At 38.8% G+C, this 275,700-nt stretch overlaps 4 protein-coding genes across 4 annotated transcripts; 3 read left to right on the forward strand and 1 right to left on the reverse strand.

The window, feature by feature from the left end:
* The first annotated feature begins 21,930 nt into the window (after positions 1–21,930).
* On the forward strand, positions 21,931–85,907 carry RFX3 (regulatory factor X3). The gene is made up of 16 exons (XM_050912796.1): positions 21,931–22,047; positions 30,542–30,639; positions 41,558–41,816; positions 55,656–55,730; positions 60,559–60,740; positions 61,303–61,422; positions 69,778–69,899; positions 71,152–71,264; positions 72,065–72,180; positions 72,674–72,828; positions 77,818–77,915; positions 78,194–78,343; positions 80,977–81,185; positions 82,183–82,336; positions 84,499–84,541; positions 85,376–85,907. Exons 1-16 carry the CDS (start codon positions 21,931–21,933, stop codon positions 85,612–85,614), a joined length of 2,250 nt encoding a protein of 749 aa, XP_050768753.1. The 3' UTR covers positions 85,615–85,907.
* Positions 85,908–99,179: 13,272 nt separating this feature from the next.
* Positions 99,180–174,814, forward strand: LOC127027767 (histone-arginine methyltransferase CARM1-like). Its single transcript, XM_050913602.1, has 12 exons — positions 99,180–99,348; positions 125,966–126,091; positions 140,101–140,207; positions 140,414–140,518; positions 149,305–149,415; positions 160,949–161,126; positions 163,513–163,603; positions 167,888–167,969; positions 169,689–169,774; positions 171,174–171,263; positions 172,814–172,951; positions 174,721–174,814. The coding sequence occupies exons 1-12, from the start codon at positions 99,180–99,182 to the stop codon at positions 174,812–174,814; spliced, it is 1,377 nt and encodes a 458-aa protein (XP_050769559.1).
* Positions 174,815–186,095: 11,281 nt separating this feature from the next.
* PUM3 (pumilio RNA binding family member 3) lies at positions 186,096–213,515 on the forward strand. Its single transcript, XM_050913067.1, has 17 exons — positions 186,096–186,213; positions 188,122–188,304; positions 190,157–190,292; positions 191,049–191,124; positions 191,926–192,019; positions 192,241–192,307; positions 192,864–193,038; positions 194,786–194,889; positions 195,388–195,466; positions 197,185–197,283; positions 198,399–198,452; positions 200,081–200,161; positions 204,323–204,465; positions 205,249–205,471; positions 206,578–206,665; positions 208,607–208,697; positions 213,271–213,515. The coding sequence occupies exons 1-17, from the start codon at positions 186,117–186,119 to the stop codon at positions 213,398–213,400; spliced, it is 1,920 nt and encodes a 639-aa protein (XP_050769024.1). The 5' UTR covers positions 186,096–186,116; the 3' UTR covers positions 213,401–213,515.
* Positions 213,516–227,040: 13,525 nt separating this feature from the next.
* KCNV2 (potassium voltage-gated channel modifier subfamily V member 2) lies at positions 227,041–233,230 on the reverse strand. The gene is made up of 2 exons (XM_050913653.1): positions 231,791–233,230; positions 227,041–227,316 (listed from the first exon to the last, which is right to left on the reverse strand). Exons 1-2 carry the CDS (start codon positions 233,228–233,230, stop codon positions 227,041–227,043), a joined length of 1,716 nt encoding a protein of 571 aa, XP_050769610.1.
* Positions 233,231–275,700: the final 42,470 nt, after the last annotated feature.

Genomic DNA, 275,700 nt, shown 5'->3' on the forward strand with positions numbered 1-275,700 from the left:
TGGAGCACCTCCTCCCCCTCCTTCACTGACCTTGGTGTCTGCAGAGTTGTTTCTCTCACATTTTCTCACTCGTCTCTCTCAGCTGCTGTTGCATAGCTTTTTTTACCCTGTCTTGAATATGTTATTGCAGAAGTGCTACCACCATTGCTGCTTAGCTCAGCTTTGGCCAGCGGTAGGTCCGTCTTGGAGCCAACTGGAAGTGGCTCTGTCTGATGTTGGGGCAGCTTCTGGCATCTTCTCACAGAAGCCACCCCTGTAGCCAAAACCCTGCCATGTAAACCCAATACAGGAGCCCAGAACTGGACACAGCACTCCATGCGTGGCATCACCAGTGCTGAGGAGAGGGCAAGGATCACCTCCCTCGACCTCTCTTCAATACTTTGTGTAATGCAGCTCAGGATTTTTGTTACAAGATACAAGCTGGTTGCTTTCAAGAGAGCTTGCACTGGGGGTGTTTCGTAAATTCAGGGTGGAATCTGTGGTGCTTATGCACATGCATGTCAATAGTTTAAACATGGAAGTGTTTTCTGTGCACACTAAGAGCCCAGGTTATGTGGCATACAACTCTACCAATGTTAAGTTTAAATATTCAGTGTCCTATAGATGGAGATGGTTCTGTTGGGAATATCTGGATTATCTTAGAATTTGGTTTAGCTTAGTTGGAGGAGGCAACTTTTAAAATAACTTTATAATTTTTTTTTTTTTAGGTTATATGGTAACATGTATATGAATGTTCCTGTTTATTTTTTCTGTCCTATAGTTCAGGAACATATTTTTATTATTTCTGCACAGAACTTCCTGTTTTTTGGTATTTTGGCATTCTGTGTAACAACTGATTATATTTATGATATGCAAAATAGATGCGATTTCTTTATATTTTAAAGAAAATTTCTGGTCCTACAGCAAAGCCTGAGAGAAACATTTTAACTTTATCACATACACCTTGCACTGAGTACTTCAGACACCTTCTTTCATCTCAATGTGCTGTAACTGGTTAGGTGATAATTGCATAATAGTTTCTTTGTGTGAACCACCTGTAAAGGGAGACCATACAAATGCTGAATTATCTATGTTGATGTAAGATGTGGCACATTTCAGACTCATTTCAGATACCAAGAGGGAAAATATACAATGGATTTTTTTTCAAAGTGCAAAACTACTGTATTTGTAAAGGTTTGAGTTAGGTAGGAGTAATGTGCAGGTAGTCTTCTGCAGGGTAGAGGACTTTTGTCCAGGAACTAGAGAATCTTGGGAAGGTGTGAGGAGAGACGGGAAGGGAAAGAAGAGAAAAACACTGATTCTTGTAAATATCACAAAACTTGGATAAGGATATTATTGTGACTTCCTCTTATTCTAGGAGATGCACCATGTGTCTCCTAGTAAATAAATTAAAAGAAGGGAAGCAAATTTCATTAGTGTTTTGTTAGTGTATTTTCTTACAGTGTGTGACAAGTGTGCAGTTCATCCTGGTGTTGTAGGTTCATGTAATTTGCACTTCATAAGGAAATTTCTGTTTTGCCTGAAGTGCTTAACTACAGTAATTGAAAAAGTAGCAAATATGACTGACTGCTTCTTTGATTAATAAGCAGCCCTGACATTTCAAATGTGAATAAACCATTTAGATTTGGCTTATTTACAAACATATTCATTATGAAAATATAATGGATACAACAGGAACCAGAGCATGAATCTGTCCGTTTTTAAACTCCTGTAAGATTGTCACTGAGCTTATTTTATATTTGGTGTCAGCTGAACTACATTTCTTTCTCCTGCCTTCTCAAAGCAATTGAGGTAGTTGTGTCATTATCTTGATTCACCAAAAATGGAGAATCACTTGGGAACGTACTAGATTCTGACATTTTAACTGACTGTAAGTATTTTAATTATGGTTGCAGAATTCTGTGGTTTTTTGTTTTTCCTTGGAATAGAAAAGGGACTTCTGTTTGCTTGACATTATCGTAATACAGGGAACTGTTCAGTTTTTCACTTGGAAAATTAGAACGAAGAGGAGATAAGTATTTGGTATGGGGGTAGTGTTTTTTTACTTTGGAATAACACAATGCAACATAGCAAATCAATGTTGACTCACTTAAGCTGAAAATAAGTCTTACAGTAGCTTGGAACTTTATTCTACTTTGTAATAGAAACTTGAATCACAATCCACAGAATTAAAGGAAAGCCGCTCTTCACCAGAAGTAAAAAACCAGCACTTTTCTAGGCATGATGTAGTTGGTGTGCTATCTGTCAATTTATCTCAGATATTAAAATGTAGATATAATAGCTGCATTGGTGTATACGCTGTAAGCAGTAACAGTTTAAACAAGTCAGCAAACTTGTTTGAAACACATAGCTAATTATGTGGGATCTGACAGGCAAGTTTTCTTTTGCAGTCAAGGAACTCCCCATATAATGATTGGCAGTTTTTGCATGCTTTGTTGAACCTTAGTAGAACTGCCTGTAGTGTTCATCTCTCTATGTGCTAAATGATGAACAGTTGAGAGCAGTTGGGGCTTTCAGCTCTTCATGTTACAGTTGTCCTCCTAAAGTTACAAAAAAAATTCCATATTGATTTGTGTTGCAGGTAAAGTAAGAACTGTTTGCTACCTCTAGGAAAGGGAAATAGTTTGCTCTCTGAAATAGGGGTGAAATTGAAAAATTGGAATATTAGCTCTATAACAATAAAAGTATCTTTTCTACTGAAAGTTCATATGCATTCATTTATACAGTGCAAGATCCAAATGTTACCATCAGGCTGTTTGCTCTCTTTCTGTGGGAAAAGAAATCAGTGTAGTAGCATCAGTGTCATTTTTGGAAAGTAAGGAAGACTCAAAATATGGGGTGAAACCTTCTTATGGAACAAAAGCTGTGAGAAAAATTGCAGTAGGAATCAAACAGTTGTTTTCAGCAAGGACGACAGGCCTGCTGCTGTAATGCTGCAAGGTTCTCAGCAGCGAAAGAAGAAATAATTCTCGTGTCTCTTTTAGCTGGAGACAGGAAGTTATCATGCTATAATTGAAGCAAGGTGAATGAAAATGTAGTGGATGGTGAACTTCATTATTAATAAGGCAAAGTTACATGGACTGGGAAGTATGCTAAGTTATTTCTTACATCTTACCAACTGTTTTTGAACTAGCTCTTATTTTTTCTGCCTGTCAGATGGTGGAGAAATTTGAGAATCTTTCTGGTTTTATCTAAGAGCTTTCTTTTAATCTTTTATTTGTGAAGATGATGTACAGATCCAAACTCACTTTTTATTGGAAATTTTCTTACCTTAAAAACTTACATCTTTTTCTTCTTACACGTAGTGTTTCAAACTTAGTCTTCCAGTCTACTTGCATCATTTTTATGTCCCACTATTCTTTTGTGTCCCGCTATTCTTTTGTGTACAACCACAGTGCATCAGATGCAGACAAACTGTTTTCACTCTTAAAGCCCAGTAGAATCTGGAACCAAACTGTCAGTAACTTTTTTTAGTTTGATTTTGAGTGCATTCTGTCCTTAACCAATCTTGTCAGCTGCTGCAGCCAGTCAGCATGTTTTTTCACTTTCCGTGTACGGATTTCTTAAATGTAGGTGAACCTATCTATAAGAAACTAAAACATTCCAGATTTTCTGATAAAATCTCCACTCTTTTCATGCCTAGAAAATAGCAATGGCTAAGCATCAGAGTGGCTAGTTAACTTGAATATAGGTTAATGTATTATTCAGGAGCTACTGATTTACTTGTTTTTTCCCCCAGATGTTAGATGAGTTAAGAAGAGATAAATGAGTTATGGAAAGAATGTTGTTAGCATTTTTTAGGTTGGATTAAGAAATCTAGGCACTCTGCTTAAGTGTCTCTGCCTTTTTTCAATCAAGGTCTAGGTTGTCTTAGCAAAACTACTGGATTACTGATGTATTTGAGAATTAGAGTCACTGTGCTACAGCATAAGCATTATCTTCAGCATTTAGAATACATGTCATCTGGAAATTTGTACCTTTTAAGACTGAGTATGTGGGGAGTCTATCTCAGAGAAACTCTGGTAACCAGAAAATAAACTTATTTACCACTAAAAGTACTTTGATGCACCTTTTCTGAAGTTATAAAGGTATGTAATGAAATTTAGGAGACAAGCAATTTACCTGTGCATCTTTTTCTTCAGGAAATTGTATATATGTAGACTACTTTTCTCAAGGCTGAACAAATCCAGTTTGGTCAACTTTTCCTCCCACATCAAATATTCTTGGCCCCTGACCATCATGGTGACGCTCAGCTAGACTTAATTGCATAGTTTATTTTTTTTACTGGAGAGTCCAAAACTGGACAGACCATTCCAGATACAGTCTCAAGTGTGGAACTGAGGCACTTGCTGGCTACACCCTTCCTAATACAGTCAAGGCCGCTGTTGGTCGTCTTTGCTGCAAGGATATATCTATCTTTTAACTTCCTATTTTCTTTACAGAGTGCCAGTTGTGTCTAAATACTCAGTAGTTTTTAACATGTCAACACTTAACACGTTACAACGAAGTTGTTAAGGGAGATCAGAAAGACTTCAGCGTGTATGTGTTTCAGTGAAACAAGTTAATGTCATGCGTAATTACAACTACTAGCACAAATAAAGCATATTAGAATCTTTTTTCTATGATTTTCATTAGAATAGACAGCACATAATGTGCTGAGATTTGTACCCTTTAAATTTCACAGAAATAAATTATTAGATATTCCACTGTCAATCCATTAAACAGTTCAGTCCTTGCAAATTCTCTTTGCAATAGAAAATAAAGCTTTCAAAATATCTTGAGAGACAAATGTTCTACTATAGTAAATGCTCTCAAGCCAGGGACAAATGTTTTACTATAGCAAATGCTGTCAAGCCAGGGACAGTCTTAAGTAGTCTTAAGAAGAGAGAGGGACATTGTCCATTGATACATAAAGTATATCAGATTATGGCTTAAAAACATAAAAGCCTCCTGATAAGTAAGAAGTCCTAAGCCACTAATTTGTGGTTGGTTTAGGATCTGAAGTTATTCAAAATACTAATTTTTAAAAATTCTTCCATTGTAAGTTCTATACTTTCGGGTTCCAGACTTTCATGTGAATTATTTGGTCAGCTCTTTACACCAGAAAGTTTTCATTTCCTTGAAATAGTTAAAAAAATGCTTTTCAGTTATGGTAACTCAGAGGATACATCTACATGATACAGCACAGACAGACATGAGCAAGCTATGCCAGTGTTCAGGGCTGATTGAAGCTCCAAGGCTGAGTTAATTACTCTGGTGCCAAGGAGGAGTTCACAGGCTCTGCTCAGAGCATTCCAGATAATTCATTTCTGAATGTGATCAGTAAAGAAGCTTTACACTGAAGTGATTTCAATTCACAAAACTTTGGCTCATTCTGTACCTCATCCAAGATAATTTCTACCTTATTTCCGGTGCTTTCTGTTATTTTTAGTCAGTGCTTCTGAGCAGAATGCACTTTTACCATTTGGAATATTTTTTAATTTTATGTATTTCATAACTTTAACCTTCTTTTCTTTTTTTTCATATGCTCTTTCAGCAGAAACATAAGCAAAGGTAAGGGTAAGTTAGGATATAAGGGTAAGTTAGGAGGAAGGTATAAGGATAAGCAAGGCTTGTTTGGCTAGACAGCTGCAAAGTGCAGAATGACAGAAGATGTAGATGAGTATGATGAAGTTGCATCTGGACACAGCTATGTGTCCTTGTTCCCTTCCATATTCTCTGCCTGTTGACATCTTAAGTCTGTTTTAGTTGCATTATAGTTCAGAATTATCTTGCATTCCCAGTGCTTTCCTCTCCATTTAGCAGTGAGTTGGCACCATACCAAGCAGATTTCCAGATGCAGCTATGGTGTGAATTGTTGCAGCTATTATTGCTGGGTAATTGGGGACTGCTGTAATGGGAATATTCTGAGAGACACCAGCCAAATCTCCAAATTTCAGGCAAGCATTTATTTATGGTCATACTAGCCAATTAGTCTGTTAAAAGCTGAGAATCCAGCATTAATCAAATACATTAGTTAAGCCATAGGTTTACAGTACCGTAAGTCTGATGGTTATTGTTGGCTCTGATGGCCATAGTCTTTGACGGTTCTTAGTCTCTGAGGTCAAGATGACCAGGCTTGTGAGCTCTTTGACATGGAAGGCTGGAATGAAACTGGGCATTTTTTCTCTTTCCCCAGGCTCCACTGGGTGTCACTGGCATTTAAACACTTCTCTGTGGGCCAAGACCAGTCTGGTCCAAAGGCAACCTCATGGGTGTTGGTCTATTCTGGTTTCTTCAGAGGGATATTACCTATTTGCAAACTGCTTTCCAGTCATCTGTTTCCTTCAAATAGTTGCAGACTATGCCAAGAAAGCAAGTATGACAAAATACTATACTTCCGATTCTAATTCAAACAGTCTTTTTAGATGTCTGGGTGTAAGGCAAACAAGATTTTTTCATTTTTCTGTTTTAAAGCAAGCAGTGTTATGTCTGGGAGCAAGAATAAAAGGATATGTTTCACAAACAGGCCTTCACGCTACAGGGAAGGAAAGCTCCAGTGAAAGATGTATCCAGTCCCTCCATCTTTAGCAGGGTAAAGTAATCACTAACTCATCTGCTGACCTGCATGACATACATCCTTCTCCCGCCAAATAACATTGCACATTGAGGAAGATAGGAATGGGAGAAACTGGTGAGATTTTATCCAGTCCATTCATTGTTTAAGCAGATTACATGTAGTTATCTCTGCAGTAAACCTACAGATATCTCAGTTGTAAGCCTATTTGCCTGTCTCCCAGTTCAATAGGGAAAGGATTTGCTTTAGCTTGCTTGTTTGGTTTAAGCCAATATTTTTATTTACTGATGTCAGTGTCATTGCATTCTTGTTGAAATCTCCTTCCTTGATATTTCCATAGATAAAAGACAACTGTAACTTCTGTATTCAGTAGCTGAATGGATTTTGCATAATTCTTCATCTTTTCTGTTAGATGTTTTCCAGACCCTAACCCTGATATGTTTAGAACATTCTTCTCCAAATAACTTCCAGTGTGTCAACAGTGTTTTTAACTAAGATTCTCAAATCTCAGAGTAGTATTCTGTATCTCGATAAGTCAGGAAAAGAGTATCATGTAGTAGAAATAGGAGCAGTGGAGAGTAAGTGTCCAAAAGCTGGTATAATACTGTCAGAAGATGTGATACTTTTTTTCTTTAAACACTCCTATTTGACATAGACATATTAGTAAAATTTTCTAGCATAATCTTAGTTTTGTTGGTTGCTACTAACTACCAAAACACTATTTTTTTAAAGAATATAAAATTGCCATTGTACTTGTAATGCAATTCTTCCAGCAAAGATGGCAAAAATGGAATATAGAATTTCACTTACTTTGAAGGTATTGCATACATAGGGTGCCATCACATAGTTATCCAGTTACTGTATTACATACACTAGGTACTTCAATTAAATGTTGTATGGATTAGGATTATAATATAAATATCAATGCTGTCTGCATGAAAATCATGTGAACTATGTGTGAGCTTGTAACACTAATTCCAGTGTTTTGAACTGCTTCAACTTCTCAGAAAATTACGAAGTATTGAGATTTATGCATCCCTAATTAAAACAACCCAAAGCTTTAGCCATTTGGAATCTGATCATACTATGATGGATGGACTTTGAAGTCATCTTTATGTAGTTCAGAACAGAAGGAAGGGTATCTCTCTCTCTTTTTCCCTCAGATGCAGAATTTCATGTTAGAATTGTTGTTCTCTAATTTGATGTAGCATAGCAGGAACACGATGTTTTTTACTTGTAGCTGTTTAGCCTTTCATTCTGTAGATGTTCCTAAATTTAAAGGGATTGTTTTAATATTGGACCACTTTTAGTCTCTTGCTCTTTAGAGCAAGCTCTTGAGAGCTTGAAAGCTCTAAATAGCTGTGCTTAGAGCCCTTTAAGAGCTTTCATCAGTTTTTATCCTTCTAAGCCCTCTCTACTATCCAGTGATTATAAATTCTAGTTTAGCAAATGGTATTGATGGGAACCTGAACCTGGTGTGGTGAGGTTGTTAGTGGGTGAAACCTGTGTTTCTCTCTCTCTCCTTGTACCATTCTTATTTCTTTATTTTGACTTCCCCCATCGCTACTCATAGGGGAACCCTGCATTGTCACCTGTCTCATCGTCTGTTTTTTTACTAATGCTGAAGTGATGGGTAAAGGAAGAAAGTTAACAACACAGTCATTGGGGCAATAATCCAGGCATGAAGTGTTTCCTTCTGTTTGCATCTGCTGAGGAAATGGCTAAGTGAAGCATTTGGAAGATGTCAATAGTGTATTACTAATTTCATAACTTTTAAGCGTGAAGTGTTAGGTAGCCTTTAAGGGTAATCACAATATAAGTAATCAATAATAATAATGGCAGTTTATTTAATAACTGTCATAGTGTGTCTTCAGGTTAGTTATGACATGGGCTAAAGCTGAGCTGACTTTTCAGTGGTGCCCAGTGACAGGACAAGAGGCAACAAGCTCAAACTGAAACACAGAAGGTTCCCTCTGAATATGAGCAAAAACTTTTTTACTGTGAGGGTAACCGAGGACAGGCACAGGTTGTCCAGAGAGGTTGTGGAGTCCCAACTCTTGGCTATTTTCAAAAGCCTTCTGGACATGGTCCTGGGCAGAAGCCTGTAGGTAGCCCTGTTTGAGTGGGTCCCTTCCAACCTCTGGGGCCATACTGTGATTCAGTGAAAGTAACACAGGAAGCATCACAAAGAGAAAATTTGTAACATGGAGGTAACACACAGAAAACAGAAACTATTTCCTATAAATATTGCTTATTCTGTTAATAAAGTAGATGTCTCCAGCAATAATGTTTTGACTTTTTCATTTTATATTTTGATCTATTGCGTGATGAAAACAAATGCCACCTCCATTTTCACATCAATTTTTCTCCCTTTGTTTCGTTAGTATCAGGTTCGCACTCTTGGTGAAAGGGCTGCAGCACAGTATCATATTAGGGGAAAAAAAAACCCCTGAACTCACTTCTGAAGCAAAATCTAAATCTACTTTCAGAACCGTATTATTGATGCAGAAGTGACGGAAACTGTTTTGTCCACGTGGTGCTCCTGCTTTCACATTCTTCCTCAGAAAGCACTGGCTTTTAGGCAAAGTGCCTTGAGTGGTGATCGTCAGGGCTTGAAGTATACGTTAGGTCCTGTTCCCACCTTGCCCTGGACCAACAGGCAAAAACAAGGATGAAGCTTCATAAAACTACATTGTGTTGTCAAGTATTTTGAAAGGTGTGAAGAAGTAGCAGTATACATGTTAGACTTTATAATTAATTCTGCTAATATCAGTAGTGCAGCAGGGTAAGATCTTGGCTCAAGCTAGAAATTCCATTTGATATTGTAACTATCATTCTGCATAGAGGTATTTTTGGGAGATTGTGAACGTGCTTATCCCAGCCCATGAAAGTTATGTTAATATATTAAAGACAGGTGCCTCAGTATAGGAAAAGTACCAGAATGCTATTTAAGGTAGGTAACACTTGACTAACTGTGGCTTAAAAGCCATAGTAGGCTCGACTTAGCAGTGTAAACATTAACTTAGAAAGCACACTAAACTTACAGAAATGTTCTGTAATTTATTTAAGTCTTTTATCAAAACTTGTTTCTGGTTAAACACAATAAAATACCCGTCCCAACAAGGAAGTTCCCATGAACTTCATCCTAGTGGAGATTGTTTCCTAGAGATATTTTCATTTGTAAAAGAAACAAACTATAAAGTTAGATAGCTTGTATCCCTCCATTGCTGCATGTGAGCCATCCCACCACATCTCTGTGATCCCAACGAGATTATAGCTCTGCAAATGCACACAGGTCTCTAATTCCTTGTGTTTATTCATCATGTTGTGTGTGAGCCCTTTGTACACCCCTTGGTGTATGAGCGCTTCAGAGAGGCACCTCAGCATACTGATTTCCCAGAGAGGGTCTGGGTGGTTGCATCGTAAAGATGCCTTGTAGCCACTTCCTTGCTGATGTGCAGATGCTTGAGATGACCCTGCTTAAGCCTTGTTTTGTAGATTATGTGTTCCCTTTCATTCACATCACCCCGGGCCCTTTGCTTGTAAATCCTGTCCACCACTCCTTCACAGGGCTGCTGGTAACTCTTTACATCGCCACATCGTTCCTGGTTTAAGTCCCTTCTTACCAGGTCAGCCATCCTGCTGGCAAAGATACCTCTGACCCACTTAGTGAGGTGGATCCCATCTCTCCTAAGTAGACGTTACCCTCAAAGATGGTCCTATGGTCATAGAAACCAAAGCCCTGTTGCCAGCACCAGTTCCACAACCAATTGTTGACACGTGTTATCAGTGCCCTCCTCCTCAAACCCTTTCATCCAGGATGAAGGAGAACATCATGTGGGCTTTTCCACTCACACAATCTCCAGTGGACAAACTAATGCCTTAGAATAGCATAAATATAATTGTTTGATGATTTGCTAGTTTTGTTTCTTGTAACAGTTGTACTTGCTAGTTTTGTCACAACAAAAACACTTCAGAAGTTTTGTTTTGTCCTGTTGTTTGTGAATGTAATCTTGTGGCTGGTGGGTATTGATGTGTAGGGCTGATGTGTAATACTGATATATTGTCTACCAAGAGTAAATACAATTTTGAAGTTTTTCCAGGTAAAATTAGTAGGTAGATCAAAACAAGAGAGTCATGAAGTAGTCATTCAGCCTAAGCATCCATGTGCTGTCTGTGATCTACTGGAAATATGGGATTTCATTATCACAATTGTTGACTAGTACTGTTCTTAGGTACTTAATCTAATTGTCAAGACATTGCTTTTTGATTTTATGAACTTTCTTTGAAGGAGTTACCAAGAGTTACGACTTGCATTCGTCCCTTCCAGTGTGTGTATCTCTGTACTTCCCGCTTCTGTTATTCTGCTATTGTAGGGTTTTGCTACTGGAAATCATATGTGAATCCAGAGACAGAGAATCAGCTTATGTACTTCATTCTGTGTCATTCAGTCCTGAAGGGCAAAGGAGTCCAGGAAGGCTGGACATTCTTCAAGAAGGAAATCTTAAAGGCACAGGAGCAGGCCGTTCCAATGTGCTGAAAGACGAGCCAGCGGCGAAGAAGACCGGCCTGGCTGAACAGAGAGCTTTGGCTGGAACTCAGGGAAAAAAAGAGAGTTTATGACCTTTGGAAGAAGGGGCAGGCAACTCAGGAGGACTACAAAGATGTCATGAGGTTATGCAGGGAGAAAATTAGAAGGGCCAAAGCCCAACTAGAATTTAATTTAGCTACTGCAGTAAAAGACAATAAAAAATGTTTCTATAAATACACTCACAACAAACGGACAGCTAAGGAAAATCTCCATCCTTTATTGGATGTGGGCGGAAACATAGTGACAAAGGATGAGGAAAAGGCTGAGGTACTTAATGCCTTCTTTGCCTCAGTCCTTAATAGGAAGCCCAGTTGTTCTCGGGGTACCCAGCCCCCTGAGCTGGAAGACAGGGACAGGGAGCAGAATGAAGCCTTCATAATCCAAGGGGAAATGGTTAGCAACCTGCTACACCACTTAGACACACACAAGTCTATGGGGCTGGGTGGGATCCACCCAAGGGTACTGAGGGAGCTGGTGGAAGTGCTCACCAAGCCACTTTCAATGATTTATCAGCAGTCCTAGCTAACCGGGGAGGTCCCAGTTGACTGGAAGTTAGCAAATGTGGTGCCCATCTACAAGAAGGGCCAGAAGGAGGATCCGGGGAACTACAGGCCTGTCAGTCTGACCTCAGTGCTGGGGAAAGTTATGGAGCAGATCATCTTGAATGCCATTACGCGGCATGTACAGGACAAGCAGGTGATCAGGCCCAGTCAGCATGGGTTTATGAAAGGCAGGTCCTGCTTGACTAACCTGATCTCCTTCTGTGTCAAGATGACCTGCTTAGTGGATGAGGGAAAGGCTGTGGATGTTGTCTACCTAGACTTTAGTAAAGCCTTTGACATCATTTCCCACAGCATTCTCCTGGAGAAACTGGCTGTTCATGGCTTGGACGGATGTACTCTTCACTGGGTAAAAAACAGGCTGGATGGCCCAGCCCAAAGAGTGGTGGTGAATGGAGTTACATCCAGCTGGTGGCCAGTCACAAGTGTTGTTCCCCAGGGCTCAGTATTGGGGCCAGTTCTGTTTAATATCTTTATCAATGATCTGGATGAGGGGATAAGTAAGTTTGTGGATGACACCACGTTGGGTGGGAGTGTTGATCTGTTTTAGGGTAGGAAGGCTCTACAGAGGGATCTGGACAGGCCGAGGCCAATTGTATGAGGTTCAACAAGGCTGAGTGCCGGGTCCTGCACTTGGGTCACAACCACCCCATGCAACACTACAGGCTTGGGGAAGAGTGGCTGGAAAGCTGGCCGGTGGAATAGGACCTGGGGGTGTTGATCGACAGCTGGCTGAATATGAGCCGGCAGTGTGCCTGGGTGGCCAAGAAGGCCAATGGCGTCCTGGCTTGTATCAGAAAAGGTGTGGCCAGCAGGACTAGGGAAGTGGTTGTCCCTTTATACTCAGCACTGGTGAGGCCGCACCTTGGATACTGTGTTCAGTTTTGGGGCCCTCGCTACAAGAAAGACATTGAGGTGCTGGAGCATGTCTAAAGAAGGGCAACGAAGCTGGGGAAGGGTCTAGAGAACAAGTCTTACAAGGAGCAGCTGAGGGAACTGGGGTAGTGTAGTCTGGCGAAAAGGAGGCTGAGGGGAGACTTACCGCTCTCTACAACTACTTGAGGTTGTAGTGAGGTGTAACAAGAGATAGGGCAAGAGGAAACAGCCTCAAATTGCGCCAGCGGAGGTTTAGATTGGATATGAGGAAAACTTTCTTCACTGAAAGGTTTGTCAAGGATTGGAACAGGCTGCCCAGGGAAGTGGTTGTGTCACCATCCCTGGAGGTATTTAAAAGACATGTAGATGTGGCACTTAGGGACGTGGTTTAGTGGTGGACTTGGCAGTGCTAGGTTAACGGGTGGACTTGATGATATTAAAGGTCTTTTCCAACCTAAACAATTCTATGATTCTATGATTATTCCTCCCATAAATCAGTGAAAAGCTGAAAAAGAGAGTAATGAAATTCAAGTTGGTAACTGAAATATTTAGCAACTAGTCCTTATATCAGCAGAGTCCAGTTGCTTACTTTGGTATCCCTAGGAACCTTCAGAGAGAACAATCAATCAATTAGTGTTTAGTAAGAAACTGGTGTTCTAACATGAAAATACATTAGTGTCTAAAAATTATTTATAGTATTCTTTTTTTTTCCGGTGAATGGCATGTATAAGCTGCCTTCTGCTTTACTGCTAACACATATAAATGGTTCCTTTGAATTCATAACATCACTTGTTTGAAGGCAAGTATTCATAAAATTTTTGTTTACACAAAAATTGAAAAGGAATACTTATCTAAAACTCTGGTGTATTATTGAAACTTGTTTCAATTTATCCTGTTGTTCAGGAGCCAAGCATTCTGTATTACTTGTTGAAACTTGATGTTCTGAGAAGTTTTCCTTTATTGTGAAACACATTATGTTGCAAGAAATTCTTAATGAGTATATTGGTGATTCATCATTATACATAGGTAAGATCTTAAGATTAGCCTTTTATTCTGATCATTAAAAGCCTACCATTACTGCATGTGATTACGAGATCTAGTTCACTTTACCTTCTGTGATGTTTTATTTAGCCTTCTAGAGGAGAAAAAAGAAATTTCGTGCTGAACTTGAAAGTAAATTACAGGCTTTCATTTTCTGCATTAAATTAAAGCCTGGTACATTATTTGATCTAGACAATAAAGCATATGTAGCTGAACAAAACTTTGCAAGCTCTGGTAGCTTAAAAAAAGTAAATTAGTTCATGTTGAAGTAGTCCAGGAACAAAATAAACAGTATTCATTAATCTGACACATTTTAACAACCTCATTTGATAAGTAATTGATCAAGTTAGACTCTTAAACCATTCAGTCTTTATATTTCAAGTCTAGAAAACAGAAGGATTCCAACTGAGAATTTGAGTGTATTAAAAAATCTTTAGGGAACTTAACAGAGAACATGAAATTGCACAGACTATACAGGAAAGGGGTAATTTTCAGCATAGTAGCTTTGTCTGAGTTCTGCCCATTAGACTGAAGAAATACTATTCTTGTCACATTCAGCAGCTGGACTTGGGCAATATCTTTTTCCCACTTGGAGAGGTTAATTAGCCTTATTTCAGAATGTGGCCTGTTTAGCTTACATTCACATGATGCAACAAGCACGGCCTATACAAAGTAAAACCATTAACAGATGGGTGTGTCCAGCTGCTTAATTAGCCAGAATAAAAAGGATCTTTGTCAAGCATTCATCTGTTGCTTGTTATACACCTGACAGTCCCATTAGGCAAGGATGTCAGCTTTTCTGCTGTAATATGCAGTTCCTTTGCTTACATGCACTATCAGTGAAAAATGAAGAGACTTCATTTAGATTAGAAAAATGTGTTCATGTAACTGCTCAGTATTGGTGCAATGTGAAAGAATTACACTGACTGCCTCACTGACATGGTGCTAGAAAAACTTCCAGTGAATAGGAAGACAATAAACGTTGACTGTGAAACATATTGTATGGCATGTACAAGGAAAAATCTATACTGTGTAGTGACCTATAGCAAAGAATTGCATTTAGAGACTTAGAGCAGAATAATGGAAGCAACCTAAACACTTTTGAATAAATTAATATTAAGTCATTACGTTTATTTCTGCTTAGGCAAAACTGATGGCAAAGTTTATGTTCCACAACCATGCTTTAGTTATCCTAGTTTACCTACTGATAAATCACTCTGTAGAGCAACCAGTTAGCCTGTCTATTAGATTATTAATAAAACTGTATTACAGTTCTGAGGTAGAGAAGCACATCAGATTGTATGCTTAAAAATAGGGCTGTCACCAAATTGACAGTGTGGAGATAAAATGGATTCAGTCACCAAAACACCTTAATAAAAAATATATGTGCAGTTTACAAATTACACGGCTTCCCTGTCCTGTGGATGGGATGACATAGTCTGAAGTTTGGTAGGTCAGTGTAGCAGTGCCAGCTGTACTGCTGGTAGTCCTAGGCTGGGCCGTGAGGTCCTCTGGGGTCTGTCCAGTTCTCTCTGGGGGTTCTCTCGCACCTAACCCTGAATTCTCTCTCATGTGTCCCGATATGTCTCTGGACATCGTCACTTCCAGGACTGGGCAGAGAATACCCGATTCTTGACCATTCCCGTTCAGCATACCTCAGTGCATAACAGCAGACTGTTGGCTGGCACTGGCACTTGCAGTCTGCCTATCTCAAAGCTTCTCTGCAGCGACTGACAGCTGGTTTTCAACCGAAGTATCCTCTGTTCTTATAATGAAGCTGCTCCCTTTTCCTAAAGGGCTAATGCTAATGCCAGCCAGGCACAATCCATGACAACTGCCGCAAGGAAACGAACACATTATGTTCCTCACTTACTTAGATGAGAGTACCTGGCTGTGGTTTCTTGAGCATCTTGAATTGCAGCTGTAATGATCAAGTACTGCCTCAGATGTGACGTAGCAATTAACAGATATATGGCAATACAGAACAGTCTCTCACCAGTCAAAACTGTATTTGATTGTAGTAGCATTCCTCCTCCCTTGTAGTGATTGACATGTTTGTACACTGTAACCACGAAAACAACATATAGTCAAGTAAAGCTAAGGGCTGGTATAAAATAATGCCTTCTAATTCTTTTCAGCTCTTCACTTTTGCTTCTCATTGGAGCTGCAGTATCTTAAATGATCATTTGTTGGAATTAGTGGCTTAAACTGACCCGTTTAATTGTGCTCTGAAACTGACTGGAAGTGCTTTTATAGCAGAGAGGTGGTTTAGGAAGTTACTCAGTGTTTAGCTTTTCATTTCCACTATTCTCCCAGCTTGCCAATGTTTTTGTCTGGGTTGCATATAAGAGTGAGCGCAGGCTTGCTCAGACAAGCTGGCTCTTTTTTTTACTTCACTTTTGAAGGAATTTTCCAAGTCAAAGGTAATGGGCTGAGAAGACAGTACAGATGATTAATGAATTAAGGTGAAGGTACATCCCTAAGTGAGTAGACATATCCATAGGATTATTCTGATACTTTTGAAAAATTTTAAATTCTTAATTGGCAGAACTGTTGTTTTGACCAAACAGCACTGTGTCTATATTACACATGTTTTTCTTCTCTTTATTTTTCAATATTTATGCATAAAACATTGCACAATGAATTTTATGTATGATTGTGGAAAATAGCAATTACAAAAAGAGATAGTTTTCTAAATAATTTCAATATAAAGAAATTAGCCTTTGTTAAATAATAGTTGGCTTTGCTTTCTAAATAGGAAGAATATTTATTAAAATCTCTGACTTCGTTAGGTGAAAGATCATTTACAAGTCAGTTAAATGTAGTTTGAAGTTCATAGTTGCCCTTAAAAGCCAGTTTCGTTGCATTTCTTCCTTTAAGAATGTTGATCTTTTTACAACTTAGGTTCTTTTTTGTTAGCAATGACTTTGTGCTGCGCAAGGACTGAGTAAAACGTGAATTACTCAAATTTGGAAAATGGTTACGTGTTTAAGCATAAAACTAAAATACTGAACTCATTGGTATTCCATTAGGAATGTTGCCATTGTCTATGTCATTTGTTATGTTTTGGAGACCCCAGGAAGTACTTGGTATCGCGTTGTGCTGTGCTGTGACTCTCTTCAAAAGGTATAATAATCACTGTTATGGTTATTATTTCCATATGTATGTTTAGGAATATGTATATAAACATAAGTTCCCTTTTTGCCTTTGTTTGCAAAAAATAGTTTTCTAAGTCTCTGACTCAGTTTATTTAAGCTCATACATTTACATTGTGGATGAGTTTGGTCTAGTGCACTTAAGGATGTCTTATATGGCACAATGTCTTGTTAACTTATCTGCAGAAACTTTAAGATGATTGCATTTTGGAAAGTAAAGAAAATTTTCTCTCTGGATGTTATTACTGGAAGTTGAATGTTCTTTTTAATATTGGAATTAAGGGAAAAACTATTTGTTTTCAGTTAGGGTGGACTGATATTGGAACCATGGCACTGATTTTAGTGTTAAATAACTATTCTGGATTTTATACAGCATTTTCTGTAGGCAAAAAAAAGGTATGAAATTTACTATTTTACAGTAAATATAGAATCACAGAATCATAGAATAGTTTGGATTGGAAGGGACCTTTAAAGGTCATCTAGTCCAACCCCCTTGCAATCAGCAGGGACATCTTCAACTACATCAGGTTGATCAGAGCCCCGTCCAACCTGACCTTGAATGTTTGCAGCAATGGGGCATCTACAGCCTCTCTGGGCAACCTGTTCCAGTGTTTCACCACCCTCATTGTAAAAAATTTCTTCCTTACATCTAGTCTGAATCTACCCTCTTTTAGTTTAAAACCATTACCCCTTGTTCTATCGCAGCAGGTCCTGCTAAAAAGTCTGTCCCTGTCTTTCTTATAAGCCCCCTTTAAGTATTGAAAGGCTGCAATAAGGTCTCCCCAGAGCCTTCTCTTCTCCAGGCTGAACAACCCCAACTCTCTCAGGCTTTCCTCGTAGGAGAGCTGTTCCAACTCTGTGACCACTTTTGTGGCCCTCCTCTGGACCCGCTCCAACAGGTCCATGTCTCTCCTGTACTAAGGGCTCCAGAGCTGGATGCAGTACTGAAGGTGGGGTCTCACCAGAGTGGAGTAGAAGGGGAGAATCACCTCCCTCGACCTTCTGGCCACGCCTCTTTTGTTGCAGCCCAGGATACGCTTTCTAGGCTGCAAGCACACATTGCCAGCTCATGTCCAGCTTTTCATCCACCAGTACCTCCAAGTCCTTCTCCACAGGGCTGCTCTCAATCCATTCATCCCTCAGCCTGCATTGATACCAGGGGTTGCCCCGATGCAGATGCAGGACCTTGCACTTGGCCTTGTTGAACCTCATGAGGTTCACACAGGCCCACTTTTTGAGCTTGCCCAGGTCCCTCTGAATGGCATCCCTTCCCTCAGGTGTGTCAACCACACCACTCAGCTTGGTGTCATCTGCAGACTTGCTGAGGATGCACTTGATCCCACTGTCTGTGTCATTGATTAAGATATTAAACCCTACTTGGTCCCAATACAGACCCTTCAGGGACACGACTCGTCACTGGTGTCCATCCAGACATTGAGCCGTTGACCACTACTCTCTGGATGCGACCATCCAGCCAATTCCTTATCCACTGAATGGTCCATCTGTCAAATCCATCTCTCTCCAATTTAGATAGAAGGCTGTTGGGGGGAACTGTGTCAAAGGCCTTTACAGAAGTCCAGACAGATGATATCCATAGCTCTTCCCTTGTCCACTGATGTAGTCACTCCATCACAGAAGGCCACTAGGTTGGTCAGGCAGGACATGCCTTTGGTGAAGCCATGCTGGCTGTCTCGAATCACCTCCCTGTCCCCCATGTGCCTTACCATAGCTTCTAAGAGGATCTGTTCCATGATCTTCCCAGGCACAGCGGTGAGGCTGACAGGTTGGTAGTTCCCAGGGTCCTCCTTTCTACCTTTTTTAAAAATGGGTGCAATGTTTCCCTTTTTCCAGTCACCAGGGACTTCACTTGACTGCCATGCCCTTTCAAATATGAGCCAATTCCCTCAGGACTCTGGGATGCATCTCATCAGGTCCCATAGACTTATGTATGTTCAGGTTCCTCAGGTGGTCTTGAACCTGATCTTTTCTTACAGTGGGAGGGACTTTGCTCCCCCAGTCCCTGCCTTGTGGTTCATCCACTCGAGAGGTGTGGGAAGAGAGGTGGCCAGTGAAGACTGAGGCAAAAATGTTGTTGAGTACCTCAGCCTTCTCCTCGTCTGTTGTTACCAGTTTGCCAGTCGCATTCATCGGGGTGGGGAGGCGCGGGTACACTTTCTTTGACCTTCCTTTTCTGGCTGACATACCTAAGAAGCAGCCCTTCTCCTCATTCTTTGCGTCCCTTGCCAAGTTCAGCTCCAGCCGTGCCTTGGCCTTCCTGACCCCATCCTTACACACCTGGGCAGTGTCCCTATGCTCTTCCCAGGATACCTGTCCCTGCTTCCACTGCCTGTGCATTTGCTTCTTGCCCTGAGTTTGACCAGCGGGTCTCGACTCATCCATGCCGGTCTCTTGCCTTCCTTGCCTGATTTCTTACACCTGGGGATCGAGAGCTCTTGCGCTCTATGGAAAGTGTCCTTAAAGATTTGCCAGCTCTGTTCTGCTCCTTTGTCCCTGAGGGCAGTTTCCCAGGGGGTCCTATTGACTAACTCCTTGAAGAGCTGGAATTTAGCTTTCCTAAAATTTAGGGTCCCGACTTTACTCTTTGCCTGACCCATATCCCTCAGGACTGCGAACTCCACCAGTGCATGATCACTGCAGCCCAGGCTGCCTCCAATCTTGATGTCACCAATGAGCTCACTTGTGTTGGTGACCATCAGGTCCAGTATTGCATCCCCTCTGGTAGGGCTGTCTATTACCTGGCTTAAGAAGTTATCCTCAATGCGCTCCGGGAGTCTCCTGGATTGCCAACAGCTCACCGTGCTACTTTTCCAGCAGATGTCGGGGTGGTTGAAGTCCCCCAGCAGGATAAGAGCCTGTGAGCACGATGCCTCCTGCAGCTGGAGTAGGAAGGCTTTGTCAATAGGCTCTCCTTGATCAGGCGGCCTGTAGTAAACACCAACCACAAGGTTGCCTTTGTTGCCTCGGTGTCTAATTCTTACCCATAAGCTTTCAGCTTGCTCATGGCTATTCTTCAGAGACAGCTCTTCATAATCTATCCATTTCTTGATGTAGAGGTCAACCCCTCCACCCCTCCTTCCTCGCCTGTCCCTTCTGAACAGCCTGTAGCCATTGATAGCCGCACTCCAGTCATGGGATTCATCCCACCAACTTTCAGTAATGGCAACTAGGTCGTAGCTTTGTAGCAGCACAGTGGCTTCCAACTCCTCTGTATTTATCCTGTGGACATTGGTTTTCATTATTAAGATTTGTAACATTTCAGTAGTCATCTGTGAGGTTCTATTCCTTTTTTCTTTTCATTTGGTATCCTGAGTTTTGTCAGGCATGCTGCAAAGAAGTAGAGGGTTCAGTCAGCATGGTGACTCTGAGGGTCTATTGATTAATCTCAAATAAATTTGATCAACAATTTATCAGTCTTTCTGAATATTTCAGAAGAAGCAGTTAAATCTGTCAGGTATCATAGGCATGGTTCCATGGAGTTTAAACCAATGATGGTCCTACTTGGCAAGGTCCTGCCCCTATCCCCAGCCCCCATCCCAAATTTATATACCTGTTTCCTGCTTTGCACTGACTACATTTGAATGCAAAATGAGTCAGAGGTAGTTGGAGGGAAGGACTGCAGAAACCCAGCTTTAAATCAGCTTAAACTGCTGTGGAACCCAGCCTTGAAAGGAAGGTCTGTTGTTGCAGCTGGTTCAGTTGTCAAGCAAGGAGAACATTGGATTTTCTGAGAGGCTCTGAGGTTTTTTTTGGTACAGTAATGAATTCCTCCTACTATATATTGGTATGCCCCTGAATAGACACATTTTTTATTATGGTTTTGTCTCAAAAAATATTGTAGGGGTTTTCTGGGGGGAGGTTATTTTTTGGGGGTGGGTGGGAGGGGATATTAAAGTCTAGTTTCTTCCCTGTCAGCCATCTCGGTCTGTTCAGTTAAACTAGAAAATCACCTGGATAGGGCATTCTAAGTATTTGTGGATTTTTTTCATATAAACCTCTTTTATCATGCATGATAATGCTCCTTATTTTTAGTGACATTGGTGCTCAGGCTGCCAAAGTATTCTGTAGCTAATATAGATTAATAGAGATTAAGGACAGTAAAATTTTTAGATCACAGAACATTTGGTTTACAGACTAGTAATTTATATTTGTTTACTGTAATTCTTCACAGAAGCATACAGTCTTCTGTTTTGAAGGTACCAGGTGAAGAAGAACCTGCCTCATCTGGTTATTATTTTCAGTGGTTAATCATTCACTGCTTAAAATAAATTAAAAAAAAAAAAAGTTAACTCCTGATTTTGAATTAATTTTGGTTTGTCACCCAGTCAATTGTATTGTCATTTCTGCTGTGCAAAATTGAGGAATCCCGTAGTTCCCAGTCTATGTTTCCTATGAAGGCATAAGTCATCCTCGATTGTCTTTCTCATAAGTATTCTTTGTAAGGCATTTTCCTTGATTCTTGAACCATTTCTGTATTCTATCCAAATTTCCATTGTTCCCTTTAAATGTCAGGGCCACGATCTTAGGCACTTTTCTACCATGTATGTATTTCTATATGGTTTTAGTGCAGAAAAGTTTCTTCTTCTCAGATTTTAACTACAGTGGTTGCTTTAATGCTTTCTACTGAAGCAGGTTATTTGAGTTGCTTTTCTGCTGTGACTTATTAAATGATTTTCAGAGTTTGCTTTCCAGATTACAGCCCTTCATTCTGTGGCCTGCTAGAAGTTTGACTTTGAATTTGATTGTATAGAGTTTTTAGCGTAAGTCAGTAAGCCAGAGAAAAAACAGTTTTGAATGATGACCAGTTATTTAGAAGCTGAGAGAAGATTTGCTGCTGATTTTTCTGAGTTCTTCGTAAAGTGACAAAACTCAGAGAAGTGATATGTTTCTGCACATGTAAATAAAAGATACTTTGAATATAAGTAAGATAAGAGTAAGATAAAAACCCATTTGTACTAACTCATATGCTAGTAGGGGGAGAAACCTTTTGGCTCATACCAAGATTGGTATTAGCTAATTTTAAGATCCAAATAGAGATAAGTGACAAATTAGTGTGCTAATATAAGTGGCAAAACAAAAAAAATAATGCACTAACCTTTTAATTTTATGTCTTAATTTTATTCAGAGATCACGATGCAGACATCAGAGACTGGGTCGGATACAGGTTCAACTGTGACTTTACAGACATCTGTGGCTGGCCAGGCAGCAGTGCCCACACAAGTAGTACAGCAAGTACCAGTTCAGCAACAGGTAGGTGGCTGTTAGTTTTGGGAAGATTACAAAAAAAAATTCAGGAAGGATAGTTCTTTACAACGTAGTGAAGAACTTCATTTTGTACAAGGCTGCTAAATGAACTCTTTTGCTCTGCTTTTATCAATTTTATTTAGCTGGAATTAAAATAGCCAGAGAAAGGCAAGCTGTTTTCAGGATGTGTTCCTTAACTAGAGCATCTGACAAGCTCCCATAGTACACATACGTTATTCTAACTGTAGGTTATTATGGAATTCATGTAGTAGCTCATAGAAATTTACTTTCATTTATGTTACTGAACATTTACATTTTTTCCTTTAGATAATGAATAATGAATATGTTTCTGATATTATTGGCTATATCATTTCTCCTTTCATTTGGATGTCCAAGTAAGTGCAATACAAATGTAAAAATGAAAAGCACTGTCCTTTGCATCTCTAGGCTTGACTCCCTCCAGATCTTTGCATAATGTCATGAAAGTATTTGTGGTATGAAAATACATAATTCATTATGTGCTTTTGCCAGGGAAGTAAGACAACTTTTATAGCAGCCAGCACAGTGCACACCTCTGTGATGTGAGACAGTCACTCACCTATGCAGCACCCACAAGCTTTGGAAGGAGTGGTGGCAGAAGAAAATGGGGAGGAAAAAAGGAAAAGTATGGGGGTAGAAAACAGAGACTGAATGTGAAAGCCATCACAGCTGTCCAAGACATTCCAGAATACACAGAAATTAGCTGTTCATGTGACAGGTACTCTGGGTGACATCTGATGTTGTTTTTCATCAAAAACTGACTTCACAGTTTCAGAATCAATAATATGAGAACTGGACATAGTTTATTAAATAGTGTAATTTGTTTCTGTGCCAGGGGAGCACTTGTCCCTCAATTAAATTCTTCAGCATTTGTTAAGTTTAATTCTAAAATTCCAGGTGGTGCATTTTTATGTATGTGTTCCATAGTCTCATACATTTCACTAACATTTTTTTCCTGGTGTACAGACTCAATTTATAATGCCTCATAGTTCCATTACTATAATTTCTGCTTATATCTTCATTTGTCTCTTAGCGTGCAAGCTTGTTTTTAAAAAAAATTATTCAGGAAAGCATTGAATTTGGACTTACAAAATTTTATTTAAATCCTTGTCTTTGTGTATTTGCTCAGAATTCACCACTAGTGAATCAAGAATTGTTTGAAATACTTTCTCCTGAGTTCAGACTGTTAAATAGCTCTCTCTTTACTTGAATGTTGATTACGATGGAGGCTTTTGAATACTATGTTAGGTCTTAATTGAAGCTTCCATGATGCTTGAACTTAGCTAACCTTTGTAGGAGATTTTGTCTGGTTAACTCTTTTGTAAGGTTTGTTAAGTGCAAGAATTTTTTTCTTTATGAAATACCATCTGGATAATTTGTCTGATTTTTATGTTCTTTCATGATGACAGATATTTAATAGATGTAGTTTATGTGATTTGTTCTTTGTTACTCCTGTATTTCAGCTTTTCAGATAAAAGATGGCAATTTGGTAGTGCTACACAGTTGCTTGTTTTAAGCAAATAGGATATACATATGATGGTCTAATATTACATACTGAATTTTATCCATGTGAAGTACTGATCAGTGTGAGGGACTGAAGATGGGTAACCAGTTAGTGGCATACAGGATACTTTATAGGTGGCATATAGGATACTTTATAGTATTGTAGTTCTAATCATTGGATTGATTGAACTGTAAGGATAGGATCTTCTGTGCATTTCTGTTCTGTTTTTGTCACAAGCAAATGAAGAATGAGCAGGGCTTTGGTGTTTATAAACTTTACTTGTGCAAAGTTTCTACCTTTCTGAAAACTTCTAGGATAGAATTGGCTCCTTATTTTCCACATAAATAATGCATTAATCTTTGTCACTGACTGTATCTTTTCTGAAGTTATTCCAGTTGTCCTTTATTAATGTAATACTTATGTCAAAACACAGAAGCCCAGGAGTAGGTTGTTTTTTTCTTGCTTAATTATACCTTAATGAGAACAGGAAACTGAATTTTTCTGTTGCACTAGCTGAGTATGTAAAACTGTCCCTGATCAACCTTACACAGATCTCCTTTAGTACTGCTGCTTCTGAGTATTCCCTTTCACTGAATACTCCATTATTATTTTGGATTATTTTTCCCTGTGGGGATACTAGATTATATTTTTCAAGTTGACTCTTAATAGTGACCGTAGGAATCAACATAAAGTTTCAGAAAGGAAAGCTAAGGGATCAACCCAGCCAAGGAAGAGGAGTTTCTTCAAAATTTTGCAGGGATTGAAGGTGCAACAAGAATGTTGGGAAATCCAATGCAGACAGTATTACAGTGATTAAAACACAGTATGTGTGGGAGATTTTTGTAGAGAGAGAGGATAGATTACGGAAGTGGATGTCTGGTGAGGAGAAAAGGAAGAGCGAAGATGTGAATGTGGTATGCCAGCAGGAAATGTGATGAAGAATGTAAGTGGGATAGGTAATTTCCACTGTAGGGTTAAAAAAAAAGGAATATCAAACATTGAAACAATCACTGTGTTGAGGAAATTGTAGGTGTGATCTGCCCTGAGGAATTACCTGTGTATAGGTCACATTTGCCTAAAGTTAATATCGACTTTATGTATATTCGATAGGAATGGGCCAATTTGCCTAAAGAAAATCAAGAGAAAGAGTGCTGATTTCATCAAGTCATTCTTCTGATGGCAGAAGAAGGGCTTATTATTTCTGCATGTTCAAAATTACCAGTGTTGAAAGTTGGAGGGAAAGTTTTAGATGCATAGTATATAAGATATGCTTTTGGTTTATTCTATGGTTTATAAGAGACGTACTTAATAGTGTCAGCTGTATCCAAAATATGTGTGAATATTCACATTTGGATTATATTCTCTTGTGAATATAATTTACTAAAACAATAGAGCACTTCTTGAATTTTGTTAAGTCAAAGATACTGTAACATAAGTGTCTGCATATGCAACAATTTGGCATAAGCCGAAACTTCTGTATTATCATGTTTACAGTAATTTATTAGTACTTTTTAGCAAATAATGCCATTTTAGATTAATTTGTTTTTAATTAATATTGAAGCAGTGTATAGTATTTCATTTTTCCTAGTGAGGTCTTTGTTTCCCGTGTTTCCATTCCTGTATATACACCATACTTAAATGACATTTCATGCATGCATTAATTTGGGGTTGTTTTCATGGCATCAGTGTTTTATTTATGCTCACAGAATGTATGATATCTTTTTCAAAATGAAACATTTTTGCCCTGAAGAAGAGCAAACCGAATAAGTGGAAGGGTGGACTAAGAGCCTTTTTCCTACAGCTGTTTTTGTACTGAAGCATCCTGTCTTTTAAGCAAACAGCGAAAGAGTAACTTTTGATATTTTCAGCTAAAACAAATCCCTAATTTGCATATAGCTGGTATAAATACAGAGCTCATAAAAGTCTGATGTGATGCTCCAAAAACAGGGAAAAAAAGGTACCATTAATGAAAACCTGGGCTTCCCCTCTGGTAAAAGTGGCACTGGTGGCAGCTGGTTTCATGCAGCACAGCAACTGTCACTGTTGAGATGGCATAGAGGGGAATGGTAAGGGGACAATCATGTCCACATGTAAGCAAAAAGCAGCAAGAGTAAGACCAAAAAGGTGGGAGTGTAATTAAATTCTGTTTTAATAGCCTGAGGAATTTTCTTAGTCTTTTATTTCCTCAGATATGGGGATTTTTCACTAATGTATCATTGCTTTTTCAACAGGCACTCTTTAGCACAGTGCAGTAAGCTTCTAAGGATTCAAAATTAACCTGACTTTGTAGTTTATACCATGCAATGTGGAAGGGATTGGAGAAATAAAACTAAAAATAGCCATATAACCTATTTTATAAAAGTATATGCATGCATCAGAAGTTGAGCAAAGCATTTTTTCATATTCACCATACATGATGGCCATCGTGTTCACAAAGCATTGTATCATTAACTGGAGATGCGGACTTCTGCTAATCAAAATTGTTCTTAATGCAAAATCATGTTTAGTATATGAAAAACATAATCATGAACTGACATTAGCCATTATATAAATACGAATGTGCTTAGAATATTACAGCATGTGCTATTTATATGTTGCTTGCCAAAAGTAATCCAGACTAATGAAGGTACAAAAATTCTTTTTGTCTCTGAGAACAGAAAACAATGCACATCCAAGTTGTTTGCATAGGCACTGTGGATAATTATATGTTCTTTCTTAAATGGAGTTTAAAAATCCTTATATATTTTGCCCTGTTGTTCTACTCTTTGCTCAGTAGTATTTTGAACATAAGCACTTTTTATTGGAAATCAAAATTCTCTCTTAAATTTTGGGTTTATGCTTCAATGTAATTTCTGCATTTCAATATGCTTTTATGCACTTTATTTTTATTGACAAACTCTCATAGTTACAATATAACTTAGTCCCTCATTTATTCCTCTAAGGTAGTATAATTAAGAATATAACTTATTTTCCTTTTTTTTTTTCCTTCAACTTGTAATTATAATTACACATGTATATTGAAATAAGTTTTCATTCGCCTCTTGTTCTCCTGGAACATTTCAGCTGCTTGCTTCTAATCCTATTCCAGTTATTTAATTCAGGCTAGAATCACTGAAGCAAGGGGAATGAAAGATCTTCTGTCTGACCCTACTTAACTCATTATTTCCAATACAAGTCAGTTAATTTTCTGTTTTCCAGCCAGACAGTAACAACAATTGCCATTACTAGCTCACCAGTCCACCCCAGAACATACGGTTTTTGAACTTGCATACTGTCACTTTTTAATAAATATTTCATTTTGATTTCTATTTTCAGCCCAAATCATTTAATTCTTGGAGTATTTTTTAATACAAGAAGGCCATTTAGGTTTAGATTTCTGTTTAATATTCTCTCTGTAATCTCCAATTTCTGCTCTGCCCCAAAAACTAGCGAACATAGCTGATACAATTCCTTTAACAGCTTAATAAAAGGTGCAAGGAAAATTATAAAGAAAACAGAAGAAGAGAAAGAATATTTTTTTTTTTACAATTTCCACAAAAAATATTATTTTTTTTTGGTGGTGTTTTGTTTCCTCATAACCAACTTCTTTTCAAATAGGTTTGTGCTCATAAAGAGTAGATATGTGCATTTCATTTCTTCCTGTCATTGAAGATTAAAAAGAAAATCCAGAGGCACTAGGTTTAATGCTCATGACAACATTTTTCCCCAAATGAACTAAGATAGGAAAAAAAATTAGTATTGGAGATACCATATAACAAAGATTTTCAGCATGGCAGAATTTTCATATACAAGGCCATCCTAAAGGCCACTTATTTTATTTGTCGTTGCTTGACAGGAAAAATATTTACCTCTAACTTTCTCTACCTTAAGGTTGTTATGTACTTTGCAATACACTGTAGTGAGTAAAGCTTCCTTGGGCACCATAATCAATTTAACTGTAGCAGTACTGAGTTTCAGAGAAGCTGAAGCAAAATAACTGTTTTTATAAACTGTCTTTTTTTATTACTGTATTGGAAAAAAATTGACCTAATTCAGTGGCCCTTTTGTATTGAACGTCATTGTTAAAATTTAAAGGAAAAACATTTTGAACCACAAAAGTAGATAAAATGTTTTAATAGCACTGTATTGTATCCATTCTTAAATGTTGATTTTAAAAATAAGTTTCTTTATTGGTATAAACAGTCATGACATTTCTAGTACTTAGCCTAGTGCATATTAGGCTAATAAATATATAAAAATCGGTGAAAAATTTAAATTAATCAATGAAAATTTTAATTTTAACATTTTTTGATATTTTGTTTTCTGGTAAATTAATTTGTTGTTGTTGTTGTTGCTCCAAATCATAAAATAAACACATTTTGGAATTTTTCAGTTTCCTGTCCAATAGACACTGAGCTTTGATACACCCTATACCACTTTGTCCCTGCAGTATCCTCTCCGTTCTATGGTAAAGGTCTTGCACTGTGCTGAATCTGTTGGTTTTGAAATGGTAACAGCTTGTATCCAAGAATAATGGGAGAATATTATACCTTGTATAGAGTGGGAATGTGACCTGCATTTACTAATAGAAAGTTTTTAATGTTGTGTTTGTACGTACTGTAGAGTTTCATTTTATCAATATGCAGGTTGCAGGGAGAAAATCACACTTCCTTTATTAACAGAAAAATAGTGTGGGTTTTTTTAATAGGGAGTAAGCCATATCCAGTGTGTGTGAATAGGGAATGAAGTGCATTTTGGGAGAGGTTGGACAAGAACATGGAATTCATACGGACAACAACACCATTTCCACAGTGTTTCCCTGGCTGTACTGCTGGGACAGCAAATGGAGCATATCCATTACATGGCAGGTGACAAATTACTGGTTTTAAGAACAAAGCCTGCTTTCAAGATGTTTTCTCACTGTATAGGTTAAGTAGATCAGTTTGGTGCTCTGTAATAGACTGATCAATGATGACTCCCCTTCTCCCATTGATTAAAGGCAGTAGAACTTGAGTCACCCAAGAAGAAGAAATACTTTTAGAGTCAAACTTAAAAACTATCATAATATGTTGCATATATACACATTTTAGCCAATTTTTGCATGAGTAGATGCTTTTGTCACAGATTGGCAAATTTGAATATTGAGAGGTACTGATTAATAGCAAGCTTACAGGCATAACTTTCTTATGGTGGATTTGGATCAAGCCCATTCCATGAAATTATGATTTGAATTAATTTAAGTTATGAAGTCAAAGGTGATGGAAACAGAAGTAGTTTAATTCTTGAAAAGATATTTGCACAATACAGCTATTTATGTTTTCTAATTCAAAAAATTGTTCTAAAGCCTAGTCATGTGCATAATTTGGATCAGAGTTTTTTGTGTTGACTTTGAGAACTGAATCTTTCTGTTAAATAACTAAATATTATTAGGAGAAGAAATGTACACAGCTGTACTTTACCTTAATAATTAGAAAACATCTTTAAAGTATGTTTTTTGAAGTTGAGAAATTGTATTTCAGGTATATTTGTCAATTAATGTAATGATTGATGTGGGAAGTCAGAAAACTTTGGATTTTAATAGATATTTTAACCATCATGTGTCTCATTGCTGTTAATGGACAGAAACATCTGATTTTCTATCATGCTAGTATAGCTGCATTCAAAACCTTGGGTGTTTTGTTTTTTTCAGAATTCAGGTTTTCATGTCAACCTAAGGGAAGGTTTCTGTGAAAATCTAGATTTTCATTTCAGAGTTTGAGTCAAAACTATACAAGACTAGGAGAAATGTGCTTATTTACAGAACTTTTTAAAATACAGCAGACTTGAAGGTATTAAACTAGGGTATTCTCAAAGAGCTCTTGGAGATGATCCATCAAATGCATGAAACCCAGATTCATCTGGGATTATGGTGTTTGCAATCCTTAGGACCAACTGGATCAGGCTGAAGTTGCCTCATAACAAAATATCTGAGAAAAATAACAGTCACTTAAAAGTAGTTTATGTTAAATCTTATTTACTAAATATGTGCGTTGTCACTTTCCTGTTTCAGTTCCTTGGGTGAAATTGTGCCAGTCTGTGAAGTCTCTAAGTCCTTTTGCATCTTTTAGATTCTGGACTTCTCTTGAACCAAAATATGGCTTCTCTAAATGATGGCAGCTGTAAAATATGGGATTCTTAATCTTTACTGTGGCAGAAGACAAAAAATTGAGACTGGAGAGGAAATTTGCGTAACCTGGAGCTTCCTTACATAGTATATGAATCAAAGGAATTGATTTGTGACTATGTGTACTTTTACAAAATGGGCATGCCATCTCAGCAATATATGTGAAAATAATCCATGCCTTACTACCTTTTGTTGTTTAGCTCATTGATGTAAAACCAGGTTTTGTCGGAGTTTGTTATAGCTGATGATATTCTGGGAAAGGGTTACTCAGATTGGTGTTTTGATTCATTATTGTGCATTGGGTCAAAGCATTACTGGGAAAAAAAGCTTGTATCACTGTAGTTTAACTCCAGTTAAACAAGCGCTAAACCATCCTAATGTGAACCTTTATTTCAAAACTTAGTGCAACACATTTGAGCTGTGATTTTAAGGCTTGTACTATTCAGGACTGACATGGAGTAAGAAAAGGCATACATGTGGCCAAATGATACTTTCAACAGTAAATGTAATTTGTCAGCTTGGTGCAAAGCATAGTTGCACTTCATTTCATCCTTGTTACGCTTTCTAGTTAGTTCTGACTTTGGCACTGAAGGTATGTATGCTCCATGAGCGTGCACGTTCAATGTTAGGGCTCCATTTACCAGACTTATAGCACAAATACTGTGTAAGAACAGTAACTTTCTTTGCTATTGCTATGACATACCTTTAGTAATTATGAGAACAGAGATATCCCATATTGTTTAGAAGCCATTAGGTGCACTGAAGCATTGGTCCTTCTTTACAATATCCCAAATTTCTGGTGTTCTTGTTTTCAGGTGCAACAAGTGCAGACTGTGCAACAGGTACAGCATGTCTACCCAGCCCAGGTTCAGTATGTGGAGGGAAGTGACACAGTCTACACTAATGGAGCTATGTAAGTTGGCAAATTATCAGAATTTGAATGCTTATTAAAATGTGAAGTTAAATATATTTTTTCAGTTAGATTCTACCAACTAGTGTATTTTAAGTTGGAAAGAAAAATTATTCAATCAAAGCTCTTTTATTGTCAAAATAGGTTTTTTGGATGAAAAGCTGAATTTACGCTGTTTGTTTTTATTAAGGCAGAATTTTTGTGTAAATAGAATTCTTGTGATTATTTTAGTTGGACTTACATGAAATTACATATAGAGCGTAGTGTTGTTTGAAAAAGTCCCTTTCAGTTTATGGGTAAGTTCTGTCCGTAGGATGTACCGTGTAACTTCTGTCCTCAGGACAGAAGGCAGGGCCTTCTGTCTTCCTGGCTGCAATCCTAGTGGCAAATGCACAGAAAGGTGCAGCAGCTGTAGTTATTATTTAAAGAAAGTAGTAATGTCATTTTATTCCTGTGTTTAGTAAAACAAGTATTTTTTTCCGAAGGAATGAGGAGAGGCAGAAGAAGGAGAGTAATGTTGTCTCCTTTTGCTGCTTCTTTAGCGTCTTTTCTGCACATTATTGTGCATTTCCTGCTTCCCTGAACATGCTTTCCATCATCAAGTTCCTTTCTCCAATACATAAGCTTAGAAACATAGAAAGAATAATATAGGTTTGATGGGACCTCTGGTGGTTACCTAGTCTAATCCCTGATGTGGAACAGCACCAGCTTTGAAGTTGGCTCAAACATCAAAGTAGGGTCATGTTCCTTGGGAAGGAGCTTCTCTACCTCTTTTTTTCATTTACCCAGCTTTTGCCATTTTTGCTGTGTTACTGGCTTTAGGAAGAAATATAATTTAGAAAGCTTCTTTATTGTATGCAGGTATTTATTTGTTGATGGTAACCCAAAAGTGATTCAAAAGAGGAATATCATTTGGATCAGAGACTTCTGATGTTAACAGTGGCAGCATTCTTTGGTCATTTCTACTAGCATATTTTGCTTAGTTCATTTTTCACATACTTCTCACTTGTAAACCCTAAACAACGTATCTTAAATATGCATTAGACTTCCCTGTTGTACTGGTTTTGGCTGGGACAGAGTTCATTTTCTTCATAGTACCTGGTCTGGTGCTATGTTTTGGACTTGGGCTGCAAACAGTGTTGATAACACAGGGATGTTACAGTTCTTGCTGAGCAGTGCTTAAGAGTCAAGGCCTTTTCTGCTTCTCACACCACCGCACCAGCAAGTAGGCTGAGGGTGCACAAGAAGTTGGGAGGGGACACAGCTGGGACAGCTGACGCCAACTAACCAAAGGGATATTCCATACCATAAGATGTTATGCTCAGCATATAATGCTGGAGGAAGAAGAAGGAAGAGGGGTGACGTTTGGAGTGAATTTGTCTTCCCAAGTAACCATTACACATGGTGGAGCCCTGCTTTCCTGGAGACGGCTGAACACCTGCCTGCCGATGGGAAGTAGTGAATGAATTCCTTGTTTTGCTTTGCTTGCATGCGCGGCTTTTGCTTTACTTGCTAAACTGTCTTTATCTCAACCCATGAGTTTTCTCACTTTTACCCTTCTGATTCTTCCCCCGTCCCACTGTGGGGGGAGCGAGCAAGTGGCTGTGTGGTGCTTAGTTGCCAGCTGGGGTTAAACCACGACAGTCCTTTTTGGCACCTAGCATGGGGCTGTGGTCCCTGGCTGTGGTGTAAAGCATATTTTTTCACATCTTGTCCTCTATAGACTGGCCCAGTGCTATGGCACGAGCTATCTCCCGTGGGGTTGATGTGCCAGGTCATCGAACCCACACAGTCCAGTAAACCCAGTTGTCCCTTTCCTCCACCTGGCCAGAGGCAGGGCCCCTTTATTCCTGGCCAGAGTATTTATCACTTGGTTTTTGTAACTGCAAAAGCCAAAACCAGTCTTTAACATGTACAGCAAAAAAAGGAGCATGGCAAATATTAGGGCTGTGTTTCCACCCCTGAGGCAGTTGATTCCAGGTGTACTGGGTAATCCTCCAAGTGAAAGCAAACTGTTGTCTGCATTCTGCTGCCAAAGGGATTGAGAAAAATGCATTAGCGATATGAATTGTAGCATACCACTTGGCTGCCTTTGACTCCAGTTCATACTGGCGGTCTAGCTTGTCCCATACAGCAGCACCCAGCAGCAGTATGATTTCATTGCGCCCACAGTAGTCCACTCTTAGCCTCCAAAAGAGGTAATTCTTAAATAGGCTATTATTCAAGTTTCTCTTTTCATTTATCACTTGTAAGTTCTTATGTGAGCTGTTGGCACATGCACTTTTGGCAGTGTATGAGATGTCGACACGACTGCTTGTAGTCCTTGATAAAAACAGAAGCAGATGTAACTGACTGCTTAGTACGAACCTTCAGGTTTCCATGATTTTATTGTGTTTCTATATCTGAATCCCTTCGTCAGTTTCTGCAAAATCAGTCAATGGGATATAAAAGACTTCCTTAACACAATAAGAAAGCTCTCCTTAGCAGGTGAGCCTAATCCAGGTTGTCTTTCCCTCCTATAGAAGAATTTACCCTTGTTATTGTGAACAACAACATTGTGAACAGCCAATTTGTTGTTCAATACTTTTAGGAACATTAACCATTCTAAAGATCATGGTTTCATTCATGCAGAATGGGACCAGTCTGTGTTTCTACTCAGAATTTTTAAAGACTGTAAATTGTGAAACACATCTTCCTGTATATTTATACTCCAGATTAAGAATGGAAAAATGTCATTTATGTAAATTAAAGTTATTGAATATATGTATTACATGTTATAATGCCATTTATTTGATAGGGAAGGAGAACGGGGCTCTAGGTTGCTGATGGCTACCTTCCTTCAGAGGTTAAAGAACTGTTTTTCTATTTGCTGTTTTTATTGTTACCTAAGTTCTGTGGTTTTAAAAAAATTATATTTGTTCCTCCTCTTCTTGTTTTGCCACTGGATTAGCTTGTTCAGAGCTATATCAATGTGGGAGTGACATTTCAGAATTTTTGGAAGCGAACAAAAAGCTTACCATATCCCTAAACAAAGCTGGCATAGACTGCACAGCGTTCTGCTGTGACAGAAAACACAGAGGCCAGCCTCTCTTGTGCTAAAATATTTAGGCAAGTGTTCAGATTGCAGTTCATCTTTTTCCGTTCTTCGTACTGAAATCTGTGAAAGGAGCCTTGTGGATCCTGACGGATTCATAGAAGTGTGTTACAGCCAGTTTGTCCAGTTACTCCCACTCCAGAAATTGTCTGTTTCACTTTCAGAAAATAGGATTAGGTTTGTAAATGATGCAATTGACTAGAGTGACCACTGGTTTGTCTTTTGGGTTGTCTTCCTATGATTATATGTTTGATTTATTTTATGACCATGCTAAATCAAATTCTTAATTCTAACTCAAAATCAGATATAGGATGCTTCCATAATCTATTGAGTGACAGTACTGTTCTAGCAATGGAATAAGAAGTCTGCAGTGCATAGTTAGAGTGAAGACATTAATTCAGTATACAGGCATCTCTGGAATAAATGTTACAGCATGTCTGATGAAAGAATTATTCTTTATTTCAAAATAAAGCACTTGCAAACTAGCATTGATTTCAGTACATATATGAGAGCAACAAAGGATGCAGTTAGAATATATGAGGAAAGAGTTACCTGATTCTTGTGATTCTAAAGGTACGAAATTTGTCAGGTTTCACAGTCTTTGTCAAGTCTAACTTGTATTCTTACAACGCAATTCTTCCCACGCATTTTATATCATGATTTCTCTACGCTTAAAAGTTATTTGGTTTTATTATAATTGGAGGCATAATGATAATACAAGGGGTTCAACCTACAACTTGTCATATACATTGTATAATATGAGAATATTTGAATTATGTTATCTACATTTGTGTCTGGTTAATAACAATTTTGCTTGTCAAGCATGTCACTCTATCCTGAAACAAAAATGCATTGTTGTTGCGATGATATATACAGGCTTACATGGCAGTTTAGAATAGATAAAGAATATTATGGCTGCACCTATATTAAGAAGCCAAGTGAGTCCCCTATGCTAGACATGAACTTTCTTCTTACATAAATTGTAATATATTAATCAAGTGTAGCCATTTACCTGATAATTCTGGTGTGGCAAAGAGGGTTTTAATTGCTGGGATTATCCAAGAATTGCTATTGCTGTTGTGTGCAAACCACATTCTTCACTGATTTGTTGTACAATAATTTGTGTGGTTTATGTGGGCAAAACACACCTTGTATGCAAGACCAAGAATTTACTATTAACTCTAATTGAAATCTTAACTGTCAAATCAAAGAATTAGTATCAATACAGTTAAAGTTGTTATCTTCCTGGTACTTCCTAGTATCCATCCCTTTTTCTCGGGCATTATACTTACCCTTTTACTACCCCTCTGCATACTAAGGTCAGTGGCTTCCATCTGAGAAAGGGTTACAGCAAGTTACCACCATCACAGGTGTTATGCCTGGAGAAGTATGATGGATGATGGGGGGCTCTCTACTCACACTGGGTCCACTTGCAGCTGTTTTTAATATGTTTTCTAGCACAGTCTATACCTTATTCATTCTTCAATTGTTTCCCTTTCCGTTATTACATCTGAATTTACTATATATTGTGTGTTTTAAATTTGCTGGATGCTTCTTGCGTACTGTCATCCCACGCTTATGATCCTCTTTGCTACATTTTTAATCTAGGGTCAGGAACTGCTTATTCTATACAGAATAGCTATTTGATATCACTGTCTGTTAGTTAGAGTAATGCATCAGCATTTTAACAATAGGTTTTATACCACACAATCATAGAAAGCTAAGCTAAAATGGAAACAGATTAAGTTTGTCTGATTGTTTGACAATTACTGTTACAGCTAAGCTAGAACAAAGCTCTAGGCTAGCACAGACAAGTCTAGACAAAGGAAGGCTAACAAGCCCAAGTCTTGAGGTCTTGCGGATTTAGTATAAACCCGGTGACATGTTCCTAAGAGTAGCAATACCATATTTCTTGGACTATAGGTCTGCAGTACTTCATCAGAATTTTTAGAGGTCTGTAACTAAGGTTCCATTATCTGTCTAACTTACAGGTCCTGAGAATATAATTTATAAGATTTCTCCTCTGTTTTAATCTGCTTCGTTCCCTGGTTTACAGGGTTTTCCTGCAGTTGTGCATTGTGTGTGCTTTTATTGCTTTATTTCCATGTGGAAAAAGATCTTGGACTGACTATTGAAGAACTCAGTTCTTTTTTATTGATAATGAATGCCTGTCAGTAACATATTTACTTTAATTTTTGAATGTGACAAATAAGAATTTCTTTGTATGCAATAATGCAACTGTATTTTAGGTAAATTTTATAAAGCTTTTTCTGGCTGATATATTTTAAGTTGTCCATATAGAGAAAATGTATGTGCATAAAGCAGGTCAACTATTCACTATTACAGAGGAAATGGCTTACTTCGAATTTTTGTTCTCTGGTTATAGATGCATTAATTGCCCTTTCATAGTGTAGGTTTTGATCTTTGGTTTTAGCAGTTTCATTTGATAAAGGGGGATTGGTGAAAGGAAACGATGACTTACTGTTTTATTAGTTCTTCCATCTCTGTCTTTAGATCAATTGAGGAGGCTTTTGTGGAAGAAGGTTATTGCTTCATTGGGATTTGATCTGTTATTATAAAGCCCTGAATCAATATTCTGGTTGCAGGAGTACGTTTCTTTGTGGGGAGGCAAGAGGTTCTATGAAACAGGGTGAGACAAATGATTTAGCCTTGTGCATGATCATTCAACTGCTGTATCATGTTCTGTTGTGTCGGTGTTAGGGTATATGGCACTTCCCCTTCTTCCCTCTGCTTATGATACACCACCTCCAAAGGCTGCAGCAATGTATTGGCTGTGACAAGGCCTTCCCTCAGTGTTAGACAAAGGATTCTGTTTCTCTCTAGTTTCTGTGAAGCTCACTATCAGCTTTAGGACCACAGGATTATACCAAAATCTTAAAGGAGTATGAGGATATAGTTCTGGCGTGAAAGACTTTCTTGGCTTTTATGCATGGAGGTTTTCTACCATATTGCAATACCATAGCATTATCATGAGCATTAGCTACTCTGCATATAAATGATAGTGTATCTTGAAATATTTATTTTCATCTAGTGTTGATCATATTTATGTCCCAGGAAATAATACCTTAGTTAATTAAGTACCATAAAAGGCTAACTTTCATTACAGAGACGACTGAAAAAATACTTACATGCCTGCCAGCTAAGCTATGCAGATAATCCATACCAAAACCCACAAGAGTAATTCTGAGGTTATTACTTGATGAGTAAGATAATAATTATTATGTTACTTGTTTGTTTGAATTAGAATTACAGAAAAATAAAAAAATTGACACTGAATGGTTTTCTTGTTTGAATTAAGATGCTGTTCATGTACAGCCACTGTGAAGGGACGCTGGTATTTCAAGTTACAGTATAAAAGGTATACATCTTAAAGTAAAAAAACCAGATCTATGTGCGTTTTACCCAAGACTTGAATTTTCCAAGTCGGTGCCTACAGTTAGTGATAAGAATTCAGTAGTTAATTGCTTATTTTGCAAGACACAGAAGTTACTGGAATATAATTTCAAGTTAAAATGTAATTTAAAACTAACACAAACTGCACTTGAGTTAACTTGTCTGGACTTGATTTGAGAGTTTTTATTTAAAGACACTCTGCGTTTCTCAATTCCTGGAAAAGGAAATAAATATGTTTGCTTTTTTTTATTTAAACACAGAGTCATGGAAAAATCTTTCAACAAGGCAGACATTTCTAAGACATGACTAAAACCAGCATAAGTCTGTAGGTGATGTTTTCTAGGCAAATATAAATATGGGAAAGGTAAGTCTGTTCCATCAACTACTTGCTCAAAGAAACTTTGGGGCCATGATCAGCCTATGTAAATTACTGAGGCATGATGGGATGGCAGGAGCACTGACGTATAGTGGTCAATAGATGAGATTCTTGACATTTACATAGAACCAAATCATAGGTGCAGCTGGGAATAAATGATTTCCCATGTGTGCATGTGCTCACTGAAAACTAAGGGAGGACAACAAGGTTTGCTCTTTCTGTGCCATTGTTTTTATTTGTCTCCTTTCTTCAAAATGTCAGTGTCTTTGAAAAGACAGAAGTGTCTCTAAAAGTTAAGCTCAGTAACATTATATTAGTGTCTGTAATTAGCACAAGACATTGCACTTAATTTGTGTGGTAACGCTGGGGCTTACTGAACTCAGAAATCAGTTGTTTTCTGTTTTCATGTGCCAAAAAATATAATTTTATTAACATCTTTATTCCACAACTCCATGTGTTTTATTTCTAGCATTATATTTTGCAAATCATTATAAAATGTATGTTAGCAATAAAGCATAATAGATGATGACTTGAACCATTGTACTTTGCAATTCTAGTCCAACTCACGTTGGTCTCATTAATTTCCAGTGTGGGATCTCAACATTGGACACATGTTCTGGGCTTGCTTACTCTGAATTGAATTCACACAGTGTCTGACTTTGTATGACTTGCTCTCAGGGTAAACATCATCTAGTTTGCACAGCCTTCTGGAAACTAGGATTCTGCAGCCTAACTACTTGGACTTCACACTTACTAGTAACTCTGATGTACCTTCTAATGTCACGTTCTAGTAAACACTGAATTTCACAGTGTTTTGGTAGGAGAAACTATTAGATTCTGTTGCCTACCTTGTATCTCAAGCCACAGTATCTCACCAAGGTGTTCTCATAAAGAGCCAGAAGACTTTAGTTACACTGAGGTTAGTCCTTAGATGATCTTTATATGCAGCTGTTGAAGAAAAGAAGAGCTAGGAGTGCTTTTGCAACCTTTGTAATGGGAAAGAACTGACTGTATGATATATGTCACATTATTTGAGAAAGTATTGCATGTTTGTGCTACAAGTGCTATGGAGAAGTAGAAAATCGCTTCCTTATTTCAAGTTATCCCTTGTGTGTGTCTAAAGGATATAACATATTTTCCTCTTTGCTATAGTTTTATGTTGAAGGGTCATGTTACATACCTTAAAACCTTTGAGTCACTGCTTTCCAAAACATCATCTCATCCAGCTACATTTTTAATTTCCAGATGAATTAGTTTGTATTTTGGATAAGTTAAAAGGCTCTTTGCTAAGTTGCAATTATTATAATGGTTTTATCTCACTTTTAATTACCCTGTTGATCTTTATTGCTAAAGGTTTGCTTAATGATCTCCAATAATCAGGTGTTCTAGAAGAACCTGCTGGTTGTTGGAACAAAGGGAAGAGTGTGTTTATCTTGGAGTGTGACCCATTGGAGTACCCCAATGATTGCTCTTGATCCATTGATACAGAATGCTGTTATACGCAGATGTAGGTGTTCTGATACAATCAGTCCTTATTTAGAGACTATACATAATATACAGATCTAAACAAGTTAAAAGCAAACAAGCATTTCCTTTTCTCTCCCTATTCCACACCAAGTCTGTGACTTAATTTTCTTGTGAAATTTTGAGCGTCCTCTAGAGTTTGCATTGCTTCAGAGAACTGCCCCTTCAGCTCCACTTCTGCAAGTGAGATTTGTTCTCCTCACATCTTTTGGACAGTCTTTTTCCTCTAGCCATGTCTATTTTTACTGTCAACAATGGCTTTGTCCTTTTGTTCCTTTCCTTACTGATACCTGATACTGATACCAAGTTTTTCTGTCCTCTTTTGGGTGAAATTACAGTGTTCAGTCCCTTGACAATCATTTGCATGAACTGTTTCCCCTGAGCTTCCATTTCTACATTTTCCTAAATTGTCCTCTGCTGCATAGGACTGTTCACATTCTGTAAATTGTGTGATTCTGAGACAGATGCAACACCAGCTCTACTAGCGGTTATCTTGCTTATCACAAGATAAACAATATCACAATGGTATCACAAGGTATCACAATGATACCTTGGCTTGATGAAACAGATTAATCGAGACCTGCACGGTACCTAAACACCTACATAGGTTATTACAATGCAAAGATCAACTGATTTTAACTTTCCAAAATAAATGTTAATAGATTAACTGTCTGCTTGAGCAGTAGTCCCTAAAAGAAGTATTTTGCTTTGTTTTCAGTAGACTGAAGTAGACAGAAGACTGTCAGGCTTATGACACATTTAGGATTTTAAAACTAAAGTTTTGGAGTTCCTGAAAGTCTCTGAAGAGGAAGGGAGAAACTGTTGTGGCCATAGTTAATACAACAAAAGTTCTGACTTTGGTTGTTGATAAGGTGCCATATGTTCTTCAGTTATTTAAAAGTAATGATTTTCTGAAGCTAAAGAAGGTATCATTATCTCTGAGTCCATTGTTTACTAATTAATTAATCTCGTGTAAATTTTCATAATTAAAAAACCACAACAATAAACACTAAATTGCCGTGACCTTCTCTATATATTGTTAAGAAACTGATCCCTGTCTAGATAAAGGGGAAAAAAAGCCTGACTTCAAGTTTCTGGATAGGTGTATTAATCACCAGCTTACTGCATAAAACGTGGATGCTGCTTCCTCCTCTTGTTGTGTTTTTGCACAAAAGTGTCTGAATTTTTTTGTTGAACTCGTTTAGTTGTATAGTGTTGCATGATTTTGTGTTTTGATTATACTGAACAAACTGGAGACTTATGCAGAGGTTGGGCACGTTTTCTCTGAATCATAATACTTTAAAAATTTATTTACTTGGACTAAGTGCATCTCAGCATATGCAACTCCAAGTCAGTGGAGAACTTTGAATTTCAAAATGGTGTTGCCTGTTGATTACAAGCAGTATTACAGGTTTTTATGCTTAAATGAGAAAATTAAAGGTTGGGTAAACTGACTAGTTTTTATCTTTTGACCTTTCTGTTATCATGCTTGCCAAGATAGAAAGCTTAGCAGTGACAAAACAGGGTAAAATTTTGAGACTTTTCCAAAATGAGCAATTTGGCCTTTGAAATAATGAATGCTATTTACTTAACAATTTTGAAAGATGTTGATTTGAAGATCAAATTTAGTACATGGGAACAAATACACATTCAAAAACTATAAATAGATTATAACCTATGAAGAGTAATGATTCAAGATAAGTGATTAAGAACGTGAAACATATGATAGAAGGTTTCAGTAGCTGAATAGTTTGTTAGCGTAAACTGGTTAATGAGGCATGAATGTTTCATAGTGAAAGTTACGTAAATAATGTTACTGTTGCGTACCTTTAACTTCTTTCATCTTTGTGACCTTTTACAAGTCATAGTTCTGTTTTGATTTTATTTCTTAAATGCAGTTTTTTGTCATAACATGAATTCATGTCCAATTTTGAATTCACCCTGTAAAAATAACTGCATTTCCCAAAATACCAGTGAACTCAGAATTTCAGGCTTCAGCCAAGAGCTTTAATGAATTTAAAAACAATAGATAACATAGGATTCTTGAACATTGGACTCTCTTGGCTGACATTTGTATGAATTGTTTGTAATTTTGCAACATGCACAATATGCAAAATGTATAACATCTGACTAAAATTCAAAATTTTATTGTCAGATTAAAAAAAGTTAAAAGGAGCTTTATAAATTTCTTTGGAATGTATTAATAATTGGATGAGCTCTTTCTGCCTGTCTCCTCAATTTTTGTCATACTTCCCTTCTCTGCTTCTCTTCAGGTAAGACTGACAAATTTTTCTGTAAGGTTTGGTGGATACTTGGTTTAGCATTGTCACTGAATTAGTTATTTAGTTCTTTGACTTGATTAAATGTTATTCTCTGAGGAGGCAGGGATTGTTTGCCAATCTTATTTAATTTGGTTATAACTATTGTACATACATTTCTAGAATTCTAACATTTCCCTCAGCTAAATGAACAATACAAATATTTTCTTTTCCTTTTGTTTTCTTTTCTTGAAGCCGATCAACAACTTATCCTTACACAGAAACCCAGATGTACAGCCAAAACACTGGGGGAAATTATTTTGATACTCAAGGAAGTTCTGCACAGGTGACAACAGTGGTCTCGTCTCATAGCATGGTGGGCACTGGAGGTATTCAGATGGGTGTCACAGGAGGACAACTCATTAGCAGCTCAGGAGGGACCTATCTGATTGGCAATTCAATGGAAAATTCTGGTCATTCAGTGACTCATACAACGCGGGCCTCTCCAGCGACAGTAAGTATTTCAGACTGATGCAAAATCTTTGAGACAAGTTTCTTAGTCACTCAGATGTTCTTGCAGACTGACATGGTTTTTGTGACAGAATGTATAGCAATATTATGTTGTCAAAATAAGTACTACATAGTACTTTTTGTAGAATACCTAACAAATATATAAGCAAGATACAAGAATAAGAATACTGTGAAAACTTAAACATGAAGGCAGACCTTTACCTTGACAGCTTGCAAATATTTACATTTCATAGGTTAAATTTTTGCATTCAAGTAATATCAGTGAATGCTCTGGGAATGCTCACTTAACAGTTTGTCTGAGCTGAATATTTGTCAGGTTGGGAAATAAACAGCCTCCTTTAACATTTTATATTTTTTCTGAAAACCTGAAAAAACCACAGTGTTGTTGAATATAACTACGTTAGATGTAAATGTTAAAGAGTGTAAGTTACAGGTACGTACCTGTAACTTCCCTGCATTTGTTCGGTTTATTTCCTCTATATTAGTGTACGTTTGGTAGCTTATTTCAAAATAGTTCCAATTGCTCAGAATACTGAGATACTACCTTTTAACACTTTGTTCTTACGTATCTATAGTATGTCTTCAAAGTTTTAATCCAGATTAAAAGGTCATTGTGGAGGTGTCTTACAATGCTATGGGAAGATGCATTATGTTACAACGGTAATAGATAATATTGTGGACACTTAAACATAGAACTTTCCCTTAAGAATTTACTCAATCAGCCGTTATTTCAATTAGGAAAATGGGTTTATACCTAGTCTAGCTTTGCTGCGTAGCCCTAATGAATACTTTTACCTAATTCTTCTGGGAATTCCAGTCTGGATGTAGAGATTTGGAAGTAATAGGGAAGACAATTGTGAAACATAGAATAGGAAGAGCTGAAAAATATAGTGAAAGAGTTAAAGCATCATTAATAATACAGATTCATCGGTACTTAAAAGGGCAATGAAATTAGAGGACTTTATTTTTAGGAACCAATGTAATGAGTAAAAATCTAATACTCTTCTATTTGCAATTATGATGAACGTTTATGATAGCATTGGATAATTTAGGTGATCTGATAAAATCTCTTTATTTTGATTCTTAAGGTGGTTGGTATGGATAAATATAAAATTTTTGTACAAAGTAAAAAATTATTATTTCATCCAAAAACTGTGTAGCATTATTTTCTGAGAATAAAAATTGTAAAGAGTCGTAATTCATGAATAGTATGAATATCAGTAACATAGTGGGAGCTTTCAGCTAGCAACAGAGAATTTTGTATTTGAGTTACAAAATAAAAAACAGTGTATATTAGAAGTTACCTGTATTTTACATGACTTTAATAGAAAAACAGAGTTTCTGAAAAAAGCAGCATTCCTCTTTCAGATTCGTTTAATTAAAATCAAGACTTTAACTTGAATATTTTCTTTTTTCCTTTAAAGTACTCTCTCATTTTACTTGTTTGGAAGATATTTCATGGAATTTTTCACCTGACTTTATGATTGCCAAGCACAGGCAAAACAGTTTTCTATAGGCACAAGTAAGGAATAGGTCTTCTAGACGGAATGAAATTTGAAAACTGATGTTTCTTTAAATACTTAAATGGCAATGATATTCCTATGTTTTCTTAGTTGTTTTAAATTGTTCTAGAGTTGAATACAAATATTGCCTCTTTTAGAGATCATGCTAGTTTTCTCCTTAATCAAATAAGAACAAATGCATGTTTGTGTTTTGCATATCACGCTATAAGTATTTTTTATTCACTGACAACAGAATTCAGTCATTGGAAATGCTTAACTGAATGTGAAATCACGTGAGACTTAAATGCATCTAGTAAACACAAATGAAGAGTAGTAGACTTACTCTGAAGTTGGATATTCTAGAATTATTTGAATGATATCAAAATTCCATGGTATATTTTGCAAATTAGAAACTGCTTTGATTTTTTTGCAAAAATTAGAAGTAAAATTTGCCAAAATTTAACAAAATCTAAGGTTCATACCTTCAGCAACATCTTTCTCTTGCTTCATGTGTCAATAAAACAGCCTGGTTTAGTTGCTCCAAGTAACTTCTATACTGCTGTATCAAGTTGCCTTTAAGAATAGAAGAAAATACTGCTAATTAAATTACAATTACTAAATTGCATTTTTAACACTAAAATAGTTTCCTCTGTTTTTTAAGGTGCTATTTATTTTGTATGGTATAGTTCTGTAAGTATAAGACATTAGAATATATTAGAAGTACATTTCTTGCTAAGGAAGTCGGACACAACATGATTTTAGATTTTATAATTTTAGGCTCTTGGTGTGTATGGTTCAGCTGAAATGTTCAAGAGTCAATTGAAATACAAAAGGTTCAGCTTAAACTGTAATTTTAAAGCAGGAAGTCGGTTTTAATTTTACTAGAGGGCATAATTATGCAAAAGAGAGCAATGTAGTATTTTATTTGGATTGCACCTTAGATAGGTAGAGCTTGTTTCACTTGTGATCCTCATTTGATCTTTACCATCATAACTTTTTTCATTCTTGTATAGAGAATTTATTGAAGTCATCAAAATAACTTGTATCCAGGCTGGTTTGCTAATATAATACTCAGAAAGTTTTTCCAAATTGTGAATTAATTTGGACAATTTTCATATGGAGACAAAGGATATAGAAATGAATAAGAATTTACTCACTAACACGTGGTCATTACAAGTTCTCTTTACTTTTGTCATAGAGGTACTAGTTCTGTTTATTCTTTTAAACTGATAACTTCATTTTTTTTGTTGTTATTCACCCTCACTGATCAAATCATTACCTTCTGTAACAAGCAAATGAATTGTATTATTGATGTTATCAATTTCTGATACATCTAGCTTAAGTTAAAAGAAACAAACAAACGAAACAGTTTCAGGTTAAAAGTCATATGTATAAAATAAGTCCATTTTATTAACTGTGTCTTAGATAAATGAAACTTAAAAATCTAATTTACTTTTCACCAGGTATGCTTTTTGGTTTGTACAGAATTCAATAAAAGACACTCAGAGAGTTTTTACTTTAAGTCTATCTTCACTTTATTTTCTTTATGATTTAATGTAATTCTGAGTTCTGCTTTGGGTTTAATAAAGAGCTAATATTTTGTTTGTAATATTTCATTCATTTTAATTTCTGTCAAACATTCATACAAGAAAGCTGTCCTGCTTAAGCTATAGCAGGCAATGGAAGTGTTTTTATAGCCAAAATATTAAGAATTGTGCACTATCAAAACTATTCCAACATATATACAGTAGTGGTTTATGTTAGTATGCATGAAGAACATTTGTTAGCATTTTCTTTACTGATTTCATTTCCATTGATTTCATTGCTTCTTCCCGTTATATCCTTTGCTGGCTGTCCTGGTTTCAGCTGGGATAGAGTTAATTGTCTTCTTAGTAGCTGGTACAGTGCTGTGTTTTGGATTTAGTGTGAGAATAATGTTGATAACACGCTGATGTTTTAGTTGTTGCTAAGTAGCACTTATCTTAAGTCAAGGATTTTTTCAGTTTCCCATGCTCTGCCAGCAAGCAGATGTACAAGAAGTTGCGAGGGAGCATAGCCAGGAGAGCTGACCCGAACTAGCCAAAGGGATATTCCATACCATAGAACATCATACCCAGTATATAAACAGGGGGGAGTTGGCCTGGAGGGGCGGATCACTGCTGGGGCATCGGTCAGCGGGTGGTGAGCAATTGCATTGTGCATCACTTGTGTTTTCTTGGGTTTTATTTCTCTCTTTTTTTTTTTGTTATATTCCTTTTCATTACAATTATAATTATTGTAATATTATTATTATTATTATTATTATTATTATTATTATGCTTATTTAGTAGTATATTTTATTTTACTTTAGTTATTGAACTGTTCTTATCTCAACCTACAAGTTTCACCTTTTTTTTTCCCCTCCTCCCCATCCCACTGGGAGAGGGGAGGGGGGAGCGGCTGCATGGTGCTTAGTTGCTGACTGGGGTTAAACCACGACACTGGCCTATTAAACTACTTCTCTACCTACTAAAAAGGATTTTTTCACTAAAACAGAAAGGCATTCAGATTATAAGACCATCTATATAAGATATTAGGTAAATAAACAGCTTTCCAAAATGACCATTTTCATGTGAATGTATGTGGATTGGTGTCCTGGTTTCGGCTGGGACAGAGTTAACTCTCTTCTTAGTAGCTGGTACAGTGCTGTGTTTTGGATTTAGTGTGAGAATAATGTTGATAACACGCTGATGTTTCAGTTGTTGCTAAGTAGCGCTTATCTTAAGTCAAGGATTTTTCAGTTTCCCATGCTCTGCCAGCAAGCAGGTGTGCAAGAAGCTGGGAGGGAGCATAGCCAGGGCAGCTGACCTGAACTAGCCAAAGGGGTATTCCATACCATAGAATATCATGCCCAGTATATAAACAGGGAGGAGTTGGCCAGGAGGCATCGGTCAGTGGGTGGTGAGCAACTGCATTTTGCACCACTGTTTTTTTTTCTTTTTTTTCCTCTCTTCTTTTTGTTGTTATATTCCTTTTCATTACTATTATTATTATATTTCATTATTATCATCATTAGTATTAGATTTTACTTTAGTTATTAAACCATTCTTATCGCAACCCACAAGTTTTACCTTCTTTCCCGATTCTCCTCCCCATTCCACTGGGAGCGTGGGGGGAGGGAGTGAGGGAGCAGCTGCATGATGCTTAGCTGCTGGCTGGGGTTAAACCATGACAATTGGTCAAGAATGAATTGTGATTGCATTGAACAAGAAGTGATTTACCCTAGCTGGATGTCTGTTTGAAATGAATTTGCATGTTGAAACCTGTGTGAAAGAGTCGTGTATTTGGCTTATTGGCAGCTGTATTAAAGAAGGGGCAGCTATATTTAAGAGACTAACTAGAAAATTGGATTGCCATGTCAATAATGAAATTTAAATCACCTTCCAATTTTTTTTTCGTATGTAAATGTCTAAGGACTATTCTTGTGATAAAACAGGATGATCTAATCAACAAATTTCATAATATCACAAGGTTAAAAAATTCATATAGTTTCTAGTAATAAATGTGTTGTTATGCTTGTCAGCCAGTGAGAGGCTCCAATCTATTAGTCTTGTTTTCTAACAAGCTTTATGGCTGATCTGCAATTATAGTTGTCATTCGTCAGTCTTCACCAACTCTAGGAGGTCTCCACTCATGCTGTTGCAGAAATTTATCCTATTTCAGTGCAAATCTAAATGTGCATGAAAATAAAAGCAAAATTAATATGGATATAATGTATCACCACAAATTATTATTTCTGGTAGTAAGCACAGTGTGCAGAATTTGCTGTTAACTTTAAAGGAAGGATGGTACCTACCCAAAATGTGTCATAATTAATGGAGGGAGAAGAACAACAACAAGTAAGAAGGCCCAGTGTAAATATGATATCCTGATAATATAATTTTAGTGGAAGTATTATAAGTATTTTAAGAACAAAAAGTAACAAATGTTTAAATGGTCCCTTAAAGGTGGAGAGGTTATCATTTGGAAAATAGTTTGAGATGGGATTTTATTTATTAATCTCTTTCTTGGTAGAGGAACTTTTTCCTCCTCCATTCCCCAACTTTTCTGGTAAATTTTATTTAGCTGGATCCATCTTAGCATAAAACAAACCATTTCTGATCAAATCGAAGATGCACAGATTTTTATGCTACAAAGGATTATTAGATCATTTGGTCTGACCTCTTAAGCTGGCAAGATATTTACTTATGACTTCTTCAGCTGAGCACAGTGACATCTTTTGTGAAAAAAGGCATCCATTTCCAGATACAAGAAGGAAGATAATATTTTTTTTCTTCTTTTAAATGAGTCATAAGAATAGTTAATCACTGCTACTGCTAAAAAACCATTATGTGGTATGAATTAACTGGAGGGGTGGGAAGTTTAGAGGATTTGTGGATTTTATGCCATTATAAACCTCTGCCTCCAAGACTTTTCCTCCTGCTTTGGTTTCTGCTTCAGAGAGAAGCCATGAGCTGTGGAGCATCATGGCTTCTCCCTCTCTCTTCCAGAGTTTTCAGTCTAGCAATGTGGCCAAAATAACTTACATCTTTCTCCTTCTCTGTAAGGTCAGCCACACCTACCCTGTCTGCTTTCTGGCTTCACCTGCCTATGCTCCTTGTTTCTCTTCTGATACAGTCTGGCTTCAGCTTTTAGTCATTGGCTTTTGGTGTATTTTCTGTCTAAAAGCCCTGTAGCACCTCACAAGTTGTTTCCCGTTTTGGCAATTCAATATTTATTCTGGAATTTGTGTATCAAAAATCAAGATGTAGTGTTGTTGGAAACTCAGTTTATTCTGATGTAGCATTCCGATTACTGATTAAAAAATATTGTAATAAACTGTCCTGGTTTCAGCTGGGACAGAGTTAATTTTCTTCTTAGTAGCTGGTACAGTGCTGTGTTTTGGATTTAGTGTGAGAGTAATGTTGATAACACGCTGATGTTTTAGTTGTTGCTAAGTAGCGCTTATCTTAAGTCAAGGATTTTTCAGTTTCCCATGCTCTGCCAGCAAGCAGGTGTGCAAGAAGTTGCGAGGGAGCATAGCCAGGAGAGCCGACCCAAACTAGCCAAAGGGGTATTCCATACCATAGAACGTCATGCCCAGTATATAAACAGGGGGGAGTTGGCCTGGAGGGGTGGATTGCTGCTGGGGCATGTGTCAGCAGGTGGTGAGCAATTGCATTGTGCATCACTTCTATTTTCTTGGGTTTTATTTCTCTCTTTTTTTTTTTTGTTATATTCCTTTTCTTACAATTATTATTATTATGATGCTTATTTAGTAGTATATTTTATTTTACTTTAGTTATTGAACTGTTCTATCTCAACCCACGAGTTTCACCTTTTTTTTTTTCCCCTCCTCCCCATCCCACTGGGAGGGGGGAGGGTGAAGCAGCTGCGTGGTGCTTAGTTGCTGGATGGGGTTAAACCACAACAGAAACACAATGGGGTTTTTATCATAAGATATTAAAAATAGGTATCTTTGAATCCGTGAGAAGTATTTCTGTTTATTTATTTTATTTGAAAATGCATAAGCTAGATGCAAGATGACTCACCACTGGTGTTCTTAAAACAGTCTGATTATCAGTGGCATAGAGGCATCACCTTTCTAAGGGACTGGATTTTTTTGTTTCTGATTAAATACACATTTGTTCTAAAATGGCCACTCTACCTCTCTCTAAGGCTGTCTTGCCATAAATGTTTTCAAATTTGGTTTTAGTAATAATCTGAACTAAGCTTTCCTTTTAGTTTCTCAATTCTGATTTTCTGGTGTGAGTAACTCCGATGTGTTTACACGTGTTTTTCAGTGTTAGGTGGAAGGTTCTAGAAGTCCTTATAATCAGCTTGACAAGGGATTTTTGTTTGTTTGTTTTACTTTAAGTGTTTGTACCAAATATGGGGAAAATGACCACAAAGAAAAAAAGTTTAGAATCTGTTTGAAGATGTATATAGTGAAGATGAGGTATACAAATAAATGGATGATCCAGGGGAGAAATGATGAATTGGTCAGTTTGACCATATGTTTGAGAACTTCCAGCAAGGAAGATAAACATGGGCAGCAATGTTTCATTTGAAAATTTGGGAAGAAGAATCTGACCTAAACTCCAAACATTTTTTATTTTTCCAGTCTATGGCTGTTAGGTGTGCATTTTCCCCCTATGTTGACTCCATATATTCTTTTGTAATCACTAGATAACATACTATATTCATTAGTCAGTATGCATGCCTTATGTACATGCAGACTACTGGAGATGTGCATTTGCAGCAGGTATTTTGACCAGTATCTGTTATGTATGTTAAGCTTGGATGTTGTATTTACAAATTAATCAATTTTAGGGGAAAAAAGCTTTTTTCCTAAGTTTTTAAGGTTTATCAGCATTCTTTTAAGGCCAGCATATGTAAAATACCATGCTTGTTTTACATCTTTTTGTGCTCTCTTTCTGCATATTTACATTTCATTCTTTCCAACAGACTTAAAAAAGTATCTTTCTTTCCATCTTCATAGTACTGTTTCATTCTCTTGAGCAAAATTTCATAGAACCTATTTACAGGTGCTGCTACAGCTTTGTCTATTGTGAGGAATGCAAATCTTTTAGATTTAATTCTTCCAGCTGTAAAGGCTAGACCTGAGTTCTTTCAGTGTGGTCAATATTATTTCATTTTCAAGCTTCTTTTTTCTGGGCAAGCTTGTCTGCCTAACGCAAGCCTCTGGCATAAGGTTCAGAAGACAGTATGACATATATGAATACTCTGTCCTGAAACAGAACTGAAAGCCACTGTAAATCATGCATGTTTGTGGCATCTTAAAAGAGTGAAAGTGTCACATTTTCAAAAGCCCTGAGTCCATTTATCCTGTAGCTTCAGGTTAGTTCATGATGTGTATGCACCTTATTTAGGTAAGCACAGTTGTTGCAAGTACCCAGGACTGAGCTAGCTGTACCAAATTAATCTTTCTTGTACACATATGATGAATTAGTAATTCCTTCATAATGGGGCATGTGATGAAAGGTCCTTCAGAATTTCACTTCCTTTAAAGCCTAAAAGGGCAAACCTTTGGAGGTGGATGAAGACATTGTGAATGGAAGGTGCCTGTGGAGATAGAGACAGGAGCTATCTTTTTTGAACATGATGCAACAATATATTGAATTTTAAGATACCACCTGAAGTTGCTTGCTTTGCTGCTGGTGGAGGGTGGTTTGCAGGTGCAAACAGATAAAAGAAAATAAATTGTAGGATATCCAGATTAATCGCAAAACCTCAGGGCTTAAACTTCTGCAGATTGTTTTCTTTATGTCCTGACCTCCTTAGAACGACTTACTATAAATACTTTGTGTTAATTAGTTGAATCGTTAATCAGTTGAATCATAAAAAAGTACTATTTCTTTCTTCTTCCTAAGAGGATGGCAGTTTTTTCAAAGTGGGTCTGGGATAGGTATTTGCTATGTCTATGCTATACACATCTGAGACTATTATGCGTAATTTGTTTCTCTCGTAACATGTTAAGGAACATTAAGACATAAGCTAGCAAAAACAGTTAATAACTTCCAAATCAGTAGATCACATAAAGAGTGAACATTGTAGGATTCTGTATGCATATACTGGGATCAAACTGTTGAATTTTTTAACCCTGGGGAAATACCCTTAATCATTAACAACTGCGTGAGAGTATAAGGTAGTATTTTAGTTGGCAAACAAAGTAAATCAAAAGAGAAGTCTACTAGTTTTCATAGTTATCATGCTCTAATTTAGTGTCCACCCATGTTTATGTTACTATACAAACTGATTATCATTCCTACCAGTAGTGTAACATTTAACATGGTTTAGTTGGAGTTGCAGTGGGAGTGATAGTGTACATTTCAGTTATCAGTCAGAATGTTTTAATAAATAATGTTTTTAGTCTTGTTAAGAGAAGAATAGGAAAAATGTATGACTGCTCACATATTCAAATAAATGAATGTGTAATTCTTGTTGTCATTTAGCATTTCAGATGTATATGTAGTTAGTTGTGCCTGGAATCTCTCACTGCTTTTTGCTAAAAATGCACGGTTATCAGTCTTCCTTTTGTATTTATGCAGAATATAATTTTAAATCTTAAAATTATTTTCATATTCTTTCCACAAAATATCACAATAAAAAACACTGCATTACCTATGTAATTAATCTGTGTACATGCTTAAATTCTGTTTTGAATAGAGATGAAATTATGTTCTGTTTTTCTAGAACCTAAATAAAAGTCCCTGGCCAAAACTTAGAACTTAAAAGCTTAAAGGAACAGATCCTTCACATAAACAACTTTTTACACAGGTAGCTATTACTCCCTATACACACGGTACTCTGTGTCACATATATCATCTTGAGAACCCAAAAGCTTGGAATAAGAGAATAGAATAAAACAGAATATTTCAATTGGAAGGGACCTACAATGATCATCTAGCCTGACCACTTCAGGGCTGACCAAAAGTTAAAGCATGTTGTTAAGGGCGTTGTCCATATGCCTCTTAAACACTGACAAAGTTGGGGCATCAACCACCTCTCTAGGAAGCCTGTTCCAGTGTTTGACCACCCTCTTGGTAAAGAAATACTTCCTAATGTCCAGTCTGAACCTCCCCTGGCACAGCTTTGAACCATTCCCAGGCGTCCTATCACTGGATACCAGGGAGAAGAGCTCAGCACCTCCCTCCCCCCCTCCCCTCCTCAGGAAGCTGCAGAGAGCAATGAGGTCGCCCCTCAGCCTCCGTTTCTCCAAACTAGACAAGCCCAAAGTCCTTAGCCACTCCTCATACGACATGCCTTCTAGTCCTTTCACCAGCTTAGTTGCCCTGCTCTGGATGCGTTCAAGGACCTTCACACCCTTCTTAAATTGCGGGGCCCAGAAGTGCACACAGCACTCAAGGTGAGGCCACACCAATGCTGAATACAGTGGGATAATCACCTCTCTTGACCAGCTGGTTGTGCTGTGTTTGATGCACCCCAGGATGCGGTTTGCCCTCTTGGCTGCCAGGGCACCATGCTGACTCATATTGAGCCTGCTGTCAACCAGCACCCCCAGATCCCTTTCTGCAGGGCTGCTCTCCAGCCACTCCTCTCCCAATTTAGACTGGCATTTCTCTGTCCCAGGTACGGAACCTGGCATTTCGACTTGTCACTTTCATGTCACTGATGATTGTCCAATACTCCAATCTATCCAGATACCTCTTCAAGGCCTCTCATCCTTCGAGAGAGTCAACAGCAGCTCCCAGTTTGGTATCATCAGCAAACCTGCTAATGGTGCAATCAACTCCTGCATCCAGATCATTGATAAATATATTGAACAGAACTGGCCCTAGAATTGAGCCCTGAGGAACACCAATAGAGGAAAACAAGAAGTAGCCGGAGATTTTCAGAAAGGGCAAGATGAATGATTTAGTGTCTAGAAAATCTGTCTTCAAATCAAATGTATTTTATGCTCAAAAATAGTTAAAAAGTGATTGTATAGCCTACATAGGAAGAAGATTTCTGTCATTAGAGATATGTATCTGTCAGAAAAAGCTGAAAGTTCATTTTATCAAAATTTACACTAGAAATAATGAACAAAATAATTAGTAGTGAGAACAATTTCTCTTGAGAAGCTTGCCCGAGTAGAATATGATGAAGACTCATTTTAAATATAGATCACATATGTTTCTGAGCTTGATGAAGTAATTAACATGTTTTACTGGTGACCAGCACTGCTTGGCTTATGCTATGCAGTAAAAATGAACACAGATTCATTGTCTTCAATGGCCATACTGGTGAAATCTATTCCTAAAAGAAACTCCAGCAACAAAAATCCCCCAAATGACAGAAAAGAAACAGTTTCTTTATTTGGCTCATTGCATAGCACCAAAAGGCATTGAGGCAATATGGCAGTGAGGAATGAGTGTCATCTGTAATGCCACTCTTCTTTTTAAGTGCAATTACTACTACTTTTTAACAGTTTGTTTCTCTGAACAAACAAGGCCACAAATTGCAGCAACAAAACGAGAGTAGCGCAGTAGTGGGAATGAGCAGCAGGAGATGTAACTTCAGTACTATAGTACTTCTGCGAACTAAGCATTGTGGAATAAGTAACCTAAGATTCAGAATTAAGATTTAAATGTGTATATGGTCTTCATTGTTTGATTGCAGTACTATGTTAAGAAGGGAAATTCTATGGCTATGCTATATAGTAAGTTGACCTTACTATGATGATGTTTTAAGCTTGTAGTTTTTATCATGCAGCATCTTTTAAAATTTGATCTTTCCCGTGTGATTCAATACTTTGACCTCATAGTATTTTCCACTGAAGCAAGAAGAAATCAGAATACTGAAAAAAAATATATTGCTGTGTAAGCATGTTTTCTTACATAGTAATTGTGTATTTTTAATAATGTACTTTTTATAAAAAGGCTTGTATAGCTAATACTAAACAGTTGTAAGAGAGAAACAAGAAGTGATTCCTCACACAGATTACAATTAAATACTTGTCAGTTGCCCTGTAAAAAAGGGAGAAGCTAATTTTATATCCGTCCTGGTTTCGGCTGGGATAGAGTTAATTTTCTTCTTAGTAGCTGGTACAGTGCTGTGTTTTGGATTTAGTGTGAGAATAATGTTGATAACACGCTGATGTTTTAGTTGTTGCTAAGTAGCGCTTATCTTAAGTCAAGGATTTTTTCAGTTTCCCATGCTCTGCCAACACGCAGATGTACAAGAAGCTGGGAGGGAGCATAGCCGGGACAGCTGACCCGAACTAGCCAAAGGGATGTTCCATACCATAGAACGTCATACCCAGTATATAAACAGGGGGGAGTTGGCCAGGAGGGGCAGATCGCTGCTGGGGCATCGGTCAGCGGGTGGTGAGCAATTACATTGTGCATTACTTGTATCTTCTTGGGTTTTATTTCTCTTTTTTTTTGTTATATACCTTTTCATTACAATTATAATTATTGTAATATTCTTCTTATTATTATTCTTAGTTAGTAGTATATTTTATTTTACTTTAGTTATTGAACTGTTCTTATCTCAACCCACGAGTTTCACCTTTTTTTTTTTCCCCTCCTCCCCATCCCACTGGGAGGGGGAGGGGGGAGCGGCTGCGTGGTGCTTAGTTGCTGGCTGGGGTTAAACCACGACAGTAGGTACAGTAAATTCAAATATCAACTGTAGTATTTTTCAGTTTCTGCTATACAGAGAGTGAATTCAGCCAATATTGATAAATTATGCCACTAAAATTATGGATAGTACTGTGATATTTGAAGTAGGATAGGGAGTGTTCATTAGAAAACGTCTAGACAGAGAATGATAAGTGTTTTTAAAAGTATAAGTGGTGGTTTCCATTGCTTTCATTTTGGCCATTTGATGTAGCTAATTAATTGCATGCCTTTTCTTACTGTGTATCCTGTTGTCTCTGTCACTTTCATAGTTGTTTTTGCACTTCTAGCTCCTCAGTTAAATTACAGTTAGGTTCTAATTTTTTTTCTTTAATGCTGTCGTTATCAAACTGATCAAAATATCCATTGATATTAAAAGAGAAAAGTATGGGAATGGATGTGAGAGTATTCGTACATTTGCATTTGAAGAAATACTACTTTGTATTTTAGTAGTGCTGTGTTTTCTTTTCCTTTTAAAAGGTAAAATTATTGTGAACAAATCTGCTTTTCCAAAGGCTGGATCCTATATCTGGATCCTGGAGTCTGTATAACTCCTGACTTTCCATTTACTTTGACAGCTGGGGATATTCAGAGGGTGCTGGCAGCAGTAAGGGTGATGTCCTGTCCCAGTGAAGCTAATGGTGGAAAACCTATTGAATTGTTTGTGTTTGGGATTTGATTCTGTGATTCCAGAGAGCTGAAGTTCTGTTTCTAATTAAATTCTTATTGCAAGCTGTGCACGTCTCTTTGTGATATAGTTGGAGGGAAAACATACAGAGGCCTTTCCTAAAATTCTGTTTAGGGATTTATTTATTTTTTATTTTATTAATGATATTTTTGTTCAATCAGGGTTATTTTTGTTTCAGTGCAGCTCACCAGTAAATCTACTCATTTAATTTCCTGAGCAGGTTGGAAGGTAAAATGGACTTTGAGGCTGTGATCCTGCAGTATACGTGCAAGCAAAATGTCTTTCTGACCTCATTGGGGAGGTTTTTGTTCACTGGGAGTCTGGTATGAGGCCTCTTAGTAGACCATATGCCCTAGCCAGGAATAAAGCAAGCATTTCTGTTGATCTGTAAGCAATCTGTCAAAACTTCTCTGATCAGGCTTTTTTACTATCTCGTCTTGAGTCCTTTTTTTAATGACATCTATTATCAGATTGAAATGGCGATTGAGACACTGCAAAAGTCTGATGGTCTGTCCACTCACAGAAGCTCTCTTCTCAACAGCCATGTAAGTTGCCTCTTCTTCACATACACTCTCTCTTGCTTGTTCTGCATGCTTAGCCTGCCTCTAAATGTTTGTTTTGTTTTATTACTACTTTTTGCTCTTAATCTTCTCATCTTAGTTGCTTGTAATCTTCTACTACATCTCCCATGGCTTTATTTTGTCAGATGAAATGTCTTTATGATATATTGCAGAGTGTTACCTGTTTCCTATGCTCTACACTAGTGTTAAGACAAGTTAACACATTTGACTGTTTTGCAGATTATAGTGTAAATTTCAAGATAAAGTTCAAATAATTCTAAATTAGCTGGCTTTTGACATTTTAAATAAAGTTGTTTACAAAGCAAAGTCTGTGTGCCCTATATTAATTTTGGGGCATGTGAAAAGGAAGAGAAGAAACAAACAGCATGCCTAAATAATATCTTTAGATTATTTTTAGGTGTTTCTTCATTTATTCGGAATAGAGAGTTCATTATGAAATTACTTACTTAAAAATCCTAAAGATCCTTATGATGACCTGGAAAAAAAATGAAAGCATTATATTATTTTGAAGTGCATAAAAATGTCTTATTCAGCTGCCTTCTGCTTTGTTCTTATTCTGCAAATCTTACAGTTAAGAACTTTCCATATACAAAGCTAAAAGATATTTGGGTAAAAACATGATCTCCAAATATAGTGATAAATCCATTATATGTAACTTTAAAATAAAGGAAAAAGGCCCAAAGTTAATTTTAAACTTATTATATAAATATTAATATTGCTTTGTAAGTTGCTAGTCTTTCTTGAAATGTTTTTTTTCTGTTAGTATTCGTGGGTTTGTATTTTGTATTTTTGCCATGTTGATTAGTTTGTATTCATCTTACCTCTTTTTTCCTTCTCAGCTTTACTAATTATATAAATTCAAATTCCTTTATTGTTTTACAGAAGAAATTTAGATTTGGTTTGTGGTCTTAATGTAAGAATATGGTGGTAGAGGCTGTCCCTCAGAAATCAAATTAAAAATATATGTTTTAGCAGGTTTGGGTTTGGGTTTTCGATTTTTCCTGGATGGGTCTGGTTATATCAAAGTCAAAACTAGAATTGTTTTGTGGAAATTTTAAGCAAACTTTTTTTTTTTCTTTAGAAAATGCCAAAATTGAAAGGGGAAAATCGTATTACAAGAAGTTATACAAAATGTTATACAGAAGGACTTTTAGATTCCACTTTGGATGCTTACAAAATAGTTGTTCTGAAGATAAGACAGTGTCAAAATTATTATTTCAATAACAATAAATAGTATTAGACAGATAATATCAAAATTATTATTTAAATGTTTTTAAAGGGATTGTAGTTTTATTGGCAAAGTGTCAGAAATTTATGTTAAGATTTGGAACACTTGAACTGTTGATAAGTTTGTGTTTAATCCTATTATGAAGTCCAGAATCTTGGCATAAAACCAAGAAGAATTACAAGACAAGCTGCTGTGCCCCAGTAAACTATGTTCCACTCATTCCTGCACTGTTCACAATGTGTTCGTAATAATGAGATTTGCATCCAACTGTTAAGTCTTATCATGATATTTCTTTCTTGAGTGTGAAGGCTTTTTCAAAATTATTCTGATGGGGATATATCTTTGACTCGGGGGGGCGGGGGGGGGAGGGCGGGGCGGGGCAAAGATCCCTGTACGTATTTTTGTGGCAATCAGTCTTTCCTTGCCTTCATCATTTTGGAGGAAGTTAACAATCTAGATCAAACTTACTGGATGTTTTGCCTATTTTTAAAGTAATGCTTATTGTCTTTAAATTCAAGTAAGGACAGTATGGAGGAAGTTTAAGTATAGGTTTAGTCTTTGTCTCTTTGAACTGTTCTTGATTTTGACTTCTTATGGTTTGGTTTGGCATTTATTAGAATAATTGGGTTTAATCGGTTTTAAAATAGGATTCTAAATTGTGTGTTTAATTAACTTTCACTTTGCAGATGATATATTAATTTGTGGGAGAATACTAGTTTTGGGATTGGGATTTTCACCCTATGATAGCTCTAGGAGGTTTTCTAGGATTTTTTTTTTTTTTTTTTTTTGCCTAAATTCATATGTGCTCATTTTAAGGAGTTTGTCATCTCTCCTCTGTTTTCTTTTCTTTCCTGATTTACTTCTGCATGAGATTGACTTATTTAATTAATTTGATGGTTGAATGTTTTATAAACATTGCAGCTTAATTGGAGTCACAGTCAATTTAACAGGTCTGACTCTGTATATATTTCATATTTTACCCATCTTACCCATACAGTATGGCCAGTACTATGAATTAAAAGGCAGGATTCAAACCTGAACAGCTCAGTTTTAGAATTATATTTCATCTTGGTAGAAAAATGTTTGTTTTTTTAAAGTTGTTTACAATAGTTTTATAATGTTTGGAGATAATTTTCCTTTTAAAATCATGTTTTAACTGCACTTTTTCTTCCAGGCTATAATCCAGCAAGTAATGACTTCAAGCCTTTGCTACTAAGTAACTCCACCCAGGAGCAAAAATTCTTATATTGCACTTATCTTTTGATTCGGTTTTATTTGGTGTTGAATAATGCAAGTTATGGTTGAAATAACATCTACTAGAAATTCATATCATTAATGAAGTGCACTTAAAGTGATTCATAATAGGTTAGAAGCCATCTGGAGGAAAATATCTTTAATGCTACATACAGAACTTAATTGGAAAATAATTTTTTGTTTGTCAGTCTTTTGGGATTGACAAAGTTTTTCCCTTTGGGAAAAACAGAAATACGTCACATTCCGTATCTGTTCTGATGAAACCATAAATTTAATAATATATGATAAATGTTATATAAACATACATAACGATAGATGTACTAATAGATTTTAAATATAGATAAAATGCAACAGTTGAAAGATATAATTACCTTTGTTTCTAAGCCCAGACCGACTTATATCCAGTCATTAGTGAAATAAGTTTAATACATTCAGATAAAAGTTAATGTTTATGATTATACTTTTTCTTCAGCTTTATTTCAAAATGACAGATGCTCAATTTGGAAGCACTTGTGAATGTTAAGAGTTTTAAAATAATGATACAGTAACTGATATAAAGATGATGAACTGTACTTTTTCATTTTGTCTATTTGAAGTGCAAAATTACCTGCAAACTGAGCTAAAAATTTTATGTCTTGGAAGCATTTACATCTTCTGTATATTTTTCTAGAGCTTATGTTTAAGAAACATGGAAAAGTTATGGGCATGTTTTCAATAAAAAGCAAATATGGAAATGGTGTTTGAATGGCCTAGAGTAAATTTTGTAGTAATGTTTTTGCATTTGTATTGGTGAATTTCTCACTGTGACTAAAACATAGCTATAAATTCAATATATTTGTTATCATCTTTGCTTTAGTACATAACAGTTTTGTGATAAAGAAAAGGTCAGGACTGAAACATTTCATGGCTATTGCACGCTAAAATATTCATGTTCTTTGCATAAGTTACACTGAACTCTCATGGAACAGAATTTGTGCACCACTCTAACAGAAAATAATTCTGCAAAGGAATAAGTAACACATAGACCGTGTATATCTTTTATTGTCACTTAATAATTTGTGTTTTGGTTATACTAGTTACTGCTTTGCTGGACTAAGTGGAAAATTATTACACATTTGTGTGAATATCTAGCTCATCAGCGTAGAAGTTTGTAGCAAGTCTTGAAGACACAACATCCTCAGTTTGCATTTTCACTGGATAATCAAATTAAATCCAGAGTTTTGGTAAGATCTCTGATCCTAGCAAGTTTGAATATTCACACGGTACTGTTTTGGTACAAATACTTAGGAAAACAGAGAAATAAAATTCAAACAGAAAATTAAATTTGTGAATCATTCAAGCTATATCTAAAGGAGAATTTCAGGGAAATGAAACCATGGCAAGTACTGGAGAAAGATAAGGAAAATGTTAGCATATCAAAAAACTAAAACAGTGGAATTTAAATGCATCCTCAACCTATATTATTTTTGATCTATTTTGTCATTCTCCTATAATGTTAAATCTAGGAGTATTAAATTGTCCTTCTTACTTTTTTATATATTAGTGACAGCTAGACGTGTTTCATGAGTGTGCACTACTTGGAAAGACCAATGATGTTACAGAAAAAGTCTTTTCTTGCATGTGTCTAAAATTACCTACCACAATTGCATGAAAAGATTAATATTTTTCCAATAATCTCATTCTGTTCCTCCTGGAAGTCAAAGGCAAACCGGCTACAACTGGAAGGGATTGTACCCCTAATACTTTATAGATGTACCAGTTATTTTCCACATTATCTAGGTTGCTCTTTGACCTATATGCAATAGATTTTTCTTTTATATATCTGAGAGTAAACAATATCCTATTCAATTAAGTGTCATAATGCTTTTTAACGTCAGGCAAAGAAAAACAGTATAATATTCCAGGTTTACAAATACATTAACTAACTATTGTTAGTCCAAGGAGTTTGTTTTCTGCAATTTATGTGAATTACATTCATGATTACTTTATTTCTTTGCAGTACTAACAGTTTGTCTCCAAAGCATAGATACCTTTATCAAGTATTGATGTGTGCTACTGAATCAAAAATATTTTAAGAAGTGGACACTTATCTGAGGTCACAAGTGCAATGAGTTCTGCTATTTCCTGGTCATTCTGAAGATCCTAAAGCACTATGGTATAGCTAGCATTTAAGGAATCTCTGAAGAAAGAAGTAATTGTTGAATAGACCTGAAGAGTGATTTCAAAACTGTCGTAAGTTAATGTTGTATGGATAAGATATTTTTAATAAAGTAATAATGATTTTTTTTTTCTGTTTTGTATGTGATATAGCTTCAATGGCTTTTAGACAACTATGAAACTGCAGAAGGAGTGAGCCTTCCAAGAAGTACCCTTTACAACCATTACTTACGACATTGTCAGGAACACAAGTTGGATCCAGTCAATGCTGCCTCCTTTGGAAAACTCATACGGTCAATCTTCATGGGATTACGGACCAGAAGACTTGGAACTAGGTTTGTGTTAATGAAATCCTGAACTATAATGGAAAATACAAGTAATAATTATGAGTAAGAAACTTGTCTACTAGTCAAAAAATAAGTAAAACCTGTATTTAAATATTACAGTGGTTTTCTGTTAGTTCTGTCTCTTAACGTTAAGCAGTTTTATGCTCTTCCAGATGTTATTATACTTTTACTTCTCCTGGTTTTGACTGTTCATAAGTTTACGTTTTGATAAATACACTGCAGATTTTTATCAGTACAAATAAAATGTAGATTGTTGTTTGGAAATTACTAAAAATTGTGTTTCTCCATAACTAGGTAAGTTGTATTTATTTGTATTTTATTTTTCTTACTCAAGTGGATTACAAGTTAAAATGCCAGATAAAATTTGTTTAAGAGAGTGAATTAATTTCCTAAAGGTGGTAAAATGACACCCATGTGAAACAGGTATGACAGGAGAGTCAGGCCTGATTTGTGGATAATGTTTTCCAGTCAATGTAAATTGTAAAGTAAATGTAATGTAGATGCATAAAACTAGTGTTACTGTTCTTTTAATTCTTGCTCTTTCATAAAGGGGGAACTCCAAATATCATTACTATGGGATTCGTGTCAAGCCAGACTCTCCTCTGAATCGACTACAAGAGGACATGCAATATATGGCTATGAGACAACAGCCCATGCAGCAGAAACAGAGGTAAAGTGTGAAATGAACATGAGTACTTATTAATATTTCTAGTTCATAAAGCCTTAATTTCCCTTACATGGAAAAGTTGAAATTCTAATGCAACTTTTGTTCAGCTTCTCTGCTGTGAAAAATAAAAGGTTGCTAGATATCCAGTTGACGTCACTGAAGTTAGGTATCAGTCAACATGAAAGAATATTTACCTAGAAATTGTCATAAATTTGCAAAATAATAATAATAATAATAAAGTGAGATATGATATGAACAGATTCTTCTTAACTATCTTGAGTTCTCATCCCACAAGCTGGAGAAAAGCAGTAAGAGCTTGAATTCCAAATTTTACTGTTTGTTTTCATTACTATATCGTTTTGCGTATAAGCTGCTTATAAGAGAGCTTATGATTAAGTTCAGTTTGGTGTTTTATTTCCTCTCCTTGCGAAGAATTAATGTGACCATAATGGTTTGCCTGTAAGTTGATTTAAGTATTTTCCCTCGGCATCTGTTGTTCCTGAGGATCCTGTGAAAGCTCAGAAGTATTTGAAAGCAGTGGCACTGACCACAGAGGGCTATGCTGGTGGTGAAAGAATGTGTTAATATGCATACGAAAAACAATCTCGAACAGAAAATTTTAGGGAAAAAATGGAAATCAGTACATTTCTTTGAAATTAGTTTTTATTTGACTGATGTCACTAGCCTCCCATATTACCGTAAAGTAAAATATATAAGATGTGTAATTTCATGAAACTCATAGATAGAACAGCAGTGTATCAAGCAAGACATCTTTAGAGCTATTACCCCCAAAAAATCCAATTGAATGAACAGTTTGGTGTAGTGTACTAAGCATATTTTGTGGCCTTGGACACAGTTGGGATATGGAAACCACAACTTCTAACTTTAACTTCAAACACAGATATCACTTTAATCTGAAATTATTTTACTGTCACTTCCAGAAGTAGTTACAGCACTAAATGCATATTCATGGTAAGATACATGGTCTTAACTGTCTTGTGCCGGGCATAATACAGAAACATGAGATGTCTGCCAATATGATCATGAAGGAAATTCTTGTTACAAAAATCATTGCAGGATTATATGGTAAGAAAAGGTGATAGATATTTACAAAATCTCCAAGCAAGCTTGCTTTACCCACTGAAGCTCATTCACTTACAGATTTCATTCACTGACACTCAAAATCACATGTATGCACCAAGACATATGCCCCAATGGTCTAACTAGAATTGTTTCTATGAAATTGTTTCTGGAGAAATTATGCCAGTTATCATCACCACCTCTCTTGTCTTCTTGATTCACAATGACAAAGTGATTTTGAACTTGCATTATATAACTCTTAGGAGTGGATACTACTTTTCTTTATTATTTGCTTTGTTATTTTGTTTAACACCACCATATGCCTTATAGAGTTCCCTTATTTTCCTTAGGTAGGTATGTTTGGTGGCATTTTCTTAACATTATCTTTATGTCAGTTTGTTCCCTGATTATATTTGAATCAAATCACACATATGGCATTGTGTAGCACTTAGTGCATACCTTTCCTTTAACCCATGTTTTGCGTGTGCACACACGTACACACACAAGCACACTCCCATTCATACTCAATTCATACCAATCTTAAGCTTTGCTGCGAGAATCTCTAAAGATATTGATGAAGGATGGGAACTACAAGGCACTGGATAATTATGCTGAATAGATAGCTGTTACATGAAAAATACTGCGCTGTAGTAGAAAAGTTGGTTGTGCATTATCTTCAGTTGAGGCTAGCAATAAGACGGAGGAGAATAGGAAAAATAGTGGAAGCCTCTATCACCTATCTGCAATACTGACTGCAGAAAAGACCACCGTGTTGTTATATCTTAGTAGTAATAATGGCTTTGTTATTAAATCCCTAAAAGCAGCTGTCCTAATATACCTTCCTAGATGAAGCTTTACCTCTTTACTCAGGAACTTGCATTACTTACTTTCTTGTCTTTTAAGACAAAAGACAGCCTGATGTCTTTAGACTCTTGAAATCTTGTGATGTCCAGTTAGGTACCCTAGAAATAGAAGCATTGTTCACATAGTCCTACTGGTGTACTATTCATACAAAGTAGTTCTGAGGATCTTTGTTCATCCCTTAGTTCAGGGTACACAGATCTCAGTAAAATATTTTCTATCTTTCCAAAATCCCAGCATCCTAAATAAACAAAATGCAGAGATCAAGGAGCTAGCCAGACTTTGACAATTGCACTGTGAAAAATGTATATTGTCTCTGCTCTGCATACCATGAAACATACTAGCAATACTGAATAGGATATAGAAATTTTCAAAATGAAGATGTTTATCCAACAAAATATAGGAAATTTTAATTGAAAAATGGAAACTCACGAGCCACTATTACTTTAACTTATTTATTCATACCTATCTAAACCAGAAAACTGCAAAATTTTCTAATAGAAACAGGGATTTTTAAAGCCAAGTGTGGTGATTCCAGAACATGTTTGTCTCGTTGGAATGTACTGATTATAATAGTAATTTTAGGAAAAGATCTAACAAATATATTAAATTATTCCACAATCTAACCTGTTTACTTCGATTACAGCCACTCTCTAACATGCAGCAATTATGAGCTTTGGCCTATTCTTCTCTCTTTGTAGCCTTACTTTTTAATTTTAGGGTAGTCTTTGGTCGGACAATGTCAAGCTTTATTCCACATTCTTGAAATAAAAATGTCTGTGTATTTTGCTTGATTAATTTTAATGGAAACTGAGACATGCTTGTGTTTTTAGCCCTCAGAAGCTAGGGTGTGAGGGGAAAAAAGAAATGCTAAATACAAAAATGGCTTGACTTAAAACTTTTAGTGCACAATTTAAAAAATGAACTCGTATTTTTGAAGTACAATTTCTTCCACATTTACAGAACTTGCTTAGTATCTAATGTCAATGTTTGATATATGTCTGTATGTATTTTTATCATAGTTATCCTAGTGTATTGAAAAATTCTAGCAGGATTTATTAAGAGATGACTAAAGGACTGAATATTATAATTTGCATGATTAGGATAACATCATTCTTTCTTCAGCTTTATTAATATTTCTGTTTCTTTTGTCCTTTAAATCAGTGGTAAATTGCAGTCAATATACTTTTTCTGTGTAGTTATACCAATTCTACAACCTCTATCAGACACATCTAATCGGATAAACACTTCTAGTCCTTTTTGGCAAAGACTGTAGACTGAATGTATGCTACAGATTATTTTTCTTTGTTCCTTTTCTTAATTTGAGGGTCATGCACCTTTTCTATTTGCATGACTTGAATATCCCAAAGTGCTCTTGTATGTTCATGTTCAGAGTTTGTTCTGGGCTTGAATTCAAGGGTCTGAGATTTATCAGACATAAATTTCAGATGGAAGGTAATGCTGTTAGTTGCTTAGTCTTGGTTGTGATCAGTGTGAGCTGTGGGAGTACTCTTTCTTTGTTCCAGTAAGAAGAAAATACAGAGTAACTACAGATCACAGATGCTAACAGTCCTAATTTCCAGCTGAGACAGTGGTTTGGCGACAACAACCACATGTCAAGAGACTTAAAGCACTTTTGAACTGAAGAAATGCACGGTTAACAACTAGTCTTGGCTGGAAGATATGCACGGTTAACAACTAGTCTTGGCTGGAAGATAATAGCTGACACCCTGCCTTTCAGCTGGATTTGCTGTATGGCTCAGACTTGCAAGGGAAGGCCTGGCTTGCCTCTGTCATCCTGCTCCTCGATGTTTTCCAGGGCAGGAAAAACCAGGATATTTAAATGTTTATAATATCTATCAGTTCTAGATCAAACACAGGCCTGACTAACACTGAATGGACATCAGACAAAGATTGTTAGGAAGAAATAAAGTAATATTCAACCCAAATACTATGCCAAATATATTTGCACAGTTTTAAGTCTGGCACTAAACACTTGCCACTTTAAAGTACAATCTTACTATAAAATCTCTTTCCCATAAGCATTCGTTGTCAGACCATTTAAGGGAAATGTATCAGAGATACAATTCCTAAAGTCAAGTTCCATTTTTAGCCTGTTTTTATTTAGCTCTTCATGAGTAGAAGCTTGTGGCTCAGAAGTTGAATTACCTTTATGGTTTAGTCTAGGGAAATTGATACAGGTATGCTTGTCTTTTCTTTAGGGCATTCATAACAACGTATGTTTTAAATTCTATTTACAGAAGTAAACTTCCAGCTTTCCAAGTTAATTTCAAATATATCTTTCAGTTCTTGCACGCAATGTTTATACCTTTTTGTTTTCATTTATGGGAGCTGAACATTCAGCTAAGATTTTTTTTTCATAAATACAATAACTGTATTGTTATCTACTGTACATTATAACATTCAGCTAACACATATATTATTGTTCTAACCAGAAATCATTAATCACTACTTCCTCTAGATGTTGTTTATCCTATGTATTTATTTTGTGTAGAAAATAATCTGTATTTTTCTACTGTTCTCTTTCCTGTATTCTCATGTTTCCGGATATACTGTTCAGTCAAACATTACCTTTAAACGAAGCCTCTGTGAGTCCAAAGCATCAAGTATTTATAGGTTTTTTTTAAAAGGGGCTTGAGTTTATGGACAACAGGGAAATTATGCATTTTTATAGTGGTATTCTTTTTGAAGATAGAGAGCAAGGTATCATAGTCCAACAAATACTGACATCTGTAAAACTGGGCTACAAGTTTGTTAAGACACAATATCCTAAAATGATAATAAGAGAACTTATATGATAAACTACTAAACAAGTTCCTAATGGAGTAGTTCAGAAAAAATGCACAGTCTTTCTCTTGAACAAGCACAGATATTTTGTGTATAGTATGGTTATGATGCTAAGGTGATTGTGGCTTAAAAAACCAGGAAGTTCTGCTTAGGTTTCTAGATTAGACGTATCTCAACAATGCTTATTGGACTGAGGAGAGATGTTTTAAAAACACACACATGAAATTTTCATTCCTTAAATTTCTTTACAGTTTTACCGTATTTGATTTCAGATAACCAGGCTTTTATTGAAATACAGCCTCCGCATTATTTTTGAGGCTGTATGATGTGTGCAAGAAACTAGTACAAACTTGATCTACACACCAAAACTTTCTGATAGCATCCAAACGCTTCTCAGGTATTTCTTTGTTACTTGCAGGTTGTGCATCTTCAATAATTTTTTAAAGCATTTGAGTTTCTTCAATTTTCGCATAGTTAACAGCTTTAGTATGTGTTGCCTGTGGTGTTACAAGCTGTTTGAATCAACTTTTGCTTTCTGCTAATTTTAAAAGCTGATTTTTTTCCCCCTATTAGCATCAACGACAACATTTTATTATACAGTAATAAAATGCTTTAACATACTTTACACATTGTTATGCAGAAGGTCACCATCTTGTTACATAGTTTGGTACATTAAACTCACTTCTCACAGATGTCAGTGAACTCCTAGTGATAAATCACAATAATAGATTTAAAATAAAATGGAAATGAATCCTTAGAGCTTAGTTCTGTTTCTTTCTAGAATCCCTACAGTTTGTTTTTTAGCAAGCCAGAAGGATAGAAACCTTAGTTTTTAAGAAAAAGAGAGAATATTGTAAATTGCATAACAGCATGAGTTGGATTTTTCAGAAAAGTACTAAATTCTAAGACTTAGAGTAAAATCCAAATAGTGGCAGCATGGCAACAGTACAAGCAAACAACAAAATCTACAGAAAATTTAACTGAAAAAGCTGCTATCTATTTTTTGTCTGTCTTGTGACTTAGTCAATCTGTTTTGGCTTCTGATAGTTTTGATAGTTTTCAGCTTGTTTCTTTTCCCTACCAATTTCATATGTGCATTTCAAACCAATCAGGCATTTTATTATACTTCCCCTTTCCACTTTATCTTATTAATGAATATGGATTGTTTGCTGCACATGAATTTTAGTCAGGAAGTTATTAATCTGTTCTGCGGTGAGAGAGGAAGTTTCTGTTAATGAAGTTATGTCACAGTTAGACTATGGAAGTCAATGAAGTTGTATTCTAAATTAACTGCAAAGACCAGTGTATCATTCAGTGTCATTTCTGAATTACCTGATTCCATGTTCTGATTTCAGTGGTTTAGGGTTTTTTTTATTTTCATAGCTTTGCACAAACTGAGAAAATGTCTGTTGTTAACTAAAGACTTTGCAAACTTTTACTGTGTTTATGCTAACCTATATAAAATTCAAATGGTGTCCTTTCTGGGTCGAGTATCATTAGAAAGCTGTAATATTCATGTAAGGTCAGTTATTATTTTCTGCTCCCAGTCTCTTAGCACCTAGTAATTTGAAAGAAAAGAAACGGATGAAAGATGAAAAGAGGTATAGTTTAGTAGTGAGTAAAATAGGGAAATAGGGAAAAGTCTGGATAATTTTAGAAAATGTAACCCTTACCAGTTAGGAAATTGTAACTATTTTTTCCATGCACCAAAAATGTCTCGAATTTAACTAAAGGATTCTGAAGAGCTGTTTGATGTCTAAACTGCCAAAGTTCTACTTATACATAAAAGACAGCAGATCTAAAATTGTTAACCACTGTCTGCTTATGTTTCATCTGAAGCTCCTGAAAATAATTTTTTTCTTTTTTGCATTCTTTGTTTTCATTTTGCAAGTGATTTTCTAATGCTGTTGAAACTGGTTAACTCCTGTGACGAGTTACCTGCAACAGTGCCAGAATTAAGAATTTTGCCCAGCATATTTTATATAAAGCACAGTGGAGTAAGTAGGTGGATAATCCTGATTCCTAGCACCAAAGGATTAAGTTGGGTTTTATACTTTAATTAAAAGTTTTTTTGCATAACTGAAAAACTCTTAGAGGAGTGTTATTTTTATGTGTTCAAAACATTTTGAATCCTATTTCAGGAGCTGAAGGGTCAGTAAAATAATACATTTTGCAGAAAGTAATGGAACTATCTTAAAGTATAGGTTTAGATTTACAGGTATTTCCAGAAGTTGGTCTTCTGCCTGGTATTTGTAATTATAATGTATAATGACAGAGAAGTTAAGAATTCTTCCCAGATGAACTGCGTGGATTGCAGGTAGATTTATCAAGTAATAACAAGCTCATCCAGAAGAGTTCAGTGCTGCCATGATACCAGAGATGAAATTTTATTCCTTATTAAAGTTGATTAGAGTTTCACTATTGTCTTCAACAGGTATAGGATTTTACACTGGACCATTACAGAAGGTGAAGGTTGATATAAATGTCCTAGAGATAGGATAGGTATAGGTGTCTTCTTTTTTCCCAAGCATTGAAATTCCTGAAGTTGTAAAACTATTTGTTAATCAGGCCAGGAGTCTTTCAGTTGAAAAGTGTACTTTCTGTCTGTCTTTTGTTACTGTATATTTAGATTCATGTCAGGAATGCCTGAATGGATGAATATTGAATGGATGTTTTTCATGGGAACTTCCTTTTAAAGTAAAATCTCAGTAATTACATGAGACAATGCTGGTTTGTGTTTACTGGAAAGAAAATGAGATGTTCCCAGCTGATTAAACTGCTGCTCCAAGTAATGCATCGAGAGTGGACTTTCTTGTCACATTTCTGAAGTTAGCATGGAGTTTTACAGTCTGCACAACAATTCCAATTTGAGTGATTGTTAAAACACACTTTATTTAGCTTTGGGGTTTCTCTTAATTTCTTTTCCAGTGTTTACAATTCTTTTTCAAAAGTGCAAAGTGTCTAAGATGTTACCAGTAAGACCTGCAACAGAGTCTGACAGGCATGTTCTTCAGCCTGTCAGACTGATTGTTGAGACAACATTTGACCATCCAAACCAGCATTCCCATTTGTATCATTGTGATTTTTGTCCTTTATAAAAGATTCTGAGAATTGACTAGTGAAGAGTTTAGGTTTCCAAGTAGCTTTCTCCGGCCTTCTATCTTTATGAGAGAAGTTTATTGGAGTTGAAAAGTCTTTCACTATCCTCAGACAGTAGTGTTGCATTTTCTTAAGGTAATGAAACATTATTTTTTTAATTACGTAATTATTGGCAAGTCAAGCTATTTGGAAAGGGAAAGATTTTATTCCTTTTGGTGTAAATTAGCTGGTCTTATCGTATGCTGTTCCTAAGCTAAATTCCACAAGAAATTGGTAGTGGTGCTGTAATACCACCTTTATGAATTCTGTAATGCATTGTTAATGCTCTAGCTTCCTTTAGTAATTGTTTCTTATGTTATTTACAAAATAAATAAAAATGTATAAAATCTTTTGTTACTTTTCCTCAAAATTTTATTTTCAGATGGAGAAATCAGAATGAACATAGATTATATGATCTTATTTATGAAGAAGTGAACAGAAAGGATAATTTTGTACTTGATATTTTTGTAGGTATAAGCCTATGCAGAAAGTGGATGGAGTTGCAGATGGCTTCACCGGAAGTGGTCAACAGACAGGCACATCTGTTGAACAAACTGTAATTGCCCAAAGTCAACATCATCAACAGTTTTTAGGTATGAAAGCCAGTTTTATACTGCTGTATAAATAAGTAAGATGAACTTCAGTATCACTGTGAATGTCAAGTCACACAAGTACAGTAGTTGCCTCTGAAGTTATCATGCCCTCTTTAAAATTCTTACAACAGAATAAAAAGGCACTTAAATTACATGTTCTGTGTTGTGAGCTTTATGTGATATTTAATATGCATAATGTAAGTATAAAAGGAAAAAATATGCAAGTTCTGTATTTGTGTGATATATTTAGTATTATATAAATCACAATGCAGTTGCCATGCAAAGTTATATTAGACATGCATATTGAAATTCCTGCAATGAAAGTTGTTCCCTGCATGTGCATTACAGTGCATTTTATTTCATAAAAGGGGTGGTGGTGGCATTGCATTACTATTGCAGGTTAGCCATCCAGTGGGCTGTTTTGAAAGCATGCTGTGGTGTTATAAATGGAAAGAGCCAAATAGTTTCAAATAGAACTCCAAAGTTCATGTTTAAAAATGTCCAAGTTGTGGATTCATTGATCCAGCTAAGCATGTATTCTCAGTAATGGAAACAAATGGTAATCTAGTTATTTATGTAGAAAGACTCTTTGGCTGTGTTACTGCAGAAGGTGTAGGCTTATTTGGTTGGGATTTTCAAGCACCAAATCCTTTGGCGTAATTTCGCTGTTGTTGAAATTGTTGGGAACATAAGGGTAGCATTAAAATGTTTTGAATCTTCCTTTCCAGGTAACTTTCAGTCCAGCATTTTTCTCTTATATCAGCTTGTCTCTTGGAAACATTTGTGACAAATAGTAAAAGCACACATTGGCTCTACTTGAAAGTCTAGTAAATTACAAATAAAAACGTATATTGAGTCTACCAAGCCCCATCATACCTGGCTACTTAGAAACTGTTCAGTTAAACAAGAAAAAACTATTCAAGGATTAATCTTTCATACGCTGACATAGATATTTTCCTTCATCCTGTAGTTTTCTGAAAATATGTGTGTGTTATCGTTTCTGTATAGGTGTAGTATGTACATGATATCTTTTTAATGTCTTCAAGAATGATTTTGTATTTCTTTTTTATTAAAAAATACTGGCTGAATTTGTTTACAATTTTAACATAAAACAGATATGAAAGACTTTTCTCTTTGAACATTATGACCTTTTGGAATTATTTCTTTGTATCATCCTTAAATTTTTTCTTAATCATACTGTAACTGGCACTGTTCACAATAGCCCTCTTTCATTATGTTGTCATGGAAACAGATGCATCTCGAGTACTTCCAGAGTTTGGAGAAGTTGAAATATCTTCTCTACCAGATGGTACTACCTTTGAGGACATCAAATCACTGCAGAGTCTTTATCGAGAGCACTGTGAGGTATTTCCTATAAACCATTTATTTTTTAAAGTTCATGGCTTCTAGTGAAGGTCAGTACAAGACAGTAATGCCAAATATATTGCAGCCATGTTAGTGGTATGTGACTTTCCCCCAGGATATTTTGCTTATTTCATTGGAAAGGACATTAGTAAAAAGGTTTTTCTGGAGGGTCCCCTTTACAGAGGAAAAAAGTAATATATAATAGACACTGAGAATGAAATGTAGTTATGTGTATGTTTTCAGAATGTTAGAGAAACTAGAGTTCGGATTGTACGTGCAGATCTTTGGTTTAGTCAATAGGAAATGTAAATCAGGTTAAATTATAATTTTTTTACATTAAAAGCAGTAACTTTTTTCTCATTTTAAAGAAACATTGAGATGTTTAAGCCACTTTTGGTATTGAACAATATGTCTTTTAAAAGTATTTTTGAAAATGCTTTCAAATCTATGCTGAATTATGAAAATGAATAAAATAGCAGGTTTCCTTTGTGTTTGCAGTAGCATTAAATATGTTCTTTGGGTGAATTCCTCTGATATGTTTACATAGGCCATGCTTATTTCTGGAGGCTTCCATGCGTGTGCACTTGGCCTTACTCAAGTCTCTGTGCACACCAGTTTATAGTGCTGGATAATTTATGAATATCAAAGGTATTAAAACAGATATTATTTATAACTTCAGAAATGTAGTTTGCCTTTGCTCCACTACGTGATAAAGGGAAAAAAGCTATAGATCTAGTTGGAGTTGGGAGTGAGGGGAAGCTGCGTAGAAGACAATCTGTACTTGGGTTTTATTTTCTCAGGCAATACTGGATGTGGTTGTGAATCTTCAATTCAGCCTGATAGAAAAATTGTGGCAAACTTTCTGGCGCTATTCTCCCTCTGCTCCACCTGATGGCACTACTATTACTGAACCAAGGTCAGTAAATGTTTCTCTTCATTCACTGCTTCTCATGATAATATAATACAAGTGTCAAATAAAAAAAAATCTTATTGGTTTTATCTGCAGAGTAATAATTTTTTTATATGCTAATTTTTCAAATTAAATGTATGTTGTCTGGCATTTTTGTATAGGCTGGGTGTACGCCAAAGTGCAGTCTTGAAACAATTGTGTCGTCCATTTTTTCTTTGCTTGGACAACTACAGTAAAGGTGTCTTTTCCCAGTATTCTCTCCAGTTCTTTTAAGCCAAAAGGATCATTCATACCTCTGCATAATTTATGAGCTGTAGCAGAGCTATGGAGGCATTTTTTAAATCCATTTCCATGACACAATGTGTAAAGAAGTTCTGTTGGGTCTAGTTGAGACATCTATGACATCTCTATAAAATAATACATTTTAACACCCGTTGCCGGTTTTTCCCTGCTGTAAATGCATTATCATTTATTCGTTTGCCACATTTTCTCACACCAGCAATCTGAGTGAAATAGAAAGTCGACTTCCAAAAGCAAAGCTGATTACTCTGTGCAAGAATGAGTCTATTCTGAAATGGATGTGTAACTGTGACCATGTGATGTATCAGGCTTTGGTGGAGATTCTCATTCCTGACGTCCTTAGACCTATTCCTAGTAAGTTGAACACCTGAAACATTTTCTAAGGATTTTTGTGCATGAATGTGTGTGTGGGGGGGGGGTCTTGTGCCTCTCAGGGCAGCTTTAGGAATAAGTTTGAAAGTTAGGAAGGTATTGTGTATCATTTATCCTTGATTTTGTGGTGTAGGAAGTTGTACTGAGAGTTGATATATGCTTTGTATTTTAAAAGTAACTGAGGATTTTAGTGCATTTGGAAGATCTAGTTTTCAAGATACAGTTTCATATTAAAGGTAATTCTTTCTCTGTGTGTTATATTTTCAGACAAATGTTTTCCTTTTACCCTGGCTGTAGACTACCTGATAGACTTAGACATAAGTCCTGTGGCCCAGAGCCAATGTGCACTAATATCAGTCAGTCCTTCCACTAAATTCAGTAGTTTTTAGTTTAAACATTACATATTAATCTTTGATTAGTCTGAAAAAAAATGTATATGATCTTTGGGATTCCATTTTTGGACAGTTAGTCTTTTGTTCCTTATCAGTGACTGCTGAAATCAATTTTAATGACTGTTAAGGCAATGAAAAATTAACTGAGAAATTTTTAGTCCAATTTATTATTCCAATCTACTGTTCTTTCTGTCATACATCTTGCATGAAAGAGCCAGTAACTGTCTGGCCATTCAACCATTACCGGGAGTACAGCTTTCTTTTCAAAGTTATTTCTACTAGAATCCATCGTTGCTCCAGCAGTGTATTTTTACGGCTATTTTTGGTAGAAAATGAATTTACGTGAAGGAAGTTGAACTCCTTTATAAAGCATTTATTGTCTCACATATGCTGTGCTGAATACTATAAAAAAAATCATGTTAGCAACCCACTATAAACCTTGTCACTCCCATATATTATATCCTTTCCATGAAAAAACAGTAGTCACTTTATAAAGTTGGATTAATATTTTTTAAAAAATTAGGGCCTTAAGTAGCTTTGCAGCTAACAAAGTTATTTTGTCATGCTGTAAACACCTCTTCTGCTATAGTGATGCCAGCAGTAATAAGCACTCCATAAGAATATTTGCAGGTACTGCCCTGCAGAGAAGTTTTATTGACTTTTTGCTTGTCAGTGAAATAAAATCAGGTTTTAGTAAATTATGTATGATACAAAAAATTTTGGAACTGGAAATGTATAAAATCTGAAAGTCAGCCATTTACAAAGGCAGTTTTACCTTTTTTTTAAGGAAAGAGTTCTTGGTAGAGATTGACATAATTTATCTTTTCATCTATGTAGCAGAATAAAGGAAAAATGTTTTCTCAAATACATGCAATTATTGACAACCATTACTTGTATGAATTATTTTGCATTGGTTTATATTTGATGTTTTACTTTTCTATCTAATGACAATGCAAGTAGGTAGGATATTAATTTTAGAATAATACAGTCTATCACAAGCAAACAGACAATGATAAAAAAACCCCACAAATTTAATTACAAAATTTAATAGGTTGAATTAAAACTCTCTCTTCCAAAAGCACATTATTTTCTGAAGAAAAAGGTGGTACAGACATGGTTTTTCATGAAACCTGCTTTTCACCTTGCTTTTCACTTGCTTGTCCTGTACAGCCTGGCAGTCTCTAAAGAAGTTTTTATATGGTAACTTCTTAGCATGTGCTGTCTTCCTGCTTTGTTTCATAAGATGCATTGGGCATTGCCAGTACAGGGTTTCAAGAAAATGGGACACAATCAATTAATATCAATAATTATAGGTCCTTTTCATGCTATTTCTTTCTTTCTAGAATTACCAGTCATATTTGAATAATTGATACCTACTGTGTTTGACATTCCTGTTTTAGGAATGATTATCAGACTTCTTGATGCAAACACATCATCTGATCCCAGGACAAATTCATCCCAAGAGACTTTGCCTCTATTTTGTGAACAGTCCAGTGGTTTTCTGCTCAAAAGTCCACCCACTGAGCTACCTTTGGAAGACAGCTAATGTATTTTCTTATTTTTATCTTTAGGACCAGCTAACTAAATGGCTCTTTCTAGTCAGCCTTCCTGTAATGATGGTCCATACAAGTTCTCTCTTCACTGTTAAATATTTAAAATATTATTAGTTTTTTAACTCCTGATTTTGAATTAAAACATCTCCAACCATTACAAGACACCAAGAGGAAGGCTTAAGGTTGTGCTTAATGATTGACTATGACAATAATGGAGCTGGGTGAAGTAGACAAATTCATCATCTTCTGTGGGGAAATAGCAGTTTGTAGGAAAGTTTGGACTCTGTAGAGGAAAGGGGACTGTAAATGCTTCATCAAAGGCATGTTAGTGATTTTTTTTCCTGAATAAATGGAAAGATATTGACAGCAGCTGCTCAAAATAGGAAAAAAATCTTAATTTGGAAAGTGCTTGAAGTAAGCATATGATTTTTAAAGGTTTATGTTTTTTCGTGTCTAGATTTTCAGTGGTTTTCTTTTAGAAAAGTTTTACTGTGCTATTCAGCTGTGTGATACATATTACTGGAGTAGAAAAAAAATGACCATTGAGGAAAAAATTGTTTTATTTTTAACCTCTCTGTTAAATTTATCAGCTGAAATGTTTAGCGCCCACAGAATGAATGAAGAATTGGTGTGTATAAAACAGTAAAATTCCTTTTCCTAAGAAAAGTGAAATGCTGTCCATTTGAGTCAGGAATAAAGACCATAAATATCTAATGTCTTTGGCAATAGACCAGAGCTATTATGTTTTAGAATGGGCTTTTTCCACCTTCACAAGAGACAGAATGGACAGTAACAAACTTGCCTGTGAGTTAGTTTCTATCATAGGTGGAGAATTTATGCTAAACATATTTCGACACAGTATTACACAATGCCAGGCAGACAAAAATTTGAAGTACTGGAAAGACTGTAACGCCTTGTTTTTATGCGATTTGCATGTCAGAGCATTTTCAGCTGAGAACTCAAGCTTTTTAGGTGCTTATCCAAATCAAACTTTCTATCAGTAACTGCCATTGCAACATCATTTAGTGTATGTCTAAACATTTAGCTCTTTCAGGCCATTTACTTTGCACCATACTCATCATGTGATTCTTTGAAAGGGTTTTCTTGTTTTTCTATGGTAGCCAGATGAACTTAAAAGAAGGCTTTGAGGATGTAGGTACTTAGGTTTTTGTCATGGCTAGATGTGTACTTAAGGATGGATTATGAGAAAAATTCTGTATTTAATATGATATATCCAAAGCTCATTAGAAATTCATGGTTGTTCTATACAATATTGATGCCTGATTATCTACTTTAGCTATTTTATTTCTTCACAACTTAGAATTCCTTTCATTGGCTCCTCTTTCTTCCTAGTTAAAGACCTTTCTTAAGGCCTGAGCTGCTTTTACATATTTATTTTTAAAGGAGATCAGCATTACCGTAATGCAAATAATTTTGTAATATATAGTTGGGTGAAAAAGAGTAATAAGCGAATTAGAAGTGAAAAAGCAGTAGTATTTTCCTTAAATGTCTAAGTATCATTCATACAGTATTTACATTATTCCTTCCACTTTGTATTTTCTTGTTCTATAGGTAAGAAAATGTGAGTGAATACATAGTTAATTAGTAAGTGCACAGAAATAATTTACAAAGCAGCACAAGTGAGCTAGGTGATTGACAGGATTGAAGAAAAAAGCTTGTTTTTCATGTGGAAACCTCAAGGGGGGAAAAAAACCTGTTACCATAGAGTGTTCAGCTAATACAGGTACCTTGTAAGCTCAAATTGTGTTCAGCTAAGCATCCAAATGTGTGGTCGGTTATATAAATTACTGATCTGGATTTTACTGCTTGTCACTGCAAATTTGACGACATGTGAAAAAGATGTCATGAATAATAAATTTCTTCTTTTAGTAAATTTACTTTGCTAGTAGAAAGCTTTATTAGAAAAGGATCGTCAAGAATTCAAACAGTAAAAGAGCATTTCACAAAGACAAGTTCTATCAGCATTAATTTCTTACTCTACCAGAGTATTCAGCTTTATAAACAGAATCCAGTCAATCTTTACTTGGACTGTTTCTTCTCATGTGTCACTAAAATAGTTTGAAAATAAATATTATTTCTTCTCTCTAGTTTTTTCCTCTCCACTTCTGTAGTTGCATTCATTCTCTACTAGTCTTTAGAAATCTGTAGTTTTTTCTTCTTGTCTCCTCCTTTTTGCAACCATTTGAGTGGATGCTATTATGTCAGTGAGCAAGTGGTAGGTATGGTAAAATGAGGTTTCTACTACTCAGGAGATATGATTTTCTTTTTTCCAGGCACAGTTCCTTGGGAAAATACTTCCTATCCTCCTCCTTTGAAAAATTAAAACTTATATTTTGAGTAGTGCAAATTGCTGTAAGGGCTTCTTCAATTTCTCTCTAAATCTCTGTCAGCCACTCAGCAGTTCTGTGGGTGCTATAGTAAAGAAAGAAAAATGCACACAGATTCCACAGCCATTTGAATAATCTCACTCTCTGTCAGTGAAACACACTCCTATATCTTGCTTATTGATGATAACCTTAAGCACTGCATGTTGGATTTTGTTCTTTAAAACTGAAGTAAGCAGCACCATGACATGGCTTAAGGCTACTTTGGGCTTATTTGAGGAAACTGCAGTAGTCCAATAACTGGAATTTTTTCCAGAGTTTTGCTCTCTAAAAGAGGTGCTTAGATGAAATGGAAAGCTGAAAGTTTGTGACGGAAATTTCCATCACAACAATTGCTGCAATTACTGGTGTTCTATAGGAGTGCCCAAAACAATACTGCTGGTCACAAACTTCTTGAAAGATTGTTAGGTGAGGAAGTCAGAACTGCTTATTAAACCAAAACTAAAATCATTATTGCATAATCTATACTGAATAAGGCATTTTGAACCTAGACTGGATTTATCTTTGAGTAAGTAAAAACAGCAGACCTGAACGTTGAGTACGTAAGTACAGAGGATGCAAAACATTTCAAGACAGGTACATTGCTTGCTTTTCATTTTGTTTTTATTCTTTGATGCGCAGGTGCCTTGACCCAAGCCATTCGCAATTTTGCAAAAAGCCTTGAAGGTTGGCTTTCAAATGCCATGAACAATATTCCACAGAGGATGATACAAACCAAGGTAGACAAAACTGTTGCAGAATTATTCTAGCAGTGGCAAACCAAGTGGGCAGTAGCATCTAAAAGCAGTAGCATTTTAACTTTAAAGCTAAATTTCATGTTTAGCATCAAGCATCAAATAATGGGAGAGGAAATAACTTTGTTTTGTCAAAAAATTGTAAGGAAAACATTATTTGATCTGCTACATGGACATAATTTACATATGAGGACTCATTAATATAGAATATTAAAATGAAGGTAAAGAGTACAATTTTTAAAAATAAATCAATTTCTTTATAGGTTGCCGCTGTAAGTGCCTTTGCCCAGACTCTGCGAAGATACACATCTCTTAATCACCTGGCTCAAGCAGCTCGTGCTGTGCTTCAAAATACTTCTCAAATCAACCAGATGCTCAGTGATCTTAACCGTGTTGATTTTGCCAATGTTCAGGTAAAATGTAGCTTAAAATAACAGGCTTTTTTTTTTTTTATAAAGTGTTATTTCCTCTATGATTATTGTTATCTGTCATTATTCTATCAAGAAAGTGAAATGAGAACATCCTTGTCTCTAAATTGGAGGGACATGGGTTTGACGGATGGACCACTCAGTGGATAAGGAATTGTCTGGATGGTCGCACTCAGAGAGTTGTGGTCAACGGCTCGATGTCTGAGTGGACACGCAGTGACTAGTGGCGTTCCGCAGCGGTCGGTATTGGGACCAGCATGTTTAACATCTTTGTCGGCGACATGGACAGTGGGATTGAGTGCACCCTCAGCAGGTTTGCTGATGACACCAAGCTGTGTGGTGCAGTCGACACACTGGAGGGAAGGGATGCCATCCAGAGGGACCTTGACAGGCTTGAGAGGTGGGCCCGTGCAAACCTCATGAAGCCCAACAAGGCCAAGTGCAAGGTCCTGCACATGGAGCGGGGCAATCCCAAGCACAAATACAGGCTGGGCAATGAGTGGACTGAGAGCAGCCCTGCGGAGAAGGACTTGGGGGTATTAGTGGATGAAAAACTGAGTATGAGCCAGTAATGTGTGCTCACAGCCCAGAAAGCCAACCGTATCCTGGGCTGCATCAAAAGAAGCGTGACCAGCAGGTCAAGGGAGGTGATTCTCCCCCTCTACTCTGCTCTCGTGAGACCACACCTGGAGTACTGTGTTCAGCTCTGGGGCCCCCAACATAAGAAAGACATGGACCTGCTTGAGCGGGTGCAGAGGAGGGCCACAAAGATGATCAGGGGGCTGGAGCACCTCCTCCATGAGGACAGGCTGAGAGAGTTGGGGTTGTTCAGCCTGGAGAAGAGAAGGCTCCGGGGAGACCTTACAGCGCCTTTCCAGGACTTAAAGGGGGCCTACAGGAAAGATGGGGAGGGACTCTTTATCAGGGGGTGTAGTGATAGGACGAGGGGTAACAGTTTTAAACTGAAAGAGGGTAGATTTAGATTAGATATAAGGAAGAAGTTCTTTACTGTGAGGGTGGTGAGACACTGGAACAGGTTGCCCAGGGAAGTTGTGGATGCTCCCTCCCTGGAAGTGTTCAAGGTCAACTTGGATGGGGCTTTGAGCAACCTGATCTAGTGGAAGGTATCCCTGCCCATGGCAGGGGGGTTGGACCTAGATGATCTTTAAGGTCCCTTCCATCCCAAACCATTCTGTGATTCATTCTATGATTCTATGATTCATTTTGTTGATTCATTTATGCAGTGATTCAGTCCAAACATGACAGCTTACACTTTAGGAAAGTAAGAGCTCAGAACCGTTATCTGTTTCCATTTACTGTCTTGAAGTGCACATATTCTTCCAACTTCTATGCAAAGGTAGAGCAAATACAGTCTTAGAATGGGTACCATGAATGATGTCTTAGTAATAGCATAACTGATATCTTAGAATTAGATCTCAGTTAGTAGCATAGCTTCTGAATGTCTCTAAAAGCTATTAAATGCATGTTGGTTTTAGTAGAGACTGTTTCATTATTTCAAAGACAATACCATTAGTGTACTTTATCTAAGTGTCTATGCTTAAATTTACAAGATCTCCTGAGTAATTGATTAGATTAGTGCAGATTAGAACTAGTTTCCAGTTAGCTATAGAATGTAGGTTTATATTTTCACTAAGCTTAATTTCTCCACGTTTCTGCTCCTCTGAGGAAAAGTATTTTTTTCCTTTTGCCGAGCAACGTGAAATGTTCCAGATTACTGGTAGTTCTATGTTTGTCTCTTTTCCTTGTGAACGAGTGTTTTAACGTACTTGTTAATAATCTTAACAAAAGTCAGTCAAGAGTACTTGACCAAAGATACAGTATATTAAGTATTGTAATATGTTAACATGGATACAGAGTCTGTGAATAAGGTGTTAACTTGGCACATGATAGCTAGAGTTTAAGGACATGGCTTGCAGTTAGTGAGTCTTCATTTTTGTCTCTTGGTTTCTGAATTGACCAGCTAGCCTTATTTAAACTTGTTAACACTGACTAAATTGCTTATTATTGTATGCAGAGTGTTTCTCCATTTGTGTGCAGTTTATGTTCTACTTTAAGTAATGTGTAATCTATTACTGCCTATAGTCAGCAAACAAAACAATCCTTGCTTTCTTTTGTAAGATGATATAACAGAAATTGTCTTTAAGCTTAACTTCTTCAGAACAAAAGGAATCTTGCATTTGATTTCTTGCTACTTCTTTTATTACTTTATCCCCCCATTTAACTGTTCTTCCTGCTTGCCCTGCCTGCTGTCCCAGAAAGAAATGACAAGTCTGGAATATTTCAGTAGAAAAATTATGAATGAGGAAAGTAGAAGCCTTTTTTGAAAATGAATGTGGAAAACTACCACATACTTACGTTGTTTCCATTGTTCGTTCTAATTTCTTTATTTGATGTTTGCTCTTATATGTTGTGCTTTCCCAACTGTTTGCTTTCAACAAAATTATGACAGACATAAAAATAAAAACTGCTTCTTAGTTTGTCTAGTAAGTGGGTTTTGTCCTTTTCATCCATTGAATTGCTTAACCTTTGAGAAAGAATTACATTCTGTGCTTTGGCTTATGTATTGTTAATTCAAGAGTTGCCATGTGCTGTAACAGGAGCAGGCTTCCTGGGTGTGCCAGTGTGATGACAACATGGTTCAGAGACTAGAAACAGATTTCAAGATGACTCTTCAACAGCAGAGCACTCTGGAGCAGTGGGCTGCCTGGCTTGATAACGTAATGATGCAAGCGTTGAAACCATATGAAGGAAGACCCAGCTTTCCTAAAGCAGCACGGCAATTTCTGTTAAAATGGTCTTTCTACAGGTAGTATTTAATAGACTTCTAAAACATTCTATCTATTCTATTATTTGCTGAATTGGTCACTGTAGTAAAGTTGACAGATGTAATATCAAACAGTGGCTCGCTAAGTCATGAAAAATCTGTGGGGTTTTTTTCAGAAAATTGTTGTTGTTAACCTTGAACTCAGGGCTGCTTGCAAATCGGCAGGGACTTAAATGATCCTTGTTGATTGTTTTAAAGGCCATGTGCAAATGAACGCAGGTGGAATTTTGTCCTGAGTTAGAAAGATAATACGAATTTTTTGGGTTGAATAACTACACAATTATTAAGCCACTATTTTTAATATTATTTATTAAAACACTGTGGTATTTATGGTATTAGATAAGGAAGACAAAACCTGTTTTTAATGTGTAAAAAGAACATTATGACAAGCATTCCATGTTAGCTGCTTATTGAAACAGTTATCAGAGTAAACCTCGTTCTTCGAAAATGACTGTAGCAACTACTTGCTGAAGATATCAGAATTTGTCAATATCATATGTACACACAAGCTTATCTTTTTGTAATTTTAAGTTTCAAAGTTTTAAAATTGTGGCAATTAAAACCTTTGTACTGGGAAGGTGGACACAACAGACACTATTTAATCATTAGTTTGTTTAAAATTAAATAGTTCTCTTACCATTTTAGTTGTTTATGTTTTCAACAAAGTTTTCTTTCAAGTTAGGTTTTACACATGCTCAAGTATTGGTAGTTATGCATATATCAAAACAAATTAAAACTGAAAACAAAACAGTCTAGTTATTTCTTATGTAATGTGGTGTCCAACAATACCTTCAGGGAAAGGTGAGAAGCAAATGATAGCCTTTCCTGGACATCTGTTTCCGAAGACACCATAAATCAGACATTTGTGGATGTTACTTTTGAGAATATTGGTTTTGAGGTGAAATGTCTACATGGCTAAGTGTTAAAATGACTATGACATATAATACATAAATATGTATATTTTTCTATTTTTGAATAGCTCAATGGTGATTCGAGATTTAACCTTGCGCAGTGCTGCTAGCTTTGGCTCTTTTCATCTGATCCGCTTGCTTTACGATGAATACATGTTTTACTTAGTAGAACATCGTGTTGCTCAGGCAACAGGAGAGACACCTATTGCAGTTATGGGAGAGGTAAGATAATACGTAAGAGACTAGATTGATAGATTTAGTGATGAATTTGGGTATGTGTCTTTGCAAATTTTTTAAACAATTATGTGGAGCTATAGGATGTTCTGCAATGTAACAATAGATTGGGTTACAAATACAACAGTTTCAAACTTGTTTCATTGGTTGATTGTCAGAGTACTAAAATCACACTGAATTCTAACAACCAATTATTTCCAAATGAGCTTGCTCCTTTACAAATCTGCATACAGATTCATGTGCACAGTTTGAAAAACGTTGATCAACATACAACCTTTTTCCAGTTTTTGAGAACTGAGTATTTTATGTGAAAATTAAAAAAGAACAGAGTAATAGGGAAATGTTGCTTATATGGATCTATTTAAGTGTATTTGCACACATTTTGAGTTCCCACACAAATGTTAACCCAAGTGAGCTGAGTACCCATTGGCTTGAGAAGGATGGCTTACATGCAGAATTTTGGCTTGTATGGTACTGTTCACATACATGTACTAAAACCAGCGCAGACGTACATAGAGGTTTGCAACACAGTTGATTCTCATACATGTGTTTCAAAGATTATTGGTTTAAAAAACAGAACAAGAGTCTCAATTCATAACGAGTTTTTTATACTCATCTATGGCATCTGCAAGGCAAAGTTTTATCTCATCCCTCTTTGTTCCAGTAGTTCATCTAAGCTTTTGAGTGAGACGATGAGGAATGCATGAATTGTCATCAAAGAATTGCACTTCAGAAGTGCTGGAAAGTGGATATATTTGAAAACATGCTAGATAGCTAATGGGACAGATTTGTTATGTTTTTACACTTGGGAATCACTGTATCATATTCTATGTTAGCAATAAATTGCAAGTCATTTTGCGAGTTGATTTGGTATCAGGTATCATTCTTCCCTGAAGATATATTGATAGGCTCATTAAATACTATAAATAGATGCTATACTTTCAAAAGAAATGGGAAATGTCTCAGCTTTATTTGTCAAATGATTTTATATCATGTGGCATGATATGTTTCAGAAAAACTAAATAACAATGTTTCTGCTTAGTGACCCACCAATAGTATATTTGCTTAATCTCTGCCTTATATTTGCAGTAAGGTACTACACAAGTATACAGTTACTACATTCTTGTCTTCTTAACAGACATTGTATATGTTAGACATAAATGTAGTGTAGGGTCTTCTAAAAAGTTTATGTAGGCTGAAGATGGATATTATGAGGAAGTAAGTAACCCAAAAGTCTTGGAGGTGAGAGGGGCAGAATAGAAGTAGTAAATACTCATTAAATGCATGTCTTTTTATGTTTCTGTGTATTGAATGACTGTGACTGAAATAAAATGAGGAAGTCTATGGTCTGACAAACACCGTAAGACAGTATAAACTGGTGTTGCAGCTGAGAAAAGCATTCTCATTTTTCTCCCTTCCTCTTCTCCCAGCTTTGGACACAGGTATTGGCAAAATTCTTCTGAAAAAGACTGATACTATCATTTATGGTTAGAAATGTATTTATCTAAATAATGTACTCCTTTCATTTGAGATTCATTGATGGCATTTTGCTCTGCCAATTCTTATTTAAGAGAAGCTTAGAGGATTCAGAGAAGGAAAGGGAGGAAGGTTGTACATCTCTCTTGTGAGCAACTTTTCTGAAAAGGTCTTTTTTTGATGTAAGTAAATTGGTGACCAGACTGTAAACTCTTTCTCAGCAGTGCCTTTCATCTACCTTACAGGTAGATTGGCAACACTGTGACACACCATTTTTGTTCCAGCACAATTAAAGTTGTCTCTGTGAAATTTTAAAAAGAGCTTTTGGTTAAAATATTGGCAGTTCAGAATGGATATCCGTCATAATTTATGGCTTTATACAACACAGAAGTAGCTCACTTCAAGCAACAAAGGCTCTGATGAAGTAATCTTAAAAAAGTTTGTACTTCCCCGTTGTAATTTTTGAGGGTTTACTTAGTGATAATTGTCTTAATAAGCACAAGACTAGGATGGAATGGAAAATGAATTGCTGTACTGTGGATGTGGCTGCAGCCAAGACCATGCATTTGAATGCTAGTCTGAAACCAGTGGAGCACAGATCTGGTCCATCACAGATACTCTAAGTTCACATTTGCTTAAGACTGTGTCCAGTTTTTTTATTGTTTATTTTGCAGTTTGGTGATTTAAATGCTGTGTCCCCTGGCAACATGGATAAAGGTAAGCATTTTAATCTCTCCAGTGTATAATTCTGTATAAAGCTAATGTGTCTTTTTGAGCAAAATAAGTCCTTATGTTTTAAAAATACAGTAAAACAGAATTTAGAGCTGTATAATGCTTTAAAGTGCATGTATATGTTATACGGATACATTAATATATTATATGGATACAATAAGCTATCTATGTAATATGCAGCATATAATAATGACTAGAGTATTGTAGGTTTGGTTTAAAATAAGAATATATTTTAAAGATGTTTATTGTTGACACAAATATTCCAATTTTTCCACAAAATTTAGTTGTATCTGATAGGACAGAGGAGGGTGACAGCTGTGGGAAGAAAGACAGGAGTATGCTTATGTAGGTTTATCTGTAGTAAATGTTTTGCTAAGTGAACAAGGCAGAATTTGATGCAAATAGTTGTCAGATAACTTGTCAGTGAAGAGGACAGAAAGAAATTAGTCACCTCAAATCTCTTCACCTCAGTTCCCCTATCTGTAACTAAGAGTAACAACTCTTTTGTTCATCATGTCTTAGAGATGAGAGGCATTTTGCTATATGAAGTTAACATCGTTAGAGATTGTTTTTGAGATTGCAGGGTTTTTTTCCACATACTCTATCATTTGATCTCAAGTGATCAAATCTGAGAGTCTGTTTACCTATTTGAGATAATAATTGACTTTTTCCATTAAAATTTTAAATTTTCAGTTTTTGCTTTATCAGATTGCTAGTCTTCCCTGTATTTTTGTATTTCAAGTATTATTTGCAAATTAAAGGGCCTTGTATTAGAATTTTTTCCCTTTGTGCTAGTTTCATGGTGGTGTGTTTGTGCAGATGAGGGCAGCGAAGTTGAAAGTGAAATAGATGAAGAGCTGGATGAAAATGGAGAGCCACAACCCAAGAGGGAGAAAACAGAGCTAAACCAGGCGTTCCAGGTGGGCTGCATGCAGCCAGTGCTTGAGAGTGGAGTACAGCAGAACCTCCTGAACCCAATTCATAATGAGCACATTGTTGCAACTACTCAGACTATCAGACAATGCAGTGCTACTGGAAATACATATACTGCAGTCTAATATGAAACTTCCCCTCCGACACACACCCCATTACCTTAGCCCTTTGGGTTTAATATGAAAAAAAAAAATAAAGAGAATAAGTCCGAAGGTTGACTGTTGTCAAATTTTAGCTGTGCTGAACATTATTTTATTGGAGTTGTTAAATGGAATGGGTGTATGTATTTTGCCAGATCTGTTTAAAAAAAAAAGAGATTTTTTTGTAAACAGAATCATTTTACATTGGCCGCTCAATATGAAGAGTTTTCTTAGTATCAAATGCAAGGAAGATTTTTGCAAAGCTTAATGTTAATGTTTTTGTCCTCTTATAATAATTTAAATTTTTTCATAGTTTTTTAAAAATATTTTAATGTTAATTATTAGTTATGATGATGATTTCATATAGATAGATTTTTAATTAGATGCACTTCTGTGAAATATCAAAAGAACTATTTTCTTTGATTTACACTGGAGGCATACTTATTTGACAGCAGATGTATCAAATTTGTTATAAAAGGTGCTTTTCATTGGACAACGAGAAGACACTATTTTGATAAAATTGTGAGCATTCAGGGGGATTTTTTGTAATAATGCTGGAGGGTTGAGAAGATCTCCTAGTTTCTTTCTGTGAGCAAGAAGCGAGTTTAAATGACAGAATTGTAACAGCATGTGGTAATGTGTACGTCATAAACGTACCTAATTGTCTGACCATCATGTAAACAATTCAAGCTTCCTTTAAAATCAACAGTTCCAGATATTATTTGCATACCAGTTCCTCTGTTTTGAAGACTACTGATTCTATATGTGGGGCCACTGAACAGGTGCTTTTGGCTGTTGAGTGGTACTGTAGTTGTTAGAAACTGAAGCTAAAAAAGAAGTGACTTTATTATTATTAATTTTAAGTGTACGTGCTACTTATGCTGAACTGGACATACAGGAAAACATTCCATTTGGATGACTTTCTTCTATTCCAGGTCTTTTCCTACTAGTGGTTCAATCTGCTGCTCTTAGAAAAGATGATTTATAGAATGCAAGGAATGTAGCAACCTGCATCATTTTCCTTTCAAAAATATTTCCTTGTTGTTAAAGTGGATTTAAATTTTTACAAAAATTAGATAAGGCAGTGTAACTGGCACACCTCACTTGTACTTATTCCCAATTGTGTAGAATTTGAATAGGTGGCTAGATGGACCATTGCCATTTAAGAATGTACATCAGGGATCATTGTACCTCGGCTATTACATGGTGCCTTAAACAGAACTGAAGCTAAGACTTAGTACTTTTTGTTATTCTTAACTCTTAAATTAATTCAACAAGGTGTGCCTGTCATTTTCAAATTCCCTAAGAAGTAAGGACAGGTTACATAGCCTTCAAAAGAATAAAAGGAGTTTTTTATTATTAAGTGATTTTAATATCCCTCTTAGAATTACAATAAACCTATTTTTTCTTGTTTCTAGCTGGATTTCACTTTATTACAAATAAAATTTGCTTGGGAATTTGGAAAGCAAAACTAGCTTTAATACCAACTTCAAATGTCAAAATAGATTGACCATATTCCCAGGCATGATTATATATTTTCTAAACCCTTGCCTACTTTTAATTTTAAAAACTAAAAAGAAATAAATGAGCAGGTACATAATGCAGTGCATGTTTTCAATTTCTATATTTTGTGGGTTATCAGCCAGATACTACATTTTAATGGTTAAATAATGACAGTTCATAGATACCATATTAATTGACATTAAACAACTCAAATTTTTCTTCTGAAACATTTCATTATGCAGACACGTAAATTTGCTACACTAAAATAGTGGAATTAAATAAGCAAAAAAGCCAAAAAGTGAAGGAGAGCACAAAAAGATCAACTTTACAGAAAAGACTGTGTAAGAAAATTAGGGATTCTTTTATTTTGGTTTATCTAGTGTGTCTGAAAATGACTTTAAAGTCATATATACCAAATGGGAGAAGAGCATGTAAAATGAACAGCATATTTATAGCGAACAAGTTTGTTGCTAGAGTTTACATATGTTCCAAATACAGCTGCACATCAACTAAAATGTCCTAACATTATTGGTGTACAAAATTAAATTTTAATTCCTTTGCAGAATTGGGAGGTGAACCCATCCTGCTCATTCTGTGTAGGCATAATTCCTACTAATGTCAGCAGATGGCTTTTGCCTCAGTAAAAAGTGAAAGTGAGGTTTATATTCATTATTTCTAAACTCATAAATGCACTGAATCTCATTACAGATTTTGTTCTCACATACATTGCTCAGTGTGTCCTGATTTTCCCTTGGAAATCAGCACATCTGTACCCTTCACCAAAAATGCTAAAACTAAGCTGTGATAAATATTTACTCCCCTTCATTGTGCATTATAAGATGTTTACAAGTAAAATAAAGTGAAATAATTCAACATTTTTTTTTTCATTTTCAGTTTAATGCTGTAGTACTTGTTTCAATTTTTGTGTTGACGGACCTATAATGTTTTCTTATTATTGTCCTTTCTTGGTTTAATGTTGGATTTGTTGTTGCTGAGAAAAGAGTACGATTGTAATAGGTAAATCTAGATTGCTAAAAAAGGTGGGACCTGAGTATCTTTCATAATTTAGCTCCCCACTCCACTCAGTTGTTCACTGTTCACAAAGTGCAAAACAAAATTGAACAAAAATCTGAATACAAAAATGGAATGTATTTCGTAGCTTCTAAAAACAATGAGTTATCAAAAAAAATTGGAACTATCCCAGGTTCAGAAAACTGAATACAGTCTGTATTCCTATGCTTAAATTCTAAAGATTTTATCAGATTTTTTTAGAAGAACTATGTTACTGTAAGCTGTGTTGTATACTTGCAGGTTTGGGGGTCTTCTGTTTTGTTTTTACATTTACTAAAATTTTAGTGAAACACTTAGATAAAACATTTTGCACACTCTTGCTATTTAATAGTTGGGTTTTAGTAATCATTAAACTGCAGAGATACGAATACCTCAGTCCATATTCTATAATGTGTAGCATGCGGATACATTGCCACACCAGCTCTGAAGTCTATTGTTAGTGCTCTGGAGAGGTGTAGCACGTACCCACAGGGTAGACATTATGAGAGTTGACATGGTTTGTGTCTTTTATCTAATCTTGACATGGAATCCAAAATAATTATTTTAGAGGCATTTCCCCCATTAGCACAAATAGCACAGTGAACAGTGTGGGGGAATGGGTATTGTTGAACTACCTTTTCAAAACACAGGGCCCAATTTTCAAAAGTTTTGTATTTATTAAAATTTGTTGGTACATTTTCATCTTTCTCATGGTAAGTCAGTTTTAAAGCTTTTTTTTTTCTGTTTTCAATATTATTTCTGTGTTTTGCTCTTGTACTGTAGCATGCTCTAAGCACCTTCTTTTTAAAAAAGTTTCATAAAAATTTGGAAAATAGATTTTAAATTATTTACCTATAAAATGATGATTTACAGCATTACTGCCTTTAGTTCAAAAATAAGAAAATAGATAATGTTCTGTCATTCAGGAATGTATAGGTCTATGTACAATTTTAATTTAAAGCAAGGTATTTTTAAATTTCTAAAACACTTATTTTGTTCACCTTGTTTTCCCTAGGAGAAATGATCTGATATCTTTGTCATTCTCACCAACTGACATCTGCACTGTTCAGAAAAAAAAATTTATATTAGAGATGCACTGCAATCCAATTTAATTCAGAATGTTTTTACAAAATAAAAACAACCATTGATAGCCATAAAAGTGCTGATGAAAAATAGATTTATTAGTAATATAAGTATACAACAATAATTTCAGAGTTTAAAACATTCATTTAAGAGAGCAGTATGAATTTCTGAAAATTGGGCCCTTGACTCTCTAACAGGACGTCCTCTTTGTATATGGTTTAAAACAAATCAATAAATGGAATTCTAGTATCTCTGCTAATTTGTTTGGTGATTTAAGACAAACAAACAATAAAAACTGGAATAGAAGCATAAACACACAGTGCTTAGTTCTAGTATTAGAAAATTAATTTGATATAATGCCTTGCATTAACCCTTTGAGCATTGTAAGTAACATGATGGGAACAAAGCTTTTTAGATAATTTAATTAGTCCATTGAACATATACTTTGAAATAGCTGATAGTGTTGTAGAATTTTTTTTAATTACGTCTAAAGTAAATGCTTGCATACTATACAGGAATGGTTTTGTTATAGGAAGCTTAATAGATGTAGGCAAAATATTCACTGCCATTGATGTGTACTGTCTAATAGAAAACAGTACTTCAGCTCCCTTGTTTTCATAATTGCATAAATACATAAAGAAAATCAAACATATGTTTCTACAGATATGAAGTTGTCCACTTTAAGATGCCTTTAGAAGATAAAGGTTTAGAAAATATATTCAGACTATTTTGAAAATCTCTTGAGGTAGGTTAGTATTGACATACTCTGGTACTGTAAAAGAGAATCTTTAGGATTAGAAGAAGGCTTAGTGAAGAATAATAAATTTTGCAGAATATTTGGTATGTTTGCATTGAAATTTTTGGCAGTGTTTTTGATAAACAAGAACAAAAAGTGCACGATTATATTGATATTCCTTTTAAAACTCAGTCACTGCAATAATGACTAGCTAAAAGATGAAGGTATTTTATTCATCTTCATCTACAGGGGTACGGTTTGGATGGCCCTTATTGAATGTCAGAATTTTAAAAGCAACCTAGAAATTGCACAAGCCTTTTGCCATTTTAAAAAGCCCCTTTGTTCTTAGAAATACTGCTTACAAGAACAAGGGAACAAGTGTAGTAGCAAGTAGAGATTCTTTGAACTTACAGATAGAAATGCCACCTTACTAAGTGAGAGTACAATGCATTTTCTACTGGTTTCTTGCAATATCAATCAGTCAGCAAACACTAAGTGCAGCTGTACTTATTTAAGTCTAGCTGAAGGCAAAAAAAGGGTCTCACTTTAAGTTATTTAATGGAATTACGTCAGTAGTATAGTGCAAGTAAGTTGTAAACATTTTTAGCCAATTAATGCAAATTCATGCATAAATAACATAAATGCAATACTCAAAGGGTTTTAATTTAACAACTTTTTTTATTCATAATTTACTGTAAATGCTTCTGAGTTTGCATGCCTTGATCATTGCTGCTAGTGATTTTATGTGCCAGTAGACCTGAGTTTAATTTACCAGTTTAACTAAGAAACAGTAAAAGCCACTTACAAAGTGACTGCCTAGTGTTTGTTTGAAGTAAAATATGCCTTAGTTTGAAAATTATCATTTTAACTCTTGTTTTATTCTGATTTTTTTTCCTTTTCCCGTTGGAAAAAATAAATTAGCATTTTGGGATTGGAAGCCCTGAGTAGTTAAACATTTGGTAAGAATTGTTCTTGTAGATCGCTCATTAAGGCTGAAATTCACTGTAGAAAAGAAGGCCCAGAACAAGCCTATGAGCATCAAATGAGCCTCACTTAAATCTAAATCAGGAAAATGTTCTTTGTATGTTCTTAAGCACTTTCTTGATTATGGTGCAAACATCTTACAGGAGTTTTCCGTTCTGGATGAATTTTACTCTGAAATAATAGATGTCTTTGTAAGAGGAATTTAGACTTTGGAGGAACAACCTCGCATGGATTGGTATTTACCAGGAACTCAGTTCTATTTTTTTTGACTCACTGATACCAGCAAGAGCCTTTTACACAAAGAATACTTAAAGGGTTCCCCAAGTAAAGTTTCCTTCAATACAATATTAAAGTGATTGCCTTGTATTTAAACATTAAATATCCATCTTAAAGTAACCCAATTAAGCAATTGAAAATATGCTAGGAAACTACCACTTTGTACCAAAGCAAGTTGCCCATCTCCACTCATCTTCACTGAAAATTTGGATTTACAGTTAATAACCAATGAGGCTGTTGAAGAAACTTTGAGTGCCTTTCAAAAACTTGGAAAATTGTGCCTGAGGTGGTAAACTTTAATTAGGTTAATTCTAGAGCTACCAATCAGTAATTTTATCATCACTCAGGGCTTTCTTACCTTCTAGAAAACTTCCTTTGTTGCATTTATTTTATACTGTATTTTTTTTAAGTGCCATCATTTAAATTTCACTTAGTAAGTGGCAGATTACATTATTCAGTCCCACAGCACAGAAAACATCATAACACTAGGACATATTCAAACTTTTATTTTCCAGTTGACTGAATATATTATGTAAATGAGGTAAGCAACTTTTTGTAGATTGTATGTGTGAGATAATGTAATGTTCTTTTCCAGTTTTTGGACTACAGTTGAATATACTTTTTAATTATTTAAAGAAGACATCTTTACAGAATAACGTGATGGTTTTTTTGTATAATGTATTTGATTTTGTAAATATGTATTTCCTGATGTGATTTTTGTGAGAAATGCTAAATCTTTTAGTATATCATGTCCTCTCAAAACTGGCAGGAGCTAAATAATAGTTTGTGGGCAATTTGTATTGTGTACTGTACAATAACTGGGGAACTTTTATAATTATAAAAATATATATTAACTTTTAGTGTGTTGTTTAAAAAAATGACTGGAACATACTAAAGACAGTAGGATTTTTCTGAATATTTCAGACTTGAACTCAGGCTAGCTTTCTTGTGTTTTTCAAAACGAAATTGTGTCTTGTCTTTTAAAATCAATAAATTTGTTTTCTTGTTACAAACATATCTGAATTGCTTCAGTTTTTATATAGCCAGATATTTTGGATTGTGGTACTATTGATTTTGAGAGAAAAATTATTTCAATTTATGCCTTTTAAATAGGACTGCCATTTTTTATTTAGCAGCAACAGAACTACGAGTATGTCTCAGACTGCAAAAGAAACTAATATTTTGAAGTGTCAATTCCATTAAGTAGCTGTCACATTCCCAGTAAATACAAATAGTAAAATACTTATTAATTTCAGTATTAACAATAATTTCCCATTACAGATTTAGCTAGTTAACAGCTGTCGGTGAGGGAGCATGCAGACTTTGCCCTCCAGGAATTAGTGCTGTCAATTACCAGCACAACCTACTTGTGCAAGTTTTGCTCTAAATATTCTGCAGTATGCTAATGCATTGGATGTTTCACAAAACATAGACAAAGGCCTAATTTTATTGGGTCATATATCTTATGGGTCTCTAGTACGTGTTGCAGGCAGTTTCATATAAAGAAATGCAGACTGGTATCTTAACTGGGGAGGACTCACCAAGTAATAGATGCTAGAATATCAAAATTACTATTGGATACCAAGATTAAAACAGGTATTTCACACAAAACTGGGGTAAAGATAGAAAAGGTGCATCCTAAAGCTTATTTTTGTCAGGAAATTCAGCTTTAAGTTATGGTCCAGTCATTGCCTATCCTTTAATTTCAAATAAAGACCAAAAGCTTAGTAAGGTACAATACTGGTTCCTGCAATGCATCCTACCAAACAAGACTATAGATTTTCTAAACCAGTGACCAGCCACACCTGTGTTTACAGAATACTCCTAATTGGTTTGCTAATCAAGACTAAGACTTCATTGTCTAGCTGGTGCCTTGCTGAGACTAATAGGTCTTGCTCCAGCACACATGCACAAGAAAACAATCTATAGAGGGACATCTCCCTCTACAGGGATCTCACACCAACTAACAGTTGATATAGCCAACAGGCTACATTACTCAGTTCTTTTCCACCAATAGTGTTACCACGAAGACCCTGCAGAATTCAACCTCTGCTGCTGTTGATATTAATTAAAGCGGTTTAATTAGTTAACCAATGGAAGTTTAGTTCAGCATCCCAAATTACTACAATCCAGACCTCAAAGCATGAAGCATAGCTGAAATGTAGGAGAAATTTGGAAATACTGGGTACTGTAAGAAAACACGAGTGTAAGAAGGGTTGTAAGTGAAGCTTATTTTTGTTACTTCTGTAAGCTCATTTTCTGCACAATGTTAATGATATCAAATAAGTAATACACATTCTATATCAAGTTATTTTAAGTGTATTTAATTTGACTTATCTAAAGCATTCACTTCAATTATATATAATGTCATTCAGCCTGCAGCAATCCAATGTGCATCAGTTGTTTAGTTCCATATCAAGGTCTATGCCAAAAACCACCTGAAATATAAGCCCGTTATTCTTCCACAAAGGCGTCTGACCAAGGCAAGGAAGAAACCTTGATCCTTTTTTGGCACTGTTAACAGTATGCTAGAGGGAGTTTTTATTCTGACTTGATTCTGCTGATCTCCAAGTCCAAATGCTGATCATTCCAAATTTTGCTAAATCCCATTGTATATGTTCTTCCCCGATACCTGAATTAACCTAACCAGTAGGACTTTTCTATTCAAAAAACAAAACAACCCCTCCTTGACAACAATGTGCTGCTGATGACAGTTTATTCTAAGCAATTTTATAAGCAGAACTGTTCTAGTAAGAATCGCTCTGCATATAGACATTTTCCACTGGCACACTGCACACAAAATCTGCTGCTGCTTTCATTATCAGATTTTAGGGCAGACATAGTAGGTCAGTACTTATTTAGTAACTAGTAGTTAATAAATCAGACATACTTTCGGAGATCTAGCTGGAAGTGGTATAAACAAATTGCTGCCTCAAGCTGTTCTCTCTTTGCAGCTGGATGTTACCTTTCCCAAAATGGAGCCACACTAATAGATAGTGTCCTGGCAGAGTTCTGGTTTAGCCACCTTCGCTCAAACTGCTGCTAAAAGTGGTCTGTACTAATGTCTCTGCTGCTGGAGATATTTGTTGGTTAGAAAGTCCTGACAACTTGCTGAAAGCACAAGAGTGCTCAGATTCTTCATCTTCTTTCATGAAGTATTACTGGCAGAAGCATGTTTACAATACTTGAGTTTACAGTTTAAGAGAGCTACCGGTAGTAGTATTGTGAACAGGAATATCTGAATACCCTTTAGTATGTACTTTAGAAGAAGGGTTCGTGAACGGGTCCTTTGCAGAAGCTGTAATTTGAGGTTGTGTTGTCTTCCACCAGTATTGAAAGACTGCAGAAACAGCTGAAGAAGCTGCTAGAACAACACATTGATTGAAGTTAGGGTCACAAAGAATTGTGTAGTTGCAACATAGGCATTGAATTTACTGGCCCATGTGGTGACAAGGTGACTTTTGCTCAGAATGGTAGCAATCACTTTATCCTTTTATTTCCCTGGTTTTCAACAGTTTCTGATGCCTAAGAAAAGTTTAGACTCCCCTTCTTCCTCCAGTTTCACCCAAGAAAGCCAAACAGCCAAAATCAAAAGGTGCAGTAAGTAACATAGCAAAGAAATGGGACAGCCTTAGACTGGAAAGCCCACTTTCACCAACAAAGGGAGGCTTGGAGCTAAAGCACGCTCCCCAGGCTCTTGATGGATCTTCTCACTGGCTTCAAGGTCACAGAAGACAGACTTCTATCCAGGATCCACCAGTGACCAGCATGATATCAAAGTCATTTCAGGTCGGTAGCATGACATAGCAAGTAGGAAAGCGGTCACTTTGATGTTGCTCAACTGTTGGAATAATGCCCCCACCTAACTCGTGAATCTCATCTCTGCATGAAAGAGATGCCCCCAAATGCTGCTTGTTTTGGAGCTCAGACAGAGCTGCCTGACGCTTTCTCTCACATTTTTTAGGTGCAGCTGTCTTCTTGCTATAGGGTCAAGGCAGACCTCTCTGAAAGGACTTTGAGAGCATGTGACTATTATGGTCACAGATGTGATACACAATAGCTTTTGCAACCATACTTATCCTCAGAGCTTTCAAAGGTGCATTTTTTCCACAGGAAGGAAACACTGAATAGTTCTGAAGTTACTTTGGCTGTATGTGTGAAATACAAAAATGTTTTATGCATAAATATGGCTAATCATCGCCATATAAAAGATATCATTCCCTTCCTGTGGACTTCTGGTAGAGGAGTCCATTTTTTGTGTCTTTGGAAAGCATGATCCTTCTATCTGTACACTTTACTTCCATTCACTTATTTTGGCAAATCCAAATCAAATTCATGCTTCTACTAAACCAGCTGCATTACAGATAGACAAGAAAATGTCTTGTCGTAGGATGTTTCTGCTGACAAAATTGCCAAAATATCTAACTATGCTGAGTAAGGTACCACAGGTAAGCTTTTTTATCCTTCTATTAAAGGGAATTTAATTGATTTAAGATTCCTGAAAGTTTGGGTGGACTTTTATTCTTTAGAAAATAAAAAAGTGGTCAAGTAGCTAATCCATTATAGACAAAGCTTATTGTGATGTCTGGAAGAGAAAGAACTTTTCTCATTTAATACCACCAGATCCTATACCTTTAAACCCACTAAGCAGGATCGTAACTGTAGTTGCTTTTTACTTTAAAAGCAATGGGGCTCTGCAGACACAGCAGTCTAACTGGAAAAGACTGTGAAATTCAAACCTAATTTTGTGTTACAGCACTTGTCACATTCTAAGGTGGTTTTTGTAATCAGCAGTTCATGTAGCTGGCAAATGGACAGGGTACGCCTGCAGAACGAATGCTCGTTGATCTGTTCTAGCGTTCAATGTCAAAGGAGAAGCTTAACAATAACATTTAATAGAATACATTTTTGCAGCACTACGCTTAAATTTGGTTCAGATTTCTAAGTATAAAATACTTGCTTTAGCAAGAGATACTGAAAACTTAAGTGTTTGCACTACTAGTGAAGAACTAGTTGGTAGCATTAATTTCATACCTACTGATATTGCTGCCTTTGTTGACAGCCAATGAAAGACAAAATTGGATTAAACATTGTTTTCCTATTACTTCCACAGATCAATTTTGAAACAAAAATGGTGCATTCTACACAATAAAGCATTCACAGTGAGGCAGCAGTTTCAGGTGAGCAACATCTTGAATAGTGTTTCCTGTCAAATTTTGGTGGAATTCACCATATGAGGGATATAGTAGTACACGGTTTGAGCAATAACTGTTGAAGGTATCTCCTCAGATTCTTGAATAATACCATACTTTAAAGAGACTGATGGAAATCTGGATAGGAAAAGTATCAGAAAGTACAAAAGCAGAACATAACTTAAATAGTCAGTTGAAAGCTTTTTCTTTGCTGATTCACGTTAACAATTCAAGATGTGCATTAAAGGCTAAAAGGAATAGTCAAAATTCCCTGTCTTCTGCAGTCCCAGCTCACACTAGCTGTTATCACTCCAACTTTTAGGAATACAGGGTTTTTTTTCAGATACATTGTCCTTTTGTTGGACTTGATAATTAAAATTACTTTATGCCTTCAGAAAATATATTTGCCCTGTATATGTTTGGCAAAGGGCTGTAAAGCAGAAATTATCTCAGACCTTTTCCCCCCATGTCTCCCGCCCCCCCCCCCAAAAAAAGCACGTATATTTGCTTCAGGAAGCAACGTTGCTACATCACACTCACTGTTGCAGCCAAAAACTGCTGTACTGCAGCCACAGCCACGTAGCTGTTCAAAGGTTTAGTGGTGGTCCCTGAAGCTAAAAAGGAAGCAAGGCTGCAAGTTGAAACCGAGGCGTTAAAAGCAGCAATAACTACTGCCTGAAGGGGACAGGCCTCTTCTGTGGGACACTGTGTACTCCTTATGGGTGTGAGAAGTAGTAACGCTGCTCAGGACTAGGTGGTCAGTGGCACACCTGTACTGAAGTGAGGTAGTCATCCAGTAAAGATACTGGTATAAAAAAGATACTCTTCTGTCTCCTTGTACATATGAAAAAAATGTACCCCTCCAAACTACCCTTGCCACCTTCTTTTTCAGAGCAGTGTGAACAACAGCAACATCCTGCCTGTTGCTCCATTTTATTACTGGTGTGTCATCAGGCTCTCACATCTAGGGGAGGAAGAATCTATCTGCGTGACACCTTTCTGCTTATCCACTGGACTTCTACAACTCTTAGTCTGGCATTTGCCCTACATTTCAGCTACCTGTAGATATTTTCTTCTGGGGTCAACAAACGCAGTCTTGCCTTACTTGTATTTATTCAACCTTTCACTGCAATGATGAATTTGACAGCCCAGAAATCCCCATTTTTTGGCCTAGAGGTTAGTTAAGTGGCTGTGGAGTTGGCTTTGGGTATAAGCAATCCAGCTGAGTGCCAAAGCACTTACTGTGTGCAGTAAGCTATGCACAAACACCTGATGGCATATGCAGACTGCCTTCTTCCTCCTTCATACAGGGTTAAATAACATCAAAGTCGTTCATGGAAGAATCAAGAGGTGATGATACCTCTTCTTCATTCTCAGGAGGGATAATTAAATCCAGGCAGAGAACTGTGCTATTGCAGTAACAGAACTGTGTTGTCTTTATAGACAAACCATCTCAGTCATTAGTGCAAACAGAGGTTCAGCAACATGCGTGCCACTTCAGTACATTTTGTGGCTTAAGCGGCTCAGAGGAACAAGTCTCTGTGTAGTTGGGAGATCTCTTTGTACAACAAGACAGTGCTTTTAACACAGTTGGGGTGGGTACATTCGCTTCCTTTCCAGCCAGCTAAACAGGATAGCCCAAGTCACCATTTGGGTCCAGAGAGCATTACTGATACACATATTACAACAACGCCTGGAAATTCAATGAGCTGAGGCCCGTTTAAAATTTGTACAGTACTTTTAAACTCAGAGCACTTCTCAAATATTTATTAATTAACCTTCACAAGTTGACACAGAGGCATACAAACAAAAGTAACCGGCGGTTTTTTTTTTTCTTTTTATCGCGTGTGGGGGCGAGGTGGGCACACACACACCAAAAAAAACAACCCCAACAAAAAACCAACCAACCAACCAACCAAAACCACCAGGGAAAACTTTTATAGCAAAATAGAGACACCTACTGCTTAATATTACAGTTACACCCTTACGCTCTTAGAAAATAAAGCGGGGGAGGGGAACACCAGGGAGGCAAACGCCAAATTATCAGGGGTTTAGCGAACCTTCTCCTTAAATCACTGCTACAAACTTCTAGTCCCGATGCCAACACGGGAGCTGCCCGTAAACGCACGCGCACGGCCTTTCCCCGCCAGCCGTGTCAGGGCGCCGGGCGCTCCGCCAGTCGCCGCGGGCGGTCAGCAGGGCCCGCGGCCCGCCCCAGCCGGCGGCGGCGAAGGAGCGGCGGCGGGAGGGAGGGTGTCACGGTGCCACGGTGCTATCGCCTCCCCGCCACGCGTGCCCCGCTGCCTTCCCAGCGCGGCAGCCACAGGGACAGGGACGCCGGAGGGCGCCGTGCACACGCCCGGCAGCGGGGCTGCGGCATCGCCACGGCCACGGCCACGGCCACGGCCGCCGCCGCCAGGGAGGCGCCGCTGCGGCCGGGAGGTGTCGCTGCCCGCCGCCGCCAGCGCCACCCGCCCCGCTTAACGTGCTCGGCCGCGGTTAAGTGGCTGAGGAGGTCTGGAGGCGGGGGTGAGGCTGCGGTGCAGATGCCCCGGGAGGCGTCTGAGCCGTGGAAGCGGTCTGTCGGCGAAGCCTCCTCAGCGGGTCTCCCTCCGCCGCAGCCGCCTTCCCCCGGGCTGGCAGGAGGAGGCGGGAGCGGCAGCAGCGCCGCCGGAGCCCGGCTCGTCAGGCGGCAGCGGCTCTTGGCAGAGGGGGGCGGCGGGATCATGGCCGCTCCGTCTCCGCACACACAGCAGCTGCTGCGGTGCAGCGTGAAGCTGCTCCTCGCCAGGGAGGAGCTGCCGGCGGGGCTGCAGCTCGCCAGCCCCAGCCAGAAAGCCCTGCAGCTGGAGGTGCAGCCGGGAGAGGAGGACGCGGACGTGACTGTGACAGACGGTTAAGTACCGAGCCCCGCCGCGCCAGTGCCGGCCGCCCCCCTCGGCTTCCTCCTCGCGGGGGGACACCGACTTCGCCACCCAGGGCGGCCTCCGCTCCCCCACCCCCCCACCCCCCCGCCCCGCCGGGAAGCGGCTGGCCCTGGAGGAGGCCGGGCACTTCTCGTTGACGGCTCGGCGGGGCAGAGGCCCCGTGGCCCGCCGGGCTGTCAGCGCCCAAAGTAACCGCGGCGCGGTGCGGGGGGCTGCCGCCGCCTTCCCTCAGCGCCGCCGGCGCCCTCGCGGGCCGGGTGCCGGTGGCGGCCGGGGGTGCGGCGGGGCCGCGTCTCTCTCGGTGTGGGTCGGCGAGGGGCTCGGGACCTGTCCCGGTGGGCGCCGGGCTCGGCAGCGGCAGCCCTGGCCCCGTCGGGGTCAGTTCAGCTCTTGGAGCAGGGGGCTGTTCTAGGTGCTTTCCTCGGGCTTGCCGGGCTCTGGGGCGGACGTGGGAATGAAATAGTAATACACTCATGGTGAGGAGCCAGCTTGAACTCCGGACGAGTGTCACGCTCGCAGCTAGCGCGAACTGGTCTCGTCTGCACGGCCTTGCGAAGTGCTGCCCCGTGTACCGCTTTCCCTGCTGGTGTTACAAGCTTGTCAGTGACAAACTGCCTCTCGGCAGTAAGAAGTTGCTTTATCGGGGAAAGGTACAAACTGGCATGTCAGGGTAATTTTTTCCTCTGTTCTTGAGCGTTGTTGAGTTTGTAATTTTAGCCAGGGATGGTCAGAAGAGGTCTTTTCCCCCATAGCTGAAGGACAAGGTCTTGATTTCTTCCTACGGAGCCAAATGGAAGAGACAAAATAATAGAACTGGAAAGGGAAGGAGGTAAAGAAGCCACTCTGTAGTTGTATGAACAGAACTGCGTTTGTTTTTCTGCTGCTGCTGCCAGTTGGGCAGCTGTGCTGAGAGGGCAGCGGAGCACAGCAGTGTCTCAGGATGCACTGTGCTGCTGGGAAAATCCAAACCGGTCTAGAAAGGCAGCACTTAGCCTTGAAGTAATTCTCTCTGGCTCTGCTACTTGTAGATAGGCTGTCTTAAGATGCACAGGTGATGTCTGCATGCACACAGTCTACTGACTTTCTCGAAAGCAATCATTCTTTTGGATTTGTGTCTTTACAGGGTTGTAGCGGAGCTGACATTTTAAAATAAATCAAACTTCTTGAATCTGAGTGGCGGGGAGACTGGGAAAAAACTGAAATTGCTGTATGTATAGAAAGTAGTTAGAACTGCTCTCAGTGAGGTGGGTGAATATGAGAGCAATCCCGAGCAGGTCTAGACACACAATACCTGTTGTGGCTTTGATTTTTCAGAAGTGATCTCAGTAACTTCTGAAAGGATTGCTGGAATAGATGGATTACAGTCGTGTTCGGTTTTTGGTCGGCAGTGTAAATAGATCAGTTCATATGCCAGTTGATACTGGATACTTGCTTCTGCTATCAGTCATTTAACATGTCATTTAAGAAAGCATGAGTGACAAAAACTGACCGCTAATCACATTTGAGATGTGCTTCTGTCTTGCATTGTATTAATTGGAAGACTGGTCTGTAGTTACTGTTCCTTGGTCTTTCATTTCATACATGCTCATTCTTGCATGCATGTGAATGAAAGACCTGCTGGAAGCAGAGTGAAATTCAAAGTTACTAGTTGGTTTTTTTGTTATTGAAAGGGCTCACATGGGACACAACTGAAAACTTAAGATATAGAGGGATTTTTTTTTTTTTAATGTCCAACAACACTGGAGTGTAGTTTACGGAAGACTTGTTTGATTAAGTTTTAGATGAGGGTGCATCAGTGGGCATCAGTCTATTGTTGTTACTAAGAGGGGAACTTTGCAAACCTGTTTTGAGGTGCAAGCTGTCTTCTTTCATCTTTTTCCTTTCATATGAAGATGTTCAAGCTGTGCCCTATCAGACCCTGTGGATAACACAAATCTTTTTAGTGGTATCTGGGAGTTCAGTTACTTGATGCTTGAATACTTTGTGTATTAGGTGAGAGAAAAAGTCTGCAAACAGCTAGATGACATACCTTATTATTAGTACTGCCAATGTAATGTGTTTTTTTCTAGCATTAATATCTGCTCATTGGAATGATCTTACTATTATTTATGTTGTCTCACCTAGGATGGACAATTTTACTGTGAAAAGAAAAACTGTTTTCTTACAAATCTTGACTAGAATTGATCATACTGTGGTGCCTTTTGTTGATGGTGGTAAGATACAGGTTATTTAAGCAATAAAAGAAATTGGCATAATTTGAAGTGTTGACTTTTTTTTTTCTCCATACTTCACATTGAAGTGATGAAAATTACTTTCTTTTCAAACTTTCTACCTGAATACGTCTCCCAAAGCTATGTATTGGGTGTGTTTGGAAAAAATAATTTGGTGTAGTTATTGTGATTCTTTAAACACATCTTGAAGAGGGGGCTGCTGTTTCTTTTCTGGTTATTTAAAAAAAACCAACACCACCACCAAACAAAACAAAAAAAACCAGTTCTAGTTTAGGATACCATCTACGTTCTTCACCGATAAGGGAATTGTCAGGAAATATTTTTGTGGAGAATGAAGCAGGCACTTTTTATTTGTATTTTAAAGTGATAAAATACCCCTGGTCAAACTGTCTGGTCAAAAATTACTCTGATTGCAGAGCTGTGATTAGACTGTCCATCAGGACTGCATTCTTACCCTTGTTATAGCATTCAGTTTATCTGTAGGTTTTATACTTCACCTATCGCTGCTGTATTTGTCTGAACCTGTTCTATTATTGTCTGTAGTGTAATAATGGTAATTGAGTATAGAGCTAAGTAAGAATGTAGACTACATTGCGTATCATAGTGTATAGTATATAGCATATTGCTGGTACTCAGAGTGATTTTAAAGGCAAACGTGTGAGCAGGTTCTGCTGTAGTTGATCGGCTGCTGGAGTTCACACTCCCTACTGGCAGTGTCAGTAAGAATTCCACCAGCTCAAGCCTTAACATTTCCCTTTCATATGGATGCACATTGGGTCAATACAGTGTCTGAAGTCAAGGGATATCAATACAACCACTGTTCCCCAGAAAGGAGCCTGAAGCAGTAGAATTTCTCCGTAAGTGGAACAACTGGTTATGATCCTGAGAGATGCAGAAACTGAAAAATAAATAGAGGATGTTAAAACAAGGAAGAATGAAGGGTGATGCTTTATCAGGCAATGGATCTGTTTCAGCTGTGGGACAGGAGAAAGAAAGAATCTCCACAATGCAGTATTAATGCATGTAGAGTGGGAAGAAACACTGGACTTTCTAAAGTACAGGTGCCAAAGCCAGCAGGTGAGTATACTTCTGAGTGCTGTCCAGTGGGGCCAGTACTGAGCTGGAGCTACGACCATTTGAGCGAAGTGTCTATCAGGGAGACAGTGGTTTCTGATGAGCTGTGAACCCAAGGAGAGCTGGAGACGCATGCCTCTTGTGGGGCAAAGGTGTTGTCAATAAAATAGATGATCACCTGGTTCTACTGATTTTCTACAACAGTTCTTCACCACTGATTCGGAAATGAAGATGTAGTCTGGAAAACTACTCTTGAAAGGTAGCCTGCTGCTGCTGAGAGAACTCTGACCTTGGGTCAAAATATTTTTGAGGGTGTTGAACAGAAGAAGAAATCCTGTTGACTGACATAGTGCATTGCTTTGGGAGGACAGGGTATTAAAAATGTAATTTATAGCTGGTTTATGGAATGATCATAACAGAATTGCAAAAGTTCTGGTATAAATAGTGAGAACTTCTGGGAAGAAAGTAGAAAACTGGTGTCCAGGAAGTGTTCCCAGGGGACCAAGAGAAAAATCTAGGGCTGCAACCTACTTGGATCAAAGGAAGCTGAGGAGCAGATGGCTGAGTGTCATAAGATGCAAATGTAGCAGTGTGGTGGCTTCTCCAGGGCTGGGAGACCTTTTGGAATCCCTTCCCTGTGAGAATTAGTATGTAAACAGACAGTGATGTTCAACCAAGGCCATTGAATTTCTAATTGAAGGCTTCAAAATTTGGCAGTGTCTGGAGGTTTCTCCTAGCCACAGCAGCTCTATTTTAATTCTGTTATATTCTTGTGTAGTTGCTGTGAAAGACCATTAACTACTGTTTCTCTGAAGTATTTTTTCCCCACTTCATCTGACCGCTCTTTAGACAATTAAAAGAAGCTTCCTTGAATACTTTTTAAAATATACTGTAAAATCCTTGGAATCTTGTATTGATTTTGGTTCCTTCTGTTGATGCATTACTGTACTTTTTTGTCCCTTAGAAGTATCAAGGATATAAACACAGACAGGATTTAAGCTTCCAAAGAACAAAACACATCCAACTCCCCCTACCTAACAGAAGTAGATAACATTGTGCTCAGTCATGGTGCTTTTAATATGAAACAAGGTTTAGAGCTATTGAAGCTGAGAACAGGAATCTGGCAGCTAGCAGCTGCCACATCCATGTATTTCTGCATTAAAGTGCAAGTTCTGTGGAAGCGCGTATTATACCACCTCTTCACTCATGAATTTGTTTTGCCTGAGGTTACTAGGAAAAACAAAATCCCTGATATCTTTTTCGGAAAGGGTTATTGGCTGTACCTCATAGTTTGGAGTGAGTGAGGGAGAGAGAGAGGAGTATCTTTTTCTGATTCAATGGATACTTTGACAAAATTCAACAGCAGCCTAGCAAATAAGTAATTTTTCTCTCTAGTTATACGCAGAATAAACTCAGTGATGCCTAAGTAGGCTGCTTTGCAAACGCTCTTTTTATTCAGAGAACCTGGATAGAAGCTAGATGAGACTGGAAGAGTAGTGCTTTTTTTGTTTTGAAAAATGAGCAAACAGTCTTTTTTTAAATTCTCAGGTTTTTTTTCTGCCTTACCTTCCATGTTCCAGTATCTGCAGTAAGCTTGTTCGTTGTAAATGACAGACATAAAAATCATGAGGCTGGCAGATTATTTTCTCTCTATCTGTTTGCAGTTGAAAGAAGTTTAGGAAGTCTGTAATAAATTTGTGTTTCGTTCTTTATGTGCGTTAGGTGAAGTCAAAAAAAGACGAAGAACTTGGGCATTACATATACAGGAAAGACTACTGGGTAAATGCTATCCTTTTAGATTGTTGTTACATTGTCTTCACTTATGCTTAATTTTTTCTTTAATACTGTTTAATTATTGTTGATCAGAAAGTATGAGCTTCTATAGATGGCCATGAATTTTGGAAGAATTAGTACAATAAGTGAAAGCCCCAAGGAAAGTCTATTGTATTTTACCACATTTTTTACATCATTACTTAGATTTGTTTAAGATCCTTCACATCTTCCTTAAGAGTTGCCTCTCTGAGTTCCAACTTCTGAACTCTGGGAGAAATTATACCCAATTTTTGACTGAGTTATTAATAATGTTACATTTTTTGTTTAAAGATGTCACCTACTCTTCAGGAGGTAGTTCTGTGCCCCCAGAAGCAGATGGAAAATTCGTATTGACTTCAGATATGCTGATCATGTCTCAGCTGTGGCAGAAAACAAACTGCAGACAAGCTGGATGGGCAGTAGGGAGTATTGACTCTCACAGGATATGATAGCTGTAGAGAAGCCCTGCTGCCTTTTGTCTTAGTAAGTACTGGTATTTTAGGCCATATATTTAGCTTTTTTAAAATTATATAAAAGGGAAAGTATGCAGCATTGTTGGACTCAAGCATAATGTGTTCTATTTGTGCTCCAGAACAAAGGTGCTAATTAAAACTTTGCAGCTTGGAAAATAAATCACTGCTAGTCCAGTTCCACCAACTCAGTGGTAACAAAACATTCGTGGTAGTGAGCTTCAGACACTATTGAGCTGGACTGGATATGAACCATTAACCACAAGAGATAAACTCCACATTCTTTTACTTGGCCCTTGCTTAGTTCCCCCCCATGCAGTACCTTGCAATCAAATATATTGCATAATTTGTTTCCTATCCCACACTGAGACCAGTTTTTAATCCTAAAACCTTAGGAGATGAAAAAAGTAAAATAAATCACTTACTAGCTGAAATTCAAAAGTATCAGGTTTGGATGTGGTGGAAAATATATTAATAGTATGGATGCTTATGTTCTAATACTGTACATTCACATGCACTGCACAGATAGTACTAGCATCAGCAGCCTCAGTGTGCTGGTAGAGGGCAATCACTGCCAGTAGTTCTAAACAGCAGAACTGATGTCTGTCGTGGTTTAACCCCAGCCGGCAGCTAAGCACCACGCAGCCGCTCGCTCACTGCCCCCCCCCACCCCTGGGATGGGGGAGAGAATCAGGAAAAAAAACTCGTGAGTTGAGATAAAGACAGTTTAATAGGACAGAAAGGAATGAAAAACAATGATAATGATAATAATAATAATATGACAATAGCAATACTAAAAGAATTAAACTATACAAAGCAAGTGGTGCACAATGCAATTGCTCACCACTCGTTGACCGATGCCCAGTTAGTTCCCGAGCTGCGATCCGCCCCTCCCGGCCAACTCCCCCCTGTTTATATACTGGGCATGATGTTCCATGGTATGGAATACCCCTTTGGCTAGTTCAAGTCAGCTGCCCCGGCTTTGCTGCCTCCCAGCTCCTTGCACACCTGCTTACTGGCAGAGCACGGGAAACTGGAAAGTCCTTGGCTGAAGATAAGTGCTACTTAGCAACAACTAAAACATCGGAGTGTTATCAACATCATTCTCACTCTAAATCCAAAACACAGCACTGTAGCAGCTACTAAGAAGAAAATTAACTCTGTCCCAGCCGAAACCAGGACAATGTCATTCGCCATTTTCTTTCCACTGTGAAAATCTTCATTTTCCTAGTGGGAAAAAATCAGTTGCTAGAGGAAGTTTGAGCAGACAACATGGTTAATATTTTATACGTATAATTCATGTAACGTCTGACGTGCAGGTGACATGGAGGCTTTCAGTTGTCCTTTCCCACTTCTTTCTACACCTTTAGGACAGCACAAAGGATTTCAGGGGGGAATAAACAAAGCACTTAAAATTTCTGTTTCTTTTTTTATTTTATTCTGAGGGGAAATTGCAGGTCAGACAATTCTTGAGGCAGAATAGTTTGTGTGAAGGAATAGTAATGTGGTTGAAGGAGGTATGATTAGAAACAGTAATCCTGAAATTTTCTGTTAACTGTTTCATATCATAGTACTAAGTATTCCAGTGGTTAGTTGAGTGGATAAATTCTTAAACTTACATTTCACAAGGGTCTTTTTTTTATTATGTCTCAAGTGCTAGTTTTTTCTTCCATGCAGAACTTTTGCAATATGTAAGTAGTTTGTTAATCAGTCATGGCGCTTTTTTTACCCTGGAAGAGCAAGCAAGTAAAGCCAGAAGTGCAAGTTTTGCGGTAGGAGCGTGCCTTACCTTTATTGTTTGGTAATTAGCATTCATTCATCAATACAGGTGTGTAAATATATATACACACATGTGTGTTTATGTAGGTAGGTAGATTAATAAGTAGAGAGATAATGAATTAAAGACTGAATCAGGAAGTTCAATAACTAGCCTGAAAGAGACTACAGTGTACACTGGATAGCTTGGTTTGGTTTTGGTGGTGATGGTGGTGTTTAGGCATTTTGTTGGTTGCTTCTGCTTTCTTGTATCCTATGTAGCTCTCCTAGCGTTCTTATATTGTACCATCACATCGCATGTACTGTGTAACAAATGTGGTGCTCTGGCTATGGATGCAAGTATGGGATTTGAGAGACCTGGGTTCAGTTCTGTTATCCGATGATGTGTCTGCATCAATAATACAGCTCATTGTTCTGTAAAATGCGGAGATAACACTTCTTAACCCATCAGCCATATGGTAAAGCTAAATGTTTTAAAGTTGTGAGGTGCTTGGAAACTGTGATGAGACCATCTATAGATGGATTGAAGTAGCTTTATAGTGGCTGATGCTGTTATTGGAAGCATTAGAGCTGAGTTTACAGTAAATAGTGTTACCTATAATGCCTTACGCTGAGAAGCCACTGTATATTCAGCCACCCCAACATCTGCTGGAAAAGTAGCACGGTGAGCTGTAGGCAATCCAGGAGACTCCTGGAGTACATTGAGGATAACTTAAGCCAGGTAATAGACAGCCCTACCAGAGGGGATGCAATACTGGACCTGATGGTCACCAACACAAGTGAGCTCATTGGTGACATCAAGATTGGAGGCAGCCTGGGCTGCAGTGATCATGCACTGGTGGAGTTCGCAGTCCTGAGGGATATGGGTCAGGCAAAGAGTAAAGTTGGGACCCTAAATTTTAGGAAAGCTAAATTCCAGCTCTTCAAGGAGTTAGTCAATAGGACCCCCTGGGAAACTGCCCTCAGGAACAAAGGAGCAGAACAGAGCTGGCAAATCTTTAAGGACACTTTCCATAGAGCACAAGAGCTCTCGATCCCCAGGTGTAAGAAATCAGGCAAGGAAGGCAAGAGACCGGCATGGATGAGTCGAGACCCGCTGGTCAAACTCAGGGCAAGAAGCAAATGCACAGGCAGTGGAAGCAGGGACAGGTATCCTGGGAAGAGCATAGGGACACTGCCCAGGTGTGTAGGGATGGGGTCAGGAAGGCCAAGGCACGGCTGGAGCTGAACTTGGCAAGGGACGCAAAGAATGAGGAGAAGGGCTGCTTCTTAGGTATGTCAGCCAGAAAAGGAAGGTCAAAGAAAGCGTACCCCCGCCTCCCCGCCCCGATGAACGCGACTGGCAAACTGGTAACAACAGACGAGGAGAAGGCTGAGGTACTCAACAACATTTTTGCCTCAGTCTTCACTGGCCACCTCTCTTCCCACACCTCTCAAGTGGATGAACCACAAGGCAGGGACTGGGGGAGTGAAGTCCCTCCCACTGTAAGAAAAGATGAGGTTCGAGACCACCTGAGGCACCTGAACATATATTAGTCTATGGAACCCGACAAGATGCATCCCAGAGTCCTGAGGGAGTTGGCTGATGTAGTTGCCAAGACACTCTCCATCATATTTAAAAGGTCATAGCAGTCAGATGAAGTTCCTGGTGAACTACCAACCTGTCAGCCTCACCTCTGTGCCTGCGAAGATCATGGAACAGATCCTCTTAGAAGCTATGTTAAGGCACATGGGGGACAGGGAGGTGATTCGAGACAGCCAGCATGGCTTCACCAAAGGCATGTCCTGCCTGACCAACCTAGTGGCCTTCTGTGGGAGTGACTATGTCAGTGGACAAGGGAAGAGCTATGGATATCATCTGTCTGGACTTCTGTAAGGCCTTTGGCACAGTTCCCCCCAATATCCTTCTCTCTAAACGGGAGAGAGATGGATTTGACGGATGGACCATTCAGCGGATAAGGAATTGGCTGGATGGTCGCATCCAGAGAGTAGTGGTCAACAGCTCGATGTCTGGATGGAGACCAGTGACGAGTCGTGTCCCTCAGGGGTCTGTATTGGCACTAGTACAGTTTAATACCTTAATCAATGACACAGACAGTGGGATCGAGTGCATCCTCAGCAAGTCTGCAGATGACACCAAGCTCAGCGGTGTGGTTGACACACCTGAGGGAAGGGATGCCATTCAGAGGGACCTGGGCAAGCTCAAAAAGTGGGCCTGTGTGAACCTCATGAGGTTCAACAAGGCCAAGTGCAAGGTCCTGCATCTGGGTCGGGGCAACCCCTGGTATCAATGCAGGCTGGGGGATGAATGGATTGAGAGCAGCCCTGTGGAGAAGGGCTTGAGAATATTGGTGGATGAAAAGCTGGACATGAGCCGGCAATGTGTGCTCACAGCCCAGAAAGCCAACTGTATCCTGGGCTGCATAAAAAGAAGCGTGGCCAGCAGGTTGAGGGAGGTGATTCTGCCCCTCTGCTCTGCTCTGGTGAGACCACACCTGGAGTATTGGTCCAGCTCTGGAGTCCTCAGCACAGGAAAGACATGGACCTGTTGGAGCGGGTCCGGAGGAGGGCCACAAAAATGACCAGAGAGCTGGAACACCTCTCCTACGAGGAAAAGCTGAGAGAGTTGGGGTTGTTCAGCCTGGAGAAGAGAAGGCTCCAGGGAGACCTTATTGCGGCCTCTCAATACTTAAAGCGGGCTTATAAGAAAGATGAGGACAGGCTTTTTAGTAGGGCCTGTTGTGATAGGACAAGGGGTACCGGTTTTAAGCTAAAAGAGGGTATTTTTATGATGAGAGTGGTGAAACACTGGAACAGGTTGCCCAGAGAGGTGGTAGATGCTCCATCCCTGGAAACATCCAAGGTCAGGCTGGATGGGGCTCTGAGCAACTTGATCTAGCTGAAGATGTTCCTGCTCATTCCCGGAGGTGTGGACTAGATGACCTTTAAAGGTCCCTTCCAACCCCAAACATTTTATGATTCTATGATTTGTCTGGGCTTATCATCCTTTCCCCGTGTTTGTCCTCTGAACCAATTCCTTCTCTTGTACTAATTAACTTGCATTTTTAAGGTGCAGTTTGATGGCCCTTATACTATTACTGGTAATACAGCTTTCTGGGAAGAATTTCAGACAATTTGCTTTTGCTGGTTTGCAAAGGCTTAAAGACTTCTTGAGCTGAGTTTATAAGATGACTCCAGCTCTTTCTGAACTTAAACTTTGAGTAAGGGCCTTGAAGAAAGAGTGTAAAAATTCTCAAGCCTAAATATGTGCTAGTAAAATGAAACTGCTGGAAATTTTCTTTTCACAGCAATAAGTTAAGAATCCTAAATGAACAGAAGACATTAAATGCCTTGCTGAATAACGGTACTTTTGGATTTTGTTACTTCTGCTGCAGCTTGATCTGAACTAAATTAGGACTTTGAACATCTAGTGCTTATGTCAAGAGATAGTGTGGATGGAAATATGTATAATGGAAAATATGCATGATTTTCCCTTTTTGTACACTTTTTCTGTTTTTTTTTTTCCCTTACTTTCTAGGTAGGCAACATACATCAATGAAAATACCTGCTTAAGCTTGTACATGTTTGCTTTTAAATGTTTTGCAGTGCTGCTCAGATATTTTTAATAAAAGCAGTTATTTCTTAAGGAGTTCCCAGCCTAACTAGAGCATAGAGATGAATGAGAGAAGAAAGAAAGAAGAATCATCTTTGGTTTTTAGGTCACGAAGCTAAGGAAGAGGACGCTACCAGAAAGGTTTTTAAATCTAGGAGTCAGCCAGTAAGTGCCACAGTACATGTTTAGATTGAGTTTAGGATATGTTTTTAATTGATGGAGGAGAAAGTACTGCCCTCTGAAATAGGTTTACTTTTCAGGGTTTGTTTTGGGGGAGAGAAGGGAGGTTTTTCACGATTGTAGGGGCATGAGATTATTTTGCTGAATTACCTAAATTGCATGCACAGAGAAAATGAGTGGATAGATGCCAAGAGAGTTTTATTTAAAGGCCACTGGTATTAGTGGAGAGGTTCTTATTGACTTAATGGGAGCCTGGATCAGCTCCTGCCTGTCCCTTTTCTCCAACCAAAGCCAATTAAGGGTATCAGTGTATTGTAAAGGCAACAAAATAGCAACTGAAAACTGGGATCACTGGATGTTTTCATAGCTGGCAGAAGTTGTAGTCAGCAATGCATTTAGTGCAGTGGACTTGCACTTCTGTCTCTTGTACCCCAAATCCACTACTGTTTTGTTCTGTGTACTACAGATGACTGAATTAGTTTTTTAATACATGGAAGGATTTCTATATAGTAGTAGTGTCATAATCCTACTCTCACAGGACACTTGCACACATTTGTGTTAGCATAGTAAGAGTCCCATTGCTAGCTCTGTTGGTTTGATGATCTTTTCCTGTTCTGTCTTGAATTTTCTGTGGTGAATTTTAATTTATTTAATCTGCAGGGGAAACTGAAGCTGTGTGTAAATATATTTGGATCTTGAGGTAAGTAAATCTAAATGTAAATTATTTTCTCCTTCAATAATCTTGCATGCTATCTATAAATTAACTCAGGTCTCTGCATCTGAAAGTGTAACTTGAAAATCTTGTATCCATTTATGTTTCGTTATATAATTTTGAGTGAGTCAGGCACAAATCCTTATCCTGCAAAAATGTGTACTAGTGATTTTGCCTCTGTGATTTATTGCCATTGACTTCATTTGGCAATATTCCTGGAAGTAGCATGGGTGGCATTACATCTGCATATGTCCATAGGATCAGGTTCTTTTTATCCAGAAAACAAATTGCAACTGTTTAATAATAGACATCTGGAAAGCAAACCATCTGCATTGAGGTCATGATGGCCTGATCATTTCAGTGCCAGCTGCCTGTATGCCAGGTTCTTCTGGCAGCTAAAGAGTGTGCACTAGAGAGAGGCTTTCCATTCATTTCACGCTGTCACACGTACGGAATGTTCCAAATATGCCCTGGACCCTACAGTGGTTTCCAGAACTGTAGCAGAAATGCTGTATTAGGAACTTAGTTTTCCTAAAGGCAGGTCTGCTTATTTGATTTCCAAAGTAGCATGATATAAAATGGGTGCAAGGCAGTGTTGGTGCAGACAGAGTGATAATAGGTTCAAACATATTCAGGGAATATTTAATGGAAAGATGTTCCAATTTTTTTGTCCAAATCTAGTATTCTTCAATCTTTACTGTTAGTTACTATGTTCTGGTTTTAATACTTTGGCACTATACCACACACAGTGGCTGTGCATTTCTGAGTAGAAAGGAAGTAAGACTCTCTTGTCTGATTAAATGTTTGGCACATAATATGTTAAAAACATTTGTGAAGCAAAAAATCCATTCCTGAAGTGGAAAACTACTTCAAATATATCGGGTATAATTAAAATATAATAAAGTAATAAGATACTTCTGCTGTTTTGGAACCAGCAGAAGGAGATGGCTGAAAATTACAGGCTATGTGGCTAACTATAGGGTACTGAGGTAAGGCAGGAAAGATTAGTGATGACTGAAGATTTGTCTGCATCTTTTGTTTCTTTCTTCCCTCCTCCCTCTCACCACTGCTTAAAAAGATAAAATACATCTGATTTGTTGACTAAAATGTAACAAATCTTACCTATGTATCGGTCAGTGACTACAATTTCTTAATTTCCCTATTTTAAAATTGTCACTCATAAACAGAAGGCTCATTTCTTTAGATATCCATGGATAACAGATTCTTAATCTACTGCTCTCCTTCTTTCTCATTATTAAAAGATGAAGTTTTCAGGAAACAAACTTTATTTTTTAAATTTACATTTGATGATGTGGCATTAGCCACTAAATATTTAGACATTAGATTTAACATGTTAGTTTAGTCCTCAGTGCAAAATGAAAGAAGCTTGTATCTCAAAGTGATACAGATTAATTGCTGCTGGCATTTTTTGGCACCCACCATTTTTTGGCATTTTTGGCACCCACCAATTCTTTAAAAGATACTGCTGCTGAGTATATTGGGCTTTTCAATCCAGAGGATATTGTGCTTTTCAGTCTGGTTTTTTTGTTATAATTCAAATACAAATGGTCAAAAGTCACGTATCATAGCAACTTTTCCTTGATAGTTTTATGGTAGCTTATTCTTTTTAAGTCTTATGTATGTAAAACTATAGTTGAAATGTAATGATGCTCTCAGAAATGTGTGGACATAAAATTAACAAAAATAAGGTAAAAGTAAATATATATTGTAATTAGGAAAGAAAAGGAGTTGCAAAGTGAGAATACAAGTGTGGTCTGCTCTTTCTGCAAATCTGGTAACTTTACACCAGGCCTTTCTCCTCCAAGATGTTTTTGTATAAAGAAGCAGATGCACTGACTCATTAAATGTCAAGCTGAGTAGACACCAGCAGTGTGAAATCAATTTACGACTAGCGGTACGAGGTATTATGAAATGATATTCTTGATTTTCTTACTCTAAGTCCTTTAAAAGTACAAGGAAGTAGCTTTATACACTGCCATTGTATTCTTTGTATCCAATCTTACTTGAAAGCCCAGTGCTTTATTGCTGCAGCGTCTCTAAGGTACAGTGATTTACCACAGTAGTCTGAGATTAATACTTGCTGATTTGAAGTTAATGAAACTGTACCTGTTTATAGTAGAAAAGAAACTCTTTATTATTTTTAGAGATACTAGTGTATAATTGAGAAATAAATTTCTCAGACTCAAAACACTTATAGTTTAATATCTATCTAAATGAATATTCTTTTTTTTTAAGGTATCTGATTTCTCTGAAGATTGCTGTAGTACGATTAAAGTAGATCTCCTATTCTGTGCCTCAGATCACACTCTCCTGGGGGTTATTTCAGAATATTTGCTTGAGCTCTAACTGCCTTACAAACTACATCCAAAACAGTCAGGATACCAAGAGGGCAGTTGTCCTAAATCGTCACCATTGTGAATCCATGTCACAGAGATTCTTTACACCTTTTGGGTGCCAGTTTTAGTCACGTATGCGGCTTTAAATGGTGCAGTTAATACTTAGAGGAGGTATCACTGGTGAGATTACAGGCAGAGGTGGGTGTTTGGATGAGGTGGCTTGCGTATCAGAAAAATATTAGAGCCCATGATTCTAAATACCAACTTGTCCTCCTGTCTCAAGCTTTTTTTTATAAACCAAGTTATGCTTTTGAAACTTGGATGTGTCAGTTACACCAGTAATTAGAAGAGGTAACTTGTTCTAGTCTCTTGTTGTTATTGCAACATGACACTTAATCTTCTTGAGGCTGACCAAATAAACAGGAATACTCTTTTAAAATTGGCACTAATTGTTCTGTACCACAGTATTCTTTTCACACTGCTTGCATTCAGTGACTCTCGATCTGCTTGTGATTACATGTTTTATTCGTTAAGCTGCATGACTGCAGATAAAGGCAGAGCTCTGTTTTGAGGTTGACAGACCAGCACCCTGACAGGTGCACAGTAAAAACCAGCTATGCCTTCAAAGGTCAGGTTACATATTAACTCAGGACTGTGTTGCCTGTAGATAACTTCCAGACTTGAGTCAGTGTCTTTGGAAGATGTCTTTTGCTGTGTGAGTGTACCAGCTTTGGTTAACTGTTACTGAGGGATGTTTACATTGCACTTAGTTGTGTGGGGTAAATATTCTTTACTGTGTTTGGTGTTTTAAAGGGTGTCATGAATCAGCTGAAGGAACAGGCAGTGTGATATAGGTAATTAGTAAGCAGGCGTATTTGAAACCCACTGTTGGTGGGGCTGTATTTCTTTCATTTTGTATTTGCATCAATGCCAAAAGACAAGATGATGTTGAAGGATGTGAATTGCTTGGAAATTTGTTTTTGGCATTAGCTTTGTGCATGCAGTAGGTGCTGATCTGTTCTGAATATAGGATACAGGTGTAGGGAACAGAAAAAAAAACCACAACTGAAAGGCATATAGGAGTAGATAACTATCAGGTTATCTTTGTTCTAAAGCTGATCAGCAGTAATTATTAAATTAATGTAAACATCTTCTTCCTCTTAACCACAAAGGCCAGGAAAATCTTAAAGGAAAAATATTTTGTCATGGGGGACAGGACGAGGAGAACTGGCAGGGGAACACCAGCAACTGTTAAATGTTACATTCCCTGAAAGAGTTCTTGTACTTAGGAAAAGTCATTCTGTGAGGCGAATGCCTTTTCTGGTGATTAAATGTTTTAGCTAAATACCAATTAGCTTCAAGAAGTGTGTACCTGGGAAGTATTTAAAAACCACTTTGATGGTTTTTAAATAGTTCTCAATAGTTCACCTAACATGTTAATTGGAGAAAGAGCAAAGTAAATATTTAGTGCTCAATTCTGTAGAAGGCATCTATGGGTAGGTACAGGTATCTGCAAGGTAGATTTATTTTCAAAGTAAACAGCCACTGCTTAGACATATTTCTAGCAAGAGCATAAGAGGTTTCCATTTCAGTTGTCATTGAGCACTGAGCTGTGAAAGTGAAATTTTCCAGAGCTTGTTCCTTTGTTTTCTTTTATCTAGGTTCATCCAAGCCCCTCTGCCCCATTTCCAGGCTTTGTCATACTTCTTTTCAGACTCTCAATAAGAGGGTTTTCTACCAAGGAAAACCTTACCAAGATCTCTCTTGAAGAGGAGCAAAGGAGGAAGAGTTTGGTACTTCTAAACAGATTACTGCTAACTGGTTTTTTGCTATTAATATGCTGAATAAGGAAAATCTTTTAAATAAATTAATCAGTTGTTATTTTTCTGTCTAGAAATCATTTAGCAAGTATTGATTTTAGAGGAATATATTTAATCAGATCAACTTACTACACTAATGATTTGGTTTGTTTGTTGTTTGTGAAGTAGGTAGGAGATAATGCTATGAAATATGTAGTTCATCTTGAAATTTGCATTTTTTAATTTTTTTTTTTAATTGATTGTGGTTGTGGGGTTTTTTTCTCTCCTTTTGCAAGAAAATGGTACTTATTTGTTACCTAACAGGGCAGCTGTTTATTCTGAGCTTCAAAGAATCTAGGCCTCCATGTAGTAACACACCTGTGCTTGAATTACACAGAATTCAGGCTTGTACTCCTCATTGAGGTTGCAGCCAGTTCATATGCATAAAAGTGACAACAGTTTTATGCTGTTGTCATCAAAACAGTATCTTAGGACTTTTTGTCTACAGTGATAGTAATGTTAAAGCTCTGAACAAGTGAAGTGTTAAGGTAATATGATGGCTAACTGGGCAAGACTCCAAAGCTTCAATCTCAGAAGACCTTTTTCTTTTTCCTTACTTGCTTTATGTGAAAGAGCAAATTTTTTAGACATTTTGAGTGTGGTTGTTCTTGATACAGATAAAAGAGGTAGAACACTTTTCCTCTCTTTTTATTAGAAGAGCAGGTATAGTGCAATACTTGTGTTTTAAACTGCCTGCTGACTAGCAACATTGTGCCACACTACCATGTTACTACACTACAGCCACTGTGTACAATCACCTGACAACATCAGGGAAAGTTATGGAGAGAAGAATTAGTTTCAAGTGAGTAAGTAAGATTATCATATGAATCTTTGTTCCTTTTTCTTCCTAATTTAATGTCCTCTTATTCCTGAGCCTTTATTGCATTTACTCACTATGTTTCATAAATTTAAGAAATTAGTTATAAGTGGTATGGAACATTCTTTCAGCTGTTGTAATTTGGTTGAAGCAAGCATATGTCTGAGTCTTGAAGGATTTTTGCCATTGGAATAATAGTAGTCTAAGAAAAAGAAATTCCATAGTGTGGGGTTTTTTTTCCTCTTGTGAACCCAAAAACTTTTTAAACTTTTAAGCTTTTAATCAGAAGTATAGTATTTCAAAGCTTATACAGTAAGTACCATAAATCACACAGAGAAAAGGAGTTTCTTTCTGTGTAGAGGAGAGAAGGAGCTTTGCACACTTCTGTGAGAAAAGATGATATAATAATGCTGTCTGTCTCTGATTTACCATATCATTCTTGAGCTTGCTTGGAAATCTAGGTGCCTCGTATTTGTTTTCCACCATAAAGTCTAGGCTGATAAGAAGAGAGATGCCTGAGAAGGGGAGGATGCCACTGGAACAGAGAAAACACTTGTAATCAAAATCTGACCTAATAAAAAGTTCTTACACCTTTTGCCCTGCTAGACTGTTTTCTCTTTCTGTAAACAAAGTGGGAAGAGTCTGAGTGAAAACATGTCATTCTGGCACCTGGGCTTCTGCAGCTAGCCAGTCTCCGAGGCAGTGTTCACACAGCCTCCTTGCTTGGGCTTCCCCTCTGCATCCGTGATGCACCTGGCCCAGTGGAGGCAGCATCCCACCTGGTGCTAAGCCACACAGTGGTGCATGATGGCATCGAATGACTTAAAAGGAAAAAGGCACAAAAACTGAAAATGACTGTGTGTGTAAGAGGAATAAAGTGAGAGGGAAAAGCAAAGAGAAGTCAACTGTCTTAAGGCTGGGTGGGAGTAATGGGCTGTGTCCAGGGGATTCTTTCTAGTTCCTTGGAGGCACTGTTTAGGATTTGAGAGACTCCTGCTTATGTTGCCTTTAAACCATGTAAGTTTTGTGTGTCCTTTAAAAGAAAAAGACATGCTGTTCTGAAATGCTACATTTCCCCCCGAAGCTTAATTTGAAGTTACTATGCTATTGTGTCGATGTTCCAGTAGCTGGGAAGTGAGGGGTTTTATTCAACCGTTTTGTTTCTCCTGTTTACAATAAAATTATAAACCCATTTACAAACTGGTTTTTTATATAGTGAAATGTGTCCTAAGAGTATCCTGAAATGTATCCTAATGAGAGAGTGAACATAGGGCCGATGGGGGAAGTAGGCCTAATTTTTTCAGTGGTGCATAGACCTTGGGGACGTGCTCCACTCAAAATGGATGTGAAATTATTTTAAAAGTCAGGCTGAGGAAATGGAGGTTATCACAGAGAATCTCTGGCATCTGCAAGTAGAAAAGCAGTGCTATCAGCAATGTCCTTGCCCACCTCAGTTCAATAACAACCTACTAGTCCTATTGAAGTCTTCTGTGGTTGTTGACTGTTGCAGCCGTGCAGTGAGCTGTCATATTCAGTGCAATGCAAAAGCAGCAAATTGAAATGGTATTGATTCTGTGTACTGAGTTTGAAGTGTGTTATTTTCTTTTTCTATTTTAACAGAGGCAGGGGGGAAAAGAAGTATTTCCCTCGCCTTTCAAATACTTCTGCCAGGTATGACATTGGCCACCATCTTTATTGCCTTGAGTCTTGATACTAAAATACAGACTCTGGTGCTTTTCTGTCTTTTGTTACTGTTCTGAAATAACTCAGCATTATGCTCCCTGTCTGTCAAGGTGAAGAAGGATCTGTACAGATCTGTACATGGCAAATACATTTTTACTGATGCTGTTGTACTACGTAGTTTACAGGCTGGCAGGAGGAAATATCCCAGCATCTGGGTGTTTGCCCTCTGTTCCCTATAGGTCAGCAAATATGTGGGGAACATCCACAGGAGCTCCAGTGAACATGTAGAATATTCCAAGTTAGCAGGCAATTGATTTCACTATACTTAGGGCTTAACCATGTTGTATTAATTGTAATTAGCAACTGATACATGGCAGAAGACACAATGAGTGAGAGACTTTGGAACGAACTGTTCATTGAGTTGATTCCAAAATGGCCATTAGCTCAGTCAGTGTAGATGCGGGTTGTAGGAATATTTAAGTGACAGCTGGAAATGAAAATTTCTGAGTGCCATATTCCATTCTCTTAACATGCACCTAAAATTGGAGTAATACATAATTTTTTTTGGCTAATACTGCTATGAGTAGTACTTCAAGATTAATCAGTGTTAAAAGTACAGACATGTTTTTGTAACTACTTTGAGATACACTTAGCTTTGAACTTTAGATCAATACCATTGTAGTCTTTCCACAACACAGTCACTTATTAGTCAGGATTGGACTCTCCCTATCTAGTTACACTCACATTGCTGTATTTGAGAAAAATGTGAAGGTTTATCCCAAAATTTGATCTGAAAAAATAATATTTTAAGTAAGTAACTTTTAGACAAAATGTTTGCTATGTGATAGTTGCTCAATTACAGCTCACACTGAAAAAAAACCCCAGGTAATTTTTAAGGGAAGGCACAGCCTTTCAAATGAAAAAATAGCCTTCACAAGTTGTAATGAAAACTTATTAGTACATTTCAGTGAGTCACTCCCATGACATCTCCAAGGGGAATGGGCTGCTGTAAGTACACAGCAGCTCCATGTTGAAGTACATCACAAGAAAGACATGGACCTGTTGGAGCATCCAGAGGAGGGCCACAAAGATGATCTGAGGGCTGGAACACCTCTTCTAGGAGGAAAGGCTGAGAGAGTTGAGGCTGTTCAGGCTGGAGAAGAGAAGGCTGCAGGGAGACCTTACTGCAGCCTTTCAATACTTAAAGGGGGTTTATAAGAAAGACGGAGAGAGATTTTTTACCAGGGCATGTAGTGATAGGACAAGGGGTAATGGTTTTAAACTGAAAGAAGGTAGATTTAGATTCGATATAAGGAAGAAATTATTTGCTATGAGGGTGGTGAAATACTGGAACAGGTTGCCCAGAGAGGTGGTAGATGCCCCATCCCTGGAAGTGTTCAAGGCCAGATTGGGTAAGGCAACCTTTCAGCAACCTGGCCTAGTGGAATAACATCGCTGCCCATGGCAGGGGAGTTGGAGCTAGATGATCTTTAAAGGTCCCTTCCAACCCAAAACATTCTGTGATTCTATGATACTTTGGAATGGTATATTTACTGTTCGGAGTAGCTGATAACTGGCTGTACAAGCCTAGTTACATTCATCAGTCTACACTGAAAGTAAAATGGAAGTAAGACTGGATTACAGGAAGGTAGTTGTATGTCAGCATAAGTGTCTGGCAAGGGTGCCCTGTAATTACTGTACACTAATCACCCTCCGTGTGAACAAACTTCTAAATGTGATGATTGACCGCTTTGGTAGTGGTAATGAGATGCTCTGGAGGCCAAGCATTTTTATCCAGAAGAGAGTAGGTTGTATGATTCAAAATATGTTTTCCTAATAGATTATGCAATATGGACAGCCACTGCATCTGTTGTGTTTCCAATGTTAGATTCTGAGGAAACTAGCACTTTTTTTGGGGGTAATAAGTTTATTTCTTAGCCATACATTTTTAAGCAACTTAGAGTAAGTGGATTGGTTTTCCAAAAGTGTTTTGTGGGTGAGAAAGGAGCTCTCACTGTGTGCAGGACTCCTGCTCCATAACTTTAGGGAAATGGCTTTGGGGCTTTCTGCAGGAGACTCTTTTGCCATTATTTGAGAAAGTTTAGGGTCCTGAACATACAGACTCTGAATTAGTAAAACAAGTGAGCTGAAGTAGATATAGTAAACTGAAGTAGATACAGTGTAAATACCTTTCTCTTGCAATGAAGTTGTGATTTGTTAGTTGTGATTTGAAGTTGGATTTGATTCAGAGATCTTCTTGTGGTTGAAGTACAGGATTAGCAGACACTGGGTCTCTACTTGGTCCTGTTGCAGAATTTCTGTGGCAGGCCAGGAAGGTTTCAGGCTCTCTTCATGCCACAACATCGCCTGATGTAATGAATGCAGAGGAGCACCATGACGCTTAGTTCACGCATTATTATAAAGCCTGTTGAGAGGCTCTCTTGGCTAGCATCTCTAAATAAAACAAATTATTCCATGAATGGCAGAACTAACGAGGCCTGGTTTTCCTTCAACTGATTTACTTTGTTTGCATCTATCCTAGTGTCTTCCTCATCCTTTCCCACTGTCACTTCACAGCTTCCTCCTTCTGTCTGTCCCAACTCTTTCTGTGATTGCTTGAAGTTACTCCACTGTTATGCATGATTATGAATCCTCCATCTCCTGCTCATGTACCACCAGCAGTGGTTGACTCTGGAGTTGACTCGTGCATAAGCTGAGAAGTAAAATGTAGCTATTAAGCATGTCTCATCATTTCCTTCAGCAAGAATGGCACACTGGGCCTCTCATGTTTATTCAACAACCCTTTTTATGCAACTTGCAGGAACACCACGGTTTTGGCATGTTGGCCAAATTTTATTTTAATTAGCTGAAGAGTTCAAAAATTAGGAGAGATGGGATTGCCGATCAGCACAGCTGCATAAACCATGCTTCCCCAGAAATGGGACTGGAACAGGGGCTGTCTAGGAAAGCCAGGTGTGAATCTATTTAAGTAAATGCTGCTATATTCTTTGAGAAATGCCACATCATACTATCTGAGTTTCATAGTTTTTAAAACCTTTTCCTTGATTATTGGTTAAACAGAGTATCCATTGGTCAGTAAATTTAAGTGAAAGAAGATAATTTCTATCCTTTCCCCCCTGCCCCTTGGGATATGGCTGACCTTTTACCCTCTTGTGTTCTTGTTTGTGAATGGATTTCTTGCAAACTTCAGTCATTTAGGTTCATCGCGTTTAAATTTTGATGAAGTCACTTCAGGCTATGTCCACTAAGTCTATTTTGCTTAGACAAAAAAACTTCGTACAAATTTTCTCTTTACTGTTAGTATCTATCAGATGAAATGTTAGCCATATGCTTGGTTTTCTTCTGAGCAGCTATTGTTGATTTTTTTAAAGCTTTTTGTAGTATTCTGCATGAAAGGTGCTGTATGCAGTAGACAGTGACATAGTTAGGAGAAGACATGCCTGCTTGATCTTTACACTTGGAAACCTTGATTTTCTTTGAGAGGAATTGTTCAGAAACATTTGGCCCTTGAACACTAGGTAGTCAAAGCTGCAAAAGCTGTGGTGGGTTTATTATCTGTTGTTTGAATATTAGTTATTATGAAGACTTTAAAAAAAAATAAACAACAAAAAACCCCAAACAAGAACCAAGGGGTGGTTTTTTGTTGTTTCTGAATGCAATGCAGTTTTTTCTTTTCCATTTTGTTTTTTTAAATTCTTTCTTAAACCCTGCTAAGACAAACTGTATGATTCCACAGATTTTGAAATTACATATGTTCATGACACATTTCTCATAAATCCATTTCAGTTGTAAGGTTGTATCTATATGCATGACAGCATAGTAGGAAGAAGCAAAAAGAGAGTCCTTGTAGTAAACTCTGGTGAAATCTGTTTCACATGTTGAATAAACATGAAGACTTATGGAAAGGAACTCATTTCTCTCACCAACAGAGAAGGTGCTGTATGTGACCTGTTCCCATAGACTTAGTAGAGAATAATTTTTTAAATTTTTTTTTTAATGCTGACTTTTGGAACAAGGGTAAAGTAAATGTCCTTAGGACCCTCCTGTAGTAGCCTGTTTGTATTGTAAATAAAATAAAATATACAGCAGGACATGAATTCATGGTCTGGAGTCTTATTTAAAGGAGCTGCATTGAAGAATAGAGTGTTACTGCCTTATGTTTGGGGCCACCTTACCACTGTCCTGGGTATGAACAATGCATATTGTAGTTTATGACTTTCATCTTTGTTTATGAATTGCAATCTTTTGGCTTACCCTCAGCTCTCTTAGAAAATAGTTGTTTGGGGTTTTTTTAAAGATAATGTAGTAGCAGAAGCTCTTGTCCTTGACATCCCTTGCTAGTTTCAAGTCTAGCTGAACTTTGGCTTTCCAAATACCAGCCCTTCATGGCTGGATAGATAGATTCATTATTCATATTTTTGCTTTTTTGGCAATAAATGTGTGAAATGAATGCACGAGATTTCTGTAGAGATTCTGAATTGTATATGATGGCTGTGGCTTTAGGGGTGTCAAGCGACCAGCAAAACTTGAAGTACTTAATGCTCCTATGATATGACCTGTTTGGTATGATCTCAGTGTGATCACTGTAACTGTACATTGGGAAATTAAAGTAGAATAAATTCATAACTACAATGCATACAGGTAGTAAAAATGTTATAATATTGTATATTGTGTAATGTTTATCTATTGTGTATATATACATTTCTAGAAGGACATAAGTAGAAATAAAAGTTAAAGCATTTTAGTATGTCTGTCTGCATGTTTAGATCAACTCCCAATTGTTTTGTTTTTTTCTCTCTTTAAGATATTCCCAGTTATTCATTTCTCAGGAAACGTCCCAATGACACATCTGATGTTCTTCACAAAACTCTGTGTACCTAGGTTTCTTTACCAGTATTGGAGCCAAGCTCAGATTGCATGTTTCTTTTCATACAGGCATCCCTGTTTAGGATTCTGTTTAACTTCAGATCAGCCTCATCTCCAGAGGTTACTGATCATTCACTTAAGGAAGAAGCAGCCTTGAGGCTCTTGCCAGACTTTTGGCTAGCTTCCACCTCTTTGGAAGTGCTGCTTTTCCTGGGCTTGGCTGGGTACCATCATCTTTGCCCTGAATTAAATGTAACCTGTGAATGACTACCCTGCAGTTTGACTATCCTGAGAACAAATTAATATCCATTGTGAGATAAAGTTTTCCATTCTTTGCAGGGTGGTGTTCAGCTCTCACATGGTGATAATCAGTTTGCTTTAGGACGGCTGGCTGTTAACACAGCTATTGAGCAATACTGTGCTAACTATTGAAGGATTTGTTTAGTCTGAAATAATCACCATAAAGATAACCTGTATTTTTGTTGAGTTCAGAGGAGATTAATCTTCATTCTTCTGACGCAGCAAACTTCTGAAACTTCTTTTAATGAATACCTTTATAATGAGGATTTATCAAGGTCCTGTAAGTGTGTAATCTTACAAAAAGGTTGGACTGTTTAACAGGTGAAAAAAAAAACCCACTCTAAATTAAGACCTGAGTAACAAAAAAGAAAAAGATCAACATGTTTTCATCCTGCTCTGTACAGACTTCTTCCATGTTATGTATTCTGAATGTAAAATGTATTCTGAGGATGAATATACAAATATTTTTGTTTGAAGATTTTATTATATCTGTGTGGCATGTTATCAGGCAGGACTCATTCCAATACTGTTTTCTGTGCAGTTTTCTGAATAACAGTCTCTGTGTTTGGACCTCACACATGAAATGAGGTAGGCATTTATCCTCATTCTTTATGCAAAATGTCAAATATTTAAAAATAATTCCCAGGTGTGTATATATATGATAAAAAGCCTTGCACAGTCTGCAGTAGGCCTGTGGCCTGTTCCTACCAATAGCAACACTGTTTTTCACAGGACCATTCCATACAAAAATGCTTATACAGCTATGCTATATCAATGTGCTTATGTCCGAGTTCAAAACAAATCCATATCTGTTTAGTGTGCTTCTGCTTTAGTGGGGAAATAGGCCCTCTGCTTTAGCTACAGCACTGTCTCACATTCTCCTACTGGCCACCTCAGTGAAGAGCCTGGCTCCATCTTCTCAAAGACCTCCACACGGGTGTTAGGTCCCCCCAAAGCCATCTCCAGGCTGAATGAACATCCCATTTTGGGCCTCCAGTACAAAAAAACCCCACTGATAAAATCATAGAATCATAGAATGGTTTGGGTTGGAGTGGACCTTAAAGATCATCTCGTTACAACCCCACTGCCGTGGGCAGGGATACCTTCCACTAGATGAGGTTGCTCAAAGCCTCATCCAACCTGGCCTTGAACACTTCCAGGGATGGGGCCAGAGTACACCAGAGGAGCTGGCTCTGTTCAGCCCAGGGAATAGAAGGCTGAGTGTGCCTTCCATTAAAGAGACAATGGTGACAGATGGTAGCAAGCCCAGTTGTCTGCCTTCAGTTTGTTCACAAGCCTAAATTATGGAAGAGGCTACAAATACAAATGAGCGTGCAGATGTAAAAGTGTGCCAGCCCAGGTGGGACATATCCCCTTTCTTGACAACATTTTTTGCCTGATTGAACTTTGCTTGACATGTGGAACATCATATAGCAGTCTTTCTCTCTGTTCTGTTCACTTCTCATCACAGCAGATGCTGTGAAGTGTAAGGCTTAAAAAAAATGCACTGGGTGCCTGTATGGTGTGTGTCTATGTATGCCTTCTCACTCTGGTCCTTCAAACATTGCTAGCAGAATAACATAGCTCAGCAGTGTATAATTAGCTTTCTACTGAGCTTTTAATAATAATTTATTTATTACATCTCCTGCTTTTCAAGATGTGTATTTTCTTCCCCTTCATTCTGGCTTTCCATCGGTTTTCTCTCTTGCACACTTTTTAGTATATTGCAGTGTATCACTTTTGTGTGTTACTGCCAATTTGTGAACTTTTGCTTTTAGTTTTCTTTTTGTTTCTGTTTTGCCTTAAACCTTTTACTTTTTCTAGTTCTGGTGCTTTTTTGTTTTGTTTTATCATTTATCTCCAGAAGGATAAAATGTGTGTGGGAGAAGCATAATAAACACTTGTTGTCAGTGAAGTGGACTACAATGCATGAAAGAATGGTTCAGGGATATTAAGTCCTGGAGCTTTGCTGCTTGGGTGATGACAACATATGTAGCACAACCCCCCAATAATTTAAAAGCTTTATCTATTGTAGCCCATGTTTGTAGCTGCCATTTGCATGAAGTTCCCTTTCAGACGTCTTTCAGGTTTCTGAAAGTGATAATGTGCATCTTGTTTGATGTGCTCACACAGTTGCCCCCTGACAGCTGTGAGGCTGATAGTGAGACAGTACTGATGTACTGCACCACTTAAGCCTCTGATATTGGATCCCCCTCCCCAAGGAGCACAGTACACAGGCTTGCCCTCTGCTGCTGCTTGCTGTTCCTAGCTCTGAAGTACTCATGTGTTCTTCATTGTCTGAAAAATTGCATTATTTTTTCTCACATGGTAGGTTTATTGATAGTTATACATGGTGTGGTCTGTAGTGTGTGTTCACTGGAAAAAGCTAGTTTACTTCGCGTCATTTAGTCAATGTAATTGATCCCTGATTCTTTACCCTGCCATTTCATTTGCCAGAGCAGCATCTCTAGAGGTTGTCAGGACATCGGCACATAGGATTACAGAAGCAAAAGAAGTAGAAAAAATGTTAATTTCAGACCTTGTTAGGATCCAGGTAAAAATTAATTTAGTCAGCTCTCTTTCTTTCTTCTGAGCACGCGGCAACTTCAAGAAACTATGGATGATAAGTGGGAAGGAAACTGTAGGGCACTGGAAAATTGGCTCAGGAAACATGTTAGAGAAAGTGTATTTTTGCCAAGTTGTGTACTTCAGATACATGCTTATGTATTTTGTGACTCCAAAGAGACATCTAGTTCTTTATATGGTTTTGTTTTTAACTGCTATAAGTTTTCTAAAGTATTTTTTTCCCTTCAGCTGATGGAGTCTGTGTGTTTAAATGCTTGGTTAACAGAGACACTGAATACTGTCGTGTGGGAAAACAGTCTGTGTTAATGACACTGGGATACAACAGTGCCTTGCTCCAGTTCAAGTCACAAGCTGGTAAGTACATCTTGCATTTGTGAACATCTTCTCCTTCCTGCCACGCTACTGTATTGGTAAAGCTCACTTTAAAGTATGTTGTCTTCTACCTCTGTTTCATGGTGGCTATTTAAATATTACATTTTGTTATGAAGATTTGTGCAACTTCATTTGCCTCTAACCCACTCCAGCTGCCTTTTGTGGAATATGGACGGTTCACATAGTGTACATAACATTTTTGCAAAACAACTGCAGAGTAATTTTCTGAAGAAAGCAAATGCAGGTAACACATTCATGTGACAACTTCAACTGGTAAACGTAATGCTTTGTGTGGGCAATCTGCCACTTGTTACTCCTCATTCAGAAATTGTCTTGCAGATCTGTTTGTCTGAATAGTTAATTGAGGTAGTTTAACATACACTTGCAGTTCTTAGGATAGATATTCTGTGTGTAGTGATGCTGAAAAAGAAACTCACTCTGTTGCAGAAACATGACTGTATTTTAGTAGGATGTTGAGATCTGTATTTTTATACTTCCACATGACTTGTTTTTTTGTAAATCCAACAGCTGAGACTTTTTAATATGTGCTATCCTTATGTCCTCATATTGGCTTTTGGAAAAGCATTCTTAGTTTTTATGCAAGGAAATTCAGAAGGCTGCCTGTTTATTCTGAGTAGTGTGCAGCATGGCCACAACTCATTTTGAAATTGTGTAACTATAGGTAACATACAGCTTCCTCTTTAGCAATAACCCAGAGTTCTTATATAGCAGCCTACATCAGTAGGCCTGGTGATTTCCCGGAGGCCATTACAGTTATTTCCATTTTATATTCTGTGGAAACTGAGGCACAGAGCAATTAGATTTGATATTTAGCAGCTTATTTAAAGACACATACATGTTTCAAAGCATCAAGGGCTGAGAATTTGCATGTAGATGGGTTTGTTTGTGCCATGAGTTGCTAGTCCTGTGTCATGTGGACACAATACAGGAGTCTCACTGTACTAGAAAATAGAGTTTTTAGACTAACCTGATTTTTTCAGTTGGGTGCCAAATCTTGGTGGCCTTTGAAGTCCTGCCTGGTTACAGCCTTTCATCTGTATCCATCAAGAAAAACTATTCATGTTTTCAATGTCTTACCTTACTAAAACAATATGAATATAAGCTAAGAATTACTGTGAGTGTCTGGGGTTTTTTAAATCTATGTATCTGAATGTTACAATTCAGTATTGTGCTTCCATTAAGTTATTCTCTTGAGACAAGACCCACATCATAACGGAAGCGATAATTGAGATTAGGTTGTTTAGTGATTTATTAGCTCACTGCTGAGATAATTAATAACTAATAATTAAGGAGTCAGGAAAGTTCTTCAGTACTCTTTGATCTGCAATCTCTACCATGTCTTGCCTACCTAGAAAGGTTCTGATTCCAAAAAGCACTGCTGGTTTGGAATCCCAAGGCAAAAGAAGTTTCTCTTAGTGCTCTTCCCCACCTTTACAAACTAGTATTTGAAAAAAATCCAACTAATTTCTGTACAGTTTGGTATTTTTCCTGAGAGGAGTGCCTGGAAGATTAAGTGGTAAATTCAGTCATCTCTTTAGCTATATTCCTTGGTGATTTGTATTTAGTTTATTTATATAGCTACATATTGTGAAATAGATAAGAACAGCATAGGTAAGTCTCTTAATTTATTACTTCTGATTGCTTGTTAACATGACAAACTTGAGTGTTTTCTATATTTTTTCCATCTTTAAAGCTCAGGGGGAAAAAAATTGAAATGGCCTGTTAGTCCATGCAACAACTCATTGATAAAATGACAGGAATATAATGGATTGGTCAAATTAAAGTCTGTTCAGATTAAATAACAAACCTGTTGATATCAAATGGAATGTGTTGGGTGCTGTGTTAAGCTGAAAGTTACTTGTAGGATATTATTTCCCCATGCCATAGGAGTAGCTTGCTGGTACCTTCTTCTACATGTTGAGTATGTCGAATAGCACCTAGTCTTGAGAAAGTTATATGTTTTTTACAAAGAAGTCAAAGCTATAGAGCAGAAGCTAACCTTTTGTTGTTTGCTGTGTACAAGTGTAGGTGTTACTCTCAGTTTTATGTATTTGCAAATGTGTATGTGTGTATAATAAACAAAAATAATGCTGTTATTAAAAAATGGACTGAAAACTCCTTTTTCATAGGTTAAAAGTGTTAGTTATGAAAATGCATTGTAGAAGTCTTAGGGGTTTTAAGTCCTCTGTCTTTTAGGAAGGTAGAGGAAGATGAGGAATGAGGAATGGGAGGAGAGGGAAATTCATGCCCTGCTTGTGCCCACACAGAGAATTGCTGTTCTGGTTCCAGCATTTAGACAGTCATAAATCATAGACTGTATCTTTCATTTCCTGCTGAACATATGTTAAACATCTGAGTACGATCAAGCAGGCAATAAAAATGGAAGTTAGTAGCCTACAGGCTTTTCTTTCAAAAACAAAGATCATTTATCTGTAACAGACCAACCAACCAGTCTGTAACTCATCTGTAGCAGACGTGGTATGTAGCTCTCTATTCCTTGGTGGAAATGGCCTGCTTAATTTAGCACGGAATTAGTTCATGAGCATAGGATGAATTGTTCTTTCGGGGATGTGGTAGAATGCAGGTTCCTTTCTTCTTTCAAACCTCGTAACCCTGGTCTTCAGCCACTTTCACAGTGCATCCAGGCATTGGACACGCCAATAAGTGGTGTCTGTAGATGTTGTTTTATTAGCGCAACTCATCTTGAAAGTTGTCTGCCAGCTCTAATAGCTGCGCCACTTACATAGAAGCACAATACAGGTGGAAGAAAGAGTGCTATTTACAGTTTTCACTTACTTATAGCATATAGTACTTACGGAGCTCCACATACAGAACTGAGCTAGAGACATAAGAGTGTGTGTATCTGTAGAGAGAGATATAGATATGTGAACTATATTAAAGGCATACATTGAATTTTATATGTGTAAATGTACATGCTGTTACTGCAGTATAATTCAAGCAAGGAACATGGTATGTCTTATGGTGATTTTTTTTTTCCCCCAAATTATTATTTCATGTAATGGCATATGGATCTAATGATCTATGATTCCATTAGCCAGTCACACAGTCCAGAAGCAACAAGTTTGTAGAACAGAACAATTGGTGCTGGGGCCCTGGTATGCAAACTATACTCATTTGGGAAGGAGGCAAGAATGGAGAGTGTGTTTACTTTGAACTAGATCTAGCCTGGTCACATAGACTAAATGACCATTGACTGTCGAAGTTTATTCCTGGAGTGCATATTTTGGTTTAATTTCATCCAGAAGGATTCCAGTTAGTGTGTACTGAGACCATGCAGCCATGCAAACCAAAGCACTGTAAGTGGGGACAACTAATTGATATGCCTCAAGACCCAGACTGCAAGGAAGCTAAGAAGAGTTTGTGTCAATAAATTCTATGAAGGACCAAATGATTCTGTGGTTGCTTGCTAGTTTCTGTTTAAAGTAGTGATTCTGTTTTTCAGAGAAGCAAAAAAAGAAGAGTTTGGTTACCTGAATCTTGTTTTATTTGAGTTAATTTAGAAAGCAGTTAAATTCACAAATGTCTTTAATCTTGCAGCTTGAAACTCTTGTGGAGTTTTATTGCGTAAACAATGAGGTGCAACTTGTTCAGAGGAGAACTTATTCAATGCATTGACTGTAATTGCACCTCTGCAATTCACAGTCTCAAAAGAGCAGTAGGAAGTTCTACTACTGGAATGACTTAAAAAAACAGAAACATTTTTACTTTTAAGCCATACTACGTGCACAATTGTAATCCCTAACTTCTCACTTCTGGGACAGAAACTTTGGTTCTGTGTCATACTCCAGTTTCTAAATTACTCCACTGTCACAAAGTGGCTCTAAGCTTTGTAGGTGCTTTCCCTGAGTTAATTCACCTATGTGGCTGTCCCAAACACTGGGTGGGCTTTGGGAGTGTGCAGCAATCAGTTTGACCTGTTCAGCCTCAATGGAATTCAGTGTCTGATAATAATTTTCCAGGTTGTGTTTGGAGCTGGAGACTGTGGCGTGCAAGAACAAATACCCATGATGTGATTTTGGAGACTGCTGGTCTGTTCGCAAATCTTAACAGAGAAGGCTGCCACCGGCCATGCCTTCTGCTGTGTCCGTATCTGTTAGTCTCACTGTTCAAACCTCTGGGTTTGCCATTGTCTCACTCTGTGGTTTTCTATGTCATTGCTTTTCTTGATCCAGTTAGAAGCAGCTATCCATAAGTTTTGTGGTGTTTTGACCTGACTCACTGAGTGTGTTCAAGGTGGGAGGATCTAGAGGGAAGCTCAAGACCTAATCACTTATGTCACTACTTTCACTACCTTTTGTTTCTCCAGGCTTTCCTTGAACATTTCTGTGGGAATGATTTTAGCATTAGCATTTTAAAGTATTGATTGATTCTGATTCTTGGGAGGACAAAATAAAGGAGATTGGAATAAGGTCAATCACTTTTCCCCATTTTTTGAGTAACTTGTAACATTCTGGTATTTTCATTGAAATTATTCTGGGCTGTTTTCTTGCTAATTAATATTAGTATTTGGCTTTCCAGATGTGATCTGATAATTTTATTTTCTTTTCTTCTATAGGCAAGTAATTTAGCGTAATTTTCCCAGTTTTAGAAAAAATTACTACATGAAGTATTTTAAATTTCTAGATTTTTTACTCCTGTCTGCTACATCTGAGTACTTCTAGATCTGCCTGCCTGTAAATTACAATATTGCAGTGCCAATTCTGTGTTGAAGGTGGCAACGTGCTTGTATTGGGGATTTGTCCAATCATTCAGAGTGTTTAAAAATCCATTTAGTTCTAATGTCTTATGTTCTGGTAAGAGTGGCAGAGATTGGGGGTGGGTGGGTGGGTGGATAATTGTTTAAAATAGACAGTCCTTCGTTCTGGTGAGGCAAGGTACGTCTTAGGAAATGTTGGCAGTATTTTGAAAATCAATAGCCACTGATTCAGTGCTACCAGATAGTGCTTTCATGTGAGGCACGTCTGTGGCCACTAGTTCAGAAGAGGCTCTCGCTAAGCACTGCTAGACTTTTTATGTACCAAGACTTTCAGCATTCAGGCCATTTAAAACTAGAAGACACAAGTGAACCACCTGCATCAACCATATCTGTCTCAGTATTTCCATTTCATGCAATCATACTGTACTGAGCCAAATAATCTTCCTTCATTAAAGTGTAATTTGTATTCTGAGGAAGCTTGTTTACATAAAAAACATCCGTTCTTTTGAGGAAGAATAAAAGAAAGGATCTAGTGCTTCTTATTTTAATAGTTCCCAAAGTGTAGTTTAACTTCAAAAGTTTTGCAATATCACAATAATTTGTACAACCTTTATGCAAATTTGACTACAGCTTAAAAACCCATTTCTCTCTCTGTTGTCTAATACAAGTCTGATGGCTTTTCTAAAGAAAGTGAAACATTTATATTTAGATACTTTGTAATGCCATTTTACAAATCATGACTATTTTGGTAACGTTTTTAGTGTGAGATTGACACAGTGGGGGAAGCTTTCGCATCTGCTAGTTCACATTGCTTTGGAGTGTTGTTGCAGCTTGAAATTAAAGGTACTTCTTTAATATTCTTCTTGATGATAACCAACTGTTTTATCAATTTGGCTTCATTTTTGTTTTATATCCATGTGAATCACTTACTAATGGGCGGAATGTTCTATTAGAAGAAAATAAATTTTAGTTAGGATGTTTAGCTTGGAGGTGATACAGTATTTTGCTTTCTACTTACCAAAGAAAGCATATATTACGGGTGCTAAAAATAGAAAAGGCTTTTGCTTTGGGAAAAGTATGACTTAGGAAACTTAATAATGAGATTTGGAACATGTGGCGTCCAGTTCCTGATGTGGAATGACACAAGGCCATCAGTCATGTTTCCTGTAAAAACGCACAACCGATTGAGTCCCCTGTGTGCTGATGAAGTGCTTACTGACTGAATTTCTAAGCAGTTCTCCTGTGCTGACACCTGAAATGATTCACCCACTAGTATGTTTGCGACAAAATCATTGCCATTGCCCAAATCCAGACTCATAAAAAAAGTTTGAAAGAAGGCTGTAGAAATTCACTTATGAAGTAGCATTGTGGCAAGTGACCTAGTCTGCAAATTGTGATTTAATATTCAGTAATGTTCAAAACAAAATGATCTAGTGCTGATTGAAATATTAGTAAATGAGTTGTTAAAATGAACCGAATCCATTAGTCTAATCTAACACTAAATAAGTGTTTATGGCAATGAAAAGCTGTATAATTGGTTGAAAGGTATAACATAAAGAGAAAAATATTTTGGATAAATATTGTCAAACTGGTGTAAACCCAAGGGTTTCTGGGAGCTTTTTCTTTTGAGTCTGTGTGGTGAATGCTGTTGGAATTTTACTAGGGTACTGGTAATAGGTGTCACTGTGAATTTCTGAAGTCCAATACTTACAACTGAATAGAAGTAAAAAGATTTTCTTCCTCATTTGGAAATAATATTCCAGCCTCAGAGTTGGATAGTAATCTGGCCTTGATAAGCTTACTATATTTTTACTGCATGTTTCACTTTTTTGCAAAGAAGGCATTTCATTATTTGGGTATTTTGCAATTCTGGTGTTCCAAATGGAAGACTGTGTTCCACTTGTTAACAGGAGACAGCCTGACCTGTCTGATCATTTGATATAGTCTTGTGATAAGTTATGGACTTACTTCCATTCATTTTTTCAAACATGGTCAAAGTTATGACTGTACACCTCTCATAAGTTACAGGCCAAATTTACTGCTTAATGTAGGTACTGCATTTTAATAGTAGCCTGCAGCAGATAATGCAAAATAATGTGGGAGTAGTGCTTCTCCATGGCTGTTATGCTAATCTCCTTAGACCAGAAAATCTAACAGCTGTTGGTAAAATATATTTATTTAATGATTTATTGCAAGTAGCATTATTTTGGATTGCTGCTGTGTGGAGTTTGTGGGTTTTTATTCCCCACTGAGGTTTTTTCCCCTTATTCTGTGTATGTTAGTTTGGGTTTTTTTCACTTTCTCCCTCAACAACCATCCAGGTTTATTACTAGAGCCTTTTGTTGTTGTTCCTTCTCCACCCTCTTCCCCTTTGGAGTATTGAGAGACTCCATCTGTTTTGAGCAGATGGGTGAAGTGCACTATGTTAATAGCTTGTGTTTGTGTGTCTGTGTCTTCTGCTGTGAGGATAAGCATTTTGTAAAGAGAAATCAGTACAGCAGTTCTGCTTATGCAGAGTGCAACCATTTGAGTGACAGTTTACCAGGAATGGAGTATGAATGTGCCTGTTGGAAGTGCTAAGGGGCCTGGGGCTTATGCTCTCCTTTTTGGGAAGGGAGTAGTGTGAGAGAGACACCAGAAGCAGGGCTCTTTGGAAGGATGTTCCTGTTATCTTTGATTACAGGAATCAGTTTTAGCTGGTCTTTATTCAGTTTCTACACAGTTCAGTTTTTAGGCTATCAGTGCAGTAATATCTGCAGAATATCTCTGACAAGTTATCAGACTGTAAAATTGATTAGCGTGGGTTTAATGTCCAACAGCAAATGTTAGTTAGCTGAGGTGCATAGCTAGTCAAAACTTTACAGGCAAATACCTCCGTTTTTCAGCAAGATACAGCTTTCTGTCAAGGTAAAAGTTTTCAAATGAATTTCAGTTTTCAGATTTTAATTGGAAAAAAAAGGGGGAAATAAGAAATAAATAAAAATCCTAACAAGCTTGGCTTTCAAAGAAAATGTCTGAGAGTTACATTTTTTATGTTCTTTGAAATTATTTGCAGGGCGATTTTTTTTTTTTTTTAATTTCCTCAACAAGATCCTTGTGAAAGCACTTCAGCCCACAAGAGTGGAAGTCTTCCTTGCCTTCTCAATGGCTAAGAAAAAGGAGAAAATGACACTTTTCTTCTGAAAGCTAATAATTCATTCTGTAAGATGAGTTTTGCTCCAAAGAAGCATTTATTATGGGGTACACTAGAATGTGAATTAGGCTTTTTTTGCTGTTTCCCAGTAGCTGCCTGCATGAATGTTTTTATCACATGATGTACAATAAATGTGAGGAAGCATACCACTTACTGGAAGGAGATTTAGTTGTTGTGAAGTAAGAGCTTGCACATAGGCAGTTACTGAAGAGTGCCTAATGAATTTAAATCATTTTCCACGTTTCTTTTTGATTTTTAAAACAGAGACAGTTTGACTTGCTGGATTTAATTTTTTTCTGTGTTATGGACCATGGAACACAAGCTTCAATTCACATCAAAGAATTTAAGGAGGACTTTTGATCCAGTTAAAAATACAGGTCTTTTAAAGCAGTTTATTTCAGCAGGTAAAATGCACATATTTAAGTGCTGTGTTGTACTTACTGCAGTGACTGCAGGTCTTTTAGATGCACCCAGCATTTGGGCAACTTTTGCAGCCTATTCCACTGTGCTGGAAATAAACTAGTGTCCAGATTAGCTAATACAAACTAGATTAGGCTGCATGCTCACAGTGGTCTTCATTCCAATATTTTCCATTATTTTCAGAACAACATCCAGACGAGGCTCCTTGAAAGAGAAACATCTGTGGTTTTTTAGGGAGTTTTGAGTTGGGCGGGGGTTTGAAATACTGAAAAGGTATAGATGAAAAGGCAATAAACATGTCTGCTGACCTCTGTTCTCAAGAACATCGGGTCATTCTTGTTGGACTAGTTATTGGAGGTCTTACAATGCATGGGAAAGAGTAAATGCACTGTAAGAGTTACATTTTAAAGCCTTGATTCATTAATTTGCCGCTCTTGGAACATAGCTTTAACACTTGTAAAGTTTTGAGGGTTTTTTCAACCTGCTAGGGTAAAACTTTTGATTAAGTGTTTGGGGTGGTGGGGGCACAGGGATTTGTTTTTCAGTCAGTGAAAATTGTCAGTTATTTCTCTGAAGACAGCCAAAACTGTTCAAGAAGAGTCACAGCCATCTTCCCAATTTGCAGTTTGTTCAGAGAATAAAGCAAAAGAAAGAGTTTTGAGGGTGAAAGAAGATGGCTGTGCATAGCATAAAAAAGCACTTCATCAAGAAGCACTTGTGCCCTCCTTCCCCCCAAGCACATTAATTTTGGATTTTACAGGATAGATTAATTTTTGTTTAAGTATAACCCCTGATAATCCAGAAAATTTTGTAAGCCAGCAGGACCTTTTTCTTTATAGATCAACAAACAGGCAAAAAGCCTGCATGATTTGTTCAAGGTAATGGAAGGAATCTCTCAGGACTGGATAGAAGACTCTTGAAGTGGTGACATTTGAAACACTACACTCAGATTACTAGGCAACACCCTTCAGTAGAAAAGCATTATACTTGAGTTTGCTTTTGAAAAGATGATAGAAGATCTGAAGAGCCTACGTGATTGTTCCCTGAGATAAGAAAATCAATTCCTTACGGCATCAAAGGAAAAGATATATAGAGTGCTAGAACCTTGATGAGGAATATAGGGCTGAGGATTAACAAAAAATATTCTTTGGCTATTCTTGAAAAATATTTTACTGACTTTCAGTTCTGTATGGTTGGCTGCTGGTTGCAAAATAGAGAGTTCCAAAGTACATGACCCACCAGTATTCTAGCCTGTCAGTAAGCCAAACTGGTTTTGGTGTAGATCCTTTTCTGTTCCCCTTACTTTAAATAAAGAAGAAAATCCAGTTTTCATAAAAGCCAAGATCAGTTCTGGATATATTTCTACATATGACAGATTAAATTCCCAGATTCTTAGGAAGATCAAAATTAAATTTAATTTTAAGGACCTTGATCAATATGCAGATAAAGCCATATTTCATATCACAAGCAGGATGAGGTGTTGGCTAATAAGAAGAGAAGTTCCATTACAGAAAATATAGGAAGGAAACAGCTTAGTGTATTTGCATGCAGAAGCAAATGGAGAGAAGACAAGCTATTGTAAATTGTTGTTGGATATAGAAAATAGACTTGCTGGATATAGAAAACGGACTTGAGATAAACTCTTTTCTTTCTTCTGGAACAGTCTACAAAAGGAAGAAATATGGTGTTCCTTGTCCGTGCTAAAAAAAGATAAACCTGTTTCTCTTCTCTATAAGAGGGGTCCTTATTTGGGAGAATTTCTTAAAACTTCAACATGTCTTACTTTTGAATTTATTTCTTGTGTCTGTGTCATGTGCAGAGTGTTCACAATAATTCCATTTTTCTATATTAGATGCTAAAGATTTATTATTTGGCACTTTGCCCTGTTACATAAAAGAATGTGTATCTGAACTCTCAGACAATATTTGAAACTGGTAGCAATTGTTATGAATAATTCCTAGGCAATTTGCATTTCCTAAGAGATTTCCCTTTAGAATCCTTCGACTGTTTGCATTCAAAAGAAAAACAAAATCCCCAATTCACATCTGCAACAGTAATTCCTTCCTTACAACCTGATCTTTAGTTTGTAGCTGTTTAGCTATGATTTTCCCTCAAATAGTAAGTAGAAGCAACTAAAAGATTTTTGGTGAATGTTTTATTTATGAATGTTGAGGATAAACTAACATCCACTGAACAGATGAGAAAAAGAAAAGAGGAGCAAATTTGTGCTGTAAGGGGACTTTTTGCAGTATATTTGTTCAGTCAGCGCAGGCTCAGACAAGGCTATGAGGATTTCTCAAAGGTGGAATCATTAAGTTTTCATGGATAAGTTGTAAACCAGTGCTCTTTGTTGTTGCTTTTTTTGCTAGAGTGTATTTTTCACTTCCCAGCCAACAGCAGCAACTAAATGTATATTTCTGGTTTTATGCTCACATATTTTTTTCTCATAGTGTTAGCCACTGATGCATGTGTAGAATGTGGAGTTGGGATTTAAAGTTTGTGAAAACATGGAGATGTATTAGATCTAATGCTGTTCCTATTTTTATTGCTGAATCTTTACTGCCATCTAATAGAGAAGATTTTAATTCTGTATTTTTCTTGAGGTTGTTGAATGCAATTAGATACTTTTCTCCTCCTATAGTCTGCCAGACCCTCTTGTGATCTTGCAGGTACTCTGTTAGGAAAACTTTAAGGGCATCTGAGGTCCATTATGGAAGATTGTGGAGGAACTCAGTCAACGTCTTGTTCTTTCTTTCTATTTTAATGTACCCTTCACTCAGTGAGTACTAGTTTTGTAATTTGCCAGCACTCTAGAGAGCTCCAGCAACAAACGTCTTATTTGTTTATAAAGAAGTACTGTATCACAAGGAAATCATACTTTTTTTCATAGAATCAAAGAATAATTCAATTGGAAGAGAACTCATATGGTCATCTGGTCAAGCCTCCTTTGCAAAGCAAGTTCAGCCCCAGGTTGCTCAGACCTTTGTACAGTTATGTTTTGAAAGCTTCCGAGGATAAAAACTTCTACCACATAACCTCTCTAGGCAAGCTTTTCCAGTTTTTCTTACAGTGCTGTGGTTTTGAAATCCATTCTCATTCCTGGATGCCAAAGACACCAAAGATGTTCTTCTGAGCTATCAAAAAGTCTCTGCAGAGGTATGAAAATAATGTGTGAAGAATGACTAGAAAAGAAAGGAGTCAAGCATATCACTGAATCTGTAGCATCACCTTTTACCTTCAGATAGGAAAAAAAAAAAATGGGAGAAGCTTAAGACAATGGGTGATTGCCTGGAAAAAAATCTCCACTGTCCAGTGTCAGAGTTTTTTCTAGCGTTGTCTCTTCAAGCAGAGAAAGAACAGAGGGACTGATCTGTTTTAAGCTGATTTCTGCATCTTCCAGCAGAAAATTGGCATTGTCTGTAATTTGGGCCACTCTTCGTTGCCATGATGCAGTCACTTACTGTTTCATTCTGACCAACATCCCTGTGTGGGAGTGAAAAAGGCATGTTGATGGCATTTGTACATTTTCATGGTAATTTACAATTACTTCTGGAACAATTTAATTATTTTGAGACCACCATGTCACCCCAAATTCAGATGTTGAATGTGGCATCTTCTTCCCACTGGAGCTGACAGGCCAGAAGTAACGAAGTGGGACTTTCTCCCACCTGGAAATTACATGGGAATATTCCGCAGAGTGGCAACAGATCAGCTTTCTAGCAGATTTCCTCACCAGGTGAAGTGCATTTGAATAAGCTGGTGAGTTGTGTTTTACAATTTCTGCCACCCTTACCGTCTTCTGCTAGAGTAAGGTTAAACTGACCTGTTCATTCACAGCAAACTAATGCTGTGATGCTTCTTAGAGCTATTGTTCCAGACTTTCAACAAAATTATTTCATTGCATACATTAGACTGCTCATAATTTCAACTGAGAGAAATGGCTTGAACTCTGGGTGCTTAGAAGTGGACTTTGTTATGTGGGGTAGCCCAGAGGTTCAAGGGGCTGCGCCCTCAATTGATTTGGACTTCTCTGAGGAAGTATGGCTGTCTCACATTTTTGGTGTGAAATTCTTACAGTGAAACAATATATGACTGCTATGACTGCTCCAAAGGTGGAGCTTTTTCCATCTAGTTTTCCAGTTTTAGTGATTTCTAGCTATATAAAGACTGGAAAGCTTGGATAAAAATAATAGTAATTTGTGATGCTTTTGCTGAATTGTATGCTGTCTTTATTATACACTTTTTCCAAGAATTTAAAATTTTCTACTGAGGATCTCTCTCTGAAGACTGTACTCAAAAATACTTCTTTGGCCCTTTAAAAATAACTTTGCAGCAACCGTGCTTACGTTGGGTTGTGTAAACATGGGTCTTTGTTTTTATTCTCAAACAGCCTGACATTGAGCTTGTCCTGATTTCCAAAGCTAAAGAGAAAGTCACTTGCTATCTTTTATGTCTCTTCCCTTTTGGATATGCCAGCTTTCTGCAGTGGAAAAGGATCAGTGCAACCAAATCTCTGTTTTGAGGATTTCAAAATTTCCTGAAATGATGAGGGAAATTCTCCTTGGTTACTGTATTGAGAAGTTTATTAATTATTTGTTTCTGTTATCTTCAGACCCTTTGTTTCAAAGGCCATTCAAAGTATTGAATTATCGAATTACCTCCAAATGATTAGAGCATTTAGGACGTACTTCCCAGTGCAGTTACATGCTTCAGGCAATGGCTATTTTTATTTGAAAATCTGTGAAGTGTTGTAGGAGTTTCTTGTCTCTCTGGTTTAGCAAATTATGAATGTGGTGTGGTCTGATTTCTTTATCTTCTCTTGTCTTTGTATGAACAGAAGATGCAAGACTTCCATACCTGATATTATTGCTGTCATCTGTGCTTCTCCCCTGACAATTTTTCCTTATAGTGCTTTTTCTAGATACTTTCTCCACTTACTGGCATGTGCTTTTCTTTTGGACATCAAGGAATTACTTTATGCTTGGGGGATGGTTTGATCTTAAAAGATGGAGACAAAAGCCTTTGTGTGAACTGGTTGTTTTTGAGGTCCACATGATTTTTCCTGTTACTTACCTAATGTCAGAAGTGATCTTGTCCACAGAAGCCAAAGGGCTATAACTCTGAGCTTTTTAGCTAGACTGCTTCTAAAGGAAGATACATGGTCCTCCGCCTGGCTTTTTAGGACAAACTTTGAGTGTTTTATTCTAGGTTGTAAACCTCCTCACTCAAATCCATGCGTTTCACAATAACCCTGGGTGGTTCTCTGTGTGGAGCTTGGGTTAGTGTAGATTAACCTGAAATAGGTTGAGGCTTATGTTCAGCCACTCCTCTGTTAGAGTTCACCATCACGGATACTTGCAGGAATGAGCTAACCTGAATGGAGAATCCTTGACAGCACTGTTGCATGCATCCAGGTGCTTCTTAAAATCTTTCAGTGCTGGCCAGATCTTTGCAACAGCTCTTGTCTGTTTAATGAAATTTGAAACTGTTTACTGTGTATTTCTGAATACAATAAGCCAAATGAAGCATTCCTCTCACCTGTGACTGAGTCTGTTCTTATCTTGTCATTGGGTGTTTATCTTAATTTACTATCCTTGTGGTTTTTGCTATGTTTGTGTCTTTTCTGTTTTTCTTTTCCAGAATACAACACATTTTCAAATGCATTGAAGAGATGCTGTAGCCAAAAGAAGGAGAACTCTGTGTTCAGTCAGCGAACAGATGAAGCATCCGCTGCTCAGTATTTTCAGGTAATGAAACTTCAGTGCCAGTTTGTGAAGTCTAAGTTACTGTTGTTTGCTTGACCTTAGTCACCATGTCAGTTAGAAAGATAGCTTAGGTTTATTCAGAGAGTGGTTAGGACCTTGGTAATTTAAGTACCAAGTAATTTAAAGTAAGATTGATGGAAGATGGGCTTTATCTTTTTTCTGTTTTTCCTCTCCTCCTTTCCTTTTAGTTTTATGGCTGTCTGTCTCAACAACAGAATATGATGCAGGATTTTGTGAGGACGGCCACTTATCACAGAGCTATCCTACAGAACCACATAGATTTTACAGACAAGGTAAGCTCTGTTAGGAGTCTTAAATGTTCCAGTATGCTGCTTAGGCTCTAAACGTCCACTTGCCCTGTAAAGCAACACTGATCAGACGGGAGCCTTTTCTCACCTCGTACTTAGTGCATGAATGTACTAATTCATGTGTGCTTTATATTATTAACATTATTGTCAAGCACATGGATGACAATGCATGGCGGTGATGGTACATCCCCAGGATGAAAGACGCCAAACATGGATCCAAACATGAGCTACAAATTCCTCTGCTGTCTTCTGTGGACAATCTGAGAACGTACACGTATATGTTTCTTGACATTTTGGGCTGTTGTCATTCCCATTTGGCATCTTGGAACTCCCATACAATATTAGTTTATTTATCTTAACTGTTTACTGTGTATTTGCTATTATGCCATATAGTCTCTTGCAAATACCTGCAAAGGTACTCTAGCTTATGTTTCTTTCATGGAGGTCTACACTGAAGGTTTTTGCACCCCACAGTCATTACAAACTGAACAAGCACTTAAGCGGCTGCTGTGACTCCATTTGTACAATGCAAAGATTTGGAAACAATGCAGGAATTTACAACTTTAGATGCCAAACTCATCTCTAAAATACATATATAGATCTTGCAGGCTGCTGTAATGAATATAACAATGATTATTACTTCTTTATCTAGTCCTCTGCCACTCACATTGTCCAAATCAGATACTTCAGCAAAAGACAAAATAAAACTTACACTGAGGAGATGTAGGATAATCTGCCTCCCAGCCACAGATTAAGTCTTTTTCTAATTTCATTTTTTAGGCTCCTTGAAATTCAAAGCCTAGGACTAGTATATTTTACAATGTTTTTTTACCTTTTTTTTCCTATTGCAATTGGTCACACTAACTAGAGACTTTCTGACCCTCTCCAGGACCAGTCCCCATGCACAGTCTTCTCTGAGTCCACCCTTAATACAGCAACAAATTCCATAATATAATCACGTTATGCAGAAAAGTGCCTCCTTTAGTAAGATTTTTAATTTATCAGCTTTCTAATTCTGTCATTTTGCTCTTATGTTGGGAGGCAAAGGAGGACTGAAGTTCTAATTTTCTTTATATCGTTCCTCCATTGTGTCAATTTTTGTTGTCTCTTCTTACGTAGTCTTGTTTCTGAGGTCAGTGTTCTCAGTCCTCTCTGTCTTTTTCTGTATGAAGGAATTGCATGTGGCCTGTTACCATTCTTGCCCTCTTTCTCAGTGTCACCATTAATTCTGCAGCACCTGTTTTGAGAAGGATTGGCAGGAGTTATGCATGCTAGTGTAGATAATGCCATACAATTGATTTGTATTGCAGAATTCTAACTTCCTAGTTATTCTTTACTGTACTTCTCATCAATCTTGACTTTTTTCCTGGGACTGCATCTGTCCATTGAGCATTGATCTTCACCAAACAGTTCATAATGGTGCCTAGGCTCTTTGTCGTTGTTGTTGATGATGATGATGATTCATTTAGAACTTGGATGGTATGTGAACAGTTCATATTTTCCACAAAGTTATATTAATCAGCACTGAGTTTAATTTGTCTGTGCATTGTCCCATGGCCTACCTTCGCTAGCTCTCTCTACTCTTTAATCACTGGATGTTGTGTCATCTGCATATCTTGCTCTGACACTGCTCACCTCTCTTAATAAAATAATAAAAACCAGCAAAAAAAATCAGACTACATGTGACCTTCTGTAAGCAAATAGGCAGTTTGTAAGCAGCAGCCTGGCAGCCTAGCAGGAATGTTTTCTAGGTCTCAGAATGTCAGCTGAGACCACGTGAGCTCTGTTTATGACGTTTGGGCAGCAGACTGCAAACAAAAATGATGGAGAAAATGAAGCTGCAATTATTTTTTTTTTTTTACCTCGTTGTCATTTTTTTGTCTTCCCTCCTTTTCCCTTCCTTTCTTTCATCTTTCTGTGTGCACTTGCTTTTAAAAGGAGCCTCTGACTTCAGCTCACACTAGCACAAATGGCTTTACTATGTCACAGAAAAGAGTCTTTAATAACAAGCAAATACCGAACAAAACATTTCCCTTCAAATGTGTAGCATATTTATGGCCAAAATGAGGAGAGTTGTAAGTGTGAAATTTATCTGAATTGTTTTAAGATCGTTATGTTTTAACTATTAATTAAGTTTAGTAATAAATTCAAGTGCAGCTGATAATTTTTCTTTGCCATGCAGCTTAGGGAAACTGTGCTTCTTTAAAAACTACACTTAACTATTTACTTTCATGGAAATGAAACAAACCTTTATAGAAATGAAACAAATGGGTTTCAGTCTCTGTAATTTCTTTCAGGCCTGAGACAATCCTCCTCTCCTATTTAATTCAATAAGATTAGTAAACTAGTGGTGTGCACAGGGCTGCTCCAGTTTGCTATAGGCATCAGAATCAAGCCCCAAAGCATGTGGTATTGGATGATACCAGCTGGGTAAGTGGAGCTACTGTATCGAAATGGATTATATTTTGTACTGGAATATGTAACTTGAATATATGGTGAAAGAAACAGCAGAGAGAGGATTTTATTGGTCATTGGCTTCTTGCCAAATAGGATGCTCCCATAGTGTAATGCAAAAGGCAGATTTATCTCTGTAGGTAACATATCCATTCCATTTTTGTGCCTGCAGTAAGGAATTCAGGTTTTGCACACTCTTTGCCTCTGTAGGAAATCTTGCTGCTGTGCAGTAGTACAGCTTGCTTGCTTTTGCTCTTGGTTTATTTATTTTCCCAACTGTTGGAGGTGCCTTGGCTTCTCTTCAGCATACCTAATAGTAAGACTATTACAGGCTGGGTGTTGTTGGCCACCCACCTAGAAAATGATCTCTCTTTTTCCTGATTCTGTTGAGAAATGGCAATTTTCAGAATAAATGTAGCTGAAAAAATTGAACTACCTACATTGTGGCAAAATGCTTTCCCATGAGAATCTGAGAAACCCGTTGTGCTGAGACTTGATCTGTTGGAAATACGGCAACTATATTTAACCTACATCCAGAAACTATAAGGCAGGCAGAAACATTTAATGATGGCAGTGAGGAGATAAAAAAAAAATTCCTCCGTTATTGGAAAAAGTTTTATTCAATTGCTATTTGTCTTATTGTTTCCTACCTACTCTGCATCCCCCCCAATATATTTCTTTACCTTTGCTGCCTCCTTCCCTAAATTCTGTAGTGATATATTATACAAACATTTTTGCCTATAGCGAAGGGATATCTGGTGATAAAGTGTATTTTTTTCTTATTCTAGGCTTTGTTTGTTTTTGAAAAAATATCTGTAAGAGAAAGTGCAACAGGTTATCTGAGTTGTGCTGGACAAAATTAGTTCTGGAACCTTTGAGAGGGTTCTTGGTGATAAATTCAAACACTGTCTGTCAGAGGTAAGCTACTTTAGGACAAACTGGGAGTAGTCCTTGGATTGACCATTTATGTCTATGGAAGCTTAAAAGAATAAGGAGAACTCATTCAGAATCTAATGAATCTGAGGCTGGATTCTTCACATTAATATGGTAATTCTTACCACCATATACTGCTTTATATTTAGTCTTAGAAGGAGTCGCCTTAGAGCTTTCACTAATTTTTTTAGTTAAAATTTTGTCTTAAATTTTAAATTGTTACAGAGCCAAAAGGGGGAGTTCAAAGTGTTTTAATTGGTTATACTAAAAAAAGGCTCATAACTAAATTTTACAGTGGCAGTGTATAATGCTGTTTCAAACTGAGTAACGGCTGACACATTTCTGCTGCTTTTGAAAATAAGTCTTAGGTTTTGAGCCTTTTGAATTTTTTCATTTGTAGTCTATTTATGAATAGTTTACTTAAAAGCAAAGCAACTAGAATTAGAATATCTCCAGTTATCCTGGATGAAGTATCACACAAATTAACCATTCACATAGTGCAGTCAAAGGCATATGCTAAAAAAAAAAAAAAAAACCCAACCTATTTTCTGTATATAATCTTGCTGATATATAGTAATATTGAATGATAAATGTCATTGTAGATATATGGCATTTTTGCTTTTAGTTTTATGTGTTCGTTCTGTTGTTGCTCTTCCTTGCTTAACCTCTGCCCCCCACTCTTTTTATTCAAAAGTGCTTTTCAGGACTCTGATTGTGCGAGTACTCAAGCATACAAGGATATTTACACATGCGAGTAATTCCCATTAAATTCACATTAGGAAAGCTATTCATCTGTGTAGGTGAAAGCAGGAGCAGTACTGAACTGTGGTCAGGAGGGTAGGGTATAGGTTATTCCTGACTGATTTCTGATAATTGCTGAAGTAGCTGCATTCACATTTCAAAATAAATACTGAAGCACATACAATCTACCACCTTTCCTCTCAATATGCGTGACATCATCATCACCTAACTATCTGTCTATTATTTATTTTAAAATTCTACTCTTCAGAAAGAGGCGTACTAGTACCATGTATTGTTATTTCACAGCACTTTGTCTTAATGACTGCTCTTACAGCTCTGTCAAGATGCTCTTCCTATCTAAAGGGAGCAAAGCTTTCTTTAGGAGATGCCACTGATAACAGCAATGCCACTTGGGGAGCAAGGTGTGCTATTGCATGTTCATTGGATTAAAGTAATTTAGGTCAGAAAGAACCTCTGGACATCTTTAGTCCAAACCTCTACTGGGCCAACTAGACCAGATTGCTTAAGGTCTGTCCAGTTACATTTTGAATGGATTCAAGGATGGAGATGCCACAGACTCTGTAGGCAACCTGTTCCAGTGTCTGACAACCCTCACGGTGAAAAAGTTCTACTATATCTGTTGGAATTTCTTGTGTAATGACTTGTGTCCGTTGCCTCTTGTCCTATCGCTGTGTGTCTCCTTCAAGAAGAGCCTGTCTCAGTTTTCTCTGAACTCCCATTAGGCAGACGAAGACAGCAGTAAGCTCTCCTGTTAGCCTGCGTCCTCTTGCTAAAACTAGACAAACCAATTTCTCTCAAGCTTCTCGTCATATGTGATGTCCTCCAGCCCCCTAATTATCTTGGTGGACCTCCGTGGGACTTGCTGCAATATGTCAGTGTCTGTCTTGTGCTGGGGAGATCAAAACTGGACAGAGTTCCCCAAATGTCATCTTAAAAATGGCCTTTCCCCGACTTCTGCTGGTTGCACTCTTGCTCATACAGCCCCGTATGCAGTTGGCCTTCTTGGCTGCAAGGGCTGACTCGTATTCAGCTTGTTTTCCAGCAGGAGGACCTTAGGTCTCTTTTTTTACAAAGCTGCTTTCTAGCAGTCATCCCCTCACTAGAGGCTGGGAATGTTTGTTGGCAGCAGATTCAGTAGAACAGCTCCCCTGCTCAGCTTATTGATCACTACTATCAGTAAATTATCAAGACAGTCCAGAAATCCCCTGGATTGGTTGTGCCCCAACATAGCACCCTTCCAGTAGGAACTGGGGTGGTCGAATTTCCTGATAAGTAGTAGGGCCTATGATCATGAGGCTTCCTCCAGAAGGCATCGTTTCCCTCCTCTTCTTCATCAAATGGTCTGTAACAGATGCCTGTTACAGATATCAATAACATCAATAATATCTCAATAATATCTGTATCCCTACCCTGTGTCTTCTCATCCCTTACCCATAAGCTCGCAGCTAGCTCATTGCCTATTCCCAAAGCTCCATGCCCTTGAGTCATTCTTTGCATAGAGTGCAACACCTCTTCCTGACCTTCCCAGCCTATCCTTTCTGACAGCCTGTAGCCATCCATCACAGCATTAGCTGTGCAAGCTATCCCACCATGTCTCTGTAAACCCTACGAGATGAAAGTGTGCATCTGTGCATGGACTTCAGATTCCTCATGTTTGTTTCCCGTGCTATGTGTGCATGCATCTCAGATGGCTCCCCTATCATCCTGCTTTTACAAGGAGTGCATGGGGACCCTCCATTGTGCTGTCTCCTGAACACTTCCTAACATGCCTTCATTTCTCTTCAGGCTATGACGACCTCCAACAACATGTATCTAGTTTTTCAGCCCTCCTTGTTAGGTTGGAAAACTGATGGCAAAGATACTCTTGCCCCGCTTTTTTAGATGGTCCTGTCTCTCCCCAGCAGTCTTCATTCCTCAAGAAGGTACTGTGCTCATAAAAGCTGAATTTCTGTCTGTGATACCAGCTGCACAGCCAGGTGTTGATGCTCAGGGCTTTTGCCTCTAAAAAGTGTCTGCGAAGATCCCAACTATCTCCTGTTCAGCCTCCCCGATGGTTCACAGCCTGCTCCTCTCCACCCATTGCTTCATAGCTGGTGACTCTCCCCAGCCAGAGCCTGCCTCCCCCACAGGTCACCATCGATCCCAGCCTCAGGGAGAACCATCAGCCATTCCATGCAGCCTAGCACCCACACAGCAACATCCTCCCTTACAAGTTCTGTCCTGGATCAAGGTCTCTGGTGTGCCAAGCACTTTTGATCTAGCAAGTCTTACAGGGCATGCCTGTGCCTTGTTGTGCAGCCTCCAGCAATTCCCACACTTTTACAGTTTCTGAGCCCCTTTTCCCCTTGCTTTACTAATTACTGGACAAATGCTACCTCTGTGTCAGCTGCTTCAGTTTGCTGTGCTCATATGTGTTTTCATTAGAGTCTTAATGTGGGTCAGGAGTGAGCTTCTGAAGTGAATTTCTATCATGGCCACTCAGGGTGCTTCAGTTCACATTGTGGAGTGGTCTCAGAGTAAGCAAGCTGGATTCATTTTGGATGAAACTGAACTGGACTAAGCTAGAAGAAAATCAGATTAGAGTTAGTCTTAGTAAATCATCCAGAAAAAAAATGTTCCAATATGGCTGTACCACCTGCTGATGTAGACATAGGTATAGTGTAAGAAATGGCATCAGAATTAGGTCTGGTGCGAAAAGCCATACTTCTCCATTGGATTTTTTATGTTGAACTTGAGCAGTTGACTCTTCCTTATACTTGCCTCATATGCAGAAAGAAAGTATTATTGTATTTGTGATTCCCATTGGGTATTGAGAAATAGCCTACCAAACCTTCTGTCAGACCTATGGTTCTATGAAATTGGCCTTGACTTGTCATTGTCTCCCTCCCTGCTTACATAACCGGTACTTACTGTCACGTGCTGTTCTGAAGAGCTGGTTCTTCTGGGCATGGGAGCATATTCTAACACCTGCCAAAGCAAGGAAACAAAACTGGATCTGTAACAGCCTGTCATCTGTGATACAAAAAATGAGCTTAATAAAATCTTTCACTAGGAAAGAAAATTATTAAAGGCAAGGTTCTGGCTTCCACGCCAAACTTGAGACTATGTGCAATATCAGAAGCAATGTTAATTTATTTTGCAGTGGAGTACTTCTGTAATACAGATTCATATTATCTACAACAGATTCAGGCCATGTGTGTTAGACTGCATTCTTTAATACACAACCTCAATGTCATGTAGAGTAACTTTTGGTGAGTGGAATGTGCCCTTCATTCTAAGGGATTATTTTTGTGTCAAAACTATTCTGTTTGAATACACAAAATTTTTTCTTTGTGTTTTTAAAGGCTGGTAAGCAATGTGCATCATATGGGAAGTTGAGGCAGAGAAGCAATAAAGAACAGGGGTAGCTGGTGGTATACTAAGCTGCAGTATTACTCTGAATCTGTATTATATTTAAGCTTCTCTGCTGTTGACTCTTGAGAGTGGATCAGGGCTGTAGCTCAGTTTCATGGTTGAAGGGCTTTGAAATCTTAGGACGTTCCAGTTCCAGGTGGCTTAAATCACCTAACAGGCTTGTAAATTTCGTATCTTGGATCAAAATTTAGTAAGAATTTCAGCCACAGGGACAGGAAAACTGTTGCTTCTTGTTTTCAATCAAGCACAAACCCATAGGAGGAATGCAAATTGTGAGCTGTTCTGTGAGATTTTTCTCAAAACTGGTATTAAAATTTGGGGGAAGGAAGGTACTGGTATTAGCCTAATTCTGTTGGGCAGTATAAAAGTGGGCTTTGCATCAAAGCACATCAGTCACATCATCTTAACCATTTCTCCGGCAGTTAGCCTCTCTTTCCATGTACTTATGCCTCTGCAGCAGTGTTGAGTGACCTGTACAGCAGAACAAAGCTAGGAACTAGAGGCTTGTCTGGATCGTTGCAGCAGTCGCTGGCTTTGCATTACACTATACATTGAAACAAAAATTTTGACCCTTTGAAACATTTCAGTCAACGTTTTGGCTTGCAACAAGTGAGCCACCTGAGTGATGGAGAAAATCAGGCTTCGGGATTTATGCTTAACTGAGGGCCTTTGAGAGACACAGTGCAGTGTCTCAAGCAGTGCAATTAAAGGTCTAATACTAACATCAGCAAGCAGAATGAATATTTGAACAAAGATACATAGTTTGGTTTTATCCAAGATACTTCCACATCACAGAGTGATTTTTCTTTCAGAAAGATATGATTCTGTAGTCCTTCAAAGAATTATTATTGTCATGTCTTCCCTCCCTCCCCAGTGTATTCAGACTACGCTTTTTTTTCAAATTTTTCTCCTGAAGAAACTTTGTTACAAAAATCTATTTCCTCCAAACCATAACCATGTATATACACATGAAAATAATCCACAGTCTTTTAAAAATATGATGTTGCTGCTAAAATAAAGATTAAGGGCATTAAAACTCTTCATTAACAAGCCTTTTCACTTTTTCAAGTGAAATTAGTAATATTTTTGCATAATGCCAGGCTTACTAAATGCAGGGTACAGCTATGAAAATTTAGTTACTTAAAAGAGGTGTCAGGAAGTGAGTTTTTGATTATTTTGTTTCTTTTGGTCTGCCTTTTGTTTTCAAGGTGGTCCTAGATGTTGGCTGCGGATCAGGAATCCTTTCATTTTTTGCAGTGCAGGCTGGAGCTAGAAAAGTCTATGCAGTTGAAGCCAGTTCAATGGCAAAATATGCGGAGGTAAGTGTTTTTCACCTAAGCCAAGTGTTAAAATGGTGTAGAGTGAAAATTTTAAGAGATCTAGAACTGTGCCTCAAAAACACTGATGCTGAAGGCTTCAGTGTGATTTTTCTAAGAAGTCAGGTCTCTAACGGGCAACACTTTTTGGAAGGTAATTTTTGAAGGTGTTCTAAATGTTCTAATGTGTCAAATAAACCATATGATTGTTGTTTCTGTGAAAAATGGTGAACAGTCATAACTGTGATTAAACTTTTTACTTTCAGAAAGGAAAAAAAAATTAAGCCAGATGTTGTTTTCGTGGGTTCTGTGCAAAAACATTTGGGTGTTTTTTTCCTAAGACTCTTGGACGTCTGTGTGATCAGACAGTTGAGTTAGTTTCCTGCTAAGTGTGATCAGTTAGGTCTTTCAACCTTCTTACGAAACTGTGTTCGTAGAGTTTAAAAAGGACATGCACTTAGTTTTAAAAGATATTTTTCAGGCATTTTTTTTACTAAGCATTCTAATATGATTAAAAAAAATTTAAGCAGTCAAAGTGGTATTAGTAACTAAATGCCTTAGGAGAAGTTCACTTCCTAAAAAGTGCTAATCCTAAATAGCAGCAACAGCAAAAATCTCTATGTTTTTTCTCACAGTCTCTGCTTATTTAGGTGAACATCACAATGTCTGGGGAGAAGTGTGAGCATTATTGTTATAAATTTTGTCAACACTGATCACCTCTAGCTGAGTTTTAAAAATAGTTTTAATGTGGAAGAGGGTGAAAAGTGGTGGAGGATTTTTCATCCCATACCTAGAAAAAGTTTTCAGTATCTAGATGTTAATTTTTCTTTTTGCTTTACTGATCTAGAATATAAATGTTCATGAGCAACATTAGGAGTCCATAGTTCCTCTAAGTCCACACAATGAGCATGCAGCAGTTCAGTGAAAGTTCCTCCCATATGTCCTCATGCAGCAATCCAGCCTTGCTCTTGGTGAAGGCTGGTGAACACCAATTGTCAACTGTAACCTTGTGAAGGAAATGCATTGCTATTGGAAATTGAGATAATCTGTTTATGTGTTAAAGAAGAAAATGTGGATATTAGACATTTTCATTTCTTTCCAGATACAAGTAGTTATTAATGTATATATTCTTTGTATTTTTCATTCCAGCTTAAATACAAGACTCCATAATCTCCCCATATACATTTTGCATTAACTTATGTATTGAGGAAAAGTGTTGTTTCATGCAATCATTTTCTACTTCCACCTTATTTGCGTTGCTATTAACAAATGTTTTCTTATTATGTGTGTGTTACTTTTGGAATTGGCAAGGATGTACTAGCCTAACTTAGCATGTAGGTACTGAAAGAACATTTCTATTTTCTTATTATAATTTGAATAATTAGAAAGATTCTTCATAATGAAAGGGAATTTTTTTCTGATGTCTGTCATTTTGTCAGACCTACCAAAAGCATTAAAAATGTTACTATATGGAAGGTATCTCTCAGAGGGAAGGGTGGAGGGTGGTTCTTATTTCACACAGAATTTCATAAACAGATACGATTTTGTACAGTATCTTTGTTTCATGATAGACAGAAGTTTTATTTATGAAAGCATAATAAAAAGAGCAAAAGATAACTTGCTTTTCCTAGTAGTAGCATAATGTGTAGTAGTGAGTATAATGTATATGGTTTTTTTAACCTTTTGGTCACAGGTTTGAACTTGACTCCAGTCAGAAGTAAGCAAAATCACCAGTTGTGAAATGGCACATGCTGCATCTCTAGTGTATCAAATATTGTGTATTTTTTGATGCAATGTAAATGTGACTAATATATCTGGCAACTTATTTGTAGAGAAATAGCATTAATCCATTGTTTTTAGAAATTGAATTGCTTTTCTCCTGGGGTGAATGAAATGCTAAACTGCTTAAAACTATGATTGATAAAGAGAAGTAAAGAACCTTAAGCAACTGTAGATACTGGGGAATACTAGCTAAAAAGTCTGAGTCTCAGTTTGATAATTCATAGATTTCTGGTCATTTCCTTCTCCTTCTGCTTCCCCAAATGGGACTCACTTTTCATAAGAAATATAATAGACCTCTATAGTCATAATTTCTCGTGAAAACTTGTTCACTCATGAACTGTATTGCAGATCAGCTGATCTATTAACACATAATATGTTTTAAGAATTTAAGTTTATTCAGTATAAAGATGCTTAGCCTTAGGTATACTATTTGTCATCTCTTAATATTCCAAAGGGGGATTTCATTAGTATGGTTTATTAAGTATCATCTGGATTATGAGAAGAGCATTACTTTCCATCCATTTCTTCTCTCATTTCTGTATGGATTTATTACATGTTTCATCTATTTCAGATATGTGTAATAATGTTGACTGTGAGATTAACGAGTCTTGTTCCTTTTTTAAATTTTTTCTATTGTAGCGCAAAACACTTGAAACCAATACAATGAACTACTGACTGAAGGAAAATTATATTTGAACAATGCAAATTAATGCTGTAATACTTTTTACAGAGAGATTTGTTGGGTTTACAGTAAATTCCTCTTTATGGTTGGAGGTTTATTTTGAAACTACAAAAAAATTTAGCACTACAATGCAGTTCCCAGAAATCAGATGTCTATTTGACAGTGTTGAAAGCTGTGTACTGTGTACAGATGTGCAATGGTAGAATATCTGAAAAGGGTGTTGGAAGGAAAATTCATAGCAGCTGCTGTATTAGGAAACACACTGGCTGTTGCTTAGTCACTCATTTATTTTAGATATTTGCTGGAGAATATCTCATGTCTGTGTCACTGTGTCCTCTGTAGTAGTTGTGTGGCTTTTTCATTGGTTTGCAATATGCTTGCATTTCTGTTTTGTTCCATGGCCTTATTAAACTTCAGGAAAGCTAGACAGACCTGAGCGTCTTTGTTATGGTTGTCTATATGTTTAACATAATTCCAGTGAAGCTCATACAGGTTTACATTAGACAAGTTTTATTTGCATTTAAACTAAAAAAGACAACAGAAGATTAATTCGTAATATATATAATTTTAAAATACAACTCATTATTACAGTCCAAGGGGTGTAATATTTATTCCCCCCTCCAGTATTTTGCTGTTTCCCTACACTGAAAAGAACAGCATTGAAAGGAATTCTAAATATTGTTGTCACCTTTTGTTTACTTTCACATCAGTCTGATCTACCTATTGGCTATTGGTTTTTTACTAAGACAGACAATAGTTTCTGCCTGGCATTTGTATATCCATGACTTACCTGCTATCTTTTTTTCCTCTTTCAAAAACTTCAACAGAGGAGAGAGAAGCCCTGTGAACCTTTATCATGACTCTGTACCAGTTTTTCTTTTCTGTGACTCCATGTTTTGGATATACAACTGCTGGCAACTGGCTCCTGCCACGTGCTGTCCGTGGTAGAGACAGAAATTTGAAACAGACCTTGCCTAACAAACCAGTTTGTAATCGGGAGGAAACTGAGTAGAGTGAATGATAGCCAGTGCTCCTCAGTGGTGTGTGCATGAGATGTGAGATGAAAGCAATCTCAATCTGCTAATTTCACTATTGAAGTAAGTCCTTCGCCAAAAAAATCGTGGGGAGCAGAAGAAATAAGGCTGAAAGTGACTGGTGCCAGTAGTTGGTTTGTCTAAACAGGAAATGTGATTCTAAGCAGCTTATCTAGGACCAAAGGGAAACATTAACATTAACAGACTGGAAAAAAAATGTATGTACAGCACTTGGATAAATAGAAAGAGCGAGCTACTATGCATGAGGAAAATGTGATTGTATTGTGGAGGTCAGCTAGTCATGGGATCATTAAAAGTAAAAATAATTACTTCTGGTGAAGTGCTTGTCTGTCTGTCATGATATGGGACATGAATAGTGCGTTGTTACATGTAAGACTGCTATTTAATCTGTTGCAATAGCCAAACATGAGGGAATTAATTTAATGAAAGGCAATTAACCTTGAGTGGACTGTGTAACGACTCCTGTGAGGCTGCTCATGTATGGGTGGACTCAGTTTGCCTGCAAGACACATACAGGAATTTAGAAAAGCATTTGATGTGCAGTGGGGGCAGTCTTGCAAAGATTCTGTCTCAAGCACCATAATGTTTGTAGTTATTTGCTATGTACTGTTTAGGTCATACGTGCGTGCACTTTACTATCTTCTGTGCAATAAACAAATAAACTGCACCTGTGTGTGTTTTCTGTTATTTAGATTGAAAGACTTTAACTGTATTTAATTATGTGGTAAGTTGTCTGCTGTCTCATCTGGTATGTCAAATGTTGTGTGATGGGGTTATATGGTATGGTGATAATGCACACTAAAAACTAAAGGAGGATAGATTCAGACTAGATATAAGGAAGAACTTTTTTATGATGAAGGTGGTGAAACACTGGAACAGGTTGCCCAGAGAGGTTGTAGATCCCCCATCCCTGGAGACATTCAAGTTCAGGCTAGACGGGGCTCTGAGCAACCTGATCTAGTTGAAGATGTCCCTGCTCATTGCAGGGGGGTTGGACTAGATGACCTTTAAAGGTCCCTTCCAACCCAAACCATACTATGATTCTATGAAAAAAAGGAAAACAAAACATTTGCATATGTTGCCAAGGCAACTGTGTAAAAACCTGAGAGCATGTCCGTTTCTCTCTCGGGGAAGATGGGTTGTGGATTTCAGCTGTTAAGCTGAATACAGCCGTATAAATGCTAGGTAGACACTTCAAAAAACCACAGGACTTGCTGCTGAGAATCTGGTGAAACAGTCATCAGAAACAACATAATGGAAGTACAGAGCTTTACAAGTAGATTTCTCCAGCCCAGAAAGCAAGCTTTCTTGCAACATTTTTACTTCTAAATTGGAGAGATACTAGTTTGATGGATGGACTGTTAGATGGATAAGGGATTGGCTGAATGGCTGCATCTAAAGAGTTACAGCCAATGGCGCAATGTCCAAATGGAAACCAGTAACGAGTGGTGTCCCTCAAGGGACTTGTCCTGGTTTTGGCTGGGATAGTTAATTTTCTTGATAGTGGCTAGTATGGGGCTATGTTTTGGATTTGTGCTGCAAACAGTGTTGATAACACAGGGATGTTATAGTTCTTGCTGAGCAGTGCTTACACAGAGTCAAGTCCTTTTCTGCTTCTCACACCACCCCACCAGCGAGTAGGCTGGGGGTGCACAAGAAGTTGGGAGGGGACACAGCTGGGACAGCTGACCCCACCTGACCAAAGGGATATTTCATACCATATGACATCATGCTCAGCATATAAAGCTGGGGGAAGAAGAAGGAAGGGGGGGATGTTCAGAGTTACGGCATTTGTCTTCCCAAGTAACTTACGCGTGATGGAGCCCTGCTTTCCTGGAGACAGCTGAACACCTGCCTGCCAATGGGAAGTAGTGAATTAATTCCTTGTTTTGCTTTGCTTGCGCGTGCAGCTTTTGCTTTACCTAGTAAACCATTCTTATCTCAACCCGTGAGTTTTACTTCTTTTTTTTTATTCTCCTCCCCATCCCGCTGGGAGGGGGAAGGAGTGAATGAGTGGCTCCATGGTGCTTAGTTGCTGGCTGGGGTTAAAACATGACAGGTCTGTACTGCAACCAACACTATTTAATATCTTCATCAGTGACTCAGGCAGTGGGATCGAGTGCACCCTCGGCAAGTTTGCAGATGACACCAAGCTGAGTGGTGTGGTTGACACACCTGAGGGACAGGATGCCATTCAGAGGGACCTGGACAAGCTCAAGTGGGCCCATGTGGACCTCATGAGGTTCAACAAGGCCAAGTGCAATTCCCTGCACCTGGGTCGGGGCAAACCTCAATACCAGTACAGACTCGGGGATGAATGGATTGAGAGCAGCCCTGTGGAGAAGGACTTGAGGATGTTGGTGGATGAAAAATTGGACAATGTGCACTCACAGCCCAGAAAGGCAACCGTATCCTGAGCTGTATCAAATGAAGCGTGGCCAGCAGGTTGAGGGAGGTGATTCTCCCCTTCTACTCTGCTCTGGTGAGACCCCACCTAGAGTACTGTGTCCAGCTCTGGAGTCCCCAGTACAAGAAAGACGTGGACCTGTTGGAGCAGGTCCAGAGAAGGGCCACAAAAATGGTCGGAGCGCTGGAACACCTCTCCTACGAGGAAAGGCTGAGAGAGTTGGGATTGTTCAGCCTGGAGAAGAGAAGGCCACAGGGAGACCTTGTTGCGGCCTTTCAGTACTTAAAGGGGGCTTAGAAGAAAGACAGAGACTTTTTATCAGGGCCTGTAGTGACAGGACAAAGAGCAATGGTTTTAAACTGAAAGAGGGTAGGTTTAGATTGGACATAAGGAAGAACTTTGTTATGATTAGGATGGTGAGACACTGGAACAGGTTGCCCAGAGAGGTGGTAGATGCCTCATCCCTGGAAACATTCAAGGTCAGGCTGGGCAGGGCTTTGAGCAACCTGATCTAGTGGAAGACATCCCTGCTCATTGCAGGGGGCTTGGATTAGATGACCTTTAAAGGTCCCTTCCAACCCAAACCATTCTATGATTCTATGATTCCTTGTATTCTTTGGAACTAGTGTAGAATAAACATCTCATCCATACACTCTTAGTTTACCTCTATATTTAAAAGGCTTGGCAGTTCAGATGAACTCTAAAGTGTGGACCAAGCCTTGTATTTAAAGTTCTGATGTAAGTGTAATTACTCCTGAGAGCTCCTGTTAGGCACGGTCAGAAAAGTGACTTACGATCTTGGACAAATGCAGCTGCTGCTGAGGTGCAAAATCTGAGCACATGGAGTTGTATAAAGCTTCCTAATGGACTGACTCTACTAATTTGGCTTTCTTTTGCAGCTGCATAACTGCGGTCTTATCTATGACAATTGATTACAGCCAATTAAAGGCTCTGTCACATTTTTGTTCAGGGGCTTGGGTGGGCCAACTGTCAGTCTTGCTGTTTACTTTTGAAAAAAGCACAGAGAATGTGTATGTCAAATTAACGTTGTATTTCTGTTTGGGTTTTTTTAAGTGTTGTGCAAAGGCACGTTGTTAACACATATATATGTTTTCACCTGTGTGAATCCTCTGAGTCTTCTATGTAGTGGGAAGAAGTTATTTTGTTTTCTTTGTATCTCCCAGCATTCAGTATGTTAATAAGTTTAATTACAGCAGAACTTTCAAACATGTAGTTCTTAAGCATCTCTAAAAAGTATGTAGTTGCACAATTAGATAGAAAGCCATTGGACTACTTGTATTTCAGTATTAAGGATGCTGTCATGCTGTTTACTGTTTTGGCAGGGTTCATATAGCAGTGCTTGCACAGATTATCTTTTAAATCTGTGTGAAATAATTTGATCTGTTTGCCAACTTTGAGAGTCCTTTGGGAGTCAAATTTTTTGCTTTCAGAGTTTTGTTTTTGTTCCATGAGGAATTTTGCAGAGTTTTGTTTGGTCTCCAGAGAAAACAGACTCTTGATTTTCATTAGAGATGGATCCTGGTGTCAAAATGTAAAACATTTTATGATATTTTATAGTGTTTCATGACATTTCTGGGGAAAGTCATATGGAAAAGGCTTGAATTATTCATAGCTTTGTATGATCCATGACATTGATTATCAGGCTTATGGAACAGTTGGGTCTCTTTTTGTCTCTCTGTTTTATTGGGGGAGAGATCTGCTGTGTTCCAATATAAAACTGGACGTTTCATGAGGAGAGATGTATGTGAGAAGTTTCTGCTTACCTGTATGTATTACAAAAATCGGTTTTGATCTTTTTTTGTCAAACAGACCTTTACTATTTTACCAAAGACTTTTGAGCATTTAATTTTCATGAATGCTGCATGAAAAAAGGTAAAGGAAAAAATAGCCAGAACACCAACATGGCCACATTTGGTGGCAGACTGATGCAACTCATTTGAAGTCAGTGCATATACCAGATACAAATTTAACTGTTTGTATTTTGTTTTAAGGTATCAGTTTTGTCCTCTATCACTGTAATCTTGCCCTGCTTTCAAAGTCTTCTGAAATCCAGGAGAATCACGAGGGAGCATGGCTGTTGAAAACACCACACTCCTTTCAGTCCTTGACAAAATGATAAGATACTGGGTGGAATTTTTTTTTTTCCTGGATTTTTTTTCCCCCTTCACTAAAGCTATGAAATATTGAAACTATTTCACTCCTTTTGTTCAAACACATTGTGCTGACCATAACTTCATGATTGCAGGAATTTGTGAAATACTGTGTGGGAGGTGAAAACATTGCCAACACACCCACTCAGATATACCTCCTCTCCTTTTGCCACAGATTTGCTATTGATTCCCAAAGGTGCTGACTCAAAAAGTTCTACAGCCATCACCCTTAGCTGCTTGTTCTTCATTTGCCAATAAGGTTTTTTTTAAAAGGCACAAAAAATGCTAATATTTAAAAAAGAAGCTTCAATTTAATTAGTAAAAACAGCAAGCTGTCAAGATGAAGATATGGGTTGGGGATTTCAGTATAAGAGATAAAGAAATAATTTGTTTAAGGCATATCTTTTAAATGGCATGTCCAATATGCCTGCCTGAGCAGCAAAGTTGTATTGGTGATGGCAGAAATAACTTTCTATGTTTAAAACCCTCAATTCATGAAGGTGCTGCAGAGGGTGAATTAACTTAATGATCCTGTCAAAAATAAGGTCAGTTCAAACAAGACAGAGGTAGTTGGGACAAAGAGTTAGTTTATAGCTGTTAGCTTATAGCCTCCTCAAAGTGATTTATTTATTTATTTATTTTTAAATCTCAGTTTTGGACTAATATTGCCTGGGAGTAGAAGTTAACAGTATTTTATGTGCATTTGATATAGCACACTTGTCTTCTGTGTATGTTGTAAATTATTTCTGTTACTTCTGTAGAATCTTCCTCTTGTACAAGAGAGATGCATGGAATTTGTGGGATACTGTAGCTCTCCAATATTTAATGTCAATTAATTGATTTTTGCTTCTGTTCCTGTGATAATGAGCCACTACTCAGAGTTTGTCAATGCATGGTAAATCTCAGTTTCAGAAAAATCATCTTTGTGTTTAAAAAATAATTTTAAAAAGTTAAATGTTTAAAACTTTCAAAACTAGCTTTTCATTGCTACCAGGCCAGCTAGATATGAACTGTTAATTAACTCTAATTAAACAGCTGTAAAAATTACCAAAAAAATAGCTGCCATAAGACAAGTGATCTTCTTCCTGAAATAAATCAATGTCTTGATCTGGTCTGTCTCAGATATGCATGTAAAAATACTTGCTTAAACTGGCATTCATTGGCTTCCCGACAATCTCGGTACAGAGACCGAGATTTTGGCAGATGCAGAATTGCCTTGATTCTTCAGACCACTGTCAGAGCGTATTGGTGGGGCACTGAGAAGAACCTCGTATGAATAAGCAGAGGTTTCTGTTCCCTGAGACTCTGTGGCCAAAACCTGACATCAGCTAAATTCCTTTTAAAAATGCAGTTTCTATCTGTGTTAAGCTTCAGAAGGCCAAAAGCACAGGGAACTTCAGCTTTCCCAAGTCATAGCTACACTCTAAAGGAGAGGATTAGTACTGACAGTGTTTCTTTGAATTTTCTTTCTTTGTTTTTGCTGTATCTAAGGGTAGGAAAGCAAATAAACGTTGATGATTTTTTTTTAAAGTTGTGTAATATTAATAATACGGAATAGCAATGAAAAACCTTTACTATTTGTCTCCATGCTACTATTTCCAGTAAAAGTAAAAATTTTCATAATATAAGCATCTCCAGTGCATGTGATAGAGATACTGTAATATTGTGCTGCCCTCTAGCCAACTGAGTTATCTGTCATGATCTGTGAGGGTCTGAGATGATTTATGCTTCTTGCCTTTGTACATCCATGTTGCTACTGAGCTGTTATTTGACAGTTCATTATTTTTAGATTCAGAATTCACCTGTGAGCAAAATGGTAATTTCATTTCCAAAATGAAATCACATCATGTGTCTGCTCACATAGTCTCTGGTCTAAAGAACTTTTAAAACAAAATCTGTCAACCTGTTCTTAGAAATGGATACAAACACTTGTCAGTAAAAGAAGCAGCAATGTTATTCACCTAATTGGTAGCATGTTAGCGTACCATGATTTTTGTTTTGTTTAGTAGTTTTATTATCATATTAGCGTGTAGTTTATATTGGCAGATTATGGTTGAAAATCATTAATTGTATCACTCATTCAAGCTTTAATGCAAATCCTTTACACAGATGTTATATTTATTAGGTTAGCTGTAAGCAAAGAAGGTGCTATAATTCCACTGCAGAGTGTTGAGAAGGTATTTAATAGCTAGCATTTCACTTCATTTGAAGGAAGCTAAATAATTCAAATATTTGATATAGGACCATAAAATTATTAGGACCTTATGAATTATTCTGGTCTGTTCTATAAGTTGTTCTGGGTTGGGATTTTTACTAACTGTTTTACCATATTCACATTTCAGTGAATTGGCTAATAACAACATTAGTCTTTCTTTCTCCAGTTAGAATGAGTCGTAAGTTTCATCGCTGCTACCTAAGGCCCAGTCTGTTTTGGAAAAGGTTTCTGAAGTAATTATGCACTTCTGATGTTACAATTATTCCAGTGCAAGTACATCTGTGAGGGAGTGTTTTCTATTACTTACTGGATTGTATATACTTGTTTTTCCTGGTATCTCTGGACATCAATACAGATCTCCTACTGTGCTGTTGCAAAGGGTGCTTCATTTCATAGAATCTCCCAGCAGACACCTCAGACTAGTGTGAAATAATTGCTTCTTTCTAAGTTTGTGCTAGAAGAAACCAGCTTCTACTCATTATTTAAACATAAGAGGTTTAGATACTTCCCCGTATGTCTGAGTACACTACAGCTAAATAGGCTATGCATCTATGTGTAGATATATAGAGGCTCTGAAAAGGTTATTCTTTTCCTTAATAACCCACTGTATTGAACATAAAATTTTAAGTCCATTTCTTCTGTTCATTAAAAGTTTTACTCCAAGGTTCAGTATGCACATAGAAGTGGATAAATCTCCAGTATCCTGGCTCTAAGTACTGGCCCGTTTGAATGCGTTTATGTGAATATAGTGCTATGCTCCATTTATACTTAGAAATTACTCACTGCAAAGTTTTCAGCTCTTGAGTTTCTTCATCCTTTCATGACTGTGTAACTCACTCAATACAGTATTTTTAAAAAATTGGAGAATTATGAAGACCCTTTGTTTATAATCTTCTGTATTGAATTAAAATATCCACCTTTTCCTGGTAGATATTTTTTCTTCTAGATATTGATTACAGTTGTCTCTTACAGGACAACAGTACTTGTACTGTCACTTACTGATTCCACACAATGCATTTCTTTGAGTGTGCTCCAGTGAGCCCCAGTCTTTAGAAATTTTGATGTAGCAAGGAAAAATATGTTACCTTTCTATTGTATTCTGAATAACAGACTGAGGTAGGTAGTTTACACTATAGGGGGTTTAATGCTAGTTAAAGATCTCTGATACAAATTCTGCTAATCAAAGGAGTCAACACTTTCTGTGTGCTTTTGTTTTTCCTCCAGCTGTTGGTGAGAAGCAACAATCTTTCTGACAAGATCACAGTTCTGTCTGGAAAAATTGAGGAGATCTCCCTGCCTGAGAGTGTTGATGTGGTAATTTCTGAACCGATGGGTTATATGCTGTTCAATGAAAGGATGTTGGAAAGTTACCTCCATTCCAAAAAATGGTTGAAGTCAAATGGTGAGTGTGTCACCACAGTTACCCCCTGCATAGAGAAAGGAAGATAAAAAGCTTCTGAAAGAAGAAAAAAAGACTTGAATTGGTAGTCCAGGATTGATTGGTTTTATACCCTCGTTCTAGCTCTACCACCAACATCTAGGGGGCCCAGGGGTATTAATATAATGATGCAGGCACCATTGCTATTGTACTATGCTGTGACTTCTTGCTGTTTCACAGTGGAAATAGCTTTTGAGTATGCTGCTGTTGCACTGCTGAGTTCTGCTTGTGTATTAATCTTAACCTGCTGCTATATACACTATGGCTGCATCTCTGTTGCAGCATATCACAGTAGATGATGGCACACTAGCCTCAACTGCCAGACAGTGGAATGTAGATGCGAGCAGAACGGTCAAATAGGATGATCTCTTTTTTTTGTGAAAAACTCTAATATATTGTCTTTGGGAAAACTGTGAAGTTCAAATTGTTTTGACATCCTTTCATTGGGCTTCTCCCAAATACCTTATTCTAATACTTGGATGTTGCCTTTTGGGTGACATGTGAGGGATTCACAGCGTTCAGTGCTCTGTATTTCATCCCTCCTGTATTTGGAGGAGTCTTGAAGGGAATCTGTGAGTTCCAGGGCCTCATGGGAATCTTCTTTGAGAGGCAAATTTGAGCATCCAATTGCTGAATGATAAATCTTTCTACATGAACTGCTGAAAATGAACTATGAAGTCTCTCTTTAAAAGACTTCTTTAAAAGAGACCTTTCTCAAGTAAAATTACTACAGCATGGAAGTTTTTGAAGGATGGGCTGAATCTGTGCCTCAATGCAGGGAGCTAATGACTTTGCTGTTCAGTCGTTTCAAACTTGCAAAGCACATTTGGGTAGTATTTTTCAAGTCAGCCACTGATCTTAAGTCTTCCGTTTAGATTCTTAGGGCCCAGTTTCAGAGGAGGGCTTCTGAAAACTGATGAGTAGGCAGCTCATTTTCAGTTTTAAATGAGTGAATGCTTTTAAAGATACGTGCCTAACTTTCTGATTGCTTACTTGTACAGTGGGGATGAATCAACTTATGTGGTGATTATTAAACTTAATGATTGTCTAAGAAGTGAGCTGAAATTGTGACATTTTGAGTAAGCTGCTAGTATTTAGTACCAGTTAGGTTTGGAAACTTTCTGTCCTAAATTCTCTGCAAACTTGTTAATGTTCTCCCCACAGCCAGTTTTAAAAAGCATGTCTATTTTGTGAGTGGGTGTTGTTCTTTATTTAAATTTGTGTGGACTCTTCCTACATGATGTACTTAGAAAAGGAAAGCTCTTTCCTTTTCCCTCCCCTCCTTTACCTGTCCTCCCCTTCAACTATGCATTGTGCTTTACACCAGATTTAAAAAGGGTGAAGAAGTATGCTCAAGTGTAGCTCAAAATGACCAGGCTTTATTTCCTGCTTCCATTGACACATGCACAATAGAATACAAGGGCTTTCATTTAAGCTGCTAGGCAGTCTGATGCACTCTCCACAGAAAATAATGGAAGGTAATTCCTCTGTTTTCCCGAGCCATTAGAGTGTGAGATCCTAATGAAAATGCATTCTTGCAAACTAGTAGATCAGGATTTCCTTCCCTGCTCTGTCACTGATTTGCCATTTCATGCAAATAAAATTCTGTTTCTCAACTTCAGCATCTGTTAAAAAAAAAAAAAAGTAATATACATTTTTGTGTTTGTAAAATTTTCAGTATTTACACTGAAGTGCTATGAGTTTCCTGGATAAAAGTCTTAAGAGTGAAGTGCGTATAACTACTTCATTCATTAACAGCAGTTCTTCCAACTTTGACCAAAATCATAGCCAGCAGTTTAATTCAAGATCAAGTCTGAGCTTTAATGCAAATCCTTCACACAGATGTTATATTTATTAGGTTAGCTGTAAGCAAAGAAGGTGCTATAATTCCACTGCAGAGTGTTGAGAAGGTATTTAATAGCTAGCATTTCACTTCATTTGAAGGAAGCTAAATAATTCAAATATTTGGTATAGGACCATAAAATTATTAGGACTTTATGAAGTATTCTGGTCTGTTCTATCAGTTGTTCTGGGTTGGGTTTTTTACTAACTGTTTTACCATATTCACTTTTCCCATATATTAATGAAACTAAATGTTAAGATATCTGAAGTGTATGACAATTGCTGCTTCTGAACTGGTGGTTTCTTGCTAGTGAACACATTCCTGTAGAGATGTCTGTGGGACTATAGAATCACAGAACATCCCGAGTTGGAAGGGACTCACAAGGATTGAGTCCAACTCCTTACTCCACACAGGGCAACCTTAACATTAAACTATGTATTTAAGAGCGTTGTCCAAACGCTTCTTGAACACTTGCCTTTCTACTTTATATTGTCTTTTGTTTACTAGGAATGATGTTCCCAACATACAGTGACATTCATTTGGCTCCTTTTTCTGATGAGCAGCTGTACATGGAACACTACTGCAGAGCCAATTTTTGGTAATGATTATTTACATTATTTTATTTTTATCAAAGATTCACTAGAGGTTAAAAATTAAATCAGTTCTTTGATTCAACAAACTATCTGTCAACATTGGAAGAGAATGCTTTAATGTTTTCCATGTTCACTTCTGCTCTTGCCTACAGTCATACTGTTTATTGTGCAAGTACGAAAGAACTCTCAGGAAGTGCTAGAGCTGACTGGGTTTTTGAAAGAAAAATTGACTGCATGGAGCATCCATTGCGAGAAAGAGTTGACTGTGAATCAGGTGCTAGTGTTTCCTTTGCTACACCAAAGTGTAGTGTGCTGCGGATGGTGATCATTGTATTGCCTGAAGTCCCAGGTGTGTGAGCACAGGAAAGATTCCTTGGCAGTCTTCACAGAGAATAAGTATTAATTCCCATGTCCTGAACAATTTCCAATGTGGTAGTTACTTTCTGTCCACCTAAATTTTTCATGCAGCTTTAACTAGACATTGTACTCCTTTTCCTTTGGAGTGTCCTACTGCTACGGTCCACTGTTGAGCTGTTGCTGTGCTCTATATAGGAGGAAACATTTACAGCGATATTCTCATGAGGAGAAATAGAGATGATTCCATTTCAGCAAAGGGCAGGTTTATTTTTAAACATCTCCAGTCCTTCATGTGATACAAATCAGTTAATTTATAAACTAGCCATTTATAGATTATTACTTCAAGGTTTTGGATAAAAGGTACTGTGGAACTCTGGGGTTAACTATTTTTAAATCTTCTGGAAGACTATAAATGAAGTCTTTCAACTGTTCTTTCAGCTTGCAATGTGGAATGTGAACATTAAGTGGTCTTCATCAAACCTATTTGTTCGTGTCTTAGATTAAAGACAAAGTTTTCTTCCATGCCCAGGTTATGGTATAACTGCTCATACTTAGAAGGTTTCTTCTGGCTGTCTCTGAAGTAGAGCTATGACAAAATCTTAGTATTTCTATAGCGATTAAAGGAGTGAGAGAAATTTGAGTGATTTGCATGCTGAATCCTTTGCTGGCGATGTTACTTTATACAGCCAGTTTGTGCTCTTTTGTCTCACTGTGTAGGTTGAGCCAGTTATGAAATGTTTGCATTGTATGTTTACAATCACAAAAACTGCAAAAGTATTTTTCTATGTTAAGAGACTGAAAAAAGAAGGTAGAAGTAACTTCTGATAGATTTTCACATCACAACTGTCGTTCTGGCCCCTCTTCCCAAAGATCCTGTTATTTTTGCTTATATACATGACATGTCAATGATCTATATTAGACTATAAATTACAAGACTGAAACACAATGTTGTACCACGATGCAGATTCTTCATCACTTAATAAAGAAAATAGATACATACTTAGTAGTTTGAAGCAGAAATATAGCTTTTTTTTCCAGGTCTATACAGGACTGGATGTTACTGCCAATATGAAAGCATTTCATTTCAGACTGCTTTGGATGCTTCATCTTCATTTGTAATAGGTATAAGACCTCTGTGGAATACTTGTGGGGTAGATACAGTGTATGTATGTTTATCTCCATGAACACTGATGTATATGGTAATGTTATTAGTGGTTGGAAAAAATCTGCTGCCTTTTGTTGTTTAAGAGTTGTACAGTTGGGACTGAATACTCCAGCTAGATTAGTTTCTTATAGTTTGTTAACACAAATACACCATCTGCGTTCTAAAAAAAAAAAGAAAAGAGAACTTCATCTGTATCTAGCTGACATGATTTGATTCCAGATATTCTACATGCATACATTTAATAAACTGAATTATCTGTCAACCACTGCAAGGCTTTCAGAGAATTGCGTAAAGGGGAAAAACAGATTTTTCAAGTCTGCTTTAGGAACTAATTTCTCTTTGCACCAAGAATGGTGCATTTTGTCATTGACGTTATTATCACAGACTGTAGTAATACTTTCTAATTATGATAGCGATCAGTTTGGTATCTAAATCGCAACATACTGCAGTCTTTCCTCTACCCATCTTTGCAACAGGATGTCTCCCATTTTTGACAGATCTTTTTATTGCCTACTTTTTATTTTTTTATGAGAATGTTTCAACCAAACTAACCACAGAAATGTCACAGAATTACCCTTGATGATACTCCTTGTATATCAGGTTCTGTTTGACATATTCCTAGACAAAATAGTTTGTGTGCTTACAATATAATTTATTGCTGTCTTGAGATCTCCCCTGAGCAGAGGGCTATAGTATCAGTCCTCCCATCAGTCCATATAGTTGTAGTTTTGTATGGATGTATGCCCAGGACATTGATTATGCAAGAGGATTAAATACTCTTTAGGTTACTGAGTGCTCTAAAGACCAACAAATTAGTGCTTCTAATGTCTTCAACCAAATGTGGGATCAAAATGTTCTGAGTGACAGTGCAGTAGTTCTGCTTCTGTACCACTCTAGGATATTCATGTTCTTAATATTGAAAGGTCTGGATATCCTGATAGATTCAGAAGTATAAAAGTCCTATTTCAGACAAAGCACTTTCTCAGGGCTTTCTTGGACGTTTGAAGTAAACCATCAGGAACTAGTTGGTGACAGTCAATGATTTGCTAGGCTTCAAATTCGAGGCCTCAAGAAACAGCTTTCATTCATTGTCCAGCTTTGTTACGTGGAACAGAAGATGTGTTTTGTGTGTAATAAATCCTTTCCTATTCAGCTAAGTCTATATCCTGTGTCTTAGAGATTGGATATGGTTTTGGATCCAGTTGGATGATAGTACTTGAGCAAAAGATTGAAAGAAATTTCTAGATTTGCGATTTGAACATTCATCTGGTAAAGGCACCAGGACTTTAAAAAACCTTCAAAATCCTATGCAAAAGTCATGCTGTGTGTTCTAATATTAGGTGCAGCAGTTAGCATAGCCTGTCTACTGTACAAAGGAAAGGCTACATGTTTCTCATACACTTAGAATTTTTGTCTTGGATCTGTCAGTAATAATAATTATGAGACTGTGTAAGTATGATTTGTTTCTCTTCAGGCCTGTAGATTGGCTTACTGTTGTGCTTCAGAATTGCATATTAATTTGTATTTACCAGTAATCATTCCTAAAAGTGTGATAATGTATCGTCTACCATAGAAAAGCAGACTGCTCTTTTTGTTGGTGAAAACCTTGCAAAGATAGAAAGATACAAAGCATAAATATACAGCAAGTGGTTAAAAATAGTGTGCATTTTGTCTGTGTTTCTCATCAGTGATGAATAAGCAACTCAATTATACAGTACAGCAAACATATGGAAAAGGGTAAAAGATCACTTGCAGTTACTGGTGTCAGCTGATTTCCCCTGTTGTGCTTATTTGAGTTCTTTCCTTAAAGATATCTTCTCAGATATCTTTAAGGCATACAGTCGTCTGGGTATCTTCCCTTTATGCAATTAGCACAGAACTAATGCAGATATATGCAGAATTTATCAGTAGTAAAGGGATATTGCCAGATTGGCTTAGACTAACTGATCCACTTGGAAAAAAGTTACGATAGTTTAGGAGTTGTATGATGTTGTAACAATGAGGACAAACATTTAAAGTTTCCCTTTTTAAGTGCTTCTGAAGACTTGGCAAGGCTTGACCATGGTTTTGTATCTAGATGACACTTCCATCACAAGGAGCTGAGCTTCCTTGCTGTTTCCCCTTTCCATCCCCTTTTGTTTATGTTAACTGGAAGTATTAAACTTTTCAATGAGTTCATGAGAGTTATACAGAGGAGGAAGATTACTGCAAGCACGTATATTTTAATTTCAAATGTCATACTGGAAATAGTCTGAATATACATTAAATGCACATTTGCATGAATTGGTAAGATAAAAAATACTATTTTTTTTTCCCCCATTCTGTTAGTATAGGATGACCTTTATTTTCCTCTTTAATGTCAATAAAAAGGAACAGACCTGTAATACAGGTGTCCTCATCACTATTTTGATTTATACAAGGTCCACCTCCAATTCAGGAATAGCTCAGGATTACGAAAGTATCTTAAGAGTGCCTCAGCCCTTCTCCCTATTCTCTGCTTGCTGTGTGGATTCTTTCAGAAGCATAGTGTGAAATGCCTCCATATGTCCATTTGAGGGCATCATGTCACCTCAGTGCTGTATAGGATGTTTGTGGGGAAGGTAAAGTAAGCTAAGCAGGGCTGCAATTTGGCCTCTTGGCAGACAGGAGAAAGGGAAAGAGGTGCTTAGCCACACTTCACCTGCCATTTACAGTTATTGTGCCCGGGTCCGGTTGGAACCCAGAAAAAACATTTCTCCCTAAACATTTTACGTGTTACTGTTTCTAGGCACCAAGAATGCTTTTATGGGGTCAACCTGTCCAGTCTGCGCAGCGCAGCTGTGGATGAGTATTTCCGACAACCTATTGTGGTAAGTTTGTATGTCTGGGGGTTATTTTTTGTGGTTTTCCCTCTCCTTATCTTATCCCCTCCACAAAATCCTACAGGTGCAGTAGCTTCCTTGTTTAACAGAGCTCCATGGCTGTTGAGTAGAGAGCCAGGAACTAACTCTGTGACTGTGAACAGAGCTGCTGCCAAAGGTCAACTACTATATGTAATATTCCTGGTTTTGCTATGAATAACAGATGTCTAGAGATATGCACACATTAGGAAGCCACAGCATGTGAACAACTGTCTTCCTAACATGCAACTAGCTTCCCTCAGTGTTTCCAGTCTCTTAAACAAGTGACTTGACCTTGATTTTTCCCTTCCCATCTCTGATCCACAAAATAAAGGAAAAGAGAAAGCAGCCAAGCAAACATGTTTCTGTATTATGAAACAACCCTTTTTAAATACGTAAATATTCTTATTTTACTGGTAACTTGGATCGAGCACCTGCCATTCTCCTGCTCTTTTTAGTAAAAGTCTAGGTGGTACCTAGTTAGAAAGAATGCGTGAGAAATCCTTCTCACCTCTCTGGGGATAAAACCTAAACAATCCCCATCCCCGCCCCCTGCCCCAGTATAATGCTTCAGTGTAGGTGCAATGAGAAGTTCGCTCTCAGAAATCTGACTGCAACAAATCTTGGCTAGCTTTAGGCTAACTAGTTTAAGTAGTCATAGCAGTGTAGCTGCTGTCGCATGGAGACCCTAAAACCTGTCCAGAAATCTGGAAAGACCATCAGACTACTGATGTGACCTTCTGCACTTGACTGCTTTTGGTACTTGAAATGGATAAGAGAAAACTCTTGTTTGTCTTCATAAATTTCGGCCATATCTTTGACTATAGCATGGTCATTCTCAGTGCTGGCTCTTTAGCTTTCAGTTAGAGAATGGAGTAATCTGTAGGACTGCGGCACATACTTGCATCCTGTACGAAGTAAATGTTTGGCTTTGATTCCTCAGCTGAGATTCTTCCTCCCTTGAAGATGAGAAATGCATTGCCCAATAAAAGCCACATTAGATTGTTATTTCTTTTAAAAAATCACATATCTCCTTGGCTTCCCCTTACTCTGTAGATAGATTTTAGTTCTTAGATGAGTTCACTGGGGGAGATGTGGTACAAGCCTTTACGTTAAGAGTTTGCTTTACTTATAAAAGAGCTTGTGAACAGTGATAGGTTAGGATTAGTACATGTGATTAAAGAAAGAAAAATGAAGGGAAAAGTTTTCACTTGCTGACTGACTGCTCCTAACTTTTTTCTAGAGGGCAGTCTGTATTAAGTAATTTTCCTTCCTATACTTTGAATTTCATTTGCAAGTATTTCCACACTGTCTTAGTTTGGCTTACCCAACTGTGCAGTGCAGGAGAGCACATTAAAATGTGTGTAGTTTAAAAATAAAACACAAAACCAAATAAACCCACCATTTGTTTTTACAAGTGATCAATTTCTGGACAATTTTATTGTTTTTAGGTTGAATAAAACAGTCTTTGATAGGTATGTAAGCTATCAAATATATTAAATCCTGATAATATTGCAAAATCTAACAGTGTTCTAAGGGATGCTAAAAAATGGAACACTTTAAGTAAGTTTATTGGAGTGAAGGTTGATTTTTGTCTTTTTCTGCATTTTTTTTAAGAGAAAACAAGTTTATACGCTGACAAGACAGAATCATAACACTTGCAACTCTTATTTTTTTTTACCCCCATAGGATACTTTTGATGTGAGAATTCTGATGGCTCGCACAGTGAAGTACACCGTTAACTTCATGGAAGCTGCTGAGGAAGACTTGCATAGGTCAGCAGACGCCAGCAACCTACTCCTAACCTTTCATTTTTTTACCTGGGTGTTGATCGTTGGTGCTCAGAGACAGAGGAAGCTTTGGTGGTGGACGTGGAGGAGGGAAGGTGGCATGCCAGAATGATTAGTACACCACTCGTAATGGACTGGAGTGTTCATCTGCATGACAACTTGTCTAGTATTAGCAGAGAAGCCTGTTCGAGACCCTGTGAAACACCAGAGATCGGTTCACAACATTTTCCTACTGAAAGGGATAAAATGAGCTCTGGAGGACCGTGTTTACTTCTTAGCATTGTATGTTGGGACACATTTAAATCTAGTCACAAGGCAATTTTTGTTTTTCTGTGTAGACATCCTAAAAGACCTTGTCAAATGGTGTCATCACAGGCTGCCTTGCTGAACTCGTGTATCTCTTTTTTTTAAACATTTTCCAGTTCAACAGCTGTACCTCTTTACTTCCCTCCAGAGCTCCTTCAAATCTTTAGGTGGGAAGTCTTATATATAAACCAGCCTGCAGCCCTTGTGTCCCAGAATGACAGCAGTGAAGCCTCCTTCTCAGTACATCTGTGAAATAAAATGTAGCATATGGGAGTCCTTCAAGTCCTTGCAAGACACTGTCATAAGGGGAAAATATCACAGACTGTCTTTGAAACTCTGAAACCTTGTTGTTTCAGCATGACTCACAACTAATTGTATAAATGACATGGTCTAGTGAGAGAGAAGAATTGCTCTAAGAGGGGGGAAACAGCTGGAGAATTGCTTTCCAGTTTCAGCTAGGTAGCGTTGACTTCCTTCAGTGGTTCTCAGAACTAGCATGTTCATACCTGAATGCTAATTTTATGATATGTTTCTGCAAGAGTGGGTGAGATTTGGGTTCAACTACATAGCCAGTAATAATTCTTTTGGAAGAGAAAACATTCCAGCTCTTGCTCAAGCGGCTCAATTTTTCCTTCTGGTTCCAGTAGTAGTTCTGTTTGTCAAATTTGTAGTGAAACATTTTCCTGTTCAAAATAGTATTTAAACTAAATCCAAGTCCTTCACTGGGAATGGGAAATTTTCCACTGGAAAGACTGAACAGTCTTTATAGTGGAATAAATATATATATATTTATAACAGTCTGCAGTGTTGCCACAAATGATGCAGTAACACTTGTGTAGTGGCATATTTGATTCTACTATCGAATAAGGCACACAAAAAATAACACCTAAATCAGTGCCATTGGTTAATTCTATTGACACAGAGAAAAAGAACATGTCCTTTTAAATATATGGAAAATTGAGACACAAACTGATGAATAAGAATGGAAATACATAAATTAGTACAAGGTAGGTTTCTGGTGGAATTTCCAGTACTTTTTGGAAATTACTTTGGCAGCATACTGTTTTTTCTCCTGCAGAGTGGAAATCCCTTTTGTTTTCCAAATGATGCAGTCTGGACTAATCCATGGCCTGGCCTTCTGGTTTGATGTGGCATTTGTAGGATCACTGTAAGTACTTTTTCCTTCTTCCTATGAAATACTAACTACAGGGGAACAAAACCGCATCTTTCATACAAAGTGTGCCAGAATTAGACCTTTATCTGGTGCTGACCTTGTTTGTAATGTAATTCCTTCATATTAAAGAAATGATGCATTCTAGATGTAACAAGAAGTGTGATAACTGAGTTAGCAGTATGACTAGATGGTGGTGATCTTGCTTCCCGTTGATTGGGGTGCACATTATCTATGGTAGACCACATCCAGGAATTGTTGAGGGTCAAAATGCACTGTTCCACACCATACTGATTCTTTGTAATATCACATACCTTTCTGTTTTACATTGTAAGTAAAGCAACAGCATTTGAACATAAGCAGGATTTTCCCATTTGGGCTGGTCTTGCTTGTGGGCAAAGGGGACAGCAGGTTGCAAGTTCCAGCCAACAAAATGGAAATAGAGAAAATGTCGCCAGGCTTGGGAAAATTTTTCACTGCAGCACCAAGCATTTATTTCAAAATGGGGACATTCATCTGGTATACTAAGTAGGTGAAAATTAGGTAAACTTGCTCAGGTAGTCAATACATAGATGTCAGCTATCTGTATTTAGCTCTTAGATAAGATTCGTTGATTTCCCAGTGAAATTGATCTAGTTTTAGATGAGGTGATTTTTTTCAATAAACTGTAAAATGCACTTTTATTTGTGTCGATAAATGCCTTTTATTAGCCTTTGAAATGAGGATTGTCAAGAATTCAGAATAGTATATCCATTAAAAGAAAATGGACATATGTGCATTTATATTTACTTTTAACAGCTGATAGTAAAATTTTTAATCTTCAAAAAGGAACCAGAAACTCCACATCAGTTAAAACAGTAGAGAAAATTGCAGACTTGTAGGAACTGCCTGAAATCCTCTGCTGAGAAGGCCTCCATTTTGGAGTAGGCAATTGCTTAATCAGCAGCTTTTTCATGTTTCTACAACTCTGGAAGTTCTTTGTCTTAGCACTTGAAATCTCAGTGGATCAGGCTCGCAGTATTACCTGTGTTATCCCTTTCTTTGCACCTACAGCCCCTTTCAATATATTCTTGAAGTATCTCTTCCAAGTGAAAACTAGGTATAGGACCTTCTTGGGGAGTGTTGTTTAAGGATGAAACTACCATTGTGAAGAATTGCATTGCCACATTCAGGACAAACCTTCATTTCCTGTAATTTGTTGAAATTGTCTGAGTGGTAAGAGGAGAAAGAAATTAGTATTCTCTGTCCTGGCAGTGTGGAAAGAAGAGAAAACAGGAGCCTGAAGAGTCTCTTTTTTGAATCTCCGTAATTGGCTTAGGCACACAGATCTGGTGGTGACAGGCACAGTATAGATAAAGAAAAAATGAGGCATAACATATTGATTTCCCAACATAGGGTAGAATCACTCTCCCAGTTTACTTGAAGGCAGTTTAAAGTTTATTATAAGCACTTGAGGCCTCACATACATAAAGGTCTAACAACTCAAAATTGTTTCTGAAAGGAGAGACAGGAGAGAAAGTCTAGATAGTTTTTCTCATTTGTTTTAGGGTAACTGTTTGGCTGTCCACTGCACCGACAGAACCTCTCACTCACTGGTATCAAGTACGCTGCCTTCTTCAGACGCCCCTCTTTGCTAAAGAGGGGGAAACTCTCTCAGGGCAAGTCTTATTTGTTGCCAATAAGCGGTAAGTGTAAAAGCTTCCCAAGCAGATTTTGTAGCGTGGCTGTTCTTGTTAGAAGAACCCAAAAGACACCAGTTAATTTTGGGTACGCTTGTACCCACATTTGTTGTTTCTGGTACCATTACCAATTTATATGGTATCACTGGTACTGTTATGTAGGCAGTATTGTCCTTGTGAGACTCTGCTCACCAAAAGGTCTCCATGTTCCACTCCAGTTACCTGTGATGTTCCTTCTCACACACCTTCTCCTTAACCGCCTGTCACATCCTGCCTTCCCTCACAGTGCTACTTGCAGCTTTTGTCAGCTTTCCACTCCGCTGTCCTTCACACACAGCAATTTTCTCAGGTCATGCCCAGTCATTTTCCACACCTTGTTCTGGTAGTGTAACCTCTGGCCATGTCTTCATCAGCAGCCTGGTTGTTTGCCTGAAGCCCAAACATCCCTTGTCTCTCAGCAAGTCCTGTGCAGAGACAAGGAGAAGCGGGGTTGATCCCAAATCGATTACATTTTTAATTCTGAAAAAAATGCCTTATGGGTGTGCTCCCTTGTTTAAGAATAGCGCTTTTCATGTGTTGTTTGTGCTTCCACTGAGGCTAATGAAGATGGCTGCTTTTGGAAGGGCGTATTTCCTCACCAGACTTCTCTGCTGTTCCTGCTGTCAGTCAAATGTTTGGTAACTCCACTCTTATGCTTTGCTTTGAAAACAATCCTCAAGTGACTGGGTCACACAAGTTGCAGCCTGGTTTGCTGATATGTATGTGTAGTTTTAACAGAAAACAAAGCCTCTTCGGTGTAGGAAGGTGGATCTATTTTTGGGGGGGGAAACATGCTGACCCATCAGGTGATTCCAGTGACATCAAAGCTGTCAGGGCTCTTTAATCACATCAGCAACAAATACTTGCTTTGGGACTTGTCAAATTTCCAGATCTTCTGCTTAGAAACTCCTCATGGAGAAAATAAATAATACAGATCTTGAAATACCTCTTTCAAATGTAAAATGTATTCATATTTTAATATATAAAAGATGCCACAAAGCGATCACACAGCCACTGCTGTAAATAGGTCAATACATAAGGCCTATCTACAATGGAGCATGGCTCAGAGACACCTGAGCTAGCGACCTTGCCAGACTGAGAAGTGCTTTAACCATGTGTTAGCACTGAGCTAACAAGTCCTGCCACAAAGCTAATCTGCTTTCAGGATCAACGTAGCACCTCTGTGTAACTCTGCAGTTGCTGTTCCGTACAGGAGGACCAGCTTTGGTCAGCTTCAGCATTTTGGTATGCTCTCAGTTGCTCAGTTGGTCCTCTTTACTTTTCTGTGTAAAGTCAGTTTCTTGCAAAAAGTCCTGTGAAAAATATCCTTCCTGGTGAAATCCAGAATTACTAGAAGAGTGAACCTAATGCTCTTTGGCCAGTTACACATTTTTGATCATGAAATAATACTCTGATTGCACTTGCCAATGTTGAAATTTATAGTATTTCTGTCAGAGAGGGGGAAAAAGACCTTTCGCTATTGAATACTATCGGTGCAAAATTATGTTTTTCAGATGCAAACTCTTAAAATCACTTAAGCATCTTGTAAATTTTTCTTCTTTAGAGATGATTAAATAATCATGCCCTTGCACTGATACCACTGCAAATAATTTTCCTCTGCTTGTTATACTAAGTGGTTATTGTTCAGACAGTAATTACACTGGTATTTGTTCACACAAGATGTTATAGTTGTTTACTTCCATTACCTCTTTTTTATACTTCTCTTTCTGATGCAGACAAAGTTATGATATTCAGATTGTGGCTATGGTGGACCAGACAGGATTTAAATCTGGTAACATGCTTGATTTAAAGAATCCATTTTTTAGGTAAGAAATGCTTTTGACTAAAATATTCCATTGTAGAGTGGTAAAATCTTGTATGACAGGAAGCAAAGCACACCTACTGTGGAAGAAGTTGTTTCTGACCTCTTACAGTTTATTTCTATAGGTATGAGAGCATCATTGTTCTGTATTAGCAGTAGTTACTTATACAAGCCAGTATTCTATTTAGGCTGTGTGACAGAGCAAAAGAAAAAAGGTTTATTTAAGATCTGTAATGATTTAGTGCTGTGACAAAATAGTAGACATTTACTTACTTGAACTAATGTATACTTAAAATCTTTTGCTGTTTCCTGTTGTGTGATGTGCATCATTGTGACTTGAGGAATCAGCAATATGCCAAGATGCCCTCTGCTAAGTACATAAATTGATATTACTATTTGACATGAAGGACCTTTCTGTATTAAATCCTTTCTGTATTAAACATGAGGGGAGGAAAAAAATCTACCTGCTGCAATCCTTTCCAACCGAGCAGGGACCTTCATTAGGCATTGCTACAGCACTGTATTTTGGGAAAAGCTGTCAATCACAGATCAAAACAAGCAGGAGGAAAGAGCCATCAATTCTTCCAAAAGAAAAAAAGATTTTTGAGAAAAACAGGCTGGCTGTGTTCTGTTCTTATTGTTATGCTGTATTTGGCATAAAAATAGGCAAATACAGATGGTGGAATTGATTTTTTTCCAGAGGTACACATGGAAAATGCTTCCCTCATTCATTATGTGTTTCCTGTTTCCTATTTTTTTGACTCAGACCTATATGACAATTCCACAGTAATCCTATAAAACAAAATATCCATTGTGTCTGATGAAAATTAATTAATTTTCATCTGTACATCCAATGTGTGGCATATCAGTTGTTTTGGCTTTAGAGTGGGGTCCTTTTGATTAAATTTGTAAAAATGCCATTGTAATAAAGACTGCTTGTGGAAGACTTGCAATAACTATAAATAAAATCATGCACTGGAAAAGATTAATTTCCTCAGATTTGTCCTGTGACATGGACAGTGTCTAGCTTGCTTGTGTTTTCTGTTTGGCTAATACTGGTTTCAAATCTAAAAGCTTTTTGTGAGGATGATTACAAGTAAGTTTACTGGTCTTCTAAAATCTCCATACTTACTCCCAGCACCCATTGTGTGTGAGTGACTTTTCAAAGATGATGCAAGTCTACTCGTTTAGAAGCAAAAGAAACTTTTGTTAAGAGTTTTTAACTTACATAAAATGTAGAAATCACTTTCAGAATGCTATGACTCATTTGCAGGAAAGCAGGGGGGAAAATGGTCAAACCGTGTGTTACATATAGAAGTACTTTAAGTTATATGAAGCAGTATTCTAGTTTGAAAATTGAATGTAAAAATGTCACTGTGTAATTTCATGGTTGCTAGCCAATTATGCGTATTGAGTTCAACAATTTAGACTGCTGTTCTTTTATACATTAATTCTTAGAGTGCTTGGTTGTGAAATCCTGCCACAACACACTAACCTTATTTCACAGGCTTCCCCTGTGAAGCTCCATTAGGTTTTTTTGTTTATTGATCCTTCTCCGTTCTGCCCCCGCCCTCCCGTAGCAATTACCAGAACTCTGAAAGGGTTGGAAAAAAAAAGGCAAAGACTTCTCAAAAGAAAAGTGCTGATTTATAAGCATGAGGTAACTTTCAAAGCATTCATAAGGTTTTTAAAAATTAAAATATAATCCAGGTTTTAAACTAGGACATGCAAACTACTGTGCATGGTGGGACACTATGCCAACACGTACAGCCTAGCTGTCTTCTACGTCACTGCTTCATAGTGTGCCTGATAGAAATATTTATCTCTGTACCACAGGGATGGATAGTAGGAAAGGGGCAATTCTGGACATTTTTTGCTCATTTAAAACAACTCCATACTAATTCTATAGCATAAGATAAAAATAAAAGAGTGGACTGGGAAGCCTTTCATTTCTGTGAAGGCAATGGCCTGAGCTGCTATACATAAGAGCAAAAGAAAGCCTCTGCCTTTGTAAAATAAGCTACAGTGGATTTGGTAGCATTTTACACTTGCTTGCACAGCTGCAAATCTACATGAAAAGACTTATAATTTAAATTTGAAATCACACTGCATTTAATAAATCCAGTAACAGCATAGGCAACTGATTTCCTAGTCTTATTCCAATGAGACTTACCTGACATACATTGGCCAAGTGTTGTGTTACACCACTTTGAATTTCATAAAAGTCCTTATTAAATATCAAAAAGCTGTCAATACTTTTTACTCCAGAGTAAAATAAAAGCTATATCGGAATTTATTGTTTGCTTAGTTCAGCTAGTGCTGTAAGCTACCAAAGAATTATATATTTTAACTATTTTATTCTTTCATCCATTTTTAGGTATGCCTAGAATATATTGTAATATGGCATCTGAAAACAGAAGTGAGATTCTCACCAAGCTGAGTAACCAGTGAGACTGAAACCAGTTCAGTTCTTAGTAGGCCTACTTGTGCTTGTGTAAAATCAATTTGTAACTGTACATATCTGTAATTGTATGCAAGTCACATGAGAAGGGAATATTGTGGTTCCATCCCCCTTTTTTTTTTAATGGAAATTTAGCCTGCGCTCACATTTACAGACTTGAATTGCAGCAGACTCAATTATTTTATTCCAGAAAGTTCATTTAGTATAGAACAAGAACTATTTCTCTGTGTCTGTTTTTATTTCTGTTTTAGAGTAAGCTCACATTGGTTCACTGGTCTTTTTTTTTTTTTTTTTAATATTCTTACCAATATTCTAGGTTATTGAACAAAACCTACCTCATGTTTATATATGTAACACATCAAAAGATCTTTGAGCAGTATGTAGTGACCATGCTTTAAACTTTCAGCACTTATTTCCAGATATTTCAATGTTTGGTGTTAATCTTCTAGCTCACCAGGGCAGTGTGTTAAATACTTCCACTTTCTCTCCATGGACTCATTAATTTGGTTTGAGACATGAACCTAAAGTCATCTTGCATATACTTTGCAAATGTTCTGAGACTTCTCTATGCCTATAGAAGTGTAACAGGACACATTGGTAAATTACTCCCAGCATAGTGTGATATAAAACCGTATGATAGGATATGTGTGACTTTCACTTTTTTTGTAGCTCTGTGAGAAGTATCAATAGTCCAAGCTATATAAAGATGTAGTTTTGGCTTGTGTACCTAGCAAATGAGGAAGACTATAAAGTTATAGCACAGATGTTAATGAGATCTCTCTCCAGACAATGTTATCCATAAAGAGCACATAGTGACTTTTATAGAATGTGTTTCTGTCATTCAAAGTATATGCCTTAGGCTGAATTAATGAGCTGGAATCAAATCAGAAATGTATACGTCATTTTACTACCAAAAAACGTAACTGCAGTGATACCTCTAGCAGGATACAATCAGCCTTTAGCCTTCCACACACTGTTGGAAGACTGGTTTGAATGAAAAGCCCCACGAAAACTTCTTGGGAAGTTACATGCTGCATTTGATCAAAAGAGCAGCTAAGGACCCCTGCTGGGAGTAATTAAGAAACAGCTGTAGTTTCAGAAGTTTTTCTCCAACAGCCATTTGCAACTATTTAACGATAGTTTATGAGATTATGGAAAGTAGTCCCTAAAACTGTGAAACTTGTAAAAGTAACATGAACTTCATGGCTGAGGCCATGAAACCATGGAAGTTAGTGTCAGAAAATGATTGCGTTGTTATTTCCAGTAACATTTAATACAGCAGGTGAGAGATTTCTAGTATAAAAATGTAGTTTGCACAATAAAACACTGTTTTGTTACACAAATATATAATATATATTAAAAAATAGTATTTAATATGGGTTGCTGCCTCAGAATGATAACAGAAATTGTCATTCTAACCTGTACGAGCAGTGTAATGAGATTTCTGATGCAACGTCTGATGGTTGGGTATCTATCCTTCCTAAATTTAGTCTGTGCAGTGGTTGGTGGTTTTGTGCTTATATGAGAGAAGGAAACAAATCCAGGAATGTCCAAATCCAAATACCAGGCAGCTGTAGTTCAGTTTTCTAGAGTTTGGCAGGTTTTCCTGAGCAATTATGAAAAGAGTATATGAAATTTGAATATGAATTCAGCTCATAGATTCGTAATGTGTCCTGTTGACCTGCACGTCTGTCTGGATCTCACATTTCAGTCTCAAACCTCTTCTAAAAAGTATTTGTATATCAAAGACTTCTATTTTCTATAGGGAAGAACCTTACATTGTGAATTTCATGTGGCAACTTCAATTCTTTTTAAGGAAGAAGGTAAATAAAGGGGAGGAAAAACAACAGCAGCAGACAGCAGTGTCAGGTTGTGTATCTTAATTCCAGAGCAAAAGGTGTATGTATCTAATAACTGCACCTTCAATATGTACAGAAAAGATTGTTTCCTTGAATACTAACAAGTACAAAGAATATTTCACAGTGATGGCTACTTTGAAGTGATTTGGGTGATCCAGGACTGGTAGTGGTATTTCTCTCTACTTCAGGAATTCACTTTATTCCAGATTGTATGCTAAAACCAAGGAGAAGATTGACATCAGATACTGTACCATTTGCAGTTTGAAATAAGGTCCTGTGACTGTCTTCATTTCTTTATCATTTAACATTTTCTTCTTTCCTGCTTTGAAGCGTTGGTGATTTTGAAGTATACACAAGCCTACCTTCAGGGACTACAATGTACTGTTTTCACCTTACAGGACTTTCTGGGTATAAACATGAGAATATATTTGTAAAGTATTTTTGAAACAACACGTCAATGAAAACATTTTATTGATACAAATGCTGGTGTTTTGTTTCAATTTTTTATAAAGGCAACATTAATGAATGCTAGAGAATGCAGGGAAACTAAAGCAGAACTGTGGGGACGCTGGAACAAACAGTGATGATGTAGTTTTACAACATAACTCTTGAACAGATTTGACCACATTATGAAATACAGCATTTCCTCATTTATAGTTAAAGAGGCTATATTAATCCTGTTGAAAAATGACATACTGTCTTCCATCCCATAGACTCAAAAAGCACCACAAGAAAGACACTGAATATCATATTAAGGAGCTATAAATTTTCATGCTTTGTTGGATCCACGGTCATTTAGAAGGTTCATCTTCAAGAAATTACAGCAGTAAGAAATGCTTTTAACAGCTTATTTTTCAACAATTGCATATGGTTATTTTCTTTTACCTTCATCCCAGAGAGATGCATTTAAAGTTTTGTAAGCAGTCATATATACATAGCTATTCATGATAAATTGCATTTTCAGTAGTAATAATTTTCATTTTGAATGTCTATCTATATGAGTTCTCCCATCTGAACCGATGATTAGAATACTCTGTCCTTAGGAATAGTATAGGAATTCAATGTGGTTACTATTACTATAGTGATTGCTAAGAGAAGGAGTGATTTACTGCATAGTGTGTGCACTAGACTCACAGAAATCTTTGTGATAGCATTCCTTGTAATACTTACAACAACTGTGACATCCAAAAGCAATCTTGATGCATCTGGATCTAAGTGCAGTGAAATACAATGGAATTGGTGTTAATTTGTTTAGCTAAGTTTCTACAAGTTGTGCTTTTTCAAGATGCAAAAAAGAAACAAAGGGGGGGCGGGGGGGGAAGGCATTTAGAGGTTGAAAAACAAGTATCCGGACAGTATGCATTTTATTCTTCCTTAAGCCTTAGCATGTGGTATACGGGTTTTCACTCTTCTTGATTAGATAACACACATATTTACAACTCTGCACTGATCCAAGTTGAGAGCTAAAACTGGGGAAAGATACACTGTCAAGACGCAGCTGAAGAGTCAGTAGAATAGAGGACAGCAGTTCAACAGGAGACTGCAGGCAGAAAAATTCATTTCTTGCTGGAAGCACCCAAGAGGGTATCAAATACCTGACATATTAACTGTTCAGGTTCAGCTCACCAAGTTTGACCCACACTGATTTTAGTGATACTCAGATGCACATATTTACAGAAGAAAAATAAACTAATGTAAAGTGAAGAAAACCAAAGACAAAGGAGTGGGAAGTATAAAAATGTCTTTCTCTAAGCGGCTGCCCCTCCCTAGGTTGGCCAGTTGTCAGGCATGTCACCTTGCAGCATTGAACTGAGACTTCAGTGTGATTTTGCTGAGACTTCAGCCTAATTTAAAGGAGGTTTTAGATGTCCCTTAGCCAACTGGTCAGTCAGTAGTCAGATATCCGGTGGATCATGACTCAAAACTACTGTGAACAAAGCATTGCTCAATAGCACTGGAACTTATGATAATAAATCTTATGTTTAATGGCCTCTGAACAACAGCCAGTGTTCAGTTTTCACTTCAAATCACTGCCTTTCATTTGAGTTTGGTCTACAATGAACATTTTTGAGTATCTGTGAAGAAATCCCAAGCAATCTTTAGTCTAACACTTCTTCACTAACTAACACTTCTTCAGTGGTGGAAGGGGAAGCAGAAACTTGTTTTTAGTTTTATGGGTGGTTTTCTACGCTGAGGTGCCACAGCTAACATGACAGAGATCCTCAAATGTACACTAATCCAGTAACACTCATATAAGCAGTAATAAAAGAGGATGGTACTACAGAATATGAAACACGCTTGAGTTCAGGAAATAGCACAGCACTGAACATGGTACTTTCTTTAAAATAAATCACCACCACCCAAAATCCCAACAGAACAAGTTTTCCTTTGCTAATATATAAGATAATTGGTAAGTGCATACTGAAAGCAGGAACATGGATCCAGTTTTGCTAGAATTCAGGTGGAATTTCCAAAGAATTTGAAGTGAATACTGCCTTCCCAAGATCTGTTAGGAACGCAGGGCTTGGTCCGGCAAACCTGCCAATCAAAGAGCACTCATGGTCTTTATATGGAAAACAATACAAGAGAAAAAGGCCAGCCTTCACTCACAATATTCAACTATAACGCTGGATTTCAGAGGATCTCAGAAATTCTCCCAGGAACACTGATGCCAGGACATGCACATTAAGAATCTTGTTCTTTGCCACACTCCATCTGCCCTTGAAATAATGAGCTGAGAAATAAGAACAAATGACTCTGCAGCTGAGTGTTTTGAGCCAACTTTGGAAAAAGGGAACTATAATTCACTTAAGTTGTCATGTGAATGAAACTCTTAGCAGGTATATTTAACCAGAAACAACAGCAAGTGAGCAATATCAAGATGCGCGGGAAGCCTGCCCTCTATTTTTCTGAAAAGGTGGCTAAATTACTTTCACTCTGTCACTTCTACCAGGTCTCTACACTTTGGAAAATGACTGGAAGTTGAGTCCTCTCTCACACAGTCTAAGTGAGGAAATGAAACAGCATAACTGCAAATTAGTTTGTGGTTCTCAGTGTAACTGGATATCCCAGAGTAACATGCTGTAATTGCTACTGAGAATTCACCATTTCTTTACAATTCCATCTCATCATCTTTTCCAACTGAGCTGACTTTTAACAAACATTGCACTGAATGCTAAGTCACTCAGAAAGTTAAAAATCATGATGCAAGAAGCTTGCACGCAGCTATAGGCAAACGCAAAATAGGGAGTAGACAGTGGGGGGCAGTGAAATACCTGTGGCTCCACTGCCTTCTCTGCTATGGTATAGCCCAGGAAATGGACAGTCACTCATAAAAACATTACGTGCTGTCACCACCCTTTCCAACTCCAGCATGGCTGCAGGAGTAACTGGCCTCTCCATTGCTCATCACTCAGGAGTGACCAGTTCCAGGCTGTCTTGAGATCTGGATCTCTGGGGATCCTTTTGGGCAGCAAAATTTAGTTATGCCTACACATCAGCTGATGGTTAAAAAAAAAAAAAAGGATTCTTTTTTGCCTTATGAAAGAGTTGGACATACTTAGTCACAGCAAAGGATATGCAGTGTTGCTGACTAACTTAATGACGATCTTTCCTGCAGTGCCTAAAAAGCGACAGAGAGAAGAGGTCTTTGGCACACTGCAACTGGAGCAGCAGAGACACAAATGGCTTTGGCTGTGTCTGTAGGTCAGAGGTCTGCACTGTGATGACAAGAAAGACTAAAAAATTACGTTTTCTATTCTGTAGGAAATGTAGAGGGAGATAATGAATTGAAAGGCTGTGCAAGAGTGGTGCTCTCTCCAGAGAGGATCACCAGCTGAAAGGCATGGTGATCAATCCTTTTACAAGGACAGCAGAACTGTCTCCTTCTCCACAAATAATGTAAGCTATAAAATAACAGTCTTACGCAAGGTGCATGTAGCTGTCTTCAGAAACACAATGAAAATGAAATGATGCAGTTTTACCTGACTTCTGTGATAGTTATTCTCCTGCTGCCTTGGTAGTAGGAACAGTAGGTTATGGCTGTGGTTAGACTCCATTTTTCTTACAGCTTTGTACCTTCAAATGTCTTGTCGAAGGAGGCCCACTGAAGTGAGCAGAGCAGTCCTGACCAAGGCAGTAGACAGCACTCCATTGTTGCAGTCTTCTACTACAATTGCCTTAATACAAAGTCCAGATCTATTGTGTCACAGAGCCAAAATGGTTTTTTTAGATGTGAAAATGGTCAGATAAACGTGCTATTAACAAATGCATGAATAAAAACCAGCCTTTTTTTTTTTTTTATTTCATTGACTTCTTTACTACAGACACTACAGGATTCTTCTTTTGGCTAGGACAGATAAGCAGATGTATTGTCACACTTTTATGAATCTTTATGTAAAATGTGAGACATGCCATTTTTAAACTTCCTGTTATATTTACCACAGCTCACATTTCTGCAAAGTCTGCTAAGAAATAAAGTGGGATGGCATTCAGCACTACTGAATTCACCATAGCTCTCCTTGAGCTGGAAGCCAATGTCAGAAAAGTGCCACATCAGGGACTGGCCCTAAGTGCAGGTATGCTAGCACTGCTTCTGGTACTACTACAGCAAATTTATTCCACAGACAAATCAGAATGGATGTGGACGCACTGCGTGAAAGAAGAGAAGGCTGTAGACACTTCATGATGATCTTATCCAGCCTATGACTATTCAGTGAAACATGCTTCTTGCTCCTGGAATTCTTACCATTCATTTTTGCTGTCCAAAGAGCATGATCCTTCTTTTTGTTTAAAAACTCCATTGTCAGAACCACATTTTCAAGGGTATCCGAAAACATGCTTGGGATACCAAGTTGGAAACCTCATGCTGAAGGAGTCATGCACAATTATGTGAGTAAGACACAAATTTAGAATAATCTGAATGTACATCTGGATCTTAAGATGAGGCTTTCACTAGAAAGACAGACTGGTAATACTGAATTTCAACATTATCTATCTTGTTCACAAATTACAAGTTCACTTCTCTGAATTTTTATCTTTTGGTTTCTTTAATAACGTTTGTCTCCATGGAATCAAAACAGCATCCAGAAGAGAGATAAAACAGACATAAAAAATAGACATTAAAACATCTGTGCTGATACATGACTCTGAACACACTGGGAATATCCTGGAGACTTGATTAGGTCAAGAACTATCTTCTACAATTACAGTCGGTTTTAAGGTACCTGAAGATCTTTAAGGAATTTTTGATTATTTTTTATGAAAGATAGATGCTTGAACCTGTAAGCTGGTTGACTTGAAATCTCTGGCTGACATTCAAAAATTTCATTGGTTTGTGCTCTGGGAGATGTTTGTATTATAGCAACCAAGCTGAACACAACAATATATTTTCTAATGTCTTGGTCAAATATGGTCTTAATTCTTGAAAAGAAACCACCAAAAAACTGGAAAATGTAATTAATGTAGATAATAGAGTTATCTCAAATATCTACAGATGTTGCTCCAAACACTGAAGCAAAGCATTTGAGCTGTGGGAGCATGCAAACTTGCAATATTATACCCCTTGCCTTAAGCCAAGCTTCAAAATACACACTTTCTCCCCACTCCTTTTAAAACACACAATTTTCACGTAATTTTGACAGGCATGATGTTAACCTTTCAAGGAGTGGGAAAACTAAACACCATAATCCTGCCTATGCCTCTTCTATTTGGCAAGTCACTGCCAAGTGCTTCCCAGGAGACAAATAAAAAAATGGTACTACCACCAGCTGTACTGAAGAAAAACCTTTACTCCACCAAATAACTTCTCTCTACATGACTTCTTTAGTGAAATATACTACGGGTGATATTACAGAAATATTTACTATGCTCTGACTTCCTGTCATAGCTACTGTAATCAGACAAGTGTAATAATTACCACATTTATGAATACGGATCCCCTCTCCATTCGGAAGCAATGACTTTATTGAACACCCGAATATGAAAAAACACTTGACACTGACGTTTCACACGACTCTTAACGTTTTAACGACACCTGCATCGTTTTGAAGTAACAGCTCCACCTGGTGTTCTCCAGCACCATCGCTACTTAATCTGTACTGTGCTACGTTACCTTATTTTTAAGCCAGGATCTTATTTATGCTGGGCACAGGGCAGGCTGCGCTCGAGAAGATGGCGGCAGGCCTGCTGGCCTAGCTGCAGGGCCGGCGGAGGGGCAGGCAGAAGGCAAAGACAGGAGCATGGGGAAGGGGACGGGGACGGGGCCTTTCCTCACAGCAGGTCGCCCTTTCCAGGGCTCCGGGGTGACTCTACACAAACGGGAACTGCTACGGAGGATCCCGAGGTGGATGGAGGTGACTTCGCCCCTCTACGGCACGGCACCCGCCGCCCAGGGCCGGAGAGAGGACATTGGGGTAAAAGCGTGGCGCCCGCCGCCTGCCGCCCGGCGCTTTACGGTACGCTGCTTCGGCACTGTCGCGCGGCAGTGGCCAGGCGGGCCAATGGGGAGCCGCGCCCGCCGGAGGGGGCCGCAAAGCGCGGGCGGGGCGGCACGTGTGAGGCGAGCGGCGGGGCCAGCGGTACGCGGTGGGAGTCGCGGGGCGGCGGTGGCAGGGGCAGGGGCGGTTTCCCGCGGAGCACCCGTACCTCGCGGGCCCCCGCGCCCGGCTGCGGGCCGCGTCCTCCCGGGCGCTGTCACTGGGCCTGGTCTGGGGATCCCTGGGGAGCGGGGCCGGGGCCCCGGTCGGCCAGGCCCGGTGAACCGCGGTCTTGCCTAACTGAGCCTCCGTGCTGACCGGCCTGTGGGTGACCTCTTCTGGTCCCGCACCGGCCACCTAGGGACGGGCGACCGCTGCTGAGAAGGGTTGAACTCCATCAAGTGTGTTAACCGGTGTTCAGGGAAGCGCAGGCTGTCTTTTCCTCACATCGTTAGCAAGGGAGGCACGGTGGCCCAGTAATGCTGTTTGTTGCTCCGTTTGCAGTGTTACCACAATGGAAACCAAGGGCAGAAAGAAGTTCGTGGGGAAGAGTGGAAAAGCACCTCGTGGAAAAGTGCCACACGGGAAAAGGAAATTTAAAAAAGATAATGGTAAGAAGGCAGAGGTTCCCTAATAGGAGTCCTGGCTGACTGATTATTCTTATGCACAGGCATGCCTGACTTCCTTTTTTTGTCATGGTGAACTTATGTCATGAAATTACTAGCTTGGTAGATGCAGGAAGAGAAGTGGATGTTGTCTACCTGGACTTCAGTAAGGCTTTTGATAGTGTCTCCCATAAGATCTTCACAGAGGGGCTGATGAATTATGGGCCGGATGAGCAGACGGTGAGGTAAATTGAAAACTGGCTGAATGGCTGGGCCCAGAGAGTGGTAGTCAGTGGCACTAAATTTAGTTGGAGGCCAGTAACTAGTAGTGTATGCCAGGAGTCAATACTGGGTCCAGTCCTGTTCAACGGATTCATTGATGATCTGGATGATGGGGCAGAGTGTGCCATCAGCAAGTTTACTGATGACACAGAACTGGAAGGAGTGGCTGATGCACCAGAGGTCGTGCTGCCCTCCAGAGGGACCTCAACGGGCGGGAGAAATGGGCTGACAGAAGCCTCATGAAGTCCATCAAGGAGTGAAGGGCCAAGTCCTGCACCTGAGGGGGGAACAACCCCGTGCACCAGTACATGCTGGGGGAAAGCAGCTTTGCAGAAAAGGCCCTAGGGCTTCTGGTGATCACAAAGTTGAACATGAGCCAGCAATGTGCCCTTGTGGCAAAGGCGACTAATTGGATCTTGGGCTGCATTAGGAGGAGTGCTGCCAGCAGGTCGAGGGAGGTGATCCTTGCCCTCTTCTCAGCACTGGTGAGGCGCCACCTGGAGTGCTGTGTCTGGTTCTGGGCTCACCAGTACAAGAGAGACATGGACATACTGGAGAGAGCCCAGTGAAGGGCCACGGACGTGATGAAGGGACTGGAGCATCTCTCCTATGAGGAGAGGCTGAAAGAGCTGGGACAGTTCAGCCTGGAGAAGAGAAGGCTGAGGTGGGGGATCTTGTCAATGTATACAAATACCTGAAGGGGGGGGATGCAAAGACAGAGCCGGGCTCTTTCCAGTGGTGCCCAGTGACAGGATCAGAGGCAACAGGCACAGCCTGAAACACAGGAGGTGCCCTCTGAACATCAGGAAAGACTTCTTTACTGTGAGGGTGACTGAGCCCTGGGACAGGTTGCCCAGGGAGATGGTGGAGTCTCCCACTGTGGAGATAGTCAAAAGCCGCCCTAACATGGTCCTGGGCTGCTAGCTTTGGGTGGCCCTGCCCTGTGAGCAGGAGGGTTGGACTAGATGACCTCCAGAGGTCCCTTCCAACCTCAGTCATTCTGTGATTCTGTCTTGTATTCAAAACTATAGTGACTGTGTGATCACATAACCTGGAAAAAGTAAAGCTGAAATGCTTTGAATAGATTGCATTGCAAGATCTCAGCCTTATTTGATTGACCTAAAATACTCTTTTAATTAAAAATTTGAAGTTGGTAAGTTTTTTATTCTAGACTTTGCTTTCCCACATTAAGAAAAAGTTTATTTGAGAACTGAAGCTAGGGTGTGTGAAGTGCTGTGGGTTAGGATTGAGAAGATACCTTTCAGTGTTTGCTCTCTTCTGCTTAAAACAGATGATGTCAAAACAGCTCTGACCATAAACTGTGAAGAGATGATTTGGGGATTGATGACTGTGATGTCAGGGGTGGTGAAATTCTTAATTTAGAATAATTCTTTTTATACTTGGGCTGTTATACTGCTGCCCAGAAAATAATGCCTGGGCAAAACTTCCCTAGGGAAAACTGGGACACCCAGAGACTGCAATGAAAACACCGGCTTTGAGAAGCATGTAAGAATTATTGTTATATATATAGTTGTTATTACAAAGTTAATTCTTGTTACAGTAATAATTTGTTATTTTGAAGCAACATTAGCTCTAGGATAACATTTTAATTTCTATGTTGTTGGTTACTAGATTTGGGTCCACCAAAGAAAATTCTTAACAAAGGAGATGAGGAGGGAAAGCCTAAATCCACTTCCAAGAAATTTGTGAAAGGACAGTTAAGACCTGGAAGAGCTAGTGTCAAACAATTCAAGAATAAACAGCAATCAGAGAAGCTTGCAAAGAAGAGGAAGCTCCAGGATGGTGAAGAGGGAGGTAAGTAGATATCTAAGTCTGGATATCAATGGAAACTAGGTTTTGGGAAACACATTGTTCGTCTCGGTCTTTCTCTTCCCCCCTGCCTTGTTATCACATCTCCAAATTGGCTGACGGACTCCAAGTTTACTTCATGTTTAATCTTTGCTATGGAAAAATCTACTTCACCTGACTAAGCTTGAGGCCAAAGTTATGAGAATCAACAGTTACGCATTTTCTTGGAAGTCAAAAGTAAAGGTGCAGTAGCAAATTTAAATAATTGGTATGCCATCATAAAGCTATGATTATTTTAATGACAGTATTAAGTGGCTAGCTTGAAACTGGCTGTTTTTACACAAATTTGGAAAATACAGAGGTTTTTGTAGACTGTTTTAGAAATTTAATCCTCTGTTCTAAAAGTACTGGCTATAAAATTTGGAACACAAAAATTCATGGAACAAAGTTGATTATCCTTTATATTAGCTTTTTCTGTGGTCCAAACTATCTAGTCACCTCTTTTTTTAAAAAAAAAAAAGACATCATCGGTGTTACCACCGGTTTTTACATTTTACAGCTTATTTTTGTGTTTATACAGAGAGACTAAATAAATGTCTGGTTGTATCACTGTTTAAATGGACTTCTTTTTTAACTTTGTTTCTGGTACATGAGAACTTTGTTCCTTCCTCTGCTGTGAAGCAAAGCTCTACTGGGACAATTAAACAGCATTGTAATATGAGAAGTGGAGTCTGACCTGAGGGATTCTGAAGTCCTGCAGAAAAATGTTAGTTGTTTGAAGGACAGTAGAAAGTGTTGAGTATTTTATTGTTGCTGTTGTTGCATGTTTGCAGAATGGCTTCACATGGAATATGCACTAGATGTCTGGAAATTTAATAGCAACAGAATGTTCATATTAAGGTGCTTAAAAAAAACCCTAAAGCACAGCCACAAACAAACCTTTAAATGTTGTCTATAAGAATAACTGAAAGCTGCTGTGTATTGCACAATGGTGCTGCTCTCAAAGCAAAGTGTTACTGTTTTTGCTTCTCGCTATTACTTTAGGAGAGCGATAGAAAAAATTGGTAATAGCCTTTGTAAAAAGAGAGCCTGGTTTTTGGATGGATAAGACAGTTAAGTGTATGGTGCTAAATACCAGCAAGCGGTGCTTTAAGGTCTAAAAATTTAATGCTGGGTCTTTAATGTTCCATATAGAAGTAATAGTTAGCATGACTTGCTTCTGTGAAACCATGTAATGTAAGATGATGGTTTTTGTCAAGGTATGAATAAAACTAAAATCACATACTTGAAGTTTTTCCATAACTCATTTGTGGCACTTTCTATAAACTTACCTTAACTGAGTTTCTTGTGTGTGTAGCTGTTGTATAGTAAAATCCCATGCTTAAGGAATTTGACTGAATAAAAAGATTAAGCATGTAAAAAGGCTTTAATTTTTTTCCTTTCTCTGACATTTCAGATACGTATCTTTGAGTTAGGGCTCTTCTTTTGAGAGAGGGAAAACGTATGTATGAGTACGGGATGAACTAAAAAGGGAGAATTACCTGGGGCAGTCATAGGCTGCTAGGAGCATCTTGAGTCAATTTTCAAGCTATTGAGAGGTTTGTGATGCATCCTTTGACAGAGCTTTGAGGAAAAATCGTTGTATGCCTTGTTATTCCAGTATTCTAGAAGTGGAAATTACTAGCTTAGCATACTTATTAAATGTTTACGCTTTCATATTAGCTAGCTGGGTAACTGCAGGCAAAGCTCCTGAATTGTTAGCAATTCAAGTCACAGACCTGCCACAGTTTATACTGATAAAGGATTCCATTGCTCCTCTTTTATTGACTATAGAAAATGTATTTATTTTTGTCTTCAGGGTCAGATGCTAAGAAGCCGAAGTGGAATGACTTCAAAAAGAAAAGGAAGGAGTTAAAGCAAACCAGACAACTTAATGATAAAAGTAATTATGACATAATTGTAAAATCGAAGCAAATATGGGAGAGTGTGAGAAGGTAATAATGATTTTTTTTTTCTTTCATTTACTTGGCTTTTAGTCATAAGTTGCAAGAAGACTCTCTTTTTCCTCTTGTAATTACATGAAACTATATTTCCACAGTGAAACTCCATGCGTGAATGATAACATTACATGCAATTCTGTAGATGGTTCAAGCAGAGTGTGGTGATCCGTGGTGCTAGAAATGTCTGGATTGAGCACACTTGTATTTTAGGCTAAAATTTGTGAGTCAATGCTTAAGAAGTTGTCTTATTTTTTGAATCCTGAAGCACAGAGCATGTACTGATTCAGCCTGATCTTGCAGTGGGATCACGGCATGAGTTTTTTGTGGAGGTTTGTATACTCGCTCTGGGCAGGCGTAATTCTAGAACTGGGGCCCCGCATCAGAAGGAGGAGTTAGTTTTACTTGCTCTAAGAGTCTGTGCTTTGCAGTTTTGGCTGTAAGATGCTTACAGATCTTTTGGTCTGTAAGCAACTCTGGCTGTAGATTTGAGTTTATTTTCTTTTTAATAGTATTGTTACTCAGAAAAGAATAATTTTAAAGCGTGGAAATTGGTTTGGTTTTTAGGAACTGAAACTGCTTAATTACATCTATCTACAGGTTTCATGAATGCCAATGTAAATTTGGATTAGCAGGAGCTAACTTAATTTTATTTTGTGCTGTCTTGCTTCTTAATTTATAGATATAAATGAATGATACTACAAAAAAGCTGCTTCCTCAGTTAAGATTGTTTTACTTATTTTTTGCTTGTAGGAAGAAATGTGATAAGGAGAAGCGAGAAAAGCTAATGAATGAACTACAGAAGCTTCTTCATGGAAAAATTAAAAGTGTAAGAAAAACTAATGCCATAGTGCACAAATTCACAAAAGCTTCTTTAAAGAATGGTGAAATATAAATGAACTTTTAATAACATAGTACTAACCTGTTCTTCCAAAAGCTACAGGGAATTTTTTTAAACTGTGAGTGAAAAAGAACAAAAACAGGGTTGAAAGGCTGAATTTGGCACCTGGATTTCCTGTTGTCCTGAGTTGCTTTGTCTAGCAGCTGGCTATTATAAGGCTGGCTGTTTTGCCAAGCAGCTTTAGTCCAGTGAAATTCTGTGTTAACTGAAGTTCAAAAACAACCACTCATATTTTTGATTAATTACAATTGTTGCTTTGCAGCTTTATTTTAGAGAAGTTAATGTCCTGATACTTAACTATACTAAACAGTCTTTCCACTTACTTCTTGAAATGTATAAATTTGCAGTGAAATACATGTTGGATTTTAAAGTGATTCTTGGTATTCCGTGCCGAAGTGGAACTGTATCGTCACACTCACTCTGAAATTACAAAGAACATGAGAGAAAACGAGATACCGTTTCATGGTTCTCTTTCAGTATTAAAACCTTGATGCATGTCCTTAATTGTCAGCAACTGCAAGTATTGTCTATATTTCGTTCGATAGCGTACTTACAAAGCAGTAAAAACCCTTAAAACTTGAATTGTTATAAACAGGTAACTACTTTTATAATTAGCATTATGTGCTACATGTGGCATAAAACTGTATCAGAGAGCAAGTGCATTAAAATGAATTTGGTGCACAATGCCGTTTGAACGGCCTAGGGTAATGAAATATCTCTGTCCTGTAGCTGGCATTTGCACATGATTCAACTCGAGTGATCCAGTGCTTTATTCAGTATGGTAATGAGAAGCAAAGGCAAGAGACGTTTGAAGAACTGAAAGGTACTTTCTTCCCATTTACATTTTACCTATTTGCTTCTGTATTGTTGTTGGAATGCATTAGAACAAGCCATATTATTTTCTCTTGAATATTTTTAACTTTCTGCTGAACTGGTGCATCGTTCCTAGTGAGCTCTTAAAACTTATTTAAATAATGGCATCTTGTTTTGTAGAGTTAATGTAGTGAAAAATCAAAGCAGCTGAATGTTTTTCCCTTCTTCTAGATAGCCTAGTAGAGTTGAGCAAATCAAAATATTCCAGAAATATTGTGAAGAAGTTTCTTATGTATGGGTGAGTATGAAGTGAATTTGCTTAGCTGTGTTGCATTGTTTCATTTCCAGTGTGAATACTGCTCTTAATGTATAGTGCATCGCTCATGAATAAAAAAATACGTCTCTGGAAACATCTTTGTAATAGTGACAAGACAGGAGAGTGATATTGCTAACAGCAGTTTCCTTTTGCAAAAAGTAAAGCTAAAGCTGTACATACCAAGGAAAACATATGCCAAAAAAAGCTCAAATATATGCTCAAAGTTGATCTTTGCCTTATACAAAAAAATGGCTTTTAAAAATTTTCTCTGTTTCCTATTTCAGGAAGGCATCCTTTATTCTGTAGAATTTATCTACTGGTTTCTTTTCTTTCCCTCAAAATGCCTTATGATTTCTCCAGATTCCTGGCTTTCTTGCCATATTTTCATAAATGCCATAAGGCAGATCCAGATGCATATATTTCCTGGTTTCTATGCTAAAACTTAGCGCCTAAATGTGCTTCCAAAAATAAAACTAGTGATAGGTCAGCTTATGCCTGAAGTTTTAACTCTTGCTATCTATCTTTCCCTGTGAAACAGGACAAAACCACAAGTTGCAGAAATAATAAGAAGTTTTAAAGGCCATGTGAAAAAAATGCTCCGTCATGCCGAAGCATCTGCTGTAGTGGAATATGCATATAATGACAAAGCCATTCTGGAGCAGAGGAATATGCTGACAGAAGAACTATATGGGAACACTTTCCAGGTTTACAAGGTGACGTTTCAATACTTTCTAGTCTAAGATGTTTTAGCATCTAAGGTATTTGTGTTAGTAATACCTTACCTATCCTACCTACTATTTCTTTTGATTAAATTTCTTTCTGTCAGCTGTCCAAATGTAGTCTAGTTTAGCATGTTTAAATGTTACAATTACTTGCACATTTCTATTCTAGATTAAATTTTTGTGTTTTTTCAGTTTGAACTATGTAAAACGTGTTTGTGTATGAGCTTGCTCTGCTCATCAAAGACAGTCTAATATCATATAGTTGCAGTTATTGTAGTGTCATAGTGTCTAGCCTGAAGTGGTCAGCCTTGCTGAGATAAGATTTAGGCTTAATTCCCCATTAATGCTGTAGATGGCTTTTGTGTCAGAACTGCCTTATGTCTTGTGAGAACTGAGTGTGGGCAGAATGTGCCTGTATCTATATACAGTATGCCATTTGGGCTTAATTTTTGGCTTTGTTTTCTTTTTCCATGGAGACTGTAGGACTTAAGTCCAAACGCTCTTGAAACCATTTAGATGTAGATCCTCATCGGGCAGTGGGAACCTTTTTAAAAAGTACAACCTCCTTTCTTTTAACTTCTGTTTTTTTCTTCTTTCTCGCTGACTTGGAAAGTTAGTTTCCATTAGAGGCACAAATAGTTTTATTTGCTACAAAGTACAAAACTGTTTTACTCAATTATTAACTACACTAGAGTGACTTTTGCACCCTAGTGTATAACACAGCACACTTTTACCAAATTTATTAAAGTTGTGTAAGAAATTAACAGCTCATTTCTGAACCGTACTGCTATTTTTTCTTTACAGGTTATTTTAAGTTTTAGTAAAGCATTTTGCAGTGCTCATAGAAAGGTGTGTTTGCTGTGTTTGTGGGCTGTGATTTGTACTAGGAGTAGAACAGCCTGTCAAGTGCAGTGTTAGCTTCCATCATTCTAGCGTTCTTGGCATGAGTGCTTCAAGTAGTCTTACATTGCAGTGCAAACCTGAGACTCAACAGTATTTGGGTTTATAAGAAATTATGATATAATCCTTAACGAGACCTGGAATTTCTTGGAGTTTTGAAATCTGTGGTTCACTTTCCCCCCTCCTGCCTCCAATTCTCCACCCTCCCCTTCCCCTGCCAGCAGGGACGGTTAGAAATACATTTCTTCTAATTATCTAGTCAGACTGTTCTTCTAACAACAGATTACAAGAGTTACCAGTGTAATTGTTTAGATGAGATACCGCGAAGTACTTCTGTATTTAAGGTGTATGGTATCTGTTCCTCCTCTCTGCTGTTCTTGAACTGGAATTTACTGGGCCTTTGTTAGCTTCTCAGTACATTAACTTGTTGCTGTGTTGCCCTCTGACATATGCATACTGTTATGCAGGATTTCTGCTTAGCTCAGGAGTCCCTTAACACAATGCCAATTTTGTGTATTTTACCTTGTATTTAACAGCCTCAGTCTCATGAAAAGCTGACCATAGTTGGCAAAAAACAGTTCAGACCATAGAAGTAGCTTTTGTTTGCTAATGATGAATACTCAATTTGTAGAAAATTAAGTGTACGGCTTCTGACATACTCAAAGTAGATAAGCTTTTTATTTTTAAAATTGTAAAAACTGTTAGTTTTGCAGAAAATTCATTTTGTTTGTGATATTGTTCATGAATTTTGATTCAAAAGGGACTAAAGATTATAATTTTCTATGAGCTCTGATACTTAGTGGGAACAATTAAACCCCTGATTGTGCATTCATTTCAGACACCAGTTGTCCCAACACTGGATAAAGTGTTAGAAGCTCAGCCTGAAAAGAGAGAGGCCATCTTGGATGAAATGAAACAGATTCTTACACCAATGGCACAAAAGTAAGGACAAAAATTGATTTAAGGTGTGACAATCTAGCATGAACCAGTTTGTTTCTGACATACAAACAGACAGTGATATTGATACTCTCTTAAGCTGTAACATTGCTGTGTTGTATGGTAAGTAACTATGCTTTTGTCCGAAGTGTCATAATGAATATCTTATCTTAATTTTGAACTCCACTTCTATGAACTAGCGTCCCCTGCCCCAGTCAATCGGTAGAAATCCCACAGTGTGGTGTGCTTCCATAATGCATTATTGGATGAGATTCTCCAGTGGTCTTTAGGAGAAAATATTTTGCTAGGTTTTAGAATTTGTAAGTTTTGGTAGAATCTTCCACATATTGTAAATGCTAAACATCTAATCCAGAATGACTGTGTTTTCTGCACACCACACTACCTAATTTTTTCTTTTTTAAATACAAATAAAGTATTGCTAGCTTATGTTAAAACCATTACTTGTGGGGGACTTTTCACTTATTTTCCTTTTCCCAAATACAGAGAGGCTGTGATAAAGCACTCGCTGGTACATAAAGTATTTTTGGACTTTTTCACTTACGCTCTTCCAAAACAAAGATCAGTAAGTATGTTTTGTTTGGTTTTTGTCTTCTTTTGCCTTTCAGTGGAATGTTTCTAATCTTGTCATGCAAGTATTGTAAGGTAGCTAGACAGAAATACATGTCTTAGATTTATAGAGATTTACACAACTGGCAGTTCCAGATAGATGACTGGGGAGTAGTGTTGTATGGAGATTCACAATCACAATGAACTTTCACACTAAAGCAATAGTATTTGTGATATATGAATTTAAAAAAAAAATCTAATGGAATGACTTTGATGTTTTCTCTCTCCATGCTAAATGGTCCTTCTGAATAGCTGGGGAATAATTAAAGCCAGGAGCATTGCTTCCAGTAGTTTAGCTTTCCGGTGTGTAGTTTCTTAACCACTTCTATCCATTGTCCAAAAAACTGTTGACCAAAATACGATCAGATTGGGCCGTTCTGTCAGCAGCCTAGGCTTTGTCTTCTGCCTCCTCCTGAACCAAGCATATGGCTTGTATCGCTGTATTAAATTCCAGTTTTAAGCTTACCCCAGCCATTCTTGCAAAAACTAGGCCTAAATCCATCTGTGTGATGTGATGTTGTATAAGCTGGTATCCTACTTGACTTCACCTGTCTTCCAAGCTGTGTCCATCAGCCTCACCCTGATTCTGCAGTTCAGCACCGTCTCACTCCAGGCCAGGTGGAGCCTTCTGGACTTGCTGTCTCTTACCTACTTCTGCTGGACTGAACTCCTGAACTCTTCTCTGTTACTGTTAACAAACCCAAAGCTGAGGGTAGTGAGGTGGACTATCCGTGGCCTATTCTGAGTCCAGATCTTACCTAATTAAAGATTCCTGTGCGTGGTTTCATGTAATGCTTTGTCAGAGAATGCTTCTGAATTCACAGTCTTGTGTGAATCAGGGGAGTAAGGGCATATCTCTTCCTCCTTGCTTGGCTTTTTGTGCAGACATGGTAGCATATGGATATTCTCTTTGGGGTTTGGAAACCCCTTTTATAGATCTGTTCCTGCCTGTGCATATAGCTAGTGACACCAATCATGTTGTGACTGAGCAGTTTCGAAATAAATGGTAAAATGCTTGGAACCTTTGACTAGGGAGCAAGAAGAAGCTGGGGATAAAAAGGGAGATAGGTGTGAGCTTCATGTCAAAGAAATCTATCAGATAATGACAGAAGTAGTATCTAGTAACCTGGGAGGGGTTGGTTTGGTTTGTTTGATAGTGTTTTTTGTCAGATGGCTTCAGAACCTCATTCCTTTGATATGAAGACTAACTTTTGGCTGAATCTTGTCATATCTGATTTATGACCTTTTAGTTCTTCTTGCTTTCTGGCTAATACTCTGTATGTATAAATAAATTGCATCACCTTCAAAGATTTTCTTCCTAAATGAATGGTTCTCTTTGTCTCCTCTAATTTCTGTCTCAGTTCTGAGCACCCGTCCTTGAATTTTGTGTAATAGGACAACTGACAAGCTTCCATACAGTTCTGATTTCATAGGATGAATATGATGAATAGTGTAGTTTTGAAGGGGGAAAGCTTATGTCATGTACAGTCTTCTGGACTTCTTTTGACGCCATTTTTCATAGGTCAAGGCAGTAAGAGTAGTTCTGTAGAGCCAGTGATGCTCTCTGTAGTGTTGAGGGCAGACAAAAAATCCTTTCATGCCCTCGCCCACCCGCCTTGGGATTTCTCAGGCCTTTTCTTTCACCTTTTTGCTTTATCACCTCTTCTTCCCCAGGAAATGATAGAAGCTATCAGAGAGGCTGTCATCTACCTGGCACACACTCATGATGGAGCCCGAGTAGCGATGCACTGCTTATGGCATGGTACTCCCAAGGTATTGTTTGGTTTCTGTCTACCCTGTCCTCTTTAATAATAGTCTAGTCTGAGACTGTGAGTATGATTGCTCACATGGGTCCTTCTGGCAGCTCACATTTTGATGCAGTTAAGTATTTGAGAGCAAGGTTAGAAAGTGGCGCCACTTTACCTATCGGCAAATATAAACAGTAGTTTTTTGCAAATCAAATACTTTCATTAGAACTATAGTGGAAGCATCTCCTTTTATTTTTAGCAGACTTCTTGGAGATGACACATAAAGCTTTTCCATTTTAAGATTATTGGCCATTCATTCATCCCGTAGATGCAGTTGAAATTGGCAGTAGGGAGAGGGCAGTAAAGAAGTCATAATGTGGAATGATGTTTGGCTTTGGAATGCCAAGACTTAGAAAATGTTGTAAGAACTGTGGTTTAGTTTCTTCTACTGATAGAGTATCCTGAAATACTTTAGGTCTAATGTATGCTATCATCTCTTGGAAATATTGTAATGCGTCCTATCTTCCTCTGTATCTAAAAAAAAAAAAGACTTATGAAAATAGTCTGCTTGTTAAGAAGTGCAGAAAAAAATATGAAGTTGCTAGGATCTAGGGGTAGTAATGGGTCTAAAGAAGACTGAGCAGTGACTGTAAGAGCCCAAAGTACAAGCACTGAGGAAACTTTCTGCCAAAAAAATCTTGCTAGTAAAGGGGTTTTGCAACAGGCTAGAGTCCTTGCTACTTTAAAGTTTCAGGTCCTGTTGAATAAGTCGCTTTCCAAATGAAGAGTTGAAGTGCATTCTTCTTCTCTAAGTAATGAACAAGATACAGGTGTACATATGTGGTGGGTTTTGGGGGTTGGTTTTTTTTTCAAGTTGCCCTCTTTGGCATCTCCCATTGGTTGGCTGGACTTGTAAACATGTCACAGAACCTTCCTGGGACTGAGTCTTTCACAGTTCAGGTTTAACTCTTCACACTGTTTCTAGGTGTTGACTAATAGTACCAATGTGAGACTGGTAAATAGCCTTTGCTTTAGTAAGCATATTGAAGGTTATCTTTTTGAAGGTGTACATAACAATCTAGTTATTCAGAATCACTGGCATGATAGGCTCATTTGAGTTTCTTGTTTCCTTTTGGATAGGACAGAAAAGTCATTGTGAAAACTATGAAGACATATATTGAAAAAATAGCAACGGTGAGTGTTCATTAACAATTTCTTTCATAGTCTCTGAAACTAGTGATTTGATAGAGGCTAATTTGAATGTGTTTTGGTACTGGAAACAACTATGAGATCTTAAAACTAGGTTTAAAATAGTGGTAATGTATTAGATAATATGAAATACTATCTATGGAATTCTTTATGGAATTTATATTCTCTATTTTGTTTATGGAAAACATTATGGAATATTACAGACATACTGAGAAGCTTCATTGTGGCCACTACATGTAGTACTATCCTTTAAAGTAGCTCAGTTAATTATAAGACGTAAATTTTTTTTTTTTTTTTTTGACCCCAACTTTATATTGCATCTTCATATGGCTCGTTGGTTAATTTTCCTTGGTTGGGAGTAAAATAACATGTATACAGAAGGGGGATAAGAATTAAGATGTGTTGGGGATGTCATTGGAAAGGCCATTTGAATGTGCAAATTTCTAAGATGCTCAATAATTTTTTTAAGTCAGGAAGCTTCAAAATGAATTAATGCTCAAGTGACATACAGTGGAAGACGTCTGTATTTAATCTTTTCTGAGTAACGTGAGCCTGGAGACTGCAGCACCAACAGAGTAACAGTTGCAACTGAATTTCATAGTGCTGGGCAAAACTGCAACTGTGAAAAAAAGCTTTTTAAACTTCTTCCCTCCCTGGTTGCTGTATTCTGTTTACTAATAGCTGGCGTGGTCTCAATCAGTGGTCTCCCAACTTTACTGATAATACAGCCCTGAGCATGCATCCCCAATATATGTATATTTATGTATAAATTATGTACCTGTGCTACTGTACTAGTATACATTATAAAACATACACAGAAATAGAAATTTTGAAAGGATGAGACAAAGATAACCAGTCATTATTTTAATATATTTATTAATGGTACCAAAAAATATTTTCTTCCTGCACCACAATGGATTGTCTTGTGCATCCCACTTTGGAGGCCACTTGTCTAAGTAATGTTTCTCTCCGTAATTTTCTAGTACCAGAATAAATGAGTTGTTATATTTTATAAAATATATATTATATAGAAATATGAGACCGTGGGTAAATAATAGCTAAAACAACACTGGACCACTGAAGGTCTGGCTTCACTTTGATGTAGAGTCTCACTGACATACAAGTGAATTGGGTTGTGCCCTTTTGAGTATGCTAGAGACTTGCTCTCCAGCAGTGCAGTAGAGACTGTATGGCTCATTGCAGAGACACTATCTGCAAAAATATGGTATGTGATTTATCTCAGTTTTAAGCAAATCCACCATAGAAATAAAATCTGTATGTAATGTTCCTGCAAGGCAAATCCTATGATTTCGAATGATGTTTATACAATAGGATTAGGTTAATAGCTTGGATGTGATAAAGCAGTATATCACCTTATAATGGCAGATCAACTTAATCTACCCTTGTTTTAACAACATGCTTCTCTTAAGAAGCCTTGCTTTTGGAGAGAGCCTAAATGTTGGGCTTCTCTCATTCTATGACAGTAGACAGAATTTGCTTGTGGTTCATATTGTGTCATGTTTGAGACAAACTCTCAGAAATGTTGATTCTGAGTCAATTAGGGCATTCATAGAACTTGACTGCATGTGGTTTCTGATGTCTTGTCTTTGCAGGGTGAATTTTCTCATTTGGTCTTGCTGGCAGCATTTGATTGCATTGATGACACTAAACTTGTGAAACAGTTAATCATATCAGTAAGTAATTGAATTTTTCCTAAAATAGTACACTAAATAGTGTCAGTGTGTTTGTCAGTGTATAGGAGGATGAGAGTAGGAATCCATCCGCTTTTTTCAAACCATTTAATTCCTTTCCACCTTTTCTGTTTCATTATATTTGTGTATCATGATTATTTTTTTTCTTTTCATAGAAGACCTCAGCACTTTCATATGTTCTCTTTAGTTATTTATTTGAATTACTTTTTAAGCTAAATTCAGTGCTTGCTGAAAATTACCCTTTTTGTACATGTTCATTCTGGCTAATGGATGACTGGAATCTCTTTAAAGTCAATGTCTTTGTCATAGAAGTTTGAGCTCTGCTAGCATTTCAAGAGATTAAATTGGTGGAAAACTTTAGAATGAGAATGTCACCTTATCCATTTTACCGGAAAACCTAAAATGTCAAGAATATCCATGCCTAGAATGTCCTTATTGTGCAAACTTGTTATCGTAAAAAAGATTGTTTAGTACATTTAGCTTTTTTCTTTTGCAGAAGTAGCATCTCGGAAAGTGATACTTTAAGATAAATTATAGTAACCTTTCAGGAACATGGCAACAGGCCTGAGTATAGTATACCATGACTTCAAACAAGAAGAAGTACTTAGAGACTTTTGGTTGGGTGCTGAAACCATTAGTTTGTATTAATTCTCAAAACTTAACATTTTTATTTAATATGTTGATAATTAAATGACAACTAACATTCTGGATAAAATCCATGTACTATTTTTAACTTGCTTCCAAAATGGATACAGATGGATGTCTGAAACATGAAAGCACTCTAGCTGTTTTGCTTCACCTACGTGGAATTGCAGAATGAACAGTAAGGACAGTATGATCTAGTCTGCATCTGCTTCCTTTTGGAATGCCCCATTTCCCCACCTTCCTTCTAAAAATTATTTAATAGCATTTCATAAAGTGTTTATACTTAAGATTATGTTTACATGCAAATTTTATCACTTCTAAGATGTTTTAATCTGCAAATTACCACAAAGTTATGTTTTCACACTGATAAAAGAGACTTCATAGTGGCACAATTAATTTTCATGCAAGCAGGGTAATTAACGTTGATGTGTAGGTTGTAATGTGCTTATAGTAGTACTCATGCTATAGCTTTTAGGACTGATAGGTTGAGAGGCAGTGTCAGGGAGGTAAAGATGAGGCAAATACTCTGCATGTGGAGGAGGAATATGAGGAAAAAGTGGTTATGATGAGGCTTGCTTTAAAAAATGTGAGCAGTTCTTCCACTGAGCAACTTTGTATACAGGGGAATTGGGTTTTTGTACCCTAGCATGGAGATTTGGCCCTAAGTCTGTGCCTCTCTGGTGGATGTGGAGAGATGAAAGCATCCCAGTGTGGAGATGGCTTTTGTTTCTCGGGTATATTAGCTGTAATCACAGCTGGGTTTTGTTTCCAGAGTCCAGTCTGCAATGTAACAACTTCTGGGCAAGTTCCAAGCAAGTAAGTCCTGACAGATCAGAGCTGTCTTGGTACAAGATCATTGAGGCGTTACTGTACTATGTTACAAGCACTCTGCTTTCTGGAGGGTTTATTAGTTCAGATACTGTGTTTAGCTTTAGCTGAGCTTCCAAAGTGTCATTTAATTCCTGAATCATCAGTGTTTTTCCACCATCTGAGATCAAAGATAACGGAGTGTTTACTGTTTGGTCATCCTACCGCATCAATCTGGACAGAAGAGTAAAGAAGAATAAGGAGGAGTGGCCTTCACACATGCAGAATTGGCCCATCTGGGTTTATATGAGGTCAGGAACAGGGAAAGGATGTCAGGGAAAAGAAAAAAAAAAAGGTCAGATAAGATCAAAACCAGCACTTCAGGTGGTGAATGAAAACTAGTAGCAGAGGACGAGGTGGAAGCATCTAGACATCAAGCATTGAAGCACACTCGATAGAAGAATCCAACCCTTAAAATTATCTTAAAGAGCAGTTAGACTTCTAAAACACCTTATACTGGTTACCATTATGTCCATACTAAAATTTAGCTTAAGGAATGTAAGGAAAATAATAAAGATTGGGCAGGGGGGGAGGGGGGGGGGAGAAAAAGCAGTGTTTGGGCAAGTCTTGTCTTTTTTTTTTCTGTCCTTTTTTTTTTTGTCCTTTTTTTGGTAGTATTATAAAACTGATCACTTATGTGGATTGGCAGAATGCATGGGAATTTTTAAGTAAGGGAAGGTTTTAAGCTCTTTAAATCCTTCGAGGAAGGTCTTTCCTTCTCATCATCTCTCAGCTCCACGGAGTCTTAGTCCAGGACCAAAGAATATGTATGGTGCTTTAAACTTTCATATGGGATCGGAACTGTACCTTGTGAGCTTGGCATGTGTCAGGATTCAGGCAGATTTTGGCAGGAAACCCCTCTCTTTCATGAGGACTCCAAGCAGGCAGTGCTAGTGAAGCATTACTGAGAAGAGACAGTGTGCCTGTGTCGTTTAGAGGTTCTCCTAGTACTTTCACACAGTTCTGGCACTGAAAGTGACCAGGTTCTGTAATTCATTGGAATCATGGAATCAGTGGGGGAAATAGACTTTTGGAGGATTTAAAGAAAATGTGTCTATCTTTTATGCAAAATGGCTGTGTTATAGGTTGATTTTGAAGTGCAGATGATTTTTGTGTTTATTTGTACTAAACTAAATATTTTCTTTACCTGTTTTAAGTTTTGAAATATTTCAGCACTTTTGTCATCCATTTAATTGATAAATGAACTTCACATACATCTGAACCTGAATGTACATGCTGAGAAGACAGAATGTGGTTTTGGTTTGGGGTTATTTTCCTTAGAAAAGATTTTTTTTTTTTTTTCTTCATGCCTGGAGTGTGAGGTTACAGTAATAGGTTTTTATTCATAGCTACAGTCCTGTGTCAAACTGATGTTCATCTCAGTTTGCCAAAACTCATTTTCACATAGGTTGAAGCAATGTTTTTGAAATAAGAACATTGTCTTACCATTTCCTGGAAGCTTCCAACCACTTTTCTCTGTTTCTCTTCCCCTCAAAGACAACCAACCAGGTCCCATATTAATAAAGGGTGACATTGGTTTAAATTGTTCTATTTATCTTTTTCTAGCTGTTGCTGGAAGGATTTTCATGGTGGAAAAAAGGGGTTTTAAGGGCTATGGCCTGCAAAATATGCTGAAAGTGCCCAGAGCTCTGTACAGCCCTCCTTGCTTTGATAATCATAAATTTTATATATATGTTAAAAGTTGCCAGGAATGGATTATCATAATGGTCAAGAGTATCTGGATGGTATTCAGGATACTCTAGTGGTACTTGGAACTTGCATAAAATGCATGTTGCTGTATGAAAGGGCATTTGTTGAGAAGCTGACAAAAATTTAGTACAAACAGATGGGCTAATATAGGTGCTTCCATCTGAATATAGCAGCATGCTTCTATAAGCAAGAAAACTCCCCTGCATATTAATGCGTTTCTTCCTCAGCCGTGTAAGTGCACAAGTGTATGAGGTACCCACTCTAGTTTACAAAGTGGTTACCTCTAGCCAGCAACTAACCTCTGGGGAATGCCCAGTGTTTTCTGTAAATGCTCAAATAAACTGCAAACAATACTCCCAGCAGAAGTCAGCTTTACTTTATTATTGAAACATAATTTTTCTTGGTGAATGTTCTGTGATCAGTTGAAGAGGGACTTTTCCTTCCCATGGACTGTCGTTGCTGTCTAGATACTTAAGTACACTCCCTTGAAAGTCAGCATGGTATCAGTGATTACTCTTAGGGGATGTGGTAGGTGATCCTTTGTATGTCTGGTCTGCTGAGGTTATGACTTTTACTGAGGTTATATTTGTGCAGCGTATGACATACCAGAATATGTGTTGTTCTTTGTACTTGCGTGTATCAGTGAAAAATCCTGTCCTTTTGTAGTATTTCCTAATCAGTGACATTGATGCATCTGATGAACACACTTTAAACCTTAATTTTTTTTTATTTCTCTCACTTCTCTAAACTTTCATTCTGATTAGAGTTTTTTTAATTTGATTTCACAAGCAGATGTGAATCTTATTCATAGTATGTAGTTTTCCTTTCCTAAGCTTTGCATTTGAAAGGTAATCAGTAATTACTGATGGCTCAAAACTATTATTTCATTAATGTTTTGTTGCTGTTTGTTTACTTTTACAGGAAATAAATGCTTCTTTGCCCAATATAGTAAAAAACAAATATGGAAAGAAGGTCTTGTTGTACTTGCTAAGTCCTAGAGACCCTGCACATTTTGTTCCAGAAATCATCACGCTTCTGCAACAGGGAGATGGAAATGCCTATAGGTAACTCAGATATGAAGGTTAAGTTGTTTTCCCTAGAGTCCAAAAGAGTTCACGCAACTTTCAGTCATAATTGATTTAATTTCAGCTTTTCTTCGTAATATATCTAAGTAATGTAAATATATATAAATAATACGTAAGTATTATTAGATATGTTAATCTGTAGTCCTTATTTTTGCATTTTGGGTTTAAAGTACATATATGATGATTGGTGATCACCTATGTATTGGCGATCAGCAGTTTACCCCCTTTGTAAAGGGCAAAAATTGTGATGTGTTCTTTGTTTAAACTCGTATATCAAATTTGACGTAGCAGAAAAATTTGAATATGCATTATGGGTGTTTTGAGTTGCATAAAAGTATATCTCAAAATCTAGCAATAAAATGGAAATTGTTAATTTGAATTCAGGCTCTGATATTGACATTGATGCTTATCAGCTTTTGAAGAAGGAGCAATTTTAGATGATTAGTGGGCTGTTTAAGAAATACATCTCAGTAATTGAGATAATAGAATGAATAGAAAATAAACAGAGGTTAAATTATCATTGTTAACAAAAAACTGAGGTTTACTGGCAGTCAGCTTTAAACACTATACACTTTCTCACTCCATGTGTTCTTAAAATGTGTGTGCAACGTGTGTTTAATTATATGTGAAACAGAGGGAAGAATAATGCTTTATTTTGATCTTCCAATAATTTATAGCTGTCTCAAATAGCATATATGTTCTTGTTGCTTGATGCGCATACAGAGCAAGTCTTCTACAGTAATGTGCTGTCTCTTTCATCAGTAAGAAGAATACTGAACTCCGCCGCCGTGAACTCCTGGAAGCCATTTCCTCACCTTTGCTAGAATATTTGCAAGAACATACCCAAGAAGTAGTGATAGACAAAGCTACCTTTGTCTTGGTTGCTGACATCTTAAGAACAGCTCTTGGTGACATCCAGCCTGCACTAGACGCAATTGCTGATTTAGCAGCAGAAGAGCTGGTTCCAGGTGGCCGTGATGGGCAGGTAATGTAACAGGACAAGGTGCTGAGATCTTGCAGAGCGTTTGCTTATTTTGTATTACTAAAATGAAGTCTGCTCACTTTTTCCTTTGTGTAAGACGTCAACATGCTGCCCTGATAGCACTCATACATTAGACGTGATCTCTGTTTTCTGACATTTTCCTTTCATAGTTGTTTATTATTGTATCTGGAGTGATGAAGGCTTGAGCCAGCATTTCATCTGAGTTGTAGAGCAAGGTACTTCATGATCTTGAATCTTCAGAACTGCTTTAAACACTTTGTGGGAAGGTAGCTGACAATTGTGTTACACAGTCTCTCTTTTAATGTTACCACTATGCAATCAAGCAGTTAGTAAATTTTTATAGTTCATTTGACTGTTTACACTGAGAATGATAGGGTCTCTTAGCTTTCAGGTATGCGTATCTCCATGCAAGGAAAGATCTTAGATAATAGTTGTTTGTCTTTACAGTAATAGCTGTTTGTCTTTACAGTATGACCTTCTCTTCAAAGTGTGCCCCTCCCCTATTTTGTTGAGTTAAGCTCAGTCAGCTATGTGTCTGTAGACTAGAAAATGAAAAATGCTGTGTACACTATATTTAAGATAGATGCCCTCCAGATTTTCATAGTGCTGAATTTGCTCTCTCTTTCCCCTTCTTTAAGAGATACATTTTACAGAATTTTACATGAACTACTCATGTTTTCTGTGATTTTCTGTGAACCATACTGTAGTGAATTTTCAAGTCTGTGAAAATGTGGAAAGTCTGGAAGTTCTTGTAGAGGCAGCTAGACCAAGAGATTCTGCTCAGTAAGCAAGAAGTCCTTGGAGGGGTGGATGAAACATTGGTTGATATGGTTTATATTACTGAAAGTCAGATGTTACAGGGAAGGTGGTAAAAAATAAACTGGTCGATTTAAATAGGTATTAAGATACTTGCATCAAACTTGTTGGTATTTGCACAGGTGATGACTAAATGGATCAGTGTGATGTGGTGTCCAAGGGCAGAGTGGATAAAGCAAGCAGGAATATTTATGGACAGACATGTAACTGCATTTTGAAACATCATCATTAAATAATTTTATTTTGTTTTGGTTTGTTTTTTCCCCTTAAAGCTTCACATTGCAGAGCATCCAGCAGGCCATCTAGTTTTGAAATGGTTAATAGAGCAAGATGAAAAAATGAGAGAGAGTGGAAAAGAAGGTATGTTGGAAATTCAACTTTATTTGATCAAATTATGACTTCAGAGTAAGCAGTTGTCTGACCTAAAATAAGATTGCTGCATTTATTTCTTTGATTATACTAATATATGGAAGATTTAATATACGCTCTGAGATTATTGTTTCTATCTTTTTGCTGTTGTGAGCTGTTATATGAACAGAATGCCAAGGATACGTTTGCTTTTTCTGCAAAGCAAGTACTGGTCTGTTTTTTTTCTCAGGGGTTTACTGTGTATTTGGGACAGGGTTCATTTCTGTGCTTAAAATGTCTTGATAGCTTTGCTAAATTACACAGCAATTTAAAGGATAATAATAGAAAAAGTAAAGTCTTTCTAACAGGAAGACTTGTTTCATTAGTGCTTCTGAGCCAAACTGTAATCTTTACTGTGTTCTTTAGTGCTGCTGGGTTAATGCTTTATAACTGTTATTACAATAATTCACGCACAAAAATAGGACATCTTTGCTATTTTATATCCCAGAAGGCAGAGGTTGGGCACAGATGTTCTCATCTTAATTTAGCTTTTAAACTTATTTTATTACATAACTGTAAAATCTTGTTGTGTGAATCACCATATCCTAATAGAGATTATTTTTTCTCATACAAAAACCTTAAAAAATGATAGGAGGTGGGGGTGGCACAGAATAATCTGGAGGGAACTTCTCTGTGTGTAGGGGACTTTTTTCTTCGTAGAATTATCAGACATTGTTAAACTTTTTTTTTTCCTTCTTCTTACTACATTCAGGTATCCACTGTTTCCTTTAAAAATAAGAGTTAGTTGGGCTTTATTAAATGTTTCTGAAAGCAGGCTGTTTTGCTACTTCTCAAGTGGATGATTAAAAATGTGCAAAGGGGAAATTTTGTATGAGTGTCTTTCAGAGACTAGCCTGAGATGATGATAGTTATCTGGATTTATTTCTGCTGATGTTGTGTAATTCCCATTTTAAACACAAGCTGTTCCTTTTGATTTCTTTGTTTTCCTCCAAAGAGTGAACCATTCGGAATTGTTGCTCTGTGTTTATGGAATTGGCATTAAAAAAACAACCAAATTGTTATCACATAGGGAACAAGTTGAATAAAAACTGACCTGTTCTTCAGATGGAATTCTGATCTAAAGTGACAGTGAAAAATAGCCTCAGTGTTTGTTTGGAGGTTGGAGTTTGTTGGGGTTGGGTGGGGTTTTTTGGGTTGCTTACTGATAAGTTTGCTCAGCATAGAAGTTGTAAGAGTGGTCTTCCTGAAGTTCAGTTCTTCAAATTCAGCTGCGGAGTTGAGGTCAGTCAACCTAGGTTCTTTCTTTTGCATATGCCATTGATGTAATGAATCTGCAAGTCAACTTAGACTTTCAAAGCTACTGAGGAAATAGAGCCCTGTAGTATCAGTACAGCTGAAAGAAACAAGGTTCCTAGTGGTTTTCATGCATCAGTAAAGGATTAGCTCTGAAGTTTTAGGTAACTTCATCTGTGCAAATCCTGTTTCTTCAGTTGTAGAGTCAGATGCTTAAAAACATAGCATTTTTCAGCAGAGATGTGTATGTATTAGTATATTGCTTATAATTATCTCTTGTGTTGGTGTCATTCTTACCAAGTTCTTTCTTTGGAGTGGATGCCTTCTTTAAGAGATGAATAGCCTTTGATACCCTTCTAAAAAAAGAAACAGCAAGTTTGTCTGCTTTATACTAGTAAACTGTCACACAGTGCTGCTGTTGTCTAACTGATTTAAAGCAATACTTGGAAGTAGTCAAACATCTATAAATGTATTCGTTGCATTGAATAGTCGATTATTTTGAGAGAGCAAAACTTTGTGAATGCTTGGTGGCTAAAAACTATTTGATTAAATCACAACTGCAGAAAACTTTTAACAGGCTTCTTTGTATAAAGATACTAATTTTTTTTCTTCTCCCTACCCCTTTCCTGCATTTTACAGTTTGCTTTGGAAGAACATTGGTGGAACGTGTTGGTATTGAGAATATGAAGACCTGGGCAGAAGTAAATCGAGGTGCCATTATTCTTTGTTGGTATGTAAGGCACATGGCTATTTCTGCTAAGGTTCCAGTGTTAATTTCTTGAACAGCTAAGAGAACATCAGTTGAAATTTCTACCAGCAAAATGCCATTTTTTGCTCAATGTGTACTGTCTTTCATGCCACTGGTAAGTCTGTGATGGAACGGGGTACTGGAAAAATTCAAACCAGAGTTTCCATAGGTTGTTCCTTGAGCTCAGGCTCAAAAGAGCAGTCCACAAACAGCTACATTAAAATAATTAACTCTGAAATACCTGTGACTAGCAGCAGCATACAAGAATCTAGATTTGTTGTTGTAACTTACTGCTTTATGTTGATGCCTTAATTAAGGAGCTTAAGTATGTCTCATACTGAAGTAGAAAAGTGTTTGGAATAGACCATACAAAGGAACAGGCCATGCAAAGGCTTACGATGAGCTAACTGGCTCATAACTTCAAAGCAGTGAACTGTGCAACTAGTGAGATCAAAAAGATCCCACAGGAATCAGACTAATATTAACATTTTATTTTATCAGATGCGAACAGCTGTGTTAATCATTGCTGTTTTCACTTTGTAACTACCTGTCAGTGTCAGGTCAGAGAAACCCAAGGTTTTGTCTATAGCCCAAAGTGTGTGGTCTGTGTTCTGGAACTGCTGGGTCAGCATTACACTGCTGGCTCTTCATAAAGACTTGCGCTGAGCCAAAATCAGCAAACGTTTCAAACAGACAACATGATTTTGAAAAAAAAAAAAAACCTCTTCTCCCTTTTTTCCGCCCCACTTCTCCCTCTCCTGAAGTTACTTTAGACTCCTTGCTGTTTGCTTTCCATCTCTGCTCTTTAGGACTTTAGAGTGAGGCTGCTTTTGATGTTCATGCTCTTTTGCAAGGTGAATCAAAAGCTATTTTCACTAATAGGACTTCTGTTAGTTAATTTGAGTTTAATTCTAACTTTGTTTAGTCATTATCATTCAGACCACTAGTGAGAAGAATTGGTAGTAGAAGAGTAGTTGCAATCCAGATACAAAACCAGTTTACACAACATCATAGTAGTCATATGGACCTGGCTGTTAAGATTGTTCAGCTGCTAAAATGGTAACACTTTTTCTTTGCCTCTCATAATAGGCCTTTAGAATTCAATAAATGCATCTAATGCCTTTAAGTTATCTGATCCTGCGCACAGCTGTTCAGTAGAGATTTCTTATAAAGGCTTGTTCACTGACAGTGTATTAATGCTTGGACTTTTTTCCCCTAACTCAAGGCTGAGGAGATTCATTTAACGTGGTGTTGCTGGTTTATGTACTAAGCTATTTTGATTGTCCAATTAAAGTTGCAAATTAAATTAGTGGAATTTTTTCCGTGTATAATACTTTAATAATTGTTCAGCTGTCACTGTGACAACAGTCTCTTAATAGGTTTTGAAGACTTACAGAAAAAACAGGAAACTCGTAATTGCTTATTAGCAAAAACCACCACAGGAGCAGTGTATTTTATGGAAAAGCCTGTGAGGAATATCAGTCTTTCCCTCTCTCTGCTATTACTCATGGCACTACAGGGTGGGGCTTCGACAAGTGTGCTTTGTTACCAAGCAGGGGAGCTTATCTCCCAGATTGGCAGTTGAATGTTTTTCACCAATACTGAAACTCACCTGACAGGAAAGAGAGATAAAAGTATGGGGGAGGAGTGTGTGTTTGTTTGCTGGAATTTTGGTTTTAGGGTGTTTTTGTTTTGTTTTTTTTTAATTTTAATTAAATCTGAATCCTTTGTAGTTTGAACTTCTCTTGATGACTCTTTAGGCCTGATGCCCTTTTGTTTAGGCAGCTGAGAACACATGAACATAACCAGCTGCTTTGTTCCATTTTATGTGACACCTGCTTAGCTCGCTAACACATAGTAATTGATCTCATCTTTGTTTAACTGCATGCATTGAAGTCAAAAGGTTACCTAAATCATACAGCAATGATAAATTTAATTTAGTCCAATATAGATAATAACTACAGTATTTTTTTACATAAAATAACTGTTGACTTTTAAAAAACCTTCTCATTTAAAAAAAAATATTCAGATACTTCTTTTGTTATAAAAGATCTCAGATCCCTCAAACAGAGGTAATTCTCAGATGCTGCCTCTTCTCCCTGAAGCTATGATTGATTTTTGTTTTGTTGTTGGCTTTTGGAAGCCATTTGTCACTTACATGCAGATCTGAAACTCAGAATAACCCTGTCAGTCCATTTGAAGATTTTTGGCTTTCTAGTCATTTAAGCTTGTTCGCCAGTTAGGAGCAGTTCATTGCATGTGCTTGATTGCTTAGCTACCTGGTATCCTCTGGACATTCTCCTTTCATTGCCCTACTTGCTTTTAATTTGATTTTTATAAAAAAATCTTGGGCCTGGTTCTGACCTAGTACAAGTGTGAAGAGTCCTAAGGTAATGAGAGGGCTCTTCGCAGACTTTACAGTCCAGCTTAGTGTAAATAAAGTGTTGTAGTGGATGCTGGTCTATTTATGTTTCTACATCTGACCTCTCCTCTGTATTTTTGAATTTGTCAATGATGTGTTACATCAGGGTAGAAAATGGATAAAAACATACTTCACCAAATGACTTATTGATTTCCATATGTCATTACTGTAGCCTGTAAAAGTTATATTTTATATCCACAAAATACATAGGTGCCTGCTTCCCAGATCTTAGAATAACTTTCAGAATAATAATTTAAAAAAACCTATGTTGGTCTTTTGGCTGTATTATCAGACATGTAGATGTTCTATATTAAAAATACAGTGTCTTGAAATATCTGTGGATACCAAGAGTTTGAAAGCAGCTTTACATGTATAGCTGTTGGCAGATGAAATTCATTTTTAGAAATACATAAAATGCAGTCCAGAGTAGCTTGCTACTTTGTATGCTCTTTGTCCCTGGTGGTGAACCATGTGAATCTCTCCGTGTTAAGTACCAATGTGTTCAGCACATCCTTTGTGAGTACTCTTGACTTTCTTGCTGTTATCAGGGGTACAGGACTCACAGAAAAGCTGAAAAAGTATCACCCTCACCTGTGTTGAATTCAGTTTTAAAGAAGGCCTCTTGATTAAATAGTACTGTCATAGCTAACAGTGTAACAGAAGTTGCTGCTAGAAGTTGTTAGTCATAGTCTTAGAAATAAATCTAGGAATAAAGTAGCTGAAAATAGTGGTGTTGTCAGATGGGCATCCCATGTTTTACTGCCTATAGTGTTGCCATCCTGCACAGGATTTGGAGTCCTAAGGAGACAAAATTTAAATCTCACCTTAAGCTACATTAATTCTTTTTATGTCTTAACTCAGTTCAGCTTGCCGTGTCTAATCCTTGTTTAAAAAGTAGGCAAGACAGAAACTTTTAGGTAGCTGCAAATATGGGAGCAGTTTGAAAGAATCCTGGGGATTGTAAAGAGTTGTAGTGTCATGCAGCCTGCTTCGTATCAGTACGTGGGTGTTACAGTTTGTTTCCAATCTTAGTTTATTTGTATGCCAGTGCGACTTGTAATTCTGTCCTGGATTGCACACATTGGCTGTAGAAGACATTAAGTTTTTTAGGCAGTGTTCACTCATCATTTTGGAGTAGCAAATTAGGTATGCCATTGCCTCTACTGACTTTGTATTATAATCCAAGAACATTTCACTGGTACCTGAAGGAAGGGGAGAAGGACAATCACTGCCTAGGTTGATCTGGATAGTGCAGAAGCTTTTTCTTTTCTAATAGTATTTTACAGCTTACGATGAATTTCCTTGTTTCTGAGGAAGAAAAGTTATCTGGGAAAGCTGGTTTGTTTTCCAAAAGTAATATTTTAAAAAGAACAGAACTGGTAAGGCTCTGTAGTCCTGTGCTAAACGAAGCACAGAAGTACAATAGTGAAGGTACTTGATGTGTATTAGATGTACTTCACTGCGTCCAGTTTTAGGACCCTCATTACAAGAAAGGTATCAACAACCAGAGCGAGTTTAATGAAGGGTGACCAACATAGTCATGGGCTGGATCCCTTGACCTGGGAGGAGAGGCTGTGGGACTGGGGCTGGTTCAGCTGGGAGAAGCAACGGCTTTGTGGGCACTCAGCCGCATCCCTGGTACCAGTGGGAGGGGATGGAGGAGAGCTGGGCTCTTCATAGCAGCTTGTGTGTGGCTGGAGGGCAAGAGGCAGCAGCACAAGCTGAAACTTGAGATGCTCATACTGGAGATAAGGAGAAGTCTTTTCCCCATGAGGACAGCCCAGTGGTGTGACTGGGGCCGAGGGAGAGGTTGGGCTGCCTCCTACATTGGGGGGTTTTCAAGCCTGGACTGGGTGAAGCCCTGAGCAGCCTGGTCTGACCCAATGTTTGAACCTGCTTTGAGTAGGGATCTGCAGTTCCTTCCAGTCTGATTTATCCTGTGTTGGTTGTGTTCTCACTTGGTGTTTCATGCTTTCTGGAAAGTTTTACATCTTTTTCTAATAGGAGGTAATAGAATCTGCCCTGAACTATATTCTTACTAAATAGTTATAGTTTCCTTACATGGACAACTTCTTTTCCTATGACCTACATGCTGACCTTTGACATACTTGTCTTTTTTCCTGTTTCTTTTAGCCTTCTCCGGAGCGCCGATGAGAAAGTGGCAAATACAGTCAAAAAAGGACTGAAAAAGCTTGTCCCAAAGTTGAAGCTGAACAAAAACGTAAAAGGAATAGAAGCATTACTGGAGAAATTGACTTCCTAGTGTAAATGAAACTAAAAAGACAATTTACATAATTGCAACCAGCTGAGAGTTGGTAAGATTTTGCACCATGGTTGTTTTAAGAAGCAGTGTATGCATTTGTAAATTAAATAATTTCTAAAGCAACTTGTCTGTTGTACTCATTCTGTTGTGTGTGGTAAATGATTGTTCCCAGAGATTGAAATCTCTAGAAGATTTAAGAGCTAGTGGAAACTTCTGAACATGTAATCAAGAAGTTAAATCTTTCCTGATAACTTGCACAAAAATGTTTTGAGTCTTGCTAAAATTTGTGTGTATGTTGTCACAGGTACCATAGAAACAGAAGCATCTGTTCTGGAGATACTGTGTGCTGGGCAAATACACTTGTTCTTAATCCCCCTTCTCTCCTTATTTCCTCAAAAAACAAAGCAGAAGAAAAACTCAAGTCGCGTTCTTACCCTGTGAAGAAGTGATGGAGGCTCTCATCCTTCAGGAAGTAACAAGAATAGAGTGAAAATAGTGTCTGTGACTTTTTTTCAATGGACCACAGTTTGGTTTTGTTTTGCTTAAGTCTTCTGAAAAGTACAGACTTTTAAGCCCTAATAAACCAGAGGGATTTGGGGTTTTTTTTGTGTCTTCCTTGTAATAGAGGAGGGATGAATTTACTTCTGCTTGATATCAAATAAGTGTCCTATTGATTTCTACTGTACCCTATTTTGATCTAGAAAAATCAAGCCAGTATTTTATTTTCTCACTTTAAGCAAAGAAAAAAGAAAACCCAAAACTTTCTTGGTAAGGCATTCGTACAACACAGTGGTGGTGTTTAATGCCATGCTGTTAGACTGATCCAAGCAGATGACCAAATTAATTAAATCTCCAACTGTAGGAGTCACTCTTTACTGTTGCTTAGCCTGATAGGATGTGGCCCCATTTTTAATAGCAGGTAGTTAGCCACTATTTCTCCTAAGATACAGCTTCCTCAACATAAAGTACAATGCAACTAACTGGAAGTTGCCAGTGGTTAAGTAAACTGGCTTAAGTTTGTGTTTTACATACTTCAAATCAGTCTCTTAGATTACTGAGTTCATTGTCGGAGGTCATGGTGATCCACAACTACTACAGTCCATTGGGAACTGCAGTGCTCAGCACCCATGAAAATCGGATTACCCAGTTTGAGATTCGGACTTGCATGCTTAGCATGAGGTAAAATACTCTGGTTCCCTGTATGTATACAGGTGGTGGAACTGTTAAGTACATTTTCTAGATGTGTATGTTTAAATAGTTTATCCAAAGCAATGAAATACATTGTTTCGTCTTAATAAGTAATCTCTTGCTTCTCACTGGCCCTGTCTAGGGGGAACATTTTTTAGTATAAAAAAATGACAACTGAATAGGCAAATTTAAAAAAAAATCATAAACCCAATTTTAATTCATAGTTTACTTCGGTTAATTTAAGCAGTACATGAGCGTTATAGTTGGAAGTGTTTCTAGCACTGTTTGTTTCTGTTTGCATCTGTTGATTTACTGATACTTTGCTGACTGTGCTTCCCTCTAATTCCACCTAAGCTTATGAGGAGTAGTAAATACTTAAAGGTTAATCCCAATTAGACCTGATTGGCACTGGCATTAAGTGTTCGTGCTTGTAAACACATCCTCTCAGTTACTGAAGGTTGCAGCTCATTAGTTTCTGTAACAGGATTTTCTTTTGTGACAATAAAACAGATCATTTTAATTAGCAACAGATAATGAATTTAAACTGTAGTGAACTGTTTCTAAAGAAGTCTCAGTTACTGCCAAAAACCCCAACCTGAATGAAATATGCAACAGATTTGTGACTGAATAATTAGTGGTAGAGTAAAACAGTGGGAGAAAAAAAAATCTGATACAGCCCTTTTCAATTTTCAGGTTATTGAGGGGAATAAACTAATGCTTAGAATCTGGCACAGACATATTTCCAATCAAGAGAATTAAAGGGGGCAGTGAAAGTAAGTCATAGCTAAAGATAAATGTTAAGAAACTGAATAGCAAAAAGCTGTGTAAGAATGTCTGCTTACATGAATCTGATTTGATGCTTTGATTGCTTTAATTCTGGTTGTTTTAACTGAATGTCTACCAGGCATTTTATTTGCATTTTTGAGGCAGTGTATATGCTTTATTTTAAATTATATGTAGTAATTTGGAGGGACTGACTACTAATTTTCCTTACCACAATTTGAGAAATGCCACTCTTTATTAAGTAGATATCAGTTAAGGTTATGCTAAAGATGCCACTATTTTCCTACCAGGGATAGGACATAAATTTTACTGTCAAGGTATGTCTTTAATGTCAGTTGAAACCAAATTCTGAAATAGTCTAATGGAAGGAGAGGAAAAGGAGGTTATGGGGGGTACTAAAGACTGTTTCAGTGGCTTAAGGTACTTCACAGAGTGGACTCATTTTTCCTACTGAAGAAGTTGGTCGGATGCAGTGCCATTTGTGTCCCAGTCTGCTGTGGGTGTCTCTGTGACTGAAGGCTGGGAGATAAATTGTTTGAAAGACACTGAAGCGAAAGTATTTGTTTCAGTGTGTCCTTTTTCTTTTGTTTGAAGTATACTTGGCAAGGACTTCTGCCTACTTTAGATTATCCAAACTGTTCAAATTATTGCCAGCAGCTTAATATAGCTAGCAGTATTATTTTTATTGCCAGGAAGACAACGGTAGTGCACGTGCAGCAAGGAAGTGTCTGTGTGCCACTCGCTCAGAAGAGAGGCTGTTCCAGGAATTATGGGGCTCTTGTTTTAAAGCCATCGTCCAGAGGTGAAGTGACTGTCCCCATGGCCATCCAGAGCCAACACCTCTCTCACTTTACGTAGCAGAAGTTGGAGGGGGAACCAGCAATGTTTAATCATTGTGAATGGTAGGACAGTCTAGGACAGAAAAGGTGGTGATGATTATTTTATTTTTGGTTCTTAGAAGACAGGACCCATTACCTTGGTAATAGTGTCTATTACTGTGTAATAGTGTATTTCCCATTACCTTGGAAATAGGGGTATACAGATAGATACTATTGCAACTTAATACCTGTTGGTTTAAGGTACGAAAGGACCAGCTTTCCCCTTTGCTGCTCACAGCAGGATCTACCAAGAACAAGCTGTGTTTCGCTTTTCCACTGCCTGTCCACCAATTTACCTTTTCTTCAAAAGCTGAAAATATACACAATGACTATGAGTTTGCTTCTGAATGCAGAACCAAGGACAAAGTGGGGTCAGCAGAAAATGCAGAATGATCCAAGTAGCTGGAAAAAAAGGGGGAGTGTTTTGGGGCAATATACGCATTGCAGGCAGACTGACCCATAAGCTGTGAGATTTTCTTTCTTACTCCTGTCCATCTCTTGTCTAGTTGGGTTGTAGACTTACCAGAATGGACACAGGGCCATATCCATGTATGCACACCACTTGATACTTAAGGGTTTCTACATAAGTATTCTTACTGTTCCTGTGATAGGTCTAAAATAATTAAAAATGGTACTAATCAAATAATTAAAGTAGATTTTTTTTCATTTCTTACATCTTTAGAATAGATTCATGTAAGCGTTCATTGCATTAATCAAGACACACATCCTTCCGAATTCTTGGAAGAAATCTGTAGTGTTCATTGGACAATTTGCATTATCAAGTTCAAGATCATTGTCAAGACCCATCCCTTTTGCCTCACTACTGTGCACAGCATTCCTCAGCTGCTTTGTGAAAACACAAAAGTTCATTTAGTCTAACCGTATTATTCTTCCAGCATTTTCCCCCTGTTTTCTGCTTGGGGTTTAAAGCTCTTCTATCAAGTTGCTCCCTTACATGCTCCATTCTGTAAGTGGCACTTTCTTTCACTGTTAACAAATATTTTTTGTTGTTTAAAGCCCCTTGTTTTGTTTTCTGTGTCTTGCTTTGAGACCCTGGACTTTTAGGATATGTAACCTTTTTCAAGATCTGTTAATGGTAGATAACCATTGTACTAACAACTTAATAAAGAGAAACAGGCACTACTGGGAAGGATTGCTATTTAAGAAATATGCATCTATCATACTGTGTTCTCCGCCTCTTCTCCAAACCCCGTAACTGCAAATTTCAGCAGTACAAGCTTTCCTTGACATGTTTTTTTTCTTTTAAGTGTATGCAAAGGCCCTAACCCGCTTTGCTGTTGCTTCCAAAGTAGCAAGTAGAGTATCATTTACAAGCTGTACTAGGGGGAGGGACTGAGGGAAGGGAAAGCCACTGATAACTGGAAAATATGCCAGGTAAATTCAATCTTAGTTATTAGCAGTAATTCCTTACATGCCCCATTTGATGTTATATATCTGTGTGATTTTCTCTTGCAATAGTCATGTATTTAAAGTTTTGTCGAGGGCCATACTAGTTGAAGTGGATTTAGTCGTCATCTGCTGTCATGGAAGATGGTTTTAATAGTTGGATTTTTATGCTCTTTCAGTCAGAATGTGTCTTACAAGTACACTTGTGCTTTACAAAATACAAAAATCTTACAGATTCTCTAATTTGCCCTGTCTTCACCACAGCTGCTTCTGCCTGTCATTGCTGTATCCTGTCAGTCTGTGCTAACTAGAGTGTGTCTACGTGGATTACATCTTTTATTAGAATAGTGGGACAGTCATAAAAAAGCATACGGGAGGAAGCCGACAGGAACTCTGCATATACAGGCATATATGAACAGGTGCTAGAAGCATTGAACTAAGAAGTCATCAGAAGGTTTTTCTCTGTTTGTAAAACAGATGCAAACAAGATACTTGTGGGGCAAAAAAAATACCAGGGCTTTTAATTTTAAAGATGTACTGATTTATAAGCATTCCTGATAAAACATTTTTTGTAGAAAATAAGGGAATATGAGAAATGGTTCAATATGTTGCATTGGTTGAAGTTTCTGCTCCCAGCGAGTGGTTAGATGAAGAAGATCAGGTGCCACAACACCTGCTATTAAGTCAGCTTCACGGTGTGGTGATAGCACCAGTTTTCATGGCAGTTAAAATCATTCATATGGTTGAAATGCTTTCAGAGGCTATTTTGCGAATTGGTGCCACCAGTTTTTCCACTTAAGCATTTTTTTCTGTTTCTTCTCTGTTTATCTGAAGAGGTAAAATATTTAGAGCCTGTTTCAAATTCCAAGTCTTTTGATAGTGGGCAGTGAAAAGAACAGGCAGCACCAATTTAAAGACATGTTTGAGAAATGTCTGAACAATTTCCCTTCAAAAGAATTAAAAATGGTTGAACTTGCAATTCTACATGTCAAATTTCATGGTATTTTATGAGCCAAGGCCCAGTCACGAGGGAGCTACTGGGGTCTGCCTTTCAGAATCGGTGCTGCTCACCAGCCTCCGTGCAGCTCCAGTGATTTCCCTTTAAAATGTCCTCATCGATGACAGATGCCAAACATAATGTTGTATTTCCTATTTTACACAGCATCATGCCCAGGTTGGAGGACCTTTGCTTTCCCAGATGATGATTCAGCTTCACACTGTCAGCATTTGCCTCTTTAGTTTGCTGCTTGGGTGTTACAAAGCGCACATTGGAACCAGCCCTTGAGATGAACAGTTACCGACAGAGCAAATGGAATAAGCACCATAACAGTGCATCTCAAATTGCCTGTTTTCTTCTGCTTCAGGTGCACTTCGAGTGTGTGCTGTTGGTCATGCTTTGTCCTTTAATCTTGGTATGGTGCACTAAGGTGGAAAATTTGTGCATGCATTGCCTACTGTCAGGTGCTGTGGTGCTGCTCAGACTGCAATTGCTGCAACAGGTAGGCCTTTTCTAACAAGTACTTTCTAACAAGTAACTTGCACTGGGTCACGATACCTAGGAAGCTTGTTTTGTTGCCATTGTTTTTAACTGGTTTCCCATATAAAGTTTTTTTTTAAAATGAAAATGAAATGGGATAAGCAATGTAAATTTTTCGTTAAACCAAGCTTACTTTTAGATTATTTTCTTAACAATAATAGAAATATAATAATAGAGACTAAAGGGTATGAATGAAGCCCAAAGCATTTTATCTTTGCAAAGGGAAAGTGTTGTGTTAGCACTGGACTGACCACTGTTTTACTCAGGATTCTGTATGATTGACCATGAACAAAAACCATATTTACACATGAAAATTTGTTTTCAGGCAGGTATGCAAAGTGCCTTAGGATAAGGCACTAACCTAGTGAATCTGTAACGGTGAGCTTTATCACAGAGACTGGATCTGGCTTCTTCGGAAGGTGAATTTTGTGGTAGAATTTGAATAAAGAGCGGAGGTGACAGTCTGTGCAGAAAGAAACACAGGGAGAAGGCAGGCAGGTAAAGAAATAGTCTCCCGTGCCATACCAATAAACTAAAGCTGTAAGCAAGCAGGTATTGCAGATTTCTGAAGGGGGAGGGATTGGGGGAAAATAACTTGTTGCAGAAGGAAAGATGCCTTTGAAAAGCAACGCCAAAGTGAATTGCAGTGGGACAATGCAAGTGTAACAGCAGTATTACAGCTGTGTAAGAGTAGTGGAGGCCTGTGGAAAGAGGTAAAGCAGGAAGTGTGGTTAAAACATTGAGTGTCTTTCTGTCTTCTCCTCTAGCCCCTCAGTTGATCTAATAAATGTGATTTTGAATCCAGCAGCTTGCCTGCTGCAACATGAGTCAGTAGTGTCTTTCCTTCTGCCTCTGAACAGAAGATGCTGCATCCTTCTCCTTACAGTGGCTCTGGCATTTGTCAGCCTATTCACTAAGCTGATTCAGTTCACAAACCAGTTAGAGATTTGTGTGTGGTGGTGTTGAATTAATTTCTGTTAGTGAGCTGATAAGATTCACTAAACAAAGGGGAACCTGCTTGAACACCGGAGCACAAGCTAAGCAGCAGCGTTGCATGGTAAGGCAGCGAGAAGTCTGACATTAGCCAGGAGCAGACCTTCCCTTTGCAGGGGATCAAATTGATCTTTTAGGTTGGCTGACCTCCATGAGCAAACTTGCATTTCAAATTTGTGTATAAAATGGCACCATTCTCTCTTCAGTGCATGGAGATTTAGAGGAACATGCATTGTACTGCATGGAAATATACATCCAGAAAATCAGTATTATTTTCAGCCTGCCGTGCCTCAAAGTGGAAGACCAATTGGTTGAGACCTGGGTTTCGAGTGCTTATGTTAAATCCTGTCAATAAAAGCCTGGACAGTACTCCCTATAGATCTAAAACAATCCATTCAACCTACAGTTAAGGTAACTTTATCTTGAACTTTCATGTTCCCCGACTAATTTTCTGGTGTTAAGTGAAGATTTTTTTTTTTGCTTAAACTGTTCTAGAAATACACAGACCGAGTATTAAGCATATCCTGACATCATCCAGATCTGCCTAGAATCACTTCTCTTTTTTCCTAGTGACTTTTGGGGAACATTTGAGGCATTGGAGCTGTCTTTAGAAACAGAAGGAATAGGGAAATTCATTTCCAGTGTAATTAATGCAGCATTAGATTGAAGATTCATTTAGTCCATAGTGATGATAATACAGATTTTACAGTACAGATTAAATTTTGCATTATTGTAAACACTCTTGCCGACAGGACTCCAGGCTTTTGATACGCTTTGTACCTGAGGAAGATGCAGCAGAGCTAGCTAGCGTAGCAGGCACTGGATATTTTTAAGGAAAAGGGGAATCTGACAGCCTGTAACCTCTGGGCGGCAGCAGTGAACAATTTTCCATGCAAGGGACTGCACTTTCCACAAGGAGACCCGGTTACCTTGCCCTTTCTTACAAGGCGTTGCGGCCCCCCATCACAGCAGTACGTGCTGTCGCAACCTGTGTGTGATTTCCTGAATTTTCCTGAATTTCTGGAACTTGTTGTTTCTCCCCCTCCCCCCCCGGCCCCCCCCTCCCCCCAAAGAAATATTTGGATGTTAAGATATTTGGAAGTCAGACCAGCCTGACCCTCAAGTCCCTTTGATGTCAGCGTGGATCCAGCTTATGCCAGGGCTTGATCACAAAGACTTCACCTCAGAGCCCAGCCTTTCTGTTATGGGTGGGCTGTTGCATTCATCTGCAGTCCATGCCTTTGCCTCCGTATGTAGTTTTTGGTAAGAAAAAAAAAAGAAGTGTAAGTGTCCTACTAAGCAAGGCTGTTCTTATATGGGTATTGAAAAGTTCCTCTGCAGACAGACATTTTCAGTGACAGTGCTAGCTGGTTTTAGCCATGTAGAGCTAAGTTAGCTCTGCAGACAAAGCAGGTTCTGCCCTCTCTCTGCCAGCTGGTAGTAGAAGTGCTTTTCAGGCAGTCCTCTGCCAGAACCAGCGAAGGAAATAGTGTTGCATGGGTATGTGGTGGCCTGAAGAACAGTTATTAGTGGTAGCAAAAGACTGACTTTTAAGTATGGTACTTGTTTATCTGGTTATTAATAGGGGGGAAATACTTTTGCTTATAAATGGAGCAAATCTGCTTCAGAAGTTAGAATGACAGTACGGAGTCATTTTATAGAGTAGAATTAGACTCTGACAAGTTTTATTTAAAAACCTTGATAATCTCTATCTCAGGAGCTACCTGAAGAATGCTTTAATTTTTCTCAGCATATTTCCATTAAATTACCTAAGTACATAAAAAAACTAGTACCTCCGACCTTTCCCTTTTTCAATCCAAGATAAAGAGCTGGATTACAGTCAAATACCATGTAATTTCTCTACTACTGAATAAAGAAGTTGTTAAAGGTTTTGTGAATAGCAGATAAGCATGAATCAAATATTTTTACATAACATAAAAACCGAATGTTCTAAACAGTTGAAGCTATTTTTAAGCAAGGAGGCAATTTTTCCTTCATAGGCTTATTGACAGTCATTCTTTTTCTCCAAAAACTTTGAAGTATACCTAGTTTATAATCTTTATCATTATACATGTTTAAAGACTGAATATTACTATTTGCCTTAGAAGCCTGGGAATAGCACCAGATGCCTATTAATCCATGGCTTACTGTAGCTACCCCTTTAAGTGCTATCTTTCTGAATGAGAAAAGCAAACAGCTGCTGAATTGCATTGAAAAAGTGATGTTCTTCTAAGACAAGGATTTGTGCAAAAGCATATTCTAATTGGAATTCTTTCCACTGTCTCATGTAGGGACAGACTCTTTAGATTTCTACAACCCCACCCCTATTTTTTTTTCCTTTTTTTCTTTTTTCTTTACTTTTCTTTTTTTCACTTCTTTTTTTCTTTTTTCTTTTTTTTCTTTTTTTTTTTTCCAATAATTCTCAGGCCTAAAATGAGTAGAAGAAACAACACCTCGTTGTCCTAAAATGAAGCCAGGCCATCCAGATAAACTGACTGTTTCTTTGTCTACTAGAGACAACATGTTTGCTAAGTCTCTAGTGAAACATAATGATAGAACATATTTTCCTTCTCCCTCTGGGGCTCATTAATATCTGCAATTAGTTAAAATAGAAGACTTTAGCATGGCCACATTCAGAGAAGTTTCTAATTTCTCAGTGGTTTGAGAATCCTCCACTCTGTTTCCCCAAAACCTTAGCTATACCAAATTAACATCTCATAAAACAAGCCCCATCTACTTTAGCTTTAATAATATTGCCCATCTTTGTCGTGTTTGAGCATATTTTCCCTTTATGTGGTTGTTTTGAAATCTTTTGATTGTCGAAGCCCTGTGGCATTCAAGTAACCAAGACAATCACAGCTCTCCTGCATTATTTTTGGATATCATCATGTGTACCATTTGACTGTTTCATTTGAGTAATCTAGGGACAGTGATGATGCCACTGAAAGTCTTAGTGGATGCAGCAGAATAAATTAACTGAGAGTCCTCAGAAGGAACCGTTGTGTCAAGAAAAAAATGGCAAAAACGCAGCAACCAGCTGATACAGGTTTGCACAGCCTTCTGCAGGTTGTCAGAAGTTTGTTCTGTGTGAATATGAACTCCTTCCTTCCTCTTGAGCTTGCTGGAGGTCCTCTTTGTATGGTATGAGCCTCAGACAGGCTTTCACAGGGGGAGAGGACCTTGGGGGAGGACCTTGCTGGTAGCCATCCACAGAAAATGCTGGTACTGACAGAGCTTTGGGCATTCAGGGTAATGTCTGGCTGGTGTAGTGGTACCTCAGCTTTAGGCATACTCTTTCCTATTGAAATGCACAGACTTACGCTTGTCGCCCCTAAAATAAGATTAGCTAAGCCACAAGGCAGAAAGCTGCATAAGGTAATCCAGAGAAGAAAATGATGAGTCTTTCATTGAAAAAAAAAAACCCCAAACACTAACTTCTAGTTTGCTGGAAAATGCCTTACTCCACTAAGGACCCATTCACCTGCTGAATGCAGCAGGGCAGGTTAGCCAGGTATTACAAAACAGAAAAACAGCAACTTTGTGTAGTCTTCTGCTTAATATTTCATGTGGCAGTTGCCAGAGGTCTGTCATCCAGACTGCACACTTCTACCACGTATCTTGTGTCAGCTCTAGCATTCATCAGAGCTCTCTAAATGGAGCCAGGTCATGAACCAATCAAGAATCTAACCCTGCTCCCCCAAACTGTCACATTTGTTGAGTCAGTGCATAGAGGAATCAAAAAGGTACCAAAGCTGCCATCAGCAAGATGGTGGGACTGAATGGCAGAGGGATGAGGGGGCAAAGTGCATTGAGAAAGAAGGGAGTGAGGGACCTGCTAGGTAAGCTGAGCTGCTCGAGGTGTGATGGCCTTGGTGTTCAGAGCACTCAGATGGGACCTGGTGGTACTGATTACAATGTCGTCTTCTTCTGAGGGGACAGAGATTGGTCTCCTCCATGTTGGGAAGTGTTTTGGCCCATGGCCATTAGCCTGTTGGGTACTCTAAGTAAGAGTTTTGCCTTCATGTGGCTGCGGTGTGCAGGGACTGACTCTGGAGTCCTTCCAGACTAAATCCTTCAACAAAAGATTGCTTGAGTCAGAGGAGAGTCAGTGTTTGGGTAGATTTTGCTGCTTGGTCAGGGTACTTCCATAGCTCTTTATTGAAGCAGGGCCTGTGACCCCTATCTTTCCACCCCGCTGAGTGCTGCAAACACCACGCTGTACCATCTGTCTTTTCCTGTTACCTGGTGGGTCATTATTTACTCGGTGCAAAGTGGAACAGCTTCAGCTAGAGGGGTGGGAGAGACCCGCTCCAAGCTGCGTTTGAATGGTTAGAGCAGTACTATGGGACTTGTGCATTAAAACCTTGTTGGACAGATAAGAAAGCACTGACCAAGGACATTCAACTCTGACTCCTGATTAAAAGAGAGAACAGTCCTTTTTCTCCTGCTCATGTTTTGTGTGGAAAGCCTATTCCCTTACATGTCTTGAAGAACATCTACTTGAATGGGTCCTGCAGGTGAGGCAAGTGGGGTGGAAAATGAGGATGGTGATTTGTGTCAAGTCTGAGGCTATGAGGAGATCCAGCCTCAGCAGAGTAAGTGCTCAGGCTCTGGATTTCTCTGGGTGGCAAGAAGCTGCTGAGCTTGCCACACAAGGCTGAGCATCTGCATCCCATCTGCATGGTACATGCAAGTACTGATTCCTTCAGACAAGGAAATTAATTTAGGGTGTCCTGTATCTAGGAAAGTTGGGTAATCGCCAACATTTCAGTCCTTTGAATGGGTCTAACCCAAGCTGCACGTTGAAAATAAAGCACAGTTGTGTTTTTCCATGCTTGTAACCTGCCACCTCACTGAACTGCAGTGGCGGTCTAAGAGAGAGGCTTCCTGTGGTTTCAGGAAGTTCCTTGTCCTGTTGTTGCTGTGCAGAAGGGCCATGCAAATTCATACCATCCCTAGAGCCAAAGTAAAGCAGCTATTCTTCTCACTGAGTGCCAGGATTGTGCCTGCTGCATTGTGTGCAGTCCAGAACAGCAAACATCTATCACATTCAACTCCCAGGGCTCAGCTGTGCCTTGAAGACACGGTTTAGCTCTTAACAGAGCTGATCAGCACACAATGCACTAACTGTCATTCCTAAAGAACAAAATGACAGATGGGCTTATGATATGTTTGTCTGGAGGTAGAGAATGAGAAGAGCAAGTTGGTTACTAATTACCTTCTCACCATTGAAAGGAGAAATGTCCCTATGCTTGACATAATTTGCATGGACGTGGCAAAATTAATGAACTTTTTCACCCTCAGCTGTCCCAAGAGTGAGCTTCACACCATTGTCTCCAGTGTGGCTCTGAGATTTGAATGCAGCCATTTGCATTCAGCAGGGCAGCACAGACACAACATGAGAGTTCAAGAATTTTAAAATACATCTCTGCCATCAGGCTGTTTTGCAGCAAGAGTGCTGCTGAGCAACAGCCATGGGTTGTAGCAGTGACTGTTACCATTGCTTCTTTTTGTTACCCTTTTTTTTTAAGCTGTTTGTATCTGAGTATCAATAAAATAGCTATTCTTTCAGATCTGTTATTCAGGTTATTATTTCTAAACTACTATGACTGCTCTTACATAAAAAGCATAATCCTGATATGCTGTGAACTAAGACATGAAACTGATTCCATTTAATCGTTGTTATTGTTGTTATTTGTTGCATAGGTTTTGGGGTGGGTTTCTGACGCATGACACATCCAGCTGTGCAAGAAGGCTCAGTAATCTTAGGACATAAGGTACTACTGGGGGAGAGCTAAGTTGTCAGAATTGCACCCTTAATGGCTGTATGTACCAGACAAAGTAGCTTGACTTTAAATTATATTTAGTATTGCTTACAGATAAGTGCTGATAAGATCCTTTGTATGAAAAGTCTTTATGAGGTATTATCCATTACATGTTTCATTTGATCATTTTTTTTAAGTGCTGCTTTAACTTTTATGCCCTGTGACAGGCCTATTATTGTTCTAACAATTCAATAGGTAGATACATTAAATGCTGTAAAATAAATATAGTTTATCACTTAATCCTATACCTAAACAAGGTTTTGGGTTGGAAATGTTTTCAAAATTGATCAAGGACATTTATCAACTCAGACTCCAGACTTCTGCACTAGTTCCTGGCATAACGAAAGATGAATATGGAGGTGGTGGTCGGGGAAATACTAAAAGCAGTGTGTTGCTTGCCTAGGTATGAAAATGGGAATCATTTGCAGGGCTGCATTTGAAAAATAAAATTGGAACAGTGAAGCATAGCTATCTGACAGTGGAAGCACAAGCTGAAAGCTTAAGGAGTATAGATGCTGCTAATATTCAGGTAAATGCTCTAGGCTGTTTTCCTGGTTTTGAAAGCTGGTGCAAAACCAATTTCAGCAATGCAGTCAGTATACCGGGTATTCTATTTGTTTAATTTTTGAGACTGCCTTGACAACAGTGGGGTGGCTGACCCTTAATGGCAGCAATTTATTTTCCTTTAATTTGACTATGGTGGGTCTTTACTGTGGCTCTAATCAGTAGCAGGGCATTACATCTTCATGTGGGTCTAATTCAGAGTTTCTGGGTGGTTATTCTGAAGAATGTAATTCCAAATAGTTGATGAGCACTTAAGTGCTGCTCACAGCCTAGCAGAGCCAAAATAAAATCTGTTGTTGTAATCTGGGCCTTTTTTCTTTTGAAAACAACCCCCTTCAAAAGAGATTTCACCATCTACTTTTGTTACTTTTGGCTTTTCCAGTTTATCTTCAGTCAGCTTGGCTGATCTATTTCTTTCTCCTTCGCCTTGTCTGTTCCCTCCCAACATCCAAAGCACAAACTGTATCAGTGCTGTGACAAAGGGTGGGTTGCACCTTCTCCACAGCATTCAGATATTTTCTTCATGGCTCTCCGTGTGAAGTCCACCTTCCCCCTTTCTTTCTTGAGAGCTGTGTACTCGTAGGCCTTCAGCTTGCTGTAATAGTCTGAGAATTTGTTGTAGAGAATGGAGATGGGCATGCCATTCAGGATTATTCCAAATGCAATGCAAAGGAAAGCAAACAGGCGGCCAAGGTGAGTTTCTGGACACATGTCTCCGTATCCCACTGTAGAGATGCTGACCTACAGGCAAACCAACATTCAGCTTATTAGCTGAGAAGAAACATAAAACCAGATATGTTCAGGGATCAGGGACAATTTTAAAGTTAGTGGTTTTGCACTTTGCATCATAGATGTGAAATACTCTCTGCTGCCTTTTTTTCTGTACCATCCATCTTATATAAAAATCCCTAATTAAAAAAGAATCCCTCTCATGCAGTAAAGAAAGACAACAGTGCAGTTTGACACCATTCAGGAGGATTTTTAACAGCTTTGTCCTGCAGAGGGAATTTCCAAACAATTGCCACTGACCAGCCTGTCCAGAAGGTGGATTTGCTCGGCTGTGGTGTGTGGATAGAGATGGCTCCCTGACTGCGCAAATGCAGTGATAACTGCAGCCCTGCTCCCTCATCATGTCACTTGGAACAGATGCCCTGTGTCTAAATCCAGTGTGCTTATAAAACCCGGTATTTTGGGACTTATTCTGTGGATTGTATTTTGAGTATTATCTTTGTCATATATATTTTAGGAACTAATGAAAAACACATGAAAAGCTTCAGCTAATTGTGAAATATATTTTTATAATGTTTGCACTATAGGAAGAAGTGACCCAGGACTTTGAAGTTTCTAGATAAAATCCCCTTTAATGGTTACCTACCTACAAGGAGCTGTGGAAAAAACAAAGATCTTTCTCTGTTGCCTGGAAGTTTTTGATCGCAGCGTATGCTCGCAACATATATATTTATAGTGCTAAATTGTTTGATCTTCCTGCCCAGCTGTATGTCAGAAGTTCCAAAAGTAAGGTGTACGTGTGCCTTCAGCAGGGAATATTCCTGTTTGTTTTAGCTGACAGGTACACAGGTGGGAAATTTTTGCTTAATTCTCCTTTGAAGCAGGGTTTGGGGGTTGTTTAAAATGTTTTTTTGTGGGAGTGATGGTATTTAGTGTATCTGCTTTATATGAATCTGTACATTTTGCCATCACATTGTCTACATAGTTTCACAGACTTTTTTCTCCTCAGCCATCAGCATTTTCTCTTTTTAGCCTATAGAAGTATGAAGGAACTGTGTTTTATATGGACCCGGTGCTATACCAAGTACTGCAATACTTTCTTTGTAAAATTTAGTTTCAAAAATTCATGGATGTTTGCTTATGGGGATGCTACATATGAATGATATAATCCCAAACAGTCAGCATAAAATAACTCCTAATTTAAATACTTCCACTGCACAAATCTTGATTGTTTATAATTTTTACATTTAGTAAATATAACTTATTTTTCTCTGGCAGGTAAAACTTGCAGGCTTCTGCCATCTGGCACTTCCTAGTCTGTGCAAGGGATCGTTTTCAACCAATGAATTTTATTTAATTTTTTTCACAGTATCTCCATACACTGTGTGTATCTGTGAAACAATAATTTAAAACTTTGGCAGAAATAAACCACAGGCAGTAGGACTTTCACTGTAGTGCCCTTGTGGCTTTAGCACTGAAATAAGTCTTTGGAAGGTCATGGTGTGCAGCCTGCCATCCTCTAAAATGTTAAATAAAATGTTATTTCAAATGAAGAAAGCATTAGGGTACAGGAGACAGCACTGGGTAAGCACATTTGTAGGATGCACCTGGTGCTTCCTGTGGAATAAAAAGGATTAATCACTTGGTTTAGTGGAAATTAAGTCACTGGATTTGAATGATAATACAGGATAAATATCTCAAAAAATAAATACTGAGATGAAGGCAAGATGTTTATTTCTACCAGCCAGGACAAAACCATTATCCTGTGATAAGGTTCTGTTCCACTGGCATAGTCTTCTACATTGCCTGTGACAGTTTGGGAGGGATACTTCTCCTCCTGTGTGTGTGAGACCATGAACACTGTTGGATTTTAATGAAATTTGAGTGATCTAGATATTTGAGTGATCTAGATATTTTAATTTTCACTTTTAAAGAATGAATAGGCTTTAAAAAGAGTTGTACGCCTTGGAATTGCAAAGTGCATGCTACAGCTCCTCTTTTGGAGACACTTGCTTAGCTAAATAGGCCTTTTTCATGCTGTCATAGTCTTATAGGTTTCTTAAGAATATCTAGAAGATTATGGTGTCACCAGCTTGCAGAAATAAGCCCTGAAGATTTTGCATCTATTCTGCATGTTCAGAAAACAAAATATAAGGCTAATGTCTTTATTCTAGTAATGTATGAAGCATGAATTTTTTCATAACCTGTGTATATCACTTAAAGATGACCTGTGAAGGTCACATTACAGGAGCCTTTCCTTTATTCACTGATTTTTCCTTTCTTCCCATGCCCCAGCTTAAAAGATATTCAGCACATGTGCATATGCATGTACATATATAAATGTCTATGTGTGTCTGTAGGGCCAGTTTTTCTGCCATGCGCTGAATCACTACAAATATATATGGGAAACCACCACATCTCATCAGCCGTCTCTGAACTAGAAATGAAGGCCATGGGCTCCCAGGGCTGCTGGCCAGGAGAAGCAACCTTAGATACGTTGGGGTTGCTGTCCTGTGGGCCCCATACGCAGCTCGGTGCATCCAGTGCCCATGCTGATCAACCAGCATGAGAAGATCTTCTGACTCCTTTCCAGTCCATTATTTGCATGGGCCTGCTTCGCCAGGGAAGCGACTGGGACATAGCCAGCCCCATAGCCATGCCCAGGGGTCAGAAGTGTTCCTGGGGCTCTGCCATAAACATGGATTATGGAGGCCAGCATCAGCTGCTGCAAAATGAAATGAACGTGATGACAGACTAGAACAAGCCTTAGAGTTATGTACAGCCAAGATATGGACCCTTTGCCTTCTCTCAGCACCTGCAACACCTAGCTACCCTCTGATTTGATCCAGGCTGCTACAGATACACACATCTTCTGCAGCATAACAGAGCTGTTGTTTTCCATCTCTGAAATGTTGCAGGCAGCAGCACAGGCAGCGATCAACCTCCCCCTCTCCCCAATGCCCTCGATAAAACTACCCCCCTCCCTGCCAAAACATTGCTGTAAAAATGATAATTATGAAACTGCCATACTTGTGCATGAAGATTATCTGTTAAGCATTTACTTACTGCCTGCAACTCCCTCTCCATTGTCTGCGAGTCTTGATAAACCCAGAAGAGTTTCTTTTGTCTTCACAGCTCACCTTGAAGGATATAACTATCATTTTGATCTCACAATAGTTTGAGAAGTATTGGTTAGCCTTCTATAACTGAATGTATGTCCATCCTGGGGTGTTAATGTAATCCAAGTCTGGAGTTGAACTGCTTCCTGACCCCTTTAGAGGTGAATTCCGAGTTTGGGATGCTAGGAGAGTTCTGCCAGGACATTGCCAGAGCCAGGATGCATTTAAGCAAGGTGGAGGACTTTAAACTCCCACAGCTCTGTGTTCCCAGCTAAATCTTCATGCCCCTGAAAGATGTGAACCCAACAGCCTAGAAAATGCTGCCTCAAAACCACCCCTCCACATAACACAGTATAGTACAGGTCAGTGATAGCTCAGACCTCTCAAGGAGATGTGCCCAAATGCCTTAGAGCACTAACCCAGCGGCAGTCTCTAGAAATGAGGTCATTCTGTCTTCATTTCTGAGGCTTGTCAGCTGAAACTTGGCCAGTTACCCTCACTCCAAGTGCTTGGGATGGGACTAAAATCACACTCTTTCTGGCAGAGGCTGCAAAAAAAGATTCAAGGTGACATTAACCAGCTCTCAGTACTGACTGATGTGGGATTCAAACGGGTGACCCAGATGTAGAAGGCAGTTTATCCCATTATCAACCGCTTGAGCCATTCTGCTTCTTTTTGTATTTATTCCTCTGGAAGTCTGGCACGGTATAAATAACTGCCAATGTTTTGTGTGTGTGCAGACATGCACCTTAAATGTGCCACCTAAGGAACAGAACACAATCTCTTGTGGAGAACAACTGTTGGTCCTAATGCATTTTTAATGGCTGGAGCTCTGGGACAGCTTTGGCTTTGCAAGTTTGAGTGACCAGCCTATAGTTTATAGACTGTGTCTTATCATCTTGCAGTTGTATGATGGGTCACAGTACATGTCCAAAAAGAACAAGAATTAAAATCCTGTGTCCACCTGCAACCAGCTAGCAACCAGATGCAAGCTTTTTTTTTTTTTTTTTGCCTTTTTTTTGTTTTGGTAACACTAAAAATGGGATTAAATGGGGAAATGCTTTTCTTTCCTCTCTCTTTGCCCACTTCTTCTATGAAAGTGCAAGTACTGTCTGCATTTGGTTGGACAGTAATTTCAACACTGTCTGCCTGATTAAGCCTTGATTTAAGCTTACAACAGAGGTGAATGAGTGCACGTGTGTGTGCGTGTGAGTGAGTGCGTATGTCCTGTAAGCTCAGAATTCAGAGCAGATGTTCACTGATCTGAGCCTGCTGTTTTCAAGACTGTCAGGGACTCTAGCAAGGAAGGGGAGGGGAAGGGAAAGAGGGTCTCTGGCTACCCAGCAAGGTGAGATATGTTTACTTACGGCAGCCCACCACCAAGCATGGGGGATGCTGGTGAAGTTGGTACTGGAGACATCATGCTCCACTGTGTAGACCATGGCAGAGAAGGCGAAGATGCCCATGGCAATGAAGAGCAAAAGGCAGCCCACCTGCTGGTAGCACTGACGCAAGGTAAAGCCAAAGGCACGCAGCCCTGTGGAGTGGCGGGCCAGCTTGAGGATGCGGAAGATGCGCATGAGGCGCATGATGCGAAGCACTTGTCCCACCTTGCCCACCCGTCCCACCTTCTCGATATCGTGTTCATGCTGAGAGCCACGACCGCGGGGCTGGTCATCATCAGCAAAGCATTCGAGCAGCAGCTGCAGGTAGAGGGGCAGGATGGCAATGAGGTCTACTGCATTAAGGGCGCTGCTGGCAAAGCGGCGCAGGTCTGGGGTAGAGACCAAGCGCAGCAGGTACTCCAGTGTGAAGAACGCGATGCACAGGGTCTCAATGTGCTCCAAGACAGGCCGGCTCTCCCCACTCTTCCGGTCTACCTGCTGCATCTCCTCCACTGTGTTGAGTGCCAGGGCCACCACAGAGATGAGCACGAAGAAGCTGGAGGCTACTGCCATCACCTTGGCAGTGACAGAGGAGAAGGGCTTCTCCATAAGGTTCCAGAGACGCCAGCGCTGGGGACCATAGTAGCGCATGTGGTGGAAGAGCTGCTCATTCTCCTGAGCCTCTGCCTGGGAGCGCAGCTCGCGCTGGACCTTCAGCTGCTCGCTCAGTTCGTCACGGCGCTCCTCGAAGCAGATGCGGCAACAGCGAGGTGTGTATTTCAGCCGCACACCCCAGTAGCTCAGCTCCTCCAGGAAGCTACGGGGGCACAGCTCGTCCCGCACACGCAGCACCCCCGAGGCGTAGAAGTTGTACACCAGCTGGAAGACGGCCGGGTCCCGGTCAAAAAAATACTCATCTACCTGGGCAGCATAGTCATCACACAGGCCCAGCTGGCAGCCACGGTCAGTGGAGGTAGCCAGGCGGCCCAGGCGGGTCTTGGGATAGATGGCCACTGCCTGGTAGGTGAGGCGGTAGCTTTGGCCGCCGACGTTGATGTTCAGCACGGACGAAGTGGAAGCTGTGGCCGGGGCTCCAGAGGAAAGGGCAGGGGAGCAAGGAATGGATGACGAGGGCTTGTTTTCTCCCTCAAATGTGTCTCCATTTGGCCATTTTCTTTGTTCTTTCTCTTCCTCTTCCTCATCTTCATCGTCCACATAATAGTTGTAATTCCCCTCAGGTCCCAGGAGCAGTAGAGGCTGGGAGTTCAATGGAGCAGTAGCAGAAAACTCACTCCGCTTGTCTACATGCATGCCTTTGTTATCCTTCCCCTTGTCGGGCTGCGGGAGGACATTTGGTGCTTCCCTCTCTCTGCCTTTATGTTTTAGGAAAGGAAACTGTCGCTGCATGTTGAACTGCAACATCCTATTTTTCCTTACTCTTTTCCCTTCTTTGCATTCACCTGATCAAGGAATTAACACAGTCCTTTCCAACACTACAAAGGCTGACAATCCTGTTTTCTTCTCTCTTTATCTTGGTAGTATCACGCACAGCAGCTGTTTTGCATTTTTCTCCCTGCTAGCCACCACTCCAGTTGTTGTGAAAGCTCTGTGTGGGATATAGACACATGAAGACTGCTGTTGACCATTTTAATCTTGCTGACAGGGAAGATCTGAGTGCTTAGAGAAGGGGATTTAAGGGCTATTATCCTGTTCCAGCCTCATCTCCCTCAGGCTGTGACGTGAATGATTATGGATCCATAAATCTATGAAAAATCAGTAGGGGAAAAAAACCCCTAAAGTTTTATTGCTAATAAAAACCATACATTTTCCTAATTCAAGTATATATGGATTAAAATCTCAAAAATGAAAATGTATGAGGGGCAGAGGGGGGAAGAGGGGGAGAGAGAGAGAGAACGTTACAGATTTCTTTCATCCACATAAGTATAGTGTGTCTTGGTTTTCTTTAATGAAAATAATGAATAATTGATATGCAGATAGAGGGTAGGAATTCACTACAGTAGTTCTTAAAATGTTTTCCAAAGGTGAGCAAATAAAAGTCATCCCTTTTTATTCGCAGTTAGAATACCTCCATCTGGTTAAGGGCTGAGGGAAGTCACAGTCTGTGCCAGAAGCTTTGGCTGTGCTCTGGGAACGCAGGTCTCATGCTCCTCTGGACACAGTGGAAATGAAGGACAGGGGTGTGAAGGGGTTTCCAGCACACCACTTCAAACTCTTCATGAGCTGCTTAGAAACAGAATAAAGCCACTCTTGTTTCTCTTGCAGGGCATGTTTAATAGCATAAATCCTCACTAGGTACCTAGCAGGACAGGAGAGATGCTTTCTCTTTGTTTTGATGGAGGTTTCATCCTCACCCCCGGTTGAGCTGGCGCAAGCATCTCCAGTAACAATGAGCATCCTGAAAGCCAGGTTACTTCCCCTTGTCACTGGGAGCACTTCAGCTGAGCTAGAGCTCCTGTAAAGCAGAGGATACACACAATAAAGGGATGGCTCCTTCAGTATGCTCTTAGCCCCTGAGTTACAGCTTCTTAACACCAGGTCATTATTCCACCTGTATCCAGGCTGGTGCAGGAAGGGACAAGGTACTAGAAAATTGCTAGCTTTGGCAATATCCTCACTGGTCTGGAAGGCCTTCCATCTGCAATCCTGTAACCTGCCTTCCACTCGCAGCTCCCTACCCTTTCACACAAGCTGCTGGGACAGTGTATCCCAGAGCCCCTGCAGCAGTATTTTTCCTTTGCTGTCCTCAAGCTCCTGTTCTTGTGTCATTAACCTCATGGTCTTGCACCTGCAAACCCCAATATTGTTGTTTTGTGGTGTCCCATGTGAAACAATTTCCGTTACCGTGAGAACCACCCCTTTTTTTTCCCCTTTTCCCTACCCCTCGTTGTAACTTTTATATTTACTAGCTCTTGACAAACAGGAAGACATCATAGCTGAGCATTTTGCAATACTTTTGTTCTCAGGCTGCATCCTAATGGGTGCATCACATTGAATAGTTTCTTCAGGTCACACTGTTTAAGGCCTGGATTATTGGCAATTCATATTTAGCTGAGCTTGAAAGTGTTTTGTTTCATGAATTTGTCTCCACTGCCCATTCTCTTTCTTGATGCAAAAAAGGCAAGGCCCCGTTAATAGGGATTGTCAGTGCCTAATTACAGATACCAATCTGCTTTGCAGTTTGCTTCGAACATTAAACCATGCTGTAGTGAGTCCTTTGTTAGCAACCTTAACACAAATTAATGTCCAATTTCAAGGCTGTTTCTTTCTCCTAAGCAAACTATTCAGACATAAGAAAAAAAAAAATAGTCTGCAATGCCACCATTTTAGTACGGAAAACTCTTGAATGTTTCTTAATCAAGATTCAGGCTAGACTATAATCATATTCCTCTTGCCAGCCTCCACTATAGCATTTCATTTTGCTCTTTGTCAGGCTCCCTGGTCTCACTTCTGAGAAGTATCCAGTAAGGCTTATTGCTCACTACTCAAGAGATCATTTCTCACACCATACTGCAGTAGCAGAAGCTTCTACAGGGTAAACTTCATGACGGTCAGATGCCAATACCTCATGCACCTGGACTAAGATCTTGGACATCACTACTATGCAAAGCAAGAAAGATTGCTAGCTTCGCTTCTGCTCAGACTGATCGCTTTGACCTAGATATTCTTGGGAATGTAGCTCTCAGGCACCTGGTACACTCTGCTCAAACTTGCCTCTAACTGACAAAATAGGTAAAATAAAATTGCTTTATTTATGTTCTTTACTTTGGGGTGAGACTTCGTTCTGAGCTGCTAGACTCTCAGCCTAGATAAGAAAATGAAGTGACCAGAGAAGACTTTTTTGTCAGTCAGTGACAAAATAGTCAGTGTGCTACTTATCTTCATAAGTGTCATTAACAAGAATTGCATAACATCTTCTTGTATGAGGAAGAGCAAACTTCAGGCTGCTGAAGGAGCTAGTTAGTAAGGTCCCCTGGGAATCTGCTTTTGAAGGTATCGGGGTCCATGAACGCTGGTCACTTTTTAAGAGCTATCTCTTAAGAGCACAGGAGCAGGCAATTCCAAAGTATTGGAAGTCAAGGAAGTGGGGCAGAAGGCTGGCTTGGCAGAGCAGGGATCTTCTTCTAGAACTTAGGCAAAAACAGAAAATGTACGGACATTGGAAGCAAGCACAGGCGACATGGGAGGACAGAGATGCTGCTCACCACTGTAGGGAGAAAATTTGTGTGGCCGAAGCTTGATTAGAGTTCAAGCTGGCCGGCACTGTAAAGGACAACAAAAAGGGCTTTTTTAAATAAGTTAACAGCAAAAGGAGGTTCAGCGATAACATTGGTCCGTTACTTGATGAGGTCGTAGGGACACGCAGGTCTCACAAATAGGGACGTAGACAAAGCAGAGAAGTATAACACCTTCTTTGCCTCTGTCTTCAACACCGATGACGGGCCCTGAGGCCCCCAGAGCCCTGTGTTGGAAGACCGTGACTGGGGGCATGATAAACTCGGAGCTGACCTTGAACTTGTTCAAGACTTGCTGCTCCAGCTGGTTGCACATAAGTCTATGGGGCCCAACGGGATTCACCCCAGGGTACTGAAAGAGCTGGCTGAAGTTATTGCGGGACGTCTCTCCATTATTTTTCAATGGTCTTGGGCATCTGGAGAGGTCCCAGTCAACTGGAAGCTGGCAAATGTTGTCCCAGTTTTCAAGAAGGGTAAGAAGGAAGACCCTGGTAATTACAGGCCTGTCAGTCTCACTTCAGTGCCTGCTAAAATTATGGAGAAGGTTATTCGGAGAGTTACTGAAAAACACTTGAGAGACAACACAGTCATTGGTCATACCCAGCACAGGTTCATGAGGGGAAAGTCCTGCTTAACCAACTTAATTTCCTTTTATGACAAGGTCACCCATCTAGTTGACCAAGGGGAGCCAGTAGATGTGGGATTTTTTTTATTTTAGCAAAGCTTTTGATACTACCTCTTCCAGTATCCTGCTGGACAGAATGTCCAGAACACAGCTAGACAAGTCCATAATACATTTGGTGAGCAATTGGCTGACGGGTTGGGCTCAAAGAGTTTTAGTAAATGGGGTTACATCAGGCTGGTGGCCAGTCACCAGTGGGGCTCCCCAGGGCTCAATTTTAGGGCCAGTGCTCTTTAATGTTTTTATAAATTATCTGGATACAGGAATCGAATACATTAAGTATATTTGCCAATGATAGTAAACTAGGAAGAGCTGTGGACTCCCTCGAGGGTAGAGAGACCTTACAGAGAAATCTGGATAGACTAGAGAGCTGGGCAATCACCAACCATATGAAATTTAACAAAAGCAAGTGCAGGATTCTCCACCAGGGATGGGATAATCCTGGTTATACGTACAAACTGGAGGAGAGGCTGGAGAGGAGCCCTGTGGAAAGAGATCTGGGGGTTTGGGTTAACGGCAAGTTGAATATGAGTCAACAGTGTGCCCTGGCAGCCAAAAGGGCCAACCGCATCCTGGGGTGCATCAAGCACAGCATAGCCAGCCAGTCGAAGGTGATTGTCCCCCTCTACACTGCACTGGTGCGGCTCCACCTCGAGTACTGTGTGCAGTTTCGGGCACCTCAATATAAGGATATCAAAATATTAGTGTGTCCAGAGGATGGTGACCAAGATGGTGAAAGACCTCAAGGGCAAGACTTACAAGGAGTGGCTGAGGTCACTTGGTTTGCTCAGCTTGGAGAAGAGAAGGCCGAAGGGTAACCTCATCACAGTCTACAACTCCCTCAAGGGGGACAGCGGAGGGGGATGTGCTGATCTCCTCTCTCTGGTGACCAGTGATAGGACACGTGGAAATGGAATGAAGCTGTGTTGGGGAAGTTCAGAATGGGCATTAGGAAAAGATTCTTCACTGAGAGGGTGGCGGGTCACTGGAACAGGCTTCCTAGGGAAGTGGTCATGGCACCAAGCTTGTCAGAGTTCAAGAAGCCTCTGGACGACGCCGTTAGTCATATAGTTTAGTTTCAGGGAGTCCTGCAAGGAGCAGGGAGTTGGACTCGACAATCCTTATGGATCCCTTCCAACTTGAGATTTCTATGATTCTGTGATTCTATGGGTAGAAGAAGAAACGTGAAAACCTGGCAGTCAGTAACAGTGGAGAATGCTGTCCAATCAACCAGATATAGTGCTGTAGATACCGACTTCCTGAGAACAGTATTTTCACAAGAGAAAACTATAATTGAAATGGAAGAGGGTCATGAGAAGATGAGTCTTTGCAAGTCTTCATCTTAAGGAGTGCTGACTTTTCCCAGGATAGGGGACTGTATAACTGCAATGTTTTTTCGCTGAGCAAATCAGCTTCAGAGTTGAGTATTCTTGCTTTGTCTTTGTTAAAAAAAAAGAGAAATTTTTAACTAAAATTACCTTAAAGAATTTATATGGCTCTGTAAGGCCTCAGTGGATTATTTCCTACCTCACTAGAGGAACTGTTCATAGATTAGTAGTTTTTTAAGGTCGGGAAAGGCCTGTAAGATCATCTATTCTGACCTACTTGAACAATGATCCTAGAATTTCACTCAGTAATTCTGCCATTGTGCTAAAAAGTGTAGCTCAAACTACTTTAACATGTTGGAGACTTGAAATAACATGCTCAGCTATCTGTAGGGAGTTGCACTGAAAAATTACATGGGGGTTTGTTTCAAAGGTTGCAGCCAGGCTCTTTCATTAACCTTCAGTGACCTCTCAAGGTATGTTGACAATGTGGAAAATACTGCTAATGGTGATTATTAATAACATAATAATTATTGATGTCCTGTTTATCATATTAGGGCACTCAAAAAACATTATAGGGCTGAAGGTAGACTGACTGGTTGCAGTGTCTGCTAAAACTGTGAGGGTCACTCAGGGAGTAGGAGAATTAGGATTCTGTTCTGTCTGCCTCTCCACACACCAGTTCTTTATAAAGACTGATTGTCAAAAAAAAACCCAAACAAAACCCCCCTGAGCTAGAACTTTGCCAAAATACCAGATCTGCTCAGAGCTGAAAAAACCTTCACTCTACCCTTCATCTCCACCCAGCTCCATTAGTTAGACTCAAATGCAAGCAGCAGTGAGCAAGAGGATCCTTCCTGCTCTGTGATTTCAGGCATCTTTGCACCCTACCACCCTGGCAGACTTTCTCAGCCCTCAGAGTGCCATGCTGCTGCTGAACAAATGCTTCCCTGCTTGTTGCTTTCTCTATTTCTGTTTTTTTTCCACTTGCCAACTCTGCTACTGCAGCCACCCAGAGGGTGCTTAGACAGGGCAGACTGAGTGGGAAGAGAGGACGATTGAGGGGTGGACTAATCAGTGTCACCCAGCCACTCACGTCTCTTCCTGCTCACAGGTTACAGTGGAGCTCATGTGCCTGTGCAATCCCCTGCCTCCACACATCAGTGTTGCCTGCACCTACAAGGAAAGAGAACACAGAGAGAGAACCAGCTCCAGACGTAGGCAGAGGGACAGGCTGCAAAACCTGACTGGGGTTAAGTTGGCAGCTTGGTACCTGAGCAGTTAGGCTGTGTCAACCAAGGCAACAGCAGTGATGTATGTCCAAGGGGTGTACCTGATGGCTGCAGCAATGTACATGAGCCCAGGGACCTAGGACAAGCTACGTGAGCTACCATCGCTGACTGTGTATCAATGTATCCTTGTCAGTATCTCTTTCCACCTATGCCACTCCATGCTATCTCTTCCCTTTCCCAGTGAACTTCTGCTGATGGTTGCAAATTGCAGCTTTTTAAACAGATAAACCCACAATGTTTACTGTAGCTGGTCCCTAGATGCTTTTGCAGGGAAATATCCCTGTCATGATGTCACCTAAAAGCATACTCAGGCAGAATTACCTGCAAGGAGCACAGCAGGAGCTAGTCAGCCAAAGTCCAGAGCAACTTACCCCAGCTGTTAAACCTGCATCATGTGAGGTGCATTGGCATCTATGTATGTACCAGCTCTTACTAGGCACTAGGCACATTCAAGGTATGATTCTGACTACACAGCTGAAAACACTCTGAATTCTGCCCTAAACTGCACGTTTGAAGCTATCAGAAGACTACAAGGAGTATTTTTATACAGATGGTGTTAAAGAATAGCAGAATAAAATGCTATTCTTTTGATAAATATGAAAGGATTATAACTAGCAGGGGGTAGGAAGAGCGCAAATCTCTGGGCAGCAACAATAAATGATATTGTAATGGATTGATGCCTGTTCTATTAAATCTTGAGCCCAACCGTGTGTTGTTTGAGGGCTATGGTTTGGCTACGATACTGAAATGAACTGTGAGAGGGAAAGCCAGAAAATATTGATTCACTATTTTGAAGAAGCCACGCTGTAACAAGAGATGAAGTGAGGCGTAGGAGACGTGGAGGATCAGACAGAGAAAGCAAGCCCCATTTTTCCCTGTGTTTTGACTCTATGTGCAATCCAAGGAGTTTAGCCCGTGCAGTCCCTGAGAGATAAAAAGAGACCAAGATCCACGATCCTGGATTGTTTTGTCTTAATTTGGATCTGCTTCAGGCAACTGCTATACAGCAGCCACTACATGAAAGAAGAAAGAGGAGGGTCTTCAGAAGATGACATGCACATGCAAGCTAGCTTTTCTCTGGAATCCCAGCAAGAGGCAAGCCAGTCTTTGCGTAGGCATGGATAGCAGTAAGAGAGCAGCGCTAGTAATCTATGCAGGCAATGGGTCACCTCACACACGTATATAGACACCGACACAATGAGGGGAGAGATACCATAGTGAATCAAAGGCTGCCAGTGACAGGATATATGGGCATAAAACACTCTTACACTTAGGAAAAGAAAACAGGCATTGCCTCTCTGCATACCAGGTATCTCCCAACCCGTGCAAGAGCTAGCTAGTCCCACAGTGGGCAGGAAGGAGCTAATATGGAAAACAGGGTAGCATAAACATTAGATAGGATTAAACCATACTGCAGAGAGGGTCCCCAAATAGTCTTGGGTGTACTTTTTATGATCTGAATGCACATGAGCCTGAGGGTGCAGACACGGCCAAAGTTACCAAGGTATATGAGATCAATAGGCACCAGCTGAGCCATGGAGACTGTACGCAAGCTCTGAACCCACAGCAAATGCAAAATAATGCAACTTTCACTTAGCCCTCTTGCATTGCAAGCTGAAGTAAATTCAATGCCTTGTGTTTGCTACATGCTATGGGTACGGACAAAGAGACCACAGCTCTGCTTACGTGGAATGACTTGCTAAACTGTGGGGATCTGCCCATGAGCCTGAGTCTTAACATGCTCAACAGTGATACCTGTGATGTTCAGCAGGCTACATATCCAGAAATAGCTATGTGCCTGGTGGTTTATGAGAGTAGACAAACTGTGGGGAAATAGATATATCTAGCATGTGCTTCAGCAAGTCAATGCAAACAGTCAGTAGCAAACATGCATATGAAAAAAAGACACACAAAAAAAGAACAGTACCATATTCCTCTAGCTTACCCTTTTTACAGGTGGGATGCTGAAGAACTAAGTGATTTAACCTGGAAACAAGCAGCAGAAGAATCAACCAGTATTTTCTGTGTTGCATATTGCTGGGCTTTCCACTGGGCCTTGCTTACTGTATGCAGTGGCTCATTCACAAACATTAGCAGCTCTTCAGACACAGGCAGCTGGTCCCAGCCATGCAGTGAATACAAACAAACATTAAAAAGCACACAACAGCAGCAGCAAGAACAAATTTTACTTAATGAGTGGGAATGAATATCAGCTGTATGTAGAGAAGCTGGAAATACGCTGGAAGCATAGGTCAAACCATGACAGTAACACAAGTCTAAGGGTGTGGGAGGGGTGGCCTGTGCAATTGACAGGCTTTATGTTTTCTGAGCATTACACTTTTATGGGAATAAGCACTTTTCTTGCTGACAGAGTTCAGCTGCCAGTTTTGCTTTGAGAATTTGTTTTGTACTGCTAAAAGAGAGAAAGTATGGACACACATACAAAGTGTTTGCACTTCCTCTCTCTCCCAGGAATTTACTCTTGTGGGTTTTTTCTTGTTTTGCTGTTTTCTTATGTATGAGAAAGGCACTTTTGACTGGCAGCATACACTGCTTTTCTTTTTTTAATGTGGAAGGACCCTGCACAAACAATAGTGCCACTACACCTAGCAAAGACCATCTAAACCTCAATAGTGATAAAGTCAGAAAGTGGAAGCCATAGATGAAAGTCTGTCGTGAGGAACAGCAGTCCCTCGGTTCACACAGCCATTCCTGGCCTGCTGAACAGCATGGCATGCATTCCCTTTTCAGACTTCAGCATCCCGCGGTGGGCTGGACACCCACCTGTCCCATGAAACACAAAGAGCCTCCTGAGTCTGTAAGCTGCATCATCCTGGTACTGTTCCAGTCAACACTTCCTCCCTTTTCCCTGTTTGAATTCCATCCCTAGCAAGAACCAGCCACCCAGGTCACAAATCTCAACCTGACATAGTTTATGATGATCCATATGTCAGGATCCTGAAAAAAAAAAAAAAAAAAAAAAGACAAAATAAAGAGGTACATTCAACCTTGGATTCCTTTTGGTGGTATAATGGTGAGTTGTGTTGGACTGAGTCACACGGCGATCTGATAGAGGCCATGGCCTCTGGGTAGGCATTCCTCATGATTTATGCATTCTGTCACACACCGTGCTGAGAACTGCTGATTCTTTACGTAGACGTTACTGAAACAAGCTAGCAACAGGAAAAAAGACAATTCATTCATGCATGTTGCATGCAACAGGACCACACAGACTTGGAAAGGGCTTAATGCAAGGCATGTATCCAGGAATATTTTTCAAGACCACTGACAGTCTTCTCCAAGTTCTGTCCCTTGACAAACATGTCCGTTGTCGTAACTTTTTTTGATCGTTCCTTCTTCTTGTTTCCTTGGGTGTGACTGCCCCTCCTGAGCCTTTCCTATCCCAGTACTCCAAGCAATAGTAAATTAGCACAGCTCACCTGTCTTCTGAACCTTTGCTTGCTGCTTTGCAGCTGAATTACCCTCATGTGCAGGTCTCATGCTATGCTGCATCCCAAATCTGAAAGAACAGCCTGGCATCTGCCAGGTCTGTAGCAGACAAAGATGTACGTCCTCCACCTCAGTGTACTTACAGGCATATCCAGCTTCACACCAGAGCCTGAGCATTACCTCTGAGGAGGGGAGAAGGGGTGCCACACTCCTTGAAGTGAATTTTCCGACCCCATACTTCTAAGTCGTAATCCATAGTGGATTTTCTAAGGCTGTGCTATTGTGAAATTTTGTTTGCTTCACGCATAAGCATGTCACACCTCTCCCTGTCAGTTTGGGACTGCAGCTGTGTGGCCTCTGCTTTTCTGACATTTATTTCGAGAGCTGGTTCTTGCTTCCTTCTCTGCCCACATTGTATCTGCATTGTACTACCTTGGTCCTGTCTGTCTGCCTGCTTCACAGCAGCAGCTCCTTCTATAAAATCAGTGACACCAGCACTCTTCAGTTTTGAGCAATCTGTATATATACCTCATGAAGACTTTCCTATCCACAGCATGCTGGAGGGCTCATCTCTTAGTTTCATTATGAGAGTTTAATACACTCTTTTACTATGAAGTTCATGGTGTTCTGCATTTAGCACACAAATTGAAATATTTATCTGCAAAATTATTAGTTTCCTTACACACAAGAAAGATTGGTTTAAAATAAACAAGCTACTTCTGGAACTTTTCAGAGGAAATTAGATAACTTCATGGAGTGGAAGAAAAGATTTCACTCCTTACTGAGATGCTTCATTCAGACCTAATTGTGATTTTAAATTCCAGGAGATATTTTCCAAACACAAACACAGATTTATAATAAAGCTTTCTATCTACAAAGTTACATACCAAAGAACCATCAGTTCAGGGGCAGAGCAAGCTTTTGCAGCCTGGATTTTAGCCAGATTTTATGTGTATATGTGTATGGTTGTACACACACATATTTATGCATATGTGTGAAAATCTGTCAGCAAGATTGCTGTCCTTACCCCAACCATATGCCATTTGTAAATCATTTTAATACAGTGAGCTTGTCAAGCATTTAATGAATATAGAGTTGAGTGGTTTTAACAGGTTATCTTTTATTCTCTCACTCTCACCACACACTGCACAGTACTGGCTTCATTTACAGGCTAAAGTTTTCTAGAGGAGAAGAACTCAGTTTCCAACTCTGTAGTCCTCTGCTGGATGCACTGCAAAACCCAAAACTTCTTTTTCTTTAGTGTTCTCAGAAATTGTCACTGTTTGGAGAGTAAACAAGACAGAGAAAAGATCTTTTGCTGATGTTGCCTCTGAAGAAATAATGAATATACCTTTGAAAATCTTCCTTTGATTTTGACTTCTGGCAAAAAAGAGGTTCTTCCCTTCTACTCCCCTACCCTCAAAGGCTGGCAAGAGAAATAAACAGGTAGAGCTGCATGACTGCAGAAGGTTTTTGAATGTGACAGAGTACCAAGTGCCTATTTAACCTAATCACTAACTTTGTCAAATATTATTTAGAAAATCATCGTAAAAATTAGTTGTTTTAGAAAATACACTGTGCTCTGCTGTTTGAAAAACAGGTCACAAATCCCAATTTAGCAACTATGAATGCTAATTTTGCTATTATGACAGGTGAATTGCATGATGCTTTATGTCAAACTGGAGTTGCTGTGTGATCTAAGACCTCTGTACACAAGATGATTATTTTCAGATTTGCTTGGAAGACAGTATTTAGCAAATATTCTGCAGAAACATGACATCATCGCTACTGAGGATAACCGTGGATTAGATCACTGAATTCACAGGTCGGGGAAAAACCAAATTTGGTGTAGCTACTTGAGGAGAGTTTCCCCATCTTTTTTTCATCAAAGGCTGATGTTTGTCCCTGTTGTTCTTTGCACCTGTTTAGAGATAGAAACCTCGATGAGAACCATGCTGCAGTGGTTCCCCTCCGCCTCCTCCACGGGCAGCATCCCCAAAGGACTGCTTTTACAGCTACATGCAAAAGTCAAAGTGGTGCCTCACTGTACCAATACTGACTTCTGCTGAATGATAGTGTCTTAGCCTGCTCCTCTCTTACTTGTCTGGGCTTGATTTACTACATACCCCTATGCACCGTTTGTGTCAGGTGAGATATTGGTATTGCAATGGCATTGCAGCAGTTTACTTCAGCCTATAATCACGCCTAATGCTTTTGAAGCACTAAAGTCTCTTTCTGGTTACCACAAGGCAGTGTAGTAGCTCAAACATGATATTAACATCAAGGTTCAGAAAAATGTTCAGAGGAGAGAGAAGAGCTCCTTGGGACTTTTTATTCTTCACTGTGATTTTGCTTCTCTTTTGTTTCTACTGAAAATCAGTCCATGCTGACATCAGGATGGCATAATATCTAAAAAATACAGCTGCTACCTGTGAAACTGGAGTTCTGTGAGAGTTCTTCAGAGCTACCACGTTAGCCTGATGTATACTGCTTCACTGTGACAGAGGATTGCAGAAATAAAGATCTAGATAGCTTAAAAAGCACTATCAGCAGACTTGCATTTTACCTCTGTAAGCAGCCTTAGAAGAGTGAAAGATAGTAAAGAAAGGTGATTCATTGTACCACCAATATGATCAGGAGTGACTTCAGGAAGTCAGAAGAAAAAGTCAGGCATAGGTGAGCTTTTCCCTGCTGCAAGTGCAAGCGAGTGGCATGAGTGGCAAGACATGGTTGCCTGGATTAGATGGGCTTCATTGCAGCTCAGACTGGGGTTGCTGAAGCTGGGGTTCAAAATGGAAGAGCTGTGTGAGGATGGCTTAGTGGAAGGAAGGAAGGAAGGAGGGAAGGAAGGAAGGAAGGAGGGAAGGAAGGGAGGGAGGGAGGGAGGAAAAAGCTTCCCCAACAAGCTGGCATGGGGTGGCCTGAGGCAGCAAAAAGGAGAATGAGAAATGCAGCTGGGGAAGTGTACAGTTCATTCACAAATGAGGGAGATTTGGGAGAAACAAGCCAGACATAACTAACTGATAATAGCTAATGTAGGACCTTGGCAGTGTAGCAAACAGTGATTTGCCTAAGTTGTCAGCACCATTGTTTGAAATCTACTTCAAGGAGCTGGAAAGCAAAGAAAAAGTGTAATTATGCTGCATGTTAAATTTTTTGATGTGGGTTTTGGTGATGCTTACAGGACCAAGGGGCTGGAGTTAATGGCCAGGAGGTCCCTTCCAGCATGATACTTAGCTTATGATTATTCAGTCATTTGTGATGGGTCAGGCACTTTCCAGAACATGCGTGTGTGATAGTTTCTTGCCTCAGAGACCATATGGTCCAATAGACATTTTCATGTCCTGTCACTCAGTGATTTCCATAATATGTACAAAAGAGCTTTCTTTCTCAGTAACTTGCTAAAATCCTCTGCTAGGACAAGTGGGTCCTGAAGGACAGTTCTCTGTCACCATTCTGCTTCACTAACTCTATTATGTTATGTCTTACTTCATTAACTGTCCTCTGTCCAATGTTTTATTTTGTTACCAGCTTAATTCTCCACTGGCTCATCAGTGTAGTTCCTATGTGCGTGTATGGCTCATCATCATCGCAAAACTTGGCTCTGTGGGGTGAAGGTGTCCAGTAGTCTGCCAGGCATAATTTAGCTATGAAAAGTGTGGGATGCCAAGCTTTAGGTAATTGTAGAGGGAGCTAAGAGTGAAGGAGAAATGATAGGGAGCAGTGGCTGCAGATCAGAAGGACCAGATGAAGCAGGGAAAGGAGACCTGAGGTAAGCTAGCACATGCTGTTACACAGGTGTATTCATCTTTAATCATTTAGTGGGGAGCGAGGCAGGCAGTGCGACAGGGGGAGATCATACTGAATCGCTCTAAGACTCAGGAGAGTGATAAAGAGGGTGTTTAAGCACAGCGCTCTCTTTGTTACACTTTCCTTTGTTTTCTGAAAGAGGAAATGATCCTTTTTGTGATTCTTTACTACTCTATGGTATAAAGACAACAAGTTGCACATAGGATTTTAGCCACTCTGGGGGACAGTGTAAGCAAGCATATCACCACTAACACAAACACATCACCATGAATGGCAGCTTTAATATCTTTGAAGTAGAGAACAAAGGGAAGAAACCTTCTTGGATTGCTCTCTTTCCTGGTTGAAAGCAGTAAGGAAGCCTACACCTGGTGACGAGAACCTGCTCAGACTCTGTGCACTGGGGGCACAGTAGTAGAAGGCAGCAGGCAGCACAGGAATGACAGTTTGCAGCCAACGGACACTGATGGACTGAACACCAAAGAACAGGGAAGATGATGAAGAAGTACCAAAACCCATCCTCATCGAAGAATCCCAGGAAATACAAAAAGCAACGTGGTTCATCCAAATTTAATTAAGATTGGAGTTTACAGCAAGAGATGAGGTAAGTAATGCATACATGGGAGAAGGCTTACAGTGGGAGTGAAATGGTTGTGATCCCTGTGATAAGGAGTAGCCACAGCTCATCATCTACCTCACATTTGCTGGCACTGTGGTGGGTTTTGTAGGCCTTGGGAAGAAAGTTTAATTTTAAAAGGATGGGAGCTGTTTAAAGAGGAAGTTGCTCTCTGAACTGTTTTCCTAGTCTATTTTTTTCTGAACCTTTGCAGAGGTAGCTTCCAGAGTTATTATTCTCTGTCCTGGCTCTTCTTCCATGTCTCCCCATTGAGACGAACCGACGTGTTCACACACAGTCTGCTGGAGGCAGGACAACGCAAGGGAGTCATAAAGCATCACAGGGCAGCTCTAAACTTGCCACACACGCACTGGAGCGACATGCTCGACTTCAAATAAAGTATTTTTCTTAGAATTAGATCACCATTTGGCTCTCTTGGTTGAGGGTCTGGCAGTTCAGATGTTCCCACTACTTTGCCACATGCTCATCTTCTTGCTCCTGTGTGTCACTGGTAGACACAGCCTCTCCCGAAGCCTGTGATGCTCCATTACAAACAGTGACCTGCATACCGTTGGGGGAACATACATTACCCCTTGGCTACCCTAGAGGATAAGAGGGGACTTGGGCATACATTACAGAGTCCTGGCTTGCCGTTTTTCTTGTGCTCAGTTACGAACTGCAGTTTGTTTTGTTTTGCTATGAACTATGCTTTAAGCTAAATCTTGATCTTAAATTAACCCAGTGATACATCTTTAGCTCAGGAATTCCTTGCACTTTCTTTTTTTCTGCTTTTTTTTCTCCTCAGATATGAGCAATTGAATACCCATCGTAGGCTGGCATAAGTCCAGAGGGACTAAACTGTAATGATCGCAGAAAAGACATTAGAGCCAATTTGGTAAGTGAAGCAGCATACAAGGAATACCATTTACTTGACTGCAGCCTAATTTGTAAGTTAAAGAAACACACACACACTCATATAATACATTTAACAACAGATGGCATAAATCAGTCTGCTTAATTTAAGTGTCCAAGTTACAAGGCACTAGGGAGGGAGTTCAGAGCGCCAGGGCCTGCGGGGCAAGCGTAGCGGGACCTGCCTCCTCAGCTGCACCACCACCACCTCCCTTCAGCAGCAACAGCGCGGGACCTGCAGGCTTCTGCTCCCCGGGGAGCAGCACCATCACGCCCCTAACCCACACCCTGCCCAAACCGCTGCTCTCGGGTGTCTCTGGGAGGCTGGTGCCAAGTTTGGGTGGCTGTCCCTGTATCCCTGAGTACCCCTCAGGGTGGGCAGGGGTAGCTTGGTCCCTAACCCAGGGTGCAAGGGGAGGACCAGCAGCAGGAGCTAGGTTAGCATGGGGGGAACAAGCTAACTAATTGAGGTGCTGTGTTAGGTAGTAATGGAAAGCAGATGGGTTAGACTGCTCCCTGAGCCTCAGCTGAATTTTAAGCACATAGAGTCCATCCTTGATTGGATTTAGGCAAGCTAAAGCTGCCCCCCCCAACTCAGCTGTGGTAGCAGAAGCAACTCTTCTGCAAGCTTGATCCTCTGTCCAAATAAACCAATGTAAATCAATATGATATTGTGCATACTAGAAGGGAATGCAGCTTTAGCTGCAGCTCTAACAAGTTATACTGATGGAAAATCTGGGATGATGGATTTTTAGTTCATTTAAGATGAATTGACACCTTGATACTCAGACAGTGTAAGAGGTACTAATAGATGTTAATAGGTCACTGACAGACAAATCGCTTTTTAGCCTTTTGCCTATGCAAGCTCCCAATGGAGTTCCACCTTAAAAACCAACGATAACAAGAAAATCCAGTGGAGGAAGGATTTAAGTACTCAGCATTACATGTTGTCTCTAGTTTGAAGTGAGTACGACGCATTCAGACTGCAGCACCCTGGGAGCTGCAGAGGTTACTTGCATGAGCAATGCAAACAGGATCCGATGGCTCATACATGCTGATAATGATGACTGACAAACCAAGAGGTGGTTTTGTGGGTTTTTTCCTGTTGTTGTGACTGGATGCCATGGTGACTGGAGGTATAAATATGCAGATGGTTTAGATGGACAGAAACATTGGCTCTTTATGGCATAAAATGTCAGTTCAGCTAAAGAATCCTCTGCACTTCAGCATAATGCTTGCACAGCACATTTATCTACCTGAGAGATCAAAATTTTATTTTTAATGAACCAGACTTCGTCTCCTGAGGAGGAGCAATACCTCATGGTTTTTAGAGCATTTCCAGGGACAACCCCATAATGTCAGAACCCCAATATATTTTGGGAGCGAAGGAGCTCCTAATAAGAGCCTTGAAAGAGAAAATCTCCCTCAGAGTAGTTTGGAACTGCAAGGTCTGGGGATTTGCTGACAGAATCTCAGCAAAGTGCTTGATAGAAATATTACACTTGTCATTTTTCTTCAGTAATGCCCTAAAGGGAAATTCCATTTATCAGGCCTGTTCACAGGAGAGTTTATGTCCTGTCTAATGAACTGAAAAAGTGGATTTGTTTCTGTATTTTAATTTGTTGTGTTAGCTGCAAAGTTAAATTATATTAATTGTTTACTGTGTTTCTGAGAGCTGGAGAACCTTAGGTAATTAATCACCCTGGAGTTATTGCTGCTTTCTGTGCGATAAGCATAATATTTAGTATGTTGATGAGACCAGACACAGTCTCACTCCCTGCCTTAGCGAATTCAGCAAGATGGTTAAAAAGCAAGACTTTGCAGTTTCCCCAGCTGTGAGCAGTAGGTGAAAACATGACTTTGTGGACAGGAAGGAAACAGCCAGCTTTGGACATGACTTGGCATGGCTGAGTTGTGGGGCAGGTCTGCATCTTGGCGATGCGGCTGAGCAAAGGCTGAGTCAGGTCGCCGGGTGTGAGGCTGAGGGTGTCCTGGTACACCGAGCTGAGAAATTCAAATTGCTCTGTTGCTAATCCCCTTCTCAGCTTCCATGGAGAAATTCACTTCAGTGTGGGACCCCACTAAAAGCTCTGCTCACATCTGACCCCAGACTCCTGTTGTCCATCGAGTGCCAATGCAGCCCTGGGTTGTGCTGCCAGTCATTGTGGACGGGTGTCATGGTTTAGGCCCAGCCGGCAACAAAGCACCACGCAGCTGCTTGCTCACTCCTCCCCCCGCCAGCTGGATGGGGAAGAGAAAATACAACTAAAGACTCGTGGGTCGAGACCAGGACAGGGAGGGATCACTCACCAGTTATGGTCACAGGCAAAACAGACTCGACTTGGGGAAAAAGAAACCAATTTAATTTGTTACCAATCAAATCAGAGTAGGATAATGAGAAATAGAACCATATCTTAAAAACACACCTTCCCCCACTCCTCCCTTCTTCCCGGGCTCAGCTTTGCTCCTGATTCCTCTACCTCCTCCCGCCAGTGGCGCAGGGGAATGGGAATGGGGGTTGCGGTCAGTTCATCACACGCTGTTTCTGCCACTCCTTCCTCCTCAGGGGGAGGACTCCTCACACTCTTCCCCTGCTCCAGCGTGGGGTCCCTCCCATGGGGGTCAGCGCTCCTTGAGCTTCTCCCATGCGAGTCCTTTCCACGGGCTGCAGTCTTCCACAAACTGCTCCAGCATGGGCTTTCCCACAGAGTCACGGCCTTCTCCGGGCCCAGCCACCTGCTCTGGCATGGGGTCCTCCACGGGCTGCAGGGGAATCTCTGCTCCACCATTAACCTCCATGGGCTGCAGGGGGACAGCCTGCCATCTCACCATGGGCTGCAGGGGAATCTCTGCTCTGGCGCACCTCCTCCTTCTTCTTCACTGACCTCAGGGTCTGCATGGTTGTTTCTCTCACATCCCACTCCTCTCTCCGCTGCAGGTTTTTCAGCAGTCCTTTTTCCCCTTCTTCAATACGCTATCCCAGAGGCACTACCACCGTTGCTGACTGGCTCAGCCTTGGCCAGCAGCGGGTCCGACTTGGAGCCAGGGAAGCTTCTAGCAGCTTCTCACAGGAGCCACGCCTGTAGCCCCTCCCCCGCTACACAACCCCCTGCCACACAAACCCAACACAATGGGCTTGATGGGGACGGTCTTTCCCCTGCCCACAGCTGCCGTCACCTGCCTTGTATGTTATCCCTGGGGGATAGTCTGCCCTGAGTGTAAGGTCCAGCCTGCTGCTCTCTTCGCGGAGCAGCTCCTTCCTGCCACGCGTGCAACTACATGTGCGCATGTGTGCGCGTGTGTGTGTGTGTAGTGGATGGGGACAGACAGAGCTGAGGGTTCACACATGCCCTGACGGTCGGTGCAGGCCTGAAGTAAATCAGCCTAACATTCCCCCAGCAGTCTAAATTTGGGGGGGAGGGAGCTGATGTGCTCTCATGTGGACCGTATTGTCTGCATGAAGGAATTCTGCATTTCCTGTTCCTTAGGAGTGGCTAAATCAGCAATGGCTCTCAGCCTGGGGAGGAGATGGCTGAGGTGGCAGGGTGATGACAAGATTGTGCACAGTGCAACGGCGGTAAGTGTGGGATGCTCAGAGATTTTTCCAGAGTTATGGGCAACAAATGAAACTGCAGAGGTTCTCCTTTCCACAACAGCTTGTAAGGCTGTTGTTGCGGTTTAACCCCAGCCAGCAACCAAGCACCACACAGCTGCTCCCTCACTCCCCACCCCATCCTGCTGGGGGGAAGAGAATTGGAAGCGTAAAAGTGAGAAAACTCGTGCGTTGAGATAAGAACAGTTTAATAACTGAAATAAAATAAAATACTACTACTACTAATAATAATTTAAAAATTGTGATGAAAAGGAAAATAACAAAGAGAGAAAAATAAAACCCAAGAAGGACAAGTGATGCAAATGAAAACAATTGCTCACCGCCAGCTGACCCATGCCCAGCCAGTCCCTGAGCAGCGGGCCCCTCGCCAACCTTCCCCCTAGTTTTATTGCTGAGCATGATGTCATACAGTATGGAATATCCCTTTGGTCAGTTGGGGTCAGCTGTCCCTCTTGCGTCCCCTCCCAACCTCTTGTGCACCCCCAGCCTACTCGCTGGCGGGGCAGTGTGAGGAGCAGAAAAGGCCTTGACTCTGTGTAAGCACTGCTCAGCAAGAATTAAAACATTCCTGTGTTATCAACACTGTTTGCAGCCCAAGTCCAAAACACAGCCCCGTACTAGCTACTATGAAGAAAATTAACGCTACCCCAGCCAAAACCAGCATAGGTGTGAAGCCCCTCACCCAAAGACACTGTGGATGCTAAAATTTTCATGGCTCACAAATGGGACTAGATGAATTCTTAGAATAAAACATGAAGGACCGTTATAAAGGAAGACACGGCATTTAAGTGAGAAAGTCCTTGACCTAGCAATCAGTAAAGATTGGTTGAGTATTCTGGCAAAGTACCGCTATATGATGTCCTTAAATTCTCCCTAGGCACCCACAGATGGCCCCTGCCAGGGACCAGACAGTGGGTTAGATGGATCTCTGATGTGCTCTGGCACAACTGATATTTTCTCCTCGTGTGATGACCTTGTCCATCTGCTATATCTGTTGTCTGTACTCTGCCCATAGACAGGAAGTTACGAGGGCAGAAACAGTCTTGCTGTTCTGTATTTATAAAATCAAAAGGATACGGGTAAATGTTTGGCATTCCTAGGCATGAGACAATACAAATAACAATGTTGAGAGAAATGATAAGTAGCTAAGTGTGGCAGCGCACATGTTCTTCTGTAGTTGGTATTCATGCAATCGTGCCAGCTCCATTTCTGTCCTAATGACTTTCGAATGTATAGCATGCTGCGATCCCATACTCAGCAACCGTGTCATGTGAAGGGTTATAAAGAGTTAGTTTAAACAGAAAGCGGAGCATATTCCTCTGCTGAGGAAACATTTTATAGCCTGCACAACTTAAAATTGTCCTAAGGCTGGTAGACTGCAGCTGCTATTAGTTGAGAAATAGGAAGCTAAGGGAACCCCTTTGCATTTGCGTTTGCGTTTGCGTTTGCCTTTGCCTTTGCCTTTGCCTGGTAAAGCGGATTTATGCCTGAGGATTGCTCCCTGGGTCAGAGAGGACATTTTACAGGCATGTCTGAAATAAGACCTACAGAATGTAATTGTGAGAATGCAACTTGTCTTCTTTACGGCACTTTTCACTTGTTGCATTGAGGACACAGTTCTCCCAAATGGTTTTAAAACACTTACATGATTAGGTAAAACATCTGCAGGTGTGTAAAACCTAAGCCATGCAGCAGTCCAGAAAAATGAAGCACAGTCTTGCATTATCCTAGTGTGCCATCTTGTCAGTTACTATGTGTACCACCAATTCAACAGCCAAGATGAAGTACTCTCATAGGAGCTGGCTATCATGAGACTCCATATGGCCCTTCCTCCTCCTTGCAGCACATAACCTAAATATGTAACAACTCATTCACCATCACACTGAGAATCTGTTACTAGAATGACACAATGAAATGAACTGCTGGAGAAACAAAAGACAGTTTGGGGACTTTTGGATAATGTTCCCTTCTGAATTTCAGTCTCTTAAAAAAAAAAAAAAAAGTGTTTTATTTCAGCATGCCTCATGGTATGAAATAAGTAATTCACAGGAGAATGTGCCTTCGTCGCTCTACACCTGAAAAATAAGAGGCCATTGTCCAGGAACAAAAGTTGCTCTTGAGCGAAGAGCCAGTTTATCAGCCCGCACTCCCACCATAAAGTCATCTTTATTCACCTAACTCTATTCAAATTATGGCTTAAAGAGAAAAATAAGCTTCAGATTTTTTGACTGATGAGGTATGGGAGAAAAGGCAGGAGATATTTCAAAAAGCAAAACTGAAAAAAGTACTGTGATCAGTGCCTCCGGTCGCAGGTGCACACTTGTCATTTGTGTGCCTCAGGGTAAGAGGGAATCAGAAGTGCTTTCGATTTACTGTATTTGATTTCGCTTCTGAGAGTAACAATCTGTTCAGGGACTCAAACTGTGACAGTGGAAGTATGTCTGATTTTGGTTTTGCATTCATGAAGGATTTAGAGAAGAGAACAATACAATAGTCACCCTAGCAGTCTATTCACAATATCCTGCTACAATTATCTGCTTGGCACAGGATTGCAAGTGCAATAACTCCTGAGGTAAAATGTTTCCCAATCATAACTCATGTCTGCTTGGGCCAAAATGTGAAATTCCTCAATGTAATTTGGAACCAGGAGAGTGAATACTGACAGGGCGTGTAGGGCATAAGATAACCTGAAGAACCTTTATGGCTGGTATAGCGCTGAGCAATTTTTGGATAAATCATTAAAAATGAATAATAAACTGGTTGAAGAGAATAAGGATTCCAGTAAATGTTGATGTATCAGCCAGAGGAGCTCAGCTGACATCTTTTCCTCAACTCTCCTGTCCTCTGAGAAAGGAATTTTTTGGCTGTGAATAGCGTGGTGGAAAGTCTTTGAATGTGTGTACATTTTTTTAGCTCCCTTGAGAACTGGATGGATGTGCAGAATTTGACATTACGAGGCTTTCTTCACTTGCAGCATCCAAGTTTGAATCAACAGTTCTATAGACGGGAGGTTAGTACAGGAATTACGGCACACTTTATAGCCCTTTTTCTCTCATGGCAGCTAAATGACTGTGAGTTGTTCAAATCTGGTTTCTGTGAGGTATGAAAATATGATGCCATTAGACCTCATTAATGAACTGCTGAGAGCCACACTCCACAGTAACCACCGTCTCCATTTTTCCAGGGAGTAAATCAACACTACTCCATTAAGTTTAATGGGCTCAAGCTAATTTACACCAACTGAGGATATCATCCAGTAAACTCAGGCTCCCACAGTGTATGGATTGCCTCATTCATCACAGAATCACAGCTGTCTCCAGCTGGCAGAGAGAACCTATTCAGCTCCTTAGCACCGCACAATAAAGCAGAGTAAAGCAGGAAATGAATAAGAACATGAGGCCCTTGTGGGACTGTACGGTGCATGTACGTTTTCTGAACATCATATGGAGCATGGCCAGGGTGCTCGTGATTCAGCCGCTGCTCTTGGGGATGGGGGAAAAGTTTAAAATCTCTGTAGGATCTTAAGTTGTATGTAATGCAATGGTATATCTAACAGAATTATAGGACAACGTAGGTAGTGGGTTAGTCCGTTTGTGCAGTCTTTGAAATCTGACAGAAATTGAGCATAGAATATAAGAGATTTTTATATGCATTATTGCAACTTTTCTGCCAGTTATAGAGCTGAAATGAAGGATAATGTTAAAATTCCAGCCGAAAGAGGCAGGCGTTTCTCATTGGGCCTTTTGTTCTCTTGTAGCTTTTTCACAGTTTTCTTAGTGGTGACTGTAATTTAGTAACACTCAGAAAAGAAACAAGGAGTAATACAAAATTGATATAAATAGCAATTATTTCTACTCAATTAGAGTATTTCTACCTTAGATAGTAAATATTTCTACTTCTATCCCTATAATGGGACTCCGGCTTTAAAGATCAACAGCACTACCCTGAAGCTTTAAGGAATTCAGAGGCCTTTGTATAGACCATATAAACATCTGTGAAAAAATACAAATATAAATATTGGCCAACCAAAAATTTGCCTTTTTCTTCCACTCTGCATAAGTTCCAGAAACCAGATCCTAATAGAGCTGTCAACATTCAATCTCACCTTTCCAGGACAGCTTGAACCCACTGCTTTGCACATCTGTGGTAACAGGAAGATACTACCTGGATTGTAGGCACCCTAAGTATGCAAAAATGAGCAAACTGAGCCTCCTCAGCCATGTCCTTGGTATTGGTTTCATAGAGTACATATGTGTTAACCATTGAAAAGTTAGTTAAGATAATGAGGAGAGGTTTGGGGTGTGGGGAGGAAAGAACTGTTTGCTTTCTTTCCCTCAGTTTTCAAAAAAAATAGGTGTCTAACGTTGGAAGAGTTTTGAAGGCTGAGGTTTTCAAGCAGAAGAAAAAGGTGAATCCTGAGAAAGGGGTGGAGTGGGCATAAGACACATCCATCTGTGGAGTTTCCTACTAGGCAGTTCTTAGGTTGAAGAATGAAGAGGTGGAGCAGTTGGTACCTACGAAATCAAGCTTGTCAAGGGGGGGTCTGAAAGAGCTTTACAGACAATAGTAGCAGGGGAGACAGAAAACGTATAAGGAATAATGGAATAAAAATAATCCATTAAGAAAATACTATGTGGCATACAGCGTCTATGACCTTAGTATATCCCCAGAAAGCTTAACAACAAATCTTATGTTCTTAAGTCTAAGTAACACCTGTAGGTGCACCTCAAGGGCAAATCTGTTCTAAGCTCCAGAGACTCCATCACAAAAGGAAAGAGAGCATCTTGCTGCACCTGCAGGTAGGAGTCTCGACTTGAACAGCAGATGATTGTGAGACATTTTCTCAAACAAGTACCCAGCCATTAGCTTATTACCAGTTCTGCTCATTAAAATACAGCTGCATCAATCCAAATACAACAAATCTGTTTTATGATTGTGCTCTGGACTTATTCGGCCTGGAGCTGAAAAATGCTTTTCCAACTTCTGTTTCTGATGCTTCCTTCTATACCATGGCTCCTTTGGTTCCCATTTTCCCTGTTACATTTTGACCAAACATATGCTAACTTATGCCTATGGACTCTTTAAAAATTGCCAGAGGTCTGCAAAACTTCAGGGGCACCATAGTCATCATCACATTTTTGTTGGGGGAAGGCAGGTTGGGGAAATCCTAACACAGATATCCAGCTCTCCTCCTCTTCCCCTGTTTTGGGAGGAAGTCTTTCAGTACTGCTCAGGGCTCTGGTTTTTGGAATGATGTCTGAAGGTTTATCTTTGTGGCTCTAAGGATTGTGATATGCAGTCCAGTTAACAGATCTAGTCCTGAGTATGGAGAGCATGGCTGTTATGATAATGAAACAAGCATTTTCTTCAAGAGTATTATGATTGTATATTTTGCCTGAATGTTATTTGTTACATTACACTCTGTTCCCAATGGACTGGAAATTCTTTAGGGTAGAATAATTTTTCCTGTTCCTATCCATTATTTAGTACAATGCAGCCCTTACTTTTATGGCAGCTTTGGGCTATGCTAAAATATCAATAACATCAAAATAAAGATGACATTCTTGCATTCACTTTCCCTGCTAATGTGCAATAGGTGCTATGTTGTCAATCTGTCCTAACTGCCTAATTGTTGTTTTCTGCCTTGGAGACAGCCCCTTCAATGCTACAGACTTCAGACGTTCCCCAAATAAAATCATACAGTGGCCACACCGGCCACACAGCAACATTAAAATGACAGGATGTGACCATAGCCAATTAAATACCAATCATTTTTATCAAAGAGGATTGTAATGATTAATGCTGAATTGGATAGGAAAAGCATCTGTGCCCTGCTACGAAGTGCCCAGGGATATCACTTCATTTTCTATTAACTGGAATTCCAGTGTGATTTCTCAGCTCAGACTGAAATTTCCTCTACTTGCTGTGGGTGTAAAAGTTGAATTCTGACCCTGGTCGCTGGGACGGGAGTTCCCTGCTGTCTTGCCTTCTGCATGCCTTTCTCAAACGTGAATTTCTCATGTGAGATCTCCCATTCAGGGGCTGTTCAAGCACGTTATTGAACCTAATTAAAGCATAAAAGGACCGGCAAGACAGGGAAATGAAAGAGAGGAAAAAGTACATCCTGTGTTTTCCAGTTCTCTGTTAGCTGCTAGTGGGAATGGAAATGGCCACCAGCTGCTCAGTGATCAGCCAATACCCCAAACAGACAGATTTTACAGCCCACAAGTTCTGGTTTAGGTTGTATCACTAAAGCAGATCTAGCCCAGACTCGTAACATCAGCACCTAACATTTCAGGCAGCCACTGATGCTGATTCTCACTGTTGTTTCTGCCAGTTTGAACCATAGCAGTTCAACCACCACTCCTGGTCCCCAGCTCTACTGCCCTTGCAGACAGCCACCAGTGTGTGAAGACACTGGGCCTTGCCTCTCCAAGGCTACATGTGCTGGAGATGTGGCACAGATTTCCAGTCATTATTTATTATTTTTTTTTACACAGCAGCAAAAGGCTGAATTTGTAATGCTACACAAAAAGTCCAATAGATATATAGGTAAGTTGGATTGATTGACTGATTTTGTCAAGAAAGATAGGTATTGACTTTAGTAACTATATAAATATGTGGTAAGCAAAACCGCTCAGCAACTTTAAAAATAGATCTATACAAATGCTGTATAGTATTTCTTTGCTTTTTTTGGCAGCCACAGGCTGTGACCTTATACTAAGAGTCAACCATAACATTCATTGGGACCCTAGATGGTCTTGCAGGTGATGCATCCATAAAACTGTGTTTCAAGATCAGAAGAGTTGTTATTCATCAGCTTTTATACCACGGTAGTACCTGGAAGAAACTCAGCTAAGGAATAGGGGCTCACTGTGCTTTCTTAACATTGATAAACCTTGAACTAGGGATATATGAACACATTTCAATTCTGTGTGTAAATAGCTGTAAAATTATGATCTGCAGAGGAAGATGAACAGTTTAGAGGACTCATTATAAGCTTTGGAAGTCTCTGTTCCTTTTTTCTGCTCCGGTTTTCGCTATGGTCAATAGCGGAGCAAAAAATATTATGATTTCTATTGTGGTTTGGCCATCACTGTGAAAAATAAGTTAGCGGTCTCATTTCTTTTGTTTGTGAATGTGCTTCAACACTCCAGCATTCATCAGAAGGTGCACTAATGGGCGCTCACAGCAGAGACCTCAAAGATCTGGCTGCCAAATCACATCATTGGAGCAATGAAATGAAGTTTGTGACAGGAAATTACTAGTTTTTACAGCTACCACTTGATTTTTTTTACCGGCCTTAAGTTCTCTTCTAAGGAAAATGTCTTTTTAGACAAGAAATTATAGCCTGCAGAAAACATCTGCTAGTAAGTTGATTAATTAAAGACTACATTCCCTGAAAGCAGCTGTTGTGTCGGTCAGACTGGAAATGAGAGAATATGGAAAGTATGGCTGAAAGGCTGGGGGAGAGTAGAAGTAATTAATGGTAGTGAAGGTTTCTGAAAGGCCTGGACTTACATGGGCAAGCCGTGGTTTAGCAATAGGCCGAAAAAGTAAGAGGCTTATCATTCTTTGTAACCTGAGGAAGTTTAATTCATTAAGACACAAACACCTGAAAAGCTGTCCTGGGCATACAAGCATGTCAGACTCGGTGTAATTTTCCCCATTCAACTACCTGCCAGATGGAAAGACAGAAGACCAAACAGCCACTGAGGGCAGGTTTATTACTTCCCTGCCCGCTAAGTGTAATGTTCCTTGGGTCTAATTGAAAGAGCCATGGCAGAGGTTTTAAATCTCGCCACCTGCACTGTGCTTTCTCAGGTAACCCCTGGCGACTGCCGGTTTTCCCTGAGCAGCCGTGGGAAACAGAAGTGCCTCTGCCAGGTCCCCTGCCTGCAGGTGAAAACAGCACGGAGAGCCCTAAGCCCCGCAGGTGCACCTGCAGCGGAGTAACCCAGGTGGTGGCATCTCCTGCCTCTGCCTAGTGGTGTGCCAAGCTCCAAGCCCTTCACTGCATCTCTATGACTTTCCAGGGTCATTTTAAAGGAACCTAATGAAGTCACCTGAAATTATACTTGCTGTGTGGAGTCAGTCATGGGAATCTATGTTTCATACTCTGTTGGGCGCCACATCGCTGAGTGTGATGCTAACACAACCCACGCTGCCATCGTGTTTGTGTCTTTAATGGCACACTTGGCTGGTTGTTCAGGAATTGGTCTTTTTCACCGTGTGTCTTAGTAATTAAAAAATAATAATGCTGCAAGATTTATGGCTCATGAGGTTGGTAATAGTTGCAGACAATGGTTCAGACATTTCCCAGGCTGCTGCTGAAGGGCTGAGGGTCACTGAAGCCCTAAAGCTGAGATTGTGTGTAGCCATACTGGGATGAGCCAAAGATCTACATGTTCTCTCTAACCTTTCCCTCGTGATGGGTTTATTTGGTTCTTTCTGTCTGTAGTGTAATTAGGTGGATAAATCAGTCTGAACACATGTATTTCGGGTCTAAATCAGGCTTATTTTGGCTGAATGTATGTAGTAGTTCAGCCAGTTCAGGGCAGGTTTAAACACAACCGAAATAAATAGCAACACCAGGGACCACAAATAGTTTTGCACCAGTTTAGCTGAACTGACATGTTTTTGTATGCGAAAATCCATTACACACACTTCCCCACCTGTCAGGGGACACCCAGCCTGCTCCATGGGGAGGAGACCACAATCACAGCCTACCTGAGGGATTCAGATCTGCGGTAGTAAAACAGCTCATGGACTTTCTGCTTCAACGTTCTATTTGTCGTCTTTGAATTATTTGAGCAGCAAACTATCTGGAGAGGCTGTTTTTTATTCCACTTTGTGGCATGATGCTTGGCCTCAGTCATTACCAGTTACAGGACCCAAAAACTTTCTGTTAAACAAGTGAAATCTCAGTTTAGTGATGTGACCCCCTTTCAGCTTGTCTAAGACAGACATATAATCACAAGAGAATTGTGCTGGTACAGAACAAGCACTTGGATAAAAATCTACAAGTATAGGAACAACGGTCCTATTCTAATTAGATAAAACAATCATGTAATGCCTTTAAAACATATTCTATAATTAAAATAGTAGAAAGTGAAATAAGATTGCCTCCTTATTGCAATTAGCTGTTGGGGATTCCTATGCCATAGAAACATAGAAACAAATGTTTATTTCAATCACGGGAAAGAAACTCTATATATTAATTTCTATATAGATAAAATATTTTTGAACACATGGTCTATGGTGGAAAAGGAGTTGAAAATAGTCTAATAAGGATCTATCCTCTGATGCAGAATTAAGCCTACAGCTTAATACTCAAGCGTAAGAGCTAGTTGTTCAGAGGAATTATTATAGGTTGCCCCATAGCATAAGGTGCAGCCGTGAGCCTGGGAAAAGTCATTAACATGAAAGACAATGGAAATGCTAAACTGGGAACTTATTATCTCCTGATTTTCTTTCCCCTCTTTCTTAAGGAGGAAAAGAGGACGTTAATGCGATATAAAAGAACAAATTTAAAAGGGCCAAGAAAAACCTAGTTCCAGCTGGTCTAACAACACTAATTCACTCACTTGTATATTTGGCTCCCCTTAAATGGAAAAGTCAGCATTACTTCTGAGAGTGAAGTACCGTAACCACTTTGTGTGTTTGTGCGTGTGTATGTGTGCGCACATGGAGAGGGCACATAGTTAACATTTTGGAAGCAGCATCAAACTGTAATTTCTTTATTTTTTTGGCAGCTGGAACATAACTTTGCCTTTTAAGTAGATTTTCTTGCATTTAATTTTTTGGATTAACATAACTAAAATGGTGGTCATGGGCCAGAAAAACATTGTCTCTCTGTCTTTATTTCTTTATTGCCTTGCCCTCTGACAATATTATATTTCACTGTCTGCCAGCTGGGTGACAGACTACCTGGTTGAGCTTTATCATGTTGCCCTCTGTGGTGGACACAAAGATGTGTCATAAGCAACGCATCCATGATGTCATAGTTTCAGCCTCTGGTGGATGTACGGCACAGAAAATAAAAGCTGTAAAACAGCTATTTGTCTATGCAAATTTCCTTGCTCCTGCTGGTGGCTTACGTTCTTATATTTATTATTTTTCTTCCATTAAATGTTTATGCTCTGTTACATAACAAAAATTAAATCATATCCTTTCCTTAAACCAATCACATACTCTTCTGTTTCACGGGTCTTGATATTCAGGTTTAGGGTTTTTTTCGAAGCCCTGAACTAACATGGTTCTTTCTGCTTATTTAGCTGACATATCCTCAAAATCAGCTGATGTCTCACAATAATACTGGATGGACAACCGTGCATCTGAATACATCAGAAGATAAAATGTTGCTTCCAATGACTTTTTTTTTTTAAAGTAACATGGATAATTCTACCCAAATATTTAAAGCTATGAAGATGTCCTCTTTCACTCAAGGCAGGTTGAATTTTAGAATGTCACTATTTAAATATGTCATATGTGTTTTCTTTGCATAATTTCAAGTAAGAGAATCCCTTCCAGCATCCGACACTGTGTGCTAACAATAGATTGCTCAGCCCGAAAAACAGAGGAAAACTTTTTTTCATTTCTTAAAGGCAGATGGAAATTTCCCTCAAAGCTGAGGGATATTCTAAACTCAGGGTGTGACCTTAAAGCTTCACTGGTTTCTTAAGCTGATATAATTGTGGCAAAGCCCATCAAATCAAGAAGATTAGATTGTTATGCAATAAATATACACTCCAGACCTTTACAGCTTCATAGACATTTCCCACTTGTGCAAAGACCGTGTTGTATTCTGCACAGAGTAGTCAACAAGCTACCTGGCAATTAAGTAAGATGGAAAACTTTTGCTGTAAAATTTAAAAGTGATTCATCTTAATAATCTCTTCATTACCATTACCATTTAGGCTATTCTGATCCTGGAGACTTCTCTTCTGTAAAATGTGTCCTGCTGAACTTACTTAGTTGACTGTTACTTTCAGGCTCTTACTGTGCCTGTAAAGCTGCTACTTTGAGGAAACCAGGTTCCAGCCCCAGGCTTCCAGATTTTCTGTGGATGTTTGAGGAGTGGTTGTGCTCCAGAATCCGAGCAAACGTATCACACGTGTAGGGTCTCAGACACAGAAAATTATATTCTTATGCTGTTACGTCAATATAATGGAAATGACACCTAACTCTGAAGCAGGATCCATTAAAAAAATATATTCCTAATACAAGATAATTCTTTTTGTAATCTGTGACATTCCGTTTTCCCCTTTATCCAGAGCAAATAACTTTGCTTTGGTTTTGTTCAAAACAGGGCAAACTTTCATGAGCATTCAGAACAAATTTTTTTGTTCCACCTAAAGTGTGCACAATACTACCCATAATTTTGATAGTTATGCCTGGATACAATCATGCATATATCTTAGTATGTGCCTCTCCTTTTTTAGTTGCATGAAGTGAATTTTAATTAATTGTAGCTAGGACGGAAATGGCAACAATATGGCAAAATCTGCAGGTTGTTTTACATCAAGCAAGCTATTCTGTTTTGCCTCTTGTATAATCACTTGTCTGTACACAAAAGATAGAAAAAGTTGGTCAGAGTTTAGTGCTGTTTGACGACCATTTGGCATGCCCATTAAATTACTGCACAAAGCAGACAACAATGCAGATTCAAGCCCCGAGTCCTGTGTTAACTTGACTGCATAAATGGGTCTCCAAGTTTAAAAACAGTTGAACAAAAGAGCCACCATCGAGTGATTAAGATTTATTTGGGTGCTGGAGTGCACAGCTGCTGCAGGGAGGAGGGAGGGAGACAGCACGCATCCTCAGGGCTCGCCTGTGCTTGGCACAGGTCCCAGCTGTGAGGGAAGGAACTGAGCAACTGTACAACCTTTGTGCTCCTCCACTTCCTCAGGGCTGGCCTAATCCCCAGCACGAACCGGATCAGTCCCACAGAAGTACCACTCAGCACAGAGTTTGCCAGCCTGCAGCAGCGCTCTGGTTAAGTGCCGTCTCCTGCCACACCACCTTCCAAATTTGTTCAGTTCCCCTATAGGCAGATCTGTGGTCCTTTTGCATTACTGCAGCAGGGCAAAGGGGTACAGGTTAGGTGAGGAGTGGACTCCCAGCTTTCCGGTGAGTTTTATTTCTTCACCACAACAACTTGAATCCTCAGCACTGCTTTCCAAAGTGAAAAAAAGCCTTTGACTGTTTTGCTATCGTCAACAATACAGGGGCGACCTAGCCTGCAGCAGAAGGCTGTCTCTTGCTTCCTACATTACTGATTATCCCAGGCTGCTCATGTTTGCTAATGACCTAAGAAGCCTGTTGAGAAGGCAGAGTAGCACTGGAGAAATTAAAAATCAAAGCATCATGAGGGCAATATTAACACAGAAGCAAAACACTTCATTGTGACTGTTTTAAAAATGGTCAGTTGTGGTGGAAATGTGTCTGCTTGCAGGGAGTAGGCAGTGCAGGATTTGAATTAAGATAGGCAGAATGAAAATAATTATCTTCCAAGTCAGGGAGCCATTCGCATGTTCAATAGTATAGCTTTAGCAAAAAGCTAACAAATTGCTGATTTTTTTTTTTTTTAATGCCGTCAGACAGTTTTCTAATAGCAGATTCTATTCAATTGTCCACTTTCAATGCAGCAACAGATGGGCAGGCTGATAACAGTACATCCAGCTTCTACGCCGGTGTCCTTTGTCCCTAAGACAAAATGGTATAGTGATACATGTTGCATTAATTTGATTTTTACTTTTTGTCTTTGGGATGAATAAGCTAATCAGCCCAAGACACTTTCATTTTTTCTCCTTCAACTTACACTTCTGATAAAATCTCCACTCCTTTGGGATAAAGGCGGTTTAGCATTATAGTAATGTAAAGGTCACAATCACAGCAATGATGTATCATGATTTTGTTAAATTTAAGAAAAATCTTGATTTTTAAAAACGTTCTTAGTGGCATAGTCTTATAAAACTGAATAGAAACATCTGAAGGTCAGCAATGCTACTTCCTTAAGGCCTTTACTTATACTATTAGCTTGCTGCTTTTGAAAATGTACTGATGTTGAGTATGTCACTGCATGACAAATGCAGTAGGCATGTATATGAGACTTCCAAACAACATAAAGCAAATCCAGATTATTCTTGACCTTCCCATGTAACCTGAACAGATTAACAGATCAGTCTCAGAGCTACCGACTGAGGCTGTGAGTTAACAGAAAACTTAAGTCTTAAGCACGTAAACATATACTCGAAAGCCTCACTGAGCCAGATCCTGAAGTACATTTACTTTCATTAAAAGCATTATGTTAGTTGGCCAAAGAATAACACTTTCTTACTCCCTGTGGTGGCTGACATCTGCATTTGGATCCATTACTGTTTTCAAAGAACAATGGCTCGTTTTGTGGCCCTGTACCAGAAAGGCTTACTGACTCATTGCTAAAAGAAACTAGCATCTTAATGATATGTTGATCAAGAACTGAGTCATAAAGTCTGATCTGAATTGCAAACTGTGAGATACATACAAAAAAAATCTTCAAAATTCTTGAGGGTGTGAAAAATTCTTGAGGGTGTGAATGATGCAGCCGTGCAGCAGACTGCCCCAAGGTTATGGCAACTCCATCCCCTGGATCTTCAAAACTTGCCCAGATAAGGCCCTGAGCAACCTGATTTAGCTTTGAAATGAGCCCTGCTCTGTCCAGGAGGCTGTACTAGATGACCTCCAAGGATTTTTCTGTGGTTCTCTATTTGAAATCCTGTTAATGACACAATATTTTCTGTTTACTCTTCTTGTTACTTTCAAACTTGCTGCTTGCATCTCAGACTAATGTAGTACATCTTGTGGAATGAACATATACACACTTAATTTATGTGGTTGGATTAAAATTCATATATATGTAATTTCTCTTTTCTCTCTCCTTTAAGCACAACATGCTTAATGCAAAATCTTACAACTAACAGTGAAGTAAATGTCCTTATGCTGCACATCACTTACTCTGCCTACTGGAAAAACCACAGCAGCAAAACACTACAAGAACTCACCTCAAGTCTTTGCTAAAATTTGGTTAAATGATGGCATTGGGCATCTTTAAGTGAAATCTGCTTATACATGTGTGCTTATGTGTATGAGTGCATATGTGTGCATGTACCCATATTCTCCTAGAGCTTTACAAGCTCTAGTTAATATTCACAATGGCCCTGCGACCTGTTACAAGTGGAAAAACTGAAGCATAGAAAAGAGATTTGCCCTAAATGAAACAGGAAACAAATACCAAAATGAGTGGAATATACTCTCCACTTACTTACCACAACAGTTATTTAATAGCCTTTCATACGTACCTAATCTGAAGGCAGCTGTGACTCCTTACGAAGCACGAGACGGTATTGTCTGGTCATACCTCTAAGGTCCATGAAGCTTAGACAATCGAACATAATGGGCTGGAGCACAGAAACTCTGGAGTGCCAGGGGATTAGCTACCTCTTTGTAGCTAACTGTGTCAGCTTGTGTGCTTATGCTGAGCAAGGCATTTTCTTCTGTGCCAGGCTGAAGATTTCTGTGACTTTTGCACATTTGTTTCCTCTCTCAAGAATATTGTACAGAGTAAATTGGACTCTTTGTTGGTATGCTTGTCTATATGCCTCTTTTAAAAGCAAACTGTAAGTTCCAAGCAAGTCAAACTATAAATTTGTCAGGCTGAAAACAGACATTGATTTTGTTTCCTTCCTATTTGTACCAACTAAAAAGGATCAAAATGAATTAAAGCCTTGGTAATGTATATTCCCTACTACTGACTGGTTATGGCCTTAGTCCTCATCATTTTAGTAGCTGGGCTGTGCCTAGCTGGTCTTCTGGACTTTCATTCATAGTCAAACTAGAGAATGGCAATCCTTTCCTCTCCTCTGTGTACTTAATGCAGCTCATAAAGTAACAGCCTATACTGAGAAGGATCCCCTGCAAGACAAGTTACTGTGGCAGCTTCACCTTTGACTTAAACTGATTTTATGCTCTAGTCTGTAATGTACTGCTCCATTTTTAATATTCATTTCTGAAAATCTTCAATAATACAGGATGTCTTTCTGCCTGCTTATTACTCCTTGTTCCTTTGTTTCAACAGATGGATGAGGCATCATACGCTGCCCTTAGAAGAGGGCTGGAGCCTTTCCATAAGCCCCAGACTCTCTGGCATGGACTCATCCTTCCAAGAGTACCTAAGGATGTTGCTGCAGGCTTTATGGAGGCCTCCCAGACTTGTTGTGCTTTTTTTGGTTGCCTTACCTTTTGCAACATGAGCAGTGTGTTTTTTGCATGTCTTGCTTGTGTTCTTGGATTTACCCATGCAATTGCTTCTGATCGCTATGGATTTGGGTCACATTCCTTCCTGTGATCTGTGGTCAACACGAAAGAGATTGAAAGTTTATCTAAGGGTATGGGATGACAAAAACAAAACCAGGAGATAGCCCAGACCACCACCTCACAGTGCATTCACCACTCTGTGGTTACTGCCCACAACAGGATCTTCGACACCAGGGAACTCAGGGTTGCTCATCCCTTTGGTTTCCCACCTTGTACTCCTTTGTTTTACAGACCTTATTTCAGAACATCAAGAGTCTTCCAAAAAACTAAAAGGGGAAGTGCAGGCAAAGGGAAAGGTGCCACATGTCTAGGTGCACCACAGGCACTGGAATATTCTCTACTGATGACTAGCTTCCCCATGCCAGACCCATGGCTCAGCCCCATCTCCTGAGGCAGAGTGAGAAGCTTCACTTCCTCCCTACGGGGAGAACAGAATGGGCTCACTGAAAAGAATGAATTGACTTACACAAGTTATGATTATTTAAATTCTTCACTGATTCATTAATGTGATTGTTAAGCTCTAAATGATCAGGCTGGCTGCTTGACTTCCTCCCATTCTGAAATAATTTAAAGGCAGATTCATTCTCTCGGCTGTCCTTACACTACCATGTAAAAAAGTGCCACATAGTGTTTGTTAAATTAACTAACTGCTACTGAAGCGTCAGACAACAAGGAGAACAAAATAAATGTCAGGTCTAATTATTAATGCTGATTTATTTCACAGCCACTAGCAGAGGCCATACTCTGAAGTGGATCCTTTTAAGTCCTGAATGCTAGATGAAACTGTTGGGGTAGCTCCTAGTGAAAGTCACGTTATAGTAAACTATCTTTATACATGGAGCACTAAACAGTCTCCTGCTAGAGATTCTCGCTGGTCAACAGGGGACTTTCAGGTGGTGTCATATAACTGGGAATGCCTGTTGCTCGCATGTGACCTTTGAATTATGAAGACAGCTAACAAAATGTTAGTCTTCAGCAGTTGGTGGCTATTTGTATCTGGCACCTAATATGGTGAAAAATGGCTTTTTTGAATGGTTTTTCTCTCAAGTGGATGCACTGTATCAAATATTGAAATGCAATTCTCATGACACCATTTGAATTATGCTCCCTGTAAATAAGCAGCTTTACAGCTTTTCCTTCTCTGTGTTCACTTACATAAATTACACCAGCAGTGGTGGCTGCCAAAGAAGAAAAAGGGCTAGGAAGATGTAGCTATTTCTCTATGCATAGGTCATATTACAAGCTGTCAGCTATCCACTTCCATCCAAGCAACTGTTCAAACTCTGTTTCTGAGGCAAGATAATAGGTATATTACAATTACAAAATTGCCAGGCTTTACCTGGTAGCAGGAACTTTATAATGTGTAGGGGTTACAACCAACCACTTAGAGATAAATTCTATGGACAGCCCCCCACACCCCCAATTACTTTGTCCTATTCTTCAACCAAAAAAAGTCAGGGGGGAGTGGGTTGGATGTTGTTTAATTAAAGAATAACCAATGTTTCTTCTTGGAAAACCAGAATGACCAAGTTGCTCCTGCATCAATAATTGCACATGTAATTTGAATTTTTGTACTGAGGCTTTATTAAGAAGTGTCATTATTTGAAAAAGGTTCATGGGGTGAACTTCTTTTACCACTAGAGGCACAAGCAGAAAGTTAGAAACTCACAGTATTTCTCACTTACACAGTGGGAATGCTTTCACCAGGGAGTAAAGAAGTTTCAAGCTTCATTTAACTTGCAGACTGCAAGAGCCTGAAGCAGAAATACATACTCAAATATAAAGTTCTTGAGCTATTCATTTCAGCTGGAATTGGAGAAAAATATTTTGTTATTCATCTGATTCTTCTAATCCTCTGCAGAGATTATACTTTCCAGTGACACTACACCAGGCAACAGCATTGCCACCTTAGGAGGACAAATCAAGTTCCTTGAGCACCAGGTTTTTTAGCCATTGAGAAGCCATGCTTCTACTTCGGTAAAGTTCTTTACCTGGCCAGTTAGAGCTGCAAAAATAGGTTTGAAGGATCACAAAGAAATCCCACAGACACAAGTGGACTAGTGCCAACCGACATAGATAAGAGGTGGAATACTGCATCATGTGATAGGCATGAACTTAAACTTGCTGCCAGCAATTGGAGTGCTCAAATGACTGAGCCTAGACCATTCTCTGCAAAGGTGGTATGAACGTTTGCTGCTTCCTGCCCTCCATTTTATCCACCACAGGAACTCTCATATACAGGAATTATATTTACCTCCATTTTGAGAAAAAAGTATATTTATTGTCAAAAGAGCAACATTTTGCAAGGTTGATCAATTCCTTTGTTTCCTCAATATTAAAAAAAATCACAGAATCATAGGATCCTGTTCAGACTAGTGGGGACCTGGGGAGGTCTCCAGTCAGAGCCCCTGCCCAGAGCAGGCTCAGCCCTGCGCTCAGACTGGGCTGCTCAGGGCTTCACCTAGTCAGGGCATGAAACCCCTCAGGCTGGAGAAGGCCCAACCTCCCTGGGTCCTGTCCCCACTGCTGGGCTGTCCTCATGGCGAAAAGGCTTCTTATCTGCAGACTGAGCCTCTCTTGTTTCAGCTTGTGCCTCTGCCTCTTGCCCTCCCACCACACACTGCTGTGAAAAGTCCAGCTGAGTCTCCTCCATCTCCTCCTGTTGGTGCCAGGGATGCTGCTGGGTGTCCCCAAAGCTGTCTCTTCTCGCAGCTGAACCAGCCCTGGTCCCACAGCCTCTCATCCCAGGCCAAAGGCTCCAGCCCAGGACCGTCTTGCCGTCTGTTTGCTGAACTTGGCCATGTTTGTCGACATCCTTCCCCTGTTGGAGGCCCAAAAGCAGATGCAGCACCCAGATGTAGTCTGATGAGCATTGAGCAGCAGGGACAGTCCCTGCCTTCTGTAAGGGACTGAAAGAGTTAACGTATGTCAATGTCTCAAACATTGTAGCAATCTAAGCTACCCTCCGCATAGCAACAAGGGACAGCAGCAGCAAGAAGTGGGTCCGCATGGACACAGGGGGCGGGTGGGAGGGCGCGCAGTCCTGTGTTCTGACAGACCCAGCCCGGTACCACACCATATGAGGCCCGGGGTCACAGAAAGTTTATTTGAGGAGGGGGCTTGTAGCTCCTTGGAAAGTCCCTAAGACCACCACGCCAATAAGCCGCATATGCTCAGTAAGTGAAGAACCATCTGGAATACCACCATATATGTCAGGAACTGTCTAGAAGGAACCCATATAAGTCTTCAGGAGGCATGACCGTGGACGAAGATTAGACTATAAAAGACACAATTGCAAAGAGCCGCGTTGCGCACCTGCCACCAGAGGACGTTAAGCCAGAGCAGAGACTATCACTGGATCCAAGGGTGGTGATATTTTTCCTTTTCTCTCCCCTTTTTCTTGTATCTCTCTCTCTCGCTTTCCTGATCTGGTTCTGGGCACATAAGGGTAATATAGTTGGGGACTTGTCGTGGTAATATTGTTGTGAGTTTGTCATTGTTATACTGTTACAAGTTTTGCCAGGCCACTATCTGCTGTTTTCTGCCAAGTTTTAAGCAAGTTTCAAGTAAAGTCGTGATCTGATTGAACCTCTCAAGTAATTGTCATTGCTCCGGATTACTGCACAGAGAATCAAAAGGTTAACCTTACCCTCTCCCACTGAGTGGGGGGACACTCTCCCCTGCCTTTCAGGGCCATGTCCTGCTCACACCACCACCACGGGCACTGCTGGCCCTTGTTGCTGCCTGGCCCCAGCCTGCATCCATGCAGGGCTCTGCCTTCCCAGGGCAGGGCTTCGCTTTTGCCCTTGCTGAATTTCATTGGGTCCCTGTTAGCCCCTTCCTCCCACCTGTGCAAGTCCCCCCAACACAGCAGCTCTGCCTTTGAGTGTATTCAGTGGTTCTGCCTCCACCGGTTATTTGGTGTCCTCTACAAACTTGGTGAACATGTCCTCCATGTGCTTTTCAAGGTTCCTGATGAAGTCATTGAGCAGAACTCATCCAGGATAGACTCTCTGGTACCCCACTTGTTACCCACCTCCAGGTAGAGCACAACCCCTTGAGCACAACCGTCGGACCCCAAATCTCCAACCAGTTTTTACCCATCTAGTTGTCCTCCCATGCAGGCTGTAATGTTCCAGTTTGGACAGAAGAATATTGTGAAAGACAGTGTTGAAAGCCTAAAGGCAAGCAGGCTGGTAGGGCACGATCAACCCTTGCTAACTCTATGCAGACTGTTTCTGATGTGTCCATCAGTGTGTGTGGAGTTGCTTCATATGATTGAATAAATCCATCAAATTTTACCACAGTGATATCAGTACCTTGGCATGGGGCGGGGGGGATGAGTAGCTAAAGCCCAAATTAAGAACACCAAAACTTTTCCTTAACTGCCCCTCACCAAATAAGTTCCTTATCTTTCTAAGTCCTCATGAGACATGGCCTTCTAAGCACTTTGTCAATCCAGGCCTGAGAGGAATGAACAACTTCTTAAAGCATGTACTCTGTTGCTGAGTTCATGAGCTGAAAACTGCAACCATAATACATTATGCAACTACCAAATCACAGGCTAACTTTCTTGAATTAGAAAGTCTAAGTCTTAATTTAAATGGACAGGTGAGTTTTTATGTATTTAAGGGCCAAAAAAAGGAATAAGCACTAAGTTTTCCAAATAAAAGCACCAATTCTCATTTCTTGCATACATCCACAAAAGGGACCTTATAGCAGGCAGCACTGCTTCTAGATTGTTATGGCATTCACTGTATTCAATGATCAGCCTTTCCAAGAGACCTTTCAAAAATAAATACTTTCCACTGGGGGGAAACAACTGTTCTGACTGTCAATTTAATCCTTTCAAGTTGGATTGAACTTATCCAACTATCTAAATCTATGCACTGACAGTACAGTAAAACATTTCCATTTCCATGTGTTTTGAAGTTTGACTCCAAAAATGCATGTCTAGGGAAGGTGGGACCAAAAATGCATGTCTAGGGAAGAAGGACCTGAAAACTGCTTAGTTTTTCTACAGAGGACATCTCTACAGCAAAAAAATATTTCTACTAAGTATTTGGTTTTATCAGTCATTTGTCTTGATTCAGTGCTTAGTGTTTCCTATGTTCAAGCAATTCATTATAGACCAAAGAGTGTCTTAGTTAAATCGGCCTTCAGTAGTCTGTTCAGGTTGTGGTGCTTGGTTTTTCCATGTATGATATGAAGCATTTTCCATTGCTTGACAGGTGTGTAAGTGTTCTGACCAGGGCTGTGCAAGGGAGAATTAAGACCATCATTCTTTCCACAGGCATTTTTTATTTTGGATGTTCAACAGCCTAGATATTCAGCAGCCTAACTGTGATTTCACAGCCCCTCTGTCCCTCCTCTGCTCTTAAGATCTTTTCATTTGATATGGGCAAATTGTGAAGGTTTTTCAGGAGGAAAAAAGTGAAAACCAGCAAGCCAGAAATGTATTAAGTTGGCTTTTGCCCTTCAACAGAGCACACCTCTTCAAGCACCTTCTTCCAATAAGTGACAATACCAAGCATTGCTGTAAGCCAGCTCAAAGGAGGAATAGGAGCATGTTTCTTCACTGACATGCTGTGGCATATCTACAGAAAGTACTGGCAGGCCTTCACTTGCATCCAAGCTTATGGAGTGAAGAGTGCTTCTGTAGCTGTAAGCTTTTTTCCTTTATCTGAGGTCTCCCATCCTATTTCTTCGAGCCTGAGTCCTTGTCTCTGTCCCTTTTCCCTAGTCTAGCAAGATGCAGCACTTACACAAAAATAGATAAATGGATCTTTAGTGTTTCAGCAAAGATCTGACGGGAAAAAAAGTATGTCCACTAAAAATGTAAGCAAATACAAGTTGGGCTGGGAAAAGGCACACTCCAGCTATCTGTAGAGGAATGAGGTGCAGAAGGGGAAGTGAATCACATGAGCAACTTCAATTCCCTTTATGTTCATTTTCCTCTGTTTTTGCTGGCATTGTAGATATTTTACATTATTGCTCAAGGCAAATCAAATAGGAGGCAGAAAAGAATGTGGGAGCAGAGGGACAGTATTAAGAGAAATTTGAATATTTGTAAAGGAGAGAAAAAGCCAGTTTCAAAACTAGCTTTGCACTCACACTGGCTAGCAGACACTGAACAGAAATACGTGGTATTTAGAACCAGAGGGCTTTGCATTCAGCTGGGAAACAAAAATTATGCCATTACCTTGAATATTACTTCAATAACCAACTAAAGCCATATTTATGTATCTATTAGCAGCAAGTTCTTCAAGAGGAATACAAAGCCAACTTAACAGTGAAACCTGACCAAACAGGTTATTAATGTCCCATTGCTCTGGGAGCCCATGCGACTGCGGCAGAGGAGCTGAGACAAGGACAATCTCTCTGACAATTCATTTAGTAGCCACCAGCACAGCCACAGGCTACTGCTGCAGGAGTGCTTACTACAGCTACACCACCTTCATTAGAAGCCAAAAGACTCACATGACAGAGCAATAAACCAGTCATACACTTGCAGATGGCAGGGGAAAAAAATTGTTCAAACATAGTAAGGCATTTGTCTATGCAAGTTGGATCTGTTTTTACAGAAGGAATCCCTGACTACTCTCCAAGCCTGCTGTTGAAGTAAACAACGATTTCATAATACAAAAATGAAGAGGGGCACGGCAGAATAAACCTAGTGAGATTAAGAGCCAAACAACATCTGCAACTAAGTACAGGCCATCTTATATCATCTCCTGCTACTGCCCGATATTCCCCACTCCTCATCCCTCCTGGTATTTGAAGGCATAGAAGTTTCATCAGGTAAAGTGTTAAGTTTCCTATAGGCTACAGAAACTACTTTTATGCGCCAAGGTACTCTTCTGACAACTTTGTTCAGCACATTGGACTGAAGTCAGAAAACAAGTTCCCAGAGCCCACGGTTTCTGTAAGAACTAACTCAGGTTCCCAAAATAGATTTAAGTTGCTACTTCAACTGAATGTTAACATCAGGAAGAAGTGTCTTTATTGGTCTATTCCATATGCCATTTGGTATGATACTAGTGACAGCAATGAACTTTAGCAAAAAAGCAGAGTTGTTCATCTGTACGAAGACTAAAAAGGCAGAGCATTTTGCCTCTATTTAGCTGCCATGCAAATTTCTAACAAGCTGAGAATTATGTTTTAGGTTTTGTCACATTTCAACACAAACACTTTGTAGTATCCCAAGTTAGACATCTAACTGAAAAAGTTGAAATCTATCCAATAACTAATAATCCTTACACATTAGGCTGATATGAAAGGCACTTTATCCCAGAAAGTACTCAGCCATAGATACAGTATTCTTGGGCCAGAAACTTTAGAGGTCTCCTTATATCCTAATCTTTGCAAGACGTTTTAGTCTACATGCATTCCAGATACTGAAAATGTCAGACAGGCAAGAGTTGCCAGGGATAGCTGGCTAGAAGCTTCAACTCCCTAAAGAGTAGTGAGCTTGCTAGAAACAACTTATTTTAAATCTGCAGAAGCTGGCAGCTGTCTTCATCTGTCAAGAAAGGAGTCCACAATACACAGAAGACCATTAAGAGAGCAGACCCCAGCTGTAACTGCAATGAGAACAGGCATTAGAACCAAGCCCAGGAACTGATCCAAGTTCTGACTTGATGATTTTTATTGTTACTATTTTAGAGACATGATAGATTGAGAATGATTTAAGAAGTCATCACTAAAGCACAGCCAGGAGATTCTCACTTCTTCCAAACTATATCTTAGCCTTGAACCTGCATCCAATCAGAAGTAATTTCTTCTTCACCTTGAAGGGGGAAGGACTAGCAACAGTGAAGTAGCACCTCCTGGTACAGTAGTCATGGGGTAGCAATTCAAGGCCAAGATCCTGCAGTGTCAGGGAAGAAACCACAACTTTATCCCAGAAAAATAATCTGTCATTAAGGAAACTACTAATGGCTAGGGAAGCTACCTTTTACTCAGTTGGAGACTATCAAGCAGTTATGCCACAAAGACCAAAAGCTTCTTCCTTCTTTATTCCAAACTTGATCAGGGCAAAATGCCTGAAGACCACAGAACCTGCAAGTTAATTCAGTCTTAGTCCTTCTCTATTGCATGAATGAACTATACATGTACAGTGGATAAGGAACATACTTGGTGCTACTAAAATTAGCACTCAAGTAGTATGGTACTAAACAGTTATCATCGAGATGAATATCACCTTCCTGGACCCAGAACAGTTATACAATTTATTTTTCACTCCTGTGGTCACCCAAGAGAAAGGCTCCAGCACTTCAAGTGATCAGTATCTTAGAGCCATTACAATGAATTGAGTTCCCACAGGGAAGGGGACACTAGCTCATTGATGCTCATTGCAGGAGACTTCTCTCATTACACATGTAGCAACAGGGGCTTTTCAGCACCAAGACTCCAGGAGCAGGCTGCCATGATTACCTGCCAAGTCACAGCTGTGCTATTCCTTTGTACAGGTGTAGCAGCTGCCAAGATCCAGCTTGCACTGGCATTGCCATGAGCTATGCCACTGCTAACAGCTTGACACCACGCTGAGCTTGTGCATAACATCCTTTGCAAGGACCTTACAC

Source organism: Gymnogyps californianus, chromosome Z (genome assembly GCF_018139145.2).
Source record: "Gymnogyps californianus isolate 813 chromosome Z, ASM1813914v2, whole genome shotgun sequence".
In the NCBI taxonomy this organism is placed as follows: Eukaryota; Metazoa; Chordata; class Aves; order Accipitriformes; family Cathartidae; genus Gymnogyps; species Gymnogyps californianus.

Excerpts from the sequence above, each read along its gene's own strand:
- RFX3 (XM_050912796.1), top strand. The coding sequence starts at position 21,931 with ATGCAGACATCAGAGACTGGGTCGGATACAGGTTCAACTGTGACTTTA. Across the intron at positions 41,817-55,655 it reads CGCGGGCCTCTCCAGCGACA|ATTGAAATGGCGATTGAGAC; the intron begins GTAAGTATTTCA and ends ATCTATTATCAG. Across the intron at positions 82,337-84,498 it reads CTATTGCAGTTATGGGAGAG|TTTGGTGATTTAAATGCTGT; the intron begins GTAAGATAATAC and ends TTTATTTTGCAG.
- LOC127027767 (XM_050913602.1), top strand. The coding sequence starts at position 99,180 with ATGGCCGCTCCGTCTCCGCACACACAGCAGCTGCTGCGGTGCAGCGTG. Across the intron at positions 99,349-125,965 it reads GGACGTGACTGTGACAGACG|CTGATGGAGTCTGTGTGTTT; the intron begins GTTAAGTACCGA and ends TTTTCCCTTCAG. Across the intron at positions 163,604-167,887 it reads TACTGCAGAGCCAATTTTTG|GCACCAAGAATGCTTTTATG; the intron begins GTAATGATTATT and ends TACTGTTTCTAG.
- PUM3 (XM_050913067.1), top strand. The coding sequence starts at position 186,117 with ATGGAAACCAAGGGCAGAAAGAAGTTCGTGGGGAAGAGTGGAAAAGCA. Across the intron at positions 188,305-190,156 it reads CCAGGATGGTGAAGAGGGAG|GGTCAGATGCTAAGAAGCCG; the intron begins GTAAGTAGATAT and ends TTTTGTCTTCAG. Across the intron at positions 192,020-192,240 it reads GACGTTTGAAGAACTGAAAG|ATAGCCTAGTAGAGTTGAGC; the intron begins GTACTTTCTTCC and ends CCCTTCTTCTAG.
- KCNV2 (XM_050913653.1), bottom strand. The coding sequence starts at position 233,230 with ATGTTGCAGTTCAACATGCAGCGACAGTTTCCTTTCCTAAAACATAAA. Across the intron at positions 227,317-231,790 it reads ATGCTTGGTGGTGGGCTGCC|GTCAGCATCTCTACAGTGGG; the intron begins GTAAGTAAACAT and ends GTTTGCCTGTAG.